This window comes from Elgaria multicarinata, chromosome 7 (assembly GCF_023053635.1).
Source record: "Elgaria multicarinata webbii isolate HBS135686 ecotype San Diego chromosome 7, rElgMul1.1.pri, whole genome shotgun sequence".
Classification (NCBI taxonomy): Eukaryota; Metazoa; Chordata; class Lepidosauria; order Squamata; family Anguidae; genus Elgaria; species Elgaria multicarinata.
In genome coordinates this window covers 73,297,889-73,536,972 of record NC_086177.1, presented here as the reverse complement: position 1 = coordinate 73,536,972, position 239,084 = coordinate 73,297,889, and the positions used below count along the sequence as shown (strand labels likewise).

General features: G+C 39.9%; 1 protein-coding gene across 1 annotated transcript; it reads right to left on the bottom strand.

Moving 5' to 3' along the window:
* Positions 1-15,282: 15,282 nt before the first annotated feature.
* On the bottom strand, positions 15,283-164,492 carry PREX2 (phosphatidylinositol-3,4,5-trisphosphate dependent Rac exchange factor 2). The gene is made up of 40 exons (XM_063130819.1): positions 164,352-164,492; positions 129,016-129,087; positions 128,814-128,936; positions 127,933-128,037; positions 125,930-126,031; positions 124,960-125,121; positions 118,861-118,994; positions 117,985-118,088; positions 114,705-114,854; positions 110,703-110,847; positions 105,385-105,485; positions 100,905-101,008; positions 99,322-99,371; positions 96,264-96,339; positions 93,993-94,065; positions 91,013-91,155; positions 90,640-90,732; positions 89,540-89,688; positions 88,627-88,712; positions 83,577-83,713; positions 79,304-79,421; positions 78,608-78,792; positions 73,091-73,252; positions 68,767-68,989; positions 67,194-67,401; positions 63,339-63,512; positions 62,265-62,359; positions 60,791-60,873; positions 59,866-59,956; positions 58,664-58,792; positions 51,237-51,278; positions 50,095-50,312; positions 47,722-47,824; positions 45,220-45,363; positions 42,385-42,499; positions 36,472-36,538; positions 33,943-34,133; positions 23,523-23,625; positions 19,401-19,468; positions 15,283-17,710 (listed from the first exon to the last, which is right to left on the bottom strand). The coding sequence occupies exons 1-40, from the start codon at positions 164,490-164,492 to the stop codon at positions 17,665-17,667; spliced, it is 4,815 nt and encodes a 1,604-aa protein (XP_062986889.1). The 3' UTR covers positions 15,283-17,664.
* Between the last annotated feature and the right edge of the window lie 74,592 nt (positions 164,493-239,084).

Genomic DNA, 239,084 nt, shown 5'->3' with positions numbered 1-239,084 from the left:
GATGTTGAGCGCAGTGCACGGGTAGGTTCATGTTGGGAGAGGCTTTCTGTCAGGTATTGTGGTCCCAAGCTGGGTAAGGCTTTATAGGTTAAGACCAGCACCTTGAATTGGGCTCAAAAACATACATGCAAGCGGGCCAGCATCTGTGTTATATGTTCAGCCCTTCTGGTTCCAATTATCAATCTGGCCGCTGCATTTTGCACAAGCTGCAGCTTCCAAACCATCTTCAAAGGCTGCTCCACATAGAGGGCATTGCAGTAATTTGGAAGTTACCAGAGCATGAACAACTGAAGCTAGGTTATCTCTATCCAGATAGGGGTGTAGCTGGGCCACCAAACAGAGTTGGTAGAAGGCACTCTGTGCCACCGAGGCCACCTGAGCCTCAAGGGACAGAGATGGTTCTAGGAGAACCCCCAAGCTACGGACCTGCTCCTTCAGGGGGAATGTCATGGAAGATCACCCAAATTACAAACTTTAGTCAAAGTTAGTTTCTTTCTAAGGATAGTGCCACACTTTCATTCAGGTGATATCAAATGTAAAATGTTGAAGCCCTCCAAAGCATAATTAAGACAAATGATTTGATTACTGCCCCTTATTTCAATCTAAGTATGGAGTCAGAAGGAGTAGGAAAACACAGGAGATATTCCATTAGGTTACAGCAGTCAATAAAATGGATGCACATAGTGGGTTGCATCTGACATTTTTAATTCAGGCAGAGCAACTATCTCAACCCTCTGGTTCTGGCCTATGTACCATGAACAAATAGAAGATTGACAGAGAATGAGTGAAAATCATACAAAACACTGAAATAATGAAGCACCCTTCCTTGTGCCTCTTCTTTATTCTTTAGCTTTATAACTTGGTGAGTCTTCTTTCCAGACTTTTTAGTATTTTTTCTCCATCTACCTCCTGAGAATTTTCTGGCAATAAATGGTAATAAAAAACAAGAAAATGAGTAAAAGACAAGATGAGTTTCCTTAATGAAGAGGGTATGAACCATTGGTTCAAAGGCATATCCCAATTCAGGGTTGGAAATGGGAGTAGTTCTGCTAAGCTTCTGTGGTTCTTCATGAGATTTGGTAGGGTGGCCTTATGAAAAGGACAGGGCTCCTGTATCTTTAACAGTTGCATAGAAAACGGAATTTCAGCAGGTGTCATTTGTATGCATGCAGCATCTGGTGAAATTTCCTCTTCATCACAACCATTAACGCTGCAGGAGACCTGCCTAGCATGACCAGATACAAAAGAGGGCAGGGCTCCTGCAGCATTAACTGTTGTGATGAAGAGGCAAATTCACCAGGTGCTGCATGCATACAAATGACACCTCCTGAAATTCCCTTTTCAATACAACTGTTAAAGATACTGGAGCCCTGCCTTCCTTCCCATATGGTCACCCTAGATTTGGGCACTGAAAACCTGACCTTTGGCAATTATGTAGGAACACCTCCAACTGGCTGGAGCAAATTCTTACCACCTATATTAAGTCACTAGAGGGGGCAAGAGTCCCACTCTATATACAGTTATGTATTTCTGTGTGTAAAGTATTAGAAACTTCAAATAATTGAACATCATGCCTTGTCCTGTTGCTAGATCTCTAGGGCATCAGAAAATGTTTCAGTGCAAACTGGATTTTTCTTCAGCAAATAACCCTCTGCAAATTAACCTGATGAAAATTAACCTTCCAATTTGCATTTGAACATTTTCTGAAAACCCCACATCACAGAGAACACCCCTACCAAAAAGCCTCTAATGTACTGTCAGTACCCCTATCTTTCTTTCCAGTGGTCAGTTAACCAGCTGGCATCCTGTTTTCTCCCCCGCCCCCCCCCCCAAAAAAAAATCTGGCCACGTTTCATCTGTCTTCCACCAAATTTTAAGGATCTTCTTCCTTCAACTGCCCTTGCCTCACTGCTTTGCCCTCATCAAACATCCAAGTATCTAGACTCCTTGGCTCTGAAACTCCTTAGTGTCTTTTTATCCTGAAACCTGCTCAAGTCTTCCTAGTCACTGTGCCTCCTTTCCCTTCCATTTCATCTACAAAATCACCACCCAGAACTTCCTAACTTTTTGTTTGCTCCCCCTTTCCTATAGGATGTTTCCTTTAACACTTTGCAGTCTCTCTCCATGACGATACTCACCTTTCTGTCCCTTAGGTATGTCTGAGTTTGTATGTCTAGTGAGTGCGGAATGTTTGACTGAGTGGGTGTGGATAGTGATGTGGTGAGAGAGGGGGAGGGAGGATGATAAATAGGTTGGCTGAGGGGATTGTGAGTTTTAGTTTTGAGGTAGTTTTGAGGTTTGGTTTTAGTCTGGGAGTTTTAGTCTGGCTTATGCTTTGTGAGAGTGTTTGGTGTGAGGAGTGAGAAGAGAGAATTTTAAGGGACTTGGGATTGTTGTTTTAAATATAAAAATATGCAGCTTTGATCTAAATTGAAATACCAAAGATTTGTTAAATTTCAATAAACTTTACTTTGTGTTCTGTTACCACAAACCACGTGTTAGCTCGGATTTATTATCTGCTATATTACACAGTGTAAAAACATCTAACAATACCCCTGCAGTTCAGTACCTCAGTAATAGAACCTATTTTCCAAAACCCTTTACCTTGTTCCCTCACATATAGGGGAGAGGTAGTGTTGCTTTTACCCTTTCCTCAGGCTTTTCAAGAGGTGGCGCTTGGCTTGAGAAGGGTGTGCTAGGCAAGGCCTTCTGGTGAGGTCAGTGCTGTCGCACTCTCTTTCTCTGTCTCTCCCCAATATTTTCTTCACTATACAGGTAGACATTCTTCACTCTCTCTAGGGTGCACTCTCCCCCTACCTTTAAAAGCCCATTATCTCTCAGCTTTCAAACCCTTTGCAATTAAAAAATCTGCTCCCTGCCCTACCTGTATCATCCCAGACCATTTCTCTGCAAAACTTCTCCCTCCGTTCTCAAATCCATAGCGCTTCCTTTCTTCCCCCACCTTCTTTTTTTAAACATGCACTCTGCATTTTCCTTATGGTATTTTGAGTTGGCATTTGCCCCTAAAGTCTAGTTTTCATTTAATGCCTTGTTTTTGCTAGACCACTCCCCCCCATACTTTTAATTGCGGCTTCTCTATATGAGACTTTTATTGCACACTCATTATTGGTCACTCACAGTAGTTTTCAGATTCTTTACATGACATCGTCAACCTCCAGGGTCTCTCCCATGCTTTCTGAACATGGGAAAATGCAGTATTTAATTTTAATCACAGATTGAAGTGCTCCAATGGCTCATGTACTTATGCAATTCTGCTATGCAGCTATACCACACATCATTTAGTGTCTGTACAATGAAACATATAGAATTTGCAGAGAGAGGAAATAAAAAATAAACATGTGTAAAGGAGCCAATCTTAATCCTGCAAAGAATCCAAAAGCAGAAGCTCTGGTAAAGATGCGGGATACAAGCCTGGTGTAGAGAAGCCCTTAGTTTCGCTCTCTCTCTCTCTCTCTCTCTCTCTCTCACACACACACACACACACACACACACACACACACACACACACACACTTTCTATTTATCTTGCTATAATTCAGTCGCAGCAGGTGTCCACTGGCACTGGTGGGGCAGAGAGCAGGGCCACCAGAGGCGGAGATTATTCATGCAGTTAGTACTTGTTAGTAATTGTGTTAGGGCACAATTCTATGCGTGTTTAGACAGAAAAAAGCTCTAGGCTGACTGGGGAATGCAGGGAGTTGTAGGACTTTTTTCTGTCTAAACATGCATAGGATTGTGCCTTTAATGATATTTTGAAGTTGCCAATGGAAGCTTTGCTTCCATTGCAAATAGCTTTGAGGGTGGAGCCCAATCTGTATCACAGCTGTGGCAGAGGCGAAAGGTTAGAGCCTCCTCCACAAACAGTCCCAGTTCAAATCAGGGGTTTCTGCACCTATTATTTACTTCTTTTTGTGAAGTACCACAATTACTAACTGCATAAATAATGTTGTGCCTGTTTTGGGTCTTAGAGTTGTAACAATTATTAAAAATCACTTTCTTGCTGTTTTCAGTTTATTTGTGCCAACAGATTTGGTTTTGAATTAATTACTATTTTAACAAGGTTTGGGAATTGGAATTAATTATTAGTTCCACACAGTCAACTTTCATAGTGAATATAGCTAGAAGTTATATACAATTCGCATTAAATTTAGAATGAAATTGGCTGTTTTCCCTGAGCCACTCTGTTTTGTCAGCCCACCTGGCTGGCGATGTTCAAAGTCATATGTCAGCTTTTCTAATAAAGTATGAAAAGGTTGAGTTCCTTAACTTCTTTCTGCCCACTCAGTTTGTATGTTTGCTTATTGCTTCAAGAAGGCTTATGGATGAATGGTAAAGTACATTAGCTATGTGAATAATGTCTCAGGTACAATCTAGCCTTCCCAACCTGGTGCCCTTCAGATGTTTTGGACTTTCAATTGCAGAAGCCCCAGGCACCATGGCCAGTGGTCCGGAATGCTGGAGTTGTAGTCCAAAACATCTGGAGGATACCAAGTTGGGGAAGACTACCCTAAAAGAACTCAGGTAGTTGGGCTGGGAAAATACTGGGATAGATTGGTTGTGAATTTAAGCTATCCCTTTCAGTAGGATTTATGATACAGCTCAACTAGTCCTGACCCAATCCTATCCAGCAGGGGTATGAGAAGATTAGGCTGGTTTACAGTTGACCATTATCTTCATTATGCAATGGGACCAATTTAATTTGAAGGCTGTCTCCAGTGTAATCAGTGTTTAGCAGAATATAACATGGTGCCAGTAGCGGGGTGACAAAGAAAAAATTAATTCAAGGAAAGACTATGAAAAATAGGAGGAGCTGCAGAGATGGAGCTGAAGAACTGAACCTCTTGTGTAATGCTACAGAATCTTGGAAAAGATTCATACAAAGCTGTGGCATATACATGAAGGCAGTAGGTTATTACGGGAGAGAAGATAAGCAGAAAGTAGCTATATTCCGGAATGCTTTAGTACCAGAAGCAGAAGATGTTAAAGCAGCATGTAGCTAAGCCGGACTGAGAAGGAAAGCTATGATATAATTATTTGTGAACCGCCCAGAGAGCTTCAGCTATTGGGTGCGACAGAAATGCAGTAAATAAATAAATACAATTAGGAACTTCATAGAGTTTTTGTATCCCAAAGAAAAGTTAAATAGCTGAGAGTGATAGGAGTCATAAGAGATGGCGTTATCTGAAGAATTTACAGAATTAAACTGAGTTCAGTTATTAGACTCAATCATAAGTGATCCAGGCCACAGCTAGACCTAAGGTTTATCCTGGGATCATCCAGGGTTCGCCCCTGCCTGAGCACTGGATCCCCTGTGTGTCACCTAGATGAACAGGTTTGACCCCTGGACGATCCAGGGATAAACCTTAGGTCTACCTATGGCCCCAATTTTGTTCCCAGCAACTGGTATTGAGAGGCATACTGCCTCTGATATTGACCCTGTTCGGACAACTTGCTAAGCCATGGTGGTTAAGCACTTTGATCTAAATATTATGGCCTACTGTGTTGTGTGGACCATGACTTAGTGTGCTGTGTGAACCATTCCTAACCATGGTAACTACATAACCATGATTTAAACATGCTCACTAACCATTTGCTGAAAATGAGTTAGTGGCCTAACGATGGCTTAGCTTGTTGTCTGAACAGGCCCATTGTTGGTAATATATTGTCATCATGGAAGGGGATGTGGCTCAGTGGTAGGACATCTGTGTTCAATTCCCAGCATGTCCAGGTAGGACTGGACAATTTTTTGCCTGAAACCCTGGAAAGTCACTGCCAGTCAATGTCAAAAATACTGATCGAGATGAACCAATGGTCTGACTCAGCATAAGTAAGGACCTATGTGGTATAGTTCAAATTCCTAAAATATTTAGAACGCAAATTATCTTGTTAGATTTTTTTGTTAGTTCAATAATGTATATTTAACATATATATGCCTTTACCACAGTCATTATGTTACATTAATACATACAAAATGCACATAGTGTGATATCTACAATAAAATTGATACTAACAATTAGTTTCTAAATCCTGACATCAGAATTAATCCAAATACAATGTCAGTAGTCCAGTTACAGTTTCAACAGTGCAAAATCAGTGTTCCAATTGCAATATCAAATCAAATCAATAGTCCAAATACAATAGCAACCATGCAAAATCAAGGTTCCAATTGCAATATCAAATCAAAACGGTAATTCCGGATTATACATTCTGTTTCCAATAATCCTCTTCAGTTGTAAAATGCATGCAGATATGTTTTCTAAATCTTACCTGAAAGCCACAGTCATTGCTATGGCTGTAAACATCCTTTTTTATTCTGTTTATTTCAAAGCAAAGAAAAATATTAGAGCCATGTTATAAAACCACGCATACCTTTACTGTTATGCATAACCACAGCTCACTGACCAAATCTTTTTATCTCTGTCCCCTGCTATTTTGAGTGACAGCACTGCATCATATAGGGCTCCTGACAATAATCTTATAATAAAGCCCATTATTTCCTTTTCCCTTTTCCATTATATTTTCCACATCCTTGAAGTAGACAAATCTGTTCTGCTCTGTATAATTCCTACACATCATTACTTCCATTTTTCACTTTATAGTTAAACCAGTAATTCATGTTGCTTCTCCTCCCATTTTTCTGTCTTCTTTTCAAATGTTTTCTCAGCTTGTGCATAAAAACCTACTTATAGGTGCATAAAAATGCCTACTCATTTTTCTAGTCCTCTCTGAAATGCACCCACACAGAAAGGGGGCAGAGAGACAATACAAGGGGCTCCAGGGAGAACAGTGAACAGGTAAAGATTGTTGCCTGCCCATTTCCTCCACTGACAATCCTTTGCTAGATTCCAGCACCTTCCATAAATGGAAGGAGCCCTTCCAATCATGGAATTGCGACTCTGGATCCAACCCAATGCTTTGCAGGTACAGATTAGTTGAACTCTTTCTGAGGCCGAGTGGAGATATACCTCTGCCAGTCTCTTAATCATGGCTATGACACTGAGAGCAGAATGATCCCTCCATCTCTCCCCCACCAACCCATCATGAATCCCTTCTCTTATTTGAGGGGATTAACCATTATTTAGTGCTACATCACCAAATGCTAACTATTGTTAATGCTAACTGGGTTCCCTGGTAACCAAGGTTTGAGAAGTTGTTTCAGATTAAGAGGAGAATTTAAACATTGTAAGCTTTGGTGCGGATGTAATGATAAATTGTGATTAAGCTGACAAGAGAAGGGAGGGAGAAAGGAAATCATTCCAAAGAAGACAGGTCAAAGTGAGGGAAGCAGCCCATTTTCAGTCTCTTAACCATGGTTAAAAGATTAGCACCATTACATCTGTGCCAGTTCTGACCTTTTCATTGAAAAACCTCCCCATTAGAAATTCATAAACAAGATCTGTAGAAGTAAATTTCTTTATAATTTTGTGTGTGATTGAAATATCCTGGCATATTTTTAGAAATGGATTCGCTTTACAGTGGTCAATTTGAATAGAGAAAAAAGGAGGATAAAAATAGGGGGAGGGGCGATAAATACACACAAAGACTGCCCATAAAAGAGATCTAAGTCTGCTATAGTGATACATTTTAAAGAGCGGTGTTTGTGCAAGAATGTATATATAGGTACTTTTAAAGGGTAATGAAAACATTGCCAGGAAATATGACAAATGGAAGCAGATGATACTACTCAGTGATAACAACACAATCCTTGGCCATAGCTAGACCTAAGGTTTATCCCTGGATCGTCCAGGGGTCAAACCTGTTCATCTAGGTGACACACAGGGGATCCAGTGCTCAGGCAGGGGTGAACCCTGGATGATCCCAGGATAAACCTTAGGTCTATCTGTGGCCCCAGACAGAATTGTAAATGTAGGCAGTTATACTAATGTCATAATGAATTCTTAAATAGCTAATGACATATGAGACCTGCAACAAAATGTTGCATTGTGGAGTGCTCTTTTTCGTTTTTCTAGTCAGTTCCACCCTCACACCCTATACAGCTGGTTTTCCCCACCTCCCAACAGCCAATTAGCATTATTTGTTCACTGAGCATGCTCAGTCTTCATTAGGCTGTTTAGTCCGAGGAACCTTCCAACTGCCTCCTAGCAGACTTCGGCTCCCAGCACAGAACCATCCCACCCCCAGCTGCAACTTTTGGGGACTGGGAGCTTAAGAGGCAGGCTCCTTTGAGGGCGGGTCCTGTCCCCTTGTTTGTTTTGTTTGTTCTCTCCCCCTACTGACTTATAATTTTGTTGTGAATTTTAAACTTTTTTTTTTTTTACGTTTCTTTTCCTGTATTTTAAAATGTATGTTTTAAACTTTGTAATACCACCTTGAGGTCCAGTATTAGAGGTGGGATACAAATAAATTATTATTATTATTATTATTATTATTATTATTATTATTATTATTAGATTTGGGGGTTTGTTTTCTAAATATTTTTTGTGCTTCTGCAAACTTTGGGTAGTATCCTTTACTGTCACTGCAATGCCACTGTTTATTTTGCACCAGCAGGAGCGTCTGCTTGTGTTTCTACTCATTTTGGATTGCTTGTGGAGCCTCAGAATCCTCATTGCACAAGCAGTCACACCCGCTGACACACAGGCACAAAAGGATACTGCCTGTCAATTCCTCCCCTTTTCTATGGATGGTTCAATTTTGGCTGCATAAAGATTCATACTTCTTGATTTTGGAAACAGGGAATATTCAAAAGTATACTTGCAATTGTGTCATAATACTAAGAGAGTAGACAACACAGATGTAGATGAATCATTGGTAACTATGATTTGGTAACTATGTTAAAAAAATCTTACTATGCCTCTTCAATTTCATCCTCAAAATGCCGCCCAGCAGAATTATTCCGGGTGGTGAAGAGCCTGTTGGGAGGAGGCTCGGGTTCTGGGAAACCAGAATTGGAACCCTTGGTAACCTGCTGTGATAAATTTGCTTCGTACTCGTTCGGAACTTGATGCCACAGTTATCACAGAGTCTGGGGAGGTGTACAGTGCCCCATCTAATCATGTTTTTGGGGATCAGTTTCAGTTGTTGTAGCCTGATGATATGGACAAGACACTTGAATCGGTCCGTCCCACTACATGTAAGCTTGACCCTTGCCCATCCTGGCTAATTCGATCTAGCAGAGGTGGATTGGCTGGGTGGGTCCAGGGAGTGGTAAATGCCTCCCTCTGTCAGGGAGTGGTGCCTGCTGCCTTGAAAAAGCTGTAGTGCACCCTCTCCTGAAGAGGCCCTCCCTGGACCCAGAGGTATGTGAGAACTACCGCCCTATTGCTAATATCCCCTTTTTGGGCAAGGTGCTTGAGCGTGTGGTGGCTGGGCAATTTCAGACGTTCTTGGAAAAAACGGATTATCTGGACCCATTTTAGTCTGGTTTCAGGCCAGGGCACAGCACTGAAACGGCCTTGGCTGCTCTGACTGACGACCTACTCTGGGTGAAAGACAGGGGAGTGCTACCCTGTTGATCTTCCTGGATCTCTCGGTGGCTTTTGATACCATTGATCATGGTATCTTACTGGATCGGCTCTGCGAGATGGGAGTAGGAGGCACTGTGTTACAGTGGTTCCGCTCCTACTTGCGGGACTGATCCCAGAGAGTGGTATTGGGGGATTCCTGTTCCACCCCATGGCAATTAAGCTGTGGGGTGCCACAGGGTTCTATTCTGTCCCCCATGCTGTTCAATATCTATGGGCTTTGCTAGACCTACCGGGTGTTCTGTCGTTGAGGAGCGGTGAAAGCGGATTTCCCCATTCAGCCGTGACGCCTCATGATCCACACCTTCCTTAGATTTGTGGCGGAAGTTTGCGCTGGTTGTGCTGCTGCCGCCTCGAGCACGGCTGCGCAGCCACACAGGCCTGATTTCCACGGGGGGGAGTTTCGCTCGCCGCACGGTTTGCGCAATTCCGAAAGACCGCAAACAGCGTAGATCGCTTGCGCAGCCGTCAGCGATGTCGCCGCGGCGGCAGCAGCACCGGCAGTGGCAGTGCCAGCTGAAGTGCTGCTGCTGCCGCTGGTGGTGCTGCTGCTGCGTACCAGCCCCCTCAGGCACCAGCGAGTGCCGGTGTTGAGGGTGAACATTGATGCGGTCACTTCCTGATGGGGGTCGTGGCGGGTGTAATATGACCCGAGGTCAGTCGTCTGCATGGGCACTCTGTGCCTACATCTCCCATCATGCCTCTGAAGTGTCGGTGGCGATGACCGCCTCTGTGCCCTCCCCCCCATCCCACGGAGCCAACCCACATCTGGCCATAGGCATGGCAGCAGCCCAGAAACAGCTGTGCCCTCTTCCAGCCGTGTACCCACACCAACAGGCACACAGCCCTTCATGCCTGGAGCGTCCCCCTCAGTCCCCGCTAGCCTTTACATCTTCAGCGCAGCGTACAGCCACCGCCATTATGCGGCCGCTGTGGCTGCCCACCCGAGGAGTCACCAACTTCCCATGACTGTGGGATGCCCGCCTTTCCGAAAAGTGACCCACGCAGAGGTTGAACTAGAAAAAACAGGCGCACATCCCCCACCCACCCCCAGCAGCACACCAGCCACTCTTCCGGTCCTCCGTTCCTGCGCAAACTGCCACTGTGGGAATAAAAAAAGAAAGCCGCTCCGCTCCGCTGCCCCAGCTGCGGGCTGGGCGCAAATGGCGGAGGCGGCTTGACCGAAGCCACTGGCCACTCCCCTTAGCACGCCTTTTCCTGCCCAGTGCGGACCGCAGTGACCTCACATCCTCCCACACCTACTCCGAATTACCGCGGGCCGGCAGGAAAAGGCGCACCAGAACTCACTTTTTTAAAGTCGGGAGAAGAACATCATCTGAAAGCCTCGACACAACTGCGGAAGGTAACGCGCGCTACAGCCTCGTCTAGTAACGCCCTATATGAAGCCGTTGGGTGAGGTCATTAGGGGTTTTGGGGTTGGGTGCCATCAGTATGCTGATGATACTCAGCTCTACTTCTCCTTGTAGTCGGAGTCAGCTGGGGCTGTGAAGGTGCTGGACCAGTGCCTGGAGGCTGTAATGGGCTGGATGAGGGCCAATAAACTGAAGCTGAATCCTGATAAGACGGAAGCTCTGTGGATTGGTGGTTCCCAAGTCCGGGAAGTGGGTAAGCGGCCTGTTCTGGATGAGGTGGCACTCCCTCTGAAGAAGCAGGTACGTAGCTTGGGAGTACTCCTAGATCCATCATTGTTGCTGGAGGCCCAGGTGGGCTCTGTGGCACGGAGTACTTGAGGTCAGCTTCGTCTGATCCGCCAGCTACAGCCTTTCCTGGACAGGGACAACCTAGCCACAGTAGTGCATGCACTGGTAACTTCCCGATTAGACTACTGCAATGCAGTATGTGAGGCTGCCCTTGAAGACAACGCGGAAATTGCAGCTAGTGCAAAATGCAGCAGCTAGACTGCTGGCGAGTACATCTTACAGAGCCCTCATAACACCAGTTTTAAAGGAACTGCACTGGCTGCCTATCCGGTCGGAATTCAAGGTGCTGGTAATGACGTTTAAATCCCTAAACGGCTTGGGACCTCGATACTTGAGAGAGCGCCTCTCCTTATATATGCCTGCCCTGATGGCACAGGTGGCCAGTGAAAACATGCTTATTCTGCATGGCTTTTTAGTATATGATTGCAGGTTTTAACTGCTCCTTTTGATTCTAAGGATTTTGCTTTTGTTTTTGTTATTTGAGGGTGTTTTGTTTACCTTTATTCTTTGCATGCAGAAGGTCCGAAGTTCAATTTCCACTTTGAGTGTTAGGGCTTAAAAGTGAATAAGGGTTGGATCCAGATTTAGTCATACTTAGAGTGTTGTTGTTGTTTATTCATTCAGTCGCTTCTGACTCTTCATGACTTCATGGACCAGCCCACGCCAGAGCTTTCTGTCGGCTGTTGCCACCCCTAGCTCCCCCAAGGTCGAGTAGATCTATTGAAATCAATGGAGCTCAAGGAAATAACATCTAGATCCAACCCATCATGTGTATGGTTGCATAATTTGTGCAATCACGTGCTTTGTGACTGTTCTACCTATAATTAAGTCAGTTGATTTCAAAAGAACTTGACATAACCACCACAATCAAGAGAAGTTATGTGTACAATTGTAACCTCCACACAGTAACACAACAAGCTGCTTGGTGGTTTAGAAAGCAGCTTGCAATGCATAATGAGAAGTATAATGGAGAGGATTTAAACCCCCATGGCATATATACAATCTCTTGCATAAATGGACTTTCTGGATAATAACCAATGTGTTTCAGACTGAAGTGCAGGCATCCTTGATGAACACTTTAAATGCATTTTATATGCAGTATTTCCATATGTAATAAAGGCTCTCAGAACTCTGGTTGATTGTAAAACTGCATTACGATTTCATCACCATTTAGCATTTATAAAACCCTAAACTGCAATAAGTTCTGTATATGAGAACGTTCTGGGGGCAAGTGAGTTGATGTTCTATTTATGCTGGTGGGGGTTGACTGCTTTCTTAATGTGGTGTATATGTGTTAGCTGGCTTGTTTGTTTGTTATGGTGTGTGTGTGTTTTCCTGTTTAGGTGCATTGCCTCTGTGTGTTTCTCTGAGTATCACTAGTTTGCCTTCTGTGAAAATGGTATTTCGAAAGGCTGTGCAGGGATGCCCCAACCCGCTTCGGAGGCCAATTCAGAGCTTCTGAATCGGCCCCGATCCACCTGGGCCTGATTTGGGCCCAGTCCGAACTGAAACGAGATCTAGACATTCAAAGCCGGTTGGATGGTGCAGTCTACCAGGTGCAAGGCTGACCAGGAGTCCAGCAGACTGCCCCCCCTGCTCATCCCCCCCTGGCCCAGACTGGTGAGCCATTGCTCCCACCCAGCCACAGGACTTAACTGAACCATCTGCTGGCCATAAAGAGCTATGAAATTTTATGTACCTCCCAGAAAGCTTCAACTATGGAGCAGTGCAGAAATATAATAAATGATGATGATGTCAGGTCTGATTTTTTTCAAAATAGCAAATAGATAAGTTTGGAAGACATTCCAGAGGGGAAAGCATGTTACTCTGTTACAGCAAACACTAAAAAAAAATCTGCTGGCACTTTAAAGCCTCAGGCCACAGCTAGACCTAAGGTTTATCCTGGGATCATCCAGGGTTCACCCCTGCCTGAGCACTGGATCCCCTGTGTGTCACCTAGATGAACAGGTTTGACCCCTGGACGATCCAGGGATAAACCTTAGGTCTACCTATGGCCTTGTTGTTGTTGTTTATTCGTTAAGTCATTTCCAACTCTTCATGACTTCATGGACCAGCCCACGCCAGAGCTTTCTGTCGGCCATTGCCACCCCTAGCTCCCCCAAGGTCAAGTCTGTCACCTCCAGAATATCATCCATCCATCTTGCCCTTGGTCGGCCCCTCTTCCTTTTGCCTTCCACTTTCCCTAGCATCAGCCTCTTCTCCAGGGTATCCTGTCTTCTCATTATGTGGCCAAAGTACTTCAGTTTTGCCTTTAATACCATTCCCTCAAGAGAGCAGTCTGGCTTTATTTCCTGGAGTATGGACTGGTTTGATCTTCTTGCAGTCCAAGGCACTCTCAGAATTTTCCTCCAACACCACAGTTCAAAAGCATCTATCTTCCTTTGCTCAGATTTCCTTATGGTCCAGCTCTCGCAGCCATAGGTTACTACGGGGAATACCATTGCTTTAACTATGCGGACCTTTGTTGTCAGTGTGGTGTCTCTGCTCTTAACTATTTTATCAAGATTTGTCATTGCTCTCCTCCCAAGAAGTAAACATCTTCTGATTTCCTGGCTGCAGTCAGCGTCTGCAGTAATCTTTGCGCCCAGAAATACAAAGTCTGTCACTGCCTCCACGTTTTCTCCCTCTATTTGCCAGTTATCAATCAAGCTGGTTGCCATAATCTTGGTTTTTTTGAGGTTTAACTGCAACCCAGTCTTTCACCTTTGTCATAAGGCTCCGCAGCTCCTCCTCGCTTTCAGCCATCAAAGTGGTGTCATCTGCATATCTGAGATTGTTAATGTTTCTTCCTGCGATTTTAACTCCAGCCTTGGATTCGTCAAGCCCAGCACGTCGCATGATGTGTTCTGCATGTATTAAAACAAACTTTACAGGATTAAAGCCCACTTCATCAGACAAAAGACAATGAAATATAAGAAGTACAGTCCATGACCTTTCTATGCAGAACTCAAATGGATATAGTGTTTCTTGCAGACTTCACTTATGTTTCATAGCTTTTTTGGCCATTTTTTCCTCTGCACCATGTAATGTATATGTACCAACTAAAGATAACATTTTGTGCAAGGTAGGCTCATGAAAGTGTAAGAAGCAATAAACCTATTAGTATTTAAGGTTCCACAAGATAAATTGCGGACATTGCCACCAGGAAATTGATATAGAGGAAAGTAACATAGAACTCTGGGGAATATATAGTTTGAACCTCAGTTAACCCAGACATTTGACCTCATTGATCAGTTGCTGGAGCTTGTCACCACATGTGTTAGAAGCTGGACTTGCATAAAATAATACATGGTTTTAAGGGAAACTTTATGTATCTCAAAGTTTCAAGAATGTTTTGAGTCCCTGCAATGGTCTTACTCAGGGGGCTATTTTCACACACCCAGACCACGCAGGTTGCACTCCCTGGGGTGTTTCCCACTCTGCAGGGTTCCAAAAACAAAAACACTCCCCTTAGTTAGCTGCCCAAAATTGGTGCCAATTTAGTAAAGAAGCCTAAAGAGGTCAAATCTCACTTGTTTTCAGGTCAGATTCAGCCATTTTAGATAAATTTATATAATAAATTACAATATTTATATTTAAATTTATATAATAAATTAGAATTTATTAAACTATAAGAAATCATGTATTGGGCATGAAGATATAGCATATAGAAAAATAATTTGATTCAAATCATACATAAATGAGATCTCATTTTTATTTATCAATATTATAAAGAATATGACTACAAGTATGGGAGTTTCAGAAGAAACTGATATATTTTGTAAATGTCTTTACATACATATCTATATTTCTTAAAAAGCAACGATGTTCTAGACTTCTTATTGAATTATTACAAAAATAGATATTCTCCCGCTGCAAAATCTAATACTGCTAAAACAGAAAAAATACTTTTTTTATTCAAGGAATGCATAAGTTTAATGGATTTCTTACACTATATACATGATTCTATAAACTAAATAGTGCTGTGATAATTTTTTGAAATTGGTGTGTGTGTGTATGTGTGTGTATATATATATATATATATATATATATATATATATATGAGAATTGTGGAAGTACAGTACAATTTTATAGTAAGGATTTTACCACAACCAGCAATACTGAAATGAGTTAAGTAGAAATATGTTCCAGGCACTATTAGAGTATACTAAATTGTGCTTTTGAACTGTAGCAGCATTTCATCATGTCCAGAAGGCAGGATTTCAGTTCTAAGCAAACATCTCCAACATGAAAATGTCATTTATAGTCAAGTCTCAGAAATAACATTTAATATGATTTTGCAGTGGATGATTTGAAATTACTTTTACATCTTAGAACCTGAATCCTGCAAATTTATACCCTAGATACATTTAAACATAAACAAAGTTCAAGATTTTGGAAGGGACATATACAAGGGACCATAACAGTTCAGTAAGTGAATTATGCATGTTATATATTTGAAAAGTAAAGGATTAGTTGCTTGCTGTATACAGTAAACCACCCTTATCTAAAACGGAAGATTTACTCGTGGAACTAGACTTCTGTGCACATGCATTATGCAGGTGTTTATCTGGTTGTGAATCCACATTGCCATTCACTAGCATTCATACTTTCTATTTTAACATAGATGTCCTGAACATGGTATGCATTTATATCCAATTTGTAATTTATATCGTGCTTCTGTAGAACACATTAGAAACTACATTTCATATTAACCATGATGAGACAAAATTATTATGTGATTCACATTAGAATAGAAAGTGTCTTGCCACTTTCCTAGTGTAAATATTAATAGAAAAAAAATTTCCTGTGTGACCAACTTATTAATCACAGCTTTGTATCCAATCCTGTCTGTCTGTTTTAACTTCAAGACCTTGATAACATAATTTTCCAGGTAGTACAAAGGAAGATTACAAACCTTTGAATTACAATACACACAGATTGTAGGACTTTTCCTTAGACAAAACCTGTATTTGCAAAATCATGTAAATGTGCTTCAGAACTTCTGAAGTTAAAAATGCGTAAGAATGCATGTTCTCAGCTGAGTTTCTCCAAACTCACCAAGCATAATCAAAACATTTTATGACGCAAAAAGTTCACTGTTTTAGGAAACATTCTTGTCATTGTCACCTGAACAGCTTATCAAGGAAACTAAGAAGTAGAATTTTGAGTCATCAGAATCCCAACTGTCATTTCTAGTTCCCTCATCTCAATGTGAAATAAATAAGAGCATCTTATGCTGAATGTTACTATTGTCAAGTCATGCAAAACAAACACAAAACTCTTGTGACGGTATGAAGAATACATTGTCCTGGTTCACATGACACAACAACCCATTGTGAGTTGTTATACCTGTTTGTTTCAGAGTGGCTTGTTGTGACATTCGAACCTCACACCGTTTCCTTAGTGTGGTTTGTTAACCACTTTATGTATTTTTTGTTACATTTATATCCTACCTTTTTTCCATCATGGAACTCAAGTTGGCCACATGCAGTTCTCAGGTGGGCTCCCATCCAAGCACTGACCAGACCCAGATAAGCTTAGCTTCAGCAAGGTGACTGCCTCATATGCCCCCAGACCATGTCCTGGGACCATGCACAAGCTACCCTTAGAACCTGATGTAGTTTGCATGTAATGAAAAGCCACTGTGGGTAAATTTCCCATGTAGTTTCAAGTTGCAGCAGCAACCACCAATTTAAATATCTGAGCTGCATAGTGGAGGGGTGGATGTCGTAGCTTGTCAATACATGCAAATCCAGCAAAGGTGGGTTGTTGAGGTGGGAGCGAACGGGAGGATGAAGAGGGAAACAACCATGGCAAGCGCCGGATCATCCGTTGGCAACCGTATGGTTTAGTGAGCAATTAACCAAACCACCACGACTTGTTTTCAGCCTGGCTTATTGTGATATGTGAATGGCCCACTGAGTTTGCTTTGAGTGTGTAACTGCCTCCTCACTGAAATGCTAATTTCCCGTACAGCTCCAATTTATACAATTAGAATGCTGCGGGAGGAAAGGTTATTATGTGTGCAACTACAACTTTAACCTGTTTATTCTTTTATCTCCCACTGGATCAAGGCATCACTTTTTGAAAGTGTCTAATGTAGTGGTTTTTCCAATCTGTGCTACATCTTTGTGTGCATGTTGTTATCAGTGCATAATTGGGTGACTGGCACTGCTGAAGCAAGCACTTAAAATACAACATTATTCCATTGTAAATGTCCTCACTATAAATGCACAGAACATGCACATCAGATCTAAATATCCTTTTTTCCCTAGAAGTAGTTGGCACAGTCATATTTAAGAAGAAAGATTGCTTTATCCGAAGCTAAGTGTTGCTGCTGATCAGTACTCAAAGCACATTCTATCAAAGACTGTTGCGTTCATGTTTTACTTCACTGTCATGGAAACTGGTCTTTTGATTATTCCTCAGGAGTCTTTACTCCTCTCCAACAGGAGGTGGTGGCTGACACAACTTGTATAACCTGCCAAAAACAAAGAGTGATTATTACAATTGCTACATTTTGTGAACAATGCTGAAACATTTAAACATTATGTGATTGCTCTCCATACATCTGTTGAGTCAGAAAAAGAATATAGATTGCAAAACAGAATGAGGCCAGTGTCTTTAGTATGTGTATCCTTCATGTAATGAAATGTTTAGGTATAAAAATAGTTTTGCACCAACAGAAAAATGCTGTAATACTTGTTTCAAGGGCCTATTGCAATTGATCCTGTGAACAGAATGAGACTTGTGCCTACAAAAGGGGTTCCATTCCAACTCACATTCCTATGCTGAAGCTCCTTCCATGAACCGCCCAGAGAGCTTCGGCTATTGGACGGTATAAAAATGTAATAAATAAATAATAAATAAATAAATAAATGAATGGAGGGGAAAGTTAGTATCCAATCCCTTACATTAAACTAGAAGTGTGGCTTTATTAGGGTTCAGATGGATTGAGCTTTTAAGAAAAGAATAAAAAAGAAAAGAAATGCTTAACTTATAAAACAAACTCTAATCTAGGTAAGCAGATCTACAAGTTTCATCAGAGAGCTTCCAAGGCATGTCACACACAAAAAATATGTCCAGCCAACAAAAAATGGGGAGGGCAAAGCAATCCCTGTATGGATTGCTATTTTTAAAAGATGGAAAATACCATTGTAGACCTGATTAAAGATGCAGTATTAGGAATATTTTATTATAATGAATTGGTCTGCAATCCTAATCATCCTTCTTTGAGAATAAATCCCATTGAACTCAGTTGGACTTTCTGAGCATACATTAATTGGACTGGGGTACTAGATCTCAATGAATATGTTCACGGCAATATTTTAAGTCCATTTAAGCTGCTGCAAAGAAATACATCTCCCAAGAGAACTATACCTTCCATGGTCCCCTGCACCAGAACTCACTGTTACCCAGCATGTCAGGGACCAGGGTGTTGAAAGAAGAAAAACACCTATGTCTTCTGCTCTCAGTACACACATCCACTCCTGTTTCCAACTCTAGCACTGGTGAAAGAGAAGTGGGGAGTATGTTTGGGGGGCTGGTGGGAGGGTGTCAGGGATTGGCTGGTGGCGGGGTGGGGTAGCTGGGCATTCTTCTCAGGCTCAGATGTTGACCGAAGCCAGAGAAATATTTCAGAGCTTGTAAAGCACAACTCTCATTTAAATAGGTTTGTACATGCCCTTGAAGTTTGTTTCTGAGCCTTACTTGGAAGAACTTCATTGTCTTCTCAATTTATAATGTTGTAACTAAAGCAGCATCCTATATTGTGAGTGAGGTTTAATGGGACAATTGGAGCTCCCATGTTAGTTGACCCCCTCACACACACACTGCAGTAATGGGTATTTGGTATGCAGTCCTCTGCAAAGGATAGACACTTCCGTAGTGAATCATTCTTCACTGAGTAGGTCACCAAAAGCATCAGTCGGTTTTCTCCAGCATTACCCTTTTTTCTTTTAACTCTGTCAAGCTTAGGAACGATGAGTATCTTCTGAGGGACAAATTCCACAACTAAAGATCAAAATATCTATGTTGAAGTCTGACCCTAAACCCCCAAAATATATACTTAAATATTAGTAATCGTTGCAGCCTGTGTCTGGATGAAGTATGGCAGAAACTTGAGAAATGATGGTCTTGGTCACAGGCAATTGATTGCACTGTTTAGTTACCTTGGAGCGGAGGCTGGTGTGCGGTCCCTAACTCCTAAATTCTTGGCAGTGTTCTGCACTCTTGCTCCCTGTAAGACAGAAAAATGTTTGTGTTTCATACATAACTAAACCTTTTTAAGCCTGCACTGTGACAATTACTGGAGTACACATTTTAAAAGAAGTTGTCAAAGGTAGGATACCAAATAACCATTTTTATTTGCAATGTGGGAAATACATGATACCAAAAAATAACAGTAAATAAGAGCAGAGGGTTGTTCACAGTTTCAAGAAATATAATCATATTTTTTAAAAAATCAAAGAATGTTTCCACTGCAAATTCTAAAGTCAGGATTTTGATCAAACCTTTTAAGGTGCGGAAAGGTGCAGAGAATGATCAACTCTGCTCCCAGACAGAGACAGAATGGATAAAGTATGGTGATAGGGACGTAGTGCACAAATTTAATTTAAGGACACTTTCGGTATTTTGGGGAAAATGGATGAGAGCAGAAAACAATTGAGGGTTATCTATAGAATTATCTGTACCCCCACCCCATGCAAATTAAAACTTGATTCTAAGAGCCTCCTACAGTTTTTTAAAAAATCCCACTGTGTTGGCTTTCTTGCTTCCATTTTCTTTCTGGGATTATAATTGGCTCAGTTACATGAGCAGCCACATGTTTTGAACTGAATACTTCCTCTCTCTGTGTACTCCATTCACGTTAATGAAACAGCACCATCTAGTGGTGGAATTATAACACAATGCTAACTTTACATGAGACCTATGTAGCATGTATGTTTTTTTAAAATAGCTGCTTATCTTTGTGTATATTTAAAGCAGTCTAAGGGGGGAGTGTAGGAGACATCCTGGAGGTTGATGATGTCATTTAAAAGACCCACAAACTTCCATGAGTAGCCAATCACAAGTGTGTAATAAATTGCTCATGCAGAGAAGCTCTTTAGCAAAGCAGGCTTTCTGCTGCAGATAGATAGCCTCCAACTTGTGAAGCGTGATGAAGCGGCAACAAGGAGGGGCAGAGTTAGCATGCCTGTCCTTATTCAGGAAGCAGCTGGTGTGTTTCTTTCTATAGTAGCTGTGGGGGTGTGAAGGAGGGGAATATGCTAGTTCAAAATATGGCAGCCAGGTTGGTCACTGATATATCTAGGCGTGATCACATTACACCAGTCTTAAAATCTCTTCACTGGCTTCCAATTAGTTTCCGGGCAAAGTATAAAGTGTTGGTTATCATCTTTAAAGCCCTACATGGTTTGGGTCCAGGCTACCTGCGGGATCGCCTTCGCCCATACAATCCGCCCCGCACACTCAGGTCCTCTGGGAAGAATCTACTTCAGTCAGCAAAGACTAGGCTGACAACCATTACCCAGAGGACCTTCTCTTCTGCTGCTCCTGGACTGTGGAATGGCCTGCCAGAGAAGACTCGTCAGCTTGACAATCTTTTAGCATTTAAGAAAGCTATCAAGACTGATCTCCTCCGGCAGGCCTATCCAGTAGAATTTTAGGATGCTTTTAGTATGCTTTAAAGATGGTTTTTTTTAACAGTGTATACTATGTTTTTAATTAGTATTTTATGCTTGCTCCAATCAGAGAGGCGGGTAAGAAATAAATTATTATTATTATTATTATTATTATTATTATTATTATTATTATTATTATTATTAATCTGATATCAGAGTTCCGCTCTCAAGGTCATAGCAGTGTTTATGGCTTTGGGAGGGGACTACAAACAATCCTATATTCCCTAGCATGCTCTTCCAGGAGTCGTAGGACTGCTCTATAAGTATGCCTTTGCCTGGTTCCGAAAAGTCAGCACCAGACAAGCCTCCTCAGGGAAAGCATTCCATAAACATAGGGCTATCACAGAAAACAAAGACCTGTTCTTGTACTGACACTCCAGAGGGAGCACACAGTTCTTAAAAATATTTTAGTTAGTGCTATCCATGTTTTCTTGCTTCATGAAATGTAACAAATGCAAAAGATATACCAATATTTTTCTCAAAAAGTGCAAGAAAGAGGGCAACTATGAACACACAAGGGAACCTTTAAGACAGATCTGTATCTTTGCTTCTGAGTATATGTTTTCCTATTAATACACATGAGGCTGAATTGCCTTGAGACAACATTACTGGAGAAACATCTACTGGCTAGGTGAGAAACATACCTTCACTATCATATGCTATCCTATATTTAAGCCAAATTAACATATGAGTATGCCTATATCACCTTGGGGGAACAGAACTTAATTTGGCTTTTGTATAGAACACAATTCGGATATGAAAATGAAATAAGCGTAGACGAAAACAGACGCACATAAATTCAGTGACGTTAATAGAAAGGGAAAAGAGAGTCCCCATGCTGCAATTTTAATAGGACCAGCATTTTTATATAATAGCTTTTGCTTATGGCAAATAAAACAGTACAAATAAAATTGCAATTACTATAATACTAAATTTGCTTTAAAATATGAGGGAAATCTTAACAAAAAGAGACAATAACTAACGGGGAAATATAATACATTGGGAAGAGAGTAACACTTCTGGAAGAATTATTCAGTTCTACTCTTCAAGCATTATTTTATTTTTAATTTAATTTCTATAGTTCAGTACTTTGGGTGCATCATTTATTTGATTATGGACCTACTATTTTAAAAAAATATAAAATCGAAAAAAGACAGTATTGGAGACATTTATGAATGGAACATACATATAGGTGTTTTGTTTATTTGTTTAAAACATGTGTATACCACCCTTCCTCCAACAGATTCCAGGGCAGCGAACAACAAATATATAAATCATTCAAATATACAAGAAAACCATAATATTCATTATAAAATTAACAATAAAAGAGCTGGTCTGGTTATTTCCCATGACTCTAAAAGTATGCTGTAATCTAGTGTTTCAGGCATGGAAATTCTAATATGCACACAGAACTGTCACACTCCCATGTGCTTGCTTTCCCATTCACCTACTCTGCATATACAAAATGATGCATATACTAAGCAGTCTCTTTCATTGAAAAGAATGGCGAACATCAGCAGAGCTGGATCAGAATAATAGCATGCCTTAAATTACTAAATTAACATATATACTTTTCCCTCCCTCCATTAATTTCTTACCATTAAAGTCTAGCCTAGGATAAGAGCATTTCTCATCTTGATATTCAAAAGTTCTTGTATGTCAATGTGACAGTACTTATCAGATTGTTTTTGTTATAAAATATACGTAGCATAAAAGAAGAACAGATCACTGTGCATAATTTAGTTTTCTGACACATTGATGAGATTAAGGAGCAATTACTCAAATTTTGTTGATTTATAGACAGTGTTGTCTTATCTTTATTAACTTAAATTCAGAATGCTTCCATGATAATACCAAGTTATTGGCTTGGATCCTAACTATTCACTCCATGAACAGAAGGAGAGTTGCTGACATGTAAGAAGAGTTCCGCTCATGGAAGGGCTCCTTCTGTGTGCAGAAGGTCTTTCCATTCACAGAGTAAGAAGTTAGGATCCAAACCAACATCTAGAATACACAAAATAGAAATTATTTTGTGGAAGGACTGGAGTGGTACTTACAAGAATCAATACCAGCCAATCGTCAGTGCTATTATCAATGCAAATATTCAAACTAGTTCTTTACTTAACCCAAACTAGAATGGAGCATAATTGCTCATTTATCTTATTTAGGAGCAGAAGGTTATGCCTCCAAAGAGCAAAATAATATTTAGTTGATAACTGATAATAGTTTCCCTCCTATATATACCATAAACCATGTACCTTACCATACATGTTGAGTTCTTCTGTGCTTGTTCCTGCTTAGCTCCAGTTGTATTCCTATTCTGATTTTATTCATTGTAAAGTCACTCGCTGCCTTTCTGTCATCTGAACTCTCCCTTAATATCCCACATATCAAATTCAGAATATGTTACTCCATATGCATCAATGTCTAGACTGACAAATCTTGGATCCTTAGACACAGTCCATCTCAGCCTGCACATACCACGGTTCCTCAAATTTCCAAAATGGCAGAATTGTTCTGCAAAACAACTGGTTCTATTGAGATGGATAGATAGATGGATAGATGAGAAAAAATGTAATATATCATTTAAAAACATGAAAGATGGCTTACTTGTTTGCGCATCACATCTGTAGCTTGCAGGATATAGCGAGGAGGTAAGCCATGACTCCGAGCAAGAATTATAGCTTGTTCCAGAGTGACACTCAGAGTACAACTGCAATACAAAATCAGATGAATCCAATAAAAAATCGATTTTAATTTATAGAATACTACTAAAATAACTTACAATGCTGTTACTGTAAATTGTGAACTGCTTGGTATACTTATATTGTATTATATATGTATTTCAGTTGTGATTTGATAGGATATTCTATAAACTGATTGTGGATTTTATTTGATTAAATTATTATTATTATTATTATTATTATTATTATTATTATTATTATTATTATTATTATTTCTTCCCCACCTCTCCCTCTTGATCGAGGCAGGGAACAACATTGAATACAAAAATATTATAAAATACATAAAACTGATTAAAAACATATAAAACTAATACATTATTAAAATAACAGTGAGACATCTTAAAATTTGACTGGATAGGCCTGCCGGAAGAGATCAGTCTTTATAGCTTTTTTAAATGCTAAAAGATTGTCATGCTGATGAGTCTCCTCCGGCAGGCCATTCCAGTCTGGGAGCAGCAGAAGAGAAGTTCCTCTGGGTAACAGTTGTCAGTCTAGTTTTGGCTGGCTGAAGTAAATTCTTCCCAGAGGAACTGAGTATGCAGGGCAGATTGTATGGGAGGAAGGTGATCCTGCAGGTAACCTGGACCCAAACCATGTAGGGCTTTAAAGGTAATACTCAACACTTTATACTTCACCCGGAAACTAATTGGCAGCCAGTGAAGTGATTTTAAAATTGGTGTAATGTGGTCACCCACAAGTGTACTGGTGATCATACAAGTATTATCAATAAATAAATATGCCACAAAGTAATGAGAAAGCTTTTAAGTTTTGAAAAAGTGACTGGAGAACTTGAAAGTTTGTTCATTCATTTGTGACGTTTTAGTTGGTTTTAATTGAGGTCAACCTGCTTTGACTTTATAATTTTTACTAAAATGTGTGTGATTACTCCATAAATTATTTGTCTTCCCAATGGTAATGGGTGGATTCATATGACTGGGGATGCCGGTCGCACGCCACCTAATTACTATAATGGCTCTTTCCGTATGCAGTTTGTTATGATGTCCAAACCTTGCAATCTTAGAACAAGCCAAGGATTTGGGGGTTACCTACCTGCTGCCTACCATCGCTGCATCCGGACAGCATTGGACAAGCCATGCCATGTGACGGTAATTACGTTAATTAAGTGGTGCACCACCAGCATGTGCGGGATGGGAAAATAAGCCACTGTGCCTTCTTTTCCCTCCCTGAACAGTCAATGAGAAAGTTCCACTGTTCATACAAATGGAGAACAGAGATGGGAAGTGTCCATATTTACAAACAAGTTATGAGGCCAGCTGCAAGGGCTACCAGGACATATATCCATCCTCCAGAGGGTGCACATAAGAGACAAATGTGGCACTGCTACACCAGGCAATGGAAAGCCATATTGGCTTCCCTACAGATTGGCATACAGGCACATAGAGTGCTCATGATCAGTCTGTTGCAGTGTCCATCAAGAATAGAGCACTGAACTGGAACATGTGAAAGTCCCAGGATCAAATTTAAATTCCAAAATTAACATTTTGAATATGCTCTGTAAACTTGAATTTTACCCATTAAGAAAAAAATAATCATAAGAGTTGCTCTTTCAATTCAGCAGGAAATTTCACACTGCATTTGATTTGCTCATATGGAACACAGTGTAAATATGTTTACTATAAAACATAGTCAACATGTGAAGTATTATATAAAGATGTGTGTATTAAAATAGCAAATATAGTGGGCATGATCTAGCCCTTATACAAAGGCCAATGTAGAATAGTTACACTCACTCTTATGTCAGACCATTCATGGAGAAGGGGGACATGGAATTTTATATTGAGATATAAAATTTATGTAACAAGATTCATGGGTTGAGGAGAGACAAGGGCCTCATCTACACCAAGCAGGATATAGCACTATGAAAGCAGTATGAAAGCGGTATATAAAAGGCAGGAGCCAAACCAAGCAGCATATAGTGGTATGAAAGCGGTATAAGGTATGTCAATGGGCCCCAACAGTTGTCATTGCACTTCAATACCACTATAAAGCAGTAGTGTGGCTCCTGCTTTTTATATACAGCTTTCATAGTGCAATATCCTACTTGGTGTAGATGAGGCCAAGGAAGGGGCTGAATTAAGCTATCACAGGATTCAGAGGCTAAACATGCTGTGTTACCTAACCCTTTCCACCACCGTCTCAGCCAGTAACAGTAGTAAAACCTAGTAGAGTCTCTTTTCCCCAGAGAAGGTTAATCTGCTGGGTGACATATACACTTATTATTATTATTATTATTTATTTATTTATATAGCACCATCAATGTACATGGTGCTGTACAGAGTAAAACAGTAAATAGCAAGACCCTGCCGCATAGGCTTACAATTTCATGTTTACTCAGAAGTGAGTGTTGAGGTTTTGTACTGTAAATAGTTGTGAGCTGCTGTGAGCTGGGTAGCATTTAGTGCTTGCATGAAAGGCAGTTAGGAACAATCAACTGTGCCTAGGATCTTTAGCGTTGGCCTTAAAATCCAAAATAGGAGATTCCATCTCTCTAAGATTATTTTCATTTTAATAATTGATGATGAATCCAACTCAATTAATTTATATAAGTTATAATAGGCATGCTTGAAATGGCAGTGTGAAGGTCAGAACGGCAATTAGTTTGTTTCTGGTATGTTCCTACTCAGATAATACACACTTACTACAGATGTCTGTCTAGGACAGATATAGGATTTGTCACTTTAATGTAAAATTGGAAAACACACTGTAATAAAAATCAAAGCAAAACTAATCGCTAGCTATTCAAAAGCTCAAATATTAGCTTAGATACTTGAATGCAAATAAAAAAAATCTTTCAGGCATTTTTGCAGCTTAGTGCTGTTAAGTACAGTTCAATTTGGATCACAGCAAAAGAATTAACAGACAAAAGAGCCAAAGAATCTAAAAATCCAAATCCAGTACTTCCATCTGCTCTCTATACCAAGGTGAAGGATAGCTAGGCATGGATTTGTACCTAACAGAAATGAAAATTTGATTATATATTTTGTTGCTAATTCATATTATTTTTTCTTAAGAACCTGCACCACTCTACTCACTGTGCTTTTAATTTGAACATATGTTCAAAGAATAAGATAGCTGAGTCTCTGAATCATTTTCCTTTGTTTCTTAATATTCCCCACACACATGCACACCAATCTCAAATACATCATTCAGCCTTTTGCTGAGTAATTTAAACCAACCAATTTTTAAACTGATGACAACATTTTCACACAACCTGGCAAAGCATGCTCAAGCACATTTTAGTCTGTATGTCCTCCTGCAAATTTCTCTACATTTCCTTCGGTCTCAGCTGATGAACTTTCCACAATACTGCGCTCTTCGAAGCCTTCCACTTGTTCTCGTGATCCGATTCCTTCTCGCGTCTTTATTAATCTTATCCCTGCTATCCAACCTTCCTTGCTTCATATTATTAATTCTTCTTTGTCCTCTTGTTCATTTCCTTCTGCTTTTAAATACGCTACAGTCTCTCTGATTCTCAAGAAACCTACTCTTGATAGGCTATCTCTGTCTAACTATCGACCTGTCTCTTTGTTGCCTTTTGTTTCAAAGATCCTGGAGCGTGTGGTCTACTCTCGTTGTCTTGATTTTCTTTCTAGTAACTCTGCTCTGGATCCTTTTCAATCTGGATTCTGTCCTTTGCATTCCACTGAAACAGCCCTTACTAAGATTACCAATGACCTTCTTATTGCCAAGTCTAAAGGCCTTTATTCCGTTCTTATTCTCCTTGATCTAACTGCAGCCTTTGACACGGTTGATCACGATCTTCTTTTAGATGCCCTTCATGACCTCAGATTTTGTGGCTCTGTCTATAACTGGTTTGCCTCCTATCTAGCAGGTCGCTCTTTCAGCGTGTTGGCTAACAGCAGCTCGTCTTCTTCTTTTCCCCTTTCAGTAGGGGTTCCGCAAGGCTCGGTGCTTGGCCCGTTGTTGTTTTCTTTATACATGTTGCCCTTGGGTAATCTTATTCAATCTCATGGCCTCCAATATCATCCGTATGCCGATGATACACAATTATATCTTTCATCTCCGGATCTTTCTCCAGATGTTCATGATCGTATCTCAGCATGTCTTTCAGATATCTCACCTTGGTTGCTTCATCATCGTTTGAAACTTAATATGGCAAAGACTGAATTGCTTGTTTTTCCTCCTAAACCTTCTCCTCATCTCTCATTCTCTCTTACTGTCAATAATGTTACACTTACTTCAGTCAAGGAAGCTCATAGTCTTGGCTTTATATTTGATTCCTCGCTCTCCTTTATTCCTCATATTGAGGCAGTAGCTAAATCCTGTCGTTTTTTCCTGTATAATATTGCCAGGATTCGATCATTTTTGTCTGTCTCTTCTGCCAAGACTTGCTCATGCATTGGTTATTTCTCGGTTGGACTACTGCAACCTTCTTCTCACTGGCCTTCCTTCTTCTCACATCAGTCCGTTGGTTTCTGTTCACCACTCTGCTGCTAAGATCATCTTCTTGGCTCGCCGCTCTGACCATGTAACTCCACTTCTGAAATCTCTTCATTGGCTTCCAATTTACTTCAGAATCCAATATAAACTTCTCCTGTTGACCTACAAAGCTTTTCACTGTCTAGCTCCTTCCTATCTTTCCTCTCTCATCTCACACTATTGCCCCGCTCGTGCTCTTCGCTCCTCTGATGTCATGTTTCTCACCTGCCCAAGGGTCTCCACCTCCCTTGCTCGGCTTCGTCCATTCTCTTCGGCTGCCCCTTACGCCTGGAACGCTCTTCCAGAACATTTGAGAACTACAAGTTCAATCGCAGCTTTTAAAGCTCAGCTAAAAACATTTTTTTTTCCTAAAGCTTTTAAAACTTGAATTGTTCTGACTTTTATACTGCCTGTTTGGTGCATTCTCTTACCCTCCTTATTGCTTTATTATGATTAGAATGTAAGCCTATGCGGCAGGGTCTTGCTATTTATTGTTTTACTCTGTACAGCACCATGTACATTAATGGTGCTATATAAATAAATAATAATAATAATAATAATAATAATAATAATAATAATAATAATATCCCCATTTCCCTCACAGTACTATTCTCCATCTGCAATTAAGACAGAACGGAAACTCTTGCTACAAAACAGACAGTTGTTTGTCACCTTTGGGGAAAGTACCCAGTAAATAAGCATTTCAGCAATCAAGAGGGAGAGCCCACCACTTCCGAAGACATTTTAAAAATAATTTGTGTTTTGTGAGGGGGGAGAAGAAAAATAAATTGAAAAACAAGGGAAGACCTGTATATAATGTGTTGTTGCATGGTATTTTGTGGGACAGGAACAGGGTTGTTTTTTAAACAGTGCAGATGCTGAAGCTGCTAAAGAACCATTTATTCCAGCTGTGGGAATTAAGTCCATGCTTAACACTCATATTGAAATCAATGAGATTTACAGTGATATCCTGTGTATGGACCATTCAGACGTACCCTGCATTGAATTCAAGTGAGGTTGTATAGAACTGTACCCTCAAAGTACTTAACGTTATCAGGTCATGCCCCAAGTAAATTTCAACAGAATATAATAAATTCCTTCGTACTGTGAAAATGGTTGATTTGCTCTAAAAAAAATTAAGGCCTTTTTATATTAACCTGGGGTATATATATGTGTGTGTGTGTGTGTGTGTGTGTGTGTGTATCCTAGATCCTAACCATCTGCCACTTACTCATTTTGTTCCTTTCATTGGATTTCACTAATTAGTGACCTTTAAATAAATTATATCTTTATTCATGAGAAAGCAAAGGAACTCAAGAGTTTTATACAAAAAGCAGAGAAAGATGCCAAAATGTTTATTCTTAAAACTGCCCCTTGGGGTTTCACTTGTCCTCCTGAGATTCTCTTAGGTACCATTCCACAAGATGGCTTATATTCTTCAAAGGCCAGTAGGAGGCAGATAGTATACTAAAAATTGATTGGATATTGCCTTTAGGAATACTATGCTCCTAAGAGCACCATTTACCTGCAATGTTCCAGATTAATTCTTCCAAAGCAATAAGCACCCCATGTTAACCATTAATTCCTAAATAAATGTAATTTGAAAAAGACAATAAATTACTGAGGAGAAAGAGAGGGGTGCAGACATTGTAGATATTAGGGATGTGCTCCGCTCCGATTAGGAGCGTAGAAGCAGTAGCGGATTGGCCTGCTCCGCCTTACCCAGAGGCGGAGTAGGAGCGGACCGCGGACCCCCTAGAAGCAAGGCGAAGAGAAGCGCCCATTTTTCGGAGCTCCGAGTTCAGGCGGAGCGCTCCGGTCGCCATCTTGAAAACATTTCGCCATAGGATTGCATTGCGGCAAATAATCGTGCATAACTACGTTGTTTTTGAAGCTATCATTCTGGAAATTCTTGTGCACAGAGAGTCGTGGATGGGGGTCATTTTGAGACCACTCTCAACTTTCTGCGTTGTCTGGGTCGCGGGCTATATTTTTGTGAAAATCGGGTCAACCGCGCGGCTCAAACTGCGTTTTCGGCTTTTCGCCCATAGGATTGCATTGAGGGAAAGAATCGGGGATAACTGGGGGGGGGGGTTTAAGCTATCGTTCTGGAAATTCTTGTGCACAGAGAGTCGTGGATGGGGGTCATTTTGAGACCACTCTCACCTCTCTGCATCGTACGGGTTGCGGGCTATATTTTTGTGAAAATCGGGTCAACCGCGCGGCTCAAACTGCGTTTTCAGCTTTTCGCCCATAGGATTGCATTGAGGGAAAGAATCGGGGATAACTGGGGGGGGGGTTTAAGCTATCGTTCTGAAAATTCTTGTGCACAGAGAGTCATGGATGGGGGTCATTTTGAGACCACTCTCAACTTTCTGCATCGTACGGGTCGCGGGCTAGACGTTTTTAAAAAATCAGCGGGAAAAATACCTTTTTCAAAGGGCTGAGGGGCAGAGTCAGCTCCCGGTCATGATGATCCCAAAGTTGGAGGAGGGCATAGGCAAAACAGGTAACTTGGGATTCTGGGAAACTTCTCTTTCTTCATCTGAACGGGCTTTTCCCCGTGTTTTTTAACACAGTAGCCCCACCAAATGCACAAACACAACCTGAAATCATATACTAAGCCAAGAATAAGAGATAGAAACACAGCACTGCTCCCCACCCTAACCTTGGGGAACAACTGAATCGATGTGGTGCAAGGGGATGAGCTCCCCTAGGGCATCTCATCGTGGACGTGCCCCCACTCTCTCCTGCACTGGAAGGCCATTAGAGCCTTCCAAAGAGAGTAAAACGGTGGAGCAATGCCTATCATGAGTTGAAGTGAATGGTCACTTTTCAGTGGTGGAGCAATGCCTGTTCTGAGTCGAAGTGAGCGTTTTACTTCTTCTCAGAGCTGTGGCTGTCAGTGTCTTGAACTGGCAGCTACTTCCCCCTCCCCCGGGCACGTCCCCCTATTGCTGGTAAAAGACAGATATAGCCTTTTAAAAAAAGTTCTTCTTGTTGTTTATTGAGCAACACTGCTGCTTTTAATTCCACCCCTCCTTTGTTTATTGATTGATTTATTCCATTTTATATGCATTACTGGCTTATCCTTGGCTCACTTCCTTATGCCCCCAGAAATGCCAGCTGCATGCCTGCCTGCCTTCCCTCCCTCCTCCCCTGCCCACCTTGCAGGGATGTTGTGTGTGGGGTGCCCGATTTTCAAAAATTCGCCAAAAATCAGGGGATGATGGGATTGCTTTGAAACTTGGCATGCGTGTGTATATCCCCATGAGGTGTCATGGTGCCAAACATGAGGTTTCTAACTTGAACAGAAAAAAAGTTGTATAATTTTTTAGCTTTCAATGCAAGCCTATGGGGGGGGGGGAAACGGAGCTCCGGATCCGGATCCGGAGCTCCGGGCGGAGCGGAGCGGAAGTGGGTGGAGCGGGGGCGAGGCGGAGTGGCCCGATCCGGAAAATGGCGGATCTGCAAGTGAAGCGGAGCGGGGGGTCTGTGCACACCCCTAGTAGATATACTGTTCTCCTTCTCCCCATAGGATCCCTGGCCAATATCTCCTGTACAGACAGATCCAGAGTAGGGCATGCTTTCAACTCTAGTAGACATAATGGTGAGAAAGACACCAACACGTCATGAGGTCAAGACAAGCCAGAACCCTCACTTCATGGTCCTCAGTTTAAGCCCGTTCTTCTCCAAATGGCATCTGTGAGAAGAAGGCCAACTTACAAAGACAGTGCACAGTTGGCCATTCTCCATATTTTCTCAGGTATCACTCCAAAAGAGTCATGCCAAAACATTACATTCCTACAGGAGTGGGACAAATCAACTGATAATATCAATTGAAGTTACATGATAATTTCCCAAATGGAACAAATCATGTTAGCCTACAGTACTGTATTACTGTATATCCCATTCAGCCTCTGCTGAGGTGAAAATTTCTATCCTATAACGCAGGCATGGGCAATTATGGAAGGCCAAGGGCACAATTTTACTGCCACCTTGTGTTCTGCCTGCAGGAACTGATATATATTATGACATCCATAGCAACTATGAAGCACCCCAAAGGGTCAAAATGACAAAATTGTTTATGATGTTGACCTTCTTGGCCCTCCATTGACCTTGTTTTTGGGTACTCTGTAGCTGCTACAGGTGCCCTAAATTTTAAAAAATGTTAATTCAGGGGCAACAGGGGCCACAGCAGGGGGCAGCAAGGGGCACATGCATGTGCTGTCCATCCTTCCAGTAATGCCTCATAAAGAAAGCACCATGTACACTGATGGTGCAATAATAATAATAATGATAATAATAATAATGAAGAAAAGATAACCCTGAATACCTCTCCCCAGAAGCCATGGATTTCAGGACCATCCTTTCCTCCATGGACAGTACTGTAACCCCTCCTGAGGGAGAAGCCATAGAAGCCTTGAGAGGATTCCATAATCTGTGCTTTTATCCATTGAGATACAGATGCAATAAAATCTTTTTTGAGTGCATTTACCCTCCAATAGTTAACAATAATGCAGTGTCTGTCCTAAAAGGACCTGTCCTAGGGCTATAAACCTTAACTGCACTCCTAATTTCTTATTTGTACTGCATTTTCTCCTGTAGATGTGAATAATTTCTAGTGTGTGCCACATTTTCTCCTGTAAGGGAATACTGGCAGTCTAGATCTCAGAAATGATAAAACAGAGAATTCACTTTGGGCTTCAAGCCTGGGTCTGGTCAAAGGACAATCGTTATGAATTCTCACTCATTGCACTGGACACTTAAAACTGCCTGATACATTTTTAGACATTACGCTAGCAATGAGAAAAGCTAACTTAATATAGGGAAAATTTAATGTAATGTGACTAAGCAAGATGGTTCAAAGGATGGTATAGTTATAGCTTTTATGACCAGGTTGGTTCCAGAAGAAAACCTGTGATGCACACAAGGGAATCCTCTAGCCCCACAAAAGCCTAGAGTTGCATCCAACACTGCCCTTCCAGGAACAGAGTCATTATGTTTGCAGAGGCAAAGACCTTCACTAACTGGAGGGAGGGAGGGAGGGAGACCCTTCTGTACTGAGGGACTTTTCAGAACAGTGGGGAGGCAGCACTAAGCCCTTCAGGGAGAAGTGAAAAACAGCAAAAATTGCCTTTCCTTCCTTCGGTTAGCTTAGAGTAGCATAGAGATGTATATGCCCTTGCTCAAACACCATTCAATAATTTCAGCATGGAATGATTGAGAAAAAGTGTCATTCCCTAAACTAGACATTGGCAGAATGTTTCCTGTTTAAATTGATTGTATCTTGTAATTTGGACTTCTAGGATATGTGAAGCCAGTGAAGTACAACAAAGCTTCTTGCAAGTGGATTTTGTGGAGCACCCTTCCCAGAATTGGCAGAGGAAGAAAAACGCAAGTATCCTATGAATCACTTTGAAAAGGAAACTGGGCCCCGGTAAGTACATCCCTCCCAGGCACTGCATGCTGGGAGTTGCGGGCTGTATGGGGGCTTAGGGCTCTGCGTTGAAATGGCGGATCTGTCACAAAATGGCCATCAAGATTGGAGTATTCAAATCCAACGGCCAGATTTGCACACCCCTCATGAATACCACATCTTAGATAATGAGGAAAGCTAAGAGATCATGACATGCCTAAGGCTATCCAATGAGATAATAGCTGAATTGCATTTTAAACCAGACTTCCACCTTACAGTTCATGCTCTTAGGCAGTTACACTAGCTCTACATACATATTCAACTAAATACAAATGTTTTGAATAAATGATAATTCTTGGAACTGGACAGCAATTCCTGCAATAAAAAAAATGATATATTATCATACCGGTGAACTCCACTATTGCACATGATGATATGGCAAGCTCCAAGTCTGCTACAGAGTTCTGAAGAGATTGACAGTAGCCCAACTCCAGAGGCACCGCAAGCCGTGTAAGCACAGGGTGCTGTGCGCTTGGATCTTATGAAAGACGCCATCAGTCGGTAAAGTTCATCCAGACAATTGATGGGCCGCATCAGCTGCAAGTAAGTGACAAAGCTGCTGTTGTAAGAAGAGTTTCCAGTGAACATAATAAATTATAAATCCAACAAAAACCAAATTGCAGTTATCTTTGATGATCTGAGGTTAAATTCAGAGCACATGTTATCTCACAATACCACACTATCTTTTCTGTTCTCTAGGATCAGTAACTTTGGATGCCATTACTATGGCAAAAAGTGCTCTATTTCTTCAAGAGGCAGCCAAAGTAGTAGTTCAACCCTTAATAATTATATAATAAAAGAACAAAGCTCTTATGCTTAGAACGAACATTAATTGGACAATTAAAGGGAATTAACAGCAGGGCCTTTCTGAGTCGAAAGATTACACACATACAGTCGTGTGAAAAAGAAAGTACACCCTCTTCGAATTGTATGATTTTACATATCAGGACATAATAACAATCATCTATTCCTTAGCAGGTCTAAAAATTAGGTAAATACAACCTCAGATGAACAACAACACATGACATATTACACCGTGTCATGATTTATTTAACAGAAATAAAGCCAAAATGGAGAAGCCATGTGTGAAAAAGTAAGTACACCTTATGATTCAATAGCTTGTGGAACCACCTTTAGCAGCAATAAAGTTTTCTGTATGATTTTATCAGTCTGTCACATCATTGTGGAGGAATTTTGGCCCACTCTTCTTTACAAGTTGCTTCAGTTCATTGAGGTTTGAGGGCATTTGTTTATGCACAGCTCTCTTAAGGTCCCACCACAGCATTTCAATTGGGTTGAGGTCTGGACTTTGACTGGGCCATTGCAACACCCTGATTCTTTTCTTTTTCAGCCGTTCTGTTGTAGATTTGCTGGTGTGCTTGGGATCATTGTCCTGTTGCATGACCCAATTTCGGCCAAGCTTTAGCTGTCAGATGGCCTCACATTTGACTCTAGAATACTTTGGTATGCAGAGGAGTTCATGGTCGACTCAATGACTGCAAGTTTCCCAGGTCTTGTGGCTGCAAAACAAGCCCAAATCATCACCCCTCCACCACCGCGCTTGACAGTTGGTATGAGGTGTTTGTGCTGATATGCTGTGTTTGGTTTTCGCCAAATGTGGCGCTGTGCAGTATGGCCAAACATCTCCACTTTGGTCTCGTCTGTCCAAAGGACATCGTTCCAGAAGTCTTGTGGTTTGTTCAGATGCAACTTTGCAAACCTAAGCCGTGCTGCCACGCTCTTTTTAGAGAGAAGAGGCTTTCTCCTGGCAACCCTTCCAAACAAACCATACTTGTTCAGTCTTTTTCTAATTGTAGTGTCATGAACTTTAACATTTAACGTGCTCACTGACGCCTATAGAGTCCGAGATGTAACTCTTGGGTTTTTTGCAATTTCTCTGAGCATTGCACGGTCTGACCTTGGGGTGATTTTTCTGGGACGTCCTCTCCTGGGAAGATTGGCAACAGTCTTGAATGTTTTCCACTTTTGAATCATCTTTCTCACTGTAGAATGATGGATTTTAAATTGTTTGGAAATGGCCTTATAACCCTTCCCAGATTGATGGGCAACAGCAATTGCTTCTCTAAGATCATTGCTGATGTCTTTCCTTCTTGGCATTGTGTTAACACACACCTGAATGCTCCAGACCAGCAAACTGAAAAAACTTTGGCTTTTATAGAGGTGGTCATACTTGCTGATGATCAGTTAATCACGGGCATTTGATTAGCAGCACCTGTCTGCTACTTAGCATCTTAATTCCTATGGAAGCAGTAAGGGGGGTACTTACTTTTTCACACATGGCTTCTCCATTTTGGCTTTATTTCTGTTAAATAAATCATGACACGGTGTAATATGTCATGTGTTGCTGTTCATCTGAGGTTGTATTTACCTCATTTTTAGACCTGCTAAGGAACAGATGATAGTTATTATGTCCTGATATGTAAAATCATACAATTCCAAGAGGGTGTACTTTCTTTTTCACACGACTGTACATTGGTGAGTCAAAGAAAGGAAATGAAGCTAATGAGCTTAAGGTCCAACTACTACACTTTATAATAACAGAGAAAGCAAATATGGCAACAGCAACACTGGACATTTAATGAGCTGTGTATTCTGGATTCCTGGGATCTGTGGAATATAGCAGACTTGGAAGATAAATAGTACAAGTCTTCCAACTTGCCAGTGTACAGCACTTACTTTCCTGGCCCCACAACAGTGGGAATTACTTTACCTGATTAATCCAACCCTTTAACCTACAATGACTCATGGCATACAGTATTTTCCTCATGGACAGCATGCACTGAAATATTGCTTCGATGTAGAGTCCATTCAGACGATGAAATAATTTAATCCCCCACAAAACATTTTTATTTACCTTATCTATATAAGCAGCTTTTGATGTTGAATTAGGTGGAAGATTTGACTTGTCCAGGTAAAATGCCCTAAAAAAATGAACACCCACAATATGTTAACTGTTCAAGAACTTTTAAGCATTCAAGACAAAAGAAAGAGGAACCATGAAAATTAGTGCAGGATAAGAGTGCACCATTTAATGCATTTTTCCACTAAAAACTATACTGAAAACAATAATTTTGAGGCAAGATGAAGTATAGGCTATCATTAAAATTAAATGCATCCTACTATAAGATATAAGCTTTTGAATGTTCCCTTATTAAAACAAAAGATACTAAACCTTGGAAACCAGCTTAGCTAAAAGTTAAGAAAGAAGAGTTATTTCTGCTTGCATTCTAATGTTTTTGTAAAAAAAAAATTGAATATATTATCTCTACATGGGGTAGGATCACATTTACAGCAGCTCCCACACAAGCCACTGTAATCAGTAATAGTTCAGAGGAGTAGGTTATAAATGAGTATAAATGCTTGCAAGAGAACAAATACTTTCATTTAAAGGTAACAAATAAAGAACACTGGTTTGATTTAATATTTATGTTCTACAGAAATCATGTAAAAAATGGTCAATGCAGTACACCCAGGACTTGTAATTTCCAACATTTCTGTATCAAGAAATCTTCCTACTCATGCCTTATTAAAATATTTCAGAATTTCAGAGTTATGGAACTATAGAAATCAGTTTATTTAATCAGCTACTAAAGGACAGAAAATCTCTCCTGTAGTAGCTGATTAGAGCGCCCATTATCAACTTCAGTTGGTACGCCAGTGATGCCCATTCCTGGACAGGGATAGCCTAGCCACAGTCATTCATTCACAGGTAACCTCACGATTAGACTACTGTAATGTGCTGTATGTGGGACTACCCATGTATGTGGTTCGGAAGCTAAACGCAGTAGCTAGGGTGCTCACTGGGACACCTAGCTCTGCCCACATAAAACCAATGTTAAAAGAACTACACTGGCTGCCTGTAAGCTACTGAGCCATGTACAAGGTTATGTTATTATCTTGCAAAGCCCTAAACAACTTGGGACGGACTTCCCTTATATACACCCAGGCGACATGTACGATCTTTACCTAGCAGACCGACTTCCCTTATATACACCCAGGCGACATTTACGATCTTCAGAGGAGGCCCTGCTCGTCATTCCCAGACGAAGAGAATGCCATTGTGAAGAACCTCGACAGTGGGCCTTCTCTGTAGCGGCACCCATCCTCTGGAAAACCCTCCCTTGTGGCGGAAAATGTAATATCTTTTAAACGCCTCCTAAAAATATATCTTTTTAAACAAGCCTTCCCTGGACTGTAATTTATTCTGGTTTTATGTGATTTTAAAGTTTTTAACTGGATTTTATGGTTTTAGTTGTAAACTGCCCAGAGAGCTTAGGCTTTTGGGCAGTATAAATATTAAATAAATAAATAAATTGCAAATGGTGCACATTCTGCTACTTCCACTTAAATTGAGTGTGATGCCTTTCTGGATGCACCCAGAATCAAAAGGACAAACTGAATGGTGGAACATCCTTATCATCATTATTATTATTATTTAAAATCTGCTCAAGGTAACTGGCCTTTACATATTAAAAGCTACTTCAATATTGATGGACATCTGTTTTCTGTGTCATCATAAACAACTCAATTCTCATAATGCACAAACTGAACATTAACCAAAGTAAACAGAAACAACATTTTCTACTGCAAAGCCAGAGGCATTTTACTTCATATAAAACTTTGATTTCAGAAAATACATTTCAGTTAAGTCAGAGGAATAGCCATGTTAGTCTGATGCAGCAAAAAGAGAGTAAGAAATGCCTGTGATCTCTCCCACCACCAGACCATCTTAAACCATAATGCTTTAATCCTATACATGTTTACCAGGAGGTAAGTGCATTTTCACTCAATGGAACTTATTTATTAGTAAATATATTTAGGATTCTGTTTTAGTTAAATCAGAGTTTTGTAAACATGAATGCAAGGGTCATCTTGCTTGTTGTAGGTATGATGCTATAGAAGGTGTTCTGGGAGTATGTCCCTGTCATTGTGGGGTAATTGGCTCCCTCCATGTGTGGGCAGTATGTGGGTGCTGATTAGTTGCCACTGGGGGTGATTCCAGGGACACTGGGGGCATGTTGGTCATTTTTCAGCCATTTTGTTATTCCCTAGTTGTGCTGAGTCCCTGAGGGAAGGGAAAATACAAATATTGGATAGAGCTTCTATTCTTCTGGTGGAACAGCAGTGTATTTTCAATCTGGACATAATGAGGGTATAGGATTGCACTGCCCAAACACCAATTTAGTATTCAGAGTGTAATATATCAAAAAAGAGGGTGGGGGGAGGAAATAATTTCCCCCACCAATTAGCTGACACAGAAAATTTGGAAGTGTAACACTTGTATAGCTTTTCACAAAATTATCATTGGTGTTTTTGAGAACATAGCAGACTGAGGACAGCATACAAATTTCCAAAGCACTTCACTTAATTACTAAATGCTTGTTTAGGACCTTAATCAAATTTTATGAGGAAAGCTAATGGAAAACCTGGCTTAAAGCCCAAAACAAGGCAATATTTTCTAATCTACTTGAAGTGACAAGCATGAAATGTTAACATTTATTCCATGTACAGAAAATATTAGCCTTAGCGTTTTTAAAGTGTAGTCAATTTTTATTTATTTATTTTTGGTAAAAGTAGAAGATATGTAGAGTACAGCCCAATTCAGACGTAATGCTGGAGAAAACCTTGGTCCCATATGGACCCCTTTCTCTTCCGTCCTCCTATGTGAAGAGAGGAAAATCTTGAGGCTTCGCTGTTACATCTGAATAAAGGAGGCTGTGTTTTGTTGAAAACATAGTGATAAAAAATCAGAATCAAACTATGATTGGACCTGAACTGGGCCTAAGAATACATTCATTTTTGCATTTAGTAAAATAACTATTTGGAAGTAAATCTTTAACATGAGCAGATCTAAAACTAACTAAATCATGACACTTTTTGGGAAAATGTAGCTTGCAATCCTATGTATACTTATATTGGTATAAGCCTTGTTGAACTAAATGGGCCTTACTTCAGACTAAGCATGCATTGAATTGCACAGTTAATAATGTATCATAAACCTAAATAATAGGCCATACAGAACAAGGTCAGAAAAAAATAAAACTCAGTCAAAGAGCTCAATAAAAGAACATATGAGACCTGAAATCAAAAATAAGTTTCCAGAACATGATTAGGAAAAAACTGTTTTAGAAAAACACAGGCAAGTTTCTGAATGGGAGCATGTAAGTATGGACACACACATATATCAATAATACCATCAGCGTCGTCATCATCATCAATAATAATAATAACAACAACAACTTTCCAAATTCTATAATCAATTAATTCTTGTTTCTTCTAACTCTTCCCAGGGAGGCTATTGAAACCCTGTAGAGATGTCTGGAGGTGTTTATGAGATGGATGAGGATAAACAAACTGAGGCTTAATGCAGATACACCCATGGTACTGTGAGTAGAGAAACCAGCCGGTCTGGATAGCGGTGTGAAGCTGATGCTGGATGGGATTATACTCTCCCTGAAGAAGCAAGTATGCAGCCTGAGGGTTCTGTTGCAATGTGCATTTACTGTTGTTGCTATATTCTATTAAAATTAACAACTTTGGCAATTTTTAGGGAGCATCTTATGGTTATTTCATATTGTTAAACTAAGTACGAGAAATACACAGCAGGCAGATTCATGAAAGATATCTCCATAATTGTTTGTTTCCCAGTATGTTTTAAAAATGCCTTTATACAGCTCTAATCCTTCATTTTCTTGTTTGAATCAATGCAGGTGACTGTTAAAGAAATCAAGTTTCTATCAGCAGAAAAGCATCTTTTCCGTTACCAAAATCTGAAATTGTAATTAACTAGTTCTGGTTGGAAGCAAGCCATCTATCACATTTGCTCTAATACATCACTGGAGAATTCAAATCATAGTCAAAAGAGACAAGTACCATCATATCTCACAAATAAAATTATACTGTATGGAGGGAAATTCAAGGTACCTATTAGCTGATGAGTTGTTTTTTATAAATGAGTTCAGACAGAATATTATTCAAATAGGTTGCATTAGATGCTTGGGAAAGAGAATATTTCTATTTCATTTCCATGGGGAAATGCAGAACATGAAACAATTACAATAGGTAAAACAGCTGCAGTTATAACAAGTATCCCTTGCTATATATTTAAGCATCCATATCCTTCCTAATACTGAGGTGGGGAACCTACAGCCCATAGGCTGGCCTATACCATTCCTCTGGACACCCGTCACCCACCTCCATGCAAGACCCATCCCAACCCCTTGGTGCTAGTAGTGGAGTTGTGAGAAGTAGCAGCACTCACAGCAGAAGCTGCATACTGTCACCATCATCCTTCCATGAAGACTACCAGCAGGAGCTGAAAACACTGTGAGCAGGCCCAACTTCCCTTCACCTCTGAGACCCAGGAGCTCCACAAGGTGACCAAGAAGAACAAACAGCTGCTATCAGAGCAGTGATGCTTCAAATGAGAGCAACACCAATAATGCAAGATCCACCCGCTAAAGGAGGTCAGCCTGAGGCAGCAGAAGACCAAGATTCAGGTGCCATTGCCTGGCTCTGAGAAGAAGGGGATGACAGAGACATGCCTCTGTGTCTGTTAGGCATCTGAGTTTCAAATCACCCAGCAGGTGCTTAGGTACTTACTGTGGGGATGAGGAATGGAAAAGGAAAAGGACAAGCAATGAGTTGCACTTGGCTTGGAGTGGTTGCCATGGAAATGGGGAGGGCTAAACTTTAGTACTGAACATGGGAGCTGGTGGCAGAGGAGACAGGACAATGGCTGCTGGTGGTATATTTTACATGTAGCACTTTTTGCTCTTCAAAGACAGTAGGACAGATGAGCTTCAACTGTGGAACATCTTTCAGCCAGGCTGGATAAGAGAAAAGGCCAGATATACTGTGGAGTTAAGGGTCAGTATGAGGCTAGTGTGGGGAATTGTTGGGTCATTCTCTGCATTTCAGCCAATCAGAAAAATGGAACCAACCCTACTTGACTGTGCAGAGGAAACGGCTAAAACTTCCTACCAGCTTTCATTAATTAAAAAGTAGGTTCAAATTGGAAGCAAATTCACCAGGCAACAAGAGGGGGCCAAAGAAAGAAAGAGAGAGAGAGAGAGAGAGAGAGAGAGAGAGAGAGAGAGAGGGGTACGAGCAAAGAGACAGATGGAAAGAGAAGTGCCAGAAAGAGCAAGGAAGAGAAAAAAGGGGCTACCAGAAAAAGAAGGGGTGGGTGAAAATGGGGTGGCAGAGAGAGAGAAATAACATGTGGCCCTAATCAGAAAGAAGGTTCTTGCCCTAATACATAAAAAACAACTTTAGCTGCAAGTGCCATCGCTTACTTGCTAGATTGTCTTAAGGAGACTCCATATGATTTGGATTGATGCAGAAAGTACTTCTTTACCCACCCAACATACAAAGCTGTGACAGTGGGGAACCAATATCCACCATTTTCAAATCGGCTTGTATAGCATGTAGATGGACTGAAATATGGTGGAATTCCAATTATTTGGTGTGATTTGAAAGCAACAGAAAATGAGAACTAATACTTTACCAAATATGCCTCCACTGTCATTAAATAGCATTATTATTATTATTATTATTATTATTATTATATTAGCAATCCTAAAGTATTTATGCTGACAGATGCTCTACATGTGACTTCACTTATCCAAATTGTTTCAGGACTATGAACAAAGTTTGTGTTCTTGTATATAATAGACAGCTAATTATAGAATCATAGAATAGCAGAGTTGGAAGGGGCCTCCAAGGCCATCGAGTCCAACCCCCTGCTCAATGCAGGGCTACTTACCTGAGTTTTTGGTTGTACTGTTTCACTTTTTCCAATGAAGCTGCATTAATCTGTGCTTGAAATTCTTCCACCGATACATTGTCTCTATAATAGTAGCCTTCCATGCTTTCCAGGGCTACAAGAAAATGGTGGCGGGGGGGGGGGGGCGGAGATTGGGAAATATTTATTATTTACTCTTTTTTCCAGTAAAAATATTTATTTGTTTGCTTATTATATTTCTATACTGCCCAATAGCCAAAGCTCTCTGGGCAGTTCACAAAAATTAAAATAAAAATATAACACAAAATACAATATAAAATATTAAAATTACAGCAACGCAGAGATTTAAAATGCAAAAGTTGATGGGCCTCTTCAGACAACATGCTCAGCCATGGTTAGGCCACTCACTTCCTTTGGCAGTGAATTATTTAGAATTCTAACCTTTTGCAGCAAATGGTTAGTGAGCATGTTTAAACCTTGGTTATGTAGCCACCATAGTTAGGAATGGTTCACATGACACACTAAGTTTACACGACGTGCTAAGCCATAATGTTTCGCTCAAAATGCTTAACCTCCATGGCTTAGTGTGTTATCTAAACAGGGTCGATTTAAAACAACAGATAGATAGATAGATAGATAGATAGATAGATAGATAGATAGATAGATAGATAGATAGATGCTGAAGCCTCTAAATGTGTTTTTACCTTCCCTGTATCAATATGAACAGGATTGGGCTGCACTTATAATGAAATAATCATTGTACACTAACTCTGGAAAAATGTTTGCCAAATGGAAGGATTATTATCCTGTCGTCCTTATTTGCTTGTTGAAGTACATGTTAAGGAAGAATTCTCTGAGTGTTTCAAAATGTTTTTGTTTCAGCAGGCAAAAACTTTTTTGTTTCAGCAGGCAAAAACTTTTTTGTTTCAGCAGGCTTTTGGAACTATACTGGACCAGTGGATCCCCACCTCCCCCGCAACTTTTTAACTTGTTACAGTTTTTAATTTATTTTTAACATGTTTTTAATTTTACTGTAGGTTTAATTCTATTTTAACTTTTGTAATTTATATTTATATATTTTAATTGTACATGTTTTAGTCCTGTAAACCGCCTTGAGTCCAAGTACTGGGGAAAAGATGGGATATAAATTATTATTATTATTATTATTATTATTATTCATTGCTGTTTTTGCCAGGAGGATCCTATGATACTCCCCCTCCCCAAGGGATGCTCCTCTCTGCCAGTGGGGAGCCAACAAATGCATATTCCTAGTGCCCTCCAACCATCAATACTAGGGGTAGGATCGCACAATACATTTGCATTGGATTTCAACTTTAATCTTTATTCATTGATGAGCCTTTACCTACCCATTTAAGGAGAATTTATGTAAATCTGGAGCTGATAAAATTAGAACCTATTAAGTGAGTAATCCCATTATTACATTGAAATGCAAACAGGGTAGCTGACATTTGACAGAAGGAGCATATTAATAAAAGATATTTCAATTAAGAATGAAGCCACTTTGATAATAAATATAAATTGGAAGGTTCTATCTTTCTAGGGAATGATTAAAAATGTGCCCAATGTGCACAATTTTGTTGAAAACAGCCTGTGGATTCACAGCCTTAAATCTATGCTGAATATTAATTCTGCTAAACGTTCTTTAAATGACTTGCAATAAATAAAGTATTTATTGCTCAACCCCCTTGAGTGTTTCCAAAGACTTGAATTTTGTTTCTGTATGTTAGCTAGTTAACGACATTGGTCAAATTATATGCCCAGACCAATACTATAAATTAGTAAGTGGTGCATGGGATTGCATGATCTACAAAGGCAGTGGTGTAGAATCACATCTGTAAGAAACAGGTGCTTATCCCTTTTCTCTGGAACAGGATTCAGTATAAAGGGCCTCAGCTAATTACATTTAAGCAAGAGTAAAAATATCACTATAAATAATGGTATCAAATCTGGCTTTAATCATAAGTAACCCTAAACAGGGATGCACATCCTCACTCGCATGACATGCTGGGTTCACCATGAGTTATTTAATCCAGGATGAGCTGTAGCCACTATTATGAATATGCAACCACCGATGAGGTTGCAGCATGTCATCCACACCCAGCCACTGCAGGTTATTCAAAGGTTAAACATCCCTCTCATAACCTTACTACAAACCGAGGGTTATGAGAAGGTTGTTTAACCCTTGAATAACCAATGGTGGCTGGGTTCGGACAACATGCTGCAACCCCATCAAGAGTTGCAAATTATTTATTTACAATATTTATATACCACTCCCCATCCAAAGATTTAGGAACAGTGAACAACAAATAGAATAAAAGAATTTTAAAAATACCATATTAAAAATACATTTTTTAAAAGAACAAAGTTCTGATAAAACTCCATTATTCATAATGGTGTGCACATGCTCAACATCAGTTAAATAACCCATAGTGAGCCTGGCATGTTGGACGAATTGGTCCAGTGAATGATTCATTCAACTAGTTCAATTGGGCCCAGATAATCTTCGTAATGTGTATGGGCATTCACACCATGAAGTTTTTTTGTTTTTGTTTTGGGGTAGTTGTTTTTTGTGCATATGACAAGTTTTCAAAACAGTGTCCAAACAGATGGAAGTGAACAACTGAATGAATATATTAAAGATTACATCAGAATCTTTAATATATTCTAGAGAAGTATGTTCAAATATATGTGCATAATTAATACATGAGTTTCACACTAAAATAACATGATTTCCCGCAGGACGCTATTGTGTACACAAGTAAGCTTGAGAATTCCACCAGTTACACTTTATCATGCTAACGTTGTGTTGGGGGTGAGGGCAGCGGGATGTTTTACCTTGGGCAAACAGAACTGGATAAATTTTAAAACCTCCACCGTTCTTCAGTCTTTGAGGAAGTTGTTCAAAATTGTAGTTATCAAGGTAAAAGTAAACTTTCAAGGCTTGTCGGCTTCCTTCTGCTTGGTATGTGATTGGCATATCTAAAAAATAATCATCATCATATTACAATGTAAGCAAAGGTCAAAACCCAGTCAAGATTTTTGCTACAAATACTGTGAGAAAGCAAAACTAAAACATTTCTCATCCTGGAAAAAGGAAAGGATCTGTTGGTAAGAGAGGAAAGGCGGTGTAGTGCTGTGATTAGCAATGGACTAAAATAGGGGAGATCCAGATTTGAATCCTCATGCTGACAAGCTGAGTGACCTTGGGCCAGTCACTATCTATGAGCTTAACCTACCTCACAGGATTCTTTTGAGGATAAAATGGGGAAAAGCAACGTGTGCTTGAATGCCTTTGAGGGAAAGCAGGATATAACTATATTAAATAAACAAATGCAACTACAAATAAAATACTGTTTCCTATCTAGCACAGTTAATCCCTATGATTATGATACCACAGCAAATGTAATTTACACTGGAAGTTTATGTTACACTTGCCATGGGAATGCCACAAAAATGGAATCCCTGAATCACAATCTCCACGTGTCCTCTGTAAAACTTAGAAATAGTAACTGTGTCACGACATCAGCATGTAGTGAGTTTCCTCACCTCCAATCCACATCATTGGATGCTGCTGAGGGGGGACATGGAAATTCAACTGATGATGACATATCATGTGGTGAGTATTCCTATGTTATGAGGGAGAAGGGGACAATCCAACATGCAGTGTAGTTTTTGGCAGTATCCACACGGAAAGCATTAATATTTAGTTGAAGCACAAGAACAACTCTACTCTGTTGCTTTAGATCAAATTGGGTAACAGCACCAACTGAGCAGGTGACATCTGAAAATTATACAAATTCTTGGTTTCTTCATGTTCTCTGTATTTTTGGTAGGCTAAAATTCTGACCTACCATGACAACATAAGAACATAAGAAGTGGCATGCTGGATCATACCGAGGGTCCATCTAGTACAGCACTTTGTTTACACAGTGGCCAAGCAGCCGTCGGCCAGGGACCAACAAAGCAGGATGACAGCACCCTCCCATCCATGTTCCCCAACAACTGGTGCACACAGGCTTACTGCCTCAGATACTGGAGGCAGCACATAACCATCAGGGCTAGTAGCCTTTGATAGCATTCTCCTCCAGGAATTTATCCAAGCCCATGCATACCAAAAATCCTGCCATGGAAATAATAATGCCTAATTCATCAATGGAACAATGGAAGGCATAAATATAGTAGTCTTTGGGCTGTTCAGAATGTTTAAAGCTTCCTGTATATACACATTATTTTATTTAAGTTCAGTGAAAATGTAACTTTCCTAGTCAAGAGGACTCCCTCCTTCTCTGTCCCTTGCATTTTGGAGATAACTGGTGCAGCATTACATTTGTACTGATGTTAAAGCTAACACGGGTAGCTTTAAGATAGAGTTAAATACTATCTTTAAACTGGAGATACTAGAAATTAAACCAGAACCTTCAGCCTGCAAAGCATGTGTTCTACCGTTGAGCCCATCCCTGCTTTGCCTTGTCTGTCTGACTACTAGCTCTGACTTTCATTATCCTCTCTGCTAAATCACCTTCAGGCCTTGGTTCTAGGAACTTACGGGCTTTGCTACATGAGACATTTATTGTGTGCTCATCATTCCCTGCTCATGGTAATTTGCAAGTTCTTTAGATGACGTAATCCTCCACTTTTGCTTCTGTGTCTAACCAGTACCTTCAGAGTGTTTTTAGAGCAGGGGAAATATAGCATTTAATTGTGAAACTGAAAGAAAATGCTTCTTTCACTTGTGTATTTCCGCTATTCCACTATACCACAATGCCACCTAGAGGTTATGTAGCAGAAAAGCATGAAAGAAAACACTCTTCATGTAGTGCTCGGATCTCAATTCTGCAATGAAATAAAAAGCTCCTCCTCCACATCCCTTTAGCTTGTTAGACTGCCTACAGATATCCTAACCATCACTAACACTGATGCACATATAATATGGCACCATTGTTAAAGAAAGGATGAAAAAAATCCATTCATGCTCCCAGTTTTCTGTCAATTATTTATTTATTTGTTTGTTTATTGCATTTATATACTGCCCCATAGCTGAAGCTCTCTGGGCGGTTTACAAAAGTTAAAAACAGTAAACATTAAAAACAAATATACAAAGTTTAAAAACATAAAAAGCATAAAAACAACAGTATCCTTATAAAAAAATTATTAGGAAATTGGGGATGTTGCATCTGCATTAGTCCTTAAGGCTGCAAGGATGTATATTTCAAAACTATATAAAACTCCCAGTAGTTCCATATGCAGGTGACAGGACACAAATTAGAATTTGATATTTGTATCATACTGCATTTTGAAGTAACAATGGAAGATCTGAATATATTTTTCAATACTCACTTGCAACTAGAGGCTCTTGTTCAGATTGTTTAAAATAAAATGTAACTTTCTCCAGGTCAAACAATGCAACCAATGTGTCTTCTAGCATAGCTTGTTCATCAGTCTGAAAAAAAACCTTGTGTCTAGTAATTACTCTAGATTGATGCATATGATTATTAACATTAACTGCAGATGGTTACATCCTGTTTCACTGAAGCAGTAGTTAACCCAATTAACTCAGCAGTAACTGAAAATGGTTTTATTTCTATTGAATTCCCACTACATTTGCTGTCTAAAAAAGATTATTAGCAATGATGAAATATACTGAATAGAGCAAAATAATTTACTGTTTGCTGTGTTGGCCATGACATTTAATCACATGGAATTGTAATTGTTGTTCATGCAGAAATTCTGCACAAACACATTAAACTTAAATGCTTAAAATACTTTTTTGTGATACAATATTTAGAACTTTGAAAATGTATCTCTGTATTACTGTAACTTCTCAGCACATTTTATTACATCCTTGCTAACAAGGGAAGATTCACTTAGAACTATGCTTCACCAGAAGATCAAGACTTATAGCAAGTACAACAAAAATTAAGGAATTTGATTCTCTGTAATGACATTTTCTGCTACCCTCCCTAGTTTATAAGCATAGCAAATAGCAAAACATGAATTTACTAAAACAACAAAGAATTTTAAAGGTATCTTAAAGACTAACAAAGTTATTATGGCATATATTTGTGTGGTCCAGATGAAGTAGATTCTGGGTCACAAAAGCTTATTGCCATAATACATTTGTTAGCCACAAAGCTCTTTGTTGTTTTTGCTGCAACAGACTAACACAGCTATACCTTTGGAAATTATTTTACTTCTCTTCAAAACAAGAACATTAAATATCTGAACGCAGAGAAATATTTCATTCTAGGATTTGATTAAGACTTTCACCAAAGTTATTGATGTCAGCAGTTCTATAAGTCTTAAGGTAATGGGAGAAGATAAATGGATATGAACTAAACTACTATCCCCTGAACATTTATTTATAAGGTAGTACTAAAATACAATGGAAACATACTTAATAGAAATCCTTTCTCTTATGCTGGGACTTAAGGTGCAGCAGCCAACAAAGAAAGAGGGGAGGACTGCATGTTACATGCTAATGCATACAGCAGTGGTGCAATGTACAGCTGCTTTCAAAGGGAGGCATTTAGAGTGGACAAATGGCAGGAGAGAGAAGGAGCAATTTACCTTTTCCCTGCCAACCCTTTTCTCATTAATAAATTGCCCATCAATTAATGTTCCATTGCATCGGGTTGCAAATACATGTTTGTGACTTCGTGTATAATGTAAAGTTTGCACCTGAAAGAAGGATAGGTATAGAATGAAGCTTGAAGAAAAGGGCAGATAAGAAATGCAACTGAAATCAATCACACACACAAACATAAAGGGAAATCAGAGAGAAGAAAAAATTGACAGCGTTTAGAGGTGGATATATGCTCTGATAGGAAAAAGAAGTGCTAGAAAGGTCAAAGGAAATGGGTAAACATGGTAGGGTACTGAAAAGCAGGACTCCTGGGATATAATGTGTTGAATTCAGACTATGTAAGTTACACTTTGTTCAGACTTTGTTCCCAAAGAATTTATTGAGACAAAAGTCATAACTAAATCTGTACAGCACCCTGAGATGCTAGTGATATAGGGAGGGATATAAATGTTTTAAATAAATAAATAAATAATTGCTCCATTGATATCACTGGGACCTAAGTTCAATTAACTTGATCTGAATTCAAGCCAGTGGGTAGTGGAAACATGTAGTTGAAAAAAGAGGAGCCATGAAGAAATAGGAGTGGGGGCAAAATTCCACATAGGGACTGGAGACAGGGTAGTCTCTGCAGATGGGGAGTATTGGCACAAATCAGAGTTTTCAGGGCGTGGATTGTGGACTAGAAAGCTATGGGACCCAAGGAATGCTATGTCTAGGAGTCTTAAACTTCTACCAGTTGTGGCTTCTACCATTATTCCAGTATTGTGCCCTTGGCAACTCAAAGGAGGCAGCTAGGATTAAAACAGGATGGAGTGGGCAGGGGGAGGCATTTCATATATTGATTTGAACTAATCAGTCAATTATTTGATTTCAGGGTTCCAGTAAAACAAAGGGTTAATAACTTCAAGTAGAAAAGTATACCAAATCCTTGATATAGTTTGCCTATTAGTTCAATCTATCAACTTCCAAAATAGACTATAGTACAGAGCCATCTAAATTAAATTCAGCAACTATCTGGCATTTGTAGGAAATTGCTCCTTCTTCTTGACAGAGGTTAATTCTGGCTACATTTGGTCAGGACAATAAGAACATTACACAGAATGATAGACATGCACAGAAATTCTCACCAGGTTCGGTGACAATAGTGACTGGAAGTAAAGGAGAACACCGGCATTGGATATCTGTTCCAGCCATCTTCTGCTGGCCTCTTGTGTCTCCATTTCACACTCCTTGCTATTATCAAACATCTGATTTAAGGCAGCCATTAGTTGCTCTGAGAAAGCACAAACCGTGGCCACTAGACTCTGGCAGAAGACCATGTCTCGCCTGAGCTGTATCTCACTATCTGTGAAGGGCACAACAAAGAAGAATTTTTTTAAAAGGAACAATAAATTGACTATAAAGTAAACGCACAACGAATTGTAACATGTACAAGTTATAACAGCACTGTCACTATTTTCTTGGGCAAAATGTCACATAATACATAAAAGCTGCTATCAAGTGCCAAGTAGTTTGTGTGCATGTTGTTTATATAGGGACAGGAATGCATATCCAGTTATGTTAGACACCTTGGCTATTTAGCATTTTTGTAGACTATGGTCAGAACTTTAGATTGATTTAGTAAATTTATTGACTGTGAAAATCCTAATTATTATTTAAATTTATATAATGCATTCCTATTCTTCCGCTTCATATAAGACCACAACTTGGCCTACTTGCGGGACAAGTGTCTCCTGTGTATAAATTATATTTGATATGCTGATACAATTTGAAGTACAATCCTATACATGGCTACTCAGAAGTAAGTCCCATTGAGTACTATGGGGCATTCTCCCAGATACATGGAAATAGGATGAAGCATTAGTTCATAATAGATTTCATGCACTCATATTGGAAAGACAATAACATTTCTGTCTTGTACAATCCTTTTCAGGTCTTCATATTTCTGCACCTTTTTCCTCTTTAATTTGCTTTGTGTTATTGTTTATAGGTCTTGCATTAGTTTTCATTTTTCTTCTAACTCCTCCTGTTATATATTGGACTAAACCCCCATTTCTAAATATATGTCTTTGCCCTATCATATTTGATTGACACCTCTTTATACTTTGCATCAGTTAGGCAGGGGGGAAATCACATTCAGTTCATTGGATTTAGACCACTCAATTGCTATGCTTCATTTTCTTCCACATTTAATGAGTATCCATTCCATGCATAATAATGTAAGAGAACACTCTGAATAAAAATACTGGAATGGATACATTAAACTTACCTGCATATTCAAGGAGTGCCAAAAGGATCCTTGCTTTCACCTCTGAAAAATAAAACACAGGAACATGAAGATGAAATCCTGTTTTTGACTCATATTTGTCCTTTCTTTGTGCATCTTTCTATTGATTTCAACACCCATCTTCTGATTTATACCTCTTAAGAAGAAGGATGCCTACCATGAAATCTTCAATTTCCAACTTAAATAATACAGTAGCAGTATACACCATATGGATTAATTGACCATTACATTTCTTGTAAATGTTGAATATAGGCATTCATTAAGCAGTATACTATCATCCAGTGGTAGCAAGGAGAGGCAAACCTGTACTGTGTAGGCTGGAGGTTGGCTCTGGATGCTCCCACACATCACAACTCAATTTCCGTCACGCACTATCATGACAACTGTTATTTCCATGAAGCAACATGACGTTTAATGAAGCATATTTCCAGGTACAGGAACATCCAAGATCTCCACACGTACTGCTGCCTACCCAGGTCACATTATGTTCTCACTGCCACTGCCAACAGATGATTCATTGGCAAAGCAGAGCAGAGAGGGGGCCTATGACTCCACATTGGGCACAGAATTGCTGGGAGGGAGTGATCCACTAGCTAGGCCATCAGCCACACAGAGGCTCTAAATGCTCTCACAGATTTGGATTTCACTCACACTCCTATAACTCTCGTGGATAAATTGTGCACACGGATGAATCCAGTTCTCTTAAAGATCTACTGATTCTTGACGTGGTAAGTATAGTAATGCACTTTTTAAAGCTAGTGCAGAATGCAACTCACACAAGCAGAGTTTTTCAGGAAGTCCAGTGTCAAAACAAAGAAGCTGATCTCAAGATGAAAGACCACACAGACAAAGATCAGTAGTGCTCAACTAAGTCCTTTACTGTGCAGTATCATTACAGCATGGCAGTGCAGCAGTAGATATTTACATCAATATACACAATGACTTTTACTCTAAACCTAACCCTTCTTCTCCACACCATCCATAGTCCATATTCTTCTTTATAGTCCTTTGAGCCAATCTGTTAGTGGCATTCTTACCATGTGGTATTATTACATCAGCTTTACCACACTCTTTGTGAGTCAGCAAACCATTCCAGCTGCTCTTAATTAGTCACCTGACTGTAGGTGCAATAATCACTTTGGCCATGAAAAAAACCACCAGCTAGTCTGGATTTCTCCTTATGTGTCATAATGGCAGAAAAACCTCTAGTCACTTTTTGGCTCACTCACCCAGAAACCTGACACCCCTCCTTTTTTCTGTACATTTGCACACTTATGCAACCTGCTCAGCCATGCCAAGCTGTTTGACAAATTTTCTGTGCTTCAATACTGTTAGGAGTTTTGTCATGATGTCTGCAGTGTTATCCTCGCTTGCACAATAAGTTAAATCAATTAACCCCTCTTGTACAGCCTGTCTAACATTGCAGTATCTGATATCTGTATGTTTACTTCTAGTGTTAACTCTTTCAGAGTGAGCCATCTGAATACATGTTTGATTGTCTTCAAAAACTGTCACTGGATATTCTACATCCAATCCAAAATCTTTTAGCAATTGCACAAACCAAATCATTTCAGTGCACAATTCTGAGACTGCAGCAAATTCAGCTTCAGAAGTTGATAATGCTACCACATTTTGTTTTCTAGTTTTCCAACTAATTAATACATTTGCATATTTAATAACAAAACCTGAGGTTGATTTTCTATCCTGAAAATCTCCCGCCCAGTCGCTGTCTGAAAAACATTGAAAAAACAGTTGCTCTGTGGGCTTGATCATCAGAGCTGTGTCAATAGTTCCTTTTAAATATCTTAAGATTCTTTTTACACCTTGCCAGGCACTGTAAGTAGGTTTTGATGAGAACCTACTTAAAATACCCACTGCATTCGCAATATCTGGTCTAGACCACTGTGCCAAATATAACAAACTTCCAATTGCAGATTGATACAAATCTGTTTCCTCAAATTCTGCATCATTACTGTTGCAAACAAAACCTGCTATCATTGGTGTCTTTACAGGTTTACTTTTTTCCATGTTGTATTTGGCTAACAGGTTTTTTATCTTTTGCTTTTGGCTTATCACATAAGCCCCTTCTTTCTTTGAAACTTCCACCCCAAGATACTCTTTCATTTTTCCCAAATTCTTTAACTTGAAGTGCTTGCCCAATTGTTTCTCAAATCTTTCCATTTGATCTTTTGTTTTGGCCACTAAACAAATATCATCAACAAATATTAACAACCATATTTGTTCCTCATTTTCATTTCTAGTATACAAGCATGAATCTGCCCTGCTATTTTTGAACCTCATAGATTCAAGAACCTCATGTAAGCATTTGTTCCAATTTCTGGCAGATTGCTTCAGTCCATAAATTGCCTTGTTGAGTTTGTATACTAAACCTGGTGTTGGGCTTTCATAACCAGGGACCTGCGCCATGTAAATGTCTTCTTTCAAATCAGCATTTAGATAAGCTGTTTCTATGTCAAAGTGATATACTTCACATTTTTTAATTGCTGCAACCGTTAAAGCTAGCCTCATCGATTCAGGCCTGGTTGTAGGACTAAACGTTTCATCATAATGAATGTTCTTCCTTTGTGTAAATCCCTGTGCCACGAGTCTGGCTTTATATTTTGTCTCTCCAGACCCTAACACCTTTTTCTTATACACCCACCTACAACCAATGGCTTTTTCTCCCTTTGGTAACATAGTTGGTGTAAAAACATCATATTTTGACATACAGTCCATTTCTACTCTCATGGCCTGAACCCATTTTTCCCTTTCTGCTTCAGGCAGTTTCTTAACTTCTTCAAAATTCTCAGGTTCATAGGAGACTTGACAAATTCTGATTTGGCCAGCAGTGAATCTATCTGGTGGAACACCCTTATTGCTCCTTTCTGAGCGTCTGGGTCCTAATGATGTGCCAGCTTCCTCCTCCTCTTTCTTGGAGCTTGCAGTAGAGTTACTACTGCTACTCCTGCTGGAAACATCTCTTTGTTCCTCTTCTCGTTTTGGAGTTTCTAAGTTCTTTTCTTCAGTTGGCAACAAAACCTCAGTTCCATGAAGCCTCCCCCAGCTGCTGTGCTCTTCAAAGCTTGCAGATCTGGAGATAACAACATTGCTGCCTCCTGCTAAGAATCTGTATGCTTTGGAGCCAGGTGCATAGCCCAGAAACCTCAACCTTCTGGCTTTTGCCAGCCCCTTTCTCCTTGCAGCTTTTGGGATGTTAACCCATGCATAGCTGCCAAAAACTCTCAGGTGTGCTAGAGATGGCTTTTTTCCAAACATGAGGTAATAGGGGGTGTTGTTAATTGAAGAACTCCACAACCTATTAACCACATAATTGGCAGTTAGCATTGCTTCACCCCAGAAGTGGGCCTGAAGCCCCGAGTCTGCCATCATTGAATCTTTCATGGTTTGAAGAACTCCATTTCTACGCTCAGCCACTCCATTTTGCCATGGGGAATGAGGTGCAGTTCGCCTGGCTGAGATCCCTTTTCTTCTTAACCACTTCTGGAAAACATCAGCCATGAACTCACCTCCTCTGTCTGACTGCAATTGCTTAACTTTGGTTGAGAATTTTCTCTCCATCCAACTCAGCCAATTTTGGAACACCTTAAAGGTTTCACTCTTATTGTGTAGCAAATAACAAAACCCATATCTGCTATAATCATCTACCAACACCAGGACGTACCTTGCCCCTCCTAGTGTCTTATCCAATGGCCCAATTAAATCTGCGTGAACTAATTCAAAAATTTGTTTTGTGACTCTATCACTCTTCTTTCCAATAGGGGCAACTTTGGATTTCGCCAATTTACAGGTGGTGCAGTCAAGAAATTGGTCACATGCTTTTACCTTCAAACCAAGACACGCATCTGGCATCTTGCTTAACACTTTAAAGCTAGCATGCCCCAAGCGTCTATGTAACAGGTGCACACAGTTATCATGCATAGGCTTATTTTCAAAAACAGATTTTACATCTCCAGAAACATTAGAACCTTTTTGAACCATTTCATACAAATTGTTTCTTAATTCTCCTTTAGCTAGCAGATTATTCCCTTCTAGTACTTTGCATTGCTTGTCAGAAAACAAAACAGTATACCCTTCTTTATCCAAACAAGATACACTAATCAAGTTGTACTCTAAAGACGGTACACAAAGCACATTATTTACATTTTTACCAAGACAAGGGATAAATAAAGAACCTTCACCAAGGACATTGGAAGGTTTTCCATCTGCCAGTGTCACTGATTTCTGGTGTGGAGAATGCAAACTTGCAAACAGCTCCTTTCTGTTTGCAATGTGCTGGCTGGAGCCACTGTCCATTAGCCAAACGTCATTGGGCTCTTCTACAGCAATCTTAACCACAGAGATCTTGGGCCTCACTTTCTTCTTTTGTGGTGCAGGCTTTTTCTCCGCTGGTACTGGACAGTCTCTCTGCAGGTGCTTTCTTGATCCACAACGAAAACAACACTTAACAGCAAACGCCTTATTTTCATCCTGGGTCACTGCCAATTCGGTGGAAGAATACTTTGGTTTGGCAGACTGCCTCACGCTCCCATTACTGGACTCAAGCCGCTTATCATCTCTCTGACTTTGCTCTTCTATCAAGCGCCCAGTTAAGTAATGGAGTGTGAGCTGAGTCTCTGGCATAGCCTCCAAGGCTAGGACAAAATTGTCCCACGAATCATCTAAGGAACTGAGTACTACATATACTTTATGTGACTCTGCAAAGTTCATGCCTCGCTCCTCCATGTCCATAAACAGCTTCCGCATCAGGTTGATGTGGTCAGACACACTTGACCCTGACTGCAGACGTGCTCTATACAACTTGCGAGTTAGCAAGACTTTACTTGCAGCAGTATCTTGCACATAGATTGCTCTCAAGGCGTTCCAACATGCTTGTGCTGAAGTTAGCCCTCTCACATGGATCAGCTGGCTGTCTTCCAAGCACAGAATAATATTTGCTAACGCCTTCTCATTGTTCCTTTCCTCCTCTTCATCTGGCTGGGCTGGGGGATTGCTTACAGCATTCCACAGATTCTCCCTCCGGAGATAGTGCTCTATTTTGCAGCTCCAAGCCAGATAATTAGTCTCATTTAGACGATTCAACGGCATGCCTGTAAAAGCCATAGCTGCAACTTTCTCACAAACTGCTCTTGAGATGCCTTGCTCCTCAACCCCTCCTCGGCACAGCAAACGACACTCACCAGACCGCAGTTTCGAGATGCCACCTCTTCTTTGAGATATCACCAACTCTCAGTCTTTGCACTGGAAGCGGTCTGGGCCCATAACCCAACACTGACGTGGTAAGTATAGTAATGCACTTTTTAAAGCTAGTGCAGAATGCAACTCACACAAGCAGAGTTTTTCAGGAAGTCCAGTGTCAAAACAAAGAAGCTGATCTCAAGATGAAAGACCACACAGACAAAGATCAGTAGTGCTCAACTAAGTCCTTTACTGTGCAGTATCATTACAGCATGGCAGTGCAGCAGTAGATATTTACATCAATATACACAATGACTTTTACTCTAAACCTAACCCTTCTTCTCCACACCATCCATAGTCCATATTCTTCTTTATAGTCCTTTGAGCCAATCTGTTAGTGGCATTCTTACCATGTGGTATTATTACATCAGCTTTACCACACTCTTTGTGAGTCAGCAAACCATTCCAGCTGCTCTTAATTAGTCACCTGACTGTAGGTGCAATAATCACTTTGGCCATGAAAAAAACCACCAGCTAATCTGGATTTCTCCTTATGTGTCATAATGGCAGAAAAACCTCTAGTCACTTTTTGGCTCACTCACCCAGAAACCTGACAATTCTAGCACAATGCTCAAGTATTTCTGGACATTGCTCCCACTCACTAGAACCCTGAAATTGTTATTATAATTCTGCTTTAAAGGAATGTTGCTCTAACCATATCAGAAAATAGGGAAAGAATAGTACAGAAAGCAAACAAAACTATAGAAAAGTTGCAGTGACATCGACGAATTTGATTCCAACAAGGTTTTGCCTAGACGATATGTAACATTTTACTTCTAGTTTACAGTGCAATTCTATGCATGTCTACTAAAAAGTAAATCCCACTTACTTAAGTGGGTACGGGATTGGTTTGTTAATGAGCTAGAAAGTTTGATCCTCATATATGTGGAGGGTTCATAGTTCTAACTGATAATGATATTCTCACAAACACCACCTCAAAAAAATAAAGCCTAGGTAGCTCATATAGAGTAAACAATATTTATCGGATAAATAATAATTCCCAACTTTCTGTCACATTCTTGCATCACACTCATGTAACAATAAACTCTAGCCAGGGGAGGACTTATGGCCAAGAAAAGGGAGCCGTGTGTGTGTGTGTGAGTGTGTGTGTGAGTGTGTGTGTTAAAGTATTTATTTCATTATCAAATTTCACTTCGTTTGTGCCTATCATTTCTTAGTTAGTTGCTGCCATATGAGGAGATTTTTAAAAAGGATAGATCATTGTTTTTAATCAGCTATATAGGGACTTCCAAGAGTTTTTAAAAAAATATGTGCATCAGACAACACAATTTTCCTGCTCCTGTACAATATTGGATGCCTTTAGTTCTGAGCATAGGCAATATTGAACTTATTCCAGTTCTCATCCCAATTTATGCCCAAGGACCACCACTGAAGCTGAGATTTCCATCCAGTGTGCATTTGTTTCACTGGAGGATATCTGGAACTCTCTTTTTAAAGAAGGCCTTTGTGCTGGTAGGATGATAGGGCTACCCTACATCCCAGACATTTTTCTGAAGGAACCTTTATACAGTATTCCTCCATGTTTCACACTTGTACTCACCTTCATGCTGGTTTTCTTCCTAAGTCTGCACTTATTGGTTCCCACCTTTCTACCTACAGATCCATGAAAGTCAGCTTACTAGCTCCAAGACCCCTTCAGCACAATCAGCAGGCGTTTACATTCATATCCACCAAGTGCCAATCAGCCAACACATCTGTCACATGGTCAACATCCATACTGGAATGCACACCATCCATCTTAATTAATCTTCTTGATCTATTTCTGTCACATTGCGAGTATTTTAAAAATTAATCTGATGGCTTCAAATACATTTCACATTCAATTACACATCTTTACCACTTTCCTAAAGAAACTGTACCATTCTTGTACTCTTTTTGTTGGATAGCTTTTATGGTGTCCTAATAATCTCCTTTGAATCTGAGTGAACAAACCAAGTGAAATCTTAAGAAAATCATGATATGAATTTTCTATTTTGTTTCTCAAAAAATTAAGAAATTAAGAAAAGCAATGAATTGTCTAATTTTACATCCATTTCAATCACCAGCCATTAGAATTTAATTTGGTGTTCTTATATATACAAGCTCTGCCTCAGAAGCATGAGAAAACTACCTACTATAGATGAGTTACTCACCTTCAACAAATTTTCTGATGTTTTGGGAAAGGTTTCGGACACTGCTGGGAAGATTCCAAGGGTCTTGCTTGATGTGAAGTCTTAGTCTCTTTGGACAACTGAGTTTAAGTTCAATTTCCTGCTGAAACTCTAGTCAAAAGCAAAATTACATATTTAATTTATTATAATTTGCTTTTATTCCACAAGTTTGACATAGCCTTAGCGTGTAGCCATAACCCCCAGATATGTTAGCTGGAGGGGTTTGGGATAGTGTGGAGATGTCTCTCCCCAGCACACAGGAGATTTGCCAGTGTGAGCACGTATCTGCTGCAGAGGGCTCTGCTATGCCCACTGAGAGCTCTGTGGATGCGAATCTAGCACCAGCATGTTTTCTGCCAGTGGTAGCCATCACAAGACCCCAAAACAGGGTAGTCCAGGGACAGCCTTAGATCTCCATGGACACCAGAGCCTTCTCAAGATCAGGGGCCCTGTCTATACCACCCTGGATCTGGACTAACAAATTTCAACCCCACTGGAATCAACAAGAGGGATTTTTTTTAAAAAAAAATCCACATGGCCTCTCCCCAGCTACCTCATGCCTAAATTCAGAAGGGAGGAGGACTCAGAGCAGAGTCTCCAAGGATATTCTTAAAACTCAGGCAGGTTCACATGGGAGAATGTGGCCCTTCCATATGGTCTGCTCAAACCAGAAAGTGAAGGAGGAAATCAGACCAGAGAGTATGGCTGGGAGTGGGGGAAACACTGAGCAAAGCCTGAACAAGGCCTGCTAGTAATATATAGCACTGGCCATTGACTGCATGACAAGGAAAAAAGAATCAACTCCCTTCTAGATTAGGAATGCTTTCCTGCCTAGTTGACTGGGAAGCATTTTTTTCCTGTCACAGGCAACCAGGCTGCTGTCTATTTACAAGCCTGAAATAAACCTCACTCTAACCCAAACTAGCAAGAATAAGAACTGGGAAGAATTAGAAGGTGAAAACAAAATACAAGACTCAGACTGGTACAATAAGCTAATAAGACAATTGCCTCTGCAGGAATATACAGTTTCTCCAAATACAGCGTAGAGTACACTTCCCCTTAAATACACTTTCAGGTATTTAAGAATCTCCTCTTGTAGAACTCAAGTGCTATATTGAAACAGGTGCACTTCTATTAGAAGCCACATTGACTGCCATACCGCCATACTTAATTTTGAATTATACCTTGCAAACTTCGACCTGGTGTGAAGAACTTGGTCTGCTCAAAAGCTCTTGCTACCACTGGTCCTTTCAGAAGATTGATAATTGAATCTACCTGTTGGATTTAAAAGTGATTGAACAATGAAACACTGAAGGAAACATAATGTGAAAATATCTTTGTATCTGGCTTAACATATTTAAGTATATGTTGGATGCAGGCAAGCACAAAAGAACCTGGACATTTGTTAGATCACAAACTAAGCTATGTTCAATTAATTTGGGCTGGATCCAGCCCAATTTGCTTTTTCTTAGGAGCAGTCCGAAATTCCAGTTTTTACAATATACTATGAAGAAAATGGAGGTAGAGTTAAGGGAATGTGACCGAAGACTAGGGGCAATGTCTAACAGAGCTGCTGCGCTTATGCAACTGACACAGCACTTGAGCAAGTGACCTCTGGTGCAACACTAATAGCGTAACCTGTCACACCAGCTTACACTCTTGACATTGGGGTGTTTTTGCTGGCACTACATCATTTGCATAAATGCAATAGTCCCATAGGATACTGTTCCAGGGCTCCAGTGTAAAAAAGAAATGCCCAACCAGTTCTTGTGCAATCAACTGTGCAAGTCAAGGATCTGGAAGTGAAAGCCACTCTGTTGCTGGCCCAGCTGTGTTCATGCTTCTCAATTGCTGAATGGCAGCTTCTGAATGCAACCTTGTATCCAAAATACGTGTTTGACTAATGAACTGGCCTTACTTATGTGTCACTGGATGCAACACTACAACCAAACAAGTATTGCAGGAGCCAAAATGGGGCACCAAAATCCTAAAACTGATAAACTGAGGTTTTTACAGGTACAGCATTCAAAAAGCAATTCATAAAATTCTATGCCTATGAGGTTGTAGTAGCTGAATAGACCTGAGACAACAGAAAACAAAATCTCTTACCTGACCAAATAGATGCTCCAAACAACCATGGAGTTTGTCCTGTTTGTCATGAGAGATGCGTATACTTAGAGGAAGTTCATCACCTATTAAAAAACACACACATTTGAAATCACTAACTTTAGGCTTTCGCCGACTATTCAAACTCTATATCTGAATTATTTTGTTGCAAAGTGACAAATTGGATTGAGGGAGTAGTCTGGCTTCCAGACAGGATGATTTTGCTTTTCTTTGTAAAGAGGCTACTCCAAAGCTAAACCCATCACCTTATTTTACTCAGTTTCCCGTCAGCTTTCTTGACACTCAAACAGGATCACTGCAACCTCCCATCTAATACATTTCATCCCTAACCCCAGTTCCTGAAATGCCAGGGCACTTATGGTGTAAAACTTACTCCTTCTCAGTTTCTTTAACTAGTAAAGCTGCAATGACCCTGTAGGGGAAGACACATTGAATATGGGCACATTTGGGGGGTGGGGGGGAGGTGAGGGGGAAAAAGTACCCTGAAATGGCAAGGCATTGCTTTCAAGTGATAAAGGGATGCATGACTATTCAATGCTTGAGTGGTGCCACAGGGCCAGCCTTCCCATGGGGCAAGGTGAATCCCTTGTCTCAGGTGGTAGAGCAGAAGTGGCGAAAGGCACATTCCCTGTGCCTGGTGCACATTCCCTGTGCACCAGGGGAAGCACTGCCCTGCTGCCACCACACTCCAAAAAGGCGGCACTACAGTGGGTGCTTCAGAGAGCCCTGTTGGCTGTTATCCCATTGTAGCCTTTGCCTCACTGAAAGAGTGGGGCAAGTCAGAGGACGGGCTCTCTGAAGAGTCATATCAGCTAGAAAAAGCTTCTGGTGTTGCTGTTTAGAGATCCAGCCAGACCCAAATGCCCAGCATTATGGGAGAAGTGTCCCAGAAGATTGCCTGTACTGCAGCATGGCTCAGATGGAGAAGAGGAGGTGTAACAGCCAGAATGTTTTTTCTCTAGTAGATTATGTTTCTGGCAATTAATGGTGAACATGCACACCACCCCCACTCAAACAACAGTCACTGGAATGTGAAACCTTTTCTCCTGCAACAGAAGATAAAATAGATAGTTCAGCTTGTACTCATTCATGCATCAGGAACTACGCTTGCAACATTGAGCTTTGCTATTTCTGTTTCTCTCTCTCTCTCTCTCCATGTCACTGGTGTTTGAAGAGGGGGAGAGAGATTAAGATGATATAATCCACCCTAATTTTCAAGTACAAAGTATGGCAAAGTTATAACAAAGTCAGACTAACACTTCTAACAGATCTAGTTCATTTGTACTGCAAATGGAAAGCTCTACAAAAAACAACCTAATTGCAGCACTTAAGCGAAAGAAAGAAAGAAAGACATTCCTTTCATCTACTTCAGTAGAGTGGTGGACAAATCCTTCCAGCGAACAAATCTCATACAACTTCCCTTAGCATAGTACATTAAAAATTAAAAAAAAAATACCTGAATCCATTTCATCACTGTGAAAGTAAGAACTGCATTGACTACTGCAAATACTGGTAAATGAAGCAATAGAATTCCTGTTGCTGTTGCAATCACTGAATAGAGAAGAGAAAAACACAAGATTACAACTCCTTTCTGAATATTTACATTTTAATAGTAGCTTTCCTGTCCTTTTATCTTCTCTTTTTCAGGCACCACTTTGCAATACTTTACCAAAGTAATTTGTGCCATTAAACAAGCCACACAGTAAATTTTATTTGTCTCCTGAGATAGAAAGCTCAATAGCAGTATAATTTAAAAACAGCACAGAGCAATGTTCAAGGCTACAATGCAACAGAGTAGGCCCAATGAAATAAATTAATTAAATGTGCCAAATTCTTAGGAATGGGCAAATTTGTCAATTTGTTTGAACAAATTTGTTCACACGTAACAAGAAGCCACCATGGGTGAATTTCCCTGTGGGGCTTCTCACTGACGCGACGGCCACGATTTTGAATATTCACATTGGGGTACGACATAGCTTCTCATTATGTGTGAACCAAGTGAGAGTGGGTTGCTGGGGGGTTCACAAGCTAGCCGCAATCCTAAAACAGCCATGAGGTCTGGCTAGCTTGTCAACCACACCAACAACCACCCCTTGCTGGGTTCGCATATACAGAGAAACAATGATAATGGGGGGGTTGGATTGGCAATTTGGCACCTGTGGACGCAACAACCCAACATAAGCCACAGTGGGCTGCAGTGATTGCGTGAACCAGGTCAATTATAGTTTCACTCCGTTAATTGTTTTTCCCATCTTAAGTTCATTCCATTTCATTTCTGCATTAGTTTATGACTTTTAGAAAATCAGCCTGAAAATTCATAAACATTTTCATACATATTTTGCCTAAAATACATGTACAGAGAGGAAAAACAATTTTAAATATACACCCCAAATTTAAATTAATTTTCCATTTACTATTCTGTTCATTTTAGCACAGTGAAACGTTATGAAACTTTATCTTCAGTTTACTTTGGGGACTATTCATTATTTGTCCTCTTGTCTTGTCACTGATAGAGATAAGAGACAGTTACCTATATGAATCCCGGTTGCTAATTGTGTCATGACCAGAATCTTCCTGCTCATCACCTGCTACATTGAAACAGACCTTTTTCCCATTGTGTTCTCCTTTTTCGTTATCACTGTCTGTTGGCGTTAACGGTTCGTGAGTTTTATGTTCTGGAGAATATGTTATTGAAGACAGAAGGCTGAAATAGGGTAAATTCAACTAGAGTCAATAAAAGGTTCTTATTTTTTTTAAAAAAAACAGTATATACTGCTCACAGGCAATCCATACTACTAACACAGTATAAAATTCTGACTGCTAAGTGGGTGAGAGTAGTGAGTTAGGGATTTAGATTTATAGCTGTATTAATTGGATACAGATGTGGACACATTAAAGCATAGATTATGCTACAGACAGGCTCTACATAACCTACCCTAATTATGAACCTGTTCCTTCGGCCTGCTACTCCCAGTGCACCCACAGCCCCTACCACTGGTGGCCACAATTCAGAGGTTTTGGGGGCAAGCCCTGAAACAAGCGGAAATGTTTGGTTCTGGAAGGGACAGTTCTAGCTTAAAGATCCCAGTTCTAACATAAGAAGAGCCAAGCTGGATCAGACCAAGGGCATGTCTACACCATAGGATGTAGAGGGAGGGGGGATGATCCCAGACTTACCTGCTTCCGGGATCGTCCCTGGCCATCTAAATGGAAGCGCAACATCCCAGAAGGGGAGAGAGATGTCGCGCCATTGCTGCTGCCATTTTTTTTAAAAAAAGACAGTAGCTGGACCGTACTTGCACTCCAGCAAAAAAATAACCCCCAGCCCGCTCCCACCCCCACCCCCGATGTCCCTAGACTCCCCCCAACCCAGCTCCTTCTCTCTGCTGATCCCCGCTACTCGCGGGGAGAAGGGAAGAAGCCAGAACAGGTGCCCACACCACCTGTGGTCCTCAGAATCATCCCAAGATTGTGGGGAAAATGGGGAAAAGTGGCCCCAGAAATCCTGGGGAAATGGAGGGATCATCCTTGCCTGCTCCCGGGATCCCGTGTGTCATGTTGGATGCACAGGAATGATCTGGGGGTGATCCCGGGGAAAAGGCATGGTGTAGACATGCCCCAAGGCTCCAACTAGATGCCTGTGAGAAACCCACAAGTAAGACATGAGCGCAATAGCATCCTCCTGCTGACTAGCATTCAGAGGAATACTGACTATGATACTGAAGGTAGCATATAGCCTTATATAAAAAGGGTTCCTCTAGTGTGACTGTGGGAACAGCAGGGAGACACCTCTCATAGTTCATATAATCCAATGAGTGTGGCTCAACCCACACCACAAAATGAAATTATGCCTTCATAATGACAGGAAACAGATGTCATTTCAAATTAAATGAAAGGGATATAATTTTGCCAGAATTTGAAGACCTAGCAATGCCTACATTAAAGAATCATTGCTGCAATTGAGAGCTGTGGCATTTTCCACTAAGGTGATTAAATAATGTTACAAACTCATCAAAATCATAACCACAAGTAGAAATAAACAGCAACAAACAGAACCACTCAAACCCTACAAATACTCAGCCTCCATGTTTGGATTTTTAGCAGTCTTGGTATCAGCAACACAAAAGGTATGTTTATCACTATTTCACAAAAAGCAGCAACAGAAAATATTCAGAGGCAATATAAAAGGTATTCTTAGTGGTACACATGAATCTATGCAACATATTATGCATTGGTACAAATTCTGGTATTGAGTCATAAAACCTTGCATGATGGGCAGTAAAACTGATGGGAAATAATAAATTGTGCAAAATACTATATCCTACTTGTGGACTGAAAAAAGAAAAAAGAAATCAGGTTGTTCTTGCACATTTTATTCCAGCATTCAACATTTATCAGCTGGTTCACTTGCAGTAAATGTGACTATTTTCCTAGGACAGTCTGTCCTTCTATTATTATTATTATTATTATTATTATTATTATTATTATTATTATTATTATTATTTATGTATTTATTTATTTATATAGCACCATCAATGTACATGGTGCTGTACAGATTACACAGTTAAGATCACAATTATTCTTGCATGTTGTAACTAAAATCTAACAGATGACTAATTAAGTCATAAAATATTTGAGCACACATAATAAACCATATCTCTGAAAATCACAGCAATTCGAACAGTTATTAATATACATATAATGTTTCTAAAGCCAAATTAATTAACAGTATCATTATTTTGCTGCTGCGTAAGTTTTGTTAGTGTATTATTTGGGACACACTGCTGTACCCTAGATAACAAGAACATTCCACAAGTGGCTCATGTATCAGAAATCAAAATTAGTCCAATGACTTTGCATGTTAATACTCATATTGATTGGAAGCCACTAGAGGATGCTAGAGATCCTCTAGGTAGTATCCAATGCTACATTGTCATAGCGTGAACTATCTGTACTAGCACAATACAAATAACACTTACTGGCACCACAGGTTTCCCTGAAAAACTCATTGTGCCTGCAAGTGCTGTTGGTGTTGCACTAGAGATTGTTTATTCTAGCACAACATCACTTACATTAGCAGGAGCACAGCGCTGGATACTACCCAGAATGAAAAGAGGGACTCAAGGATAAAAGTTGTATTATGTTGTTTGCAGGGATGTGCTAGTCTGTTATGTACTAGGGTGGGGAAAAGTTATTGTGTTTAAATAAAGGGGATATGTGGTATTGTGGTAGGTGAATTGCATGTTGGGAGTTGTAGGAGAGGCATGGAGGGGAGCTGAGAGGAAGAGGAAGTAAAGGGGTGGAGTCAGGAAGATTGGAGTGTGTTTGTTAGAGTTGCAGTTGCAGTCTAGGCCGAGAATAAAGGAGTGTTTAAGAAGATGTCTCTGGTGTCTTAAGATTCTTGCAATACCACAAATTATATATCCTCTATACAATAGTATGACTGACCATCTAGTCCAGTACTTTCTAATCTAGTTGGCAGCTGGTCTGCAAGACCTCATGGTCTTTCTCAGTCCTAATACTTGAAATATTTTAAATAGAGATCCCATAGTTTTGAACCTGGGACCTGTGCATGGAAACCCTGTGCTCTATCAATGAGCAATGAGGTTTCCACCTAAACTTGCAAGGTTTGCATGCCTCCAGGCCATAGATAATTGTTGTAAGTGGTACAAGTAAAGAGACCAGCACACAGGTTAAGAACATTGAGATGTTGGACCCTGCACTCAGCATCCTGTATAAACTGGTGTAGTGATCCTAGTGTATGATGGAACTTAGAGAAGTAAGTGATATAGATATTAATAGCCAGACAATACTGGCCTCGTTTTTCCTGTTCTTCCACCAAGATTTAAAAATAGGCTTCTAGGTATCCTGTTTCCTGTACAAAACGACTTCCTTTCTTCCAGAACAATTAATTTCTAGCAAACCATTCAAAGCCCATAATGAATAGTGATTAAAAGTCTGATAGTTCTAGGTATTGAAATCTATATATCCTTTCAAATATAATCTGTACATCTTAAATAGGTATATTTGATCAGGAAGATATTGATACCCACTTCTTATCAGTTCTGTTTCTTATTGTTCTTTTATACTGGAATTGGAATATTGTACTGTAGTTTTATTGAATTGTGTGTTTTTTTAATTATGAGCTGCTTCAAGAGATGCCAGGTAATGAATCTGGGATGTTCGGCATGCCAAACCTCTACCACTGAGCTATGGCTCTCCCAGAAAAGTACAATAGATAATCTACAATGGTTAAATTCCAATGTTAGTCTAACTTAAGTCCCACTCATTTCAAAGAAATCCAAAGTTATGAGAGGAACCTCTTATAAAAAAATTATGTATTAACAACCAAATCTCTAAAGACATATTTGATAGATTTACTTACTCATCTATTTGAGAAACACAGTTTTCCACCTCTTTTAATGCAGCTTGCAATTTGCACAACAGTTTCTGATAGACATCTTGTGTTTCTAGATCCTCTTCTTTCAATAGGTACCTCAAACCATGGCCATCCTGTTGACCTAAGGAGTGTCCTGATGGAGCTGCCATGGTGGTAATTGTATGTTGTATATAAACCATAGGACTCAATTTACCTGGGTGTGATGCAAATAAAATAAAATGCATTAACAGGTTATCAGGTATGCTCACTTATTTTAAAATCATACCAGCTAGTAATTTTTTTATGAATCCAATTAATAATCATGTTGAGTTAAAATATTCAATTTGCACACATTTGGTACATGAGCAATTTGATGTTGGAAATCCAAGCATGTGTACACTAGAGTCCTTCAAGATGCAGCAATCTGTCAGGAATGGTTTAAAGTGTATCCCTACATTGAGCAGGGGGTTGGACTCGATGGCCTTATAGGCCCCTTCTAACTTTACTATTCTATGATTCTATAATTTTAAAAAAACTGTCTACATGCTAGTTAAACATTGTTTCTGTTATTCAAGCATCACAATAACTATAATTATGCAATCTAAGCATTAAAAAGTTGTAGGTGATTCTCAGCCAAATCTGCCAGTATCTAATTGGTTGTTAAAATACACTGACAAAAAAAACCCCCAAAAAAACCATGGTTATGACTAGTTCTGAGCTGAAAGAGAGAGCAATTTTCATTAAAAAAAAATAATGTTAGCATCAAAAAGCATTCTCCTTTTTCAGTGATTGCTTCAAAAGGGAACAAAATGTTTCACCTAATCAAGAAGGATGGCCCTCATTTTAAATGGGCTGCATTTTCCCTCAAGCGACTCAACATAAAGCCAAATCTGATTCACTATTCAGTGTCATGATGTCATTGGACTGATTCACAAGACGCAACAACTACTGTGGCCGATCAGCCATGATAGGTTGTCGTGTTGTGCAAAGCCAGCACTGTTTCTGCATGGTGGTTTATTTATCATGAACAAGCCACCCTGAGAACCCATGGCTTGTTTTAAGAATGTTCATATCCATGATAGCTTATTGTGTTGCGGAACCCAACATGGTGACTTATCATGGGTTGCGGAGAACGACCTCATGCTCATTAAAAAAACCTAAAAAAAGAAATCAGCGAATGTCCTACATGCTTTCACAACTTTTTTCAGACCTGCAGGAGTGAATGACCACCTCTAGGAAATTTGCATAAATTTTCACCTCTGTTTTACTGCTCTGCCTGAGATTTTTGCCTCTGTCGCACAATTTCCCCCTCTATATTAATGCTCTGCCTTGAGATTTGAGCAATTTTCCGCTCCATGTTACTGCTTTGCTATGACATTTGTGTATGCTTAGAGATATTGCTCACTGCTCTGCAACTTATATGCATATGTGTCAGCTAGCAACGGAGACCAGTGGGGAGAAGTGCCAAGAACAAACAAATGCAGAGCTGAAAGAGGCTGGCACTTGCAGGAGAGAACTAGTTATCAGAAAAAGTACGTGAGAGGGACAGGGAAAAGAGAGAGCGTATCTTGAAGCTTACCTTGGTCTGTGTGTTTGTTTTCTTTTTCTTGTGAAAGATGTTTTCTGTTGTCTAGCTGAACCCCGAAGGCACTGCCGAGAGAAGTTGATGTTTTAGGATATGAAACTTCCATCACATTTATGTGGCAGTTAGTTGGACAGAAATCACTGCTGTGCAGTGGTGAAATCTTTGACTTGGCTTGCTTGAAAGTAGGCCAGGCTCGATTTTTTAAAACTCGTGAAAACTGCAAAAGAAGGGGGGTATATTAGTATTAAAACATACAACTTGAACTATATATTTTAAAAGGTTTAAATACATTTAGCTTCATGGTTTTATGTCTTAGATGTAAGAAAATCTGTCTTTGTCAGCAGAATTGTGCTTTGTATCAAAGGAAAGAAATGTCTTTTTTTCGTCTTTTCAAGAACTTACATTACCACTTTGTGCCTAGTATTACGGAAGGAAAGGAAAGCATCTGTTCCAGGCTTATATTTCTGCAAACTGTCACAATAAAACCTCTATGGTCATAGTTTATCTCTATGATGAGTTAAAGACAGCATCAATTGCTATATAGGACCAAAAATTGTGGATGTGTGAATAATTTGTTTTCAGTGCGACAACCGCAGAAGGAACTTGTATATATCCCCTGAGCTGTACCTAATGGCTTAAAATGTAGCTCCAATATAGGTGATGATTTTACATGATTAATTTGGCTCAGGGGACTTCAACCGAGACTTATTTTATTCTAGCGACCGCCCTCCAATCAAATACGGATGTAGCAAAATACTACTTTTGTCCATAACAAAGAGCATGAGCTGTACCCACTTGGTAGCTCATGTGATTTTGTAATGGAACGATGCACAAGTTCCACTTCCAGAAATGCAAAATAATAATAATAAAAAATAACATGTGCCTGTCACACATGAATCCTCTATTGCCACTTCCATATAATGTCTAGAGCAGTTCTTTAACTTATCATTCTTTGGCCCAAGGATAATAGATGGGATTACCAAGTAAAATAAATAAATGCTGCTCCAGTTGTGTTATCAATCCTACATATTTGCCACTTGGCAAGTTCATTGGTATGGAGGGTATATTCTGAGAACTCGTAAATATTTATTTATTTATGCATGGATGCATGCATCAACCAATAAAACAAAAGAGAACAGAATCACAAATAGGTTTACAAGTTGGAGCTACATGGATTAAAACAGATTTAGTTGATGCTGTAAGGTTCTAAGGCTCAGTGCTGACCATATATACGGGGTGAACGAGTTCCATAATTGCGGTGCCTGTATCAACACCCTTTTCTCAGGTTGTCACGTATCAAATCTCAGGCAAGTATGGCATCTGCGCTAGATCTTAATATCCAGACAGGTACATAAGAGAAAAGGTGCTCCATCAGGTATCCACGTCCTAAGACATGTATGGCTTTATATTTTAGCACAAGTACATTGAACTTGGCACGGTAGCTTACTAGCGCCCAGTGCAATTCCTTTGGGACTTTTGTAATATATTCCTGCCATGGTGTTTTGCACTAGCGGTAGCTTCTGGCCCAGCCTTAAATGCAGCCCCAAATAAATCACATTACAATAGTCCAATCTTGAGGTTACCAATATATTGATCATTCTGGCCAGGCTATTCCTGTCCAGAGATATAGATGACAAACCAACTGTAGTTGGAAAAGGTGAAGGACACTGAGCCTTAGTTGACAGTGAGGGATCTGGGAGCATCCAAGCTGCTTCTTCAGAGGGAGTGAACCCCCAATCAGAACAGGCAATATCCCTAACTCCCAGATAAGGGAACCACCTATCCACAATGCCTTTTCAGGATTCAGTCTCAGCTTATTGGTCCTCAACCAGCCCGCCACTGCATTCAGACAGTGGTCCAGGCCCTGCACAGCCTCTCTTAACTCAGATGATACAGAGAAATATAGTAGGGCATAATAAATAAATAAATAAATAAATAAATAAATAAATCACCATACTGATGATTCTTTGTGGGCAGCAGTATCCAAAGCTGCTGACAGATCAAGGAGAATCAAGAGGGTTACACTATCCCATCTCTCCCTTGATAAGGGTCATCTATCAGGGTGTCCAAGTCCCAAAACTAGGCCTCCAAGAGTAACTGAACCTGTGTGGCCAGTAACCTCTCAAACATCTTCCCTAAGAAGGGGATATTAGTGACTGGTTAGTACTTATTAAGAATTTCTGGTCCAGTGTGAGGTTCTTCTCCTGAGTTACCTCTCCTGTAGCAATATGTTTACCACATACTGGATTCAACTAGTCAGTCCCGTCCAGCTAGTTCAAATTATGCATGAAGGGCAAAGTTTGAGATGGGAAGTAGTTGGACACAGCGCTTCAAAGCATCTTGTCCACATTATTTGGCCTCAAAAGCTGTCATTGATCCCATAAAACTGGATCCTTCATTTGGGGCACTTTAACCCCTTGTTTGGACTTGCATCAATGGTGGCCTCCAAATCAACATGAAGTCAAGCAATTTTATCACCAAAGTGCCTTGAAAATATGTCACAACAAGTGTCCATAGGCATCCACACCTCATTTACTAGGGCAGATAATAAAGGACCTTGAAGCACACAGAAAATCTCTGCTTGCTCTCTACACGAGGAAGCAATAGAAGCAAGGAAGAAACATTTGTCCTGGTCTACTTTGAGGATATCCTCAAGTTTCAGAAGTCAAGGACTAGGATTTCAAATAGAGAACCTGGACTGAAAAACCTTCAGCATATAAAAGGAAGACTCACTTAAATTTGAATTGGCTTGAGGAGGAGGAGGAAACATGGCAAATGCAATTTACCACCACCCATTTCCTGGTTGCTGACAAGTGAGACCTTCTCACCTAGTCTTTTATGAGATTTGAGATAGCCACAACCTAGGAATGGAGGTTTTAAAATTGAGTCTTAGCAGTAATTGTAATAGCGGTAGCTACTTTTTGATATAGACCTATCAGTAGCTATACTGGCCTCCTACATTTACAGATCAACAAAAACAGCTTCAGTTTTGGGAGGGAAATCTTAAGAAAATATAGATTTCTGTGGAACTCATACAAGAAATTTAGTTTGAAAGTGCACATACTATGTTGTGTTGATAACATGTGAAACATGGTCAGGACGGTGCTCTTGTACACACGTCCTGCTTGTGGGTTTCCCGTGGGCAGCCAGCTAGCCACTGTGTGAACAGAATGCTGGACTAGATAGACCTTTGGTCTGATCCAGCATGGCTCTTTTTCTGTTCTTCTGTTCCTACATTCCTGTCCAAGTAGGCTTCTACTGATATATTGCCCTTAAACATGTGAATCTAGTACAAGGAGTGCACTAACGACATTTAAATAGTAAGAACAGCAGTACATGTTTCACATTTAAATCTCCCACACACTGTCTCCCACGGAGACCAAATGCCTGGTTATAATTTAATCAAATCATAAATAAGATCCACATTTCTCTTCATGCATGTATTAGGAAAAATCTGTGGACTATTACACTGGGCTCAAACTTCTCTTAGAAATAATGGGATAATAATAAGAACTGCAGGAAGCCACTGGGTTTCTATTTATAGATTTCAAACTTTCACAGTGAAACTAACAGCACAGCTAAAGCATTCTCAGACACTTTTGTTACTATGGTTACATTTACCTCCCTAAAAGGAAAGCATAGCTATACTTGGAATAAAACATGTAACTAACAGCCATCAAGAACAGTAAACACTTTTGAGATGACCAATATGCATTTTGGAAAGGTCTTAACTGAGCAGTTGATGAATGTGTGGGTTTATAATAAGGTAATGTCAGGTACAGTAATTATATACACCTTCCCATGTGATTGTGCCAATGTACTTCCTCTTGACCCAATATCATCTTGCTATTCTTGTCCCTAGACACTGCAGATCGTATTAAATTATTCTCATATAGCAGGAAATATATGAAAAGCACAATTTAATTGTCTAAATAGAAATTCTGACTATGCAATTAAAATACCTATCTGAGCTACATTGTAGTCAAACTGAGTGAAGATGACAGAGAGAGAGAGAAAGAGAGTTTGGATGTAAAGCGTTGGATTATTGTTCTGGGAAGCTGTAAAATGACTATTATTTTATTTAGCATCATGACATTTTAGAGAGAATAAGAAGACATGTTGGCTGAATTGAATATCTTATAATCTAGAATTGGATAGAACAGAGGATGATGGGATGGAACAGAGGATGGGAAGGGGGCCATAGAAGCAGAGGCATATGCATTTAGTTCGGCTCTACATATTTTGTTCCAGCTGAATATATCTTTATTATTTCTTCCAAACAAATGCAGGAAATTTCCAAAACATTTCCAATCCTTACCTTTTTGTAGCTAGTGATCCGTCTGCAAATATGTTCTATTTTCTCATTGCAAATGTTACTGAATTTACTTTGAAGGTCAGTGGAGATTACTTCATTTAAACTATTTAGACTATTACAGTTTTGCACAAATTGCTCATCACTTTTTGCTAGTGCTTCAAGAATCTGTAAATAACATAAAAGTAGTAGATTACATTAGTATTAAAATGTCCTGATACTTTAAAAATCAAAATATCAGTGTAAACACACATGAAACACAGGATAAGAAAGGATCTTTCCCTGTAAAGGATGTTTCTTTTCAGATTAGCAATCTTCTCCCCATTTACAGTAACAAATATATAGGATATATGGAGAAAAATATTCTGCTTTTAGACAAATATATTTTCCACTAGAAAAACATATAAGGAAATAATACTAAACCAATGGCTACAAAATTATAAAGGTCAAAAAAGAGAAACACTCTCCCAAGATGGAAAATAGATTTATTGACAAGAAGCCCGAAGCGTTTCGGCCTGACCTTTATTTTAACCCCTTCTTCAGGAGTGCAAGAATGGTGTCGGGAAGGCTAAAGCTAGCTGAGGTTTGCAAGGGATGCTAAAAGCGACAAAAAGCGACAAAAAAGCTTTCTTCAGGAATGTGCACAGTAAAAGACAGGAAAGAAATGGTGGTTCAGCTACTCAATGAGGATGGCATAACGATAACAGATGACAAAGAAAAGCCAGAAGTGCTCAATTCCTACTTTGGCTCAGTCTTCTCCCAAAAGAGGGTCTATGACACACACACACACACACACACACACACACACACACACACACTGGCAAATGTTACATACAAGCTGAAGGGACAGGATTGCACCTTGAGATTGATAAACAAATGGTCAAGGAACACCTAATTTCTTTGAATAAGTTCAAATATCCAAGGCCCAAAGAACTTCATCCTAGAAACTGGCAGAGGAACTCTCAGAACCACTGACTATTATCTTTGTGAAATCATGGAAGATGGATAACGTGCCGGACGACTGGAGGCGAAGGTGATTAAGACATTTACGTGCTTTATCCCCTTCTGGTCTGCCTTCCAACCTTGGTGGCTTGCCTGCAGGCCCCTCTAGCCTGAAGGTGCTGCTGATGAATGCCAGGTCAACTACTCAGAAAGGTACTATAATTTCTCAGCTCATAGTGGAAGAACAAGCTGACCTGGCCTGGAAACCTGGTTGGATGAATGGGGAGGATTTAATCTCTCCCAAATGTGTCCACCAGGGTTTCTTGTGCAGCAGCAAGCTCATCTAGAGGGGCAAGAAGGGGGTTGCCTTGGTCTATTGGGATTCTCTCTATCCAACAGTCAACCAGTTTGGAAAGCCTGTACCCAAGATGACTGGGATTTTTTTGGTGTACCGCCCACCCTGCTGTCCAACAGTCTCCATGCCTGAGCTGACTGAGGTGGTCTCGAGTGTGATGTTGAGGACCCCAAGGCTTATGGTCCTGGGGGGACTTCAATATTCATGCTGAGGCTACTTTATCGGGAGTGGCTCAGGATTTCATGGCCGCCATGTCAACCATGGGCCTGTCTCAGATAATATCTTGCCCAACACATGTAGCAGTACACACTTTAGACCTGGTCTTCTGTGCTGGATTGGAAGAAAATGATCTGAGGGTGGGGGAGCCTGTGGTCACTCCTTTGACATTATCTGAGTAGTTCTGACCTTCAGGCCACCTGTAACCTCTGCAGGGGTAGGGGGTCAAATTTGATGGACCCCCCCTGGAGGCTGACGAATCCAGATGGTTTTCTGGGGTCTCTTGGGGATTCTCCTGCAGGCTTAGCTGGCGATCCTGCCAAGGTCCTAGTCACCACTTAGAATGAAGAGATGACCTGGGCTATTGATATGATCACTCCCAAACATCCTCTCCTCCGTGCTCTGTCTGCACTGCAGTTGATGCTAGACACTCCCTGGGGAGCTTCAGAGTGTGTGTGTGGGGGGAGGAAGGTTACGCGTTGCACAGGAAGCTGTCTAAAGCTCCTCTCCTTGCCCCCAGGATCCCCCCTTTTTACCTCTCTATGTTCAGTTTTCTGAGCACAGAAGGAGGCTGCTGTGGTTTACTCCATGCTGGCTGCAAGGCAGAGGGGGCAAAGAGTGTGGTTTCCAGGCTCCAAACTAAGAGCCAGGAAACCAAAAAATTCCATGTCCCCTCCAGACACTGTCTAGAGGACATAAGACTGGTCCCTAATGTGTAATAAGCATTATATTACAAGATTTCTAGAAGTCTTTTTAAAACTCTACTGCTAAACCAGAAATATACCTTCTATCATATCACAAGATGCCAGTGATGCCTTTAGAGATTTCGGTGAATTTCACAAATGTCCACATAAAGTGGAACTATATTCCTGTGCTTTGTGAATTGTCGAACAGCCAACCAAAATGCATCTTGCAAACACTTGTGACTGCAAAAAGGTTCATACTCTAATATTGGATGGATAAATCCCTGCTTTTAATTCATAAATGGACAGAAAATGTTCCTTTCCTTTCCACTGCTGAATATGCAGCTTACTGTAGGCACTACGCTTATTTGAACATCTGGGCTGTATACACCAATGGATATGCCTAACTGCTGTCTTTAAATACTGATCGACTTGGCTGCACTGCACTTTTTTCCTCACACCAATCTCTTCAACATTGTGAGCTGTAACCTCACAATGGTTAACTCCCTGCCCTACCCCCATGCCCTTGTTATATTCGTACTGTTTTTTAAAAAAAACTCCAAAAAAGTATAGATAAAAAGGCCATCTCAAAGGAAAAGTGAGCTTTTAAGCCCCCACCCACCCATGTGAAATCCTGAATGTAATGTAGGGTGGCCGGATGCAAAAGAGAATGGGCACTTGCATGAGAATCAATATACTCACCCCACATCTTATATTCCCAATATATATGATAGGAGATGGTATAACCCAACATGGGAAATAGGATTAAATTAATTTATTCTATGTGAAATATTATTTTCTTGAAATGCCTGATTGGAATTTGGAAAAAAAAATATAGGGCATTTACTAACAATTTTTGCATATATTTAATTATAGTTCCCCTAGAATCGAAGTATTTTGCATAGTTCATGTAATTATAGCCAGAAACTATTATAACTTCTACTTACTGAATCACACATTAATTAAAGGTTTCCAGTTGTTTATAAGAGTTTAGTTTTCCGCAGGTTTAATTAGTAATGCAAAATATTTCTGCAAAACCTATCCCCTGGCTATAGCTACAAAGATTCTGGTTAAATCAGTACTATTATTATTATTATTATTATTATTTATTTATATAGCACCATCAATGTACATGGTGCTAGATCTTCTACACTCTGTTCTTTAATTTCAAATTATTTTATTTTTAGCAACACTAAAACACTGCATTGCTACATGACTTACATTTTTTAAAATAAATAAACAAACTGCTTAATAATTAGGCTTCCCACCTTGGAAGAAAAAAATCCACAAGGATTATTGCATCCAACACTTAAACATAGCTACCCTTCATTTGTTTCACATTTCTTTTTCCCTGTCAAAAGGTAATTTACCATACGACAGTTATTCCAGCTAAGGAGCTATAGAATATCATTGAAGCTCCATTATCCTGGCAGAACACAAGATATGCCACCAGTATGAAAAATACACCTTCAATATGCTGGTAGAACACTCTTCCAGGGTAGCCATTCCTTCAAAGATACACCTGTAGAATGACTAAAACAGCAAATTGTGGACTGGATGGAGATGCACATTTATTTCATATCCTAAAGTCACTCAGACCATGGCGCTCTTGTTACAAGGCTTTTATCATGCACTCACGGTGACTGTGGATCCTTTTCATGACATTGTCAACCTGCAGTGCCTCTCCCATAGTTTTAAAGTTTTATTCTGCCATTTTTTAACTCACCAAAAATGCAGTTATATTTCCAGGATCACACAATATAGCAGCACCATCTATCTACTGGCTGTATAAATGGAATATATGGAACTTGCCCAACAAGCAACTAGCCAAAGACTCCGGAAGAAGAAGCCCCAGTAAGGATGTGGGATTTTTGCTTCAATGTAGAGACCCATGACACCGTAAATAGTGCAACTTTACGTCAGATCTAGTACAAGAAATGTTTATCCCATTGAGTTCAACAAGAAGGGAAAATAAATTTAAAAATAGACACCACAACAACAATGACTTCTCTGCCCACATCAAAACAACAAGAGTATAGGATATGGTACAAGTCAGCATTCAGTCTCAGCACACCACTACCAGTATATAAACGTCGCACAGGGAGACCACAACTCAGATGACAGGGTGTTCATAATGGGATTAAATCTCTCTGGTTCATCTTGTACACACTTCTGGTGAGGGGAACAATGGGGGAAAGGGCCACTTTGCATAAAACACCCTAACCCCGGAATACAAACAATAGGATGTTATCGCACTCAAGTCGTGCTTCTAGGTTTCCCATAGGCATCTGGTTGGCCACAGTGGGGACAGAATACTGGACTAGAAAGATCTTTCATCTCATCCAACACAGTTAATTTTATATTCTTATGTTTCTCTTCGTTAGCAGGGAACAGTGTCATCTACACAAGAGAAGCACTGATCCCCATATACAGAAAAGTTCTTTGTTAGCAAAAGGCCATTGCTGCTCCTGGCCAAACTCTCATGTGCACTTTTGCCTTGTGGGATCATAGCCCAGATGCATGCAGCTGAACAAGATGTTCCTGCACATCCAGAATTCCACCCCAACCCACAGCATTTATTGTGTTGAGTAGTAGCTTAATTTATTAATTCCTAGAACTTAATTTGTTTCTGTGTGGAGGACCATGATTCTTGGTGGAGGACCATGATTCATAACCATCTATAAGCTCCAACAATCAACAACAGAACAAAGGTCAATGACAAAGAATAGACTTGACCTGGAACGCTCTTCCAGAACATTTGAGAACTACAAGTTCAATCGCCGCTTTTAAAGCTCAACTAAAAACTTTTCTTTTTCCTAAAGCTTTTAAAACTTGATGTTGTGCGGACTTTATACTGTTAGTTTTACCCTACCCTGTGCCTGCTTACCCTACCCTGTGCCTGTTGGCATTCTCTTCCCCTCCTTATTGTTTTACTATGATTTTATTAGATTGTAAGCCTATGCGGCAGGGCCTTGCTATTTACTGTTTTACTCTGTACAGCACCATGTACATTGATGGTGCTATATAAATAAATAATAATAATAATAATAATAATAATAATAATAATAATAATAATAATGAAATATATTCCTATTTATAAATAGGGAGTGAGGGATCAATTCCCATGACCATGTCTACTGTGAAATGATTTTCAGACCACTGATGTATGTGACCCATTATTGCCCCCATTGACTGGCAGAAGTTTTTCAGGGAAGCTCTTCAGAGTCTCAGACTTTCCCAACACCAAAACCCATAAATAAGATATGCTGCTTCAGTGACAGAAGGAACAATAAAGAATTAAAGAAATAAATATTTTATGTGTCATACCTTTGCAGTCAAGCTGAAAAAGCCTTTTGGTTCAATCATCTTCTCCAAAACATGGCATTTTATTCCAGCAGTACTGTCATACTCATAAACTACACCATATTCCAGATGAACATTATCTACAGTCAGACTGACATGGTCCTTCCGTCCATCAATTATTGCCATAGTATTAAATTTGTCTATTACTTCTAAAAAGTAAATGTTAAAAATAATTAAACTTGTTTTGCTGCCTACTTATTTCTATTAAATTAACTAATGCATCTAAATCCCGTAATTTACACTATTAAATAAACAAACTAATTTTGTTTAATTATATTAAAGATTGAACTGGGTGAATAAATTAGATGAAACGTTGTAGTGCATTTATTTCTCTGAAGTACTGATTCATTAAAATACATTATTGCCAAGTTAAAGATGTAATCACAGTAATGGAAAAGTTTAATTGTGAGCATCCCTAGCTGTTACTTGATGGACACAATCCAACACAAATATAAGCATGCTTAAATCTGTTGATTTCAATGAACTTAAGTGAGGCTGTACTTTTTGTTTTCATGCCATGCTTCTCACTTCAAAAGAGATATCCACCTTCCATCCTTGGACATTACATGGGGTATTTGCTTTTCCCGCGTTGGTGTATGTCTAACACCAGAAGCTTCCCTTTATGTTGCTTGATAATAGAAAGAGATAAATGATCCGAACCTTCTACTTTGCAGTCAAATGCATCTCCTCCATCATCACCCAAGGGTTTAGAGTTTGTTTTCTGAAGATCTTCCTGGGCGCTCTCAATGCTGTTATATACCCACTGAATAGAGTCTTGCTATAGGAAAGTAATAACAATGAAAAAAAGGATTAAGTGCCTAATAAAACTGCAATGCATACTAGCTTTCCAAGAGCACTGATGTTTTCATTAATGCTGCATCAAAATGAAGAGCTGTTTTCATGCCTCCCAAACACTCCCAATGATATTTTTGCCACAAACGAGGCAAAAATATTTGCAGGAAGCATCTCTACTAGTTTCTATTTTGCCATGCTGTGCTGTGGTAGCTGACAATGAAACTGTCACTGCATGGTATGGCAAGACAGAAAAAAGACCATAGATCACTTACCCATAAAAGGGATTTCTTTGTGCGTGTAAAAAACTGCATCCGGTGGGTCCTAGGCACTTAGCAGTCGAAGGCAAAATCACTGCTCCAACTAAAGCCCTTACCTGTCCTTCCCACTTTTGTAGCCCAGGTTCGGATGACAACTCAAAAGTACTAGGATCAGTGATAACAACGAAAACACAAACCAGAAAAACAGGACACCTCATTCTGGCCTTAGCTAGACCTAAGGTTTATCCCAGGATCGTTCTGGGGTCGTCCTTGCCTGATCCCTGGATCCCCTGTGTGTCATTTACATGAACAGGGATGACCCCGGGACGATCCCGGGATAAACCTTAGGTCTAGCTAAGGCCTCACTCTGCAGACAAGGCTTGGAAAGAAACGAAGTGTGACAAAAATAGGAAAGCTAACCCCTACCAGCATAAAGCAGAATTAAAGGAACTTAAGTCTAGGTTGTGGCCCTGATATACTGTTTTACATGCACAAAGAAATCCCTTTTACCAGTAAGTGACCAACGGTCCTTTCTCTTGTGCATGTAAACAGTACAACAGGTAGGACATACCAAAGCTTGACCCATGTAGGGCAGGATTCAAAAGTGCAGTAGCTGCTAAATGTCTGGGAAGGACGTGTTGCAAGACACGTCTTCCAAAGTCCACCTCAGCAGAGCCATAGAGGTCAACTTTACAATGTTTAACAAAGGCACTAGGATTTGCCCAGGTAGCTGCCTTACAAATTTCATGCAGCAGAGCATTAAGGGGGAAAGCTGCTCTTGTAGAATGGGCAAAAATCTTGAAAGGTGGAGACAACTTTAGGCAGGAAAAGGCTAGGGGGAAAACACGCCTTTAGCCATCTACTCAGAGTAGCATTAGAAACCTTCCATCTCAAGGAGGCAGGATGTCATGACACCAACAGGGAATTTGACTGACAAAAAGGTTTGGCTCTGCCTATTTAGACCTTCAGGGTTCTCTTGACATCAATGGAATACCATGCCTTTTCTGAGGGGTGCACAGGGGAAGAACAAAACATTAGAGAGAAAATGGGGAAAAAACAAGCCTGAGTCAGAAGCACACAGAGAGGCGGATACACCACCACTTCAGCAAGGCAAAATTGCAAAACTGAGCTACAAAGACGGAGCAGCAATTTTACCTTCGATGACTAGGTGCCGAAGTCCCACCTGATGTACTATTTACATGCACAAGAGAATGCTTTGTTGTGCTGCACTGTAGCAATTTCATTGCCAACTCTTGCAGTGAACTGCAGCAAACCAGGAAATGCATTCCTACATGACCAAGACAAGCAAATGCTCTGCATTTTTGCAGTACTGTACTGCAAAGGCAGGCAATGAGCCACTGCAGAACTGCGTGAAAAAGCAGGGAGCATTATCTACTTTGCAGTCAAATGCATCTCCTCCATCATCACCCAAGGGTTTAGAGTTTGTTTTCTGAAGATCTTCCTGGGCGCTCTCAATGCTGTTATATACCCACTGAATAGAGTCTTGCTATAGGAAAGTAATAACAATGAAAAAAAGGATTAAGTGCCTAATAAAACTGCAATGCATACTAGCTTTCCAAGAGCACTGATGTTTTCATTAATGCTGCATCAAAATGAAGAGCTGTTTTCATGCCTCCCAAACACTCCCAATGATATTTTTGCCACAAACGAGGCAAAAATATTTGCAGGAAGCATCTCTACTAGTTTCTATTTTGGCCCTTGGCTTTGTCTCCGTCCCGCTCCCGTACCCCAGACACCCATTTGTACTGGGGGTCTGGGGCACGGGAGTACAAATGGGTGTACAGTCATCTCACCATGTAGCCAAATCTGTTTTGCTATGTCATGTCATGTCATGATGTCATCTGATTGAGAAGCTTAAAAATAAGGAAAATGGTGCTGAAACAATAGTAGATCAGATTACAAACAGTTATTGGGGGGGGGAGAAGAGTAGGAGGTTGAGGACCAAAAATAGCCCACTGAGAACTCAACATGCTCAGTGACCACATAAAGACATAAGAGGAGCCATGCAGTGTGTTTGGGGGCAGGGGAAGATTAAAAAATGAGCAGAGCGGAATGGAACGGTGTATTTTCGAAGATGACATGGCTGGTCGCTTGGAATATCGAATCCTTCATACTGCAACATTTTGTTGCAGGTCCCACTTGTTTCATACTAATGCTCACAATTCAAAGTTAGGGTCTTAGTTCAAGCTACAAAGTTCCCATATCTTCGAAAAGATTATTCTTGCATTAATAGGAATAGGCCGTGACTGAAATATTTGGAAAGAACTCCATTTCTTCAGTGAAAACAGCTGCAGGAGACCTAATCCATATCGCCGTGTTTTATCCAAAATGATTTCAACAAGCCATGTTTGGAGGGGAGCTTATTCTATGTATTGTATACTTACTGTTGTTCCCCTCCTCGATCAAAATGGAGAGGCAGGTAAGAATTTATTATTATTATTATTATTATTATTATTATTATTATTATTCTGTAGAAATCTGCGGCTGTTGCTTGTTAGTTGTCACATAGATCACACTACAACAGTTAACAAATTATAGATCATGTTTACTAAGTAAATTTTCCTCATTCGTTTTACTCCAAGATGTGCTCTTACTAATTATGCAGAATCATTGCTGGAAATTCTGACAGTAAAAAGTAAATTCAAAAGATATTTTAATTAACTTAATAAAACAAAAACCAATCACATGCTGAGTTACAGAATCATTCCCTTCCCAAAGAAATTTCTCTCACCCCCACTTAAATGCAGCTGGATGAACTACAAAAATAGCTTATTCTGACAGAATTGAAAACATAGCCTCTAAAGGGAAATGTGTGGGATGGAATGAAAGTTAAGCAAGAACACTAAGAATTGGAGGTTATGTATATTGCTTCCATATGAAATGTTAAACTAGGTTTTAAGCTTATTTCCCTTTCAGTATCATGGCAAATGTATTCCTGAAGAATTCCAAATCCTTTTTATTTACCATATGAGGCTGTAATTGGGATATATTTATAAATATGCATCATAATAAATGGTGTCGAAGTGTTTTTTTAAAAAATTCTTTCATACTACAAAATCCTGTTGCCAAAAATATCAAAATAAATTTCTAGATGATTTGTATATACTTGCGAAAAAGAAGATAATCTCAATTCTATACTGTCAGGATATTAATTCTCAATTTTGCTTATTTGATTTCATGTTGAGAAGAGAAAGTAGGATCCATGCACCAATGCAATGCGTGACTTCTCTTAAATCTTTATTCTGTCGTTCTGTCAGGAAAATCCCAGAAGCAGGGCCTTTGTAGGACACTATAGATCATCAGAATGACTCCAGAGGGTGCTGTTGCACCCATGGCTTGCTTGTGAGTTTCCTGTGGGCAACTCATTAGTCACTGTGCGAACAGAATGCTAGACTAGATGGACCATTGGTCTGATCCAGCATGGCTCTTCTTATGTTATTATGCTCAAAGTATAAGAACTTTTATTTTAACAGTAATGTGTAACCTATCTGGTGTCCAATAATTCTTCTCAGAAAAGGTTATTGAAAAAGTTATCAAAGTACCCATTTAGTACTAAATATTTCAACTCAATCTGCACCCTGCGTGTTTGCATGACATCAAAGACTCCACTGGGGTTCAGCTGAGTGATGAAAAGGGGTCATATCCCTATATATGACACTTTAATTTAGAATCTGGTCACCTTTGGTTTTAGAGGAAGTTAGTTCCAATTTTATCACATTGTAACTTTTGATATCATTGACTGCAAATTGTTGCCTTAAATTATATTTTTTGCATTCATTTCCCAAGAGGCATAGCCATGAACAATTAAAATACAGAAAACAACAGTATTTTCAATAAAACAAAGTAAACAGCATCTTTACATGCATTGGACGTCTGTATTTCCTGCAGGCTGTGACATGAGCAATAACGCTTGCATGTGTTTCCTTGCTGACATTAATTCCATTCACTTTGATAATGCACTGCCCAGGGTGAAGGCCAGCAGCAGCTGCCACAGTTCCTTTAAAGTAGTTAGAAAAGGTGCTAAGTTAGAAGTTTCCATCTTGGGAAGGAAGGAAAAAATCAGCCCCCAAATGCTTGGTTGTATAGTGCAGTTGCTGATTAATTCAGAAGCATTTTGAAGTGAAGAAACATTATTTTTATTATTTATTTACAATATTTATATACTGCTCCCCCTTCAGAATTTCAGAGTTGCAGACAAAATAAAATAGATTAAAAACAGAATAAAAACACATTAAAGGTACATTTAAAAAAAGAAAATGCTCCTAACACAGAGTAGGGATGTCAGAAATCCACATTGGATCAAAATGACACCGGATATCTATTAATAATTAGTCTTGCAGAATCCGCAGAAGACTGGCTTTTTAAAGTCCCATGGATTCTGTGGATTTATGAACCGTTTTTAAACTTTCAGTAATTGTATGTGACAGAAGTTGCATCAAAATTCGATAATGTATATGCCATTTTACACATCTCTGATTTTTCTTCTAGCACCCCACTGTGGCGCTCTTAATTTATGTAAATGTGATTTTATATTTTTATATTCTTGTATTTTTGTTTATCTTTTTAATTTTATTTTAAATTATCTATTTTTATTCCATTTACGTACAGCTCATCTTTTTACTTGTATTTTATTTTTCTAACTATGTTAAATTGTGATGGCTTATCACTTTTAGCAATAAAGATTTCATTCATTCTGCCTCTGAAGTATAGTAATATTTGTGTGTGCACTCTGGTCATTGATTTTATGTTGACCTAAGAAAGCACGCAAAATGTTATGCAACAGTGAAAGTACTGTAAATTCTGACAGATTTTTGTGCGTACTTTTTTGGAAGGAGGGAAAAATCCATATTTTGCAGATGACAAACTGCAAAACATGGATGGATCAGATTATACAAGATCCTTACAACCCTAATCATTTTTGTGATACTGCAGACTGTTTGCAAAGTACTTTATATGACAAGTCTCTGCCATTACCAAAACACTTTCAGTGTTGTCAAGTTTGATAAAGCCGACAATCTGTTGAGAACAGGAAGCATCCGGAATCAGTACCCTTTCCCTTAACTGTACAATAAAACACACACACAATGGCTTAACATTATGGGCAAACCAAGCCATTGCTTATAATTAGATGTAGTGTGGTATTTTGTTGTTGTTCCTCGTTCTTCCCCATTATTTTTTTCCTAATCCCAGATATGTCAATCCAGAAGTAAGGGCTACAGTAGAGGTTATATGCACCACGGTGATGTCACTGAAAAAACCTGCCCATGAAAAGTGATACTTGCCCTGGCTACAATGTTTCAACTATATGGATTATGCCCATTATATTGTAACTGAACATTTTGTCTCACACTCCTGGTAGTCACTGGACAGTCTGACATTCCTGGTAGTCTGCAGACTCACAACGTGATTGCAGAATTCTGTGTGACAAAGTCGTTACAAACATGATGGCCAACACATGATAGCTCAGTCTAGGAGGGCTGTTTCTGTGGGGAGTGTAACTTGTGCACTAATCCTTAGTTCCATCTTTTTCCAGATAACTGTGCTTTGAACTGCAGCCCAAAACTCTGTTTTAGTAGCATAATTTAATACATTCTACTCTACTACCATAAAAGTATTGAATTGCCTAACGTTGACAAAAAGTACACATTCATATCCAATTAAACTGAAATCATTCATATATATAAAGTAATTTTATTTTGTTCATTTAATGAGTTATTATAAAAACAAATAGCAATTTAGTAATAAATTCTTAAAGCTTTTTCATGTTGGTGCAAAACAAATTCTGGCAAGAGCACCACATCCTACTGAAGCAATAAACGATTTACGTTTCCTTCGGCACTTAAATAGAAAAGCAGAGGAGGATATTGATGGGAATATAGGATTTTAAAAAATCGGATTTAGAAATTTTACACTAAATCTTTTTCTGTGTCCCAAGAAGCCTTCTGGACCTTGATGGTAGGAACTGTCTCTACTGTTAAATAAGAAAACAGATTTCTTTGTCAACTTTAGACCGACACAAGTGCTAAAACAGATCTGATGTTTCTTTAACAAAACAATAAGCAAAACGTCCAAATTCAGGGACATTTCAAAGCATCTACATTTCAAATGTCTTTAACATTTCACCTGAAATGGAAATAAGAATAAAAACACAAATTTTATTAAAATTAAGGAAATTACCTTTATTAAAAGTTTCAATAAAAATGATGTTTTAGAAGTAATTTGTACAACATAAAGTATTCTCTCTCTCTGACTGGGTTCAGAACCCATGATGGGTTAAAAAATCAACAGTGGGGCTCTGTCTACACAGCGTTCCGAAGGCGCCCCGAAGCCCCTTGAGGGCGCCCCGAAAACGCTCGTGTAGGACGTACCTTAATTGTCCCCAGAAGAGGCGGAGGAGGAGGTGTGCTTCGGCAGCGCAGACTGCGGGCGGGCTGCTCCAGGCTCCGTTTCCCTTTAGCCAGCAGGCCCTGCGAGAGCTCCCAGCAGCGGAGCTGGGTCGTGGGAGGGAAGAGAGCGGACGGGCGAGGAAAGGAGAGGGCGCCTCCCACGCCCCCAGGACCGCGCAGGGGCCGCCACCGCCGCTGCTGCCCCTTTCCTCACCCATCCACTCTCTTCCCTCCCACGACCCAGCCCCGCTGCTGGGAGCTCTCGCAGGGCCTGCTGGCTAAAGGGAAACGGAGCCTGGAGCAGCCCGCCCGCAGTCTGCGCTGCCGAAGGACGCCTCCTCCTCCGCCTCTTCTGGGGACGATTAAGGTACGTACTACACGAGCGTTTTCGAGGCGCCCTCAAGGGGCTTCGGGGCGCCTTCGGAACGCTGTGTAGACTTGCCCTGGGTTATTCAACCCATTGTGGATTACCGTGTCGTGTGTCAGGATTTTTTTAACACACAGTGGGTTATTTTGCTGAAATAACACACACAAATAATCAATTATGTGCAGAGTGGGTTATTTAAACCACCATTGCTTTTTGTGTCATCTGGACGACAACGTTGGTTATTTTCATTGGCTACAGAGTAGCTAGGAAAGAGTGGTCAAAGTGGTGGCTGCTGCTCTATTTGAGCCAGCAGAACTCTATATTTTCAGCAGCAAGGAATGAGGGAGGACTGAGAGGAGGGAGGACTGAGAGGAAGGAGGACTGAAAGGAGGGGGATAAGTAAATGCAACATTGATGAATAATCCACTCACAGTTGCCTATAACCAACTCACGGTTGATTATTTCTCTGATCGTGTGGGTAGTATCCGCAAAATAACCAAATGTGAGTTGATTATAACCAACTGTTGACTTTCGTGGTGTCTGAACTCAGCCTTTCTCTCTTCTCTCGCATGTAGCTTTAAAAACTCTTGTGCTCATTGATCAAATCCAAGCAGTCAATTTACAATACTTTGTCTGTATAGCTGGAGTTCATCTTGAGCAATCTGGCAGCTGAAACATAGTCCTGTTTCCAAATAGATTGTTCTTATTTTTCTACTGAGATTTTGACCATAGGTGAAAAGCATTAAAGTGTATTTGGGCAGGCCAATCCACAAATCAAGTTAACCTGGAATACCTAAAGGTAACTATGCTTAGCTGTTCTGACCTCATAAGAGAGCTAGATAGAGCCAATGAATCTTGACTGTACTTCTAGCAGCAAATCATGGCAGCTCAAAAGAAGCAAAGTTTAGAGAAAGATCATGACTTATCTTATTTAGGATGTCAGGAAGCTCATCAATGTGAACTGTTGTACTAGTGACTGTCAGCAAACCTGAAAGACCTTAACATTTTGCCTCTCAAAAGCAGAATCCAAATGACATATCCATATACCTCCAAAATGTCTAACTTCTTGCTCAAGGCATGCATCAGCCTAGGCCGTTTCTACACCAGCCTTTTTCCCCAGGATCATCCTGGGATCATCCCTGTGCATGCAAATGACACACAGGGGATCCTGGGAGCAGGCAGGGACAATCCTTCCATTTTCCTGGGATAACTCTTAGGTGTAGAAAGGGCCCTAGTCTTTCAATATTACAGAAAGCTTGGAGTGAGAAAAATGCTTCTAAGGCCTTAGCTAGACCTACCTATTATCATACGATGGAGGAGGGAAGATCTCGCAATGTGTTTATTGCGAGATCCCGCCTCTGTTTACACGCGATGACCTCAGAAGGAGAGGTGTCGCGCCCACCTTTTAATTAAAGGGCCAGCAGCACACAAATGCTCGTGCCCAAAAGGTAAGTAATTTTTTTAATTTAAAATATTTTCCCCGCTCCCCCTACCCTACCCCAATGGGCGCAGCATTCCTGAGGAGCACTGCACCCTGTGCGCAGCTCCTGGCTCCTCGCGAGGAATCATGAGAAGCTGGGTCAATCCGTAGCGCCCGGCCACACGTTCCGTGGTCTCGGATTAGAGCTCAAGACCATGGGAAAAATGCGGATAAAGGTGAGGGCGAGATCCCAGGGCAAGGGAGGGATCATCCCTCCCTGATCCCAGGATCCCCTGTGCGTCATGTGGATGCACAGGGACGGTTCTGGGGATCACCCTGGGATTTTGTCCCATCTAGCTATGGCCTAAGAGCCCTTTGGATCAAGCCAAAGGTCCGTCTACTCAAGCGTTCTGGTTTTCCACAGCGGCCAACTAGGTACATTTGGGAAGCCCAAGAACTGAGTTTGAAGGCAATTGCTGTTCCCACTGTTGCCCAGAATAAGCATCTGCTTTGCTTGCAAGTGATTTAAGCTGGCTGCACATACAATATAATATCCTTTCAGCCCTACTTTTTACAGGTTTTAACAGCCATACATCACATGTAAGATAAATATTCTTCAAGCATCAAGCATGTGATTCAACAATTTACCTCTAGGTAATTTACCTACTGTTTTGTATGGTTTTTCTATGTTTGGAAAAGTTATCATAACTGCAATTCATTAAAATTCCAAATCCTACCTCTTCCAACGGCATGGACAACAGAAGGTCCAAAGCCTCGTATTTGGAATCCAAGACCATCCATAGAGTCGAGGATCTTCACTGTCCTGAGTACATGAGAAATCTCAAGATGAAAAATTCAATGCCAACCTGTTTGTTTCATTCATCAGATTTAACATACACTATATTTAAAATTATCTGGAAGTGTCAAAGAACGCATTGCAGAGTCTATTAATAAAGCTTAACTTTGAGGAAAAAAATAAACACTCAATCTAATGCAGACAAGCAAAGAACACCGCTTATATGTTTCAAAAAATGACTTCTTTAAATGTTTAATTAAGGGCACAATCCAACACATGTTTAGAGGAATGCTGGAAATTGTAAGACTTTTTTTTCTGTCTAAATATGCATCTAAGTTTCTCATGACCTCAATGCAAATTAGAAAAATAACGCTGCAATCCTTCTGAGAGAAGTAACTCACTAAGCTGTATTTTGTTTTAATGTCACTTTATCGATTCTTTGCATGTTTTGGTGTTGATTTTGTTGGTCTGCGACCGTAATAAGTAACAATTTGAATTTGAATTTGCATCAGATTACACCCTAAATATTTCTGTGTTGCTGACAGATAAAATGTCATTTAAGATTAACAAAAAGATAAAATCTATTCACAGTTTCCTGATATGTAGATCATTACTCTAATAATATTATTATTATTATTCTGGAACAACACTAGATAAATTCCAAGAACTTAAATTGCTTATTAGGTCATAAGTCCTTTCATCCAGTTGCCTTTAGCCCCTATTCTAGGCATTTAAAATTTTGCAAAAGTGGGTTTTTTTTCTACCCTTCCTGCTTAAATGCATTTATGAGTATGCTTTTGCTATGTACTTTGATCAGCATCTTTACAATTTCCCAAAGCAAAGGAATAACTTACTCCCTGGGTTTTGTGTTCACAAGTACCCTGAGGGGCTTTCTGCTGCTTAAACATGCTTTCAGAAAGCTATCCACTTCATTGAAGGGTCTCAGAAAAACCAGGTCACCATTAATGGCAAAGATCTTTTTCCCAACTTCCAGACCTGCCATCTAGTTAAGAAAACAAGAAACATGCACAAGCAATTATTTTAACAAAACCAGCGATGTATTAATATCCTTTGCTTATACAGAGGAAGATGTTGAAAGGCTTGCCATGACACTTATGCCCACAACTATAAAATCAACGCAACCCTGCTAAAAGTACATGTTTTATAAGTTCAGAATTATTGGAAACATAGCTATGTTAATTTTTAAGCCTTGACAACTGTGACTAAAAAATTAAATTAAAGCTAGATTATCTTGATTTCTCTTTCATATACCGCAAACCACTTTACTTTGGAGAAAAATGCATTTCCATAAATGCTTTCTAAATCTGTGTAATAGGACAGACCTATGATCCCAAAACATGACTAATATTAGATCACGGGAAGGATCTAATAATGTGCTACTGGTAGTATTATTGACATTGCACTAGTGGAAATCAATACTCGTACAACATCAATAGCACTTGCTAATGTGCTGAGTTTCCTGGGAAATCCATGTTAGCAAGTGCTATTATTGTTATACAAGCGTTGGTTTCTACTAGTGCAACAGCAATAGCAGTAGTACATCACTGGGTCCTTCCCAATGAAGTAAAGGAACTTGAGCCTGAAAAATACAGTTAAGTCATAAAAATCAAACAATTGTTTCATTTCTATTTTGAAGAGTAATGATTTAAAACAAATAGAAATTAATTTTGAAACAATACTCCCATAAATGAAATATCTTAACTTTCTAACCAGATAATCCAGGAAACTTTTATGTGCAGGGATTCCCATTTTATATATAGAACTTCTATGGGAGCAAAACCTTTTCGTTACATCCAGTAACTGGGGAAGTTAACCAATACTGAAGTTAATGGGAAAGCTCTCTGGGAGCCTTTTCAAAGATATAAAACATATTTTCAGACAGGCATATCTGTGACGTAAAATATACACATGATTATGAATTAGCCTATATCACCTCAGCATTTGATCCCTTCTCCACTATTTTAATTATTGGCACTTTGTTTTTGTCTTCCAAGCCGAACCCGTAGCTTCCTTCAGTTGATTTAATCTGAAAAAAGCAAAAATATATGAATTGTCATGTCTAGCCAACATACAATGATATGTTACAGTCTATGTTACTGTCCTACCAATAGATGCTGCTGCTTATCTTCTTCTAGAAACTGGCATATGGGAAGAGTGGAAAAGAAGTCTAGACAGGTCCAGGGCTGTAATGGGATTTAAGCTGATAAACAGCAATGCAGGACAGACCTTCTTCACTTGTTACAATTAAGTGAAAGCTGCCAGAATATGCACACGTACATATACACTCCATTTTTTAAAAAACTTACCAGTAGTGATTTGGCTACTACATTTTCCACTACTTTTAAGTCATGTTTCATAAGCCTGTGCTTCATGTTCGAGCCTTCCATTTCTTCATCCGCAAAAAAACGAAAGAGAAGTGGTTCGTCTTTGAATTCACTTTTTTCCAGCACTGTTTGATACACAAATAATAGGAATGATTTCACTCTGATACTACAAACTAATTTCACTTCATGATATTTTGATTAAGCCTACGCATATGCAACGTAAACAACCACATATTGCTTCCCTGTTTATTCCTTCCCCTCTTCCTCTGTTGTCTCCCATGTCAAATTTTAGATTGTAAGGGCCTCAGAGCAGGGATCTATCCTCGTATATTCTGTAAAACACTGATCGGATACAAAAAATCATTTCAATTATGGAAAAAGCATTTTTTGCATGTAACCCTAGTGGAGGAAGTTTGCATGTTATATGTTGCTGTACCCAAGATGCTTTGATACCTTCATTCATAAAGGCATCAAAGGCTTTCATTACTACCACTTTTTTTCTTTTTCTTTTTTTATAAATATTTTTTATTTTTCTACATTAATTATACATACATTACAATAATAAAAAAAACAACATCAAACAACTAGTACATAATACTAAATAGATGTTGAATAGATATTAACTATAAAATATCATACCACAGCATAATCATTCTTAACATAAAAGTGCACCCCCCACCTCGGGATCTATTCCTGATTCCAAAATCTTATCGTTTCTTCCGCTGGCGGTTTCCCACTTCCCTTAGTAAACACAAATATTAGGAACTGTTTCCAGATTCCTTCAAACTCATTTATTTTAGTTATGCCTTTTCTCCACTTAATATTGCAAGTCAATTTATCATTAATAGTTATATCCCATACTTCTTTATACCATTCTTCAATAAAAATATATTGAATATTAAAAATATATTGATTCAAGATTCCCTTGAATCTTCCAGTTCCTAGCTACCATCAATCTTGCTGCAGTCAGCAAACTCGATATCAACTCTTTAATTTCTTTCCCACATTTTAAATCTTCAAATAGTGACAGTAATGCAATCTTTAGTGTTTGATCTATTTTCATTCCCACTATTTCTTCAATTTCTAAAAACACCATCTTCCATAATCTTTGTACATATTTGCATTCCCACCACATATGTAAATACGTTCCTATTTCCCCACAACCTCTCCAACAATTTGCTGAATATTGCTCATTTATCTTATTCAATCTAATAGGGGTTAGGTACCACCTCCACAAAATTTTAAAATAATTCTCCTTTATTCTCACTGACATACTTCTCAACACTCTTTGTTTTCACAGTCCCTCCCAGCACTGTCGCCCTATTTGTACCTTCAAATCTGTCTCCCATACCATTTCCCCTGAACTATCCCTTAACTCCTTTTCTAACAATATTTTATATATTTCGCTCATTAACCCTTTTAAAACTATACTTCCTCCTTTACCTTTTTTCTTATTTACTATTAACTCTTCAAACTTCGTCATCTCTCTACAAACTCTATTGTCTTTAATCCACTTTTTATTCCATTGTTCTAATTTTCATTACTACCACTGACTGAAAGAAACTGGGCCCACATTTGTTGGAACTGTGTGGCAGCAATGTACACAGAAGTGACTGAAGCATCACTATGGCAAGCATATGGTTGCTAAATGTCAAGTAGTATATCAACTGATGTCCACAGCAGCCACTGCTGTCTATTTAGCAGGCACTGGTTCCAGTCATTCCTGTGTCTGCATATACCAAAAGAGACCAACCAATGAAGAAGACATGCCCCTTAGTTGGTGCTTAGCAGTGACAACCTATGCCTATCCCCACCTCACCAGTGGTATGCTGTTGTATAGCCCCAATATATTTTAATGGGGTTCCTTCAAAAGAACTTCCTGATGAATTGTGATGGGACCAACTATTAAATAAACCATTAATTTCATTGGGAATTGTCCCCTTTGAATTAATAATAAAGAAAAGGATGGAAATGTCACTGAATGCAATCATGTAACAAAATCTTTTATATCTGGAGGAGGTAGAAATTAGACAAAAGTCTATGAATGGACACTGGTGAAATTCCAGGGGCCACTTAGTGTCTGCTGACTCATTGCAAACAACCCTGGATAAGGTAGACCTCAGTCATCTACTGCAAGCCACTTCTTTAATATTTTTATCAAGAATGCATAGTCTGAATCATTTCATAAAGGTAAGTTATGCCTTAACTACTAAAAGATACTAAATATGCACTCTTGGTTTGTAAATTTACCACACATTGATGGAGTCCTGAGTTTTTTTAAAATAGGTGTGCAAACAAGACTGCAATAAACCTACTTTGCTCTAACATAGGGCCACAGAGTTCAAAGGACTACACTTGCTAAACCCCCATGCTAAGGCAGGAGAATCCATATCTCTGAAAGATGTTTGTCAGGTTTCTGCAGAAAAAGAGATTATATAATTTCCCTAAGAATTAAAGCCTATTACTGAACGGAACACTAAGAAGGTTTGTTCTGTGAAGAAAGCAACACACAATGGGTTAACTTCCTCTACTACCCACAAACCAGGTGATCAGATTTTTGCCTAGTATACTAGTCCCAGGCTCTTCCCTGCCAGTTCCATTCATGGCTATAGATCATATAGCCATGATCTCTGGTTTCTCTTCAGATCGTATATAAATAGAGAAACACAACTATTGGGGAGAGAGAGAGAGAGAGAAGAGTACACAGAAGACAGTGAGCCTCTAGATATTGTATGACCCTAGGAGAGGACTTGACCCAGGCAAATGCAGAAGCCAGTGATCTTAGAAGCCAGTATTTCCTCAGATATGTGAAGAGTCTATTTGGGGTTGTCTTCTGCACATCAACCCAGACAGAACCTCCTTGGTAAGTAACCAATGTCTCATATTACCTCTCTCTTTACATGGCATCTAGTCGAAGAGTCAGAATTCCAAAATAAGAACTCAGTGGATGAACATTGCTTACCATGGTGCATAAATCCATTGTCACAAAGTGCTATTCCAAAGATCATTGCTTCTTCTCTTGTCCTGCAATCCCCCTGTTAATAATGTACACATCAATATAAACATAAAGGGCTGCAACTTTAAATCAGGAAAATTATTACACATCACCTGTGCTACATGTGCAGAAACTGGATTGCACATGTCCACTATTTTAGTCCCACCTTATTTTGGGAACAATAAAATATATGAACATACCTCTCTGTAACTACAATTTTAAAAGTCAGATATACATACTTGTATTTACTCTGTCAGCTCAAATACTCTCCCATAAAATATCGGCTATTTCTATAGCATCGTATGCTGAATAGATGAACATAAGAAGAGCCATTCCGGATCAGACCAAGAGTCCATCTAGTCCAGCATTCTGTTCACAGAGTTGCCAACCAGCTGTCGACCAGGACATGACTGCAACAGCACCCTCCCACCCATGTTCCCCAGCAACACTTATGCATAGGCATGCTGCCTCTGATTCTGGAGGTAGCATATAGCCATCAGGACTAGTAGCCATTTATTGGGGCAAAAGACTTGGGGGCAAAAGGCTTGGGGGGCAAATGCCAGCTGTATGCTTTATATTGCTTACCTCCAGACAAAAATATGAACTTGTGGATCACTGTCAGTACAGAAGCATGTAATATATGTTCAATGTCTTAGTAATGTTTTGTTTCAATTAGGGCCTTGCTATACCTGTGTGATAATCTGGAGGAGAGGAGGGGAGATCTTGCGTTAGGAATAACACGAGATCTTGCCCTTATTCAGACCGGAGCCGCAACGAGCTCTGGAGGAGAGCCGTCGCGGCCGCCATTTTTTATTTTTAAAGAGGCAGCAGCAGCACAGGAGCCAGGACAGGTAAGTAGGTTTTTTTTTGTTTTGTTTTTTAAAGTCTCCTTCTCCCCTCCCCGGCCTCGTTCTCCTTCCCTCCCGCGATCTCCGATCCCCCGGCCCCATTCTCCTTCCCCGCCCACAATGTCCGATCCCCCAGCCCCATTCTCCTTCCCCCCAACCCCGCGATGTCCAATCCCCTGGCCCCATTCGCCTTCCCCCACCTGTCCCCCCACGATGTCCGATCCCCCACCCACAATTTCCCCGCACTCGGCGGCGGAGGCCAACATAGGCCGATGACATGGCAGCGCCAGCCATCACAGACTGGGGACTCAGCGGCAGAGGCCAACACAGGCCAGCGACATGGGGTGGGTGGGAAATGGAGGCCGGGGACTCAGCGGCGGCGGGAGCACTGTGACCCATCCGTGTCTTTTCCCAGCTACTTGCGCATAAGTGCGGTAGCCAGGAAAAGCGGCGGACCTTCCACACACATGCGGTCCTGGCCTCAGCCCGACCTGAAGCCGGGACCGTGGGAAGAACCGCGCCACAGGCAGTTTTGGTTAGTGCAGTGCCAGGGCGGCTCCAGGATCCCCTGTGCGTCATTTGGACGCACAGGGATGAGCATGGGCATCGCACCGCACTGACCCGTGGTCTAGCAAGGCCCTTATACAGCCCCACCCAAAATCCTTTTTTAAAACTTAGGTTTCAGCAATATTCAATATTCATAATTCAAGAGATATTGTCACTTTTAAAAATCTATATGTTCTTTCTCTTAGAGAGAGAGAGAGAGAGAGAGAGAGAGAGAGATCCATTTAGGAGATATAAACTAGATTAAATGTACCTTATTCTGGACTAATTTAGTTTGCAGTGGAATTAAGAAAGCTTTCCAGATTCATAGCAAACTTTGTTAGAAAGAATGGAAACATCAGAGCAGCTCAGGTCAGGACTCGGGCTCAGTTCAAGCACTCTGGGATGGGGAATCCTCTGTAGGTGGATCCTGGTGGGCTTACATGACAGTGGGAAGAGATAGCAGCAGGACTCTAAGCAGCACCAAACACTATTTTTCATTTCCCACAATGCCCCAGAGAAACCCTTTGTTGGAGCATTGTGGGAAATTAAAAACGAGGCTAAACCCAGCTGCCAGGGCCTGCTTGGACTACTGTGCCGGGGAAAAGGGAGGTGGAGTGCATCTGGCATCTAAAGTGGGTTCTTCTGGAATACTAGAGCCCTAGTAGCTGGCCAAGAATGCCCGATGCTTATGCAAGCCTTGGGTGACACGTATATAGAGTTACAAACTAAGGTATATGTCATGAAAAAAAATCTTTATTAAATATCTGTATATATTCCATATACAGGAATAAATGTATACATTCCATTTTTAATAAACTTTATGTGCTTTGAAGCACTGTCCTACCTGTGCAATTAGCCAGTCTATCAATTTATTAGCCATGACTACAGATTTGTAGGTTCTTAGGTGGTAATCTTTATCTCTGGGGGAGGAAAACATACAAAAAATTCACTCCCAGATATACACATTTGACATTTATTGAGTACCATACATAACACAACACATAATTAATTTAAACAGTTGCTAAACCTGTCCAAAATCATTTCCATTTTTATTAGCTTCTGATAATAAAACATTTCTCTGGTTATAATGGTTAAGTGCATGCCAGTCTTATGATACGAAATTTATTTTAAAAAGAAAATTAACATCTGCTTATTTCCAACAGTTGCCTAAAATCTGCCCATTGAAGTCCTGTTTGAATATTACTTCTCCTCCACCCACTCTCCAATGGGAGAAAATATTGTCTCATATTCTGTTGTAGTGTTTTTATTTTATTTTATTTCAGAACTTTACTCTTAAGATTCTTTCAAGTCTTGAACAGGAAAGAGCAAAATAGTATTAATACTTTCACTTAAGTATTAGAGAAGGAAAGAGCAAAATAGAGGGCTGGGATTATTGACGTACAGGGATATAATGGTATATTATGAGGCATCTGTTTTAGAACAAGTCTATTAGGAAAAATCTTGGTTATTTAAATATGTTTTAGCTGCTTACATTGTTTTAATTTTATGAATTATTTTATTACGTTGTATTTTGCATTTTTATAAATTGTTGTAAACTGCCCAGAGAGCTTTGGCTATGAGGCAGTATAGGAATGAAATAAAGAAAGAAAGAAAGAAAGAAATTATAATATATATTTCATTCTCTGCTCTAGATCTTAATAATCCTTATGGTTAAACTCTGTTGTTATTGCTGCCTCATCATTTCTTGCTCAAAATGTATCCATGTAATAGAGGTTACTAGATGCAGATGTACTGGAGGTGGGTGGGAAAGGGACAGTTAATACTGGAAAAATAATTGGTGTCTATGCTTAAAATGTTTAGACATGAAAACAATTTTCTTTTCTTACTGGGGATGCAGTAATAGGAAACCATTTTACTGTTGAACTCCTAGCAGTTACGTAGGTGTTAAAGATATAGGAGCCCTGTCATAGAAAAATGTGACGAACAACCTACTTGGACCAGCACACATCATCTTCAGAAGAAAGGGAAATTACACTCTTAAAGTTGTGAAAATGTCCAAAACTATTATAAAACAAATGCATTGGCATGCACTGAAAAAAGATACTACATTTAGCAAACAGCTCCTGTTCTTGATTAAATAGTATGATGTAGGGTAGGAATAGGGAATAGAAGGGTATACGTTTTATTGACTGATACTGATTAACTGATATTTAATCAAAAGGAGTTTATAAAATTAGAAGAACATAAGAAGAGCCCTGCTGCGTCAGAACAATGCCCTCTCTTGTCCAGCATTCTGTTCCAATCCGATACCTATGGAAAACCTACATGCAGGTCTATAGTACTCTCCTTGTCATACTCCCCAGCAACTAGTATTCAGAGGCATATCACCTCTGATACCAGAAGAAATGTATATCACCATCATGGCTAGTTAGCCACCAATTGATAAATTGATGAATTTATCAATTCCCTTTTAAAGTTGCCCAATTTAGTGGTCATCACTACTCTTTAAGGTAGTGAATTTCAGTTTAACTGTTTCCTACCATCTAGCTTCATGAATGACACCTTGACACATTTTTGGTGGAAAGGTGGGATATAAATTTCAACAACAACAACAACAACACAGTGACAACCTGGGTTCTAGTATTATAAGAAATGATAATGACTCCCATCTATTTTATCCACATCATGCATAATTTTATCCCCCTTTATCACACTCCCTTTTTTCATCGCTAAAAAGCCCCTCAAAATCTTTCCTTATACGAAAACCACAATCCTATCTCAGATAATGTCTAGTCCAACATCTGTGGTGGAACACACACTGGATCTGTTTTTCTGTTCCATTGTAGAGAAGGCTCATCTATGGGTAGCAGGGCCAGTAACAGCTCTGCTGTCATGGAGAGATCCTTATCTGATCAAGTTTGACCTCTTGGCCACCCCCAGCCCTTGCAGGAATGGAAGACCAAATTTAATGGTCCACCATCGGAAGCTTATGGTTTCCTGCGGTCTCTTGGGAAGTTTCCTGCTGTTTTAGCTGGCAGTCCTACTAAGGTCCTGATCTCTGCTTTTAATGAGAATGTGATCCAGGCCATCAATAAGATTGTTCTCATTTATTTATTTATATTTATTACATTTATATACTGCCCTATAGCCGAAGCCCTCTGAGTGGTTTACAAAGGTTAAAAGGTCTGCTTGCACTTGGAGATGCTCTTACAGCCAGCTGATTTTCACAGCTTGGATGTCATGTTTGCATTGGGACCTACACGTATACACAGTCCTATAAAGGTAGACCTAACCCACATGATATGATCACCACAAAACTGAGATATTCTGATTGTGCAAAATTGGTCTGTGCATTGTTGGACTCTATAGATGTAGGCTGTCTATGCAAATGTTAAATATCCAGCATGCAAAGAGGAGGAGTATCCAAGCCGGTGCATTCGAAGTGTGAGCGTAGCACTAGCTTGAAAGACTAACAGAGCTCAAAAGAAGAAAACCTCTGCGTTTGAAAAAGCTTTGTAATTTGTTAGGCACACATTGCCTCCACTGTTTGTAAAACAACCCCTTCTCGTAGCCCTGCGCTTCCATTTTGAAAGTTCAAGGGCTGCCAGAGAGAATTTGACATTATTCATGCGATACCAGCTATTTTGTTAGGGAAGCATGTTGTCAAGACCAGCTGGGCTAAAAGGCTTGCAGGGTGAGGTGCCCACGTAAGGTAGTAGAGCACCTCCAGGGACAAAGTGGCTTCTCCAGTTTATCCTTTCATTATTCTTGCACTATTTATGAGGTTACCATTGTTGCAGCTCTGTTCTACTGCAACAACTCTACCTCAGTCTTTATCTACAACTCCATTATCAACACACTTATGAATCTTTAGTCCTACATATATGGGTTGCAACTACAGTCTAATCTTTTGAAACAACAAGTCTGAAAACAAAACCTACCTTACCACAGGGGTAAATAGACTGTGTAGACGACAATATAATCTTACACCCTGTTAGAGGTAAATAGGTTTAATGTTAAATTTACATTACTCAGAATCAGATAAAACTAATAAACACTAGTACAAAAACAAATCAGCTCAAAATAATACATATTCAATATATTACCTTAAATTGCAGTAATAAAGTGAAAAGAAGTCAAGCAACACTCATATACAACTTTATATGCTCTAAGGTATTATTTTAAAGGCTAGGAATTCCCACATAGTTGCCACCACCCAAAAATAACTATTGATTAGTTGATGAATCTTTGAATGTAGGCATTTCTCATATTTGTCATTTTGGTATAAAATAGCAAGATTATCTTTCAATTGCTCCCTCTTGCAAATTTCCCCACCCTACTGAGCTACCTACCAAGAATGAGAAAAGGCCCTTCCTGGGCCCAGTGAACTACAGAACAGGTTTCTCAGTCTCCCTTTAAGAGTTTTTTCTTATACACAAGCAGGTTCATTGTGTGTGAGGATGAATGTATTTTTAATGTAGCAATAACAGAAGTACTATATTTTCAGTCAAATGCATGCATCTGAAAGCAGATCTCTGCTTCTGATTGTATTCACCTAAAAATAATATTGTCCAGACATTCACAGCAAATTAAATGAAAAATTAACATTGAGGTGATTCAAAATCTTTAAGAAGCCCAGTAAATATTTCAAATATTGTAATAACCAAATCTTCTGAAAAAGCACATCATTATTCAAAAATATATATTTTTTAAGTACATTATGTTTCAGAAATGGATCATTCAAAATGTACCAACGTGTCTGGAATGTCGGGGGGGATGGGATGTACCATTAAACCTCAGCCTCTGAGCAGCAATCAAAGGGAGGGCCTAAACACTTACTAATGGGCACAGAAGGAGGGAAACCAGGGTTTGTTGTTGACTTATAAATCCTGGCTTGTTTAGACCCAATAAAGTATAATCCTGGGCATGGACATCACACTAAGCTACATCTGCCTGGTTTATTATCCATTTCCATGAAGGATGGTGCAAAGCAGGAGTGGGCAGGCTTTGTGCACTAGCACACAGTTAATTTAGATTGTGGTTTAATAAGGCAGGATTCATGGCTTATCATTATGTTTGAACGCAGCCACTATATCTTCATATGCCTTCAGTTACTTCAACAAATAAATATTATACATTATGCAATGAAAGAACACTAACATACATTTAAACTTAAAAATAGCAAAACACAGATAAACTTACTAGATCCCATAAAAAATAGAAACCTCTTTATTTTTCCTATACAAAATCAAAGTGGAGTTGTGTATTACATGACATGACAATTTATCTTCTAGTCCACAAACTATTCATTGTGGCTCATGTAGTTCTGTAAAGCTCATATAATGTTTGTTAGATATATTATATTTTATCAAATTACTTTTTTGCACATCATGTGTGCAAAATTCAATTTGATTCACATTAATAGGTGCTGACAACAGATAGTAGAATTTAACCAAAGTGAAGTACAACTGCATGGCTTTAACCAGAATTTATAATCTATACTATGACATTAGAAGACTCCTACCTTTGAAATCACATCTTGCATTTCACTTCTTGGATAGTATGTGCCATCATCATAACGAAATCTGTAGAGCATGTGCTCAGGTTTAAATTGGTGCTTGTCGGTAACTAAAGCAAAAGCAAATATAAAGGTTTGCTTCATATAAATAAATTCTATAGCTTTAACACATAAAAGAAATACATGGAACTATGTAAAGAAAATACATGCATGCTAGGACTATGAACTATCCCACTACAGGTATGTATTAAGTGTTTTGCCTTTTTCAATGCTGCACCTTACCAAGGTGACATGTTAGTGAGCTTTCTATTATGTTCTCCATATCTCTTCCTATTCACAATCCAGGAATGTATACTTATACTTATGATTCATCCTAATCATGGAGTTCTTCTGCAGGCCTTCATTATGGCCTAAACCTTACCATCAGGATCTTCCCAGTTCACACTAATGTTCTCAGGGATCTTTGTGCTGGAAAGTCGCTTTATGGAAAGCTGCTAATGAAAGCCCAAAAAACAGCCTTCCTCTTAGCAGCCTTTCTCAGAACTGCTGCTGGAAAAGAGGTCAGGGAATTTTATAAGGTGGGTGTGTGTGCTTATGGGCTTCATCATGAACCTGAAGATATAATTGAGGCCGTGACAAGGCCTTGTTCTTGGTGGACTTTAAAATGAGCTAATTCAGACTTAATCCAAATTAAGTCCAGATTAACCCATTTTAGGATGCATTCTGAATCAAAACAAAGAAATCTTACCCATCATTATATATTGCATTTGTTTAATCCTATCCCTTCTCTCTGGTCACACTTTGACCAATATTAACAAATGAACTTTCTCTCCTTTGTCACAACTTTGCTACTCCTCTACATTTTCACGCATAGCATACTTTAAAGGGACATCCATCAGGTTCAGGTTTCACTTCTATATCCATCTTGGCTCACAGAAGCTATCAGGGTGTGTGTGTGTGTGTGTGTGTGTGTGTGCTGGTTCGCAGAGCCTTTTCAAAGCAGGAAACAGCACATGAGAAAGAGTGAACAAAAGGATGGGGTAGTAACAGCAGGAAAAACAATTATATGCAGCATCTGGAGTTGTTTAAGAGGGAGTGCTGTGAAAAGGAAGAAACAAGCTGCATGTTGATCATCCTTGGTTTGTGGTCCAGATTGATTTATTCATCTGTAATATTGAAATAATTATCTAGTACGAAGCTCTTTGTTGTAGTGATAGGAAGTTGGCATTTCTTATCTTGCATTTCTTATCAGCAATGTATTTTTTTTTAAAAAAAGACAGCTGTGCTTACTAATTAATGGCTTGAAGTTATCTAAGATACCAAACAAGACTTCTAATAGTACATAAAATATACATATTATGCACTCAGTGTGTGTGTGTGTATGTGTATGTGTATGTGTATGTGTATGTGTATGTGTATGTGAGTATGCATTCATTTGATGTGATTATGCCTAGATACAAGTTAAGGAAAACAAGCAAACAATCAAAAATACCACCCACAATCTTCATAATAGTTCTGAGTTTACCCCATTATTAACAAACAATATTTGATGCAGTGTGCAGGTTTAACCCAATAAATAATAATACATTCCTTAAAATATATAATTAAAGCTGGGTGTAGCAAACCTCCAATATAAAATACAACTGTAATGTAAACTTGACTCTGTCTCAAACACACATCCATTCTCCCTTTCTCTGTTCAAAAACAGATGGTTCATTCAACTTTATTTTAAGAATTCTATTCCTGTGGCAAACACAGCTGCCAATAAAAGTAGTATGTCTGACTCAAACTTCTATGTTCTAAAATAATTAAAGAGCTCATAAAATGTTCATTAAATCTCTGTTGGGTCAGCCTAAGATTGAATTGTATGTACAATTTAAAAGAAGTTGCAGCCTTGACATCAAAATCTTTCTTGTGACAAAATGTTTCTATAGAACACATAAACACAGACAGGCATAAGAAAACAGTAATTACTTTCAATATTAAAACACTTTTAGACTATAGCTATGTTACAAAATCAGATTTTTCTCAGTGCTGTTTACTTTAATTAATGTATATCCAAACATTATCCTCTCTTCTTTTTTTACATTAATTGCGTGGTCACAGAGCTACATGAATATGATGTAATCCAATAGGGTTGATTTATTTGAGTTTCTCTGATGAAAAGTTACATTCAATTTAATCAGATGAAGAATGATGGTACATTTTTAAGGTTAGGCGGTTTTAAGGTTAGGCAGTTTTAAGGTTAGGCAGTTTACCAATTATGCAATAACGGAATAATATGTATTATTTGCATTTATATTCCACTTTCCAGACAAGACCATTACCTCTGAAGTGGCTTGTAATAATAAAACAGATAAATTAAAACAACAATTACAATCAAAACATTTAGCACCAGAAATAAATCTAAGCAGCAACATAGAACAAAAATTCTGTCATCTAAAAGCAGTAATTTAAAAAGCAATAGTTACCAGAATTTATAATCTGCAAGGGGAAGGGTCATTCCATTAAGGTAGGTTTTGACTGAATACAGAAAGTGAGATTGACAACCGGGTCTCCCAAAGTAAGGAGTTCTATAGATGATGGTGTCATGATGGAAAATGTCATCATAACACCTCATTATGACACCTCATACCCGCTACACCTCAAATGGCAAAGGTGTCTGCAATGGCCAAGCTTAAAGTACAGGGGGAGTGTATGGGAAGATGCACTCCTTCAGACAGTTGGGACTGAGACTATTTAGGGTAGTGCAGGAGTGACAGGTGGGAAAGTGAACAAATAGCCAACTTAGATATGGGCAATCACTTCTCTCCTCAGCTGTTAGGGGTTTAACATCCCAAACCACCACTTGGAATTATGTCCAGAAATGTTCTTGTAACCTTTGCAACTCTTTGAGTATAGGTGTTTTTTTTCCTACAGGTGCTATTCAGTAGGCTTGCCACAGCATTTTGGAAGAAACATGATTTCTGAACACATTTCAAAGGTATCTCCATGTCAAGTGTATTACCAATAGTCCAGCCTAGGGATTACTAAGGAATTACTAAAAGCAGTACGACAATGGAATCAGTTACCTAGGGAGGTTGTGGGCTCTCCCACACTAGAGGCCTTCAAGAGGCAGCTGGACAAGCATCTGTCAGGGATGCTTCAGGGTGGATTCCTGCATTGAGCAGGGGGTTGGACTCGATGGCCTTGTAGGTCCCTTCCAACTCTGCTATTCTATGATTCTATGAATCGATCATGATAGCAAAATTTCTGTTGTCCAGGAGAGGGTGGAGGTGGTGCCCCAGGTGTATCTGCAAAGAGTTATGCTTGGCCATACATACCACTTGAAAAGCCAACATCAAAGCTGGAACCAGGGACCATCCACAAGCTATGAACCTCATATTTCAGAAGGACCATGACCCCATCAACCACTTCCCTCCCACCAACCTTCGTATCAGCTGACTCACTCACCATAAACTCAGTCCTATCTGTGTTGTACTTCAATTTATTAGCCCTCATCTATCCTATTAGTGGGTTAAATCCAATGAGACCGTTAAGTGGCTGCACTAGTTCCGCTGGCAGCAGGGGGCAGGACTGAAGCAGCTGGAGCAAGCGCCAAAATGAGTGGAAGCGCTAATTTCTCCTCGTTTTGGAGCTTGCCCCCAGAAGGACTACATCATGTCTACTAGTGGCAGAGCCAGCTGCACACACACTGCTGGTGGCGGGCCTGGAGCGCCTGCACAAAGTTCTGATTGGATCCAGCCATTGGTTCAGGGAATCCCTCATGTCACTGTTATCAGCACATTTGATGACACTGAACTCCAGAATCTCTTCCAGCTGCTTCATGTAGTTATGCGAAAAGGAGGACAAGATAGAATCTTGTTCAAAAGCCTCCAGCTCTCTACCTGCTCCGGTGATCTAGAAGAACAGTATGGTCAATGGTATTGAATGGCACTAAGAAGTACAATGAGTGAACAGGAAAGACCAAGGCTGTTTCATTCTAAACCCCATGCTGAAGCCAAATAGAAGAAAACAATTACCTAAACTTATTTCTAAGAGATCCTGGAGATGATCTATCACCATGAGCTCTATAATCTTACCTCAGTATAGCAGATTTAAGACTGACCAAAAATTCTCCTAAGATTCAGGGTACGCTTTTTAAAAAAGAGTTTCCACCATGCGCTAGGGCCTATTCTCTCCATTAAAGAGGTAATATCTTTAGCCCAGATGGAATTAGCTGGTACCTCCAAACAAGCTGAAGGTAATCATGTAGGATAGGGGTCTAGAACACACATGGTAGACTGCATTGCTCCACTGACTTTATCCACACCCTTGAGCTGCAAGAACTGGAACTCATATAAACAGTTATAACAACACAAGGCCATGGAAACGTGCAGATGCACCTGCAAACAAATGTTGAACTAAAAACTTAAATATTTGAACATTATTGTGGCGGGGGAACACACACACACACACACACACACACACACACACACACATTTACCATGGTGGATAATGCCATTCTCTAGCAAAGCTTGACCAAGATGAACACCTTCTTCAGGTCTGTGAATCTCTCCCGTTTCCAGCAACCAGGATACAAACTCACTAAAAAGCAATTAAAACAAGAATTACTTTAACATATTTTGAAAATAAAATTATAGAAACTTGTGGAAGAAATAAAAGCAAATTTGCTGTGGAAACAAAGGAGCCTGTTTTGGGTTTTGGCAGTGCAACCCTATACATGTCTGAATAGAAATAAGCACTATTGAGTTCAATGCAACTTACTGTTAGGTTAAGTGTATATAGGATTACAGCATAAATTTGTCTTTTGAAAATGTGTAATACATACAAAAGCATAAATCTTCTTTATTAAAAAAAATGATGTGACAGGTACAGAGAAGGTTAGAGAAATCTGGCATAATGGACCTCATCATAACCACAATCCAGCAGAGAGGTAGGTGTGGTTTAGCTCCACTGATTTCAAATGGACTTAGAGTAGATGAAAAATAATGGAACTGATTCAAATCTTGCTTACTTGGCAAGGTGCATTGTAAAACAGGAAATAAGTTCATGTCCTCTGGGGTGGAGAATCAGTTCATATTGTGCCTAAATCTCTAAGAGCAAGTTTAGTAAATGGTGTCTGAGTTAGATAAGAACAGCGCAGAAGCTACTGAGTTAAAATTTAGTTCACAGAGCATCTAGCAGCTGCTTTTTCTTGTACAATGCATTGACAGTCAAGAAATGTGTAAGGAAATTTGCTGAGATACAGTGGCAAAAAAAGTTTTTGAATCCCTTAGGATTGTCACATATTTCCAATTTAAAGAGTTATTAGATCTTAATCTAACCCTATAATCCTAGATAAAGAACAATAGATACCCAGATTAAACAAATGGAGGGGTCGTCCCTGCCTGCTCCCAGGATTCCCTGTGTGTCATTTGGATGCACAGGGATGATCCCAGGACAATCCCGGGACACAGGCCTGGTCTGGTCATGGCCATAATGTCTTTTCAACATTTATTTAGCTAGAACTCATTCAACATTCAATATCCATGTGTGAAAAAGTATGTGAATCTTTTGACTCAGTACCTGGTGCCACCCACTTGAGTAGCAATAACTATAAGTAAATGTTTCCTGTAACTGTTGGGCAGTCTCTCACATCAGTTTTGAGGAATTTTGGCCCATTCTTCCTTACAGAAATGCTTCAACTCCATGACATTTGAGGGCTTCCTTGTACGAACAGCTTCAGGTCCTGCCACAACATTCCAGATTTTGTTTAGGCCATTTCGGGCTTTGCTAGACGACAGGTTAGCCCAGTGTGAGCCCCTGGCTCATGCCTGTGCGTCCAGATGACGCACAGGGGATCCTGGGCTCAGGCAGGGGTCAACCCTCCCTTGGCCTGGGATAACTGGCACCGTTTTTGGCCAGATATTTCCTGCGGGCTGAGCCCGAGACCACAGGCATGTAGACTGTTCCGCCACTTTTCCTGGCTACCGCAATTACTCACAAGTAGCCAGGAAAAGCAGCAGACAAGGTGCAGCACTCCTCAGGAGTGCTGCAGACATCAGTTCAGGGTGGGGAGATCGGAGGGACATCGGAGCCAGAGAGGGGGGGACATTGGAGCCAGGGCGGGGGGGAATCGTGGGGGGATCACAGCAGGGGGGAATCAGAGACAGGAGGAGATGGGGGGAAACAGAGCCATAGGGAGAGGGGGGACATTGAAGCCAGAGCGAGGGGACACCGGAGCCAGAGCGAAGGGGGAAATTACGGGGGGGAATCACGGCGGGGGGGAATCGGAGCCAGGAGAAGAGAGGGGAACAGAGCCAGAGGGGTGAAATCGGAGCCAGGGGGGAGCAGGGAACCCTTTTTTTTAAAAAAAAAACACCTTACCTTTATCGTTGGTCCGCTCCTGCACACATGGCCCTTTAAAACTAAAAAAAATGGCGGATGTGACGGGTCCTTCCTGCAGCCTGTCACGTCTTACGTGTAGACAAGGGTGACGGCCCACACTACTTGTAGCACGGGCTCGCCCCACCTCCTGCACGGATTCCAAGGTACGTCTAGCAAAGCCCTTCTTCCTCAGCCATTCTTTTCTAGATTTATTTGTATGTTTAGGATCACTGTCTTGTTGCATGATCCATTTCAGTTCAGCTTCAACTCATGGACGGATGGCCTGACATTCTCCTCTAGAATCTTCCAGCACACTGCAGAACTCATAATTGTGTCAAAGATGGCAAGTTGTCTAGGCCTAGAAGCAGCAAAGCAGGTCCAAATGATCACATTCCCACTACCATGCTTGACAGCTGGGATGAGGTTCAAACTCAGTGTTTGTTTTTCACCAAACATAACATTTTGCATTGCAGCCAAAAAGTTCTACTTTGACTCGTCTGTCCAGAGAACATTGTTCCAAAAGTCTTGAGGATCATCAATGCGATCTTTTAGTGAACTTCAGATGGGCAGCAATGTTCCTTTTACAGAGCAACGGCTTCCTCCGGGCTATCCTCCCATAAACACTTAAAGACTTGTTCAGTCTTTTTCTGATCGTTGAGTCATGAACACTCACATTAGCCAAGGAGAAAGTGGCCTACAGATCCTTGGATGTTACTCTGAGATTCCTTCTGACTTCCTGGATGATACACCAGTTGTTCTTGGAGGTATTTTGGTAGGAGACCAGTCCTGGATTAGAGTGACTGTATTCTTGAACCATCTCCATTTGTAGACTGACAGTGGATTGGTTGAGCCCCAAATCTTTAGAAATGGTTTTGTAACCCTTTCTAGACTGATGAGCAGAAATTTTCTGAGGTCTTCAGAGGTGTCTTTTGATTATAGCATGATGTATACACAACTGAATGGTGCATACCAAACCCACAAAGTTTCTAATCCTTTTGCAGTGCGCACTGCGGAGCCTCCCAAACACACCCCTGTAGATCTACCTAATTACTTAAACACCTGATTATTCCCTTTAATTGAGCTGATGTTTACTTACTTTGCACATACCCTGACTCTTAAGTACTCATTGTTTGCCTAATTTATACATTGTTTTGTTTCACAGATACATAATTGGTTAATATAAACCCTATTAGATATTCAGAGAAGAACTGGGTTTGATTCACAAAGGCTATCATGATAAAATTACGGAATTTCCATCATTCTCATTAGGGTTCACAAACTTTTTCTCACCACTGTATATGCATAGAAGTCAAAAGGTATATTACAAATTTAAATGTGGAAGAAATTGTGAAAATAACAACTGTGTGGAACAATTGTAATAAGTATCAATTGTGTTCTGCGTTTTCCTTCTCAATTTCTATGAGCCACTCCTCAAAATAGGTTATACTAAAGTCAGAACAGTTGGAATCAGACTGTTTAAAAATGATTAGATATTACCCATAAGTTCTCCAACCCATTTCAGCAACCTCTCAAAGTAGCCAGCATCCTGTGGTAACTATTATTTACTGGGTAAACCTGCAATCCTATACACACTTATCTGGCAGTAAGCCCACTGAAAATGGTAGACTTACTTCTGAACACACATGGATGGGACTGAACTATAAATGTATCTTGGGAGAGGGAAAGGCAAACCTTGTGGGGGAATACAGATGTTGCAGCCCATTTATTCTGGATAAGCAGACAAATACAAGGAATATTTAAAAAATGAGTAAAAAATGCAAAGAAAGACATGATGTTCAGAGAGTGTCTACAGCTTAAAAAGTGATTTAGGCTATACTTCTATACATGCCTACCTGGGAGTAAGTCTCATTTAACTCAATGGAACTTACTTCTGAGTAGACTGTTAATTTAGGGCATATCTATACCATAGGGTGTAGAGGGAGGGAGGGGGAAGATCGCGGACTTACCACCTTCCACGATCCTCCCTTGGTGTCTTGACAGCCATGCGACGTCCCAGAAGGATGTCATGGCTGCCATATTATTATTTTTCTGAAGAGGGAGAAGGAGCACAGTTGCACTCCTCCTCAAAAAAGTTTTTAAAAAACGCACCAAAAAAAACTAACCCTCGGTTGGGTTTAACGGGTTCAAGTTAAAGGAAGCCAGATTCCAGCTGGACATCAGGAAAAACTTCCTGACTGTTAGAGCAGTACAACAATGGAATCAGTTACCTAGGGAGGTTGTGGGCTCTCCCACACTAGAGGCATTCAAGAGGCAGCTGGACAAGCATCTGTCAGGGATGCTTTAGGGTGGATTCCTGCATTGAGCAGGGGGTTGGACTCGATGGCCTTGTAGGCCCCTTCCAACTCTGCTATTCTATGATTCTATGATTCCCCACGAGCAAGGACTGCTCCAGTAAAGCGCCGTGCCCATTTTATGGTCCCTGCTACATGCAGGGATGACGGGAGGACCCTGGAGCAGCGGCCACATGGCCCGCACTCCAGATTTTCTGTGGTTCCCTAAATCCCAGGGAAAGTCCTTGGTCATCCTGGGTTGCCCCTGGGATCCCCTGTGTATCACTTGGACACACAGGGATGATCCAAGGACTACCCCAGGATATAGGGCTGGTGTAGACATGCCCAGAGTCTCTTTTAATTCAGTGGGACTTACTTCTGAGTAGATAGTAGAATTGCACTATTAATTTAGTATTTTGTAGTTTGAGAAAACAAAATCTGTAAGGCCAGTGAGATATAACTAAGGTTACCTGCAATTCTTTTTCCTTAAGTCTTGTTGAACTTCTTTGTTAAATTGGTAAAGGAAGAAAATATGAAGCCCGCAATGTTGTCATAGCTACTGGGACGTTGTGCCTGCTGAAGAATGTCTAAATATTTCTGTTGTGTTTGAAGACAAACAGATCTGTTTTCAGATCCCTATAACATGAGGTTAAAAGTATTCTTGTTATGTGACCACTTGTTTAGTTCTTGACTTCCTGGGGTAGCTTCAAACCTTTTCATGATGACACCCATCATGAAAACCATCCTATTGGTCATTGGTGTTTGCCTGGTGGCTGGATATTTGCCCTGCCACCAACTTTAGAAGGTGCTATGTCATCTTGATAAGAATGCTAAAGTTTTCTGCAATCATGAGAGGATAGAGATAGAAATCTGTCTGGATCTGGTCCTCAAATGTGAAGGCTACGGACCTTCCTTTTTTAGAGAGCATTTTTATTCTGGATCAGGCTTTAGGCTACCTGGTTTCAACTTTTGAAACCAACAAAATATGTGCACAACCAAATCTAGAAGCACCACCCACATGTATAATTTAGGTAGGTTGAAGAGGAGTCTTATTCCAATTGATCAGGAAACCATGCCAAGTAAACCAGTTAGAATGACAAATAAAAGCTTCCAGTGAGGTAAAATCCAAAGCACAAACATATACCTTCCAAGAAAGCATTTTGGGAAAGTGGTTAATTTTCTCTTCCGGTCTTTGATTAGGTTTCCTTGTCTGCACATCATTTTGTAAAGTTTCTCTCCTTGTTCAGAGATCATCACCCAAGTATCTTGCTCCACACCTAGTTTTAGCCCTAGGAAAATAAACCAAAATTCAGTCGTTTTGAACCATTTCTAAGTATTGGCATTTATACTTTCATTGGATTTCCCCCCACCCCTATATTTCAGGCTTGGACATCTTAGATGTAAGATACAGGACATATTTAAAGGTCTTAACAGAATGGTAACATTACTAAGGAAAAACAGTGAATTATTTCAAATAAAATAATGTATGCATCATCTTCCTATAGACTAAAAATATAAACAACATATACTAAAAAGTACCATGTTCAATTCCTTGTATCTCCAGTTATAAGGATCTTGGGTAGCAATTCTGGAAAGATCTCTGCTAAATGTATAGTGACTACAGGGTCTTTTCAGACATTACCATTCAATACAGATCTCACCTCAAGAGTAATTCCAAAAGACTGAGTGGTCTGAGTTTCAGTCTACCTGTGGAGTTGTCAGGGAAACCAGGACACAGCTGTAATACCAGGTTGACCAAATTAGATAATGAGGACAGGGCCTAAGTGTAGGCAGCACAATATGCACAAAAGGTAATATTTGTGTCTGTTTACACAAGAACGGCTTCTGTCCATTAGAGCCTAACAACTGTATTTCCTGAGAGGTCCAACTAAAGACAGACAAAAGTTAATCTATACAGCCACAAAACTATGCCTCTACTAATACTCTTTGCCCTAAGGCACACACAAGCCTAAGGCACACACAGTTAATGTTCCACAGTTGGATCAGACTGTAGGAAATGAGTAACAATCTTTGGAAAAAAAGTGCTTTGAACCTGCAGGCTAAAATTCTTCTTGGATAAATTTCTCTGCATTTATGAACTCCTTCGCATTATGAATACTAATTAAAAGGTTATGCCCCATCAAACATGAGGCTACTCATCGGCAGTAATGGGTGAACATCTCTCAGCTCAGTTCAGAATACAACTCAGATAACATGAGCTATTTTCCAGAATCCAGTTCCAAACTTTGGAAATCCTGCTGCATGCTCAATGGCATCATCACACATGGAAACAGCCCAAATATCTCATCTAAGCCCCCCACCTATGAGCTGAGCAATGCTCTACTACCCTTCCCTTCATCCAGAACTTATTTGTTGGTAGTAGCAGCAGCATGAACAACCAGACTTCTATGCTCCCAGTGCATAGGTTAGTGAAAAGGCAGCACTCCAGGCTCCAAGGACCATGGGGTAATATATAGACCTGGCTGCACAATATGACAGCCCACCATGGCTTCTCATGTTGTGTGAACCCAGACAGCAGGGGTTAGACAACTATCAAACAACTCTAAAACAAGCCATGGGTTATTTTAGTGTCTAACCTTCATACAATCCCTGCCACCTGGGTTCCCATGACACAACAACTCATGGCAAACCAGGGGCCTGGCACAAAATGACAGCCCTCCACAGGTAAATTAAAACATGGTAGGCTGTCACGTAATGCAAACCAGGTCATTGTGTTGGATCTGAACTGAGCCAGTAGACCCAGTGAAATAAATGGTATGTAACATAAGAGTAACTTAACTCCCACTGATTTTAATGGGTCTACTCTAAGTATGTTTAAGTCTGAAGTTTGTTTGTTTGTTTACAAAATTTATACATTAGCCAATAATGAAAGTTTCTAGGTGCATGGAAACTACATGTCCCTGGAATTTTTGTACAGGAATGCTGCAGAGTATACTCACAACAGCTCAAAGAAAACTGGGACATTTACACCATTTCGCAAGGGAGGAGAGATGGTTGCGGATCCACAATCGCCGCTCATGGGGCACATGCAAGGGAAGTTTCCCACAAGTAAAAGAGAGCCGTTGCGGGAGAAAGTGTGCCCCGTGATGGTGGTTCCTAATGTGTATTAGCAGAAGTGGGTGGGGCAAGGATTTTTTTTTAATAACTCAGAGATGTGCACCACCACAGATACACAGCAACACAAGGGGGGATAGATACTGTGTCGAAAATGCACTCCTGCGCAGAGATATATTTCTTTTTTTTCTTTTTTTTAAAAACCATTCGGTGACAAAACACATCCCCTCACACCGGGTTGGCTGTTCTCTGAGCCAGGAGCTTATGCTGAACAGCAACCGCTTTGCAAAGGGGGGTCACAAAAGCCACGAACTACTTCGTGATTGTAGCAAGAGAGCCGAAAAAACAAACAACAAAACCAGTCAGCAATATTCCTGAATAACTGAGGGGTGAACCTGAGAACACAGTGGGATCAGATGTGTGTCATGTGGCCCGGTAGGAACAACCAATATTATCCTGGAATAAATGGCTGGTGTAGACTAAGGGCTCAGCTACACCAAGCCAGATATTCCACTATGAAAGCAGTATATAAGCCACACTACTGCTTTATAGTGGTATTGAAGTGCACTGACCACTATTGGGGCCCTTTGACACATACCATATACCGCTGTTATACCGCTATATCCTGCTTGGTGTGGCTCCTGGCTTTTATATACTGCTTTCATAGTGGAATATCTGGCTGGTGTAGATGAGGCCTTAGGGCTTATCTACACCAGCAGGATATTCCACTATGAAAGTGGTGTGAAAGCGGTATATAAAAGGCAGGAGCCACACTACTGCTTTATAGTGGTACTGAAGTGCACTGACAAGTGTTGGGGCCCATGTCACATCTACATCAAGCAGGATATAACACTATGAAAGCAGTATGAAAGCGGTATATGGAATATGTCAGTGGGCCCCAACAGTTGTCAGTGCACTTCAATACCGCTATAAAGCAGTACTGTGGCTCCTGCCTTTTACATACCGCTTCCATAGTGCAATATCCTGCTTGGTGTAGATGAGCCCATGGCCATAATTTCCAGGTGCCAATGTTCCTACTGACTACTCAGGCACCCTGGAATATATGTTCATGGACTCCATGCATGCCAGATACTTGGCTTATACTCTGAGTGACAGAAGAACTTTCTGATGAAATAATACTTGATTCTTAATGCTCCTGCGCATTATGAACTGAAGAAATCCATACAAACCTTGATAACATTACAATATGGGACAATACTCACAATGCTTAAAAATCTAAGGGATAAGTGAGGGAATAAACGTGTCTTCTAATCTTCCTCCACTCTTTTTTTTAAGCAACTACATACTTTGGCTATACTTTTAAGAACATAAGCTCTCCATTTCAGAAAATCAACTCAGTTTCCTCTTTAGTTATAGTTGTGCAAGTCTGTATCCATGAAATTGAGCATAAATCTAGTCAATGCCATCTTATAAAGCAAACAAAAAAGTTTAAAGCTTATTTTTATTCATGGTGAATGGAATGCTGTTTACAGCTACTTTTAGTGAAGGTATTTGAATTTTGCGAACTGTTTTGTTCATGAATCATCTGTTATTCTGCTTGTAATTAAGTCAATGCATCGTGCTTTTTAAAAGATGTGTTTACACAGATGTTTTTTTAGATGGGAGAAGATAGTAGAAATATATAGGCTGTCAAAATAAAATTGCTTGACAAATGTTTCAAAAGTTTCTATTTGATAATTGATGCGACAGATAATCTTACTTTTCCTCCTACTTTGTTTACCTCAAAGCCTCTGGCTATACTTTTCCACTTGGGACCCTTCTATGCAATTGCTTCCTTGTGCATCAGAAGTACTCTGCTTACACAAACCTAATGGGAGATCCCAAACACATTTCCTCAGTCTGGCCCCCAGCAGCACTTGTAAAATGGGCCCTTATTCCACACACATACTACAATCCCATCTATACCTACAATCTCATGAAATATGAAAGGATTTTTTTTATTTTAATTCTGAAGTTACATTTTCCACGTTTCTAAAATTATGCCAAAGTAGGAAGGCTATGCAGCTTAGGCTAAAGAAAACAAGAGTCAAGAAAATTCCACAATTTTTACCTTTCCTTCTTTCCCTTTCTTTTAGAATAGCTTCCAGCCATTCCTGTTTTTCTTCAGGTGTTTTGGCCATACACACAAACCATTTGTTCTTTGCTGTGTTGTGTATCTTCCAACCATTAAGAACAATGTGGCCACTGCTGTGATAATCAGCTGGAGAAGGATAAAAGAAAGGAAATATTTAAAGATGTGAATGAATGTTTGGTGAGCATAAACACTCTGGGCCAGTCAAAGTAATCTCTGATTATGCCCTAAGATAAACAGAAGAATTACAAGCAATGAAAAAATGTGCTCCAGCCTTACTTTAAAAACAAAACAAAATGCTTTACAGATAATAAATGGCAAAATACCTATATGAGATTTCTTCTGGGTTTTAAGGAGGCTTTTAAACGTCTTCTCTTTTGAAAAACAGCTGATTTCATTTCTGAATTTGGCAGCCCAGTCCGTCCCACTTGTAAGCTTGACCCTTTCCCATCTTGGCTAATATGATTTAGCAGAGGTTGATTGATTGGGTCGGTCTACGGGGTGGTAAACACCTCACTCTGTCAGGGGGTGGTGCCTGCTGCTTTGAAAGAGGCTGTACTGCACCCTCTCCTGAAGAGGCCCTCCCTGGACCCAGAGGTATGTGAGAACCTATCACTAATATCCCCATTTTGGGCAAGGTGCATGTGGTAGCTGGGCAGCTTCAGACGTTCTTGAAAGAAACGGATTATCTGGACGCATTTCAGTCTGGTTTCAGGCCAGGGCATGGCACTGAAACAGCCTTGGTTGCTCTGACCAACGACCTATTCCAGGTGAAAGACAGGGGGAGTGCTACCCTGTTGATCTTCCTGGATCTCTCGGCGGCTTTGGATACCACTGATCATGGTATCTTACTGGATCGGCTCTGCGAGATGGGAATAGGAGGCACTGTGCTACAGTGCTTCCGCTCCTACTTGCAGGGCTGATTCCAGAGAGTGGTATTGTGGGGTTCCTGTTCCATCCCATGGCTCTATTCCATCCCCCAAGCTATTCAACATGTTTATGAAGCTGCTGAGAGAGGTCATTAGAAGCTTTGGGGTTGGGTGCCATCAGTACGCTGATGATACTCAGCTCTATTTCTCCTTGTCATTGGAGTCAGCTGGGCTGGTGAAAGAGCTGGACCAGCGACTGGAGGCTGTAATGGGCTGGATGAGGGCTAATAAACTGAAGCTGAATCCTGATAAGACGGAAGCTCTGTTGGTTGGTGGTTCCCGAGTCCAGGAATTGGGAAACCAACCTGTTCTGGATGGGGTTGCACTCCCTCTGAAGGAGCAGGTGCATAGCTTGAGAGTACTCTTAGATCCACCCTTGTCACTGGAGGCCCAGGTGGACTCCGTGGAACGGAGTAATTGGGACCAGATTTGGCTGATCCACCGCTAAGGTCTTTCCTGGACAGGGATAACCTAGCCATAGTAATACATGCACTGGTAACTTCCTGATTAGACTACTGCAATGCACTCTACATGGGGCTGCCCTTGAAGATGACTCAGAAGTTGCAACTAGTGCAAAATGCAGCAGCTGGACTTCTGACTGGGACTTCTCATACAGAAGATATAACACCAGTCTTAAAGGAATTGCAATGGCTGACAATACGTTTCCAGTCGGAATTCAAGGTGTAGGTAATGAAGTCTAAAGCCCTCAATGGCTTGGGACTTCGATACTTGAGGGAGCGCCTCTCCCTATATCTGCCTGCCTGCGATTTGTTGGAGGAGCCCTTCTCTGTGCCCCACCAACACAAGATATATGCGATGGTGGGACATGGGACAGGGCTTTCTCTGTTGTGCCACCCCAGCTGTGGAATGCCCTCCCACTGGAGGCCCGGCTGGCGTTGGCACTGGCTTCATTTCGGCACCAGGTTAAGACATGGCTTTTTAACAAAGCCTTTGATGTCTAAATCCATCAGCCTGCACACTGTCTTGTTTTAATTGGATTTTTACTGTTTTAAAATTTCATATTGGTTTTAATATATTAATGGTTTAATTTGTTTTAGAATTGTATATTTATTGTTCTGTTTTAAATGTATGATTTTGTCCATACGCTGCCCTGAGATCATTGTGATATAGGGTAGGATATAAATGTTTTTAATTTTTTTTTTAAATAAAATGTATTTCAGCAACTCATGCAACAGTCAAATCACAACCGGAGGATACCAAAAGGCTATCCAAACCAATCAGTTAATTTCAGACAGGATCATCCATCCACCAAGAGATAACACAATCAAAACCCAAGTGTGCCCCAAGCAAATAACCAATGCTTACACAACAATGGCAGCTTCCATTACAGCAGCTAAAGCAATCTTGTACTTTGAGACAAAAAGATGCAGCTCTGCTACACTTGCGTTTCAAAAAAAAAAAAAAATCCTTAACAGTTATGAGCTCTAAGGTAGATAAAATTCCCACTGGATGCGTAATGAGTGGCAGTTGCTAGCCCTGTACCAACACCAACATGTTTTGCCACCACCAGAGTCCTTGTTCCACATTGCCTTGGCACAGAAGCTCATAGAATCAGGGTCTGATAAAGACAGCTGGTCTTTGTTTAAATAGAGAAGATCAACTTTTATTCTTCTAATATTTGATCTTCTTTTTCCTTTCTGCTAGCTAGTGCCAAATAATTACATGAATGTTTGTCATATACAAAAATTGGTTGTGGACAACCAATTGAAAGACCTGATTCACGTAATACAACAATCCGCTTCTTTTCCTGGGTGTCCAATCACCTCTTTTCTTTGGTGCCATTGCTCTATTTATGACGTACGTACGTACCCTTTTAATTTGAGAAATACTTCAAATCTTCACACAATCTCCGATTGTGCTTCAGTTACAGAACAAACAGCAAAACTGACTTTCCCCAACTTGAAACATGATGTTTCGCAGCTACTGCCATGTGATTGGTCCCCAGAACAAGGACTGTGATTGGCCAGTAGGGTTTGCAATTCCAATCCGCTTCGTCACTCAATCACTCCTGTTTAGCATAACTTTTTTTGTATTGCAGATATTTGCATTCTGTGTTTTGCATTGAATTCAGCATTAAATTCTCTTTCAATTGATATATAAACATTTGAATTTCGTGAAACAGAACATTTTCTATAAGCATGCAAAGTTGCAAAGCATGAAAATTTCAGAAAGTGTCCACAATTTTGGCCACCACTGTAATTTATTGCAAAGATGTAGGTTACAAAACCAGCCAAATGTTTGTTGTTGTTTTTTAAAGAGATTTATATTTATATTTAAATAAATTATCTGATTGGTGCAGAGGCACATACCTGTACCATCATCTACATTCTCCACTTCCATCACCTCAGTGTTTATTCTGCCCCGGAAGAGATAACGATGACCTTCTGTAGATGCTTTGCTGTTCTTCAATCGTCTTATGGGGTGGGCATAAAAGCATTGTCCAAACATCAACATTACTGTTTATACTGCGTGATCAAGTTTGTTTGCATGTAACACTAACCATTTACAAGCACTACCACTGCAGGCAGGATGGCTCAACAAACCACGGGCATTAGTGTGATATGCAAACCAAGAACTCTGGCTTTTTTTCTCCCTCAAAAAGCCATAAAAATAATCCAAGAACAAACCATGCGTTCTTTCTCTGGCTTGTCAGGGGAGAGGTTTGCATGTCACACAAAACAAACTATGGACGGAAACTCTGATTTGTTGAGCTACTTTCACTGGCGGTGGGAGTGATTGGGGAACATGTACCAGTGCACTGTTTGTAAATAGTTGTAAACTGTAAGCCAGAGTACCGCAGAACCTTGGCTTACTGTGACATCCAAACTGGGCCTGTTAATCATCATTAGCAATTAATTGTATTACAGATGCAAGAAATCTCATTAAAAATTATTACTGTATTGACTGCTTATTTTATTACATATGCTCCAATAGATAAATTAACTTTATTATGAAATTAAGTTTTAAATGATAGAGAGAAAGATGCCCTGCCAATCTTTAAACTTTTATTCTAAATCTTTTGTATAGTTTACTTTGCATTGGATGAAGTCTGATATTTTTAAAAACAAATGCTTAGCATTATAGTAGTCAAACCGGAGTATTGGAACTATTTTAACATTAAAATCCACATCATTTTGTTTTTGAAGGTCAGCTTTCAAAGTATAAACTAATAAAATGTATCTTACCTATGCTTTCTTTTGCAATAGACCAAAAGATTGTCAAAAAGAAAGAACACCCGTTCCTGTATATTTCCTGCAGAGATTTTCAGCAAAACTCCATACATCAGCATTTCTGTGCATGTGTCTGTGATGTTAGATCCCTAACAAAAAAAAAACCACATAGAACAAACAATGGATTGGACCCTGAAGGCTTTTAGATATTAGCAAAACCCAAGACATATGCAGTTTTTCCACATAATTTCTGCAGTTTTAATTAACCAAGAAAACAAAATATCACATTTTATTGCAGATATGTGTATAGGCTTTATCTGCTCCCATAACTTGGTTCAAGAATTATTTTTTCCTCTAAATCAAATGATTGACTTTGGACTAATGAGATGCCTGTGTACCATATGAGCATGCACTTACACGTTTTCTGAATTTCTCTCTCTCAGTAGGTGATCCTGCAGAGCCACCAAACTGCAGCATGTGCTCATTACTTTTCTACTTTGCTCTCGTACACAGGAGGATGCCTTATACCATATTAGATTGTTTGTCTGTCTAGTTATTTCCTTTGACTGGCAGTTGCTTTTCAGAGTCTCAGGCAAAAGTCTTTCCCACGGTCCTTTTAAGTGGAGATGGCATGGATTAAATCTGGCTATGAGAAAAAGAGGCTACTAGCTCTGGTGCTAAGAAATGTCAAAAGAAAATTCTTTATTTTTATCCGAAATATAAAAATTGAAAAATGTTCAAAACAACTTTCAATCAAACTTGTACAACGCTCAACGTTTCGGATTCAGAGATCCTTTGTCAGGAGCTGTACAACGAAATAAATCACTTTCTGAAGTAATTATAAATTTAAAACCTTCTAGATTTTTTTTACAAAATCACAGTGGTGTTCATTCTGTCTCCATCAGCAGTCAAACTATTTTTAGATAAAAATAAAGAAATTTCTTTTGACATTTCTTAGCACCAGAACTAGTAGCCTCTTTTTCTCATAGCCTTTTCATGGTGCTTTTTCCCTCTTTTTCCTCAAATGGATTAAACCTGGACCTTCTGCATGCAAAGCATATCCTCAGTCACTGTGGCATGGTCTCACCCCCAAAACAAAATTCACAAGCTGCTCTTTGAACTTTCACCAGTTGATTGCATGTACCCACATAGATTGCAGCCACAGTAATTTGGATATATGGAATGCTTTGAGATCCTTTAAGTGAAAATGCCTAGAGCCATACCTGGGACCTAATGCATGCAAAGTATGTGGTTTTCCTCTGAACTATGGAACCTCATTAGCTGATGAAAAGCTTACAAAAGTTGGAGGTGAGAGCAAACTTGTGCTGTTGTGTCTGGAAGAAATGATTAATCTCTTTTACACATTTTTTACATACATAGCTGCTGCTATAGTTGTTCCCTTGGGAAATGCACAATTTGTAAACATGTTTTGAGGAACAACTGCATTGGCAGAAGTATGAACACATCCCTAAACCAGCAAGGGAGCAACTATGTAGGTAAGGGCAGCCATATGGGTAAGGGAACATGTAAAGGAAGTCCAAAAATGCACACACCTCAAAATAGTTTGAAAACCAATTGTAGACTATCACCTACCTGTGTTAACCAATAAAGCACAAGAGTTCTAGATAGATCAATTAAAATAGAAAGCTCATGAAAATCATGAAGTGATTCATGTCCCAAATATTACAAATAAAGCTTTATGTGCAAGTCAAAGCAGAAATTCAAAATCAGTACACACATATATAATTTCAATTAGCTGTGAATTTATTTGACAGTGCTTCAGCCTGTACTCAGTGGGGATTTCTCTTTCTATTCCAAATGCTCATCATCTGTTAAGGAGTTGAATTAGATTAGATTAAAATTCTATAGGTAGTGATTATGTAGGCAAAACAATCATTTGGGCGGCAGAAAAGGCTGTAGAGCAAATATAATTTAAAAATTATATTTTTAAGTCCTATCATAATTTGTGTTGTTGGCTGAGAGCAACTTCCAAGAAGTGCCCTCCATAGGTGATAAACTTAGCATATGACTTTGCTAACTGCCCCTAAACTACAGCCTTTCTTCCAGGCTAATTCTAAAATACATTGACCAGTATAAGGATGACAACAAAGTTATTTATATTAGAAAATGACAGCAAATGAACAATCCACATGGGTTAAAATGTGTATAAGTGCACCTTTTAAATCAATACCTAGTAAAATTAAAGAAAATTCTTTAAAATTGGTTCACCTCACAGTGAGCATGAGTTATCTGTATCTCAAGAATGCTGGAGGGGATGTTCAACTACTGGCTCATATTTTCACATATGGAGGACATGCCCCACAGTAATCAGTTCTGAGAAAATGTTTTTAAAGAGGCTGAGAGAATCTCAAAACAAACAACTGAGTTTTTGCCAGAATTAGGTCTATTATCGCTATTTGATAGAGCAAATAAAAATTTAAGACACAAAGAGTTTTTGACTTTTATGTGGGTGGCGGCTCAACTAACTTTAGCATCATCTTTGAGAAAGAAAACAGCAAATCCAATGCCACTATGGAAAAATAAGTTATGGTACATCACCCTGGTGGAGAAATTAACAAATCAGGTTAGGATACAAAGATCTGAAAACTATAAGGATCACTTCTACAAAAATTGGGCAGCTATCATACACTTTACAAATAATTAAAACAATATAGAACCACCATACTCTCATGGATTCTATTAGAATGAGGTATAAATGAATGAACATAGTTAATAATGACGTACAATGGAGGTAAGAGGTTGTTGAATTTTTATATAAGCTTGAAATCCTGAAATTAAATTAAAAAATAATTCAATCATAGGAATGTAATGTACCCAGTGATGGTTTTGTTTTCATGTCATTGGTTTATATGCTTATAATGAAACAGTATGTTTTACATCCATTTTTATATGGAAGTCAATAAAAATATTTGGAAAAACAGAAAAAATCAGCCCCAGTTCCATCTTTATATTCAGCTTCTCTCCTCAGTTTTCTCCAGGAACCACTTTGAAACAATCTGCTAAAGCGTTTTTAATGCCCATGCTTTTTACAGCCATATTGTGACATTCTACTGGAGAAAATTAAGAAGAAAGGGAAGCAGATGTACCTCTAGTCCTGCAGTCCTCTTAGATCCTGTTACTATCAAGATGATAATTAATGAAACCTTGTCCTTAGGGGAGAACTACACATTTTCAGAACTAGGATACAAAACCCTTCAATAAAAATAACTGTTTTGTAACAGAAGACAATACATCCTCATATTAAATTGCTGGCTAGAAAACAATTCTGTATGTGTTTTCTCTACACAGCATCATGGGATTTCTTCTCTTGCAAAACAAACAAAAATGCGAACTATTTTTCTAACAGCTACGTTTCTACAGTTTAAATATCCACTCAAACAAATTCTGCTTTGGGTCTAATGAATTTAACATTCCAAAGTTAAATGAGGAAAAATAATTGAAGTTTTAACTTTTGTATTTTTCTAATGTCTGTGTTCCTGCAAATTTTTAATTATAATCAACACAAGCTTAGCTTTATGACACTTTTGCGTAGGAATGCAAGTCATGCTTTGATCTTCCATCAGATGCTAAATATAGTCCTTTTCCCAGCTAAGCAATGTGCTAAGCATTTTCTTCTGGCAGAAACTCTCTAACAAGTGTGTGTCTCTGTTCTTAAGCATTATAGCAAACCAGATGTTTAGTTAATTAAAGCAGCTCTTGTAGTATAGGAGGATTTATTGCAGTGAAGCCTCATAAAACTTGGCTAACTCTTTCAGAAACAGTTTAAATTTAGAAAATTTGAAGTGGAAAACCATCATATGAAAAATGTTAAACGTTTAGTAACTGAGTATTAATTTGTAACCAAAACATCTCTTCAAATCTAATTATTAATATAGGTGTGAATATGGCATGCCCTTACTGAAAAATTGCCATGTTTCCGGCACAGTACACATGGAAGCTGCCTTATACCAGGGCAGACTATTTGTCCATTTAGCCCAATATCATTTGCTCTGACTAACAGATGTCTCTACAGGGTCACAGGGGTCCTGCTACCTGGTCCTTTTTTAAGTGCAGATAAAGGGATTGAGCCTGGGACGTTTGGCATGGAAAGCAGGTGTCCTACCACTGAGATATGGACCTTCCCAGCCACATCATATGAAAACTTTGCTATATGCACTGAGCTATCCCCCTATTCCAACTTGTATACACTCCATTTATTTCAATAGTGTGAGACAGTCCATATGCAGATTATGTATGTCCCTTCTAATTAACAGGGACACTTCTGTACACAAGAGATCCATGTACATACCTAAGAGTACATAGATTTCTAATTATGTTTTAACTACTTCAATTTATTACTTATTACATTTTTAATCCACCAATAACAGAAGTCCTGTTTCTTCCCCTCCACTTCTTGCCTAGATGCCAATCTATAACTACTCTTCCGTTAAGTCTGGGAAGGGCAACATGTTGCCCTCCAAATGTTTTGGCATAGCCAATGGTATAGGATCATGGGAGTTGTAGGCCAAAACATCTGGACAGCCACAAGTTCCCCATGCCTGTCTTAAGTCCACTTTCAACTTCACACCTACTATATTTAGACCTATGTCCTATCTTCCTTTGAGCACTTTCTTCCAGTTCACTTATTTACACCTTCATTCTTCCTACTTTTCTTCAGGTTTCTGTGGTATTATAAAAGCATTGGCTAGGGAAGGATTGTAAATTGGTAGCAACCAAACATGTGCTTACCTCTGATTCTATCCTTTTTGAGTGCTTGTGTTTTTTTAAACAAATATACTATTTCTTTAGTCAAATACCATGTTCTGAGTTTTTCACCTCCATCCTATGTCTATGACCATGGCAAAAGAAATTCCATATAGAAACTTAGAGTTTAGTATTATGACATAGTTTCTATTACACCATCTAAGTTGTTGAATTTATGCTCCTTAACATACATAGCAGCTATCTGACACTGCAGAATTCCACAATTAGTGAATTTAATACAGCTATATATTCCAAAGCAGTTATCAATCACAAAAACCCTCTTTACTTTTTTTATTGAAAAGGTAAGGTAATACATATAAATATGCAGAGAAGAGCAAATCAGTAATTCAGGAAGCTAAGGCTGATCTTTTCATTTTTATTTCTATCACTGGTTGGCCTATTATGTCTAAGCCTTAAGTCATGTATATTTTGATTTAATAACGTTATTCTGCAGAATAAAGGTGGAAATAGATTAAATGGATATGAATACATGGCTGCTGCCAAAAGTAGCAGCATTTCGTAAATCTCAGTGCTTGGTGGTGATGCAAATTTTCCTGTCCCCAGTCTCCCTGGCTGCTGTTTGCAAGGCCAAGGAAATTTTCAATGCAATGGCATCATATCACATGATTTCTTTGACTAAACCTTTCCAGGGGAAGAAGAAGAGAAGGTGTCAGACCGCTGCTTTTGGTGGCAGGCAGATATTGTCTAACAGACTCAAACTATGGGGGGAACAATAGGTGGTTCTCAATGAAATCCACAGTGCCACTCTCTGATTCTCTCCCAGTTTTAGCCAAATCGTGCCCCTACAAGCTTCTAAAACAGTAGCTAAGGATAAAAATTAAGGGCACTACCCCTAGAGTTCAAGCAATGTTGTTTAGTTCTGTCATGAATGTTCCACACAGAGATAACAGTAAGAAATTAAGACCTATGAGTAATCAGGGGGAAGGGGGACGGCAAAGACAGGGGAAATTCACTCAACCTGTTTCCTCATCGCAAACACTTCATCACAATCACTCCCTCGATTTTCCCTGAAAGAGGAAGGGAATCTCACCTTATTTCCACCTTCTTCCCTCCATATTGGAAAATACAGATGGTCTTAGATAGAGACCCCCTTCTGCCTTGCACAGATCCTACGTTTCTGCTATATGTACACTGACTGATCAAGTTCACAAACATAATCTTATTTTTACCAGCAAGAAAAAGGACAAAGTACTTTATTCTAATTGTGAGTTATGGACTGTTCCTCCCAATACATCACATAAGGTAGTGTGCTGAATATAAAGAACATACCATGCGTAGACACCTAAATGCCTCCCATATCTAATAGAATGACAAATTTTGTGACATTACCTCCCATCCTTCAATGTGAGACTGCCATTCTTCTAAAACCTCTAATTTTTCCATCTGTCTCTTGGCCTCATTTATGTTGGAGCAGACAGCTTTCATGGTTTGGAGAGCTTCCATTAAGGCAGAATAGTCACTGTGCTTTTTGGGAGTACGCTTTAGCAACTCCTAGTTGGTTTTGTTTTTTAAAAAAAGAAAACAAATCAATTCCTGCACTTTCACAATAATGAAAATCAATTCCTGCACTTTCATTGTTCATTACAGGAGACTTCTGTTGAAATTTCAGGCACGTATAATTGGGAGTAAGTAGGCATACATCCAAGTTATCATACATAGGATTGGACCATTAAACTGATAGGGATACTAAAACTAAATAGTATCCTCCATCAGTATCCTCTTTTATTAAATGTGTTAACTCACCCATTCAAATCATGCCAGGCTAAGTGTGCCGGGCTCCTATTTGTGTTTCAGTCAATATCTTTTTTGTACTGATAACATTTTCACCATTTTTATTACAGTCACTGTCATAAAACAAAAGTTGCACTTTCTGCAAAGGTTATTTGTTCCAATACCAAGGAAAACAAGCAAAATTGATGAGTGTTCTTTATTATCTACTTCTTAAAAATGTGGCAATGTTTGTATCTAAGGCTTGCATGATAGACCAGATGCCATATAGTGTGTATGGAGATGGTCCACAAGTAGGCAAGCACCAAATGCCTTTGTTCAGTTTTAAGTGGACTATTACACTTTTTTATTATTCAGCATGACATTTTAAATGTATTCATTCTGCACTCTGATTTTAAGATTCACCCCTGCTCTTATTTCTTCTGTGGATACTGTCTTTTTTATTGTTTTAAAATGTTTTAAATGTGCAATCCTATGCATGTTTAGACAAAAGAAATTCCTACAACTCCCAGTATAATTTAGCAGAGAACATATTTTAACTTATAATATTGTAAATAACAAAAATACTTACCTTCAAAAGTAGTGGATATTTGCATATTCTCTGGATTGGTGTTACTAAGTAACCTTCTAGTGGTACATCAGTATTCTTGCGTCCTCCTAGCAGCATACAGTTCTAAAAAGTAATTAAAACATTTTTTATTATTGGGGGGGATTGACCTTTTCCATTGCTGTGTCAATGCTATGTTCCTGAATCTTGCTTGCCTGTTCAATTTTTTGATAGCTTCAATGGACAGAACATACTTTTACCAACTCCCATTTTATTAGCTGTCTGTAGCCACTCTTCTGTTAACATGAGCTGGTCACTGTTGCCCACATTTTAGTAAACCCCCTTTTGGACTACTGAGATCAGCTTTACTTAGAGCAGCCACTGATGACAGCTTGTAAATTTCATCTGGTCAAAATTCTGTGGTTAGCATTTTACCAGGGGTATTCCACAGAAAGCACATTACAACTATACTAGGCTAACTGCATGCACTTCTAATATGTTTCTAGACCAAGTTTAAGCTATTGGGTATTAATTTTAAAGCCTTAAATGGTTGGTCCCTGTGTACATCACATATTTCCTTTTCCCTTTTGCTGTTCCCTGCCTCTTAAAATCAATAGTGGAAGACCTGATGTCATCCCATCATTTTTAGAAGTTAGATGTACTGGAACATCAGGCAAAACTTTCTTGATAAATTCAGTGGGGCTTATTCCAGATAGGTGCATTGGGGATGTTTGGTTAAAAAGTGTGTTAGATATTCTCTTGCTCGGTATATCCTACACTAGAGACAAATCCTTCCAAATATTTAGGTTTTTCAATAAATTTGCTGGAATGTTGTCACTTCATGTTGCAGATTTCAGTGGGAAAAGATATAGGCAGCTTGTTGCCTGTCATATCTCCTGAATTCTGCGGGGGGTGGGGGTATTAGCTGCCCTGAATATACATACAATTATAAAGGGAAGGGAAGGAAGGAGTGGGAGACATTAAACATGAAACTGGGAGAAAATCCCAGTTTACGCTTGATAATTTATTCAGCATGTGTCTAGCATACAATAAAATAGGGCAAATTTGTAATTCACTCAGCAGCAAAAAATCTTAAACCAGGTCTGTATATATTATGCTATAATTTTGGCTAAAATTCTTTGCTTCTAAGCTAGATATATCATGCACTTCTGTAAAATCGTCATGAGATGGCACTGACTGTGTGATGCAGACTCACTCTCTAAAATTATTATTTTAGAGTTTATCTGATCTACAACCATGGATTACTGTGGTTGAAGCACTTTTCCTACAAGCAAAAAAATAAAGCATTTGACACTCTGAAGTTTTTTTAAAAAGGCAGCTGAAGGGAGGACATGAAAGAGGTTTATAAAGTTATGCCTACTTTCATAACACTAGTACTTGAAGCCATCCAATGAAATTGATTGGCAGTAGATTCAGAACAGACACAAGTCAGTACTTCACACAAGACATAATTAATTAATGGAATTCAGGCATGGTGGAGGGCATGTAGCTGATAAAGTCATGGAAGAAAGTGGATATTAGCCATGATAGCTATATGGAACTCCCATGTTCCCAGACAGTATGCAAACGAATAATAATTGCTTAGGAGAAATGGCAGGAAAGGTCTTTAGACAAACTGCTGAACCTATGATTCTCCAGATGTTGTTGGACTACCATTCACATCTTCCCTTGTCATTGGCCAGGCTGGCTAGGGCTGAAGGAATCAAACATCTTCTGGGGACCACAGGTTCACTACCCCAATCCATTGCTTCTTGGTGGCATCTGATTAGCTACTGTAGCAAACAGAATGCCACAAAATGCACCTTTTATCTGATCCAGCAGGGCTGCTCTAAAATTCTTTGTGTCATTTAGAAAAGAACTGTAATCAAATTACTACTCTAATCAAAATGCAATCTTATATATGTCTACTCAGAGGTAAGAACCACTGAGTTCAATGGGATTTACACTCAGGTAAGTGAGTATAGACTGCAGCTCTAGATACAGAATACAAATAAATAATTGCTTACCAGTAGAAAAGTCCGTACTGTTCTTATTTTATTAAGTTCAAGCAAAAGCTTTTGTGCCTTCTCAAGATTACTACAGAATTCATCATAGATACGAAATCTGTCTTTCTGCAGGGGGGAAATATTTCTTATTAGTCATTTTCCTTGATTAACTTTATTTTTATTAGACATTTTAAAATAAAAATTAAACAGCATACATAAAAAAGATACAAGATACAATTTCTACAATCTTACAGATAGCCAGATATGAAAAAAGAGAACAGTATAAAATACATCAAATATTGAAAGCTAAGAGAAAAATCCAGACAAAAACAAAAGCTGCTCTTTCCGTTTTAGTTTCATAGTTAAATTTAAGCAGGGTTTACATCTTCTCATGCTTCAAGCTCCTGCAGGAACCTAATACAAAATGAATTCTAAGTGTAACATTAGAAAACTGAGCATTTGGGGCTGAACTGCAACTCTGTGAATATGCCAAACATGACAGAGCACATTCAGCTCAGTTCTGTAGAAAAGCCTTCAATTTTTTTAAAAAAAGTTTCTTTGTACCTGTGTCTGGGGGGAAAAGGGAAATCTATTCAGAACAAGTGAAAAATAATTCAATACAGTTAAGTCCAGCAGAATATGTTAAAGGCTACCTTCTTGATGAAAAATCATAATAAATCCTACTCCTATTACAGAATAGACACTAAAACAGTAAAGCCTTCCTTTTAGCAATGACTACAGCTTCCAAGTGTCCTTAAAAGACCTTAAATTATGCAATTAAGCCCACTTTGTCCTCCGAGTGGAGTGTACATGAACTACCATGCCAGAATTTTTTTTTTAAGCAACGCAGCGGAAGAGAAGATCAATTAAATATGAAGCTTATATTATCGAATTTGACATACGAAGTGAAGAAAGCATGCTCCCACTTCTTGTTGAGCATTAGGTTCAGGATGTAGACACTCCTCAATACCAGCCAGGAAATCCTTGTGCACTTCAAGAATGTCTTCAATGTTTGAGAATAAGGTCTGTAAGTAAGAAACCCAGAATATAAATAAAAAGAAACAAACAACAACAAAAAGGGAGTGAGAATAAGTAAAAACTAACCTTAACAGTTTCCTCAGTAATGTTTTTATCAATCTTGGAAACAGCCCATTGCATAATTCTGTGAAGAAATGCCTGGAGAAAGAGAGAAAGAAAGAGAAAAAGAGAAAGAAAATAAAGAAATGGTCAAGGCAGTGAAGAACTGTAGGCCAAAGAAGTAGCCATAGTAGTCTGTAGCAACAACAAAAAAGTAAGTAGCGTTGAAATCTATGTATTTTGACAGACACTATCATGAGCAATGGTCTTCTAACTACATCAGATGCACAAATTGAATTGATATGGTGGTGTGAATATACACCCATTTGGGGATGCTTCAGAGATGAATTTATCACAATACAATCCATAATTTTGTATATGTGATAGGAAGGATAATGAATGCAAAAAGAAAAAAGAACGAACGAACGAACTACGGTATGATAAATCGATATTTGAAACTTTCCCATAGTCAAGTACAAACACTTTAAAATAAACAGCAAATACAACTTGTATACAGATGGGGAAGAAGAGGAAGATGATCAAATACCATTACTACTACGCAATCATTTAGCACCAAGCTTGGAAAGGCTCTCACAAGTCTTCCACTTATAGCTTATTGTACTGTTAAGAAGTAATAATCTGAGCTAAAACAATATAGTCCAAGAACCCTTAAGTATGTAGCACAAAGTAAAATAGAACACTTTAGCATTTCTAAGTAATCATATGTGATTGTAGACTTCAGCATCATCTGCATTGAGGAAACATGTGTTCCCAAGTACATGGCTGTTCAGTACATGGCTATACTGAATTGTAACATATGCCATGTGCATCTAAACAGCTTAGTCCACACCAGCAGCATATGAAAAACCGTATAGGCACAGCATTATGTAATTTTACTCTGCTAGCGCTTTGAAGGAAATTACTTCCACCTTTAAACTAACTGCAGCAGAAATGCACAAAGGCAAGTATGACCAATTGTACATTAAGGCCACAGTCCAATAGTTGAATACTATGTATGCAAGCATTGCTTTCAGATGGTCAGTTGTGCACAATAATTTTTTCCTTCTATAACTAAAAGTGGCAGCTAGTTAAACATGTGGTGTGCAGAATTGAGTTCTGGACCTTGTCCTTTAGTTTCTAAAGTTCACATTTTCTTCCTCTATTTTAGTATACAACATACACACTCCGACCCATACATATACTTCCTTAGAAGCAGCCTAGCTAGTCCAGAATAACACAATCAGAGCTGACATGCTAGAGAAGGTGCTTCTAACATGTGTCCATCAACAAAAGATGTGCATTTAAACATGAATGCATTTTCACATATCTGTTTTTTAAAACTTGAATAGCAACTATGGATGCTATAAACACAACCTCTGTTTTCAATGCTTTATATCAGGAAGGTAGGAACACTGACAGAGAATAATGAAATCAATTTATATTGGAAAATGATGAGCCAGATAACTCTTCGTACTATGAAAAAGAGTTTTTGTTTTGTTTTTATAGAACTGCAATGTCATTAGAATCCTAAAGTATCTATGCATGCATTTTATGATATATACTTACTTCCATGTCAGGTAAGTATACTATATGATGAATTATGTACAAGAAAGAATAAGTAAGGCATCTTAGCAGAAAGATAGAAGCCATACCACTTTTATGAGAGGTGCCTGGAACACCATGATGGAAAGGTGCAATATAGATCCAAGCTTTTAAACAGTTAATCATTTTTCTGTGATATGGCCTGAACATTATCTTTTTTTGTTTTGTTTTGATTGAAGATGGGTTTTTCCCTTTCTGCATATATTGTAGACTAGTTTGTTTACTTTGCACCTTTTGGAACACCTTGTTGATTATACACTAAGGCCATAGCTAGAAGGGGCAAAATCCCAGGGCGATCCCCGGGATCGTCCCTGTGTGTCCAGGGGATCCTGGGAAGAGGGAGGGATGATCCCTCCCTTGCCCTGGGATCTCGCCCTCCCCTTCGAGCCCGCTTTCTCCACAGTCTTGGGATGATCCCGAGATCGCGGAACATATGTGCAGGCGTCGCAGTTTGTCCCAGTTCCTCGTGGTTTCTTGCGAGGATCCAGGACTCATGCACAGGGCACAGAGCTCCTCAGGAGCTCTGTGCCCATCGCGGGTGGGTTTCGGGGAGCAGGGAAAATTTTAAAAAAACATTTAAAAAAGTTACCTTCTACACACAAGCTCTCGTGCACTCCTTCTTCTTTAAAACAAACCAAAAATGGCGGCTGCGATGTCACGCACCACATGTGGACCAGTGCGACGATCTTGCGATCATAAAATCGCAAGATCGTCGCGGTATAAACCTCTGGTCTAGCTGAGGCCAAAGAGTGCAATCCAATAGATTATGCTCTCATTAGATGAAGGACTCTAATGTTGGAGCCCTCTTTCTATTCTATGCCCTGCCAGCAAGAGCCAGACAGGGTGGGAGGAAGACAGAAGCTTTTACAATTTCCTGTTCCTCCAGTTTTGTTATTTTCAGCTAGGCAGGCCTCTGGGCCCATCTTGTTTTCTCTCTCCCTGGGCTCTCTACCTCCGTTCCCAACCATTGTGACCCAGAAGAGGGGCTGCTAGAGAGCTTTCCACTGTAGCTATGAGATAGAGGAGGAAATCCCCACTCATATTTTCTTCTCCCAATGTTAAGCCCCATTTTAAGATTAAAGGGCTATTTCTGGTAAGATAGAAAATTGTAAAAGACTAACTTCTTTCTGGAGGTTGAAAATAAACCCATTTAGATGCAGCAAATCATATCCCCTCAGATTGCTAACAAAAGTGAGTATCATTTTATTCAGATATAGGAATTATATTGGCCATGTTTGCACAAAATGCTAAGTCAGAATTGCTGAGAATTCTAATTTATCAGTAACAAGCAGTGTGTTAATGGAGGGTACCTGGACCCTGTCATGTTATTCCTCTAACAAGCCTGGATACATTTTGCCACTTGACTCATGAGGAGCCACATAGAAATGACCAGTCACCAGCATGCTGCTCATCACCAATAATTAAAATTCTAGCTTTATTTCATATAAACATGAATTAGGATTTTCAGTTTCATAATTAGAAATTAGAAAATGGAAAATCTTCATTTTAAGTCTACCCTTTGGCTTTGACAAACTGAGGCAGTCAATGCCATTCAATATTAATATATGATGCACCAGTAACCATGATATCTATCTCAGAAAATCATTCACACTCAATTTACAATATGCGAGGTTGTTTAGACAGATGGGTTTTTTCTTGCTGAAAATGAACAAAATATTATTTTCCAAGTCAATAGTCTAACACAGACTACCAAAGATTATAACTATAACATGGGAATATATACACACACACACACACACACACACACACACACACACATATATATATATATATATATATATATATATATATATTAAAAAAACCCAGAATCAATAAGCTTTTCACCTTTCTACATTTCATATTCACCAAGACTTCAAAACAAGCATGTATTTTTCTTTTCATTTTTTTCCTTTCTTTTCCTTTCTTTCAACAAAGCGTTTGAAATGTTGAGCACTGTTATTTTAAAATTATTTTTCTTGACTCTAGTGATGCTTTTTATGAAAATGGAGAATAAATTAAGTTGAACACATATACAGTCGCATTATATGCAAAAAGCTATTTGTGTTCCTTGAAGCATTTGGATTTCTGTTGCATTTCTAACTCATTAGGAAGCATAAATATTTGTATAGATTCTCAACTTGTGTAATAGCTTTGAAGAATGCTAGACTCAACACGTACACATACAATATACTTTGAAGAGGGTTGGCACGCTTCCCCTTGACTTTGCAATAATACTTTTTCATACACACACACACACACGAAGCATTGGCAAATGTGTCCTGTAGTTCTCCTTCCTATGTCCATTAACCTGCGCCAACAACAGAGACAAAAGCCAGTGATGATGATGCACGATACTGAACAAAAAGGCTCTTCTTTCAGTAATTCACCAGCTGGATGACCACCTGTTTTTCCCAACTTGGCTGGAGCGCTTGAAGGCACTAACAGAACTACATAATCCACCATTCTGGGAGAGAAATTAAAAGATCCCAATTCAAAAACATTCTAGAGCATATATCCAGATTTAAAGCCCAGCATATTAAGTCTGAATTAAAAAATAAAGTTAATTAACCATGTGAATACTTAAGGCAGCTGAGGCAACTAAGGCCTTGGCAAGCTTTTAGAGCAGTATAAGGTTCTAACAAGGGTTTAACAAGCATGAGAACACTATGGGCCTTGCTAGACCTACCTGATAATCCGTGTGGCAGGAGGGGCCAGCCCACGCTACAAGTAGCGCAGGATGTCGCCCCAGTCTACATGTCAGACGAGATGGGCTGCAGGAAGGAGCTGTTGCGTTCGCCATTTTTTATTTTTAAAGGGCCAGGTGCGCAGGAGAGCACTATCGACCGGTAAGTGTTTTTTTTAAAAGGGTTCCCCGTTCCCCCCTGGCTTCGATTCCCCCCCTGGCCACGATTCCCCCATCTCTGGTTCCCCCCCGCGATCTTCCCACCCCCAATCTCTTCCCCTGCCCCAATGGGCCCAGCGCTCCTGTGGAGCACTGCGCCCTGTCCACTGCTTTTCCCAGCTACTCGCGGTAGCCGGGAAACGTGGACCGGTCTACACACCCGCCGTCTCGGGCTCAGCCCGAGACCATGGAAAATACCAGGCCACAAGCGGTGCTGGTTATCCCAGGCCAAGGGAGGGTTACCCCTGCCTGAGCCTGGGATCCCCTGTGCATCATCTGGACGCACAGGGGCTCACCCGGGGCTCGCACCAGGCTAACCCATCATCTAGCAACGGCCTAATACAATGGCCATCAGCAAGATTTCAATGTATAACTCAAGGATGTAGAATCTCCTGGAGTACGAATCTGGCCCTACGATCAGGGCCGTCTTAACAGCATTATAGGCCCCAGGGCAAAGCAGTGCACTGGGCCCTGCCTATACAACCACTCACAGGAATAAAAATGTAAATTATCGATAAAATAAACTTATATTTATTGGTACCTCTAACAAAATCAATGTTTTGACAGTAAAAAAACCATGCTGTACAGCAAAGATTAATCAATACAAATGTTTGGACAATATAACATGAGCCTTGAACTTGAAAAACAAAAATTTCAACATAAAAATGGTACTTAGTTGGTAAAGCATACTGATGGAGATGGCACAGGCGCACAGTATGAATTACTATAAATTATTTATTTTTGATCATGTGTTCAACACAAACATTTGTGAAATTTCTTTGCAGAGAATTCCTTTATAATTGGCTTGAAGTCAATGGTCTTCAAGAAATGTTAAAATTAGTGTTAAATTCTGGTCTGTGCATAGATTAGCATGGGGGCCCTATGCTCGTGGGGGCCCCGGGCAACTGCCCAGCGTGCCCAGCGTGCCCAGCGTGCCCATGCATTAAGATGGCACTGCCTATGATGTTACACAGAAGGCCATGTTCCCTTCCCCTAGCCATGCCCTCTTTAACCCAGCTATTGATCATTTTGTAGTTTTCCAACTTTTGTGCAGTTTTTCCCCATTCTAAAAGTTGAAATGCCTCTCTTAAGTCTTAGTTATTATTCAAAAGAATGCTAATAGTATTCAGATTCTTTCAGAATCCATTGACATGGTTCCTGATAATATATTTTGGAAAACAAATAAGAATCATGATACATTGGCAGACACTAATCTTGATGTTTTTTTATCCAGGATTTAATAAGTTTAAGTGGAAATCTGAAAGCTCAGTAGAATATTTAAGCTTCTTCACAAGACAAATTAAATTAATTAGTATTCCTTGTCCACACTACAGGAAACAGAGATGAATTTCATGATGAATTGTACTTCAGCAATTTTGCATTGATATATATCTTTGAAGTTCCCTTGTTCAAGAATACCCAACTTAAGGTAATTGACTATTGGAACAAATTTTAATAATAACCCTAATAATGCCACCCACAACATCAAGGGATTGTACACCTGCTTATCTTCCAATGCAGTATTTGCCAACATATACTGCATTCTGCATAGGACAACAGTCCAATTTCTATGCAAAAGAATACAAATCTAACAGCAGAAATAGCAATATTTAAAAACCAGTGAAGGAACACTGAAACCTCCCAGGACACTCTGACAATGATAATACATTTGTTAGTCCCCAGGGTGCCGCAAGACTCTTTGGAATAAAAGCAATGATTCAAATAGAGATCAATAGAACAGTTGTATAATTGCAATTACACACACACTCACCTAAACATTTTTCTTAGTTATGCCTATTAGGCATGGTTTGGGACCTATTGAGAGTGAGAAAAGTCTTTACAGGTGAGGCTGTCAAGAGGTGAAAATCACATAATGAAGGCTGGCAAAACTCTAACATTACTGTCAGAGCTGTGGTTTGATTCAAATATTGTTGAGGCTGGGCCACAAAGAATAGCAAACCTAAGCGAGTTAGTAGTATAATAGTGCAATAGCCATGCAGAAGTCTTTACTCTCTAAGTAGTAATTATGCCATTTGGCATCCTGCATAGCTAAATCTCCCAAGATAAAACTCTAATGCCAAGTGCTTAGTTTTATATTTTCTTCCAACATTCGGGTGAACAGCGTTTATAAATATAACTGAATAAACTAACAGGATGAACCTTTGCAGATTTTTTTCCCCAGTAGTAAACACAACTTGCCACTCCCACATGAACCTGGTATGACTTGCTACTACTACATGGACATGCCTGTGTCTTCTAAGGCCCTTCTAGGTACTCTTGCTTTCAGAACCTAGGGCTAAACTATACTTTCTGATACTCGCATTGGTGTAGTTGAACTTGCTATTTTTCTTTACATTCATATAAGTGCTTTCATACCAATCTGGAGCATGACCATAACGCATCAGGAGAGGGGAGTTTAACCTTCCGTCCCACCCATTCCCCCCTCCCCAACATTCCATGCACACACCCTGTGGGAAGGTTAAGAAAAGAAACAAGTCTCCATGGAGAATTTTAAAAATGATAGTTGTGCTTTATCTATCATAGGACTTTTATAACTGTATATAATCCAAGCAATTTGTGTGAATATTAATAGGCAATACAGTATGTGAGTGTGTTTTATATAGCTATTATTGCACTTGTTTTGTGTTATCTGCAATTTTTTGTGCTGAGTCCTGCTGACTACTTTTGTTTCAACAGTCTTTTCTTACTGAGGAGTATTTCAAAACAGAGATAACAGCCAGCAGTCTGTCTACAGTACTTTGGATATTTATATGTATATGCTTATCCTTGTAGTACATTTTTGTATGTTTTACTTGTTTTGACATTTCATTATCCACCTATGGATTCCACAATAACCACATCATCACACTGCATATAACTGCATAAGTCAAATAGACTGGCTCATGATATTTTTTCTGCATGTGGGAGCATAAAAATGTGTCCAATTATATATTGCTCCTACTCTTTCTGATACACATTGTGAGGTCATAGTACTGGAACGACTCTTTCTAAGGACGCTGTAAGACTTGTCTGACCATGTAAAGAAAACTGTATTACCCAACACATTTGCCAGCTGTTAATGGCAAACTGTAGAGACGCTTTTCTTTCCGTGATATTCTTAAGATGCAAACAAAAAAGGAAGCAAATATAATTTCCTCACTGTAAAGGAAAGATAGAGAATATCCAGGGAACAGAAGAGGGTGGAGACCTCAGCACTCTTTTGTTCCCCAGCAACAGGTTTAAATGGTCACAAACTAACTGGATTTATAATAGGTTGCTTCTGAGAAGCAACCTATCTAACGGATAACTGAGAAGCAACATCTAACGGATCACCATGACATAAGCAATCCTAGCAGATAAATGAAATAGAATCCACATGTGGCGATGCAGAAACAATGCCAAATTTTATATCCAAAAGAGTACAATAGCATTACTCTCAAGAGAACAGGTTCTTGGATGAAAAAATACATTAGCATGAAACTGCATGTCTATTTCACTGAAGACTGATACTTAGGGCATGACTACACTGGGGAGGGAAGAATCTCACAATATGCTGATCACAAGATTCTCCCCTTTGTCCACACACAGCACACGACGTCCAGGGAGGAAGGAGACCATCACACCCACCATTTTTAATTTTCTTTTTTACTGAAGATGAATGCACAAGTGTTCCAATGAAAAGGTCAGTTTTAAAAAAAAACCAACCAATCTCGCTCCCTCCACCCCACCCCCCCAATGTGCACGGAGCGCCTGAAGAGCTCCATGCCCCTTGCCTGGTTCCTGGCTCCTCGCGTTTACTCACAAGGATGAAACTGGGACGGCCGCCCACACCTCTCACCGTCTCAGGCGATCCCGAGACCGCGGGAAAAATCGGGCTAAAAGCCGTCCCGGTTATCCCAGGGAAATGGAGGGATCTTCCCTCCCTGCCCCCAGGGTCCCCTGTGCATCATGGTGGATAGGGATGATTCCGGGATGATCCCTGGGATAAGGCATGGTGTAGACATGCCCTTTGAAAAGACAATAACTGGCTTCAGGGTCACTTTTTGCAGACTCTTCCCTCAAAAAGTATTTTTTAAGGGAGAATGATGGGACAACATGCCTAGTAGAAAACTGCAGGTGTGATGATGATGATGATGATGATGATGATGATGATGATATGGTAATATAAGTACATGAATGGCCAAATGTTGCCCAGATATAGCAGCTCAGTATCAAATTTATATCCCATCAGAACTGGCAACTTTAACCTAGTTTGCTATACCTGGTCGTATCAGTTGTTATAGGGTGATCAAGTTGTTTGCACCAGAGATTTCTGAAAAATCACCTGAGTGCAAAGTTAAGTGTGATTTAGAAAGACATAATCTTGTTTTGCACAATAAAGAAATTTATTTATTAGGTATTTAATAAATTAATTAAATAAATCACTATAAATAATAATCTTGTTAAATAATAACCCCACATTGGCTAAGGTAATGAGGAGCACAGAAACAGCACTTCTCCCCTGCAATTCTCCCTTCTTCATGCCTTTCTTCCTCCAGGTTTTCTTTATAATATCCAGTCTGTCAGAGATGACACTAACTGGTTAAACAGAAATATTACAGGCAAGTTCTGATTTTGGTTTTGGTATTCTTACAATACCTGTTTTAAATCATACAATAATTACATGGATATGGAAACAAAGAATAGAATCCAGAATTGTCCTAGGACTAGCACTAATGATGTTGTGCTAGCATAAACCGATGCTTATGTGATGTAAATAACCCAATGGAGAAAGTTGGCAGTTCACCGAAATTCAGCAACTGTCAGCAAAAATTTTGTGATTTTTCATTAAAACTAGGTGTGCATGGAATGCATCCTGTTTCGAAGAAAATCCAGCCCTTTTTAACCCCCACATTGTCCAAGTTTGGCAGTAAATGCTGCATTTTGCCATGGAGCTAGTTATGTTGCACAAGTGCTCGATTACACTAGTACAAACATCATTAGTGCTAGTGCCAGGACAACATTAGATGCAGCCTGTAGGAAGCTATCTTATATTTTCTACTCTGGTCTACAGGCTCTCAGACATAGATGTGTCTCCAGAGAAATCATATGGCTAGCCAATTTCAAGGTGAAGGAATGTACTCACATATGCAATTCAAAATGTCTCTTAATTTACTATCAGTTATTTCATTTAACTGATCTGATTTTACAGAAAAGAATGATAAGACAAAATTCTAAAAACTTAAAGCAGTAAGTTAATTACTTTGCCAGCATATGAAGGTCCATAATTCATGTCATGCAAAATTTCAGAGATTTAAGCTATTAATACATATTTCATCCCAAACCATCTGTGAAAAGGGTATTTCATATCTAGTTAGATTCACTTTTAGTGGCCAAAGAGTCTTCAGGGATACCATGTTCAGCTGGGCATAATTAATATAATACATAAATCTGTAAGAAATAATTTCCCTCTAGCTCAAAGATCATGGGGTTTTTTTCTTGCTCAAACATTCTAAACTTTATTTTCAGTATTATGATCTTAAAATACTTTAATGTATATATCGTAAACAAAAAAAGTTCCAGTGAGTGGAATGGCAAATGATAGTCATTGTGATATGGATGAAGCAGGAGTGTTGATGGGTAAAGGGATGAGAGAGCCAAAATGTGTTAGCAAAGGAAAGCGTGGTAGCCACCCGTCCCTCAGCACAGAAAGATGTTGTTTGGTGACATTCCTACAAACTACATTGTGATCCCAAATTAAATACTTAATTTTCCACTGAACTATTTGCATACATTTTATCACATTGACTGGGGTCGCATGATTGGGGAAGGAAAATAAACTGGTTGTGTGCCCGTTACTACCACTCACCAGGCACAGTTTGTCATATTATCTGAACTCAGTGAAAGTGTGATGTTGGTGGGTTTACAGTATGTACAAATATAGTCAGTAGACAGATCATTGAGAAACAATCATTATACCAAGAATGCATGGGAACCCTAGTTTAACAAAACATATGAACCCTAGTTTAACTGTTACATGTGCACTTTGTCATTTTGTCCGAACCAGGATCATAATTAGTTTTAACTATGGTTATCTGAACAAGCCAGGGTCATGAACTAATGCAGCCTTTTCCAACCTTGTGCCCATCAGTTGTTTTGGACGACTACTCCAATCATCCCTGAACATTGGCCATGCTGACTAGGGCTTATGGAAGTTATAGTCTAAAACATCTAGAGAGTACCAGAACACCAGATTGGGGAAGGCTAAACTATGGTTTGAAGTTTAGACAAATCATAGTTAAAACTTGTAAGTCCGAGGTTGGAAGTAATGACAAAACATAAGCTACTTGGAAATTAAAGCAAATGCTTCTGATCTCCTCTTGGCCAGACTGGGGAAGAAGTGAGGAGGCTGGGGGCATTGAGCTCAAGGATCATTCACATAGCTCTAACCATAATTTAGTTTTACTTCTGAGTGCAGCCAATAATAATGGAGACTCACAACGAGAAAATAAGCCACAGTGAATGATGTGAATGATTTTCCCTCCCTGCGAGTTGTGAGCTGCCTAATTAGCATAATTATCGTTGCTAAACACAGGTTGTCCAAACCTGGCAAGGGTGGTTCAAAACCACTCAACAACCATAAAACAAACCATGGATTAGAGAGTGGTTTGCAAGCCATCCACCCTCACTGGGTTCAGATGTCACAACAATCCACGCCCAACTAGGTAATTATGCTAATTAGGCAGCTTGCAACTGGCACGTTGAGAAGGAAAATAAGGCTTATTTTCCCTCTGTGATTGTGCAAACCCAGTCAATGAGTACATGACCAGACATTGTTGTGGCCACCCAGAGAGAGCTTCAGCTATTGGGTGGTATAGAAAAGTAATAAATAAATAAATAAATAAATAAATAAATAAATAAATAAATAATACCCTCTCATATATGCAGAAATATTTATGGGGATATGTATCAATCACCCTGTTCTATTTTGAAGCATTTCTCACCCATCACTTATTTTCTTATTGTAACTGTCTAAAATTGAGGTCAAAGCTGCTATTAATTACTTATTTATTCGTGCATGCATCAGTAGTTGGTGTTTTGTTTTGTTTTTTCTGTTTTGTGCTTTGGACTTCGCTTCCCACCATTACTTAAAATGCTGCCAAAAGGTAGTCTCCAAGTTGCTGTGCTAAAGATTTTAAAGAGCAGCATACTCTGCTTCCTACATTACACTAAAGTAGAGGCACAAGTTCTCCTTTCACTGGTAAATCAATTCTCAAAGGGGGTGCTATTATCAGGAACAAGGGAGCTCTATGGTGCTTGTTAGACTTGGACAAGAGCTGCTCTTTTCTTCTCTGCCCAGTTGTCTGTCAGGAAAGGAGGCCAGTGTCTCCAAGCCAGGCTCTAGCAGCTGTCCAAATACTTACACTACCCACTACTTGCAAGTATTGCATGGAATCTCTTAGTGTTTATACACGCAAGTTACCACAAAGGAGCAGTCGGTTAGTAGGAGGTTTCTAGACCTGCTAGTGATGGAGAACATTTATGTTCCTTCCCTCTGATGTCAAATCGACATCAGTGCAAACTGGGAAATCATGTGTTGTTTTTGTTGTTGTTTACCAATGTACTCCTATTGTACACCAAAACAAATATGTATAAAGGGGTATTCTTTCATCCATACAGTATACTTCCTATGATGCAATTCTACTAACATAAAAGAATTATATTGGCATAAAAATAGAACAGGTTTGTGAAATGCTGCTGCATAATAAATCATTCATTCCCTCCACGAACAAAAACAGTGTGGGGAATTAACTCTAGGTTTTTGACACTCTGTCCAGAGAATCACAGTACAAGCCTTGCCTTAAACTTACACTTCACACATGACCAGTGTGATTTATTCAATCTCACTATTTGGAAAGCAAGAAAACACATTTTAAATAAACATGCCTGATTACCACCCGTGAGCTGCTAGTAGTTTTGTATATTGTAGTTTCAGCTTTTAAATTTGATATTGTATATTATTATGCATGTTGTGGTTGTAATTGTAGTGAACGGCCCAGAGAGCTTTGGCTATTGGGTGGTATAGAAATGTAATAAATGAATAAATAGTAATGATACAATTAAGCAAACTATAGCCCTTGCTTTAACTATAACTTTTTAATCATTTCTACCATGAAGAATTGCATGGTTTCCAAAGATTTCCACTCATTTTTACAAAGCATAATGTAAATAGTTTCCCCCCACAACTTCAATAGTTGTGCGATAAAAGAAAACAGATTGAATTACATGCATTTTAAAAACAACAGCCATCCAGTCATTAAAAATTTGGGCAGTGGAAGTCAAAAGGATGTGGGATTCTAATTAGAAAACTACACAAAATTCATTTGTCTAACAAAAACACAAGTACACATTTCATAACACTGAAAATATCAGTAACTGAAGGCTGATCATTCACAATTTACACTAGATACTCTATGGCTCATTCTAGATGTTCACTCTAGATATCACTTCACCCCATAGGAAATCACAGCAATTACCTCACGCAAAAAATTTAAGATTTTGCCATATCTTTATTAAGAATTCAGTATGTTGTTGCATCTAGTTAACATCAAACCATGTTGAGAAATGGACAATCTACATTAAATGTTTCAAGAACATTTTTAAAAAATAAATCTGCCCAAGGTTGGATGTGTTTCCTATATTTTATGTTATAGTTCTCTGCTCACTGAAGCAAACTGGCTGCTACAAATGAAAGGAAGATTTTGCATCTAATCAGCAGCATGAATTTAGCCTGAAAACTGTTGTACAGGGACTTCTTTGAGGAGTCTGGGCTGACTGCCATCCTTGCATTTGTGAATGAAATGGAATGACCCATGAAACCATCCCATTCCCCTCCCAAGATATCACTAAGGTCTTTTACTGCTTCCTTTGCTCGATTTAATCAATGATCCAGATTCAACATCTTCAGAAGGATTATTTGAATGTGTTCCCACCCTTCTATCCCGGATGTTTTAGCACCTGTTTTCTAAATCACTTTGCACAACAGCTTTCTACTGTAAGTATAGGAAAATGTGACAGTAGGTATTGGTCTTTGCCCTAGCAACATTAGTATTACTCTTTGGTTGAAATTCTCATACTTCAGGCTTGTTCAGTATGGTTCTATACACTGCCCCAAATTATATAAAAGGACTCAGCTCAGATAATTCTAGCAGCTCAGACTTCTTTTTTTTTTGCAATTTGTTATTGGCAGAACTAATAACTACCATAATATTTATTCATCATTTAGCTTCATTCAGCCCCCTGCCAAACTCCATTGGAGTCATTGAAGACTCTCTTTTTTTAATGCCCCTGTCTGGGGTTGGGTGGGGCGAATTTCAGGCAACAGATATGTGGGGGAGGGAGTAGAATTTAATAGCCTTCCCTGCCGGAACACCTAGACCCAAATCAGACCTCCGTGCAGTTCACTGTAATAAGGAAAAATATTTGTCTCACCTGCACCTACGCTATTAACAGAATATGTAGTCTGGCCCTAGCCAGGCCCAGCAAAGAGGAAACTAGTCACATGGCTAGAAGCTCAGCCTGAAACAGTTTTATAGAGACTGCAGTCTGACAGTAGGGGGGTGTTCTTTAGATGGTAATGTGTATTACTTCAAAATGTGGTAAGCCAGCCCTACTGTGCTTTGGGGCCCTCCTGCTCCTTCTGCTGTGGGGGGCCCTGGACCTCTGTCCCCAAGGTCCTGCCTTGACAGACATTGTCATCTCCTGTTGCCATCTCCTCCAACTTTCTACAGGATTTCCAACAAGAGACAAGGTTGGAGCACATCCCTGCACTGCAGAAAATCAGTACAGTTCCTTATCTGCTTTATTTTGGCTTCATTTCCCAGTACTCACTGTGAGCCACATAGCACTCAGGATTCTACCGCCACTTCTAACATCTCATAATATTCCCTTTATGTCAGGAAGCAGTAGCTGAGACGTGATGATATTTATTAACTGAGATATTACAAACTAATAGAAGTCCTCATCTAGCATCAGGCTATATTAAGTTCCTCTCCCATTTTCTAATCATGTATCTATTACCCTCTTGTTAAAGATCCTCTGGGAGTTGGTCTTAAAGCAACATCAACACTTTCCCAAGTCACCATTGTTGGTAAGGAACAGGTGTGCCTGGTCCAAATTTTGCACTGTGAAAATCAGTCCCTACATCATTTAAAGGTCCGGGGCCTTCCCTTATCCCCACTCATCATTTTTCAGTGGGGACTTGAATCAAATGAATTTGTAAAACTATTTCTAAACCTTTTGGGTACAATATATATATTATTAGGTGCAATATAACAATTTGCTTAACCATTGTTGTGCCCAGTATTCATCCAAAGACCCCATAGTGTTTTGGAAATTGTACCATTCTCTGCACTGATAGTAGCAATAGTTTTTCTTGAGCATTTATAAAACAATGCAGAGGTATTGTTTAGGTTTCACATAGTGGTCCTACAATGCCTATTACATTAATAATCTTATTTTAAAACTTAGAATACTAGAATTAAAGTGTTTTAGTGTGCCTGAAAACATCCACAAGAAATATTGATCTACACGTTGGTGAGACTGTTTTTCAAAAGAAATTGCCGGGTCAGAAAACACAAAAATGAAAAGACAGTTCTTTTTCTTTCTTCCTTTGTGTGATGAGAATAGTCAGAGTTGTTCATAACAAATAGTGAATATCTGAACAACTACTAAAAGAATAAGAAAAATTCCTTCCCTTGTTTTCAAGTCAGTCAAACTACATTCACAGTTATCTATTCAATATACAAAAAGAAAAACGTTTCCTGTGGAGACAGAGTGATAGTATATGGAAAGAAATTAACACACTTGTGTAGAAAAAAAAGACCAATTTCCAGGCATTATTTTTAATAAATAACATTTCACACAGTGAGAAAGAAAAACAGACAGGAGGAGAAACTGTTAAAAGAAAAATTCAAACTATTATGTATGTTATATCTTACTTCAGTCAGAGAATTCTTGCAAAGAGAATATGGAAGCTCATTTTAAGTTTGATTGACAAGTATTTGTCTGTCTTTGTATGAACACTGTTGCAAGCATAGCTGTAGAGTTCCAAGTCCTTCACCTGAATGCAGCATCTATAGCTTTAAGAGTTCTAAGGGAACCAACCTTTGTCTGGCTGTATCAAACAGGACTCAAGTTGTTTTACAGTTTACAGATTAAACAGTAATGCAAAGATAGAACTCAGTGACCCTGAGCAAGAGTAAAACCCATTAATTTCAACTGCATTTACCTCCAAGTCATAAACAGGTATAGAACTGAGTTTTAATAGTGTGGTCACTCAGATGCCTTGTTTTAAAGTCTAAAACAGCAAACTTGAAAGAAGTGCTCTGCAACCCTATGCTTACTTCTGAGGTCTTAGTTCTGTTTACTCAGAAGTAAGTCTCTCTCTATTCAATGGGGTTTACTCAAAGGTAAACATGCATGGGATTTTAGTATGACTTGGATGTAAATGCAGTTGAAATCAATGGGATTTACTCTGATTCAAATTTGGTATGGCTAAAGCCCTACTTAAGAGCTATCACTGCACCAATTTTAACTTTAAAAATTATGCAGATGTAAGCATTTTGGTTTATTTCCATTTTTAAAATACCTTAAAATGAAGGCATGAACAGATCTGATTCAAACTTAGGGTGGCTAAAGCCCTCCTTAAGAGCTGTTACCATGCCAAGTTTGATCTCTTTATCTTTAAAAATTATGCAGATGTAAGCATTTTGGTTACCTTGGAGCAAAGAGGGGACCTAACCACCTTTACAAAAGAAATTAGTTAAAATGATTGTTCATCTGCCCACCCTTTGAAATGAGCAAAACAAAGGTTTGCTCCTCCTCCCCTGTAAACCTTTCCCAAGCCAAGGGGCAGCAACATTCTTGGCCCATGGACTCCCTCCTGCTTCCTACAAACGACCTCTCCTCCTTAGAGTTTGTTTAATATGATCTATGGGGAAAGTATAGTCTGTTCTTTTACCATAATAGCACAGTTTCAGGCTGCTGTACTACTGTGTTTGGGAGAAATAAAGAAATATATTTTAAAAAAAATAAAAAATAACTGCAGGGGAAAGGAGAACATAGGGGGTGGGAGATTTCGGCGGCATAGTAGTGTTCCAGGTGAAAAGATACATGAGCTGAAAGAGCACAACAACACACAGAAATGAAAGTGCCCAGAGCTCAACTCGCTAGGGAAACAGAGGGAGAAACCATGGATGAAAACTAGATAAAAAAAGTAGGTGTGATGGACCTCATACCATTTACCGCTTTCATAGTGCTATATCCTGTTTGGTGTGGCTCCTGCCTCTCATATACTGCTTTCATGCCGCTTCCATATTGCTATATCGCTTGCTGTAGATCTGGCCTAAAACTAAAATGCCAGAGTCCTGATTATTTAATGGTACTTCTCTTTTTAAATTTCTATCTGGCCACATTCCTGAATGACCTGGGCAGGTTAACAACATTTTAATAAAATGGTGTTAAGGTCATGAGTACAATATCAAAATATATCCCAGAAAACACAGCTATTAACATTCCACAAAACAGTCGAATCATAGTCTGATTATGATAGTTTACCTGAAACACCTTCTTCCAAAACAGAGAGAGCAGAGCTAGACATGACAAACAACTTCATATATGAGTTCTTTTAAGAATTCTCAAATGTATGCCAGTTGGCAATCATTTTACACCTTGTCATCTACCAGTCAAATATCTTTCTGGCTGGTTTCCTGCTACTAATGTATTTAAAGATATTAATGTATCTAATGTTTTTAGCAATATGGCCCTTAAATTATTATCCCCCCTCCTTTATCAACTTGTTAGTTTGCACCCCTTTTTAGCTTCTTCATTTCAGCAAGATTTCCACTTTTAAAAAGATGTCTTCTTTTAATCATGTCCTTTGCAAAGGCCTCTTTTGGACAGAAAAGCTCCTAAGATTCTTTGGCCTTTTAAATGCAGCATTTTTTTATTTGTTGTATTTTTGTATTTATTCAATTTATATCCTGCCTATATACAAAATACTCTGGGGTTAATTGGTTTATGTATGCTCATTATTAAGCTCCAGACTATCTTTTCCAGACTACCTGAAACATTTGTACCATTATCCTTAAGGGATGAGTTGTCCCATACAGGATGCTCCTCAGTTCCTGTCGGCATCACCCTGATTAAAAGCAGCTTTGTGACCTTTTTAATGTGAAGTGCCAGCAGACTGGCTCCATTGCAGTTTAAATGGAGTCTCTCTTTTGTACAGGCTTATCTTGTCTCCAAAGTGTTCCCCTGTGCCTAACAAATCTAAACCTTTCCTCCCTTCACCTTTATCTCATCCATACATTGAAAACCAGCCATTCTAATTGTCAAGTTGGTTCTGTATGCAGAACAGGTAGCATTTCTGAAAACACTATGTTGGAGGTCCTCTACTTCAACATCACACCTGGAAAACAAAATTTTGTTTCCAAGACCTCAAAGTAATATCTCCTAGGTGGTTGGTGCTGACATGTATTATGACCGCTGACTCTTCACACACGCAATAGCATGATGATGACTGTATGATGACTTGCCTATCACACACCCATCTCTGTGTATTTCTAATTACCTAATCTCCCACTTTCAGAACCTTACTTCTGTTAGAGCAAAGCTGAGAAGATGAAAGCTACTATAGAATAGCCTCCTCAGAACTCATTTCTCAATGTACTGCAACCTTGGTTGATTTTCATGTACAAGTACCATTTGCCTAGTCATCACACAGATACTTGCCTGGCCCTTTGTGTTTTTCTCTGTCACTGGGTATGGATTTTTCCATCACTCTCCACTACTGGGGTCCCTGCTTAAACCCTAAATATATACTTCTGACCTACAGTTCTTGTTATAACCAATTAGTGTAAGACAGCCTGATTCCAAAAAAAGGCTAGTTTGCAGACCCAAGACTATTCAGTCCAACAAAATGACTCAAATTCTATGGAATGCACGCTTAGCAGGTGTAAATAACGCTACAACCTCAAGAATACAACTAGGAATTATCAAAGGGGATTGGGTTCATATGGGATAACAGAATTCTGACCCACTTTAAGGTTACCTAAATCTACACTTAAACTTTTAAACTTAAAATTTAACTGCTACAAATACTGACTCTTCAACTGATCTGGGATAGATATTTCCCCTCAAAAATGTAAGAGTGTGAAGCGCTCGCAATACCATCGGTATGTACCTCTATTTAAAACAAATAAACAAGCAAACTAGGGTAATATGTCAAAGTATAACATGTCCAATTATCACAGGCTTCATAGAGACTGTATGTGTACTAGATTTCCACATGATTTTAGAGATAACCTACAAACTTTACTTATTTGGCTGGCATGATATTGTCATTATTACTTTTGCAGCAGTTTTGTGAAATTCTGAATATTTCACCATTAGGAATGAGATTTTTATATGCTCTTAGAAATTTATGAAATGCACCCATGAAAATGTATTTTAAAATTGTAGAAACATGTACCTCTTGTGTAATTTAAATTATTACATCTACAAGTCTTTAGTGGAATGTTCCCAAACTTACAGAATCAGCTTGATCATTGAGATTATCTTGTTCTGTTGATAGAATAGAACCTTTTACCTTGATTAATGGTTTTATTTGTTTTTAGTTGTATATAGTTATTGTTTTATATTGTATGATTTTATCTGTACACCGCCCTGAGATCCTAGTGATAGAGGGCGGGATACAAATGTTTTAAATAAATAAATAAATAAATAAAACCTGTTCCATTGACCGTTTTCCTTTATAGAATGCTACAAAATATTTTAGTATATCCAACAATCTCATAACTAAGAATTTAAATAAGCCACTATAAATATATTTGGGAAAGCAGCATGCAATGTAGGTTTTGATACATGTCATTTTAATTGGTATGCATCTTTACCTAAGTCTCTGATGCATGTCCTGAAAAATATAATAGAACCTTTTTTTTCAAAGTGAAGGCACAGATAAGCCTACACAGTCCTGCTGCTGCCAACTTTAAGCTCCTCAGTGGGAAACTGAGTCCTGCTGCTGTCATCAACTTTAAACAAGCACTTCAGTGGGAAACAGACCAAGCAGATGGTTTAACTAGGGTATTTTCAAGTATAAAGCATTATACCATCTTCACAGGATAGTTCATTATCACTAAAACAAGAAAAATCCTTTCCTTTTCCACACACACACACACACACACACACCGAGGAAATGGTATAGCTACAATTTTCCATAGCTCAGCTTTTATGCAAGCACTAGTGTGTGGGGTGTCAATGCTTCCATCATTCATATCAGATTATGGATAATAGTATTTTTTTAAAAAAAAATCCATCATATCAAGCATTTGGCCTGGTGCCTACAGGAAGTAAGGTGTGATTTAAAAGAACGTGTATGTGTACATATTCCTTAGTTAAGACCCCCATATTCTAGCCATTCTGAGTTCAAGCTTTTAATGTAGATGACATGCTGAACTGGGAAAACCTAGCAATAGCTGAACTGAGGGAAACTGGCTATTATCTGCACATTCTGTAAATTAAGGTAATTTGCTTTGCATTGTGTGGGTTCTGCAGACCAAGCCAGGGCAATTAAGTGACCTTCAAGTCTGGTATGTGGATCAGAGAAGAGAATTCACACACCGTCACACTTAGAAAAGCAGACTCAGTTATATAACCCTCTTTCTTTCCTTCCTTTCAGACAGGAAAATCAGCATGTTTATTGACTTAAAGCATAGCAAGTCACGTACATTAAAATATAGATTTTGCAACCATATAATGAATCACATAATTATATGTCATCATTCTGAGAAACAAGCAAAATGTAATTAGAACTAAGCAAGCATACATGATTACATTATTTAAATCTCTAATCTGCCATTTTAACATTTTAAAAAGTCTTCTCTGGAGTTATGTTATTGAAACTGGCATATTGTTCACCAATGTTATGTTGGCAAGGAATCCCATGGGTAGTAGTATAAATGTCTTATAAAGCTTTGCCAGGAAAGGAAATGCTAATTACTATCCTATCTTAAAAATTAACCACAACTAAAAAGTGGGGGTTCACCAGATTAAAGTAAGCTGAACAGGAAATATGTGAACATACCAAAGATTCACAAAATTGCATTCTGAGAAAGGCATGCAGAGCAGTGTTCAACAACTCAGTCCTGCTTACCAAAGCTGTACCAGTGTTGGTGATGAGGTCATGGCAGCCACAATCACTTCCCTACCTTAAAGGGATTGCTTCTGCCTGTGTACAAACTTCTCCCAAGCACCAGAACAGCAGCACCAATGACTGTTTCTGTTTTGGAGGGTGGGAAGACAGTTCTCAACAGCAGTGGAAGAAGAGCAGCCTACTTGTATGGAGACCTGAGCCTAGTTCTATGTATAGCAAGCACAGGATTGGGCTATTAGTGTTCTCTGTTGATCGATCCATAGCTCTAAGACAAAATAAGAATTCTCAATCATTACTAGTTTTGGTTTTAAGCTATTTGCATTGATCATGTGAAAATGATTACCTATAATAAAGAATTCTCCCATTGTATGCAAGTATTACAAGCTACAGAAGTTCTTTACTGTGCAGTAACATTTTTGTATCTTCTAATAGATATGGTATTTTCCATTTTAAATGTAATCCTGCAGCACGTTACTCTGACATTAGTCCTACAGTGGCTGCGTTCAGACATAATGAAAAACTATGGTTTGTCATCACAAATGAGCCTAATGAGCCTTGTGGTCATGAACTTCTCCCTCTCCTATCCTCCACCACTTCACACACACCTCTGATAGTTTTTTTAAGGATGCAATCATAAACACACTTACAAGGAAATAAATCTCATTAAACATATGTCACTCACTTCTGAGTAAATATATACTGTAATGGTCTGAGCCATTTTAATGTGTGCCAGCTCCATGTTGAGCTACAACCCAGGGTCCAGCATGAAAAGACTTTTCTACAAATAAAGTTTATTGCATTTTCTTTTGTTTTCTTTTATGTACAGGAAAACAAATAACTATGCTACAGGTGGTGCTACAGACATTTAATTCTAAATGATTAAGCGACCATTCATGATTTTTTCCTCAAATAGTAGACAAGTAAAAAACAACAAAAAACTGGAAGCAAATGTAAGAAGTGTTGACTTTCTATAGGAATTGTGTCTCAACTTCCTTTTGACTTTACATGATGTATCAGCCATACAAATGGTGTGTTACAGAGCAAAGGAAAAGGAAATCACAGAGCCTTATCAAAAAGTACAGCCAGCTTAAGTCCTTCCCCTCCCCATTTAAAATATTTCACAAAACACTGTCATTTTGCAAGCTATTATGCAGTCACAAATTACTATAGCAATTGATTAATACCTTTTCTATGAATATATTACAGGCTGTTTTCTAAGTGAGATATGGAGCAGATGTTAAGATAACCAACATGTAAGAAATCTAAATTTAACTTCCAGATTACCTTCTGCTGGCATAAACTGGGGAAAGTTTTGAGAGGTCAAGAAACACATTGCCCATGGTAAATAAGAACAGCTGCATGGAAGCCTTTAGGAGCATGGGTCCTGGTTAATTATTCATGTTGCAAAAGAGAGAAATAAAGTTTTGCTTTAGCATACCTCTGACCCCTGCCTAAAACTATATACAGGAGAAAATGTGAAAAGAAACAACAATATTTCTAGAAACCCATTTCTAGGGATGAGCAAACTCCCTACAGCTTGATTTGGAATTGGGATCAGCAAACTTTTTTTTAGTATTATTATTATTATATATTATTATTTATTTATTACACTTATATACCGCTCCCATAGCCAGGGCTCTCTGGGCAGTTTACAGAAATTCTAAAATTGAGGTAAAAACAAGTATACAAAATTTAAAACTCTAAAACACAGAACATACACACATAAAGCATTAAAAACCAATTAAAAACTAAACATGTGGGTAATTAGGATGTGCCGCCATATGCCTGGGCAAAGAGGAAAGTCTTAACCTGGCGCCGGAAAGATAGCAGCGTTAATAGTTGGTGCTATTATTTTATAGAAAACCACAACCACAACCCCTCGAGGCTAATCCTGAAGTTTGGACCACATCATGTTCACAATGCCATCCTCACCCATCTCTCTGCCTATGTGAACAAAAATCATGAATTCCTGGACTCTGCTCCCCTTCGTTTTCCATTCACCTTCGTTTTCTATTCACCTGACAGTAGTGGCAGTAGGAAAGTCTTGATGCAAAGCCTCACCTCATGTTCTGGAAGAGGGCTTGTTAGAGACAGGCCTCATCTTAATTGGCACAGACATTTCTAAGCAGGCAAAGGAGCATAATTTTCTGCTGAGATACATGGAAGTGTGCCTCCTGATTCAATTCACTAGGATAAATTTGCTGGGAAAGAAGGAAAAATGACAGGGATACCAGGCTTGTAGAGGAAGAGGAGAACCTCATTACAAACTGAGCCTGAATTGAAAGGGATCTGGGCTCAAGTCCTAATGCAAAATGGAATTTGGAACTGGATAAATTCATATTCCTAAATCTCCGATTTCCAAATTCGTCTACATCACAATTGCTTTGGGGTGAGGGTACAGTCACATCAAAAAATCTAATCTGGATCACTGATGGTCCTCTGAAAAGAAGCATTAAATCTATTCAGATAATAGGGTGGTAGGAAAGGAAAGAGGCTCATGGTCTAACCCTCCTAAAGGATGTCCTTAAAGGTTGATGGCTGGATTACCAAAACAGAAGTACTGTTGTAATCCTAAATTCTGAATCTTGAATGCTACTAAATCCCTAATGAGGCAATGACTTCAAAATAAAAACCCTACACTGTCTATTTAATTTGTTCGTCTGAATTCTTCAGTCAATTTATTTTTCTTTGCTAACACTTTACTGGTCATAGAAATCTTTGCTTCATTAGTAATTTATTTGGTCTTTAAAATCTTAAAATGCACATATATCCAGTTTAGCAACCAATGTTTAAGACAAGTTTTACTTGGATTTCTATGAATAGTTCATCATACCTATTGATCTGACACATTTTGTACATATATGCAGGTTTTATCTCCATAACCTTGGCTTTCAAGTTTGAATTCTGATATTCTGAATTGTTACCACATCCACGCGGTTTGCAGTGGGTGAATGCAAACTCAATAAAATAATGAATGTGCAAAGACACCATCTTTCTGTCATTTTTTCAGAGTTATGACAGGAAATAGTAACATGGGGAAAACCATCCTAGCCCATATGGGCTCCATCTGGAATAAAGAATTACCTAGTCATCAATCCAGTTTGTCCATATCACACATACACACACACACACAGAGAGAGAGAGAGAGAGAGAGAGAGAGAGAGAGAGAGAGAATTATATATATTAAAATGCATACATATATTACATACTCTGCCTAAACTGGTCTTTTTCCATCCTGATCACATAAATTACTCTGTTTTCCAAACTTCAGGCGATCAGAGCATAGAAGCAGAACAAGAATGACGAATGCTGTCTATTTTGAATTTTGTAGTAGCATGTAAAATGTATGTCTGTAATCAATTGTATGTTTTGTTTGAGTGTAAATAGAGCTAAAGAAAGAAAGGACTTCGTGGAGGAGAGACTCAGGAGCAATAGTGGGTAGAAAGGATTTAATAAGAGAAGTTATCAGTGATATATTAATACATCTATGAATGGATTGGAATTGGAGAGATTAGGTCCTATGAAAGCTTCCACTGGTTTAGATGAATTCTCTCACAAAACTTTACAAGTTCAGTTTATGTACGCCGAGTTACCAGCTTGAGAACACCTCTATTTAGAAAGTAATAAACAACTCTCCACAGCAGCATTGATGAGGTCCAGTCCTATGACAGGACTGTACCACCTAAGCCAAAAAAAAAGTCTGAACTGACTCTGCATGAATCAGCAGAAAATATTATAGTTGGTTCAAGGCATAAGACACTTTTTTATGAGAAGCTGAGCAGGATATTATGAGAATATCCACCTTATAGGAACAGTGGTCATCTTTCATTTAAAATATAAAATTATAAACTTGAAAAAATTCTGCCCTTAGCTCACAGAAGTAAATATAAGTATACTTTAAAATCTGTTTTTTTATTAACAAGTATTTAGTTGTTACAAAACAAAAAGCCGCTAGAAGAAGGATGGGCTATAAAATCTAAATGAAAAAACATAAATAACGTGGGAAAACAGAATGTTAAAATGTGAGACCAAACTTAATGTTAAGCATATGGAGTTAAATAAATATTTCTTGAAATACTTTAGTTATTCAGAGTCAAATTTTGTCTCCTACGCTTTAAGATCTATATGAAACCACTGTAGGAAGCCATCTGCAGAATTCAATGTTGGTGTCATCTGTATACTGACAACACCAGCTCTTTTTTTCTTTTCAGGAATTCCAGGTGAGGCAGTAGCATCTTTAAATTCACGGGACACATATTTATTAATTACGTAGTAGAAGGAACACAGGGTGGCATGGATAGTTTTTCCTCCACTTTGCATTTTATCCTAACAATAACAGTGTGAAGTAGGATACATTGAAAGATGCCAATTGGCCCAAGATCAGCAATCTTTATGACTGAGTGAGGATTTGAATTCATATCTCCCCACTCTTTTTTTTTTAAAAAAAATTAAATTTTATTGTGAATATCAACAAACAAAACAAAAAAATACATCGTGAAAACACACCATAGATTGTGTATATAGAATTATCATCATTTCCATCATATAAACTTAAAAAAGGGAGAGAGTTATACAAAGGTTTCAAGAAAAGCAGACCAAATATCCGTTATTTATCCTCTTGCAAGTTGCGTCTATATAACACTCGTTCAAAAGTTGATAATGTTAATAGGTCCTCGATCCATTGCATTATAGGAAGTGTAAATTTGTCCTTCCAAGTCTTTTGGCTGTCATAAGGGCTCTGAAGATCCATCTGCGCTGACCATGCGTTAACTTCCAGGAAACTGGTAGGTAATTTAGAAGGACATGCACGTCCTTTCAAATTATAGATTGTTTCAGTACAAAGTTCATCCTTATTATAACCTCCTCCCAAAAGGGGCCAACTACTGGGCATTGCCAAAGCATATGACTTAAAGAAGCATTAGATGCATTACATCGCCAGCAATTATGCAAGTTAGACGAATCCTTATTAAAGGCATTGTGGAGTCCAATAAACCCGAAACAAAACTTTTTGCTGAATAAGACATAGCATAAGATCCATAGAAGCTCCACCCTTAGTTCAACACTCTAACCCAGGGGAGGCAATCTCTTTGGGCCCATGAGCACATTTGGCAGTTTGAGAAACTATCTTGGGCACTACTACAAAATGGCTTCTATGAAAAGTGTGGCTTGTCAAAAAAGGACAAGGAACCTTCCCAATAGTGGAAAGGGTAGGAAATCTTGGTGAGCAACAAAAAAAGTTGTTTCTGGATGCACTGGTAACCCCTTTTCTACCCAATATACCACACTGGCTATCCCTGATATATATGAAATTCACATTGAATTCCTTTTCAAGATCCTCATTTCATTTCTGCATGTATGAGTCCGCTGTGCATCTCAAATTCATTCAAAAAATATATAATGTTAAAGTATATAACTTCCTTATTTGCTAGGGATCATTTGCATTATAGAGGTAATTACAGGATATAGATCACTTTTTGAATCAGAAATGCCATGCAAAGCAGGGCACTTGAAGGACTGCATCCTTATCAAACACATGGATTCATAGTAGCAAAAACAATCTGGGCAAGACAATGGAAATCTATAATTACAGAAACTAGGCCGGCAAAACTGTGGCCATGAAAAAGTTAAGAAACACAGTATGTATAAGAAAAGGAAAGGGACTGCTAGATAATTTTCAGCGAGTGGTCAGTGATTGAACTGGGATAATAACAGCAGTATAACTCCAATGTTGCACACCCTATTTTGTATGTCACATGATTTTGACTATTGGATAATTTAGATAAAAATCAGAATACAAGAAACAAGTTTATCCAGTTAATGATGATTCCATAGTAGCAAGCATTTCTCTTCTCCTCAAGAATTGTATTTAGCATTTTCTTGGCACACACCGACTAGATTCAAACACAGCAGTGGGGGAAGAAGCCATTGTGGCTTCTCCCCCCAACCCCGTGTGTGCTGCGCATGTAACCACCATTTGCATTATTCCTGGTGCTGCAGTGCAGATTGGCATGTTGTCTGAACCAGAAGCTTGGCATGGGGAGAGGGGGGCTTCGTTTCCATCCTACATACAACCCACAATGTGCAATAGAGGTTGTAGTGTGGGTATGAAACCACCACCACACACACACACTCCGCGCACCTGGTTTGGACAACCCGCCAACCTGCACTGCAGCCCCAGGAATAATGCAAATGGCGGTCACACATGAGGCACATGCAGAGGTGGGAGAAAAAACAATGGTGGCTTCTTTCCCCGCCACGATCATCCGAACACACCCACTGTCAAATACTCATTGTGACTACTATATCAAGACATGTAGTGTGCTTGCATTCTGTCCCCAGCCCCATAACAGTTTCAAAGTGGCAGTTCAGATTTTGATTGTATTTACTGATAAACTTTACAGTAGAAAGGAACATATAGTAATTGTGCTCTAGAGTAGAATGTAGGCCCCAGAATGGCAATTTTACTCAAAAGAGACGGGGTAATGTCAAGTAGGCCTTGCAACACTTTATACCACTTTTCCTTCTCTGAATGTATAGAATTTTATGATTGATTGATTTGGTTCAAATTGATTTGTAGCCCTCCTACTAAAAATGGCACTCAAGTTGTTTTTGCTTCTCTCCTAAATACCTCCTCCAAATTCTAAATCAGTTCTGTCAGAGCTGCACTCTCCTACCAGTTTCCTGGGACTCAGGCCGTTGCTAGATGAGGAGTTAGCCCGGTGTGAGGCCCGGGCTCCCTGCTGTGCATCCAGATGACGCACAGGGGATCCCAGGGTCAGACCAGGCTAACTCCTCCCTTGACCCGGGATAACCGGATCCGCTTATGGCCCGGCTTTTCCGCAGCCCCGGGCTGAGGCCAGGGCTGCGGAAGTTCTAGCGACTTCCGTGGCTTTTCCCGGCTGCTTGCTTACTTGCGAGTAGCCAGGAGAAGCCACGCGCTGGGCACAGCATTCCATAGGAGCGCTGTGCACATCGGGCTGGGAGGGGAATCATGGGGGGGAGATGGGGGCCGGGGGAAAGAGCGGACCTGGCAGGAGAGATGGGGGGGAAGAGCGGAGCCAGGGTGGGGAGATCATGGATGGGGGCGCGTGGAGGGGGCATCGGACATGGCAGGCAGGTGATCGGGTTGGCATGGCGAGTGGGCAGGGGGGCATCAGACATGGCGGATGGGGGGGAGAAGAACGGGGCCAGGGCATGGCGGATGGGGGACGGGCATGGCAAGCGGGGCCAGGGCATAGCGAGCGAGCAGGCAGGGGGGGCATCAGTCATTGTGGGGGGAAATCAGGGGCAGGGGGAGCGGGGAACCCTTTATGTTTTTAAAAAAAACACTGTTTCGTTGGTGCACTCCTGCACACATGGCCCTTTAAGGCAAAAAAAAATGGAGGATGCGACGGGGCTTTCCCTTACCCCGTCGCGTGTTATGTGTGGAAAAGGGCGACGGCCCACGCTAGCTGTAGTGCGGCGGCGCCCCTACTCCCCACCAGATTATCAGGTAGGTCTAGCAAGGCCTTAACTGACTGTCTTTTGACAGTGGCCTGCTTGCTAGCTTTCTGGCTTCTCCATTAGGCCTCACTTTCTACTTAAGGCCTAACTTCACACCACTCCTAGCCTTTCCCTACCACCAATAACAAGGGCTATTTGACCTAGGCCAATCAAAAAGCTTGCCTGTGATCTATCTTGATCTCTATTGCTCCCCAGACATAACGATTATAACCTACTGATTGGTTCAGATAAACTATCCTAAGTCACGAAGCAAATATGCAGGCCCCTCCCTTCCAGCCTCTCAAGAATACATTTTACATTTTAAGTTTAACTAAAGGAGTAAAACTAATTCAGACTGTATGCATGCAAGTTAAGTTAATCACCAAAGCCAGTAATTGCCATGATTCTGATTCATACACAAATATGCATAGAGGCCCATTGCTTGGGGGTGGGGGTGGGGGGTTGCTGGTAAAAACTGCCCTAGTTGCCCCCCTCCTCTGGCCAGCTCTGCTTGATAGACCACACATTCATATTAGTAGGGCCCAAGCATGATTTATTTGGGTACAAGTACAAAAAACAGGTCCCAGTGTAAAATGGGTCTTATCCTACACACATACTTTGTTCCTATCCCATCAGTGGTGCGGTTCAGGTTGGACTATACTCATATGTGAAGGCCCAAGCAAAGAGGAGGGGCGGGGAGAATAGGTACAGTTTACTGGTACCTGGAGATCCTTTTTCTCTACCCAGTTTCTCCCCTGAAATTCAATCCTCCCCCTCCTCCACACACACACTGTAGGGTTAAAAAAGAAAAAAAAAGTCTCCTTTAGAGTGAATGGAGGCTTCCCCCCCCCCTTTTAAAAACCCACCCATGTGTGGGTAGAATTTTTTGGGGGGTGGGGGAATGGGTGGGGGAAAGTTTAATCCTTCCCTCCTGGAGCATCATGGTCTAGTTTACTCCCTGTGTTCCTGTGCATAGATGGGGAACACTGGCTGGCAAACTTACCCCCTCCAACTGCCTTTCTGTGCTTTAAAACAGTTTAAAGCTGTTTCTATATTCCTAATACTTTAGAACAGCAACAATAAAACCATTTTTCAATCTTGATTTTTTAAAAAAAGCAAACCTCTGAGCATGTGCAATTTTGAATTTTAAACTCACTTCACTGTTTTTATAGTTGTTTATAGTTATTTTTAGATATATGTTTCTATGATATTGTATGTTTTTGTAGCTTTAAATTTTGTATATTGTTTTTAATCTTATGTAAACTGCCCAGAGAGCCTCGGCTATGGGATGGTATAGAAATGTAATAATTAATAATAATAATTATTAATAATAATAGTTCATGATTGCAGGAATAAATGGAATTAACTTCTGCTGCTCTCTGAGTAATTATTTGGGAATCCCCTTGGCTGTGGGGCCCAGGACTTTGTCCCTAGCATAGAGGAAGCCATGAAACACCTTTCTGCCCTTTTGTTTGGATTTCTTATCAACTAAAGATACATGTTGCAGATATGGCTGTTAATCTTGCACAACCATTTTCAACGTTTAGGGTTAAGATTTCAATGTTTACTTTATTTTTATTTCCTGTTTACTAGGTCTAAGAACTGGATGTGTGTTGATGTTTTCATGCTTTCAGCTTCTCAATGTAAACAAGAGTCTGCTTTGAAGAGTCTTAACTACCTCCAGTATATTAATTTTAGGGCCACTCTCTTCACCTTACTGTTACAGCGCAATTTCCCTCCAAAGAACTTGAAACTGCAATAAAGTCAGTGGCAAAGATCAACTGCAATCTGGAGAATCAGTTTACAATACAGTTAAATCAGGCAAGCTGCCTCTTGCTTTATCAAAATTCCATTGTCAGAGATGAGCCAAGATTGAAATCAGAATTTCAGTCTGACAAAAAAGTTTACGGGGGTGGGGTGAAAACTGAGGAACTAGAGAGGCTAGATAGGGGAAATAATCAAAGTAGATAGGATCAGGCAAGGCAGAAACCACATCGTACCAAAGAAAAACTAGGTTCTATATGATTCTGCCAAGAAGCAAGGTTTAACTTGGAATTATATATGGGCATCGCGGAACTAGGGCTAGAGGTAGGTAAAGGGGTAATGTTTATCTTTGTTCAGCAGCTAGAGGGTCCCTGGTTCAAAACCAGCAGGAACTGACAACCAATTCTTATGCAACATTTCTTGTGTACTGAGATAATGACCTGCACTCAATTAAGAGTTCCTGCCACAGATTGTAACTCTTCAATGGGACAAATATATGGCTGGGAAAGGTTCCACATCAATGGATCTCCTTATGAATATGGATACCAGGCTCAGATGCTTGCTCCACAAGTAATCCTTCTCTTTGCAAATGTGATCTCACCCTCAAAGAGAAGCAGCAAAGTGTTCTGGGAGGAGTAGGGAAAGAGGAGGATCACTTGTCCTGGAAAATAAGTGAGTGATGCAAATACATACTCAGAGAAAATAGTCCTGAGCATGCTTCTAATTTACCATAAATGTATGTGGCTTCCTTTTTTTTTAGCAGAGTGTCCAAGCCAGCAGAAGTCATCCTAATTTATTACTATTAAAGATCCCCATCCCAACACACACACAGCTGAACCCTTTTCCTGCCTTGATCTTTCCATTATTTCTTGTTTTTTGTATATCTTAACTATTGACTTTGACGCCAAGCCAAACTATCAGTTGATATGGATGCAATCACTGAGCCTACAATCATAGGGTATAGATGTATAATCTATAATCTATGTATAGATTATACATCTATACATAGATGTATAATCACATAGATTAAACATCTATGACTCAACAAACTCCCTGGGGTCCCTACATTTTACCCCTTAAATCAGCACTATAAAGAACTGAAATGCCATCACCTCTGTCTGAACCATGTAATATATTTATTGACTGTTTTAAAGGCTTTAAAGATGGCCTGAAGAATAAAATGCCTCTAGTTATGCACAGGGCATCATTTGTTGTGCTGAACTATCTTTAAGGAAACCAACATAACTTTGATGTTGTTGGTCCTCGCAGAAATCACCAATCAGCCAAATATTAAGATTCGAAACATCAAAAATATTAGAATATCTGATAATTTCTCAGAATTTTCTCAACTCTTCACTCCCCAGTTCTGTAAAAAAAAATCCAGTTCTATTGAAATTGTACTCATATTTCTAATATTTTGTTAATTAATCTATTGTTAAAAATGCATAAGGTTTTGTACAACCTACACAACCCTCTACCTTTTCACAAGAGTTGGCAGCTACTAGCATCCTATGTAAAAGAAACTTGTGCAGAGTAATCCTATGCATGTTCACTCAGAAGTAAGTTCCAAAGTGCTGAGTATGGCTCTGAGCTCCATCACACCAGTGGTTTAACGCACTCTCGCCACATCTGGTTTCTAGTTTTGCAGCACAGGACTCACATGACATCGACCCTGTCCTGCACCCATCTCACCTCTTTTCCTCCATTTTGCAGATTATTTTTGTGCAGGGAAAGTCTGGATTATTTTCCCCAAGCAAATTTAATGTGCTGTTAAGTCTCTGTGTATTACCATCCTCTCGCTTTTCCTTTGTTGGGGGCCTATGCTTTGAATGGAGTTTTGCTGACGAAAGGGCGGCAAGGCGGTTCTCCTCCTCCAGCATGTCGTGTCAAATGAACGGACTTGTGCTTAGTCGGTTGAATGAACTTTTTACTGCTCCAATCCCACCCTCATTGCCCACAGAAATGGAGCCCAGCCAATGAAATGTTAAATCAGTAAATCATTAGACAACAAAGCCAGAGCGAGAGGGTGAAGGAGCCCACACCCATCAGAGTACCACAACCAATGAACTGGAGGTGGCAGGAGGAGGGGCGGGTGGAATGGAAGAGCAAACAAGTGAAAGGGAGGTTTCACAGTGCAGCTCAATACCACAAACCAACGTGAAAGGGACGATTACCTTGACTCACTTATGAAACGGAGGTAAAAAAGGCGGAGGCAAATGGGGGGAGGGGGAATAGGTGTGACAGAGCCCTTACTCTGTTAAGTATGCATGGCAACAACATCAAGTAGATATTTATAGGCAGGGGCAACAAACCTCAGACTATTTATTTCAGAATAACCCCACTAATATGCAGAGCTAATATGCAAAAGAACAATCAGCACCACCAAACAGGTCAGCAGACAGATGAGCTCTCTAAGAGCTGAGCATATACCAAAGCTGGAGCAGGAACCCCAGAAGAGGGAGGCAGAACCTTTCCCTATGACTGGCCAGGTTGAGAGGACTAAACCTACCTCCCCCACAACCCAGGGATGATTGGGCTGTTCACACATCATACTAACCCATATTCAATGGTTAAGTGTGGGTTGTTTGTTGAACTGTGGATTAGCGTATTGTCTGAAACCAGGACATTTTCTGCAGGGTGATTTGTTAACCATGCAGTGTAGCTTGTTAACCACCCTGAACAACCCAACAATAAACCTTGGTACTCAAGGTGGGTTGTTCAAGAAAAATAAGCCACACAGTATACTTAGCAAGCTACACTGCATGGTTACCACCACCCTGCGAAAAATGTCCTTGGGCCAACTCAGCTGGTTAGGCTATAGCCAGATCTACACCAAGCTGGATAAGACACTTTGAAAATGGTTTGAAAACTGTACAGGGAGTGTGTCCTGGGCCCCAGCAGTTGTCACTACTGTTATAAAACGTTTTAAAGCAGTAGTGTAGATCCTGCCCGGGTGTACATCTAGCCCAGTATGAACTACTGCAGGGGTGAGGAACTGGTGAAGACTCTAGCTCCCTTCAGCTCTGCCAGCATGGCCAATGGTCAGAGATGATGGGAGTTGTAGTCCACACATCTGGAAGCCACAGGTTCCCTACCCTTAGACTATTCTGACTGGCCAAGGTTCCCTGGGATTTACAGTATTACCTGCTACCTATTCCTTTTTAAACTGGAGATGCCAGGGCTTGAACCCAGGGTCTTCTACATACAAATCCTGTGCTCTAGCCCTGAACTATGGTCTCTCCCTATAATGAACCATCCACTCACATTCAGGCCTTGCTCCTAAACAAGCTTACATGCATGCAGATCCCATTGGAATAAATAGGCCTTACATGCTTCCCTGTTTTATCAGAGATTTAGCTGACACGATGAACCTCCAGTGGCAAACAGTGAGTGGGTTCACACGATTATTTTCAGCCGCAGGCATGTGTTCCATACTCCAACCCCTGCTTGTAGGTTGCCATGTCATCAGAACCCAGCAAGGGTGGGTTCTTGGTGTGAACTGTTTTAGGGTTGTGGGTGGTTTGTTAATCAGGACAACTACCTACCCCTTGTCAGGTTTGGATGACACAACAAGCCCGTGCTGCAAACTGCAGTGACTTAATTAAGCCAGCCTGGCTGAAAATGATCATGCAAACCTGGTCAGTATACTAAAACAATATATCTTAGAACCCAGGGTTTATCAACTTTTTGACACCATTTCACTAATTTTCAGGTACATCAGATTTGGAACAGAAACCACAAACTCGTAACAATGAGCATTTGTGTAAAAAAAAGGAGGGAGGGAGGAAAGGAGGGAGGGAGGGAGAGAGAGAGAGAGAGAGAAATGACAAAACAGTATAGTAAATTTGAATTTTTTTTTTTATAAATCAAATAGTTTGACTGATGTGTATCTTTGTCATAATTATATAGAGTTGACTACAAAACTACTTTGTAGAGCCTATTTTACTTCAGCATCTCTATTCTTCTTGCCAAAAGCCAAGCTAAGAATTTTCTCTTGCATGACAATAAGCAGAAAGTTCACAGATCTCAGAAAACGAAGCAGGAAGTTTGCTGTTTGAAAGATTTCCCTTTCGAACAGGATGGGGTGGGGTGGGGAGGAGATAAAAAATGTGAGAGCCAGTACAACAAGCACTCTACAAAATTAAGCAGACAACTAGAGATTTGTTTATTCCTAAAACTTCTTAAGTGATGCTGCCAACAAATGTGAAAATGGGGCAGAGGTGGTAATGTTTGTATTACAGTCCTGCACAGGAAAATCTACCTTCTTCCTTTCAGAAGGCTGCTTTATCCAAATGCAATACCTTCTTCTATTACACTAAATTCTAATAAAACAAGTGTTATAATGGCAACTAACAGGCTACATAAAATGTGTGTTCCTTATAGGTGCATTTTAGGGCGGGGGGGGGGGGGACAAGTTTATAAGCAATGCATAGGGCATGTCTACATCAGCCCTATATCCCGGGATCATCCCAGGATCTTTCCTGTGCATCCAAATGCCACACAGCGGATCCCGGGAGCAGGCAGGGATGATCCCTCCATTTTCCTAGAATACCTTTATGTGTAGAAAGGGCCTTAGTCATACTTAGAATAAACCCAATGAAATAACAATGGGATTTAAGTTAGTTATGACTAATGTATTTCAATCATCACTCATCAACTTATTACAAAAGAAGTTTTTGAACAGAATTAGGTCAAACGGGGTGCAAAAAGAAGGGGTAAAAGCTACATGTGGCTTTAATATTGAACAGCTGCTGTAGATCAAGAAACACACACACACCCCTACGCGCAACTCTTTGCACTCTCTTTCTCTCGCTCTGTTACCCCCTGCCAGAATACTGTGTTTCAAGGTTTATTGTAAATACAGAGACTGTGTCGTCTTTGGAGATGAAACTCTAAACTTCAGCAGTTAATATCTCCCCAAACGCTGTTCAATCAAATGGACCTGAACTTAGCAAACATCATTCACTACTTTTCAATGTTTGTGCCCAGAAAAGTTAGCTGATTTTGCGGGGTGGGGGAGAGGGGTGTCCAGAGAAGCAGACAATTCAAAGGATATTGGTTGGTTGGCAGTGTTAGCCTCATCATTCTGTGCAGCGTAAGAGCAACATGCTACACTCAACCAAGGAAAATTCAGGCCACACACAAAACAACCCAGTTGCGCCTCTAAGGCACCACGTTATTTTTCAAATCGTGGTGGACCCAAAGAATCGTGTGTCTCAAGGGAGAAATATTAAGTCGTCTGCGCTTTGTTACATCGCTTCCCAAAGATTTAGTTCCCTTCATGGCATCCCCCTCCCGCTATCTGCTGGCAAACTTGGCGAGGGAGAAGGGGGAGGAAGGGGAGGCAGGGAAGTTGTTTGTGCACAACAAGTAAGGAAAAGGCGTCTGAGGCAAAGCAGAAGCATCATAGGGGTAACTCACCGACACCAAAAACTCCAAAGTGCCCACATAGTCACGCTCCGTCTTCAGCAACTCACTCAAAACACACACCCTGAGGCGCAGCTGCTTCTCCAGGTCTTTCCCGCTTTCTCCTTTCCCTTCCCCTTTGCTTTCTTCTGTCATTTTTTTTTCTACCCCCCTCCCCGCCCTCCCAAAAAAAGAGCGAGAAGGAGCGCCTTTTAAACTTTCCCTCAGCTCTTTCTCCTGTTTGAGAGGCGACCAGCAGGAGAAAGGCGAGGGATTGCCGGAAGGGTTCCTCCACCGAAGTTCAGAAAAGACAACAAAAGAGCCCGCTCGGTTCCATAGCGGGGCTGGACATCGGTGGGTCGCGGGCGCTTCGTCGGGCTTCCCCGCGGCTGAAGAGAGAGAAGCAACTTTCCTCCCCTCCACCCCACGCCGCGCCCGCCGCCGCCCCAAGTGTCCTCTTCCAGTAAGGAAGAGGGACCCAGCCTGTAGGAAGTGAGCGGTCACCGGCTCCCTGCACTCTTTGTATAACTGAGAGGTTTGGGACGCTGCGAGCAGCAGCAGCAGCGTTTGGCCATTAATCAAAAGCTTTGTGTCCATGTGACTCCGACCCCTTCCCTCGCCTGCGCCAAATCTCAGGAAAAAGCAAAAGGAAGCACAACCTTGGGAACGGTTGCGTGCCAACGGCAGCTTGTTTCACACACAAGTTTGTGCGCTTTGAGTTTGTTCGAGTTTGAGTTTGCTAATTGGAGATCGCCCAGTTGAGAGGCTGCGGCTTTAAAGTGTCCCAAACGAGCTAGACTGCTGGGATTCTGGCTCTTGAGTTTATTATTCTTTGTATTTAACAGTCAGTCACGGGTCGTGCTTCCTACCCACATTTCCCCACCCACCTCACATAAGAAGTATTATATATAAAAGGCATCGGCATAAGTATAAACAGAAACTGTTAGAGAAGCCAAAATTACAGATTGTTATTAGTGTACAATATCCTACATGCCTTGTGAAATAAATTAGCTGAAGTATTTAGCAATTTATTCTGCTGAACTAAGTTCTCATGGCAAAAGTCAGAAGTATTTAGCTATTTGTTCTGCTAAACTAAGATCTCATGTCAGAAGTCAGAAAAAATAAGGAATTAAATTGATAATAGCTACTGTGTATGCCCATCTTTTGTAGTAACAGAAGCCCTGTGCAGACAAGCAACTTAGGTATAGTCCATCTCCTGGGGTTGGTATAATTTACCTTTCTTAGCTCACCTGGACTCCCTGAGTTCAAGGGGCCTGCACATGTATACCCTAATGTACCATAGCCTTCCTACAAGTGATTGCTACCCTCCATCATTGCAGGGTATAGATTATGCAACAGAGCCTATTTATTCTGTTTTACACCTATGCATAACTTCAAACAGTGGAAGCGAGGTGCCCTGAGGGGCTAGGACCAGTGGGTACAATCCTGAATTCTCCACCCCACACCTTCCTAATGTAGATTTTACCCAAGCGGATTACCTGCACAGCACTGGAGACCAGAAAAGCAGGGGGGCGGGACCTTTTTGTATGTTGTACATGGTAAGGAGGGCTACGGGTCTGTTACAAGAGTCTCTAACGCAGCACCTGAAAGGCCAAGCTGTCATCCAAGCTATTTTCCCCCTCTGCAAGACCATGAAGCAATTCCATCATTCACTTGCACACAGGAGGGGGAGTCTTTCTTGCCAAAAACGAGGGGAGGGGAGAGGGTGATGTCTCCCCATGACGGCAATGTGCTACCTCCAGTAACAGGCAGTATGCCTGTGTGCACCAATTGCTGGAGAACATGAGTAGGAGGGTGCTGTTGCACTCATGCTCTCCTTGTGCATTTACCATAGGCAGCTGGTTGGCCACTGTATGAACAGAAAATTGGACAAGATAGACCTTGGTCTGATCCAGCCCAGTTATGTTCTTACGTTTTTGAACAACCGTAAGAATCTATGAACATAAGAAGAATCATGCTGAATCAGACCAAGAGTCCATCTAATCCATCATCTGTTCACACAGGAATCCACAAGTAGGACAGGAATCCACAAGTAGTAGGACAACCCAGAACAGCACCTTCTCACCCATGTTCCGCAGCAACTGATATACATAGACTTACTGTCTCTGCTACTAGAGGTAGCACATAGTTATCAGGACTAGTAGCCATTGATAGCCATCACAAGTGGTGAGGACCAGGAATACTGTCATTTGCTCCTGGTGGCTGCTTGACACTGACAGAACTATATGGGAGTTCTTCAGGAACTGGGACACATTCTGTTATAGCTGTCAAATTCCACAAAATGTGTGTGACAGCATCTACCGAGTTCTGATTAAGTGCAGCAACTGATGTTCCACTCTTGCTGAAGATATTGAATTCTGTCAAACACAGCATTAAAAAAAATTACAGTTATTTATTATATAGAATAAGTGTTGGGAGTTAATGGTTCCCAGAGCAGGCTGTCAGAATATCAGATTCATATTTTTGTTGAGATGCTTACAATGGATGACTTTCCAATGTTGTTGTCCTCTCACATGTACTCGGTGAGCCAAAACACTACTGCATCTCTCAAAAGCAAATAAAGGAGGGTCCGTTCAAAGACAGCTTGAAAGCTACCAGAGAAAATGCAAAGAAACAAGAACAGTCAATCCTCTGTTTCCTTCCCTTTAATGTGTATGATTTAGAATGCCTCATCCCAAATTGTGTCATGAACCAGGGTACAGAGAAGCAACTGTCTCCTATGAAAAGGAGAATTTATCCAAGAAAGATACTGTGGGTATATATACACATGTGTGTAACTAAATGCCTTCAGCAGTACTTAAATGAGCTTCCTGAATCACACTGTTTGCAAAAGGGACTTTATTATTCAGGGCTGTAAAATGAAGACATTATGAGATATATTTCTTTTTATTACTTGAACTACAGTTTGGGAGAGTTGGCATTTCAGACAGCATATCAGTATTTCACAAAACTTTTAAAAAGTGACCATTACTGGTACTTGAAGTTCAAATGCACTGAAAAGTCCATCGTTCATAATAAACTTGACATACAAAGCTAAACACACCGACTCAGAAGTAATTCTATTAAAATGGTTTAGGATTTGAATGCTCTACATTGGCTTCATTTTATATATCTACACACACACACACACACACACACACCCCAAAAAATTCTTAGTTAACTCACCAAATAGAATAGGTTAAAAACAGGTTATAATATTAAAAATGCTAAATCCCTGGGAGAAGCCTAGTGCCAAAAAGATAACAATGTGTGCGAGCCAAGCCTCCTTGGGGAGCGGGTGCCACAACTGTGAAGGCCTTTTCTTCTGTAGCTACTCACCTAAATTAATTCGGTAGGAGCAACCAGAGGAGGGTCTCCAAAGGTTACCTTAACATGCAAAGTACTTTACAACTTTCTTTCTTTGCCTACTGAACAACTATGTAAGGTAAGCCACTATTATTAGCATTTTACAGAGGAGATAGAGGACGGAAGCTGAGAGAATTGCCCAAGGATATCCAATGAGTCTGTGGATCAGGCTATATATATATTAATTACATGAATGCACTGAATATGCACGTTTTTGTTAATATAAATAGTAGCCAGGAGGGAGGGAGGGAGGGAGCAGCACTGAGGCCACAATGGGTGGAAAGTGGGAGTTTTATTCTCCCTCCCTGACATTGCCCCTAAAGCTCCTATTTGCATTGGGAGGGATGCTACCATTGGCTCAAATAACAGCTTTAGGGGGCGATTTTTTTGTTAGAGCCCCAGAAGTGGAGGAAAGGTTAAATTCTGCCCCCCCCCCAAAATACTCTTAAAACGTGCATGTTATTTGTATTTACATAAGTAACATCACATCTACTTTAGCTCTGTTGGTAAAGTCTTTACTTTAGGTATCTTATGTCAATGCTGTGATATATGTCTTTCCTGAATCTCTTTGATTCATTCATTCATTCAATAAATAAATAACTTCTCCACAGCCCCACTCTCACTCTCATTGTATGACTCTCAGCCATGTTTTGTAATGGGAATAAAGTGTGTTGTTTTGTTAACACTTTCGTGCACAAGTTTTTCTGAGAGCTGAGATACCTTCATATGTATGTCCCCTGAGCCCATATACAAACAAGGAAATTATACAGTGCACTATATAACACACTAACAGTACTTTTGTTTTAATGCCATCAGCATCAAAAACGTTTTAGCAGGAAATGTCACTCATTCTAGGGGAAACTTGCGCCTAAAATACAAAATTGCAACCATTGTGATCAAACTTGTTTCAACTGCAGTTTAACTTTATATGTCCTAAGAGAACCATTTACATGGTGCTTTGCATGTGCATCATTCTATTGTTCCTTAGTGGCTGCAACAGAAATAGATTATTTGCATGGAATTTCTGTTTCTACCACACCATTTATAATGGAAGGTTAAGGAAGGGACAATGCAACATTTATGTACCAATTCAGCCCAAGAAGGAGGTCTCCATGCTTGCCGCATTTTTCCACAGAGTGGCTGGACTTAATGACAATGCAACCGCCACTCTGACATGGTAAGCCATCAGCGGAGGCGTGCCCCAGCTGATGGTGACCCCCGATTGGTCTCCATCGGCTGGACAGGGGAGAGGGCAGGCCAGCGAGCAGAATGGCTGCTGGACCACCTCCTTGGCTCCGCAGACCAGCAGAGCAGCAATCAAAGAAAATGTTTTAAAAAAAATGGAGAGAGGAGCTGATGCACCGGGATGGGTTTCCTTCATGCACTTTTTGGACACCTCTCTGTGAGCCATTTCTAGGCAAAAGAGGTTGGTTTCTGAATGGAAAGGGAGGCTTTGATTGAGCAGAGACCAGGCAGGAAGGTGTGCTGCCCATCCCACATGGGATTGGATTCCATTAGTGATCTGTGACAGCCTCCCGTGGCAGAGAGGTATGTGATGGTGAGCAAAGAGCGTGGCCTGGACAGTTTCTCCCCACATGCCGTGCCAGAGAAGTGCATAAATGTTTAAAAAAAAAGAAAAATGACCATCTCACAGAAGTAGCAGCAACAGCAGGTCTGTCCTGGTTGCCTTTTGGGAAAGACAGGAGACGGCTTCCTTCATGTGCCCCAGCGCGCATGCAATGATGGGCGCCCGGGTGCGACGGTGGCTCCTTCCTGCAAACATTGCACTATGCTCCCTGCCGTGTGGATAACTGGAAGGAGCATAAATGTGGGGGTTCGAGGGCTCGCGGTGCCAATGTGCCACCATCAAGACATGGCCCATGACCCAGAACATTTGATACCTTAATTTTAATACAAAGTATGCACATTTCTATCTACTTCTTTCATCCAGTTCAGTAAGCACCAAGAGCCGGTCAGATTAGCATGGTTTGTTTGTTAATATAAGAGTATCAGTAATACTATAGTAGGAACATAGGAAACTGCCTTGTACAGAATTAGACCATGGGTCCATCTAGCCCAGTATTGTCGACACTGACTGGCACTGGGTCCCCAGGGTTTTAAGCAGGAGTCTTTCTAGCCCTACCTGGAGATGCCAGGGATCGGACCTGGGACCTTCTGCATGCAAAGATTCTCTGAGTTACGCCCCCTCCCAATAATGTTAGCTGAACTCATTGAAACATACAGCATTAGTGTTGTATGGGAGGGGGAAGTATTCAGATAATTGTATTGATATGCTTTCAAGGTGCTTCTATAAGAACTGCAGAAGTTCTGTGAAATGTTGTAATACCTCCCAGGCCACTGCAATCTTTAGGGCCATGGCCTACAGATTTTCATTTGTCGACAACATGGAAATGGGCCTTCTCCATGGTGGTGCCCACCCTATGGACTGATCTCCCTTCTGATATGTCAGGCATCAATCCTGGAATATTTAAGGCATTTACTGAAAACATACCTTTTTACTTTGGCTTTTCCTCAGCCATGGGGTGTCTTGAACAATTTGTGTATTGTACTATTGTGTATTTATTACATTCAGATATTAACCATTTTGGGATTTGTGCATTTGACAAGGAGTATAGAAATATTGCTAGCAAATAAAATCAATAATAAACTTGAGACGTTTCCTGCTCAGATTGAGGAATCTTTCTCATTAAGACACTAGAGTTTTGCTTGTAGTTCTTCTACAGGTGCTACCTCAAGGCTAAGTTGAAATGGCAGTAAAAATGCACTTCATAGTGGTCAAACTGAAATACAAGAATAGGAAGTAGGAACCATGTGTGGGTTGAACTGGAGGTTGGACTTCATGAGCTTCACGGCCTTTCTGGCCTTATGATATGTGAGTTTGATTTCTATATATGGATTTAAATTGACTTATTTTGTGAGTTAAGGCATTTTACTTTTCTATATGATAATCTTTCCTGCCTGACTTCCAGGGGCAGGGAGTCCCAAAGAGAAGGGGCCACCACATTAAAGGCTCTTCTCCAGGTGGACTCCGATTTTCCAACAATTCGACAGCTCAGCTGAAAGTGATCCTGTTTTTCCCATTTGAAATATAAAAAGACAACACCAGATTGGGAAGGCAATCTTTTATAATGTTTGGAATCTGTAGTTAGCCCTAGTTCATGCATTCAGCTGGACTGGAGCTTATTTATATCAGGGATGGGTAACCTTTTTGCCCCCAAAGTAAGCATTCAGGGATGGGGTAGAGGGCCACATGAGCACACACATGATGTGTACAGACACACACCCTTATTCTCTCTCTCATGCTCACACATACATATACACACTCTCTGATCATGCACACACATTCTCTTTCTCAAACACACACACACACACACACACACACACACACACACACACACACACACCCCTACACTTATACTCTCATGCATGCACTACTGGTATTGTGGAAGCCTATCTTTATGGTGCAAAGGGACATATTTGGCTGACTTCAGCCAGACTGCTTGTGAAAGTAACAATTTTGTAGATCTCTCACAACAGACACTGGAATCTTAATGCTCAGTTACAGTAAAAAAATTAAGAAACGTAGACTGCAGTCAGTTGCCTTGGAGTAAACCCCATTGAACTCAATGGGACTTCTAAGTAGACATGTATAAGATTGCACTGTAAAAGAGGAAAAGATGCCACCATTTTAATGTAACTCCATTGAGCTTTTGGAACTTGCATATATCTTGCATGTTTTTCCAGAATTCTTAAATATGTGGGAGTATTTGTGTGAGACACTTAGAAGGACATCTATTAGCACAACTGAACAAAGTTTAGAACATGTTTTACCAATGTTTTCTTTATTAGTAAATTATCTTCCTAGAAAGTATTCTAAATACAGTAGTACCTAAAGATCAGACAGCACCTTTGGGAGGATGTAATTGTTGTTTTAAATGTTCCCATAAAAGGAAATGGGCAGATTAGTATACAGACGCAAAATAAAGTACTAAGGGGGTAACTATAGCAACTAAAAGAATGTCATTGGAAAGATGCCAGTTATATTAGACTTTGTCAAGTTCACGAAAAGGATGTTTTTCTTCCTCTGTGAACACTCATTCAGTGATGTAAAACGTAATCTCCGTAATAAAATTTGGAGATAGTGTGTGTGTGTATTCGTATTTTCTGACACCCGTCAGAAAAGAAAAGAAAAAAATATCATTGATAATTTACTTGGTGAAGGGAAAAGACTAGCATATAGTTGTGATTTCTATTGTACAAAATGTTGAATTCCAACCAAGTAGCTAAGTCTTTGGGCACAATCCTATGCATGTTTAGACAGAAAAAGTTCTACAACATCCAGCATGGCTGGCTAGGGCATGGGATTGCACCTTTAGATTATTTGAAATGGAAACTTACACAGAAGGGCCATAGACATTCCATTGTCATCCAGATGGATGTATTTCTTTATATTGATGAATGTCATGGTATATATTTGACTTTTGGATTCTTTGCCTCTATATCTGTATAACTGACACGTTTAAGTATATGTAGGTTGTTGTGGTTGCTTTATGTTTATGCTCCTGCTCCATTTGTGGTTTATTGTTAGTTGTTCTTTCACTTATTTTATTATAAAAGTTTCAATAAACATAACATTTTAAATGTTACTTTTGACACTGGTGAACATTTTCAGCTCAGTCATGTTGCATTTCTCCTGCTCCAAATTCGTCTAATTCCATTTCCAAGAAGGAGGAGGCAAAATTAATGCTGTCTCATTACTAAATCTGAACTCTGATTCCCCTGCCAAGCAAATTATTAGAGGGATGTTTCTCGCCAGCATCAGGGGTTAAGATGGCTGAGCACGTGCCAAGACCCACACACCAGCAAGACACCTATCACCAAGAGCCTCCTGGACCAACTAATCCTCCACTTCACCATCTCTGGATGCCTAATTTGTATTTATAGCCAGATGTGGCAGTATGGAATGTGGAGGGGTGGTGCGTGCATGCGTGAGTGAGTGAGTGAGTGAGTGGGTGAGTGAGTGAACTAGACTCTACCAGCAGCACTGACTTCCATTGTCCCTGGGATCAGTGTCCCTGATTATTATGGTGGTCTGTCCCTCCTTCCTGCCAACGCACAAAGAATTCTTGGACTCATAGCTCTTGAGAGCGCATGAAACATAGAGAAGCACAAAATACAGGGAAGCACAAATCAATTACACCCACCCACCCACTCACCCTCTTAGTTCTACAGAATAGAATGGGCCAGAATGTTGCTTGCTTTACTCTAACTGCTTCTGATTAGCTCCAGAAAATCTCACATGATCTGGACAATAGGTACATTGAGACATTGCCTATTGGAAATATGTTTCCACAAATATCCTCAAGCATGATCTACAATTTAGCCCCAGGCTGCTTTTTACCCCCTCATAGTAATGGATTTGCAGCCTGGGCCCGGGTGTGAGGTAGAGGCTGGATCTCTGGACCCCAATAAAGTGGGGGGAAAAACCCTCGCCCAGCCAGTACATTTGACCCCTGGGAGAAACAACCGCTGCTACCACCTGCTTCTTTGCTGGCTCTTTGGCAAGACGGTAGATGGTAGCAAGTGGCAAGAAGAAGGAGGAGGAGGAACAGCAGTTGATGACAATGGCAGTGAGGAGGAAAGGTCTCACTGAGAGAGGGCACCCACTGAAGATGTCTTGTTCAAGGACTTCCCCAGAACCCCTTGGCCACCACTTTAATGTATGAATGAGGTGCTGCACCAAACTTATTCATCGAGCACAATGGGGAACAGAAAGATTTGTTATCTTTTCCAACATTGTTATCTTTTCAGCACCAAGTCAAGACTTTTCTCTTCTCCCAGGCATTTTAACAGCATTTAACAACGTTTTTAATGGACCCCAGAATTGTTGTTTTTAAATGGATGCTGTTGTTTTTATATTGTTTTTATGTTTTTTTAATTTTTGTACACTTTTAATGTTTACTATTTTTAATTGTTGTAAACCGCCCAGAGAGCTTCGGCTGTGGGGCGGTATAGAAATGTAATAAAATAAATAAATAAATAAATTTCCATTGGTACAGCAGATACATAAAACTTGTGAATGTGGGCTGCTGAATAGGGGCAGAATTTTGTGCATAACTAGATTATCTGTTAGAGTTGCCTCCTGTTCATGCTTTGTATATACAGAAACAATTTTCTGTACAACTATCATTCCCTCTCTGAATACAGCTAATGCTTGAATACTTATTTTGCTCAGGAATTATTACAATGCCTGTAAAGTGCACGCCATGAATGTATCCTAAGGTTCTTAATGGAATGTGGGTTTTGTATCTTGACAATGGTGCATGGATCTATTTAGGCTGAGACATTTGTGGATGGAACTGCAGCAGAGAATTTATTTGTGCAGTACAGTAGAATAAAATGTGCACATACTTCTTCTCCCTTGACACTCACTGCATTGCTGTTCTGACATCTGAACTCTAGCTTAGTATAATGAGATTTCCTGGTAAGAAAACTCTATGCTCATTATCATTTCTTTTTTTCTTGACAGGGTTTTGTGAGGAAGGCAGTGATTCATTTGTGGAACCTGCCACACTATACTGACTTAACAACATTATTGTGCTTTCATTTTGGTTTAGCAAGAGGCTTATATGTTTATTTCACTGCATTAAACAACAGTGTTCAGAACCTCTCTTTTTATTAATTCGTTTCTAGTTTGGCTTTTCAAAGCAAAGTACTACAAGCATTTATGTCCTGTACTTCACCAAAAACTATCACTTTATAACCCTTCCTATGTGTTACATCCAGCTTCCTTTCTACTATGTCATTTTATTTTATTTTATTTTTGTCTTTTGACAGGAAGGTACTGCTTCCTTTGCATTTATCCTTGTGTCCCTCCACAAACAACTGTAGAAATAGTGTATGATTCAGAGGAATCTGAATTTGATGAGTGTTTATCACATTTCTAAACATTTCCTTCTCCCAGTTATCTGTATGGAGTAGAACAAGAGTTGGGACTTTATAAGCTTCTACCCAGTATTCACAGGCACTTCTACTGATAAAGGAGATTGGCTGTTAACAATAGAGAATTTCCAGGCACAGTCACCGTTTCCTTCTCATAGAAAGAACAAGGAACTGTACACACAGGAATCATAGAAGGAAGAGACAGAAGAAGGAAGCTGTAAGATAAGGCCGTTTCCCACACATGGCACAGAAGCAAACTGGGGGTTGCTACTAAGTGTATTATCCACCAGAGAGAGGAGCCAATCAAAGCTCCTCGGTGAGTGTGAATATATGTATATCTGTGAACATGTCTTTCTCACAGTTACATTTTTACACTTTATTTATTGCCCAGATTTGTACAGTGCTTTCTAATAAAATTATTAATGTCATCAACAACAACAACATCCAATAAAATACAATAAAGTACACTAAAAAAAAACCACAGTTGATCAATAAAACTATAACTAAATTGGCTGGGTCTCACCTGAAGGAAAGCCTGTGTAAAACTTATTAGGTATATACATAAAACAGTGGTTCCCAATTGGGGGTCTGTGTAACCCACCCAGGGGGTCCGTGGCACCATTCACATATTCATCATTTATTTCTGGAGTCCACTGATGACGAATTCCTACCAGAAGTAAAATATAACACCATTAAGCACCTGCGTGATTTAGCGACTAGCTTCAGAGATTATTTCCCTGCACCTAATCCTGAAAACTCATGGATAATCCCTTTGAATGTGGTGATGTACAACTCTATCTGCAGAAGAGCAAGATGCACTTGTTGACGGGACTTGTGATGGTTCATTGAAATCATTTTTCAAAGAATATAGACTGGACCAATTCTGGGTGAAGGTTTTTCCTGATTATAAGAAATTAGGTGAAAAAGCTTTGAAACATCTAGTTCCATTTTGTTCCACATATTTTTGTGAACAAACATTTTTGACATTTTGTTTTGACTCGTCAACTTAACAGCCTAGTAGCATTCAAGAAAGCTATAAAGACTGATCTCTTCCAGCAGGCCTATCCATTGGAATTTCAAGTTGTTTTTAAAATGTTTTTAGGGTTTTTTTAGGATGTTTTTAACAATGTATATGTTTTAATTGAGTATTATGTATTTTATCGTTTATTGTTGTTCCCCACCTCGATCAAAATGGAGAGGCGAGCAAGAAATACATTAGTAGTAGTAGTAGTAGTAGTAGTATTTGAAAAACAAGCATAGAAATCGGCTCAATGTTGATCCAGATTTGAGATTAAAAGTAGGAAATACTGAACCGGATGTGGAAGGGATTGTTCGGGACAAAAAGAGGCATGAGTTCTCCCATCACATTTAGGTTTAGTAGCTGCTAGACATGTCATAATTTGTTCAATTGTAAACTAGAAGTTAGTAAAAATTAAATTCGTCTTTATATTCTTAACTAAATAATTGTCATTTTTGCATGGTAATATCACAAATATCACAAATTTTATGGTCTCTTTTTTTTAGTATACCTAAAATCCTTTGCTTATTAGGCTACCCCTTATTTTCTCCAAAAAATTGCTTCGCACAGGTAAATACCATAGAGATAACAATTTTTTCAAAAGTAGGGGGTCCATGGCTTAGCATTTGAAAAACAAGGGGTCTGCAGTACTTAGCTAATTGGGAACCACTGACCTAAAATATATGATGTGTGTGATGGCACTTAGAACACAGTTACTTTGAGGACTAGTACCTCAGAAGCCTGACATACCCATAGGCTCATGATTACCAAAACACTGAAAAGGTTCTGAATTACACAGGTCTACAAGAAAGTCCTCTGCAGCGAATGACTCCAAGGCTTGCTATCATGTAATATAGAAACTTACCATTTACCAGATTTAGGACATTAATTTATTATGATATATTGGAGGCTGCCTCATACTAAGTTAGATTATTTGTCAATCTATTCTAGTATTGTCAATTCTGATTATCAGGGGCATTCCAGAGCCTCAGATAAAATGTCTACCCTCTGCTTCTATTAACTGGATATGCCAGGGATTGGATATGCAAAGAAGTACCGTACCACTGACCTATGGTCTCTCCCCTATAAAGTACAGAGATGATAGAAAGGGGACATGCTAATATAATAACTAAAGCAAAAATAGACTTCAATCATATGCGAACTTACCTAAGAGTGAGAGCTTTTCTACATGAGCAATTTATTGCATGCTCATAGTTGGCAACTCACAGAAGTTTGCAGGACTTTTACATGATGCCGTCAACTTCCAGGATGTTTCCCGTGCTTTTCCCTGGTAATTATTATTAAAAATTATTATTAAAAAATGCTTTTTATTAAAAACAGAGATAATGCAGTATTTAAATTATCTTGAGATGTCCTCAGTGTTTAAAGCTGGTGTAGTGCTATAATTCCACCACTAGATGGTGATGTTTCATTGAACATAATAGCATTGCAAAGAAGGGACATTTTCAATTCAAAATCACATGGTCATGGTCTAAAACAGCCAGTTGTAAATGCAGAAAGAATCCAGAAGAAGAAACTCCCAATAACGGTGTGGGGTTTTTCCTTAAGGTAGAGACATAAAGTTCCATTTATTACAGTGGGAGTTACTTCAGAGAAAGCATTCATAGGATTGCACTGTTAATCAATTATTCTACCAATTAAGTTTGTATATAGGTAAAAAAAAACTGAAGAAAAAAGCACATTTTCTGTTATTAGGTGATACACACACATATGGAGGTATTCTGAGAAGCTGTTTTGAGACGGTGCTTGTCACCTGCAGTTTTTATAAGCACTTGTTTATAATTTGTTATGTATAATTTGCTGCTTGATTTTAAAAATATCTATTAGTTTTCTAATGACCCTATAAGTACCCATACATTGTAACAACACCATAACATTATAAAGCAACTAATACACATTGTAAATATTCAGAGAAGGCACATAGTTCAGGTAAAGAGAAATTGAATAGAGGTATGTTCTCATCATTGTATTTCTGTTGTTTCAGATGGTGGCATTTCTCCAGAAAAAAAAGGATAAAACTCTGGGAAGCACTGTCCAGGATATCCAGTATTTTTATATGCTTTAAAAGGAAACCATGTTTCTAGAAATAAATCTTGCTTCATTATCCCTCTAATTAGTTTGCTTGGGGGCATTACATTTTTCTGTGAGAGCTATTTTCCACACTTTGCAGAACCATCCATCTACCGTATAACCCACAGCAGTGTTCTAGTGCCTCCAAGTCTCTAATCTAGCTGCTAATAGTAGGGATGGAATAAGTTCTTTATAGAGAATGTGTTTTTCAGTATCATCAAAAAAACAGAAAGGGGAGCTAATAAGGGGCCAGGTTGAATGCTGCTTGAATACATTTTTAGTTTATTAAAAGTTTTTTTTTAACAACAACAACAAGAACAACAACAACTGACCTAATTGATAAAATATTGCAGCTCTAATTTTAAGGGAAAATAGGCTTGGGGTGGGGGAGTCATTTCAACGTTATATTAAATTTGGTGCTATGTGCCAGTGCTCATCAGCAGCAAATTCCAAACCTTAGCTGCAGATTTGGAAATGATTAACAACTTGTAATTCTGCAGTTCCATCCTGAATTCTCTCTTACAAACACACAAAAAGCATCATCTTTAATCACACCTGCAACTTTTTCTGAAAATAGGCTTTAAAAATATGATAGAATATCAGTATTCAATGTACATAATACAGTAAATAGGTTGTTAACGGGTAGATGAGCCTTCTTCAAAAGAGCCTTCGCATGCACTCTTCAAAAGGATAATGAGTGCCTAATTTGAAATTTCCCTAGCATCTCATCTAAAGCACAAAAACAACAAATACAAAAGGGAATGTTGATAGACACCTGGAGACACATCAAGAAATTAGAATAATGGTTAGCCATGTCTCTGGCACAGCTGCCAACAAATGAACATGATTTGCCAGAGAAAAATAATCTCTTTCATATGGAGTATGGAAGCCATTAGATTTCTAAAAATAAAAATTAATGTCAAGCTGTAGGGAGTTTAAATTTTAAGTAGTGGAGCATGAAAATAAGACCAAACACAGCTCTAGGGTATGGTTTGAAGGTATCTGGTGCAGCAAAGTTACAGAAGCTGGAGGCTGTATTCACGGTAACTCAATGAGAATCACTTGCACCTTTTCTCCGCTTTATTCAGGTTTCGGCTCTGATCGGACAGGGTCCCACAGAGCTGAAAAAGCAGGCTATGCATCTCCCAAACCAGGTGGTTACAGAAGTCATACTGTACTCTACTCCACTTTATTTTCCGAAATTTGGGGTAGAATCCCAGCAACCTACACAAACGTCATCCTGAGATCCTTGTTCTCCCCCACCCACCCTGTTCCCTACTCTGTGGAAAGGGAAAGCACAGTGAGGGGAATGAAGCATCCTCAGAAAAGATCATAGCCTTCTGCCTGGAAACCTGAGTAGTCAGTTTCCCATCAACAACTCCACTAGCTGATTTCCCCTCTAAATCGTAGTGGAAGGTCTCCTAAGAACGGTTCCCTGTAACTAGCCAAATGTCAATATCTCTGTAAATCAATATATCCACACACTGAAATCTCTACATGGTAATATATCCACACATCAATATATCTATACAACCTTTGGCAGAGAAGTGGGATATCCTGAAGTACCAGGATCTCGCTAGTATCCATTCAAAGCAACAGCAACAGCATCTAACACAGTGTTAAACCTGATATAGCAATTTAGCATTATTCCTATGTTACACAGTAACAATGTAACAGAATTACTCTTTGGGAAAATCTGCTCCGATACTAAGAGTAGTTACTTGAGAGGGGAGAATTGCGATTTAGCGTAATTCCTATTCTGCACAATTGAAGCAATGGTCCTCACTAGTTGTTTAGAAATGCTGAACTGAGATCCAATAAATCGGAGTAGAGGATAGAGATAGATAACAACGTGATGAGTGGAGAAGCGATAGTACTGAGAGTATAAATTTATTTATTCATTTATTACATTTATATACCACCCCATAGCCAAAGCTCTCTAGGTAGTTTACAAAGATTAAAAGAGTGAACATTAAAAACAAATATACAAAATTTAAAACCATAAAAAGCATAAAAACAGACAATATCCATTTAAAACAACTATTCTGCGGGAAGTTTAAAAAAACCTTCAGCATATGCTGTTAAATGCCTGGGAGAAAAGTCTTGACCTGGCGCCGAAAAGATAACAATGTTGGTGCCAGACGAGCCTCATCGGAGAGATCATTCCATAATTGGGGGGCCACCACTGGGGGAAGATAAGTAGAGATAGCTCTGATCTCTGCAGTACCCCACTCTGGCAGCCAAAAACAACCCCAAGGGGGTACAAAGGAAGGGAACTACTCCTTAACCTAGGTCACCAAAGTCACAGCCAGGTGAAAGACACTCCAGGATAAGCCTATCATGCTGACTGTAATGTGGAGGGATACAACAAACAGCTGCTGAAGTGCATAGGAGGCCAGATAAAGAAGAAGAAGAAGAAGAAGAAGAAGAAGAAGAAGAAGAAGAAGAAGAAGAAGAAGAAGAAGAAGAGTACTCTGAAAAACTGCATTTTTTCCTAAGATAAGCTCCAGCATGATGGTGGATAGAGTAGAGTGGAGTAGAGTACAGTATGATATCATGTGCCCCAGACAACCGCAAAATGCTCCCACTTTTTAACAAATCATTCATGAAGATAGCCTTCTGGGGGAGACACTACTTGGGAACCTCAAATGTGCTACCTTCAGTTCCACGGTGGAAGAAAAGCCAGATATAAATGAAATGAAATAAACTCATCTGAATGCTAATAAAAATTCTTTCAATCAATTACAAATGATCCAGATACAGATTATACAATAACAGACTTTAAAAAAAAATATACTAACTTCTTTAAAAATTCAAAAGCAGAAGAACATGATGCTTGACATGCAACATTACAATCTCAACATTTGAGTCAGTCCTTTTCTGAAGTACTGGTGCTGAAGGCCTCTTTGTAAGTTACTGTTAAAAGGTTATCAGTTAAAGTTCAAGTGGCAGAAATACTGTCTACATATATCTCTGGAGCAAGGAGCCCAAGAAAATAGAAGGAAGAAGTAGGTAGAAACCCCTGTAATGGTTACATTATGCAGTGTGTCTCACCTCAAACAGTCAAAATTAATGTAGTCCTGTATTTGTTTTCTAATTTTATCTTAATAACTTGAGCCACACTGTTATGGGTTAAGTGTTACCTGTCCTAAAAGATAATAACCCCATTCTGCCCCACCCACCCCCACCCATTCCTCTCTCTCTCTCTCTCTCTCTCTCTCTCTTAGATGTCCCTCAGAAAACAGGCCTTCGACTCCATCAGCAAGGTGCATAAAATCAAACAAGGACATAAAATATGGAGAGGCCCATTTGTACATATGCAATTACAGGGTGCTCCTTCCTACTCACTTTTTTAAATCTAAAGGGCCATGTACAAGGGTTACATTAACCCCAGTAATTGTCAGGAAGTATGAAGCCTCTGGATTGCTCAAGCAAGCCCAATATAAAAACCTGGAAAGTTTTATTGCTTTACTAATAAATCCTTATTGCTTTACTATGATTTTATTAGAATGTAAGCCTATGCGGCAGGGTCTTGCTATTTACTGTTTTACTCTGTACAGCACCATGTACATTGATGGTGCTATATAAATAAATAATAATAATAATAATAATAATAATAATAATAATAATAATAATAGTGCTGATTTCAGGCTATCCTCCAATACCAGGTTCTTTATTCTAGCTTTGATTTGCAAGAGAACTAGTTAATTAAAAGTCTTGACTCAGCAAAAGGGAATTTAAAATAGGACAATATCTACATGATATTTTTAAGTTGTTCAGGATAAAGTCACATATATTTTAAAATGGGAAAGCAGTAAAACAGGAATTATTTTAGTTTCCCACATAGCAAAATGTTTTGCTTGAGGGAACTGGCCATGACTTTCTTTTAATGATAAATAGTCTTGAGGGAGGCTGATAGAATAATTGAACAGCAGAAAAGCGATAGCATTTGGGGCTCTTTGGAAATAATGTAATGTAGCTTCACAAAGCTTCTAGTGATTACATTAATCTCCCAAACTACCAAGAAATATAACCTAATTAGTGCCACCATATTTTTTCATAGCTGTTCCAGCACACTCAGAGTTTCCCATTCAATTCTTCCTTCGTACTACAAAAAGGACATTTGAGCACCTGAAGTGGGTCGTTTCCAATGAGGCTTCATTAACTGTCAGAATTCACAGCAATTGAACTTCACATTATAATAGTCTGTTTTGATATTTTTAACGTATAGTCTGAGGAGGTCGAAATGCCTCTGATAAGATAAATGGGAGCTGGGAGTTGGATCCTCCATGACTAGCAGGTTTAATTCCAGCCTGAGAAATGTTGTACAACATTCCTAAAAGCTAATATTTTAAATGATATGGGGCAGATCAAAGATTTCCTGTCGCTGCTATGGTGATACATCCCCCTTTCCCCCTAACAGCTTACATGATCTACTGCAGTAATTAGAACCAATGAACTGGAAGTTCACCAGTTCAAATCTCAGGTCAGCCATGAATTCACCAATTGGCCTTTGGTAAGCTTTGTGTTGTTTCTTATGAAACCTTCATCTACCCCTCATTTACACTAAATGTTGAAGTAGTAACACTGGGCTGTATCCAATGCAACATGAGCACTAACATAAATTATATAGCACTGGTGTAAGGGACCTCTAGTACAACACCAATAACATTGGGTGGTGCATCGGGTTTTTTAGGGAATCCTGTTGTGCCAGCTAAAGCTATTGGTGTTATGCTAGAAGTCATTATGCTAACTCAACATAATTTACATTAATGCTCATGTCACCTTGGGTACTGCCCACTGACCTGTAATGTATGGGTGGGCAATTCATGGCTCTTCAGATGTTTTGTCTTACAACACCCATGATTTCTCATAATTGGCTATGCTAACTAGGGCTGATGGGTACAAACATCTGGAGGGCCACAAGTTGCCCACCCCACTTGTAACAAGATTAAAACTGCTGCAGCCAGCTACAAAGCTTTGCCACCACTGCCTGTTTTGAAACACTTCACTCCCAGGCAAGAGGCACCATGGGAAGTACAAATTAACTTCACCCAGGGAGAAAGTAACTACCAGCTGAAATTCCCTAGTTAATGCAAAGCAAAAATAGCCTTCCATCAAACTCCCTGCTCCTTTACAAAACCACATCATGTGGATAAGAATCTCCTTTATTTTCAGAACAGTATCAACATTTACCTTCTGTATGATGTGCTGTCAGATGGGCACTGCACTTCTGGTTTTGGCACCCTCTCAGGACACCCTGCTGCCACTGTTCCTGGGGGTTATCTTAGTGGGAGCATAGAACCAGTCAGGGTGCTTCAGTTCTTTCAATGCTACAACTTTCTTGGGTGGAGCATCCCCTTGGTGGTGATCCCAGAAGAGCTATCAGCATTCCTCCAACTCCTCTGAGGATTCTTCCAGTTCCCAGGTAGTCCTGCCAGGAAGGTGGTAGGATGTGACAATCCTATAGCTCTGAGTGCTGGCTGGGCCATGATTACTGGATCCCAGCTCCTAGCTCACCTCAGACCATGGCAACTCCCCTAGAGTTGCCTCCCATTGCAGTCAATGGGAAGACAAAAGGAAAAGCTGTTCACCCCATATCCCACCCAACCAGTAGCAAAATAGTAGGGCGTAGTATGTGGCAGTTGCTCTGTCAGTGGATCTTCCCCTATCATAAGATCATAAGAAGAGCCATGCTGAATCAGACCAAGGGTCCATGTAGTCCAGCATTCTATTCATCACGCAGTGGCCAACCAGCTGTCAACTGGGAACCCACAAGCAGTACATGAGTGCAACAGCACCCTCTCACCCATGTTCCCCAGCAACAGGTGCACATAGGCATATTGCTTCTACTACTGGAGGTAGAATATAGCCATCAGGACTAGTAGTCATTGATAGCCTTATCAATGTAAAGTAGGATTACTCCATTACTCTCAAACCTTTCAAAGTCCAATTATGCATATTTACTGGCTGCATCTAGGATAAGTAATGCACTTTTAAAAATTAGAAAGAAATGTAGAAAGTGGTACTTTGAGATTAATTTTCTTTTTATTGTAAAGTGGCAAAAACTTTCACAGGTGGCAATCTGCTTCATCAGGCACTGTGTTTTACAAAGTTTATCTCAAGGTGCCATCAAACACATTTCTTTTTCTTTATTGTAGAAGACTAATATGGTTCTCAGATTATATAACTAAAAAATCAGAATCCTTAAGAGAGGCATGGAATCTAATATTATTAGTTAAATTAAACTGCATATTGCAAGGAATACACAAAACATTTCATCAAATCTGTGAAGTTTGGAGACCACTGACAAATTGAAATTATTTATCTAGCCTATTAACAATGATTATTTCAACTTATTTCAAATGGTACAGCTGAATCAGAATTGATCTATTAATGAACTAATATTTATTTAGATAACAATTCTTATTTATACACATAAACTAGTTTTAATGTCTTGTATGTACTTGTGTGTGGCTATATTTTCTATATATTGCATTTTCAAGTTTGTTTATTTTGTATATTTGAAATTAACATGTAATAATTTCTTAAAAGTCTCTGACAAATGAGGTCATTCATCCATGGTGTCATGGAATTCTAGGGCATCTTCCCCAACCTGGTGTCCTCTAGATGTTTTAGCTTATAGCTCCCAGAATTCCTGCTTGTTTGTCATCCTGGCTGGTGCTGGTGAGAGTTGAAATCCAAACATCTAGAAGGCAGCAGGTTGGGGAAAGCTAGAAGGTGAGTCCTCAGTTCCATATATATCTTGCACTACCAATGACAAGGCATTGTGTAGCTCTTCCATTTCTTCCTTTCTTAACAAATCATCTGCAGTAAGATAAAAAAAATGAAGCAATGGTGGGGAAACACGGAAGGGTTACAAGTTGAACATAATGATATCTGGCCTCCCCCCATAAAATTCTGTGAATCAGGCATGGCACCATAAAAGCGTGATCTGGAACACCCCCGTAGAAAAAAGGCGATGACATGCAAACCTATTCATTTTCAGCTACTAACCAGCTACGTGTATTATTGACCTGGAGGAATCTTCCCAAATATATGCTAGCTTCAACAAATTATTGATATATGTGTCTTGTTTTAAAAGATAAAGGAAGAATTTAAATGGCTCAAAGTGGTTTACTGCTATCATAATATACGGGTAACGATGCAGCTCAGTACAGAAAAGCTGCAGCTAAAAAGCATATGAATATAATTAACATATGGCTTTGGTCTTATATGAATAAATATGGAAAGGTGCTGGTGTCTTCCTCTGTGGTTCTTATCCTCCACAATTCCTATGAATACCACTGGCTGATGAAAACACCCAGCACCACACATGGCTCCATTTGATTCAAGTCGAAGCTATAAGCCACATTTTGCCAGTATTAGCAACATCTGCATGTGCTTGTGAATAGGATTGCCTGGTCAAACTGTCCAATATAATCGACAGCATGGTAGATGTGATCTTCCCATCAACTGAATTTTACAGAGCACCCATGCTTTGTGAGTTAAGGGATGTCCTAAGCTAAAATAAGGGATGGTTGAAACTTTCTTTGTGAAGCATTGGTCTTCTAGAGCATCATCAAAGGGGAGGATTGTGATTCTGTATCATTGCTTCTCCTGTCCCACATTACTTCCTCTTTCTTCCGGGAGAAAAGGAAGTAAATATACAGGGGCTATTTTTATTGCGCTGCTTTTTCTGCACACAGCAGGAAATGGCATCACATTTCGTTCCCCCCCAAAAAAAGTCAGATTAAAAGTGGTCCATTTTGTGATGGAAAAAAGGCAAGAAGGAGCAGGAGTCATGTGGGAGGCGGACATTATTGTCTAAAGGGCATGCAAAAAAACGTGAGTGGGCAGTAGCGAGTGAGTGATAAAACGCTCATCTGATGAACCCCTTAGGCTCCAATCCTATTCATATTTACTTGGGAATAAATCTAACTAAACTTCGAGGGACTTACTTCTGAGTAGACCTGAATACGATTGTGCCATTAAAGTTTCTTCTATTTTATGACCTTTCTTGTAAATAGGTATGATCTTGTTTTATGCAACCTGGTATAGCATTTAAAATAAACATTACTGCTTTACACTCTTCTTCCCAGGTTCCATATAAAATTCCCTTGAGATTTATATGGATATGGACAGCACTTGATTTCATGTTGATTTCAATAATAAAGTCATCTGGTTTTCATTGTCTTGAGATTGAAAATAAATGAAGCACATTCATCAACCTCTTTAAATCATAAATCACTTTTATTTGGACCTTCAGGCCAGTACTTTATCTTCGTTGCAAAACTTGTTGCACAAATACTTAACCATGTGTGCGTGTCCCCAGGTAAATATATTAACCATGGTTAATGCTGTAGACTGCTCATATATTACAACAGAAATATAAGATGACTATTTAAAAAATCAATCTGAGTCCTCTAACCTTTCAAGAATTCCTGATAAGAAAAGTTCCTGGGTGATGAAATTCTAATTACTCACTTGATCCTGGGTTCTTGTTGTTTTTATTTTGGGACACCTAATTTTCAGACATTGCTCTGCCTGAAAATTGACAGATGTAAGTCCAATTGAATTCAATAGGACTTACGCCCAGGAAAATGTGTCTAGGATTCCAGCCTAATTGTCCTGAGAACAAACATTCTTAGAAAATTGAAGTAGCATTTTTTATTATAGCACCCATGAATGAGGTTGCAGTTTCTGGTGAGATAATCTAATATACTATCCAAACTATGGTATTTCTAGACCTTTTCTGAGTTTTCCCCCAGATGCTATGATTTGTACCTAAGTGAGTCAGAGCAGGGCAGAGGAAAGAAACAGTGCACACACACCTTTTGTTGAAACGGGCCACAGCTTTTATTACAAATGTCACCAGGTTTGGCAAAAACGTCAAGGTGGGGACCAGAATGACACCAACATGTGTATTGGATTTCCAGCCAAACAGCTGAGCAGCCTAAACTAGGAAGGATTGATTTCCCTTTACTTTGATCATGCAAAGCTGTGAATCTTACCTTTGAGTAAACCCCATTGAACAGAGAGAGACTTACTCCTGGGTAAGCAGAAGTAAGACCTCAGAAGTAAGCATAGGGTTGCAGATTACTTCTTTCCAGTTTGTTGTTTCAGACTTTAAAAAAAAGCTTCTGAGTGACCTCACTATTAAGTCAGTTCTCTATGTGTTTACTCAGAAGTAAGTCTCTTTCTCTGTTCAATGGGGTTTACTCAAGGGTAAGCATGCATGGGATTTTAGTATGACTTGGATGTAAATGCGCTTGAAATCAATGAGATTTTCTCCTGAATAGGGGAACAAGCAGATCTCTATTTTATGAACTTGGAGCATGATCAAAGTAAAGGAAAACCAATCCTTCACTAATGCAAACAGGTGGAATTTTGCACTGGTGGACTTTCGTACTAGTTGACTATCAAGAAAAGGGTTTAAGGGGGAAATTAAAAAAATCTTAAAACATCAAGAGATGAACTGATCTGATTCAAACTTGGCATGCTGAAAGCTTTAATTAAGAGCTATCACTGTGTCAAGTTTGATCACTTTATCTTTAAAAATTACACAGATGTAAGCATTTTTGTTAATTTACATCTTTAAAAATCCTTAAAATCATGGGATGAACCAATGTGATTCAAACTTGGCATGCTGAAAACTCTACTTAAAAGCTATCACTGTGCCAATTTTGATCGCTTTATATTTAAAAATGAGGGAGCTGCAAGCAAGGAGGGTACATTTTCCACATTTCTTTTAAGGTGAAAATGTACCCCTTGTCATGCCTACTCATGAGTAAATGGGACCTCTCTCACTTCCTCTTCACAGTTGAGCAGAGAACCACCCCACCCTCTTCTTTTGTTAGTGAGACCACCCTTAGACACACACATCCCCAACAAAGAACGAGATGGTTGGATGGAATGCAATGGCAGCAATACATGGGAGGGAGGAGCAAATTTATTTCATATGGAGGGAAAATCATCCAGACTTTTCCCACTCCAGAAAGACAACATGGAGGGGAAGAGGCTAAATGAGTGCAGGACAACATCATGTGAGTACCGAGCTGCAAAACCACATAACAAGCATGGTGAGTGTGTGATAAATCACTGGTGTGTCACAGAATGTGATGCTCAGCCAGAAAGAGCACACACAGGCAAAGTACGCAAATGTGTTGTAGCAGCACATGCTATGCAACTGAATTGCAACTGTAAACTGTGTTGTAGCTTTCTTTCCCACTGGAGAAATTCCAGTGGATACCCATGTCTTAGAGGAAGAACAGATGAAAAAGTCCTCTGACACTCTATTTTATATGTGATCTGCCAATGTGCCTGCCCACTCCTTTTTTCATTCCCCCACAATGGCTCAGGACACAAGAGCCACTGCTTAGGAGCAATTGTCTGGACAGATCTCTGCAGTGTCAGGCAAACTCCGAGAAAGCAAGGTGATAATGGTGCAAATTTGGACTCTGGACTTAATGAAAATAACAAGAGGACTATGGAAGGACATGTGGCACTCTCTCCTCTCATTTGAAAGGTTAGTGGCTTCATTCTGCACTCCCTATTAGACTTCCAAGAGAGCGAGTCCTGAAATCTTCCAGCAACTGCAAAGCTACTGAGTTCAGGAGGGAGAAGCAGGCTTGTATTAAGGCAAATGATGGCAAGTGGGGCAGGTCTAAAGATCCGGGGACAGCTCAGAAGATCTGGGTCCTGTGCACAAGTTGTCCTCCATTACACCACCCATGTCCCAAAGTATTTAATAAATGCTGTAATTTGGCCTCTTGTAGAGACATAAAACCAGTCAATTTTGCCCTTAAATGCTACCTACATCCTGTGTTCTGCAAACGTTCATTCAGTAATGTGGAGGATTGTGCCATTTTCAGGCCATTGTAATCTTCACAGGTGTTAACAGTTACCAAGTCCAAATCTGATCTGGGTGCACAGAATCATTCAGTGACCTGAACAGCATAATACATCCTGTACAAAACTTGTGCAAATGTTTGCAATATGTAGCCCTCGGGGGAAATATCTAGAGTTCAATTCCTTTTTCACCTTAAAGGGCTACAGGAGGAAGGGAGGTTCCAAGGAGGAAAAAGGAGACTGAGATGAAGAAAAAAGATGAAGATGGTGAAGAAAGGCCCTGAGGAAATGGAGGAGAGATAGATTGACATAAAAGATAGGTTCTAAGAAGGCTGAGAAAAGACCAGGAAAAAGCTGCAGCAATAGCCAGTTGTCCCCAGTCTGTTTGGGTCAGTGGGCACAGTTCGGATTTTGAGAGCATGTCATGCACTCTCTCACAAAATGGCTGCGAACAAGGGTGCCTTGTCCATTCATAAAATGGCTGCCATGGTGGGCATAGCCTGTAACCAGAATGCAAACTGGTGGGGCTAAAACAAAATCCCTTACATTAAAAAAAAAATATTACATTAAAAAAACACAAAAGCCAAGGTTTAGGCTGACCAGGTTCCCCATTTTGCCGAAGATAGTCCTCTATTTTCAAGGACTGTCAGAGGACAGTCCTCTGTTTAAGGACCTCTCAACTAGACGGGCTGTTCAGCTGAGTTTGGTGTCAGCAATTTCCTCCCTCACCCATGTGACTAATGTATGAACCGAGGTCCCATGATTTCCACCACCTCACAGGGTTGCAATGAGGAAATGTGGGATTACATTGGGAAGAAAAACAAGCTATCCGACTTATTGCAGCTATAGTGGCCTTCCAGAAACTCTCAATCTGAGGGCCAAAAAAGCCATGACATCATTCACACAATGAACAACTGGATGTTGATTTATTAAAGGTATTTATATATTGCTTTATAGATTGACATCACAAAGCAGTTTACCTTAAATTATTAAAACAATGAAATCAATAAAATCATGGAATAAAACCAAAAAAGACAGACAACTCCTTGATTTGGCAAAGCTGACTCTGTTTCTTCTCTTCTCAAGGAGATGGGAGGTCTCAGGTCGTGATGGGAGTCCGCATGCCAGTGGTGCCACCCTCCCCTGGGTCTTGGGTGCTAGGGCAGGTATACAGTGCCCATAAGGTGCCTCATCAGGACACCATCTCTGTGGCTCATTGAGCCTACAATGGGGCAGAGAGAGGTCATATCCCCCCACAAGCCCTGAGCACAACATGTGCCAAAGGAGTGAAAAAGGCTACGTTGCATCAAACTGGAAGCCCTGCACCTTATTTTAATGGGAGAGGTGGTTAACTCCACTTCTGCTGAAAGTCCCATCCCATCCCTGGAAGTCCCACTTCCAGAGTCCTGCCCCAGAAGGAGGGATAACTGGATGAAGGTCATGTGACTCCTAGATGAAGTCATCATGCCTCCATGGACAAATAGGATGGGGGTGGTGACCCCTGCTGTACATGTGGGAGACCAGAAGTGACCCTAAGGGGCCATTTCCAACCCCATGACCAGAAGTCCTACCCTGAAGGTGAGAGGGAATCACCTGATAAGTTCATGTGACCTGTCTACAAATTCATCATACCACCTCATCCTATTTAGTCACATAATCATGAGGAGTTCATAGAAGGGTCACACGATCCCATCAAGTATGTCATGTCTACTGTGCCTCAGCTTATATTACTAGGTATCCTTGGACATATAATTTTACTTCTGACCTGAATCCAATTCACAGCATTATTCTATGGAGAGAGAGAAAAGGATATTATAAATCGTTGGGATATCAGAATTATTCATAATCCATTTTCAATTTCAATTTAGGTGTGAACAAATTCATTTCTATACTGCATTTCTTTAATTCTTTTCAATCCTAACATGGAGGCTTAAGGTTTGTTTGTTTTTAAGAATATTTAAATATAAATAATATAATATTTAAATAACAAGAATAAGAGAATACTTAGTTTAATTGTGTATTTGTTTCCAATCTTATTTTAAAAGTTTTAAACAAACGTTAAGTGCAGCAGAGTATGTGAATCTGATTTATTTTGTAAACTATGAAAAACTTAATGTATACCAAACTCTTTAGCCTTGAGGCAAGTCAAAGGATCTTATAATATGAGTGAATTTGGCTTCTATTCCCATTATATTGGCATACTAGAGCTAACATGGCCAGGAGAGATTTATCCATATTCAAACTGTATAATTTCAACCACAAACCAGGTCCATGAATTAATTGTGTAAATATACTGCTGGATTCAAGCATATGCTATTCATTTGGCATACATCTGAAACCTGATGCCCTACAGCATCACTGCCACTGACATGAGTGGGGAGCAGGAAGCAGTAAGGACCAGAATTAAGTAGATAAACATCAAAATAACTTTTTCAGTGTGTAGCATTGCTAACCCTAGGATACCTTGATTTGTTTCCTGGTAATTTGCCATACAGCTGACTCACAAACAACATTTGCATTGGAAAATAAAATTGCTTTCATGCTTAGCAGAAGGTTTAACTATGATTCCCAGCTGTAGTTTCAGAAAACGTGAAGCACAGAAAATGTAAGGAGGTGAGAAAGAGTGGGAGGAGGGATCTCTTGTGTAGTTGGAAAGATTGTTGTGATCACCACACTGTTCTAAGACTAAAAATACATTGTCTGCTCTCAAAAGGAACATTTGAGTGAATCAAGTTGCAAGTGAGTCATCTCACGAAACAAAATTAAAAGAACAAATGCTCATTGATATGCTGTCAGAAAATGTGTCTCAGAAGAGATTATGGATTGTGGCAAATTTGTGATCTGTGTGGGAGATGCCAAGGCCTCCAATGTGCTTTGAAAACTACCCAGACAGGGTTGGCCTAAGATATTTTGCTGCCTGAGGTGGAACAATAAAGTGCGCTCCCCCAGCTCCACAAGTCAAGGTGCACAGAACCCAAGGCTGGTCAAGTTCTTTTTGCACCTGAGACAGAAAATCACACAAGTGCCTCTTCCTTCTCTTGGTAGTAAAAATACAATAACAACAATTTGCTACCCTTTCATGACACCCAGAACCAGCTGCCTGAGGCCGTTGGCTCGCTCTGCCTAATGGTAAGACTGGCCCTGTAACCCGATTCCAAAAGCACTATCCCACTGCTAGAGCTGTGCTAAAAAAAAATCTGAGGTCTGATCTTGGCTTTGAAAGGTGCCATTTGAGAAGTGATACAAAAATATTCATAGTAAACTCTATTTTCCACTCCTGCATATTGTGTTTTGTTTTGTGTGTTGCACCTGTTCCTCCAGTCTGCTGCTGGCTGGAGTGGGAGAAGATGAAAAATTGTGCCTGTCAATGAGGCAACCAGGCCAAAGTCTCACACATTGGGGATGTTCATGCCCCCTATGGAAAGTAACTCAATAGGGTAGACGGAAAAGCAATGCTAGACTATTCACAAGACCTGGTCCCACTGATACAGATATTTGAAGGAGATACCATGAAGTTAGATAAGACTAGGTTCACCTTTTAGGACAAGGGGGACACGAAGGCCTTTTAGTCACCAATTACATGGGCACAGAACTTTATACTTAATGTTGAAGTGGGATTGCAACTGATGCACAAAATAGCAGAACATATCTGTTCTGATAGCAGAACATATTTGTATCACACAGAAAGCAACTACAGCTACATTAACATATGAAAGTCTACTGCACCTAAAGTCATTGCAACTATGTGTATCATAGTGTAAGAGTGCAAACAGTCAAAAGAATCAAATCTTTGTAAAGAATTAGAGGATAATCACTTTCAGGCAGGTGGTTTCTCTGAAGAAACTAGGACAATTGCCCTGTTAAATTCCTTGAAATTGTTCTTTAAAAAGTGGGGACTGGCAATTGCCAGTCCATCCTAGGGAACCTGAGTTGAGCTTTAGATTTTAGTTCCCCTTTCAGATTCACTGTGTGGGAACAGCTTTCCCATGTGACATATATGTGAATGTGTGGAATCTTTACAGCCAATTAGCATAGTGCTGGGAGGGAGACAACCAATTGAGTAGAAATGATTGCCGTGATATGTTTTCTTCCAATGGTTATAGTAGTTACACAATGGCAACTCTACATATGTAAAGACATCCTGTGAGTACTTGATGTGTTCTGGTCTGCAACAGAGAAGTGGTGCCCACAGGGCTCAAAAAGTGTGTGAAGTAGGCATCTGTCAGATCAACATCTAAGGGCATAGCTAGACAAGGCGATATCCCAGTGATCACCTTGGGATTGTCCCTGCGCGTCCACGTGATGCACAGGGCATCCCGGAAGTAGAGAGGGATGATCCCTCCCTTGGCCCGGGATATTGCCCTACCCTTTAATCATGTTTTTTCCGTGGTCTCGAGACCGTGGAATGTGTGGCCAGGTGTCGCATGTTGCCCCGGCTTCTCACGAGTAACCGCAAGGAGACGGGACCTGGGCTCTTCAGGAGCTCTGTGCCCATCGGGGGAGGGGGAGGGTTTTTTTTAAAAAAAAACTCACGGTTTTCAGACAAGCACTCGTGCGCTCCTTCTCCTTTAAAAAACAAAAAACAAAATGGTGGCCACAATGTTGCGCGCTGAGTGTAGACGGGGGCAACGATCTCGCAATCATAAAATCGTGAGATTGTCGCCCTCAAACCCCCTCGTCTAGTCATGGCCAAAGTCGGAGCGAACAACTTCTACCCTGTACCTACTACTTAAATCTGCCTCCTCTGAAGCTTTAAGCACCCTTACCTGGCAGTGAGCCCAACAGAAAACAGTGGCACTTACTCCTGAGTACACATGCTTAGGACTCTGCTCTATGCCTCACTGATTTCAATAGGGATTACTGCCAAATATGAATTGCAGCCTGAATCAGTGTACACACTTAAATATTTCAGTCGTATGGCTCACAGAGAATTTTCAATCTTTTAATGCTCAAAATGCAAATAATTAACTCAAAAACGAATTATCTTTAATTACACATCAGATGTGCCTTCACTGCATTGGCTGTACTGCACATAGTCAATCTGTGACTATCACAACGGATGTGAACTGGTTTCTAATTAATGATAATTAAGTGCTTTTTTCAATAGTCGTCTTGGAAGCACTTGCTTTTCTGGCACAACAGGTTTAAAGGAGAATGTCTCCACACATTTCAACAACTTGGTTGTTTCAGATTTCTGGGGACAAAAGTATTGAATTTTGATATTGCATAAAGTCAGAACTATTGGGCAAGGGCTTTGCCTAACTGCATAAAAAAAGGTGACATTTTTGCAACCAGCCATTTAATGCCACAGGGTTTAAAATAGATTTGAGCTTATTGAATGCCCTTTCCTCTTCTGATTCCTTAGTGGAATTAAATCACATCTTTTGGAACATAGGAGCAAACAAACCCTGTTGTCATTACACTGACCCTATAGTGCCCTCCAGTGGCTTTTCAACAGAAGTGAAATAAGGAGTGCAGAATCTCCTTAAGTAAAAGATATACAGCCTTCCTGAAAAGCAATGTCAGATGCTTCTAGACAGACAACTCCTAGAGAAGGCATGGTACAGCTTTTCCTTCTTTCCCTCCTTAATGCATATTTTATTTGTTTTCAGTATATTCCAATTTAACATATTGGGGGTTCCACACAAGGTCCCAGTGGCCGCCGGGGAAGTCACCAAGTAGCTAGATTTCTAGTAGCCCAGTCTGTCCACTGGGTCCAAAGATTCACCATAAACTTATTCAAGGCAAAGTGCTGCCATCACCTACTGACTTAAAGAACAGTAGAACAGTCCTTAAATATGCCTAAATGTGCCGATAAAGGCAAGAATATGGGGTGAGATTTACTACCCTGGAATCCACCCAGACCAGAACACAACAAGTACTCAAAACAACTAACATATTTATTGAGGAAACATATAAACCATGGTATCTTTCTGGACTTCCTTGCAGGGTTGAGTTTGGAAGGTACGCTGTTGTGTTGTAGTGGTTCTGGTCCTTCCTGGAAGGTTGGTCACAGAAAGTGGTGCTAGGGGACATCTCTTCTACCTTGTGGCCTTTGGGTTATGGGGTACCATGCGGTTCCATCTTTTCCCCTTTGCTATTTAACATCTACATGAAAATGCTGGGAGGACTCATCCAGAAATTTGGGCTACAGTGTCACCAGTATTTATTTATTTATTTATTTATTTATTTATTACATTTCTATCCTGTCTGGCCAATAGTCGAAGCTCTCTGGGAGATTCACAACAATGTAGGTACCAGGCAAATCTCTCTCAGAAGGTCATTTCACAACTGGGAGGCCCCAACAGACAAGGCTCTCTTCTTTGTAGTCAGCCATCTCACTTCCTTTGGTGGGGGCTTCCAGAGAAGGACCGCTGAAGATAATCTTAAGGTCTGGGCAAGTATATAGGAATTTCCTGCCCACTGAGGCATACATGGCCTCAACTTCGCAAACCTTTACAAAGGCTTTAAAAAATTGTCCATTTTGGGTTGCTTTCCTGAATGTGAAGTTCTGTTAAGTCTAAAATTAATGGAATTTATCTGAAGACTGTGGATTTCATTTTGCCACTGTGTTGTTTATTTTTAACTGGCCTGTAATTTTTTAATAATTGAGTTCTGCTGCAAAGCAATTAGTATTTTTAATTTCCTTTTGTAGTGTTAAGTAACTTGTTTGATTTTTGGTTTTAAATTGTATTATATATTTTAAGCTTACTATTATGTGAATCATGTTATCTAGCATGAATCATGTTATTTCATTTTTTTTTCTTTTTCAATACTTTTATTATTTTCTACAAAAGCAAAACATATGAGGAAAAAGGAAAAAGGGAAAACAATACAAAATACAAAACATAACATACAATACATCTAATAAAAACACATATACATATAAGGCTATACTCCATTTGAAGCGATCTTCATGTCAGACGTAGACTATCAATTATTACTTTTTAGCCAGCTCAGAATTACATAAAAAACAGGAAAAAACACACAAAAAGAAATCACAGATTATATACGTATAGAATCCACATACAAACAAATAATTCTTTTGCAATTCTTGTATATACTCTATCAAAAATTTCTAGTCCATTGCAAATGAAGTTGTTGGTTTTTCTCTTACTAACGCCGTTAGTTTTGCCATCTCTGCCAACTCCAACACCTTGAGACGCCATTCTTCCATTGTTGGTACTTGAGTTTTCCCCCCAGTATTGTGCATATAGTAGTCTTGCCGCTGTTGTCATATATTGAAATAACAGTCCTTTTTCTTTTAGTTTATCATCCATAAGTCCAAGCAAAAATACTTCTGGTTTCATTTTTATATTTATCTTTTTAAAAATTGCATTAATGAATGAATTTTAACCCCAAAAGTTTTCGCTTTTTTACATGACCACCACATGTGGTAAAAGGTTCCTACTTGTTCTTCACATTTCCAACGGTCTCCCAAATAACCCCTGTACATTTTTGCTAACTTTGAAGGAGACATATACCATCTATACATCATCTTATAAAAATTCTCCGTAAGTCTAGTACTTAATGTATATTTTAACCCTTTTGTCTACATATTTTTCCATGGTTCCATTAGAATCGTATACCCAAAATAATTTTAGCATTTTACCAAACAATCCTTTGTTTGTTCCTTCTCTGTCTCAAGGTTTAACAATAGTTTATATACCTTGGAGATCACATGTTCTTCATTAGTACATAGTGCTTCTTCAAACAATGGCTTTGTTTCCTCAAATCCCCCTTCTTTTATATCACTCTTATGCTATCTATTTCTTTTTTGACAGGGTCCGGCAAGGAGAGTGTTAATTGAATCAAAGGCGGGTTTGTTGAAAGAAAGGTGGGTTTGTCAACTGTGAGACTAGTATTCCCTGGGTACAAATAGAAACGATATCCCAACAACCCACAATTCCAGCTCTCCCCTTCCTAAAATTTTCCTGGGCCACCATCAAACAAATCTCCAATCCATTCACGTGCCTTACCCTAGCAATATGGAAAAAATGGTCAACCTATCTCTCTCCCCCAGAGTCTCCAATGCTACCTTTTTTAGATCATCCATCTTTTAGGCATGAAGATAAATATGCCCAGTTTGCTGGGTGGGATAGTAAGGGGATCTATCGTTTGAGGGACTTTTTAGTCAAAGACCAAATAATTAACGATAGTCAACTAAAAGACAAGCTATAAGGGATTAATCCCTCTTGGCTCCAACTGACACAAGTCAGAACATTCTTAAACAATAGATTCAGTAAAGAGACAGATTTTCACCCTCTCTCCCCCTTTGAGCATCTATGTGTGAGATCCAAAAGGAAAAATAAAGGCGTGACCTCAGCAATTTATGACCTATTGCTTGAGAGGGGTGGTGGCTTCTCCCTGGCTCTGAGGAGCATATGGGAAACTGATCTACATATACAGATTGAACATACAAAATGGAAACAAATTTGTATAAATCCCCCCCTTCAAACAATATCGTCCCGCATACAGGAGTCAGCCCTCAAGGTTATATTAAGATGGTATATAACTCCAATTCAACTCTCAAATGCAACGACTTCAATCACCCCGTTGTGTTGGAGAGGATGTAACGAAAAGGGTTTTTACTTACATATGTGGTGGGAGTGTAAGGCCCTGAAGCAGTTCTGGGAAACTATCTTCAATATAATTTCTAAGGCCACTGATCAGATAATCTTGCCAGAACCAAGTCTAGCCCTGCTGTCCCTGCCCAATGCTCTAAACCCCTCCCTTACCCATAAAGAATTGGTATTTATCCTCCTTACGGCAGCTCGTTTAGAAATCGCCGAACATTGGAAGGATCCGAAGGGCCCTACACTCACTGGATGGAAAGGGAAAGTGTGGGATATAGCCTGCTCTGAAAAATTAACCGACCACCGCAGAGTTTCGTCGGGTCAACTTAGCTATGACCCATTCAATGAAATATGGGGCCTTGCTAGACGATGCCGGATAAGCCGGCAGGGAGGCGGGGCGACAGCGCATTAACTTTAGCACGCGCCGCCCCGCCTCCTAGATGCACGATGCGCAGGGACTCCGGAAGCCCTGCAGCGTCAGCCATTTTTTGTTGTTGTTGTTGTTAAAGGGGCCACGTGCGCCCCGAAGACTCCAGAGAAAGTAAGTGGGTTTTTTTTACTTAAGCCCCCCCATCCGCTCCTGATCCCCTCCCATGCCTCCTGCCCACTCTTTCCCTGCCCTCCCTCCCTGTCCCCGATCTGTGCTGCCCTCCGCCATCCCTCCCCGATCTGTGCCACCCTCCGCCCTCCCTCCCTGTCCCCGATCTGTGCCGTGCTTCGCCATCCCTCCTCGATCTGTGCCACCCTCCGCCCTCCCTCCCCGTCCCCGATCTGTGCCGTGCTCCGCCATCCCTCCTCGATCTGTGCCACCCTCCGCCCTCCCTCCCCATCCCCGATCTGTGCTGTGCTCCGCCATCCCTCCCCGATCTGTGCCACCCTCCGCCATCACCCTCTCCTGCCGGTCTGGCCTTCCCCCCTATCTCCCCCCCTGGATCCCCCCGGCCCGATGGGCACAGCGCTCGTATGAGCACTGTGCCCAGTCCATGGCTTTTCCTGGCTACTCGCAAGTAAGCAAGTAGCCGCAAAAAGCCACGGACCTTGCTAGACGTTCTAAATACCACACTGCCTCAGGGTTGCGGCTGCGGAAAAGGCGCACCATAAGCGACTTCGCTTATGGCGCGTTAGGGGAGGCTTTAGCGCGGCCTGACCCCAGATTCCCCTGTGCGTCATCTGGACGCACAGCAGGGAAACCGGGCCTCACAGCGCGCTAAGGCCTCATCTAGCAAGGTCCATGGTCTCCTTTTCTCGATTACATCAATGGTACAGATGTGGCATCCAACTCTGGTTTAACAAATCTTCCTCTGACCACAGTAAATTGAAGGAAACAAGCTCGGTTCAGCATCTAACGAGCAAATACACAAACACACAGTGTTTATGTATTTATTAGAAATGCTGTCTGACTTGTATGTTTTTATATATATATATATATTTAACTTTTTTAACCGCTTTGTTAAATAGAGTTTAATAAATAAATTTTTAAAAAAACTCTTATGTTATCTAGTTTTTGTTTGTTTTTGTGGTTAAAAATTTTTGTACATTGTTTTTAAGTGTTTTTAGTCTATATAAACCGCCCAGAGAGCTTCAGCTATGGGGCGGTATACCAATGCAATAAATAATAGCAGCTGGATTTTATATTTAAAAAAATACAAGATCAACAATTGGGTTAAATCCAACATCATGCTAGTGGATGACTATGAGTCCAACAGGCCATTTGCATCACCTGGAAATCTGCTCCTGGTGGGTTTCTCAGGCCACTGGAGCAGAATGTGAGGGTGATGCCAGTATTGGATCCAACCCTCTGTCTGCTACTTTCTTGTTTCCAATGATCCTAGGAGCACTGAAACCATCACATCAAAATAGTGGGAAATGGCCCCACATTTCTGAGCCAATCAGAATGAATGTCCGAGCCAATGCCTACCGGCCAGACAAACCCCCACCCCCATCCAGACAGACTCCAACCCCACATGAGAATGGAGCTGCCCCACAAGTCTCAACAACATTTCTAGATCTAACCCATGCAGCCTCCAGACTCCAGGTGTCTGGTATGTGTAGACTTTTAGATGGTGGAAAGAAGGGGTTCATTTTGTTTAGAGAAATAAAATGTTTTTTGAGAGATAAGAACATGATCTTGAAATGGCAGAGTATTGCTGTGGGAAAGTGGCCTTGAACTGTTTGTTAAAAAAATTTAAAGAGCCACATAAGTGTTTATGTGCATTCATGTTTCACCTTATTAATTAAAAAAAGGATTTCTCCTTGGTCTCTCTATAACACTCTGTTCAATAAGAGAGCCACTGTGGTGTATCGGTTAGAGTGCTGGCCTGTGACTCAGGAGATCCAGGTTCTAGTCCCCATCAGCCAAAAAGCTCACTGGGTGACTTTGGACCAGTCACAGACTCTCAGCCTAACCTACCTCACAGTTTTGTTGTGAAGATAACATGGAGAGCGGAAGGACCAAGTAAGCTGCTTTGGATTCCTTACAAGAGGGGAAAGGTGGGATATAAATGTAAGAAATCATCATCATCATCGTCATCATCTTCATCATCATCTTCGATGGCTGTTCCACAGCCCAACAAATGAAGAAGCAACAACAATCTCACAAAGAGTTGATTAAGGAAAAAGTACAGACCTTCCAATTCTTCCTTGTTACTAGTCAGCTCTAAAGTGATGGAAAGATAAAAAGAACCAAGAGGTTATACGTTTTCCACTGAATGTGAAATACCCTTGAGCTCATTCTTCTCACCCTTATTCTGCACATCCTTTAAAAACCCATATCTATTTATTTTACTTACAGCAGCTTTTGAATTGGGCTTTTTGTCTGGTGCTGATAAAAAGACTGAAAGCATTCTTGTAAACTGAGCATCTAAAAACTGTCAGCTTACTCCCTAATGATATATATTCCGTATAAAAGGGGTAAAAAAGGCTGTCCTACTTTTCAAAGGATGTGCGGTGCTGCTTCTTGCAGCTAAATGGCTATTATAAATAAAAAGTCAAGATGTTGTGAGTTCTGAGGAGTGAGAGAATTGTTCTACTTTGGCTGACCAAATCAAATAAAATGAATAGACTAGTCAGTCTGGGTCAAAAGAAAGCAGGAAATCCCAGCTTGCCTGAAGAAGAAAAATGTTCTTTTCACCAAAATGCTCAGGAAGATGTGCTCACAAACAAAATAAGGGTTTCTCTCAAAATCACACCCCAGGACACTTCTTTATGTCAGCTATCTTGTTATTCACTTTCTTTTGAATAAAACTCTATGGCTTGAGTGAGCTAGAGCTTCTCTACCTGAACAATTTATTGCGCCCTCATGACTGGACACTCACAGAAGTTTGCAGGTCCTTTATACAATGCCATCAACCTCCAGGACATTTCCCACACTTTCCCCTGATAATCAGAGATAATGCACTATTTAAAATTATTGCAGGATATAATACAGCCACTAGAGGACACTGTTACATTGAGGGAAAGTTTTCAATTACAAATTACGTGGTCAGCATTTGTCTCTGACTAAAGGGTGTGAAAGACCCCAGAAGAAGAAAACATGGTAAGGATGTGGGGGTTTTCCTTTTTGTAGAGATGCTCCTAATGACAGACATGAATTGTCTTACTCACACATATCCATGATTGTTTCCACTATTCTCCTGCAAGTGCACAAAGCCCCAATTTGGATTGCCTAAGGAGCCCCCCCTTTTCATCTCATAATTCCACCCCCCTTTGTGGGAGGGATTAATAAAAAGAGAAAAACAACTCCATTAATTCCAATGGAGCCTTTTTTGTTTTGTTTTTTTAAACACTTCCTCATGAGGTTTTAAATTGCCCACAGGAATTTCTCAAATCCCAAATGTGTCCACGTGTCCAAAAAGGCAAATCATATAGTTATGTCAATTATCTGAGTGTCATTGCTCATGTAACCAATATGGTACCAGTCTTACACAAGAGATAAATATCAGCTGACTTAGGAAAATTCAGAGGTTTGGAGAAGTACCAGAAAACTTTTTTGGAAGGAAAATCATGGAGGAAAAGTTTGTGGGAACCCCCTCCACAACAGCTCAGGTTCAGGGGCCATGGAGCACTGATTGACTATTGAAGGGTGGGGGGAACAGAAAAGTGGTTGAACAGGGAGGACTTCAGACTACAACTTTTGTTGTAAGGTCCCATAGTTGTTAGCCAGCTACTGTAATGTAGTAGTTAGAGAGTTGGACAGGAACTTGGGAGTCCCCACTCAGCAATGAAGCTCACAAGGTGACTTTGGGCCAATCACTGACTCTAACGTGCTTCATATGATACTGCTAGACATGGGGATGAACTCATTAAGTTGTTGATTGACACTTTTCATTCAAAATCTTGTAATTTATAATAGTTATTCAGATGATAGCCCTGATCAATAACCCTAATCTGTTGTAAACGTGGATTGCTTGTGATCTACCATCTTGTGGAATGTAAAGTAAAACTAAGAAGTTTGAAACTATAAAGTAACTATTATTCCGGTTTCCCAATTTTTAACTAAATGTTAAACTTGTATGGATATTTACTTGGACTTGTAAAGCTTGTAGCAAGCACAGTTCATGCAGTTTGGAATAAGATAAATATCTAGCTTTCAAAAACACAGGCAAGCACATTGATGCAGTTGAAGCTGTATTAGTGGAAGGCTATCAATATGCATGAAGTTTATAACTTACAGTAGAAACATTTCTTAAAATCAGTTCTACCTTTATTGTTTCAGATATGGCTCACTGAGGTCATAGCAATCTGGAAACTTCATAAAGTTCAAAATAGTGTTGATACATGTGCCAATCTTACAGAAAAATACAATACACAAAATGCTCTCCCCATTATAAATAGGCAGTTTCTGTAGAATGTAACCACTCCCTGTTAGTCACTGGACTTCACTGATTCATCACTTTCTCTCAACAATTCCATCCATAGATCCCCTGGAATAAGTGCCATAAAGTGTGAACCAGTCTGACAGTGTAAGACGTTTGAAAATTCTGTTTATTGTGCAAAGAGACCCAACTTGCTGCTGAAATTTCCAATTAAATCTAATTTGAATTGAATGATTGCAAATCTTACTCCAACATTCTGCTAGCCATACAAAAATCTCCTAGCTTTTGTTAAAGCAACTACACATGTTTCTACTTGGAAATGTAGAAAGTCTTTATTTGAATTTTGCATGCTCTAACCTTATTTGCCCCTTACTAGCCTCTGTGGTAAAAAAAGAAAAAAGAAAAAAATCTCAGTATCTTTTGATAAGTCACATATAGCTGATTCACAGTATTACTTTCTTCTATCACAAAATGATTTCTATAAGTCACCTTACAATGTCGTAATACATTTGTACAAAAAATATAAATATCTAAATCCTTTCACCTGGCTTGGAGCATTAATTACCATAGCAGCAAAGTCTATTCCTGGCAATGTCTAGAAATGACCTGGAAACTGTCCATGCTAAATGAGGAATTACGTAAGAAATAGTGCTTCATGTCAAGCTATTGGGATAGAGAATCTGTCTAGCAAAGGCTTTCCAACCTCTTCCATTTCTGAAAGGTAAGATGTTCCTGTCCCTAAGTGCTTATGCAGCCTTGACACACAAAGGCCATGGCTAGACGAGGGGGTTGAAGGCGATGATCTCGCGATTTTATGATTGCAAGATCACCCCCCTTGTCTATACCCGGCGTGTGACGTCCTGGGAGGAAGAGGACCTCGCGCCCGCCATTTTGTTTTGTTTTTCTATCAGAGAGGAGTGCAGGAGCGCTCCTGCGCAAACCGTGAGTGTTGTTGTTGTTTTTAAAAAGCCGTTCCTGCTCACCCCACCCCACCCCACTCCGATGGGCACAGAGCTCCTGAGGAGCTTCGCGCCCCATGCCCGGCTCCCGGCTCATCGTGGTTACTCGGTAAATATAACCGCTTTGATTCTATTGCCTTTTCTTCTTGTTTATTCCTCTGAATCTATCCATTCTATCCTTGCGTGGCCTACCTTTTGTCATCAACACTCAAGCACCCTGTGTACTCTCTTCCAAAACTTGCCTTGCGATTTCCATGGCACCCTCCCTGCTCCTTATTTGACAAACACGAATCCCCCGCAGTCTGTCTCTATCTCTGTCTCTATCTCTTTGCCCCTTTTAGGATGTTGCCTCTATAGTATGTATAAAATATCCTCAAAGAACAGCAAGTTACCATAAAGAATGTGCCTCCTTTACAGATGAAAAAGTGCCCAGGGAAACATGTTACCCCAAGTAAAATGGGTCTTTCCATATGACCATACTTACCCCAAGTTAATGACTTGAGTACATTGTTACAATTTCTGCTTGCAAAAATTGCCTGGACATATTTTAACAGTTTGGGTTGGTGCAACTTTAGTTCATTCAAAGTTCATTCAGACCTGTTCTGTTATCATGGTTAGGAACTGATGGCCATCTACATATCCTGCTTTTGCAAAGTAGTTGCAAAATAGTCTTTTGATAACCTTTCATTTCCACAATGAAGGTCATATCCCCCCATATATCACTTTTGTCCTACATCACATGCTTCACCTCTACTCTTTGCAAATAAATAAAAGTTTATTAGCTTTTCCCCCTTGGATAGATCAAAGTCTGCAAAAGAAAAGAATAGAAAAGCAGAAGATTACACCATAGGGTTGGCTTCAACACCAAGGATTTCATTCCCACCTACCCCTATTAAAAGTATTTCTATATGAGGCTTTTATTGTACGAGCATGATTGGTCTCTCATGGAAGCTTTCGGGTCCTTTACACGACGTCATCAATCTCCAGGGTGCCTCCCATACATTTTGACCTTTATGCCACTTTTTAAAAGATCAGAGGTAACATGGCAAGGAGCATTACTCTGATATATTGGCTAAGTGTAATGATGGAGTTGCGCTATACAGCAGCACCATCTAGTGGCTGTATAATGAAACATATAGAATTTGAAGACAATCTTAATCCTGCCAAGAATCCGGTAAATTGCAGGATAAAAATTCTGGTGTGATGGCAACCTAACTCTCTCAATCAGCCCCTGCATATGTAGGTTTCAAACTGAGTGGGCTTCAGTGGCAGGGGATCAGACCGTTAGCTTCAAAACCAAGGGTCTTGGGGGAATACTTGCTCTTGGCTTCTCGGTGAAGGGTGATGGGGTGGTAGCAGAGATTATGCTGCCTCTTCGGTAATTTGGTGGGTGGGGTTGTTGGGAAATGTTTATTCCTGACTTTTCTGTCAAGAGTAATAAGATGATTTTCTGGGATATAAAATTACTCCCTAACAAGAGGATTTTTTTTCACAAGCTAGCTTGAAGGATATATAACAGCGACACGATACATCTGTAAATAATATATTAAATTTGAAGTAAATGCAGTTACTTTAGGCTTAGCAAGATATGCAAACATTTGTTGCACTAAACTCTAAACTGTTAATAGAAACTGTACTCTGTTGTTTCAAGGCGTTTTATGCATGCATTTTGCAATGTTTAGCTTATTATTCACTAAAGCAACTATATAAACTCCATTAATTGTGAGATACTTAACTATATTGTTTTGGACACTAGATGGCAGAAAATTATACAGTTTCTGAGATGTCTCTGTGTTTCATGTGTTCTGCTGAAATTAGAGAAGTCAGACCATCCAGAAGCTGTCAGTGGTTTTTGCAATACAACTTTGCTTTAATCTATATTATGAGGAATTATGGCATTTTATTATGTCTTTAAGTTCATGCACAGAATTTAGTTACTGATGAAGAAACTACATTGTAGATGATTATAATTTAAATTGAACTAATGCTTTGCAGTGTAATCTTATACATATCTACTCAGAAGTAAGTCCCATTGAGTTCAATGAAGTAAGTAGGGATAGGCTTACAGCCTGAATTATTAATAATGTGAACTCTAGTGATTTCTTTTATTAAGAACACAACACCAAAAGCACTTTTGAACCATGCTTGTTCAGTTACATGCATGTCTGAATGTTGTTCATGCAGGATAGAAAGCAGAAGAAAACGAATTTTTTAAAAGTCAGTTGTACATTTAACTCATGTAGTGTTTACAGTAACATTATAGATACACTTACAGAATAATGAGATGAACACTTACAGGACACTTGAAAGAAAACCCACTCTCCCCAGGTGCCCCCCCCCCCAGGTTGAACATGTTGGTGATGAGGTGAAATGGCTGCAGTTCGTTTTTTAGGCATAGTAACTAGCCTTGTGAACATGTCATCCCATCTGGAGCACATCACATCTTGGCTCAAGCTGCATTTTGAACGTTCACCAGTACATAGTAAAAATTACTTATTTGTGCATTTACATAGTTCTTAATATTTAGCATGAGAAATGCTGCCTGTAGTTCAATCCCATCTGAAAGTCACACATTCTGCCTTAAAAGCCTTCGCCTTCAATCCTATTTGTGTGAAGCATGGTTGTGAGGAAACGGCGTATGCGCTAGTCACTTTAATTTTATTGCTACTTCACTTTAACGCAACTTAATTGAGACACTGAAAACAGGTTCTAGGGCTAAACATTCATTATTATTATTATTATTATTATTATTAATTGGTGGATGGTTTCACTATGGTACTAGCACTTGAAACTGGTTGTATGAAATAGCACATAGTTGTGTAAAACTGTAAGTTCCGTAGAATTGTAGAGGTTGAGAGATCAGAGAGAACCACCTTAAATAACAATAACACTTAGCATTTAGAGAGCACATTCAAGTGGTCAAAATGCTTAATGTACAGTATATTATTGAAGTCCTTATCACAACCATGTAAGTAGGTCAGTACTATTGTACATACTGGAGATGGCAGAAGGAGAACTAGTATGGTTGAGAAGATATCCAAGGCAGGGATTTTCTGATTACAGTGCAATCCTGTGCATGACTACTCAGAAGTAAGACCCATTGAATTCATTGGATTTTGCTCCCAAGTGTGTATAGGAATGCAGCCTTATTCTCCCAGCTACACTATACCAGGTGGGTTCTCAATCAACCTTTTTAGGTGGGCTATCTCTTTTGATAAGGTTTTCTTTTTCTTTTCTTTTTCAGGGTTGCAAAAGGTGCATGTGAACCAAGGGCTCAACATGTTTTATTTTTAACTTGCTACCTCTGGTGTCCAAACAGCACATTACATTGTATGGCATGCAGCTGAGCCTGATAGTTTTATCTATTCTCGTGTAAGCATGCATAGCGCCAATTCAGATCGGGACCACCATGCTCCACGGAGGGAAATTAAATTTTCTTCCACCCATCCCCCACACAAAATTCCAGAAGTAGAATAGGTATAATGGAGGCTCTCCTCCTTTTAGCCCCCCTCCCCGGATGAAATTGCAGGGGCGAATGGGACTAACTACTAGACATGATGAGGGCAGGCCCATGGCACAACACGAGTAACCACCCAATAGGTATAAAGAAGAGGTGGTGTAGGTAAGAAGAAGTGAACAGGTGGGTGAAAGAGATATACTTGAAACTTTCATATAACCAATGCTCCCCTCATCCCCAGAAACAGCCTCTCCCCAGCTATTTTTGTCATGACCATACTCTTAAGATTGGGAGTTCCACTGGGTCAAAAATGGCTGGAAAGGAACCAGTTTTACAGGGTAAAAAATAATAATTTGGCACCCCTTTCCCACCTACTCCTTTTCTTCATGGAACCACACACCCCACCCTGCAAAATACCTATTTTGAAGAACTATCCTGCACCATTGTATCTTAGAGGTCAGATTTAATTTGAAATATTTTGAGTATCACCAGATGCTTATAAGGACATATCTTTCACTGACAAAGTAATTTATGACAACATATGGAGCTGGGACTTTCCTAACTTAAACTTATATACAAATATATAATGTGGAGCATTTTCTTTGTACACAGGCACCAGTATACTTCAGATGTTATTCTCAGGACATGCATTAAGATGCACCAGATGATAATTAAGACAATATTATCAATATCTTTGTCTGCCCTTGTAACTGACAGATGGATTAACATCTGAGCACCATTTTGCTTTTGATCTATCTTTAATATAATTTTATGTACACAATGTGCATAATACTATATTATTATATATACCATGTGTACATGTTTACACACTATTTAACTTTCTCCTTGAAGTTTTAAACCAGGAATATAATGATAGGCCACTATTAAATGCTTGCAGCTGCAAATAGTTTTAAAAGTCATACTATCAATCAGCTACATTATATTTTGGAACTAAATTGAGAAATGTCTTTATATCTAAATTATTCCATGTCAGTGTGTACAATCCATTCCCTCCTCACACAAACACATATGTACACGCACGCACGCACACACACACACACACACACACACAGAGAGAGAGAGAGAGAGAGAGAGAGAGAGAGAGAGAGAGAGAGAGAGCTTCTGGCACTGTTTGGCATGTCTTCTATGGATCTGGATAGGTTTTTTTTCTTTTCAATTGTTGAAAAAACCATTTGTATTGCAGTTATTGAGCCATTGACTATATTTTCATGTAGTTTGTTAGCACACTGCTTCGTAGCGGAGCAGGCATTGCAGTCACCCATGATATTTGGTATGCAACTTTTTAAAAACTAGCCAGAGTAAAGCAAGGCAAAGATGGAAAAACTGACAGCACAAACCAATTTTGCCTGAAGCCTAACATTTCTAAAGCTCACACATTGAAGGCTACATTAAGCAACAGCAATCAAATCAGAACCAGACGAAATCAAGAGCCCTAGGTTGGTTAAGCAATAATTGAGTACCAAATACACAAACACATTCCAGCCCTGAAGTGATTTCTCCCAGGTAAGATGTAATCACTGGTCCAGTTGTAAGACTGGGAATTTCCCATGACTTTGATTAGCCCTGGATACAGCACTCCCATGATTAGTTTCCCCCATCATAAGTCACCCTTTTGACATTCGTAATGGCTCTTGCAAAGTGTTCTCCTCAACCTTTTTATTTGCAGCCCAGATGGCTGTTGAAGCTACCTGAGAATTTTCCTCTGATCCCTTTGTGTCTTTGTCATGTTCAACTGGTACAAAACAGGGCAGCACAATTGTTAACAGGGACTGGCCAAACAGACCACATCATGCTAGTCCTTTTCCAGCTTCACTGGCTGCCAGTCCAGGTCCAGGCCCGATTCAAAGTGCTGGTATTAACATTCAAAGCCCTAAACGGCTTGGGGCCAGGCTATCTGAAGGAAGGCCTCCTTCCATATGTACCTGTCCGGACCCTAAGGTTATCTTCAGGAGTCCTACTCCATGAGCCCCAGCCAAAGGAAGCGAGGCAGGTGACTACCAGGAGGAGGGCCTTCTCTGCTGTGGCACCTGGCTGAGAAATGAGCTACCTCGAGATGTTTGTCTGGCACCTGCTTTATATTCTTTTCGAAGACAGGTGAAGATCCTTAGGGTATGGGCCAAATTTGGCCATTTTCACAGCCAATTGAGTATGAGGACCACCGCGAGACTGTTGTGGCACAACAGGAGTCTTTATTGGACGCATGCATGTCAGTATGGCAAGTGGCCTCAAGCTCCTCTGTTGCTATTACATCTACAGTGTCTCAGGCTCCTCCAGTGCAGGTGGAGGTAGTCACCAAGACAGCTCTGAGTGGGGGTGATGCAGGGCGGTCTCCCCACATTTTCTAAGTGTCAGATAAGAGAGTGGCCGGGTTTACCTGACTCCTGGCTTAGGAGAATGGCTTGCCCATAAAGCCAGGCAAATAGCCTGAGATAAGAACATATAGATTCCTGCACTTTCACATGAGATCCAGGGAGGGGTAGAATCTCCCTTATTTTTAAAATAAAGAGGTCCTAGTTTATCCCAAGCTCTGGTGTCTGCGACTTTATTCCATGCTTCCTTCTCCAGTCAGAACAAACAGTTAGTCCTGGTTACCTATTCTGGCCCTTGTTAGCCCAGATAGAAATCACTAGTCATGGGATACCATTGTTATGCTACTCTACCCTGTTAACCCCCAGAATCTTCCTACTTAGTTCCCTGCTCTACGTAAGCACCGCAAAACCCTTTTAAACAGACATATTTTCCCTCACTGAGACCTCAGGAGTTTCAATGTGCCCCAGACTTCACCTTCAGGAATGGGTTTAATGAAAGGTATCTTTCACAGCCCTATTCTATCTTCAGAAGGACTTCCATTTACAAAGTGTCACCTCCTACTCTGTATCCTGTTGTTGCTTTCTGGTGTATGGATTCCTTATAATTTGTTCTATCTCTTAACAATATTTGGTTGGAAAGCCAGCAATTTCATGCAGCTTTCTCCTGACTAACTAGTAGGAAGAATTACAGCCAGGCTCCCAAATTTGTGTCCCTTTTTCACACCACTTACGGTCAAGCCAACCTCTTCAGAGAAATTGTCTTGACACACAATGCAATATTGAATTGATGAGCTGTAATATTTTGAATAGGAGACAGGGAGGAACTGTACATAAGGTGCTGGAAATTAAGAGTACATTTATAAAATAGCTACAGGTTGCCCCCCCCATCCCGTTGTATGAAGGAATGCATGCCATGATTAGTCTCAGTGCACAGCCCTCTCTCAGCCAAATCCTTGCAAGAACTTTCTCTCCCCCCTATTCTTGAAAACTCACCCCTGAGCCACCTTCTTCCTCTTCTCAGTAGTATTAGGGCTCCAATTTGCCTGACCCCAATCCCTGCAATTCCCCTCAGAACCATAAACCTAATCCAGCTCTACCTGGATGTTCCACACATGTTCATGGCCAAGTCTAAGCACCACAGCCCTCGATTTAGCCACCAACAGAACTAGTGAGCTAACTTCCCCACCACTCAAATCCAGTTCATAGACTTGCGCATCATCCATTTCCTTATTATATTTAGACATTTACTCATCATGTATGAATTAGTCATTGATATGTTGTGATTTCTATAATTAATGCTCTACCAACTAATTTCCCCCAAATGGTAGTACATTTTAAATTCCTGTGTACTTAATTCCCTTTATTCATCAAAGAATTTAAGCAAACGAACAATCCACCCACCCAGCCCCACACCTAGAGTGAGCTGACAGGACATTGGAAGTAATACATAATTTAACACTCCCCTTAGGCTTGCTATTTAAGTTAGTTGCACTTAGGTCCTATGGAAAACAATGGGTAATAGAGGTCTTCTCTGACTTTTATTAAGAATAGACAGAGGTTCTTATAAATGAATATAACTGTTTAATTGAGGTTAAAAACACAACAAAGACCTAGAATCTCAACTACAATCAGCCATCTTAATAGTAACAACAGAGATTCTTCTTCCCACACTTCCCCTGGGAGGCAGATGGCCCCTCCTACAGACATAAACTATCCCCTTAACACAGTACTGTTTACATGTACTTTACCACACAAAAGAACAGAAGTGCAATTAAGTAAGCCTGGCTCCAACCCTGTTAGGATATCCATCCGTTGAATTGGCTGTGGTTTCCATACATTTTAATTAAATGCATGATATTGTAAACATCAACATAAATGTTTTCAAGGTTTGTGTTTTTTTAAAAAAATATACTGAAGAAACTTGAAATAACAACATACATTTTGTGCATGACTATAATGTTACAGCTTTTAAGACAAATGGTCTGACACACTTGACGAGTAACCTAGGATGTAACAAAAGGTCCTTAACAGTCTGGAATTTTCTTTTCTCAACGTTCAGAAGGTGACACCGACCAGCATTGTGAGTGTCAAAATAGCTAGAAGTGGCAGTTATGAATTTTGACAGGGAGAAGCAGAGATAACTGTGAGTTCAGCTGGACTAGAAACAACCTAGAATGTGGATGGGGGTATCCAGATGTTGTCTGGGCATCTGTTACAGGATCAATGGTTTGCCTACTTGAATATTTTAAATAAAACACATATTTAAAGAAGCATAAGACTCCAGTGTTCTCTCTCCTCTAAAGCAAACTAAAATACCATAGTTGTGCCCCTGAACGTCTTATCATTCATTAGGGATATGAGGAGTGGTTAGCAATTAATACTGGCAACTCAATGGACAAATACTAGCAAATGTACAAGAGAGAGTAATCCAGCACTGGCAAAGAGATCACCTAAGAGATCTTTCCTACTTCTAATATCTATCATATGATTAATGTTGGATTTAGTGGCAGCATCCGAAACAAGGACACAAAGGAGAATGTTGACATGCCATTTAGTTTCTGAACACCAAAGAGGTTCAGGTTTCAGTTAAATCATTTCCATTAATCTTATTCTTCTTTCCTTTTAAAACACTAACAGGAATGAAGCAGCATTCCATGTCTGCCTTTATTTCCTTCAGTCATTATAACCTAGATCTACCTCTCTGTTGCCAGGAGACAATTTTTGTAATGCAATTTGTAATCCCTTCATGTAAGTCTTCATATAACACAAAATATTATTGAATATTTAATGTTCAAATGGAAAACTGCCATGAAATGTCACTCAAGTTCTTAGTTTTGGCGTGAAATTTGTGATTTTGAAAGAAATGGAACATGATCAGAATTGTCTACTTCCTCTCTCGAATTTCATTTTATATTCAATAAACCTAAGTGTAAGAACCATCCTCCTAGGTATAACTAAAAGTCCAGCAGCAAGCCAGATACCTCAGGGTAGAAAAACTAATTAGAACAAGATACAGTAATTTATTGTTGCTTTCTCCCAGAGTCTGGTAATCATTCATCATAGGTATCTTGGACCACAAATCATAGGTTGCATCCAGCACACGTACAAGGTGACTTTCATACCCTCTCCTTTCCACCACAGAGCCTTGTGTCCCTGAAAAGCCTCTCCTAAGTTCCCACAGGCAACTGCAGTAGGAGGGGAGTGGTAAATACCCAAATTAGGTGAAGGCAGTTTGCAGAGATGATTTTGGGCAGATCCTCTCACCTCCCACTATAGTCCCATGCCACCCTACCCCACCCCAAGCCTTGGGACGCTGTAGCATGGAGGAGGGGGCAGAAACTCCCCTTCCATAAGCAGTCTTCCATTTGTGCAGAATTGGATACAATCCTATGTGCTCTTTACAGCGCATAGCATACTGTTGGAGCAAAACACGCATTGAATAGACATAGTTACTGTTTGTTGAACCTTTCCCCTTCCTCTCATTCCCTGCACTTGAAAAAGAAAAAAGATCCATTTTATGCAGATGTGGACATAGGTTACAAACATGCAGGAAAAGTGTTTGGAACGTTCTTTAGCAGACTACACAACTTCTGATGACACGTAAAAGGTTGCATGTTTGAAAGCTTTCCCACAATGAATAGTTAAACTATGGAATTCTCCACTACAAAATGTACTAGCCCTCCAGAGTTTCCCAGATCGCCATACCCCCTTTCCCGAATCACAAATTGTTTGGGGGTTTCCCAGCTTGAAAAGGGTTCAACACCCCTGCTTTAAAAGATTAGATCATTCCAAGGACGATAAGGCTATTAATGGCTATTAGGACGATATTGCAATGCATTCACATCCCTGTTGTGTGGGCTTTCCGTTACATCTGGTTTGCTACTGTACAAACACAGAATGCTGGACTAGATAGGCCTTTGGTCTAACCCAGCACAGTTCCTCTTATGTTAACTCCATCTCCCAATTAAAAAAAAACCCATACACCTGGAGTTGTCTGCTCTATTTTTATAGCACTCTCCTTTTCTCTTACGAATTTACCTGGCTCAGTTGCTGTGCCTCGCTGCTGCTGAGATTCACTTGCTTCACCTCCTGAAGGGGCAAAGCAAAGGGAAAGAAACTGTATGATAGAAATGTGGAGGCCAGCTGCCTGGAGCCCTGACTTTACCTGGGCAGTTCTCCAAGAAAGTGGAGCATATAAACTCAACCAGCAGTTTCCCATCCTCCGTGTGTGTGGGATTAATTTGGCACTTTTTGGAAACTTGCAGTAGGGCTAATTCACATGACCCAACGGTGTGAGAAATACTTCATTGCCATGGTATATCTATCTAACCATTTGATGGAAGACTCAGAGGACTCTTTGAATATGTTACTAACTGAAATGTGTACTGAATTAGTTATATGCCCAGAACAATTTCCAGCCACGTGAATGAGCATTACTGAGTGCATGCTTAAATATTTGGGTGCCATAGAATGGCTGAGGTCTATTCTTACATACATTATTATTATTATTATTATTTATATAGCACCATCAATGTACATGGTGCTGTACAGAGTAAAACAGTAAATAGCAAGACCCTGCCGCATAGGCTTACATTCTAATAAAATCATAATAAAACAATAAGGAGGGGAAGAGAATACAAACAGGCACAGGGTAGGGTAAACAGGCACTAGGACTGGTTAGAAGGTCTGTTTTTCAAATCACTGCCACTGAGGCACAATGTGTGCTGCTCTTCATATACTCTGTGGCCATGTATATGCTCTGCTTTGAGGGAAGACTAAAGTTTGCAAACTTTAGGGTGGATTCCTGCATTGAGCAGGGGGTTGGACTCGATGGCCTTATAGGCCCCTTCCAACTCTGCTATTCTATGATTCTATGAATTCCCTAAGAATGCTGGTCATCTTGGTCAGTAGGATTATTTCTCCCCTGATCATAAGTAATGGGTTTAATATTGAATCCTATGTACACTGACTTAGGAGCAGTAAATCCCATTCAGTTCGGTGAGTCAGAGTAAACAGGCAAAGGAGCTGGTTGGCTAGAAGCGTGAAAGAGAGCCCATCCACTGACTCTCCCGAGAATATTCTCCAAGTGATTGCTGAACTGCATCCTTCTTATGTTTATTATCTCCCTTTGGCCACATGCATACCTCCTACAACCACCCCCAAATTAGCTATCAACTTCTCAGAAACAATTGAATAGGTCTTTTGTTTTTGGAGCTTGTAAAGTTGATCCACATCTGTTTGATTTTTCACCAAGGGGCAGTATGTGAAAGAAACTTTGTATAGGCTAAGGCTAAACACTGCTTAAGTTTTTGCAATACTTGAAGTGAAAGAACCAATTAGCTCTCTCCGGCCTTAGCTAGCCCTAAGGTTTATCCCGGGATCGTCCCCGGGTCATCCCTTCCTGCCTCCTGGATCCCCTGTGTGTCATTTACATGAACAGGGATGACCCTGGGATGATCCCGGGATAAACCTTAGGTCTAGCTAAGGCCTCTGTTTCACAAATACAAGTATGCAGTTTGATCTCTGCTGGCTGAAAAATAAAACATACATCACAGGTCATTCCTCTGACTTCAGGAACTCTTTTAAGAGACTCTTTGAGGGCCAGCCCACAGAATTAGAAGAGCATTTGGTGGCTTTCAGTGGCTTTGCCATGCCAATTATGTTGTTTGCAAACTGACAAATGCCAAGGTGCAAAATCCTTTTGTTGATGGAAAACACCTCCTTTGGTTGACCAGATGCCGCCAGCTATTTATTATTGTTGTTTCCCTACAAGGGCTTTGCAAAGCATGAGCATGTGCTACACAGGATTAACCCTGCCGGCACACAGGCACCCACCACATAAGGCACTGCCAATTAAACTGTCAAATGTCAGGAGAAAGCAATAGGTCAGACCAATGGTAAAGCTTTCATTTTCCTGTGATCAGTGAATGTCTATTTTAACTATTCTGGGTAGCATAGAAATCAAAGGTCCACATCTGCAGATGGATTTTGTAAGAGTGGGAAAGCAACCATCCCATGTGATCTAAGCTGCAGGTTGGTTGTATGTTGATGCACTGTTAATCTGCACCACATTTAAGACACAGAATAGTCTTGTACAATTCTGCTAATATCTGCTGGGATCTAAGACTAGTCACTCTGTGCTACATACTTTACAGTATTAGAGGTTCACTGTACCTCATTACTTACTTTTCTTCCATCCCCACAGTGTTAGAAAAGGAAGAAATGATGGAAACAGCTCTTGCTACATAGACACAAATTATAGGCAAAGAAATATTGAGATTTTCGCTCAGATCAAAAGACATGTGGAGGAGATTTGCACATGTAGCCAAGAAACCCGCCCCCCAACACACACACACACACACACACTTTCTCAGATTGCATGCCCTTTGTATAGCATCACCAGAGGCTTTTAAAAGTTGTTTGAAAAGTGGGCAAGAGATCTGAGAAAAGTCACACTGTGTGTGTATAAGCCCTCTGGATCAGTGTCTTCTATGAAGTTGCAGGTTTCTCTTTTATAGAACTAATATTAATTGAAAGTAGGAAATGTTGAATTTACAAATGCAAATGCATTCAGGGGGGAAAAGACCATGAAACAGTAAATGTTCAAAGCCTCATTTCACCAAGAGCAAATGTATAGTCAATAGAACATGCAATGAACACAAGTTCAATTGGCTGAAATCGCTAGATGGCTTTAAGATTGGGATCTTAATGCTCTTTTAGTCCTACAGTTCCCATGATGCCCCAGCCAGCCAGCTTGCTGAAGGGAAAGTGGGAGTTGTAGGACTTTTTCCTGTCCAAACCTGCATAGGATTGAGCCCTTGGACCCTTGGTTTGGCATGCCACCATTTCTTAGCCTCAAAATACCATCTGCAATAAGGGAATAACAATACTGGCCTTCCTTACCAGGTGTTGCCAAGACTGTCAGCACATGGCAGGGCCCATTGCTGAAGCCTGCCATGGGCACCTTTTAATTCCACCCTATCCCAAGCTGATACTCTAACCAGCCCAGAAGGCTGAGTGTATCACCCATTTTCATTTCCCACAATGCCCCTGACATATTGTCACTTTGGGGCATTGTGGAGAAACTTAAAAATTGAGGCCCTCAGCCATCCAATGCTGCTCAGAACAGTACTGCTGACTGTCAAAACTGCCACGTAATCTCTTTACCGTGTAACCAAGGCGCGCCCTCAAACGGCGGATCCGGCCCTCGAACTCATGGTTCTTCTCCTAAACTGGAGAACAAAGCTGCAATCTTGCTTCGTTAAAAGCAAGAACAACTACAAAGGGTCAGAATTTTGTAACTGAAAGTCTGAGGTTGCAATCCTCAAAACACTTAGTAGGGAGTAAGAACGGTTAAATACAACGAGGCTTACTTCCAAGTAAATATGTATAGGATTGCACTGTGACGGGGCAGGGCTGTTACAAGCACAGAGCCAAAACAGACGTTACTTTAAATCCGTGTCTTCTTCTTCTTCTTCTTCTTCTTCACTAGAGTAGGAGCAGATCGGAACCTACCGTGGGGTGTGTATGTTAAGATCTGGAGTAAATATATAAGCAAGCATATTTATTTGCACGAATCGAGCAGTTAGCCGCCCGTAGCTCTCTTCATTTGCCTGACTGCTGTTTGGAAAAGCCTCAACTTTCTTTTAATTGAATTTGTATGTGTTATAGAAGTAAAGCAGCAATCCCTCCTACTCGCCCGCCTTTCTCCCGGGGGAGGAAAAAAACACACACCCAACCCCAGTCTCTGCTCCTCCCTCCCAATTCTAAACCTCGATCCTTCAGGGCGGTTCTTTTGTACACAGAGTAGAAAGCGAGGTGCGACCAGTTGAACTCCAGCCTCCCCTCGCTATCCCCCGGGGGCGGCGACCATGAAACTCAACAGGAGAGGGTCTGCTTTTCTCCCTTTCTGGCTGCTCTCCCTGCAGGCTGTGGTGGCGCCGGTGCGAAGCTACCTTTACGACAACCGCTATGCAGGGTAAGCGTCCAGCTTCTCTTTCTTGCATCTTGCCTTTTTCTTGGGTTTACAGCTCTTCTTTAGGGTTGTGCGCGGTCTCCCCCCCCCCCTTCTTTGTAACTCGCCACTCAAGTTTGCAGACGGGGGCGATGCACGGTATGCAATTCCCATTTACTTGGAGAATCTTGCTCATATTATTCTTCCCCCCCCTTTTCTTTTAAATCTATCGGGCTGAAAGTACTGGATGATAACAGCGGGGTGGGTGGGGGAGAGATTGCGTCTTTGGGAGTATATTAATGACCCAATCTGTGGGTGCTAATTATGATGATAAATGAATTAATATGAACATTGCCACGCACAGCAGCAAGCCAGAACTCTCAAAATTATAACTTTTACACCCGTAGCTGGTAAACCTATATACCCAGGAAAACGTGGGTTCGTTTTGAAGTAAACGATTTCTTATTTTCTGTCGCAAACCTACTGCATATCGACTCAGACGTAGATGTTGAGTGGAGATTATTTTTTCCAAAACTGCACCCAGGACTGCAGCCTTAGTGTTTACTCAGAAGTAAGGCCCGCTGATTTCATTGTGAGACAAATCGTGACCAAGGAGCGCTTGGGCACTGGCCATTGAACAAAATTGTTAGAGCTTTTTCTTTGTGGCATCTTGCTTATGTTAGTTGCCTTGTAAGAAAGCGGGCTATAAATTCAGAACAATAAAGAAATGGGAGGTGCAACTTGTGACAAGGAGGGAGGGGTTAAACCATAACCCAACCATGGGGATGTGAATGGCATGATATGGAAAGTTTCTAAGAGTGCTTTCAGACGGACAGCTGTTATCGCTACTAGTTAAAATGCACTGTGCAGCTATTCTGTTTTTCCTCTTTAGGATTTTTTTGTGGTAACAAAAGAGATAGAAGTAGTGGTGGGAAAATGCAGAAGGGATCCAAACGGAAGATGATGTCTGAAGCTCCCCTGCCCCCCTAAAATTCTGTGAAAAAGGCAGGGAAATTGAACAATACAAGTTTAATCTGGAAGCACCCCAATTGGAAGCAAGTGCCTAAATTGGCATGCTAGTGGCAAGAGGAAAATACAGTGCAAATAAAGTCCCCCAAGATGCAATGGCAGGCCCTCGGAATGATCATTGCTGAGCAGAATGATGCCAGTGGACTGCTAGTCTAGAGCAAAATTAACAGTGAAGAAGAGTCCTCTTCTTTCCAATTTTAGAGATTGTCATTACACTTATGTAGCAGTTTAAGTGTCCCTTGAAGCTTGTGACAGCTTCCATGTAGTTCCACTTGCTCCCAACTGCTGCTGCTTTAGCGTTTTCCATTCCAATGTTATATCAATCTTACCTTCACCACCCAAATATATAATTTTATTTTTTCCATTTCCCTTTGGACATTCTCCAAAGCCTTTGTGTAGCTGTGCGATGTAGTCTTGATGATGGCCAGAACAGAGAGTGGGGAAAAGCTTAAATGGGACTTGTAATGTTTCTGCATAAACATATAAACACTATCATTATAGAACTATGTCTAAAACAGGAAGGAATATCAATTAGAGAAGTCTAACAAAGAGGGTTTTACTGTATATTCAATGAGTCCTACACTGTAATTCATTCACCACATAAGCCAGCTCAAATGTACTACTTTCCACAGTTACTTCTATATTAAAGCAATAAATCTTTCCTCTATTGCTGAAGTCATAGTACTTCTGTTGCAAGATCCATTGTGGAAATTGACATTTGTGTATTTTGTAAAAGGTTCAATCCCTAGAAGTCTCTAGTTAAAAGAATCAGGTACACAGAACCTCTACCTTAAACAAAAATGGCACCTTAAAGTCTAACAAATTTATTATGGCATATTTTTGTGGACTAAAGGCCACTTCTCCAGATGCTTGAAGTGTTCTCCCAAGTTACAAGTATATACATGCACACTGGGGTGGGTGGGTTTGTAGTCAGCGAGGTCAGAGAGCAATAAAACACAGGGAGTACAGATTATGACCTGATTCACATGTAACGAGAAGCCACCTTGGGTGAATTTCCCGTAGGGCTTCTCATTGTGGTGGCAGCTGCGATTTTGAAAATTCAAACCACGATAGAGGTGCAATGTAGCTTGTTGTCACATCAGAACACAGTTAGGGTGGGTTATTGGGGCAGTTGACAAGCCTTTGGAGTTGTGGTAAGCGCTCCTTTTTAAAGTGGGGTATATATGACTACTTTTTTCTTCACTTTAATTCTGCTTAGTGGCCAACAACCCAGGAATGAATATGATGTACAGCATTATCAAAGCAAAGTAACATTTACAGCTTTTGAAATTGCTTAGGCAATATATATTTCAGGAAAAGTGTTCTTTCAAATCAGCTATACATGGTTTGAATTCATTCAAAACAGCTATACATGGTTCAAGATAAGCGGAAGGAAATAAGAACTGCTGTGCCGTTTTCATTTTTATTAAAGCAGTAAGGTCAGGCATGTGAATTCTGCAGTCGAAACACAACCATTCATTGAAGTTTAAAAAACGTTCCATATGCTTTAGGAAAAGAAAGGACATTGAATTGGTAATATGATATAAAGCATTTCACCTCTAGGTCACTAGCAGTGACAGAGCACTTAACTCATGACAGCTGCTCTATGGTCTGAGTCCAATGCCTAGTTGCAGGTATCATTCTGGTGAAAAACAAGCCCCATAATTTTGACCCTTCCTGGCGATGTCAAGAGAGGCCGCAAACTTAATGAACATGGAGAGAAAGTTGGTTAGGGTTGTTATTATGAGCCCAAGAACAAAGTTCACTGTGAAAAAACAATGGAAGTGCTAAGACTTCCATTATTGAGGGGAAATATTTTTGAGGATAATTGTAGAGAACAGTAGTTATGACTTGTGTGGTTCTAGTACTCTTCATGAACAGTAATTCATTTTTTAAAATTGCTTCTAGGCTTTGATGAAGCTTTCCAATTGAAAGTCTTTCCCACTATATCCCCTGCCAACAAAGCCCTATTGCAACTAATGTGTTTATTTTTATTTTGCCCTCCTCACCCATACTTAGGGACTCATCATCTAGCAGTTGTGTTGTGTAGTAGTTGTTAAAACTGTTGGATTTGAACAGGGGAAACCTGGTCCCTTTCTACACCTAAGGGCTATCCCTGGAAAATGGAGGGATTGTCCTTGCCTGCTCCCGGGATCCCCTGTGTGGCATTTGGATGCACACAATCCCGGGATATAGGGCTGGTGTAGACATGCCCTTAGTTTGAGTCTCTACCCAGCTAGTCACCCTCTCTCAATCTAAGGCCTTTTCTACACATAAGTATTATCCCAGGAAAATGGAGGGATCGTCCCTGCCTGCTCCCGAGATCCCCTGTGTGTCATTTGCATGCACAGGGATGATCCTGGGACGATCCTGGGGGGAAAGGCAGGTATAGAAAAAGCCTAAGTTACCTCACAAAATTAATGTGAGGATAAAATAGGGTAAGCTCTGAGCAGCTTGGGGGAAGTTTGGTTATAAATGTGAATAATAATAATACTATCTCTGCAACAAAAATATGTAACAATACCTCTAAGAGCAGGGGAGTTGAACCTTAGGTCTATGGGTGTAGAGGGCCAGAGAGGGGGCGATCCCAGACTTACCTACTTCCGGGATCATCACCCTGTGTCTACACATGGCACGCAACATCCCAGGAGGAAGAGGATGTCGCACCCGCCATTTTGTTGTTTTTTATCGAAAAAAAGCACTGAAGAGCTCCGTTCCCGGCTCCTCGCATTTACTTGCGAGGAGCCAAGACAAACCGGGATGGCGGTCCACACCTCCCGCGGTCTTGGGATCATCCTGAGAACATGGGAAAAACCAGGATTAAAATGTAGGGCCATATCCTGGGGAAAGGGAGGGATCATCCCTCCCTGCTCCCGGCATCCCCTGTGTGTCATGTTGGACGCACAGGGATGATCCTGGGACGATCCCTGGGATATCGCCCCACCTAGACATGCCTTAAGAGTATCTCTTCCTATCACAGGTTTATTTCCTGAACTTTTTTTTCTTTTTAAGGATGTGTACTCAGTCTTTCTCTCTGTGGGAAAGCACATCTCCCCCTTCAAAAAAAGAAAGAAAGAAAGAAAAAGGACAAATATTTGTTTATTTATTTATTAAATTTATATATCGCCCCATAGCTGAAGCTCTCTGTGCGGTTTACAAAAGTAAATTACAAAAACAGTGGACATTAAAAAAAAGTATACAAAATTTAAAACCATCAAAAAAATATAAAAACAACAGTATAAAAACAGTATCCATTTTAAACAACAATAGTTCTGGGGTCCATTAAAAAACAAACAAACTTAGCATATGTTGTTAAATGCTGTTAAATAGACATTTCCCCTGCATGAAGGCTACCTTCCATTCCTCAAATTCATACCATGGACGTCATCAGATGAGCATTTTATTGAACACTCGTTATTGGGCACTCTTGGATTTTTGCGGGTCCTATTCACGACGTTGTCTGCATCCCATGCACCTCCCACCCCTTCTAGCCTTCTTTGCGTGACAAAAAAAGACCCTGATAAATCCAAATTATTTTTTAGATGGAATTTGCCACTATCTCCTGCTGTGTGTAGGAGAAGCAGTGCAATCAAAACGGCCCACTGAATGGGCCATGTGCACGTTGTTTTCTGAAATAATAAGGGACAAAAGCACGGGCAGAAAAGTGAAGGTAAGGAAACACGATTTTTCCCCATGTGATGACTCTCCATATTACTAGCATGAACATATCACTAAAGGAAAAGTCACTCCCATAGCTAAAAAATATTCATTTGTACCAGCCATACTGGCTGGGAAATACTGGGAGTCGTAGGACTTTTTCCTGTCTAAACATGCATGGGATTGAGTCCTAAACTATTTAACTGTAAAGTGATACGCAAAACCGTTGCTAACTACAATGGGATTACTAAGGAGTAAATGGTTTGAGGCATGCAGTTTGTAGGGCATATTCTGCAAGTGATTGCATTAAGCTTGATCTGTCAAAATAAAGTCTTATAGAATCATAGAATAGTAGAGTTGGAAGAGGCCTATAAGGCCATCGAGTCCAACCTCCTGCTCAATGCATGAATCCACCCTAAAGCATACTTGACAGATGGCTGTCAAGTTGCCTCTTGAATGATAGGAAGGTCTTTTTATAAAGTTTACAGAGACTCTAAGGGCGCTATTCTATGGGGATGGCTGTAAGCCTCTGAACTAGGATATCATAGAGCTGGAAAAAGTGCAGAAAAGGGAAAAAAGGAGGCTAAGGGGAGACATGATAAAGGTGTACAAAATTATGCATGGCATAGAGAATGTGGATAGGGAGACATTTTTCTCTTTCAAAATACTAGAACCCGGGGTCATCCCATGAAGCTGATTGGTGGGAGTTTCAGGACAAATAAAAGGAAGTACTTCTTCACACAGTGCATCGTTAAATTATGGAACTCAGTACCACAAGATGTAGTGATAGCCACCAATTCTGATGGCTTTAAAAGGGGGTTGGATAAATTCCTGGAGGCAAAAGCTATCAATAGTTACTAGCCCTGATGGTTGTGTGCTGCCTCCAGTATTTGAGGCAGGAAGCCTGTGTGCACCAGTTGCTGGGAACATGGGTGGGAGGGTGATGTTGCACCATGTCCTGCTTTGTTGTTCCCTGGCCAACGGCTGGTTGGCCACTGTGTGAACAGAGTGCTGGACTAGATGGACCCTTGGTCTGATCCAGCATGGCACTTCTTATATTCTTAACTAGGAAGCTTATAGCCATCCAATGGAGAGCAGGAGGCGTGGCAGACGCAGGGCTTTGCAAGACCTACCTGGGAATCCAGGACTGTAGAGGGGCCAGCCCATGCTAGAAGTAGCATGGGCTGTCACTCCTAGCTAGACGTAACACGCGACGGGAAAAAGGAAAGGGGCCGTGTGCACAGGAGCGCACCAACGATAAGGTAGGCTTTTTGTTTTTTAAAAAAGGGTTCCTCGCTCCCCCCTGCCCCTGATTTCCCCCCCACGATGTCTGATGCCCCCTGCCCGCCCGCCATGTCCGATCCCCCCACCCGCCCTCCAGCCATGTCTGATCACTCCGCCGCCCGCCCACAATGTCCAATCCCCCCCGCCCGCCCGCCATGTCCGATGCCTCCCCATCGCCCCTAGGCCGTGATTCCCCCCAATCTCCCCTGGCCTCCGTTTCCCACCCACCCCGATCTCCCCTGGCCTCTGTTTCCCCCCATGTCCCATAGGCCACGATTCTCACCCACCCATGTCCCCATCGTAGCCCTGATGGCCGCAGCACTCCTGTGGAGCGCTGCGGCCTGTCCACCGCTTTTCCCAGCTACTCGGGAGTAAATGCAGTAGCCGGGAAAAGCAGCGGACCTGGCTACATGCCTGTGGTCTTGGGCTCAGCCCGAGACCACATGAAAAACCGGGCCAGAAGTGGTACCGGTTACCCCGGGCCCAGGGAGGGTTCACCCCTGCATGAGCCTGGGATACCCTGTGCATCATCTGGATAGGGGTGAGCCCGGGGCTCACACCGGGCTAAAGCCTTGTCTAGCAAGGCCCACAGTCTTTGCCTCCACACTCCTTCTGCTCTGCATTTCAGCTAGATGGGCATTTTCACTCATCTAGCTAAGGTGTCAGGAAGGGGGAGGGAAGTAGGCTGGAGGATTCCTCATACGGCAGCCTCCCCAGTCCCCTCCCTTCTCCACCCACAGTAACACCCCTTTTCCTTCCTAGATGTCCTTTGTGACCTTGGAGATGCATCCGGTACGGTTCTCTCTGCTCCGGCTGCAAGGGGGAGGGGGTGGAGAGCTCGAACTCCTGGGTCCAAGGTCAGAATGGTGTCTCCAACCTTGGATCAAGGAATCCGAACTATCATATACCCCCCCAGACACTGTCTAGGGGCCATAGGATTGGTCTCCCCCATAGGATAAAAAAATAATAATCTTGCAGATCAGCAGTACTATTTATGAAATTTCATAAAGAGGCTTCAAAGCAGAAGCTAACAATTTTTAGACTTTTAATTTGAAATAATGGTTGTTAATATTTATAATACTGGTTTTAACCGGAGAAGTGTTGTGACTTTTAAAAAACTGTTACTATAATCTGCTTCTTGGCAAAATCTTTATTTTTCAGACGAAAGGTTATTTGGCAGTAAATTCTTTTGCAATCAAAATAAATATCTAAGATCAAAATAAGGATCATATGCATGTCTTAGACTATAAAAATGAATTATGGAACTGCAAAATTGTCTGTTCTGGTTAGTTCTACCCAGTGTATAGGAACAATATGTTGATTTCTGAAGGAAATGCTTTGATTACAGTCATTTCTGAATGACTGTATCCAGTGTTCTGATAAATGAAATATTTTTTTTAAATTGGGGGAGGGATTTCCGTGGAGCATTTCATTTTTCAAAATAAATCTTATGTCAGTCAGTCTGGATTTTGAATTTCATGAATTTTGGATATGTCTTAGAAGTAAACCACATTGAGTTTAATAGGGCTTACTCTGAGGTAAGCCTGCATAACATTGCAGCCTGAGCATAAGACATTTAGGGTGCAATCCTAAGCATGTTTAGACGGGGTGGAGGGGAAGGTTGGGGCACACTGGGAATTGTAAAACTTTTTTCTGTCTAATATGTAAGGTTTTATGTAGTGAAACATATATGCATCTTCAAAGAGGATTTTTTACAAAATCTAAGTTCTTATTTCATTCAAGTATGTCACTGAGCAGGTTTACTTAGCATTTGCCAAAGAAAGGTTGTGAGAAAGCACAGGGATTTCCCGCTATTACTTAGCAAACTACCCTACTCTGCTTTTGCATATCTGGTTTTTTACTTACACTTGGAAAAAGGTGATTATGGAGCTCTCTTTCTCTTCAACAACTGTGATTGTAACATCCATCATGATGTCAGAACATAAGAGCAGACCCTTACTAAAATCTATGCCTTGGAGGGACAGACTGTCATATAGGTTGGAAGAAAGGTTTTAATTTAAAGTCTTAAGCTTTAGTGCTTATAAAGTAATGTCAGGGTGAAAAATACTGACCTGTGATGGTTGTTTTTAAAGGGAGGTGTGGGAGCTTGAATCCCTTTTTTATTTCACATGTCTAGACTTAGAGGGCTTACCTGGCATCTAAAATAGGGCTTGGGGCCAAATCGCAGCATACACACAAATGGTTTGCAAATGTAACTGATCATTCTCCACATTTGTTGAATATAGCGATAGTGTACTACGAACCTAAAAATGAAGTTGGGAGAGGTTGCAGAAGAACTCATAGAGACGGGGAGGATTACAAACCAACATCAGAACATGCACAGATTAAGCTGTTTTGGGCTTTCCCCCAATATCACATGCTCTCTAGAGAAATCAATGGTACCGTAATAGGAGCATCTTGGTGAAGCCAGAATCCCATGTTGAACAAGGAATATCCATTCCTGTTTCTGACTGGCAAAGTGTTTCTTCCTTACTAGGCTGGGTTCTATTAAATTCCCTGTACCCTTATTAAAATGAGGGCCCCGATTTTTCTTATGAGAACTTCTTTTTGGGTATAGCTAAGTGGGAATGCTCATTTATTTTTGTTCATCCTGGGAGAAGGTGCCCTCCTTCAACTGGAGTAAGGCAAAACAACCCTTTGTTTTTGGAAGTACATAGTAAGGGTGAAATATGTTATCAGATGTTTTATCAATATCTGGAGTTATAGTGAACTTGATTAAAAAAATGGAAAACACAGGTAACTGGACAAGAGTTTAATAGTTCTATTAGTATAATAGTATAATTGAGTCCCAAATTTTCCACCCTCATATTCTCTACAAAATGTATAGATACCCATTCCAGCAGTTGATAGGTGGGGCCTGTGACACCATTCAGATCTGTTTGACGAAGTGATATCAACATACTCAATTGTCATGCATTGCATGATTCATCTTGGACTGTCTTTTTCAGAGATCTCTGTGGGCATTTATATATAAAAACTAACCCTTAAAGAAGGCCCATACTCAGGAGCAAAACAAATAGGACTACTTGGAATAAAACCACATCTATGTTTTTCAACATCCTGAAACTTTGTCTCTTTATTCCATTGAATTATTTTGCATATTCTCCAGTTTTCTTTTACCATAAAATATTATTATTATTATTATTATTATTATTATTATTTATTTATTTATTTATATAGCACCATCAATGTACATGTAACCTGCAGTGCCCTAAGGATTAATGACTTAACTGCTGTTGATTTAATATATTTCATCTTCATCTTTCTCAGCTAAAGAAAAGCTCAAAACAAAATGCACCTCACATACTTGGACAGAACTGGATAGGTTATGGCCTGGTACTCACATAATGCTAACCCTTGGTATGGGTTGTTGAATTCTGGATTGTAGTGATGTGTGAACATGGATTGTTGTTGGATTGTGAATTTTAGGTTGTTTAAAACCATGGGTTGTCATTATGTGAGGACCAAGAACCCTGGATTGTTTATGAGTTGTTTCACAACGCTACAGAGGGCAAGAGAGTAAAAAGAACCACCTGCTCTACATGCCAGTACTACGGCACCACAAAGGCATTTGGGATACGTGGAGAGAGCAGGCGAAGGAGGAGAGAAACAAACAACCAGGGATTAAGAAAACAAGCATGGGTTGTTTGATCATCTGTCAGACAAAACCCTGAGCACGGCAACAAACCATGGATTAAATAAACCATGGATCAGTATTATGTGTGAACGAATCCTATATGTAAACAGACACGAGTTTTGAAAAAGTCCCAGATTATTATTTCCCACAGAAAATAGGTCTGCATAAAATTAATCAATTAAAAAAAAACAATGACTGAAAAAACCCCAAGGGCTTACACTAATAGAATTTCAAGAGCACGGTTTCAAGCCCACAAATCTAAAATACATGTATTGGAAACACCAAACAAATGCAAAGAACTTTAAAAATATATTTTGTTAATATCTGGATGTATTCTGCTGTATTTCAGGATCTGAATTTCCCACAAATGATTTCCGCATTACAGTGCATTTAAAAGCACAGAGACAGCTATGGAGATAGAAATGCTTTAAAGAGTTAGAATGATTCATTTCTTTCTTGTTTATGGCTCTCTTAAAGTCCCTGCTAAACACCTTTCATGAACAGTGTCTTTCCCAGTTCATGAGACCACTCTCCAAATTCAGTGTTGCCAAATACAGGTTGCAAGGTATTTTTAACCCTAAGGAAAGAGATTTCAGCATCTCCCTAAGTTCAGCATAAGCAGCTTAGCGAGCCAACAGGGTGGGAAGCAGAAAGCACAAGTATATGCAATTGGGGTCTAAGGTAAATTCAGCAAGTAGGCAGATGGGCACCAGATGTAGATGCCTCAAACACGAAGTAAAGGCTAACCTACGTTCCAAAAGACAGTGCTTCACATGAAAGCTTTTTCAAGTCAGGGAAACTAGTGAGCTGTCTGGAAGGAACCTTTCCTGGGACTCTTTCCATCACTCTACAGATCTGGAGGCAGGGCTGGCCAAAGACATTTTGTTGCCTGAGGCAAAGAACAAAATGGTGCTCTCCTTCTCATTCCATGCACAAAAGCCAACTGGACTGGCAGGTGAATCTGACTTCCAACACTCATGATGGGGTAGCATCTGCCGTTACATCTGAAGGCAGCAGGCTAACATAAGGGCACAGAGCAGGGCCACATGGCACACAGATTTCTCCTTCAGCACCTTGCTGCCTCCTCTAACCATCTGCTGCCTAAGACTACTGCTTCACTCAGAGTTCCCATACTTTCCATATGTGCAGAAAGGCAATTGCTGTTAATTCAATTAGAGTATAGAATACGCAAGTCATGAACTTTTACATACATCAGGTACTAGTAGCTTAAACATTCCCATCAGGATCCTTTTGCATTTAGCTCACTCTGTGCAGGCTTCCAGAGAAGTAAAACATGTTTGACGAGGTACTAGGGTATTGGCAACAAAATTCACATGTAAACGCCTGTGTGTGTTAAGTGTGAATGTCTGCATAGGTACAGCGTAGATAACTAGAGGTCTATGTATGGAGGTTTCCCCAGGAGTTTGAACTTTGCACAATCACGTTCAAGCTCCCCGGGAAACCTATGTCTGTAGGCAAGCTTACTACTGGAGTAAGGCTGGAAGAAGCCATAAGTTCAGAGTGGGTCCAACAACATGGCTCTGTTTCCCCTTTATTGTGTGAATACCTCTTTGTGTGTGTGTAATGTGTGATGGGGGGTCTATATTTTTACAACTTACTAGAGCCCCTAACAAAAAAAAAATCATAAAGCCATTAATGAGCAAAAAGCTTCGGAATAAATATTAAATAAATAGTTAAGAATAAGTCCAGAATATTCATGGAACCAGGACTGTGGAAATTTTTTGTAAGATAAAATGCATGTGTAATTTCCACTGACAGTAATAGGGATTTTCTATATTAGAGACCTAGATATTAGAACCTGTGTCAGCATAGCCCTCAGGATAGATTACAGTTAGTAACAGGAATCTTCTAGCTATTCTATTCCCAAGCCCAGAGATTTATTGAATGTTTTCTCTCGAGATGCTAAAGATTTAAAAATAATAATACTTGAGGCAATATGAAGAGCACTATTGCTTTATGCTTCCTGCTGCCTTTCAGAAAGTAACAGAAATAATTTGTCAGTTGATAATTATGTAAGACAGTTTCACATTAGCAATGTTAGAAAAATGCAAGTACTGAGCAAGGACTACAGTGAGGCACATCAGCCTATCACATGTCAGTTTTGATCAGCTACTTCAACAAATTCTCTTTCCCAACCTGGTGCCTTCCGGATGTTTTTAACTCTAACTCCTATAAACCCTAGCCAGTATAGCCAATGGTCAGGTGATGGGAGTTGAAGTCTAAGACATCTGGAGGGCCCCAGGTTGGGGAAGGCTGCTGCATAGGTCAGGAGTGCGTTTTAATTTTTCCTAGAATCTTAATTATGTCAGAATGAAATCCTATGAAGTTTTCCCAACCTGGAACCCTCCAGGTGTGTTGGACTACAATTTCCATATTTCCAGGGTGCTATGGGAGTTGTAATCCAATACATCTAGAGGGCATCATGTTGGGGGGACTTGCTGTATGCACTATAGCTACACTGTGCTGCTACTGACATACACATTAGCTCAGGTACATCAGTTCAAACAAGCCAAGCAACAAATGAAATCCGTTGTCTTTTCTCAGTAGCAAGCAATGTATTACTAACGGCACAATCCTATGTAGACAGAAAAGCCCTACAACTCCCAGCATTCCCCAGTCAGCCATGCTGGGGTATAAGCACTTGATCCTAAAAATACACAATAGTAATATCATTGATTTCTAGAGATGAATCATTTAGTGTTGCAATAAATGTAAAACCAGCTGGTGAATGTTGGTTGGGGCACACTGGGAGTTGTAGGACTTTTTTCTGTCTAAACATGCATAGGATTGTGCCCTAAGATCTTTTGGAGAAGGAAGCAAGTGGCCTTTTTGAGCACTAACTCCTGGCCTTTAAGTGACTATCCTTATCAGGAAACCAGCAATTCTCAGTCTGAAGCAAACGCTAAACCAAGTAATCATGGATTATTATTTTTATAGTATATAGTATACTTCATAGAATATTCAGGATAGTGCCTGTGGGTGCTACAATGGGCCACGTCATGTCATGTGAACAGCCCCATTGGATCAAACCATAAGGCACAAATATTGTAAAACTAAAGGACTATTCTGTGAAAATAATAACATTTTAATCAATGAGATCAATTTGGATGGGTTGTATATTAACTTTCATGCCTATATAAAATAAAACCTATGCAAATAACCCTTGCATCAGATGTTGCCTATTGCTTTAATTTCAATAATTTGGAGAATAACTTTTTTTTGTCGAAAGGCAAATTATAAATGTAATTATGCAACAGACCCATAAAGGGAGTGGACTACATAAATGTTACTTTGGTGAACATCATTTCTGAGAATTCAGAATATGAGCTGCAGATCATATAAAAAGTCATTTGAAAATCTCATCTTGGATAATTGTATAGCAATCATTTAGGACATGTTAGATCCAATAAACGGACTACACATTTTGTAGAAAAATGAAGACAGTATAGATTCATCTCTTTCTCCTACATTCAAATAAGGTTTCCTGTGGAAGTTCTACCAGTGGTACAATTAATAATTCTTCACCTGAATGACAATTCTAGGAAAATTATAATTTAAGTAATCTTGAAATGAGGCAGTGTCCAACCAGACCATCCATTTAGTCATGATTACTTTAATTTTAAAGTCATCAATCAGTCTTTGCAGTATTTGGGCCTAATTAAATACCAAAATAACTAATTAGGGATATATAATTTCTACTGTACAAAGCAGGGGACTGCAGTAGAAGGTCAAATGTCCACAAATCTTAAAAAGATCAGGTTTAACTGATCCAGAAGCACACCAGTCTTATGCCTCAACTCCTCTAATAGGCTAAGGGCACAATCCTATAACTGTTTAGACAGAAAAAAAAAGTCCTACAGCTCCCAACATTCCCCAGCCAGGGGAATGTTGGGAGCTGTAGGACTTCTTTTTCTAAACAAGCATAGGATTGTGCCATTAGGAATTACAAACTAGAATGCAGTAAACATGATGTTTATATCAGGGTTTACGTGAAGCTACATGAAACTGTTATGTTCAGTTTTCCATCTGCTTCAGAATAAATGCTTAAGTGTTTTTATCTAAGCGATTCACAACAAGACATGCACTGTGCATATAAAGTTAAAACAAGATGTGTTCTCTGCTTATTAGTGGAGGACAGGATTTACACATTTCAGATTAAGGGGGAGATGAACAGCTGAGCATAAAGCTAAGTTTTTCTCTGCGAAAGATTGCAAATACAGTGCCAGTTTATTCTCTCAGGCATGTCAGCTATATTTCAATGATGCCGTTCCTCATTTGTTCTGTCAAAAGAAGAAACAGGAGAAAATAAATAATCTCCGTTGTACCAATTAGGAAACTCAAAGTGAGTTTATGATCCCTCAATTTTGTACGTTCTGGCTGTGAGTGGTTACATGTACTCCAAACAGCATCACCTATGCGCAAGAGGAAGATATCAGCCGGTTTGGGGGAGCCAAGGTCTACAGAAGCACAAAATAAAATATTTAGGAGGGAACCTCTTAAAGGTAGGGGGAACCTCAACCAGGCCATTGAGGACTGGGCATGCTGAAGGACCAGAGAATGCTGGCTCACTGCTGGAGGTGAAAAGTATGTTGTGTAAATCAAATGGTAAAAATCCCAGTTAACTCTATTGTAATTCCAGATTGTAACACAACAAAATGTTGAAACGTCAAAAGGGTGGGAGCGGTGAATACTTATGCAAGGCACTGTATAAGTAAGAATGTGCATGTAATTGCATAAAGGAGCCATAGGCGGGCAAAGCTTTGATGAACAACTCTTAACACTGTGTTTCAATTAATTTGGAAGCAAGTATTGGTAAGATTCTTCAAATACATATAGCCCCAAGCTTGCAGGCAGTTACATGCATTGCTAACTTTATCTGGCATCAGTGGGAGTCCGGGAATCTGAAGCTGAGGCCATGGTGGAAAAAGCAAAACCCACATATTCCAAACAGCATTTGTCTGCACTAATAACCACATTCATTTATTGATATTGAAAGCTTGTATAGCAATCCAGTTTTGTCCTCTTCCTCCTCTCAATTTCAAACTATTTTTCAAGGCAAAAGAACGTTGAGATTCTATCTAGCACTAAATGGTTCCCCTTCGGGTCCTGATTTTGGGGGGGGGGACATTTATGATAAAACCGGAGGCATTCATATGTACCCCTACATAATGAAGTTGTGTGTGGGTGGCTGAAGTAGAAGTATCACAGGAAATGAACCTAGAGCGGTTTGTCTCACTGATGTCTTTGCTGAATTAAGTGGATTACGACTGGCAGTACCAACATTGAAGAAAAAGGTTTTCTATTTCAGAGTCACTAATTTATTCCCCTCTCCCCCAATTAATAAAGATATAATCTGCATAGGTAGAATAAATGTGCATGCTCAGTTAAAAACAACTACAATCATTTGGTGGAGGAGAGGACAGTCTTGCATTACAAACTCAAATGCAAATCCATTGACGCTGAAGTCTTTCCCTTTTCTCCTCCCACTTCAATGAAGTATGTTTCTGGATATCTCCTCCTTCTTAAATGATGTTATGTGATATTTCATTTTACTCTTGGTACTTGCATTGCAAGTTGCATCCCAGAGAATTGTTGTAACAGGCCCCAGTTGCAAAATAAATTGTAGCTTAGGCTTTTCCTGCCCTATTCTTCTTTCAGCCCCATTGCTGCAACGTGTCCTATGGGGCCATGGAAAGCACTGACTGCCCAGATTGGCACAGTGCAGTAGCACCCACACATCATTTTTCTTTAACTGGAGGGGGTAGGTGAATGCAAATAGCAAATTATTTATTTATTTATTACATTTATGTGCCGCCATACAGCCAAAGCTCTCTGGGCGGTTTACAAAGTGATAAATGAATACATGACCCTAAAGTGGAAGGAGGTTGCTGTAGGTTTAGTTGGATCAGTGTTTGTTACGTTTATATCCTGCCTTTTCCTCCAAGGAACGCAAGGCGGCATATATGATCCTCTTTTCATTTTATCCTTGCAACAACCCTGTGAGGTAGGTTAGGCTGAGAGTCAGTAACTGGCTCAGAGTCACCCAGTCCCCGTCGCACATTCTAACCACTACATTGTATTAGTTCTCATGATTGTCATGAAGATGGGGGGAAATGGGTTAGCTAGTCATAGCAACAAAGGAAGCTGCCTTATTCTGAGTCAGACCATTAGTACATCAAGCCCAGTATTGTTAACACTGGGCTCATCTACACCAAGCAGGATATTGCACTATGAAGTGGTATATAAAAGGCAGGAGCCATGTAGCAGTATGAAAGCGGTATATGGTAGGTGTCAATGGGCCCCAACAGTTGTCAGTGCACTTCAGTACCACTGTAAAGCAATAGTGTGGCTCCTGCCTCTTATATACCACTTTCATACTGTTTTCATTGTGAAATATCCTGCTTGGTGTAGATGAGTCCACAGACTGGCAGTGGCTCCCCAGGGTTTTGTTTCTCCACTATCCCCACCCAGATGTGCCAAGTGCTATTGGCTTGTGCTTTTGGGGTATCATGCAGCCACCACTCCGAGAGAAATGTTTCAAGTTTAATGGATAAACATGCCAGGCACCTTTAAAATGGGTTTTTTAAAAGCTCCAAGCCTTTACGAAGCACAAGCAGAGAGGTAAAAATCCATACTGGGATCAAAGCCAGGGAAACGTGTCAGTAGAAGAGCAATGGCGGGGTGAAGCAAATCTCACCCTGTAATAGGATAACCTGGTCCTGCTCCTGGAGGAAAGTACATCTGTATGCAGTCTTATAATTATTGTTTGTTATTTGGTTAAGATTGGTTGCCAGCAAAATTTAACTCTCTGTAAGGAGAAGACTTTGACAATTCTGGAAGCCAAAATAATCCTGGAGAAAAAGAAAAGAAACTAGATAAGTTTTGCTTCACTTTTTATATTTGTGCATGATTTATATAGAACAAGGTTTCAGACTAAAAAAAATCCCTTCTTCAGTTGTTGGCAGTTTATATGAACAAATGTAAACATCAGCTTTCATGAGTAAACTAAGTTTTCAGTGTAAACTGCCAACAGTTGAAGAGGAATGCTAAAACCCTAGGATATTATAAACATACTGAATTTATTAGTTAAATAATAAGTATCATTATCTGCTTTGTCCACCCACAGATCAAGGAGGTCATTTTAATTGACTCACATCTTATCTGGACAAGCCACGATACAGCACTGATAAACTACTGGTCTGAGCTAGCAAAGAATAAAATAACATTTAGCATTCCAGAAATGTAGCCTCATTCTCAAGTGCCTTACAGCTTCTGCAAGCATTTGTCATTGTACAGACTGAATTGTGTCAATTTATGCTTGCTATGCACAGATGGAAGGTATGAGGCCATGAAGAATTTTGCATCAGAAAATCATCTCAATACTTCACATAGCTAGATTTTCAAATAGTGCAAATAATTTGTTTTTGATGAGCCTGACACCCCAGTATTTCAAACACCTAAACTTTTAAAAGCATGATAGCTACTATTTAAGCCTTGAACATAAAGCAGTCATATATAAATAGCCCTATTAGTGAAACAGGACTTGCTAGATATATGGCCTGATTCATGCAAAATGCTAAGCTATGGTATGGTATGTTGAAACCTGGCTTGTCTTTGACCTGGTTCACAAGTAACAACAACCCATTGGTTTAAAAACTGATGGGTTGTTGGGGATGCCCAGATACACTGCCTCCTACACATGCCCACTTTAGTGCACAACTCACAATTGGCTCTTTCATGGGTTGTGCAGTGTGACGTGTGAACCCAAACTGCCATGGTTTGTTCTTTAGTTAACCACTGGATTGTTTATCCGCTTAAACAATCCAGCATCACACTGCACAACCTATGAAGCTGCTCACCATGGGTTGTGCTAAAAAGTGGAAGAGGTGAATGTGCTGCTCGTCCCTGACAACCCCTCAGTTTTTAAACATGTGAACATTATGTGCAAACAGCTCTTGTGTTTGAACCCATCTTCACAAACAAACGATGATTTGTTAACCAGTTACCAATCACAAATAGAACCCATGGTTTATTTTTGGCTTATAAAGTCAGTCTTGTTAACACCATGACTTGTGATGTCTGAACCCCAAACTGTGGATTATCCCTGGCTTGTTTGTGACTGAAACAGAAGCAACCACCATGAGCAGCCTGGAAATGAAACCACTCTGGGGTGGCAAAATGGCCTGCGAGAAACAAACCAGCCATAGGGAAATAAACCATGGTTTATTTGCTCATCTGCAACAAACCAGGATTCACATAAACAATGATTCCACATTACATGCGAATGCAATGAATGAGAAAGCAGGTGTTGTTCAGTAAATTTACACATGAATTATTTGGATTACATCCTTGGATAGTCAAGAGGGGAGGAAATGTAATGCTTTCATACATAAGCTATTAAGTAATTTCAAAGATCCTCATTACTGTCAATTTTTTTTTTTAAAAAAACATATTTTATTGCTTTTTAATTTTTGTTTTCAAGTATAATCATTCACCCCAATTACAATACTAATTACAGTACCTCTGCTTAGCACATATATAAAATATCTAAAGTTGCTAAATCACTCAATTTAAGCCTATTCCAAAAATTAATTAATGACCTCCAGCTATTACAATATGCCTGAGTGGAGTTCATCCTTCCCTCCCATAACAGCATATAGCTTATTATTCTATTCATCACCTGGCGCCAACGTTGTTATCTTTTCGGCGCCAGGTCAAGACCTTTCTCTTCTCCCAGGCATTTTAACAGCATTTAACAACGTTAAGTTTGTTTTTAATGGACCCCAGAATTGTTGTTTTTAAATGGATACTGTTGTTGTTTTTATACTGTTTTTATACTTTTAATGTTTACTATTTTAAATTGTTGTAAACCGCCCAGAGAGCTTCGGCTGGGGGGCGGTATATAAATGTAATAAAATAAATAAATAATAAATAAAGGTCAAAACCTTTTGCTGTGGTTTTGCCAAACATTTGCTAGGAGAATCTTATAACTCACCATTACAACTCAGTCTCTAAGTATCTTGTCTTTAATATCACCCGGAATATAGTTGTGGGTGTTAATTGTAACTCATGTCAATTGTAATTGTAACTCATGTTATTGTTCATAATATGTTTAATACTGTACTGCCAGAACTTTTGTAGGTCACCAGTCAACAACACCCTATGTGCAGGTCTATTTCTTATCTGCTGATATCCTCTGAGCTGTAGTGCTATGGGAGTTCAGAAGGTACCCAACTTAACTTCTCATTAATGCCTGATGGAACAAATTAGACACCCTAACTGTCCAAATGATCTGCTGAATTATGTCCTGCTCCACCCCTATGCATTTCAGCCTTGATACAATAGTCCTGTAAGTCCCTTGGCTTTTCTTTTGTTAACAGTGTATTGGACAGGGTGATAGATGTGTTTTATGTGTGTGTTCTATAATAACAATAATTTGTTCACAAGTCCGAACAACTTTGCAATTTGGAAATGGGGAATGTGATAGATTAATGGTGGCCAGTACAAAGGCCTATTTACAAATTGGAAGGGTCAGGTTTCAATAGCACAGGGTTGGCCGTATGAGAGGCAGAATGGACAGTTTTAGAGAGAGATCAGGATAAAAAAGGAAGAAAATAAGGGTGTCTCTATATTAAGGAAAAAACACTCATCACCAGTTTGTTTTTTTAACTTGGGTCTTTCCACGATGACTACGGGCTTCATTAAATGGATACAAACAAGGACCACGTGATTTGTAATTGAAAATTTCTGCAAAGGAAGTTCAATGAAACAGCACCATCTAGTGGTGGAATTAATCCTGCTATTATTTTAAATCTCTGTTGTTGTTTTGTTGTTGTTGTTGTTTAAAAGGCAAGATTACCAGGAAAAGGTGTGGGAAGTGTCCTAGAGGTTGATGGTGTTGTGTAAAGGACCCTCAAACTTCTATGAGTGGCCAATCATGACCATGCAATAAATTGCTCATGTAGAGAACGTCTAAGTCAGAGCAGGTATACAGTATAAGTATACTGGAAAATAGAGGTAGGATATAAGGAATACCTGTCCCTTTGGTCTGCTGATTCCTGAAGCTGGATTGGAGGGCAATAGCTGGTTGCCACAGTGGAGAAGGGTGCAACTGGCTCAGGAGCCATTGATGCCTCAGCAGAATGCCCAGTAGCTTGGCCAAAGGAAACAGTGGCTTCATCTACACCAAGCAGGATATTACACTATTATTTATTTATTTATTTATTTATTTATTTATATAGCACCATCAATGTACATGGTGCTGTACAGAGTAAAACAGTAAATAGCAAGACCCTGCCGCATAGGCTTACATTCTAATAAAATCATAATAAAACAATAAGGAGGGGAAGAGAATGCAAACAGGCACAGGGTAGGGTAAACAGGCACTGGGTAGGGTAAAACTAACAGTATAAAGTCAGAACAAAATCAAGTTTTAAAAGCTTTAGGAAAAAGAGAAGTTTTTAGCTGAGCTTTAAAAGCTGTGGTTGAACTTGTAGTTCTCAAATGTTCTGGAAGAGCGTTCCAGGCATAAGGGGCAGCAGAAGAAAATGGACGAAGCCGAGCAAGGGAAGTAGAGACCCTTGGGCAGGCGAGAAACATGGCATCAGAGGAGCAAAGAGCACTATGAAAGTGGTATGGAAGCGGTACATAAAAGCAGGAGCCACATTACTGCTTTATAGCAGTACCGAAAACTGTTGGGGCCCATTGACACATACCATAGACCACTTTCATAGCACTATATCCTGCTTGGTGTGACTCCTGCCTTTTATATACCGCTTTCATAGTGCAATATCCTCCTTGGTGTAGATGAGGCCATAGACCACTGAGTTTAAAACAATTAAACTGCCATTCATTCTCCCTCATTTCATCAGCAGCCTCCACCTTAGGATGGATTTTTTAATTTTACTTCCCCCCACCATAGAAATCTTGAAGAAAGACACTGGAACGTGTCCCAAATGCATTCACAATTTTTTTTAAAAAAATGGTCCTGCTCTGCCTTGAAATTTGCAGTTTTCCCCTCCGTTTTACTGCTTTGCCTTGAAATTTGCATATATTAGTGAACTTGTCTGCCTTAAAATTTCCATATCTTTAACCCATTCAGTCTTTGCCCTGCCTTGAAATTTCCATATATTTACCCATTGTTGTGTTCTGCCTTGAAATGTGCATATGTTAACCAATCTACTTAGTGCTCGGGGCTGGATCTACACTACTGCTTTAAAGCACTTTATAACAGTTTTGACAACTGTATATAGAGTGTGTCCTGGGCCCCAATGTTTGTCAAAACTGTTATAAAGCGCTTTAAAGCAGTAGTGTAGATCCTGCCCTGGTAAACCCCCTGGTACACCTGACAGCTAATAATGGAGACAAGTGCAGCAAAGCGACAAACATGAAGTGGGGGGTGGGGGATCTGAAAGCATCTGATGGCTGCAGGAGAGAAAGAGTTTAAGGGGCGGGTTTTATTACTTCAGTAGAATGTGAAGCAGCAAAGGAAGGCCTGACATTGGCAATAGGGGGATATCGGTATGCTTGGCTAAATAGCAGACAGGTGGTCTTGCGCACTTACATAAGAAAGTTAGTGAATACATTCCCATGTTCATAAGGGCTCAGAAACTTAAATCCTTCTGGTGGTCTGATGCCAGAGTTGGGGGAGTTTCCTTCATGAGCCGGCACCCCAGCAGACCAGTTGCAGAGTGTCTGTGTATGTTGGTTCCTGCAGTCACAATCAAGAGTAGATTTAGGGTACAGGTTAAGAACACAGAAGAGCCTTGTGTGGCGCAGAGTGGTAAAGCAGCAGTTTCTGCAGCTGAAACTCTCCCCACGGCCTGAGTTCGATCCCAGCGGAAGCTGGTTTCAGGCAGCCAGCTCGGGTCGACTCAGCCTTCCATCCTCCCGAGGTCAGTAAAATGAGTACCCAGTTAGCTGGGGGAAAGGTAATAACGGCCGGGGAAGGCAACGGCAAACCACCCAACTAGAAGGCCTGCCAAGAAAACATCAGCGAAAGCTGGCGTCCCTCCAAGAGTCAGTAATGACTCAGTGCTTGCACGAGAGGTTCCTTTCCTTTTTAAGAACACAGAGGAGGTCATGAATCTAGCTTGAGCGGCTAGAGCTGGGGTCAAACAAAAGATATAAAAGCTTGGTTCCCAGAGTGAAAATAAAACTTCCTGAGACTTGTGATTATATGGTTGAGGCTGGACTGGCCAATTATGCATTAGAAAGCCATGCTTCCAAGGGACAAACTTGAACACTACTTTTTCTTGTACTTGCTATGATTCTATGATTCTTGCTCAAACTGCCTCCCGGAACAACACAGATACTTTAAACAATGTCGTAGTGGACAGCATAGTGAAAATGTCAACCCAGTTTGTGGCCGCTGTAATAAAACGCAAACTCCATGTTAGGCATAATCAGGAAGGAAACTGAGAATAAAACTTTCAGTATCGTATTGCCTTTATACAAATTTATGGTGGGAGCAGACTTAGAATACTGTGTACAGTTCTGATCACCACACCTAAAAAAAGATATTGTAGAGCTAGTAAAAGGGCAGAAAAGGGCAACTAAAATGATCAAGGGGTTGGAGCATTTCCCATATGAGGGAAGGTTACAACAGCTGGGATTGTTTAGCTTGGAAAAAAGGAGAGTAAGGGAAGACATGACAGGTGTACAAAATTTTGCATGGTGTGGAGAATGTGGATAGGGAGATATTTTTCTCCCTCATAATAT

Excerpts from the sequence above, each read along its gene's own strand:
- PREX2 (XM_063130819.1), bottom strand. The coding sequence starts at position 164,492 with ATGACAGAAGAAAGCAAAGGGGAAGGGAAAGGAGAAAGCGGGAAAGAC. Across the intron at positions 118,089-118,860 it reads TATTGCAAAAGAAAGCATAG|ACGATTGAAGAACAGCAAAG; the intron begins GTAAGATACATT and ends CCACCCCATAAG. Across the intron at positions 42,500-45,219 it reads TCCAGTTCTGTTTGCCCAAG|CCCTGGAAAGCATGGAAGGC; the intron begins GTAAAACATCCC and ends ATTTTCTTGTAG.